This window comes from Cuculus canorus, chromosome 2 (assembly GCF_017976375.1).
Source record: "Cuculus canorus isolate bCucCan1 chromosome 2, bCucCan1.pri, whole genome shotgun sequence".
NCBI classification, from domain to species: domain Eukaryota; kingdom Metazoa; phylum Chordata; class Aves; order Cuculiformes; family Cuculidae; genus Cuculus; species Cuculus canorus.
Window position 1 is genome coordinate 35,101,561 of NC_071402.1, and position 288,358 is coordinate 35,389,918.

The 288,358-nt window shown below is 38.9% G+C and overlaps 1 protein-coding gene across 19 annotated transcripts; it reads left to right on the forward strand.

Annotated features, from left to right (window-relative positions):
- The first annotated feature begins 31,590 nt into the window (after positions 1-31,590).
- Positions 31,591-193,805, forward strand: EYA1 (EYA transcriptional coactivator and phosphatase 1). 19 transcript variants are annotated; one of them, XM_054060253.1, is made up of 20 exons: positions 31,591-31,608; positions 43,562-43,669; positions 110,737-110,786; positions 112,201-112,328; positions 114,136-114,198; positions 123,751-123,831; positions 125,772-125,841; positions 126,220-126,362; positions 130,479-130,601; positions 137,024-137,106; positions 137,518-137,704; positions 148,857-148,996; positions 150,125-150,208; positions 155,889-155,978; positions 180,720-180,778; positions 180,975-181,135; positions 181,342-181,456; positions 181,752-181,873; positions 183,823-183,923; positions 191,851-193,805. In XM_054060253.1, the coding sequence occupies exons 2-20, from the start codon at positions 43,637-43,639 to the stop codon at positions 191,929-191,931; spliced, it is 1,914 nt and encodes a 637-aa protein (XP_053916228.1). In that variant the 5' UTR covers positions 31,591-31,608; positions 43,562-43,636; the 3' UTR covers positions 191,932-193,805. The 19 variants fall into 19 exon arrangements, with proteins under 19 accessions (XP_053916228.1, XP_053916227.1, XP_053916225.1 ...); XM_054060252.1 differs by having other exon boundaries at positions 31,592-31,608; positions 126,217-126,362; XM_054060250.1 differs by having other exon boundaries at positions 31,592-31,608; positions 130,464-130,601.
- Positions 193,806-288,358: the final 94,553 nt, after the last annotated feature.

Here is a 288,358-nt window from a genome sequence, read left to right on the forward strand (position 1 = left end):
TCATTAGCAGCAAGGAAATTGTAGGATTAAGCATGGTATAATCTTCTCCTTCCTCTACTTACTTTTAAAATCCTTGAACTCTGTATTCTATATTTTTTTCTTTTTTTTTTTTTTACATCCCACAGTAACTGAACTGGAGACTATTCACAAATCAAATATTAAACACTCCAATATCCAAGATTACCTAAATCCTGGGAACAATGTTGGACACTTTCCAACTCAACAGCCTATAATCTGTATATTTTTTTCCAATACCATTTCAGAGCTCTGCTAAATTCAGTATAGTCTGGTGGTCCTCTACAATTCAGTACTTTAAGCAGCCATAAGGTATTTTTTAAAAAAACAATATGAAGTAAAAAGATGCCTGTTTGGGAGTTTTTGCCGTGCAATGTATTTGTGGTCTGCTTTTGAAGCCCTCCCACATTCATCTTCTCCTTTCCACCCCCTTGAAGAATCTGATACACCATGTCAAAAACAGAGCCAACTTTTGAGGAATAGAATATCTGTCCAAATGGTTTCATCTGAGTTTTCGCTTTGGGTCTGTAGAGTACCTGCTGACAGGGAGCAGATTCCTCATTTCCTGCTGTTCAACATACAACTGGATTGTAAATGAAGCTTTTGACACTGCCTCTGTTACTAAAATCTGGCTGCATCCCCCCATCAAGTGATATCTTCCTCAAGTCCTCATTTATCACTTTCATATTCCATTTTGAAAGAAGCCAAACTTCCAGGGAGCAGAGTAACACAAGGGAACCATTAGGAAAGGATGTTTGGGGAGCAAATTATCCACATAGATCATCAAGTTTTGTCTACTCATTTTTATAGGTTCAAGACAAACCTTGATCAATAACTGCTTCCTTCCTACTTCCAACCCCCAAACTACAGTAGAGATAATTTATAAGGAGAAACTGATTTTCGGAAGATTCTAGAGGGATCACCACAACATACAAGTTCTTCAGAGGCCACTCTTCTTCAAGGCAAGTTTCTGCCTTGCTTGTTCAAGCCAGTGTTCTCACCAAAGTTAAGTACCGTGTGTTTTTGATCTGCCAAAGTTTGCTTCTAAAGAACAAGGAGATGTTCTGTCTGAACAGGAGCAGCCACCCTTTGTTCCTGACTACCAGATATATACTTTTGGTAATTGAATGCAGCTGTTCTCCTTTATGCCCCTTCTTAAGCGTTTGAAGAAAAACCTACTTAGAGAAATGCCAGTGCTTTCAGCAGGGACCCAGAACATGAGGGACCACCAACAGGGAAGATTGCCTTTGCAAAGCACAGGTATTCCATGACCCCATTCTTAAATCACTGAAGAGAATGTGGGTGTGATGTTACAGGAAAGTATAATTTCAACTACCTATATTTTAGAGTCTAAACAGATAGTTGGCTTTTCTTTAAAAGATGGTCTTCCATGAGTGAGACAGCCTTCTGGTCTCTTGGATGGAGATGTCAAATTCTTTACCCAGTGAGAAAATGCATACAAAAAAATACTTCTATGGGCATCTAGAAAACATTTCATCTATTTCCTGTCAGTGCGGTTGCCTTCATGGAGATGTCCAAAGAGTAGAAGTAGGGGAGTTCTCGATGACAGACCCTTGGGTCTATACGGTCTCTCCCATTCTATCATGAAATTATGCAGGTAAGCCACTGAATACAGACATGAAAGGAAAGGACACAAATGAACTTTAAAATTTACTGCCTGTTATTTGTAATGTTCAGTAAACACAATTTTACATTTATACCTTCCTATTTAGATGAGACTGCAATGCAGAACATGGGCTTATGAATACATATTTCAACATTGCAAGTTTTGGGAACACACTTCTAGAACAAAAGACAGATTTCCTATAAACACAAATGAATACGCTGTGACAGCTAATGGAAAGTGCAAAATTAACATAAGGGATTAAGTTTGGGGAGAAGTAATAATAATGATTGCAAAACTTTAATAAACTAATAGCTGTACTCAACTTGTGCAGTTCTTCAGATACATGCCAATGCAAATGTGAGTGACAAGGGCAGTGGAAGTGCTGTAACTTCTTAAAATGGATCCTAAATTAAGCAGATAGTTTCATTCTCTCAGACTGCAGACACAGGATCCAGTAGATAATGCTCAAGGCATAAGCCTGGATCAAATCTCACTGCGGCAGCAGTATACAAAGGAGCAGAGAATAAGCAGTCAAAAGCACGCTGACCATGCATTGAGGAGAAGGCAATTGAAAGCCCCTATTTACACTTGTTTCAGTCAGGGGTACAGTTCTCAGTGCACGGGTGGTACAAAAATAACTTGAGGATTGTGTCAAGCACCCATCCACAGGAGTTTAAAGATGAGCTGATATGCTTTAGATTAACCGCACTGCAAGCATGTCTGCAGTGCTCTGTGGAGTCAGGTGCAGTATTACCTGAAGCAGGGAAAAAAAAATCATTCCTCCCACAAAATGACACATCACCCAATCTAGTGAACCAGGGTGCCCAGAATTTTATAACACTGAGGTGAGTCTGGATTAGACACATCTGCATCACTTCACATAGACACTAGCTGCTGTACACATGCAACATGTTTGTTGTCCTAGAGAAAAAACCTTCCACAGGTAGTTACTGATAGTTTTACTAGGTTAAAATCAGCCAGGGTGCCTTCCATCACTGCTGGCAAAATTTTGTCTCCTGAATCTGGAAGCAAACCCTCCTGTAATTCGAAATTCAGGAAGAATTAGGGCAGCCTTTAAAGCACGAGGAGCCTTCACAGCAGCTGCCCTCATGATTTTACAGACATCAGTGAGACTGTACAGCTCTACGTGAGGACAGATCACATCTCCTGAATACTTATTTGTGGGAAGAGAAGGATAATCTGTGAATATAACAGCAGTGCCTAGCCTTCACTAAAACAAATGTTCTCAATGGCTGAGAGGGATGCCAAATCGCAGAAGCCAGAATTTCTTGAGGAGAAATAAACATTTTTCTACTGTGCCTTTCTTTCTTCATTTTAATTTTTAACAACCTTTGAGACTCTTTTGGCTGCAGTAGCAAAACTGTCTACAGGAAAAAAATAAATTACTAAATTCCTTCAGTTTACATTCTGGCATAAACTTTTCAAACCTTGACTGTCTTTATTACATTCCAAATTAAAGCATTTCTGCTGAATGTGGTGATTTATTTATATTTTTGTTGTTTCTGTTGGCATTTTATGTTCAGACATTTTTTGAAGTACTTAATATAAAATAAACTCACATGTAGATAACTTTGGAGCAGTGCAGTATTTTAAAAACCACATGTTTACAATAAAACAGCGAGAGCTTTGAAATTGAAGTTAAGCTCAGGATGAAACTAGGAAAAAAAGTTAGAAAGGTTTCTGTGCTCATGAGTTTGATTTTGCCCAGGTTGGGCCAAAATGCTTTTCTCATCAAAATGACTTGAATTTGGACTTTCCCCAAGAAGTCAGTGAAGATACTTCATATATGCTCCTCTCAAGAAAAGCAGAATCAGGACCTCTGTTCCCACTTTTGGTTTAGGTAATGGAAAATCCCAAAAGCTGAAGAAATTGAGCCATATGAATAAAACACAGCCATATAAGACCCATGGTTTTCACCCTGTCATGACAAATGTTTTCACTGCCTCTGTGCTTGATTTCTGCGTGCTCTGACTTTGTATTATTTTGCAAGATGTGTTATAAGTGAGGGGAGACTTTAAATAAAAGCTGCATTAAAAATGCGAAATACATGGTATCATGTCAAGACTGAGCTGATATGGAACAGTATTTTCCCTTCCTTGCATTTTTTGGCAGATTTGTATTGTGTTTTAGTGGTGGGGACATGACCAAAGAATAATAAAAAAACACCCCATCATTTAATAATAGTCAGATATTTCCTGGAAAAATATAAACTAAGGTAGCGTTCACTGAAAATTTCATTTTATGTTAATTAAATCTTAATTGTGTTTTAACGACTTCATTTGAGAATGATATGAAAAGTTCAGCAAATATCCTCTTTAAAGATGTCCCATATTATTATAACTCTAAATGAATAACTAAGCAAAGGCATCTTTACTGTGCAGTTCTCATTTTTAGTTACCGTTGTGTGGTTCATCTAATCCAGAGTTCAGTGACTGGAAGCTTGGCCTGTGTTTTCTGTTCTGGCCACTTGAGGGAATCAGTCTGTAGCTGTGGTCCGTAATTTTTGTTTTTACACTAAGGAAGTAAGAAAAGTTATATTTGTTGCAGAAAGTTTTCCAACTTTACTTCAACATGAAAGACATCACAAAGCACCGGCTCAGAAATAAATTACTCCCTACATACTAAATATCCAGGAAGGAAAAAAAAATGTTGATAAATGAGAGTCTTGGGAGTTACTAAGTGAGGTCCCTGCACACAATTTATGATCATGCACTCTTGGACTTCAGAATGATTAATACAGCTAATTCTCAGTAGAATAAGAGCTGGTTTAGCCCAGGAGAGAACTGTACGCTATTGTTTATAGAAGCAGATAACATCAAAGTGGCCCACTGCTTGTGTTAAGCAAATAGAGAATTCTGGGTCAGTGCAAATTAATCCTAAAGGAGTAAGAAAAAGTCCTTAATGACTGTTAGATCAATGTGTTATCACTTTTCATACAACGGAAAATGGTAGAACTGTTAATGAGAATTACAAATGGCCTCGCTCACCACAGCATGCTGGCAGCTGTCTGTTAGCATAGTCACCATTAAGTCCTCTGATGACCTATATGCATGACATTTATTAATGAAGTGAAGAAGATCTAGACAATTTTCTGAAATATTTGAACCATTTCAAAATGGTCTTCTGCAACAAACATGCCAAGTGTTTTATATCGCAATTAGGTGAGCAGTCTGAGAGCCTTAAACCTATCTTCTATTCATACAGCCAGATCTGGTTTACAGAAATAAGTGAATTGAACTTACACATGAAATAACTGTGGGAAAATATGTCTTGTTGGTTGTGTCTGTTTAGCTACGTATTCTAGTTCAAAGACAGAGAAAGCACACAGTTTAGCTTTGTTTAGAAGGAATAGGTTGCATTTCACAGACTGACAGTACTGCAAAGTTAACTGCAAATTACCTTAGAAGCATTATTTGGTTTCCTTAAAGTACAATTTAACAGCTAGACCACAAGAAGGTCTAGAAAACAAACTGATTTTATTTGGTTTTAGGAGGTGGTTTGGGATTTATGGGTAATGATTTGGGCATCTCTGCACATACCCCAACCCACTATAATTCTGTTCTAGTCCCCCTGACGTGATCTACGCAGCACGTTATTGGATGGGGCAGGGCTGTTGACAGGAAAGGAGTGGGAATAGGCTTTAAGGGTACACTGGTCTTGTAAGCTTCAGGCTCGTTAGCTGCACTGGCAGAATGGAAGGGCATAAGTCTCCTGAATCCCTGTTGGCAGTTCCATGCCTGTTTACAAGTCATCATAAAATGGTATGAATACAGACTTTGTGGATGATTTAACTCTCCCAATATAGTCACCGTACAACTATTTGTCCATTAAATTTGTTTTAACATAAATTGCTTTGTTTCACACAAGATCATTACACCAAGAAGCTATTTACATACTATTTAGTCCTCTGATCTATTGTCCACTGGTACAGTTGTTGTCACTCAGAAAAGTTCATACATACATTTCACTGCTTCACAGAATATTTGTCCATGAAAGCAAGCACTTTTTGGGATGTAATAACAGCAAAAATAGGTCCCTCCTCTGGCTTACAGCTTTTCTTTGTAACATTTCATGCCTGGGGAGCATCTGTGTGCATTGAGACATTTGCTGATGTAAGCCAAGTATGTGAAGTACCCCTGTGTGTTTGTCCCACATAAGACACCAGCTCTTTTTTTTTCCCCCTCCACGTTGATACTCTTACATGGGAGAGTTCTTTGCTCAGGGGAAGAAACACCATAGAGCTGTAGCAGTCTTGCTTTATTCTAGCATCAAACTTTCCTGACAACCTCTGAGATCGTTTTGTACGTATCCGGGTGGAGGGTAACCCAGATCCCTACCTCTGCTGTCTGGAGTGAACGAGCCAACTCTTTAGCAACACACAGAGGGGCTCTAAACATTTGCCAAGAAAACTATGTTTGGTGGGAAAAGCTGCTGACTTCCGAAATTAATAGCCTCCCAAAGGGGAGTTTATTAAGAAGGGGAAAAATCTCCCACAAATAAAATAAAAACACGTCTTCTTTTCCTCTCTTTAGCCCTCCTTGCCTGTTTGAGGAAGGAAGCAGCTCTTCCTTTCACCCATGGTGAATAAGTTTCCTGACCAGCAGGGAGGTTACCTGGAATTGTACAGGTAAAAATTGCACAGTCCATGGTCTTTGTCCTTGGGAAAATATCCATAGGTGGCTTTCATGACCACTGCCCCATCATTGCTTAATCAAACCATTCATATTTAATTTTTTTAATGTCCTCACAGGAGTCTGTCCCTCCTGCCCTTTAATCATCCTTGATGTTTCTCTCTGAACTCCCTCCAGTACGTCTACAGTTTTTGCTAGCATGTATCTGGAACTAAAGGCAGTATAACGAGTGCAGAGCAGAGCTATGGTGTAATGGGCGCACAGAGGGAAAAAAAAAAAACACAAACTATGTCTTTGGACTTGGGTAACCACTGTCTAGCAGAGTTAATTTACAAAGTTTGTGTTTGAAAAGGCAAAATATTCTATTTTTCATTTGCAAATTGAGATCTTTCACATCAACTCTAATTCCTAGAAAAGAGAGGAACAAAAGGAAACTACTGAGCAACTGTTTGAATTTCAGCTCTGTCTGCCTCTCAAAAGGCCGTGCACTGGTCTGTTAAAACATTCTGCAGACTTTCTCAGTGCCTGGTTTGTCCAGTTCACCCTTTCTAGCATCACGCGAGTAATACGCTGTGCAACTGGCCACTTTGACAGTTTTCATGATGCCGAAGTTTATGGCAACTGTAAATCTATTAAGCCACAATTTGCACTTAATAAAATGAAACAGCAAGTAGTTAAATGAAAGCTCAATCTCAAACTGCAGAACATTTTTCAGGAAAAGTCATTGAGCCTGCCGTTGCTACTGCTGCCTTCCTTTGAGAAATTCAATCGTGCTGATTGAGGAAACCTGGAGAGCGCAGGCTATTCCTTCCTTCAGTTCGTAATTGCCCCATAGACCATTTAATCATCTGTAGATGAAACAAAGCCTGTGTTGTGGAGTCCCGGAAGGGCAGGCATGCGCTTATCAAACGCTTCCTACCCACCGAGCAGAGCTGGGAGCTCATCCTGGTGCCTATGAGCAGTTCTGCTGTCAAAGCAAGGAGCTGAGAGCAGACGGGCTCTTCCTGCTGTCACTACACCGGCCTTCCTGCCTGCCTTGATTTTATTACAGTAAAGTCTGAGCAAGCCAGTTTTTCAGGAGTGGGGTTCAGAGCAGTGAGGTTTTTTCTGCTGGAGAAGGCAAGCGAGCACTGTGACACACACTAGGGCAAGAGCTGCTTGATGCTGCCTTGACACAAAGAGATAAACACTGAAGTGAAATAAGAGGAGCAAGGATTTACCGGCTCCTGTAAACCACATTTCTCTATCAGCTTTAAAATATCATTCTTCATACACCCAGCTCTGTCTGCGCTCCATACCGCGGCATTTCTAGGTGACCAAGTGGATGACCCTGTTTCACAGATGAATAGTCTGGTCAGAAACCATATGCCCAGTTTCATTAACAAAAAGAAAAAAAAAAAAAACTGCCTGGCCAGGGAAGGCACTGAAAGCTCGAAAACCTGATCCATCATCCTAATTGGTTTGGAATATTAGCCTTTAGTTGATATTTGAAATCCATTTCCTTCTGAATATAGGCAATTTGCCTAACAGCCCAGGCACTATACATAACCACGCAAAGCTTGACATGCTGCCCTCGCCTCCTAGCTCATGTTTTCTGGAATACACCAAGAGAATGCAGCACACAAAATAGAGTTACAAGAACTGGCTGCTTCTGTGAGGGCATCTCTGGGCATGCATCTTCCCCCCTTCAAAACTTTTGTCGAGAAGAATTCTTATGAGGATTTTTAATTCACAAAAAAACGCTCAGTGCTTACTAATGCATGCCAATTAAGTTCAGCCCATTGAATCAACAGTTTCCTGTTACCTGTTCCTTCAGGTAGAACAGCGGCTGATACCCCTGCCCTTTCCCAGGCTTCTGTGCAGGGACCTTTCCTGCCTGAAAACAGTGGGGACACCTGTTTTCCGAGCGTGGAAGGCCAGCACCTGAAATCTTAGGAATGGGCCGGCTATTGAGAAAAGGGTGCTTGATAAGGCAGCCACTGTGATAGGCAGCGGAAATTTGATGATGAAAGGAGATGCCTAATAGATTAATCTGGTGTGATTTGCCAAAACACAGGGTTTTCTGGAAGATTATCCACACTCGCAATAGGAAGCCCTTTGTTTTGTAAAAGTCCCCACTTATCATGGTATTCTTTATCTCAACAAGAAACATAATGGTTTTCTTGTTTACATGCATGGCAGATATATTCAGAGCTGGGCTTAGGAACTGTGAACTCCTTTTCATTTGAAATGTTTCCAGCAGGCAGGTTATTAGCCGAGGGGGAACAAGCAGTTGGACACACATAAAATTTAAATCTGCCTTGCTTAGATTGGCAAAAATGAATGTTATTTCATCCACTGGGAAAATGTTTTACTTCCTGCTCAAATACTTCTGGAAGAAAATCACAAGCTCATTTGTAGCCATCATATATGTATGTATATATTTTTTTAGAGTTAAGTGGTATGTCTACAAAAACTTATTTGTTACTGTACACCAGTTATTTTCCACTAATATTAATTATTTTATTAGCTTGTCTTTACTTCTTCAATTTTACTTTGCTTACTATAAAATGTGACTGATGGCTTTACATTATTTATACTGAATGTGTGGCTGGAATCTAGCCCTTGATGTACCTTGGATAGAACTGCTTTGGTTTCTGGAATTGATTTTTAAATACCTTACACATCCGGGACTGCAGAACCACAGTGCTCTTGAACTCTGAAAATAAACAAAAACTACTGTGTTAGAAAACAGCTTTATTAAAGCCCTTTTTAGCAATCTTAAATCAACAATTTTTCTCATAGAGTGCAATATTAAGCTTGCTGGGTACACAATGTATATGCTATACAAAAGCTTGCGCAGCAACAACACACATTGTGTTAAAGGAACTCAGGACTTTGTTGGAGTTATTTTTCTCTGCTCCTTAGTGTGTGTATCATATAGGTCTTAAATACATTGCAGAGGCAGCCAGTTTCCATACCATAATAACTACGAGATGGGGGGTCAGTTCAAACAAGACTAAAAGAAAGGGAAGGCAAGCGAGTAAGCTGCTCACCCTAAATGCCACAGGATTAGTTATGTGGACCAATCTTAGCAATTCACTGCAGCCAGCACAGCAGCAAGGAAAGAACAGAAATTAGAAAGGGGGGAAATGGTGCTGGAAATCTGATAAATCCATCAAAAAGAATAGATCTCCAAAGATTTGTCTGTCTAGACCAGTGGACGGCTACAAACAGGAGTTAGTGGCTCATGCAAATGGATACGGTGTAATGAAAAATTACCATGGAGTAATGCTTGGCATAGACAAAGAATTTTATTTTACTTTTAGGACATATTTTATGGTTTATGAAGACATTGGAAATCTACTTTCTGTTTTCTTCTTCCATATTCATAGTTTACATTTCTTATTTTACAATGTGTTTAGGCACACATTGTACTTTTTTCTGTCTGCTCCAAACTTCCTATAGTTCAAACTGGCTTTAAAGCCAAGTCCTGCAATTCAGCATAGTCAGTGCACAGCTGAAACTGAGGAGTGTGGGGAAGATCTTCAGAATTTGCTTGGAATCAGTGCAAAATCCTCACAATCTTTACCAATTTTTTTTCTTCAGGCTCCCAGTGTCCATACAGTGTCCACAAAAACCCTAAGGTGGAATTAGCATGCAGTAGCAAATAAGACATGTGCCGCCCTCCCCCCTTGCCGCCTTGTTTCATACTATTGTTTCCCACTCCTTTATCTTCAGCATGTTAGTATAGACTTGTAAAAGTCTCCTTGATTTTTTTAGGAGTGAGGAGCATTGGGTTTCTTAGAATTGGTTTGTTTGTTGGGTTTTGGGGTGGGAAGGGGTAGCAAATGCATCTCACCCATTTGTTTGTTATTCAAATCTTATAATTACATCACCAGACACTAAAAACAGGATAATTCCTTTTGTGTAGATACTAAAATATTATGTCTGACTAGGATTTCTCTCTAAAAAGTACCTTCTGGGTTAGTCGAGTTTCAGAATGCACAGTCATAGATGACTTATGGCATTGTAACCCAGCCTCAGGGATAAAAACTGCCAGGTGATGTTAGAATATGCCCATTAGAACATGACTTCTATAAATAAGTTTTGGGTTTATTACTATTATTTTAATGTCAGAAGCAAAAGTGTCTATCCACATCCCAAGTCTCCTGGAGGAATATGTGCCTCCTTGAGAAAAGGAAATACAGTGCCAAAGTGGAGAAGTGCTAGCGCACCTTGAGGGACATGGCCTTTCTGATGAGCCATGCTATAGCTTAATGTGCTCCAGAGGAAGCTACAGCAGTGTTTTAGGTCAGACTAGAAGTGAACAAATGTCCCAGTTGTTCCTATTCACTATACTTTGGTTCATGTCACAGAATGGTCTGGGAGCACATTCAAATACACACTTTTTTGATGAAACTAAGCCAGATGTGCTCCAGGACTGCACCTAGCGCTCTCCAACAGCTAACAGGTCCCAGACCCGGGAACAAACTAGCCCGAAGCCAACCCTGTCTGACACATGCTGGTCCTCAGCATCAACAGATTTGCTCCGCTGATCTGCTCATATCAGCCTTTACTACCTGCTACTGTATGCATAGCTTCTGTGACCAGCACTAATTTTGCCATACGGAAGGAAGTTTATGTGAATAAAAACACAGCAGTGGATTTCAGAGCAGATTAAGATCTCCTGGTGCAAACAGAAGCATTGCATGCTGAACGCATGGTTTGCAGAAAGGCAGGGCTCCGGCTGAAGCAAAGCATCTTGGTAGATGTACAGAGGAAGGCCTGACGCTTCCACACAGGATTGTTTGCTGCACGCTGCTACTTCCCATCAAATCTGTCACTTGTTGTTACTACAGACATTTGTAAGCATGACTGAACAAAAGAAAAGACTCTATTTCAAATCAGCGTCCCATGTTGTTGTGAATGTCCATCACAGGAAAAGGTCTCTTAAAAACGCATGGGAAAAACTGCATGTATGATGATAAAATAGCGGGTGAAGGCACATGTCTGGGTAGCGACACAGGCCCTTTAGCACTTCTGGTTTGCCATTAGAGAGGGACAAGACAGACTTTTGTCTCTGGAAGTTCATGGGTTGCTTTTTTGCTTTGTTGCTCCAGTTATGTCTAGTAAAAGATACCAGCTCTCCTTACAAGCCTTGACTCGGTTGTAAACTTAGATCATCCAAGCTACAACAACAACAGGACAAACTCCACATAGCACAAATGTAATTTGCAGGGTCAGCATGAAACTGATCCTGGCTCTTGGATGAAGAGAGAGCTATATATGTTGTGGCACATCCACGGAGCTGCCAGCACCTGCTAAGAACCTTCAACACAAACCGAAGCCAAAGTGAGCTGAGGTCGCGCTTCAGGCATGCCAGGATGGATGAAGTCATTGTGTGCAGCTACCCTGGCTAAATGTAGTGGCAATGCATACATATTGCAAAACCACAGTCCTCTCTCCATCCTCTGTTTCAATTGTCTTTGGTCCTGCTTTGTGGAGGATATGAAGGAAAGGTAAATTTTGGGCTGTATGAAACAGCTACAGAATTGATTTCTACATTCTTAGATTAGGTACAGACTTTGTATGCACGGTCAGAATTTAGCCCATCATGTTTCCAAGGTTTTCCAGAAGACGTTAAATATGTCTTAAGTTCATCCTTGAAACAAACATGTGAAGTACATCATAACATGTACTCAGTTCTACCGACCTCCCTAGTGTGAAGACAAACATTGCAGAACTCTTTACCGAACAGAAGGATGACTATGGCATGTCGGGTCTCCACCTCTTGATCTGAGGCAAAGGAACATTTATTGTTTTCAGGTCTCTTAGATTTTTAAAAGAAAATCTTGTATTTTTGGCATTTGAAAATAAGAGTTTTCAATTCAGACAAAGAATTGTTGTTTCTGGTACTGGTCCAAAGGACTAAATACAACATAAAAAGTAATATACTTCTGTCTGTACCCTAATGCCAATAAAGCATGTGTTCTAATTTTGTCCTACTCATCTTTATTCATGGAAAATCTGTCATCTTGTTCTTCTTTGGTCATCTTCCCCGCATCACAAGAGCACACAGCGTGTGACAGCCCTTCAGTCTCTCATCTGCTGTACACATCCAGGAATTGACACTGTAGAAAAAGGTCACCAGACACATAAATTAGTATGATCTTTGTGTAGAATCTCATATTCTTTCACATTAGAGGCACAGCTTCCATTATCTAGTTCTATGACCAGCATACCATAGAAGTATTATCAATGCAGCTGTTTCATTTTGGAGCCAGTAGATAGTTCCCATCATCGGCAGCAAAATGACAACTGTTTGATTCATGCTATCTTCTTGTCCCTTCTACGTGTGTCTCCGCTTTCCTATCCCTGACCTATCCATCCTGCCCATGGCTTATCACTACCCATGAAACTTGATGGAACTATTTTCAGTTATTCTCTGGAGAGGAGTCACCTTCCTAGTTTCAACCTTGTAAGACTCTTCACTTAAATCCAGATCAGCACTGAACAAAGAGATCTCTCTATCTCTTCTCTGTCCTGTACAACACTCTCGGCAGAAGGGTCTCAGTTGTCTTCTGCCAGTTAAAACAAAGGCTGTTCAGGAGAAATAAGCATTCTCATTGCCATCCTTCTCTCCCACACAAAAGACGATCATTTATAGCAATTTACAATAATACAGCTTTGGAAAATATATATTGGAGGAGAAAGTGTTGTTTTAAGAACTATGTGGAATTTTCAACATAAAACTAAGAAAAGCACAGGCAATTTTTAGTGGTAAAATATTTAAATCCCTGCATATTTGACAGATTATTCCATGTGAATGATAATGATTTGTTGTAAATGTCACCATAGCAGCTACATATAAATACATGTAGTCTGGGCTGACTTCAGAATAAAGTAAGGTTTTTCTTTATTACCTGGTGTGCCACCAAGAATAGAAACACCTTCTTCATTTTCTTGAGAAAGGAGACACAAAGTTTGCCTGCTTTTTTTTTTTTTTCATTTAAACAGTGAGAAAATCGCAATGCAAGCTAGCCAGAAAATGTTGGCAATTGCACATTGGATAGACTTGAGGGGTGAAATCTGAGAATCCCAGAGACAAAAAAGAAGGATGTTGTCAGGAACAGAAACAAAGACTTGGTAGCCACCCTCCTAGAGATGGTGGAAAAAAAACATGAAAATTAATTAAGTTGCCAAGTGACGAGTTAAGAAAGGAGAAAGGGAGCAATGAAAGAAGAAAGCCTAAAGAAGACAGAGGCAGAAGAAGGGAAGAGGCAGAGGAGCAGAGGAAGAGAAGTACCAAGAGGCTCCACAAGCATTAGGAATTCAGAGGTGGAAGCAGTTCTGTCCTCCAAAGGAGCAAGTGACCACAGAAGAGCAGTGACAAAGAAGCAGCAAGAGAAATCCATTTGGAGAAGGTGGCAACCACCTCTGTGAAAGCACTGCAGGAAAGCTGGTGCAGTGGGATGCATGTGAAAGGGCAATGGAGATGGAAAACAGCAGAGTCCATGAGGGAACCTCTCTGTCTACTCTGCACATGGTCATCTCTACATCAGCTACACTGGTATGGGCTGGACAGAGAAGCAATGGCAGACTGCATGGCTGTTAATGTAGCTAAGGTTCCTAATCATGTTCCTTCACAGAGAAATTACATTTCTCTAGGTTTATCTCAAGGGGTAAAGAAAGCTGTTGATCTCATGCTGAGAGCAGGGTCTGAAAAGCTCCTCCTCCACTTAGGCTGTTTACACTATCTATCTGAAAGCATTTGAAGGTAGTACCTAAGCTGGGGGTCACATCTATCCAGCTCCCACATAGTTGATAGAACAAGACAGGTTGCTCCAGGCAGCAATTCAGGGCTCCCAGCACAAGCTTGTTTTCTTGACTTTCCTCAGGAAGCCACTTTTTCTTTCTCTGGCCTGTACAGGGCACCGAAGGAGTCCAGCCTCCATGGGGACAGTGCTCTGCTACCAAAACACCCAAGCCAGCTCCAGACTTCTTAGATTGAAAGCAAAACTACAGGTAAAGAGAAGTTAGAAGTTTAACCTTGTATGTCTACCAGGACTCTTTTTTTACTTTTCTGAATTTCTAGACATTTTATTCAAATTAAAAATGGTATGTACATCAATCACTTGTAAATTTGAAAATGCTTAAAATAGATGTGCAAATAATAGGAAGACTTGTAAAGCTAACATATGTATTCAACATTGGAGAATATGGACAGAAATTTAACATGTTGTCCTTTAAAAGAAGCAAATGTTGTATGCACTGCTGTGGAAACAGCATAGACCCTGTTCCAACTAAAGTACTTCATCGAAAGAGCCATAGCATGAAGATCGAGCGCTACTATTTATTGAAAGTGATAAATTATCCAAGGATTATAGTTCATAAACATGAGACTCAACGTCTAGGAAGAAATGTAATAACTACCTTAAGTATGTTTAAAAACCAAGCTGTTCTGTGAGTAGCTGAGAGATCCTGATCCCCTGTATGTTTGTGTCTCTCATATTTTCTATACATTACTACTGCATTAACCCTATTCATTTCTCACGTCCCTACTTGATAATCCCTCTTGGCAACAGAGAGTGCTGCCTGAAGCCAGACCAGAGCTATGGGCTTACTGGTGAGCTGGTCGATATGTGGCCACGAGTGTTCGTTGTGCACCTGGCCATTGCCAGGCAGACGCAAAGCTGGGTTTGCCAAACAGGGGCCAAGTTACCTGGAAGAACAAATATGCTGCTTCTCTTCCATCCAACCACAAATTTTCATGGCAGTTCCTGGAACTTAACCTTGTTTGGGAGCTCTCCTGCTCTCTCAAATGTGGTTGAAATTGGCCTGAATTTTTGTGGGGACAGGAGTGGGTAAGGGGGAAGAAAGAGGGTGAGAGAGAAAACTGGGCTAAAAATAACAGTGTTTGGATTTTTCCAGGCCATTTATCCTGGATCATTAGAAAATGTAATGTGTAAAATAATACCTCCCCGCCAACTGAAGACACAGAGTCGCAGACATAAACTGGTTATTTTTATTTTCATCCACACTTTCATACACATTGACAGCCGCATTTTCTTAAATTCAGAGCACATACGCTTTGAGATCTGTACTTTTCGTCTCCCAAAAGAATGGAAAACACACTAGGGAGTCATTCGGCCAGTGAGAAGGAAGAGCACTTTCCAGTGTCTGGATTATTGTGGAGATACACCCACAGCTGTGTGAGGAGTGCATCAACAGAACCACATCTGTTTATTTCAGCTGAGGATCCATCCCTTATCTGTACCAGTGTGTTTCCCAAGACAGCTTAACTGATTTGGGCTTAACATTTGATTACACCGTTATTTTAAGAACTCTACAATGTCCCATAAGAGAAATCTTTATTTCTTCCATAGTTTTGTCTAATTTATTCTTTAGGTCCCACAACTATTACAGACACTATGTATTTACAAACTAAAAGACTGGTTTTAATAGTCTGTGTTGCTGTATTCACATTACTCATCAGTGAAGTTATTTATAATTTTGGGGAGTTAAAAACCTTTCTTTAAAGTAATCAGGCTCAAAGACTGGTCCACAGGCATAACTGACAGTACTAGGGTTTGGAATTAAAAAGTCCTATATGCTAATGCCAAGACTAAGATACAGAAGGTTCAGGACAGCCCCGACTGCTTTTGGCATCCTGATGCCATGGCTAAATATCAATTATTATTTTTGAGAATATTATCCTCCCTCAAGTTCATATCTTCACACTAGTTTCAATTTGGCCTACTGCACCTTATTTACAAATCTCCCTCTCTTTTCCATTGCTATCTCCATTGCATCCAATTAAATGCTACAGAGGTGCAAGACAGCAGATCAGCATGTGGCGGGTGAGATGTAGATGCACCTGGCAAAGGCTTTGCTCTTGTGTATGTTATAAGTTATAGTTTTCATCAAGTGTCACTCAAAGGAAATAGGTTTACACACTTACACATTTATCTCTGCCTTTCCTCTCACAAATCCCCCCCTCATTTCTTTTTCAGTCTCAGGATATCTCTACTGTACTGTTGTTCTCGTTTCCTTAACAGAAATGCACCATTTTGTATGTTTAGATGTCTACAGTGAAAAAAGCAAAAGAAAATGGATCAGTGTAAACATTGGCTTTGCAGAGAATTGTAATGGGCAAATGGCCAGGGAAATTCTGCTGCAAAGTCAGCAAAGAAGCCAAAACTTTTGAATTTCACTGTGTTCAATGCACATCAGCCTAATGTTCATTCTGTCAGAAAAACATGGGTAATGTAGAAATCTAATTACACTGACCTTCAGGTATGATTCTTACTTGCTGTCACTCCAAAGCCAGCAATACAAACTCTCAGAATAGGATCTTAGTGTCCATAATCCTCTGTTCTCTTTTTTAAAAATGTATGACAGCGCGTCTGTCCATAGTCCAGATCTCAAGATGCCAAACATTTTTTTTTCCTTTTTTCTTCCCACAGGAATGTTGGTGGATGCATACACGGGGCTCAGAGTTTTGTTCAGGTAAGCCTTTTACATATACACTGTTCCACACTGAAAAAAAATAAAGAATCTTATGTATGGAGAATGAACAATTTTATTGGTAAATAACTGTTCTTAATTTCTTACACATTCAGTTACCTCCTGAATATATCATATGGACTATTGTACTCCAAAAGTACTCCACTTTGCAGACACTTACCAACACAATAATCAGTTGTGTTTACATTACAATCAGACTTGACTCATGTCTGTAAAGTCATCCCATTTTACATATTTACACACTGACTTTCTGCCTGCTTTGTTCCCCAGTAGACCACATAAAATACAAGGAAATTCTGAAGTCAAATATGCAAAAGTTGCAATATAAATGGTGGGATAAGACTGCTGCTTAAGCTAGAGGAATGACTGGTAGTTAGGATTAGGAGGTGGTCATCTGGGGACTGACCCTCGAGGAAGAGCTGGGATACTCTCTAAGAGCATTTTAGCAACAGAAACAGGAAATAAAATTGAACAGTGACCCTCAGGCATCCTGCATCTTATTTCAAGCTGCGGAACAGGCAAGGAAAATGGGCTTTTAAGAAACGACAAAAGAGAGCAAGCCTCCACTGCCATTATGTTTTTCATAGTGAGTTAAAAACACTGCAGACAAATGTAAAGCTTGAATGTGCAGCTTCAGGAGCTGAAGCTCTGCTATCTGTATTCCAAATGTCAGTCATCTGGATCTCAGTATGTGGAAATTATGACTGCAACTCTTGCTCTGTGTGAACAGATTTGTTCTTGCAAGTCTTTCAAGGACAGGAATTTTTGAACAGGAATTTTTCATTAACTTTGTATGCAGTAACACTCGGGTGAAAAAAAAAGGGATCAAAGAGGCAAACAATGAAAATAAAATCACTTCAGGTACAAAGTACTTAAATTGCTTCTCCCCAGTTCTGCCACAGTGCTTGTGTGGCTGATGTAGACATATTGATAGATTTAGTAGACAGCTCTACAGAAGTCCTATTTGATGACTTGAAAACTGTGGAAAACATGTCACCCCTTCAAACACTTCCCAGTCTATCTGGAAGGCCAAGAGACCCGACCCACAGTACAGCAGTGTACTAGAGAGTTTGAACAACTGGAAACACAAATGGTCACCCTGATTTGACGTAAAGTACTAGGAAGAAAAATCAAACAGGCAGAGATCACAGAGGTTCACAGGAGTGTGAATTCAGTGAAAATTGCCCTGAGGCTGAATTTAATTAGCAATCACAACATTGTTTTTTCAGGTCTAATAGTGGCTCCCCAAGCTAAAAATCTTAACGCAACGGTTAAGTAAAAACAAAAAAAAAACCCCCGTGATCAGGAAAAGAATCACAAAAACATCCCAAGGAGATAGTTGGCATGGAAGTGCTAAAATAAACACTGCCAGATACTTTTTGGCAAGAACAAATGTTGTTGTCTTCATTCAGGTCTATAAAATGAAAAAACAGCCCAATCCAGCACTGTAGCACCAATTATTTGTAGATCTGTTTTCTCCTTAAACTTTGCCTATACGTTTTACCTGAGAGGTACCACACACACTGTTTATTAGCACTTCAAATTGATGATGTTTAGATTTTCTTCCACTCTGAAGTGATCCTGGAGCATACTCTGTGTCAGAAAGTCTTCAGATGAAATCTAAGTGTAAAGAGTTTAATAACACAAACATCACAAAATGGTAATTAGTTTATGCAAAAAGCCATGATAGAAGCACATCCTAAGACTGTAGTATTGTGGTGAATATATTTAAAGAAGAAAAAATTAACACTCTTGGAGCAGATTATCTTTTTTCTGTATTCTTTATATGTTCTCATTTCAAAGTTCAAAACGCTTTCCTATGTCAATGACAATCTTTAAATAGAGTCCAATTAGTTCCACAAGGCACTTTCTGATGCACGAGCCCCTGGCTTGATTGCGGTGAATGGTGGGTATTTCCTGTGTTTAAGTCCACATATGGATTGAGTAAGGCAGTGGCAGAGAGACTACTGTTTTCCTTCACTATATCTTCATTTCTTTTTCACAGGCTAAGCCTTTTTTGTTTTTCCTGGCTCTGTTGTCAAAACATTGACCAGAGTTTTGGCTCATGCTATTGGAATATGAGGCCAAAACAATCCTCTGGAAACCAGTGTGGCAAAATGTATTTTAAATCTTTACATTCACCATTCAAGTATGGAAGTAACCACGCCCACTGCCCCACTCTGCGGTTTAAAAACAACATGAGTTTGCCCCCAGAATGGTTTGATTTATTTGACAAGCTTTTTTCAAGCTGGGTATATCAACATTTAAACTGTTTTGAGGCTTGGCTTCCTACGTCACATGTACGGCAAGTATTAAAACACAGTCTAATCATTTTCTGCCTCTATTAAACTAGACAAGGTGAATGCATTGTGCATTCTGCAGGATTTCTTTGAAAACCTGTCAGTCTCTCCAAAGACAGACAGGGTACAGTGATTCTTTTTTTTTTTTTCCTCAAAACCATACACTTGGGACCTTCTTAAATATTAACTTTGTTACATTCTTTTTGGAAAATATATCATTGTAATAAATACTCAGAGCGTTCCTGACATGTCCTGTTCCTGACATACTAAAGTCCAATGCAAAATACTGGAAGATGATATATTTCAAGGCATTCTTAGTATAACGCCCAAGTACCCTGTGACACTGCAACTTATTTTCCTGCGTTGTCACGTTCCTGGAGGGATTCTGCTTCCTCAGGGGTAACTAGGAATACAAACAAAAACCCGGCTGTAAAACTGAATTCAGGACAATACCGATTCTGCACACATACTCAGGAAAACAAAAGTATGGAGATGGTGTGTGGTAGATTAAATAATTTATTCAAACAGAATCTAATAGTTTAAGTGCTAAAGTGTAATTCCTCTGAACCAGAACTGCTGTATAATTTACTTCCAAGTTGTTCCATTCCTTTTTTTGCATTGAGTACCACAGCGATCAGCCAGGTGTCTGTTGGTGTAGCTGCACGGACACCATCTACGTAACAGCCACCTACAGAAATAGATGCATAGATGCAACAATACACCTGGGTTTAGGGTAAAGACCTGCTTCTACCTTGAACAACCTATACATGATCCGTGTGACATTTGAACCACATTTCAATATCCCACCTGGATTTACTCCCAAACTGCGCAGCGGGAACCAAAGAGCAGGCCAAAAAAGTGCCTTTCGTCGTTAAATAAAACATAAATTTCTCAGCCAAACCTGTTTCATCATGCGTGCTGCAGAAAGCTTTACAAGGAGGGAAAAAAAAATGCATTCGTGAATGTAGCGACACATTTTATGGTTTCTCTTTTACACACACATACACACACCCCCCAATTTATACTCGGGATGCGAGGGAGCGGGGGCTGACAGCCAAAGGAACACAGATGGAACGTGGGGCAGCCTTGCTGTGCACCCCAGCACCTCGGACCCCGCAGGGCGGGGGTTGGAGGGCCGGTCCCGGTCGCCCCCTGCTCTTTCCCCCCTGGCGGAGACTCACAGCAATCTCCCCGCCTCCTCCGCGGCGGATTTTTCCTTCTCCAGCGTATTCCCGTCTTCACGAAACCTGTAAAACCCTAACGCTGGCTTTCTAGTGGCTAAACACAGAGCACTGAAATAAATAGGGGACGCTAATACGAAGCAGCGTTTCGACAAATGCTATAAAGCCGAGATGCGAGAGCGAGCGAGGAGCGAAGCGGAGTGGGGGAGGGAGGAGGAGAAGCTTGAAAGTATCAGCGCAAAGAGCAAATAGCTCCGTTTTTTACTCCCGGACACCATAACTTGTTTTACGATTAGTGATCTGTTTAAAGATTTGTCCTGGAAGTACTTGATATTGGGTTACAAAAGGTTACGTTAATTGCATTAAGCCATAATGACCCATGAAGGGCTGCAAAAGCTTAGAGAAAAACACTTTACCTTAAGGAAATAAAATAAAAAAAATAATAAAAATTAAAATAAAATAAAAATAATAAAAATTAAATTAAAATAAAAATAATAAAAATTAAAATAAAATAAAAATAATAAAATAAAATAAAATAAAATAAAATAAAATAAAATAAAATAAAATAAAATAAAATAAAATAAAATAAAATCCAACAAAGTCAAAGTGGGAGTGCAGCCCGGCGATGGGGCGGGCTGGGCGGCCGGGGCTCCCGGAGGAGGGAGGCAGCTCCCCGGGTGTCCCCCCGGGTGCCCCCCCGGGTGTCCCTGCTCCCCGCCCGGCACTGCCACGCCGGCGGGGCGTGTGTCGGTCCTGGGCTCAGCCGCCTGCGTTAAGTTGCGGAATTAAATGTGTCTACCAATAATCTATAGTCTCGCTGGCTTGGGCAGAGCAGACAAACAAAATTGTCATTCCAAATGAAAAGAAAACACTATTTCTTAGAACAGTTTAGGAGGGTGCACAGCAGGGCATATTTTCTTTCTTACTGGCAAGAGTTTGTAACTGGATCCCTTAACATTACTGAGAACATGAAAACATGAAACAGAAGTATTGATCCAAGATTTCGCAGAAGAGAAGTATCCAAACACCCACTGGTTTGTTTGAATTTTTTTTCATGGTTACATCAGATGTTTACAGGGGAAAGAGGGAGCTGCCGGTGTAGCCCTTGCATGCTCCATTCAAACATACGTGGAGGAAAGTGTTATTTGTGTTGTTAACTTTACATTATGTTCACTTCAATTGCATCAGCTGCTAGATAGATCTAGGAATAATGGCATTTAAGAGGGAAATAGCAATCATCTTCAGAAGACTGCAGCATAATGGAGGAACCTAATTAATTTAACCTTGCAGTCTTCCATAATGGCTGCACTTTATCATTTCCACAGATGGAGCTTGAAGGAATTAACAGTGTTGTTTATCCCAGCAGACATCTCTGACTGTGGTTAGCCAATGGCAGATTTCCCACTTAAAGATGCATTTCTTCACTTGAGGGAAACCAACTCGAGTCCTGGCAATAGCTATCGAAACTTGCTAGTGTTATATGTGTGGGGGACATTCAAAACCTGAGAAAATGCACAATATGTGTCTCTTTATGGTCTCATCAAGTGACGCCGGAAGAAGATAGAGTGTTTCCTTGCTGACCAGAGCCAAGACATTTCAAATATCGTTTCAGTTTCTCTTCTTTTATTTTCCCCTTCACTATATGTTTGGGGTTGTTTTTTTTCTTTAAAGGCTTATTTGGTAACTTTTTTTTTTTTCTTTAAAAAGGCAGTACGTGTCTGTTTCTAGATTCGTAGAATTCAACCCAACACTTCTCCTAGATGATTTGCAGTGTTTACAGACGTTTTATGCTTGGGAAACCTGAGTAGACATGAGGTAAGCACTCCTCCACAAACAAAACACAGCAAAAGCCGGGTTATTTGAACAAGCTGGTTGTTTATTATTTCAGGAATAGTGCGTTTTCCACGCTGTCATATTGTAGGGTGCACACGCACGCACACACTCAAGTCGCTCGTGGGTGTCAGACCGGAGTCGGGAAGGAAGAAATCTGCAGCTTTACGGCTTCTGGCGGTGAAGCAATATTCCCTTTCCGTGCTGCTAACCTAGGAATAAAGTACAGAGATTAAACGCTCTACATTTTTACCTGCATAGCGAGTTATAAAAAAGAGTGTTGTTCGGCCACTTTGGGATGGGTATTTGTCCCGTTGAGCAGCAGGAACCTGAGGGATTAGCCATAGGAGTGAAGAAGTGTACCGGAGGAGTGCGTTTTGGCATGATTCTCTCTCCTTGCTCTTGTACGAAGAGAAGCATTTGTCGGTGGCTCGGAGACAAGGATAGTTCTGCTTTCTGTGTGCCTCAGAAGTGCTTCTGTGTTCGATAGGTTTTAAATTGTATTCCTCCTTTTGAAAGTTTATTGGTATCCGGGGTTTACTATTGCTGTTGTTTGTTGGGGGCGGGGGGGGGGGGGGGGAATGGGGTGTGTGGTGTGCACAACTCCGAGTGCCTGGCAAGCAAAACTCCCATCCCTGAACTTACACCTTGTCTCTGCCCAAATGACAATTCGATACCCTTCTTACACCGTGATACAGAAAGCATCTTTTCTAGTCCTCTTTTGTACGGGGCAGCGTGCAACAGAAACCGAGGTATGCAGGGAAGGATGCGGGACTGCCATTAAAATGCGTACTACTACTACTTGTTCTAAAGTGGCAAAGGTGAATGGCAGCCCAGGAGCCACCTGGACTGCTTGTGCCGTGTCATTTTAGGAGGGCAGGTTTGGATCCAAACCTCGGTTTGTTAATCTGGCGGGTATCTCCATCAGCAGCCAGCGGGGTGACACTGAATAGCTACACGATAGGAAACAGTCGGGTATGCTGTCAGCCCTCTGGTTCGCGGGATGCCTCCCTGGCCGATAACACGTCGAGGAGAAGCGCAGGGCAGCTACGACAGTAAGAACGCGGTGATTTGGGATGATGACGTGCGCTGTGACGCTAACCCCGCTAACGGGGGCTGATGATGCCGCTTCGCCAAACAAAGGAAGATAACCGGTTTGAAGTGCCAGCCATCGGCCACCTGGAAATAACCTTGTATATCTATGTGTCTATAATCGCGTAGGAAAAAAACAGTGGAATAGAAGGAAGAATCGGCATAGAGAGTAGCGCGGAGGAGCTCAGGCTGGCTTGGGGCAAAGCGCGAGGCGCAGCACCGCGGGCTGAGCGGCACGGAAATCTGTTAAACCAGCCAAAATCAGGGCGGAGAAGGGGAAGAGGGTAAGAAGGAGATGGTCTGTGAAACCCACAGAGGCAACACCTGCTCGGCCCGCCAGACCGCCCCTTGCGCAGCCAGCTCCGCGCAGATCCCGCGCAGATCCCGCGCATCCCCGCCGGCGCGGCTCGCAGCGGAGTCCCTGGGGTGCTCACGGGTGCTCACCTCCGAGAGGAGCCGTGCGGCGCCTCGGGGGAGGCTGCCAGGTGGCCGCGGGGCAGTCGCTGGGGTATTTGAAGTTGGGGGGCGTGATTTAGGCTAACGCTGTTGTGGAAATACGTGTGTCCCCCAAGGAAAACTTTGCCCGTGTGAACACGGCTTTTCAGAGCTTTCCCCTGCTCTGCGGTCATGTATTCCCAGCGATAGTGAATTCACTGAAAATACGAAACACCCGCAAACTGTCGCAACAAGAAAGAGAGAATACAAATCCCAGCGGGGAGCCCGAACGTTGAGCGAACCCCCCGCTCCCTTCGGAGGTCCTGACCGCCTCCCCCACTCCCGCTCCTCCCCTCGGGCCGGGGAGACCTGCCCCGGGATCCGGCAGGACTTTCCTGTTTCCCCGGCCCCGCTGGTTGCTACGGCTGGTGCTTGGGAACAGAAAGGAGGAGCAGAAGGGGAGAGAACGAGGCGAGGGGAGATGGTGGCGGGGGCGAACTTGGGAGCCGGGAAAGCTGCAAGAGCAGCTGCTTTATATTAGGACCTGGGCTGAACTTGTCCTGCTCAGTCAGGCAGCGGGAGACGGCAGTATCCTCCCTCCTGCCCTGGGGAGGCCGAACCCCCCCCGGTGCCCCTGCAGAGATGACCTCCAGCCAAGACACCAGCAAGGGCTCCTGTGCGACCCTCGGCCCCCCGCGGCCAAGGCTGCTCTGGGCTCCATTCACAGCACAAGCCCCTTATGCAAAGAGGCCGGGCCGGGGCGAGGTTGGTCCAGCCCCAGGTAGGGCGCTGGGGGGCTGCGAACGTCTCCTCCATCTCTTCCCGCCAGGATGGGCCGCTGGAAACGGGGAGGTCACCTGAATCTTCAAATCTCCTCTGAAAATTAATAAAAACACACGAAATCCTAGACAGTCCACAGCAACTGATTTTTATCTACCGTTTTACGCGCTTCATTATCCACCTAACTATAAACGCCCCGTGATTTAATGTAGTTTATGGAGACCACAGGCATTTCTGGCTTCCCTTAGCCTTTTCGTCCCAGCGCTGGCAACGGGCTGACTTCAGACTTCTCTCAATATTTGAATGTATCTGGAGGTTGGGATAAGACCGAGGAGGGAGAAAATGACTGCATTCAATGTACTTTTCTCGGTGCCTCTTCAAACCTATACGGGGAACCCGTGAAAGCGCTTCAAATCCCGTATTTCCACGCATCTCCCCGGGTGTTCGCACCCTGGCACCGTTACACCCCGAAGCTGGGGACCCTGGCCGGGCTCGGGGGATGGCTTTGATCAGCATTGTCAGAGAACCAGAACCAGGTGTGGATTTGTTTCAGGCCATGTTTACATCAATCAGTATATTCGTTACAATCTTGTCAACAGTTTTACTTCAAAGCGTATGCTAAAGCCGGAGAAATTGAGCGGTACACGGGGGTTATTTTTAGATAAAATAGTGCTAAACAAGTTGGCGAGGCTGAAATATTTTGATTGTACTAGAGACTCATATTTTTCTCTAAGATTCGTCGGCAACGAGATGGCTCGATACGGTGCGTGAGGACGGTCTGTAGTTTTAGCGAGCCACGAGCGTGGCCTGCGGGTGCGGAGGAGCGCACCTTCTCCTCCCGAGCATTTCCCTGGAAGTCTAAGTAAGGCGCAGGCATCACCCTTGGTTTTCCCCAGCACTGGCAGGTCTGCGTCAGGGGTAACATCGCCAGCCCTTGCGCTCCTCGCTGCGCCCCGGTGGCCGCTGCCGGGGGACCTGCTGCGCCCTGCGCTCACATCTTCTCCTCGGGTGCTGCGGGCAAGGAGCGAACGGCATCCCGCGGCGACTCCCCCGGCTTTGATGACGGCAGAGAGCATCCCCCATAGAGCCGGAGCAGGCTTAGCCACCCTGCTCAAGAGCTTAAATCCCCTAAACCGACCAAGAAGCACTCCTACCTGCGCGGTATTTTGGCTCGGCTATCTGCGCGGGGCTGGGGCGCTCCGGCTGAGCGGCGCGGTGCGGGCGCCCTGCGAGCCTCACGCCGTCTCTTTTTCCCCTCCCGTGCTCCGGCATCCCCAGCTCGGTTTTCACATCAAATAGACCATTATTAACTTTTGATCCTTGCTGTTACATTCCAGGTTTCCCAGTGATGTTTCCTGCACGCTGAGCCCCCGAGCCCCCACTGCTGTCCCACCTCGGGTTTAAATATGACCCGGTAGATCTGAATTTCTGTAGAAAATGTAATTTTGAACATATGCACTCATTCGTCCCTTCGCACTTGGCTTCGCATCGGAATCCCTCTCGGAGGAGGGACCCAACATTTTAGATGCCCCGGAAGAACGCTGAACTTTTGGCTTGCTCACATCTTTCAGCGAGCGAGCCAGAATGAGACCTATTAAAATAGTGACTAATGCCTGAGAAGACCATTTTCATAACTTCAAAGCGCTTATGAGTGTATTGGCAACGACTGCGCTCAAGCGCTGTAAACAGCCGTAGGGATCAGAGACGGACTCGTGCTCAGGGCGTTTTTAAGCAGGAGCAATGTCTCAGTTTTCAGCCCATTAGGTTTTGGGGTCCCGGCCCTCTCCCTCCTCATTGCTCTCCCTCCCCTGCGCCCGTTTGATACCCCGATTTTCTCTCTTGGCCGTAAAAAAAAACACTCTAGCGGCTGGGGGCAGTGTTGGAGGAACCCCCCAAGGTGCTACAGGCTGTCCCCTCTGCGAGAAAACTGGGTCAGCCCAGAGTGGCTGGAAGGGGACCACTGCCCTTGTAGACGTGGTTTTGCACCCCGGTCAGCCCCCTTTCCCGGTGTTTCGCTGCGTGGAACAGGTCCCTGCCATGTCCCTCGGAGCATCACCCCTGTCCTCCGTTGGGTCTCAAGCCTGGGAAGTCCTGTCCCGAGGAGGGGAGTGTTCGAAACAGAGCAGAGAAGGCTGTCCTCAGCATCCTCAGCCCGGCAGCGGGGCAGGGAGCGGCCAGCCCCGGCTCTGCTCTCCCCGGGGCCGCGGCCACCGCTTTCCCCCTCTTCCCTGCTTTGTTCCTAGCACGTTTGTACAGTAAAATTGGCTCGCGGGACAGTATTTACTCAAAATTCGCCATTTCGTTAAGTTTCTTTACAATAAATTCCCTTTCTGGATTTTTTTTTCCAGACCTATGCTCAGAAGAGGCCTGAATAAACTCGGAGAAGGTAATCTTAAATTAAAACATTTTCCTCCACCCCAGACACCTAAGGATGGAGGTTTTTCCTATTAACCCGTCAGAAATACCTTGCAATGCTTTCACATAATTTTATTCCTTAAAGGGATACTATTCTTTTATTCCCTCAATAATTACAATAAACATTGCCTTGTGAGCTAATGCTTTCTTCGAAGGCAGCTGAACATCCTGTATTCACACAATTTTCTTGAATATACCAATTAATTTTACTTTATGATCTTCATGAGGATATAATAATGACAGAGAAGAAAGGTTCACATGGTCAACAAAATTATTAAATTACACAGACCAGCCGCTTGGAATGTTAGGAGTTAAATTGAGCCACGAAGTTCTAAGGAAAACAAGGAATATCAAATATTTATTTGTTTTCCAAGATCCCCAAATAAGACTCTATGATTAGACTCCTATATCTGCTAAACTACTGTTCCAAATTTGCAATAGTGACTCTACACTTAATGGCTTCCGCAAGTGGTCACACGCAAAAACTGATGCACAAGTCCACATTTGAAAAATATGCCCTTCAACAATTAGATTGTCACACTGAATGATTCAGCTTCCCATTAATACCTGTGTTATGTAGACAGACTGCTGATTTCAGGCCTTTACTGTTTAAGAACCTCATCTAGAATTGTAGAGAGATGAAAGCTAAGGAAATAATTCCATATCACTTGAAGTATTCAGTTTGAAGACCTCGATAAACAAAGACCCAGTACAAATGACCAGAGAGTTTGGAATAATAATAAAAAAAGTATTTAATTGATAATCTACTTCATAATCTGGTTTCAGATGGTTAGTTCATGGAGGAAACATCCATAAATCCATGTGTTCATAAATAACTCTGTGAATAGTTTCATTAAAATGACAAATAAATGTGTTTACAGGGTTAAATCTTAGAAAGCACTAGAGGTGAATTTACAGATACTGAAAAAGTGGACAAAACTCTTTTGAAATCAGAGGGAGTTCTGTCACTGACCTGAGAAGCTGTGGGAAGTTTCTGTCTGCAGCAACATAATTATCAGATTATGAATCTGGAAGATCTTTTTAGCTGTACCCTATTATGTTAAGTCACTGCTTTCCCCATCTCCCTCCACCTCCATCAGTTTTGGACAACTCCCTATCAAAAAGATATTGACAAACTAACAGAGTATTGGGGAAAAGAGGAGCAGCATAGCAGAGGGAGAGATATTTAAAGTTTTATTTTCTAAATCTGCAAATCATGGGGAGGACAACAAAAAAATTGGAGACATTGAAAACATAAGCACTACAGATGAAAATGGTTTCTTTTGAGGAGTCAAACCAAACACAATCAGGAGTTAGAAGACTAAATGGATTCACTTATGAGTGGACTCTGTTGTTTGTCTTCTGGTGGGATCTTCTAAAGGAGTAAATGAAGCTGTGTTGAAACATGTAGCTTATAAATGTGGCATTACATGTGCAGTTCGTACTGGAACCCAGTAGCACCTGCCTCAGAAATGTTTCCATGTTCCATTAGAAACCATTACTGGAAGTTCTTCCTTTGAATCTTGTATTTCTTCTGGTAGCAAAAAATTTGCTTTGAGTTACATCTATGTGTAGCTGAGGGCAGCATCTGTCTTTGGAATGGAAAAGCTCAGTTTTATTTGTATCTCTGTATGGGTAAGTCAGGCATATACTCACGGCAGTGCTTTTGTTCGTAATGCCTGTACCAGAGCAAGATCTAACTCCTCTGTCACAGCTGTATACATTGCGCTGGGGTCTAGGGGCAACACCATTAAAAATGTCTTTCTGTGACTGAAGGAAACAAAATCCACCCTGAAACAGACAAGAGGATGTCTGCCCACTAAGGAGGTCCCCTTTTATACTCCCTTCCTAGTATGAAACGTCACATAAGTAAAACAATTAATATTTTAGAAACTGAATGTGTGCTTCTGTTGCTTCTAAAATGTTAAACTGCAGTACAGACTGAGTGCTCAGGGGTTTTTTTTTTCACTTGTTAGGGCAAGGCAAACGGTATGCCACAGTGGACCTGACACAGAAGGAAAAAACATACAGATAGGGCACAACATGTCTGGTAATGAACTCAAATCTTTGAGTCTGTAAAACCACATTGTATTATTGAGTGATGAATTTTGTATTTGGATCACTAACTTAGTTGAAAGAAGTGTAAAGACAGCTCCCTACTGGCAAAATATCTGAGGAGGTTACAGAACACTGTTTATTCCAGCTAGTGTCTGGAATAAATTATGTTCAAGAAATTGGCTCCTGATACTCCTGTTTCAGATGAGAATTTGTACAGTGTGCTAAGTCCTAACACTTCTGGCCAAACTATAGCCTTCATTATGACTTGCCATTCATTATACCTGCCAGGAGCTCCCAGATCTGGGGAGGTGCTTGTTTTGAGGAGTGAAAGAGTAACACAAAAGGAACTATTTACCTGGGAGCTATTGTCAGTTAGCAGGGACACCGGTCTTCCGAATGTCAGGGCTCTGAGTTGTCAGTCCTATGCACTTTCTTACTATGCCTACCGAAATTCATTCACTATATAAGGAAGACCCAAACTGTTTTTAGATAACGCTATCAGTTGTATTAGCCACTTAATTTTTCAGATGTTTCTACTGCAGATAAGGAGATAATGGCAGCACATGAGCTGACAGCTTCTGAAGTGGGAGGGAGATTTCACAACTTGCTTTTGGTCCGGTTGCAACAGCAGATGTTGTCAACTTACGAGACCATCCTCTAGGAAGTAGGATGGCAATATGAGCGCTATTTTAAACATAATTTTAAACAGTTTGATCTACAAGTTATTCAGTCATTGATTGTGAATGGTAATTATGTTGATTTTTTTACTCAGTGCCTGAATATTACATAGGCTTCACCTGATTCTTCTGACAAACGTTAATAGTCTAAAAACCTGCAGAAGGGGAAAGCCAATAGAAACACTGCAAAGTCGAGTCTAGGGTTTCCTATAGGAAAGAAGTCCACTCTTTTACTCCCATATGTGGGCTCAGGATGCTCATGAGAGTATGAAGAGCCCTTCTTGCGGTTGTGTTGCCAGCATTCTCATGTCTTTGCAACACTTAACCTCATGCTGGAGCTGACATTCAAACATTTTTTCTTTGGTATCCCTTGGAAAAATAAGAGCATTCCTGAAGTCCTAGATGTGTTCTGGCAGACACCTTCTTAAATATATTGGATATGTGTATAGTATTTGAATACTACTTGCACAAACTTAGCAAATGCCCAGGAAATGTGAATCTTTGAATTCTTACCAAGCAAGATTTCTAGGTGAAAAAGGACAGAATTTGGTTATAAGCTTAGCTCCACAGGTGACTTTGAGGAGAGGTTTAATCACAGATAGTCAACCACCTGTTAGTCAAACATGGTCAATTTCTGAAGAAACTGCTCAATACAACATTGTGTTTAGGCCACACAGGTCTATTCCATGAGTCCAGGAGAAGTATGTTACAGGGAACCTGCTTTCCTCTTTGCTTCCAGAGATGTTTATGGATCCACATCTGCTCTTCTCTTTTATATTTACCTAGAAGGGAGCAAGTGGACCCATGACTTTACCTCTCTTGAGTCTGTCTTTCTTCTAATTTCTTCGGTTTTTACAACGCATATATCACATTATCCCCAGAGATATGTTAGGGCAATTTAATCTTCTTCCCTGTGATATAAAAATGCTCATCTGAGGTAGTATCATCCATTATTTCCCATTATCGTGGGTCAAGGTGAGTTTGGCTACTGAATTTAAAGGGAGTTGGAGTAAGCTCTGTTTAATATCTTTAAATTGTGTTGAACCAGAAATAGTTTAATGATTTTAAAATATAAATAAATATCCCAGATTTGGTAAGTCAAAATATTGCCTAATGGATTAATGTAACTTCAAAAGAATGTGCAGTCCATCTCAATTTGTCAGTTGTGTTTGTACACAGTCCCATGCTTGACATTTTAATTAATGAAGAAACAGAGAAGGCCTGGGCCGCAATGTTCATCATTATAGCACAGGTAAAAAACAATAAATCAACAGCGATGCTGCTTCCAAAAATTGAGGACATTGATTTACATTAGACTCAAATACCCGTGCTTGAAGCTGCATGCAGGGTCTGAGTTCATACCTCCGTGGACAAGCAAAGAGACTGTTCTACCACTCTTATTGCACTGACTTCGTACCTTATAAAGACACAAAGACACAAGGAATCAGACCCACGCTTCCCCTCTTCATAGGCAGCGAGGAGGGGATGACGTGCACAAGCTCTGATTTTAGGGATAATCCGAGATCCATGGGGTCAGGTGCCACAGGCGCAGTACCGCTTCTTCCAGAGCAGCCTTCCTCCGCTGTCCTCGATGCCTTCCTTCGCCTGTCTCATCAGCACACAGACGGATTTCCCGAGCGGTGTCGGATAACCCCCCGCGCCCCGGGGATGCTGCGGGTTCCCCTCCGCGCTGCCAGGAAAGCGGCCGAGTTGCCACCTAGGGTTGGGGATGTTTAAACCTCCAGCCCCCTCGCAGCACTGCAGGAAGCCGGGATCCTTCAGGGCCCATCCTCCCTCTCTCTAACAACACCTTCCTTCTTAAAAATAACTAAAGCAAAGCGGGGGCGGGGGGCAGCGCCGCTCTCGGTGCGCTGCGGCCGGGCAGGCGCGCTGCGGGGCGCCGAGAAGGAGGAGGCGGAGGAGGTCGAGCCGCTCCGGGCGAGTTTCCTCGCCACCGCCTCCCCGAAACCCCTCCCCGCCTCGCGCGGCTCCGCGTTCCTCGACACTTATCTCCGGGGGAGCCGCCGGGCCCGCGGAGTAAGTGAGCCGCGCCGGGGCTACCCCGCATCCCCCGGAGCCGGCGCGATGCCGCGCACGTGGGCGCCGGCTCAGCCCCGCCGGGGACGGCGCGGGGGAAGGGGGGTCCGCGGGAGCGCAGCCCGGCGGAGGGGAGGGAGGGGCGAGGGCTGCGGGGGTCCCGGCGGGATCGGAGGGGAAGGAGGGGCACGGCTCGGCTGCCTTCCACCCGCGGCTTTGGTGGCAAAGGGAGCACGCTGCGAGTGCGGGGCTGTACGAGCGTGTCTGCCTTCACCGCCCTTCCCTGCGAGAGAGCGTCCGCGTCCTCGGCTCCTCCGAGGGACGGGGCAAAGCCGCCGGTGCGGGGGCTCGGGGGAGGCAGGAGGCACCCGGGGACACGGTTTAGTGACAGATAGGAATGGTTGGACTCGGTGATCCAAGAGGTCTTTTCCAACCTGGTGGTTCTATGATTCTATGCTCCCCTCTCCGCGCATCCCGGCGCCTGGTTCGGGATGAGAAGGATGCGGCGCCAGGGAAAGGATAACCCCCACAGGTGTCTCTCTCCTCGTCTGCCCTTCTGAGCTTTGCGTTTCACCCGCTGTCACCTCAGCCGTTTGAAAGGACTCTGGGATGTGGCTAGTTATAAGATGACTTTTGTCTGTGGTGTTGGTCTCTGAGGCAAAGCTTGGGTTTTTTTTTTACAATACTCTGTTCTTTAAAACTGTAATTTGATAGTTTTTCTATCACAAAGTAAAAAAATCAGTTTTTTCAATTATTAAAATGTGTCATTAAACTTTTACTTTGGTTTTTAGGCTCTGAGGAACATAGTGTTGCATTTAAATTACAAAGGGTAGTTCACATTGACTTTTAGTAGCAAAACACTTTGGTGGTCATATATGCTTTAGCAAAAGGTAGTATGAACAGCAGCAGTGGAGAATCGCTGCATTTGAAGACTCACACTTTCCATAGTCTTTTAAAATAAAAATATGGTTATAAGAAGAGAAATCAGTCATTCAGTGCTGTGAGAAGCTCTTGAAAAAGAGATTGTGATGTGTGGAAGGTCCCTATGAAACAACTTCCAGATCAGAGCTGTTTGTTCTCTGCCAAAAGCTGTATAAGCATGAACCATGATAAGCGTAGTTGTAGGATCACAGAGCAGTCGAAGAGCAGGTAGTCTGGCTGTACCTGAAAGTAAGAGGCAGATGGGCGACATGTATTGAAATGCCCCTAATTGAGGATTGCTGCTTATGGAAGTAGCTGGTATTTCTTCTGAAAGCTAGTCTGGATATGGTCCCCCCAGAACCTTTGTCCTAGCTTGCAGACATCTTAGCCTATCATAGATTTCAGTGTAAGGTAAACTGCAGGTGTCTGCATCCTTGAACAAAATTTTAAAATGCATAGATTTGTCTCTATGAACGGTTCAGGCACTTTCAGAACTGTAGAATTTGTAATAGCATCAATAAAAATGTTTGTAACCCATCTAAGTAGAAACCAAGTCATGGGTTCCTGACAGCGGTGTTATTTACTGTGGGCCTGATGTTTCCTTCCTGATTTTCTTCATTAGCTGCATCTTTTCATGTAAACTCAATCATAAAAAGGGTAGGAAGAAAAAGGAGGAAGCAAGTCACTCTTTTTCTTGTTTTTGGCTCTGTCCTTGCACTGCAAATTCTGTCACTGTGGGGAAAGTGAGGGAAAGACTTCTCTGGCAGGAGGATTTAAAAAACTTCTAAGGTAATTTAGGATTAGAATTCCAGCTAAGTCAGCTGGAAACTCCTGCTTCATGTGCATTTAGAGAATTTCAGATTATTTACTCGTTTTCTTTCATTCAGTTGCTTAATTGTAGAATCCATAAACGTTCCTGCTCAGAATAAGTTTTCCTTCTGGACTTAGAGGAAGAGAGGAAGAGTGTTACAAAATTAAGATATTAAGTTGAATTACACAGCTTGTGTGTTTTCTTTCCTGTCATTGTTTCTCTTTTTATTTTTGAAAATTTAATCTGATATCTCAAACATCATAAGATAATGATTTCTCAGATGTCTGAGCACTTTAAATGTTCTTTGATTTTTTTTTTAAACTTTTTTTGCGATGCAATGTCTCTTCTTGCTCTGTCTCAAAGTGCCTAACCTACTCCATCGCCAGAGCATGTAAAATGTGAATTTACCATTGAGTTCTGTGATACAAGTCGAGCTACCAGGAAGGGGCTTTAGTGGTTGGACCAAGAAGGTTTTTCCCAGATTTGATGGTGTGACAGTGAGCTGTCCCATGGCTGCTTGGGAGAGACACTCGCAGGGGCAATTCTTGGGGGAGCCTGAGGGCAGGTGCCATCCATCCCCACCCCAGGCAGTGGGTGGGTGTGTGAGCAGCACAGGCAGTGAGTGCCCCCGCCCAGCCCACCCAGGGGCCCCACCACGCTGCCTGGAAAAATTATGGAGGTCAACTCCCACCCAGTGAGGTGGGTCTGCATTTTGCAGTTCTCCTTATAACGAAGTGAGCTAGGAGAAAGCTCTTTTTATTTCTAAGAACGGAAATTGTGTGTAAAGTCCTTAAAATCAGGGAGGCCACAGCTGGGTCCTTCATATGCTTTTAAAAAGCTTTTCCAACTCAAAGTTGTTTCTGTGTCCTTCCTATGCTGTTTCCATAGCGAGTCACACCTACTGCCCCTTTAGGCAATTGGCGTAATTCCTGAAATTTCTGAATTTTAATTCCTTAGCTCAATAGCTTGAGCTTTTTATTATCTCTATATTAAAGTGGATTGCATGGTTTTGTGCAAATAAAACTTTCCTTTTTAGCTTTTAAGCTATATGGTTCTCAAAGGAGAGTGAAACATTACATTCAGAATGTGTAGTACATTCTTTATTTTCTCCTTTATTATGAAATATTATTTATTATAACTTAGTTATAGCACTATTTGATGAAGCAATAGTTATTTTTTCATAACAAATTGTAAAAAGAATGTTGTATGGATAACAACTATTGTCTGTTATGGTTTTCACACCAGTAATATAATAATTACAGTTTTATCTTGAGTAGTGATGGTAAAAAAGATTGCAGAAGTATTAGGGTAAGCAAGCTTGTAAGAAGGGTGGTGTTGCTAGAGAACAGGTTGATTAAATGACTTAAATAACTTCAATTGTGTTTTGCCCTTGTGTGGTTTTTTTTTTCACAAATGTGTATAAAATTCATCCTCATTGGTGGATACAGTTTGGAGACATGGAGAACAGAAACTTAATATTGCTGTTTGACTGAACTTGGTGCATTTTTTTCTGACAAAGAAAATTTGATCCATCCTTGTTTAGTTGTGTAAGCAGAACTCATTTATCAAAGTTCCCAGTCCTTAAGTTTTCTGGTTTTATGATGTTAAAAATTATGGGTTAATGAATTCATGAAAATGCAGTCTGGTAGAAATCAGAGGAAAAGAATGTCATCTGTCAAGCAAGAAATGACAAAATTGAACAAACCAGCATTTAAAAATGGGTTTTAGCATTGTTTTCCAGGGAACCGAGTGTCTTACAATCATTTCCTTCCCCCCTCTGTAATATTCACACCAATTGTCCAAGTTTGGCATAAGTTTATTGGTGAGCTTCTAGTTTCGTAAGAAGAGACTGTTGGCTAGAGAAGAGAGGTTCTTGCTAGTGTCTCCTTCCTTGACTCGCTTGGAGCGGGGACAGCTCTGCCAGGCAAGAGCTTGAGGATGTAATACGGAAAGGTGAAGGAAAGCTGGCGTGGTCATTAGGTAAATACAGTATCGCTATTGTTTTAAAATTAAATTTTAGTTAGTCAATTTTTGGTATATCAGGTCACTATGGGTCAGGCTCCCAATGGTATTTAGGTGACTAAAGGTGCAGCTGGGTTGCGCTATAAACAAAGAAATAAATGAGTAACTGTAAATAGCTATAGGTGTTTAACCTGAAGTGGTGCCTTTAAATATCCCACTGGACCTCACATTGGTGACTTTGACAGTGCAGTGATACAGCTTTCTTGTCCATTCATTGTCTTTCACTTGGACTTTAACAGAGATTGAAAGGTGAAAAAGAAAAGGACTGTCTTCCTTCTTCCATTCTTATAGAAGAGTTCAAATGTAGAAAAGAGACTTCTTTGCACCTACTAGTGAAACTCGCACCTATTGCAAGTAGGTGCCTTTACTGCATGATGAGAAGTATTTGTAGGTAGAAAATGTGAATTCTGACATTTGATCTGTTGTAAAGATTGAAAATCAGGGCCTTCTAGCAGTATGTGAATGTTGTGGCTTACCGAAGAAAATTGTGGTTGACCTCAAGATACAGGGAAGTTTTCTCATTGCGTGACAGGTAAATAAGAAAGGACCATTCTTAGCCTTCCTGATGAAGATGCGAGGAAGGTCACTGGTACGCATATTCAGTTGGTGGTTAATCCAGTGTGAATACTGGAAGTGCCACTCAGGCAGAAGCACCGAAGCTGTGGCTCTGTGCCACAGGAGTGCAGCTATGCTGCTCCCAAGGATAGGGTTAGTCCAGAGGCAATATTGTGATTTTCACAGAGTATGGGGCCTCAGCTGACCCTAACCCAGCTCTTGGATCCCCCCTGCACTAGGAGATGCTGTGACGTTGCCCAGTAGAACCTTAGCTTTCCATAGCCAAGATGACTCACCTGCAACCATGCTTTCTCTAACCCATCCTATTTGGGTGCATTTTTCTTCTCTCTGTGATGCAGTAGCTTCTACTGCTGGAAATAACGCCAACAGTATTTTTTACTTGAATGCTTTTACTAGCTTGAGGGAAGCCTAAGCTTTAATGAAGGTTGTTACAATTCAGACTCAAATGTATCTGATTTATTACAAAAAAAATGAATACAAGTTAAAAAGCTGATTAAAATAAAACATGACTTCACATAGAGAAAAATTACTTTTAATTGCTCTGTGTAAATCTTAAAGCTTCGTAGTAATTATGATTAGCAAACCTTTACTTGTTTGCACTGAATTGTGCAGGAGCAGTACAGTTGTTTGTTGTTAGACCACAAACTTTTATAGAGTGCATGTATTTTACAAACTATTTTAAAAGCCCATGTAAAATAATAAGTAATGCCTTGACTTTAATCTAAATTTATACTAGGTGTAGAAAGGCTTCCTAGAGAACGCATATAATTATTACTCATTAAAAACATTGTACAGAACCACACAGGCTGAAAGCAAGCTTGGTTTTTAAAGCAACTTACGCTTCTTTCCTGAGCTAAGTAAGTATTCCAGTGGCATATTATGACTCATAGCTCAACATTTTTCTTGTGTGTATTTCATATTCTTCATTAACCACGACGCTTGGTCTAATAGTGTTAATCTCTGGACCCCTTCACTTTTTGTGGTGTGTTTGACACATAAAACTAGAGAATGGATGTATTGCAAAAAAACCTCACAGCAAAGGAACTGGCTGTTGTATTTGCTTTTTATTCTCTTTGTTAGTTACATACAAATAAATCCAGAGAAAGTAGGCATTCCTGTTACTCTTTGATAATAAAGATCCCATGGAATGCTAAGAGCAAGGCTGTTTAATCTTGTTTGAGGCACAGCATTCACATTGTAAATGGTAATTTTACTTTTAAGAATGTAAGTTTCCACTACATTTTCACCTTTAAAATATTCTTTATTTCCTGTTCTAAACCGCTAGCATGTTTCTTTGCTGAACAGTTTCAATTTACATTTCAGATACAAATAAAGTTGATCCCACTGTGTAGTTTAGACATCATATTGATTTTGTAAGTAATTTTAAAAAAATTCTGGCAAGCAAGTTGCCAGTATAATTTTAATGTTGTTTTACAGTTTGACTTTCATGTGTATTTAGTGTTCAATGAAAAATTTGATCTTTTGCTATGTTTGGAGAGCTCTGCTTTTAGAATAACACTGTTGCTTTAAAATTATATATGTGTTTTCCACTTTGGCCCTTTGTGGAGCTTCCTAACAGAGGCATCCTGTTGGGCGTCTCTGTCAGGGGGATGCACTCGGCAATCCAGCTGTCTCTGGCACCTACTTTGGTACCTGATGCTCATACTCATCAGGGCTGTTTGCAGTTCAAACCCTTCCTGACCACAGTAGATGAGGGACTCCACACAAAGACTTTATCAAGACTACTTCTAAGTTAGTTACCTTTCGGTTTTAGAACTTGTAAAAGTAATGGTAAGTTATTAACTTAATTTTTGCAGTTCTCCAGTTTTAAACCTTTGCACTTCCCAGGTGTTTTGGTCACTTCATTGTCAGGTTTCTTTCTCTGCCTTAGGAGAGGTTTCTTTGTATTTGACCAAGTGTCTTCCAACATTGGGGACCAGAGGGCTCTTCTGATCTTGCTGAAATTAGCAGCCAGCAGGTTCCTATTCCGTACTAAACATGCTGACATCTTTTGCCTTTATTTATTTCTTCAAATGGGAATTTTCTGTTGTCCTCACTCCAGTTTCTTCCAGTAGCTTAGTTTGAGTAATTGTGCTAATCGGGCACAACAATTTTTCTAGGTTGCTTCCACTTGAATGGAAGATGCTGCAGGTTAGGAATTTTAATGGGCAAATCATTCATAAACGACTCGGAGAAGAAGGTGCATAAGCAGTGCAAGCAAACCATGAAGAACTACTAAAGGACCTTATGAGAAAAACCGCTAGACAACAAAATAGCAAATGAAATTCTGCAGAGACAAATGTAAGCTGCCAGACCCTCGGCAAAATAGTTGTAGCTGGATATAGAAAGCGGTGGATACTTTGTTCAGTGCTCAGTAATGCCCACCAAAAAAAAAAAAAATCAGGATTTTAGGAATCCGAAAAGTTTAGATGGGTTCAAGAGGAAGATGGACAAGTACTTGAGAGAGCTGTGCTGTGGGTTGCTAGTCAGCTGAATTCTACCAGGCTCAGGAAATCCTCTAAACTAAAAAAGAAGAAAGCTGGGAAGATACTGGAGCAGTGGCATATCCTTGTTCTGTTCTTGCTCTTCTGTGTCTGTTTATGGCCTTTGTTGGAGGATTCTTGGTTTGAAAGAGTATTGTGGTTCTTGTTTTCTCAACACCCCCTTTTTCTTGTTGGTCTTAATTGCATACGGGAGAAACGTGACACAGACTCTTGTCAAATGGCTTCTTCAAGACCTAATTAGGTTTACAGTGTTGTAACAATATAAATAGTATCAGGATTCAAAATGTAGTACAGATATACTACCTAGACTGTCATTAATGTAATTTGCTTGTGCTGTGTTCTTTGTGTTTATAGTTATTTCTTCTGTCTTTCTTCCTCGTACTCTGCATTCTCGTTTGTTGATCTGGTCCAGCATCAGCAAGATTTCTGTGTAGGCAGATGAAGCCTCCTCTTTCTTTATCAGAAATGTTAGTTTTCAATGGGGAAAAAAACATTAAGGAAACAACATAATTTTAGTTTGTAACTGATTTTTCCTCTTTATTTTAAAGTTAAAGTAAGCACCCAGGTAGTAATAAAAAAATAAAATATAATCTAGATATTTAATTTATATTACTGAATTAAAAAGAGTGACATTACTTTGATGCTGACCTAGACATCAGAATGAGTATAAGTGCCATTGGTTTTATACCTGCCTATCCAGGACACCAGAGCGCTTGCTCTATATTTAAAGAAAGCTTACCAATAAGCCAATAAAATGGAAGTTTTTCAGCCCTCTCTCCTGCAAGTTTACTCCAGTCACAAATCCTGGCTCTCCGTGTGTTTTTGATCAGCAGTATTGGGGAAAAAAATGTCTGATGAGATATTTACATGGATATTTACAGGGGTGCGAAAGTGGTAACCCACTTCCCTTGCTGTTGTGCAGAGTGTGTTACCTTCAGGCTGCATTGCTCACAGAGAGGTCCGGAGCTAACCTGAACCCTGTGTTTAGGTCAGTGCCAGCACTGCAGGTTGGTTTGGGATGTCTTCCAGCAGGTGTGCATGTCAGGTCCTGCACATCAGGGCAACTATCCCTTTTACGACTGTCCCTGTGGGTCACTGAAAGGCTGTATTGCATGCGCGGGAGTTCCAGGCTGAATCAGAGGTGGTCTTCAGTCACGCTACTGGAGTTAATTGTTTATAAAGCTGCTGAAAGGGCTCTGCTAAATTTCATTTTTTAAAAATACCTTTCCCTCTTCCGTTTTATTTCCTTCCTCTTTTTTTTTCTTTTTTTTATTTTTGGTTTTTAGCTGTTACACTTGGCAAGTTTCTTTCCTAGCATTTGGAAATAATTGTTTTCTAAACGCTACTCAGGTTATCTGCCAAATTTAACACCTTAAAAGGAAGTGGAGGTGGGGGACAAGAGACCTACCTGGGAATGGAGTGAATGTAGTGAGCTAAAGTGCTAAAAAGGAAACTTCCCAAATTGAAACCATGAAGCTCCCTAACATTAACTGTAAAATATCACACGCTATAATCTAAATGGTAAAACCCATCCATTTTGCCCAGCATCATAACCTCTTTCTTTCTCTACCAAATGATAAAGTACTTGTGAGTTTTAGGGTTTTTTGTGGTTGGTTGTTTTTTTTTTTTCTTCTCTTCTAGTGAATGAGGGAGATACAATTTGGGGAGATAATAATTTTATCTAGATGTTATTAGAAAATCCTAACAGTTCATGAGAAAGCATGATCAGTCTGGCAAACTTTCTTTTTACAAAAAGTAAACAAGAGTGAAGCAGCATCCCCTGATGACAGATGCTAAAAGTGGAGACTGCAATTGCATAATCAACCAGGAGGTCCTACATCAGAGCGGTTCTGCTGGTGGCACAGGAAGAAGGAAAAAGAGTTTAATCCCTTCTCCTTGGTGATGGAAAGGGTAAGGTAGCCCAAGGTATTGTTGTGTTCCTGCTGTTTGTGATCACAGTGAGGTTCAGCAGGGGCTCACTGCAGCTGAACATGGGTTTACAGCAGCCTTGGGACGGCTCTGAGGTGCAGGTAGTAGTGGCAGAGTAATGCTTGGGGAATGCGAAGCTTTTATGGAGAACAGCTCAGCAAGCATGAAAGATCAGGTTTCTTGTCCTTAAACCATGGTGTCCAAGTTCTGGGAGTCAGCCCTGGCCGCTCAGTGCTAGCCAGTTACTTTTTCATCACCCTTGTGTTTGGGGCTGCCTGCAAGAGATCACCTTCCGCCGGTACCTTTGAGCCCTGAGAGATTAGTTCATGGTGTCCCTGACTGCATTTAACATTTACTTCCCATGTAATTGGCCACTCACTTTGGTCAAGTTTTCAAGTGGGTGCTCAGACAGGGACGGTCCTTTCACGCAAGGAGCTTATTAAACCTCCCGTCCACCTCCGCAGCCTGGGCGGAGAGCAGTTGGCAACTGTCCTGCACCTGGCTGCAAAGGCACAAGTTTAGGTCCGTGGTGGGAGGGTGTGGGGTACTGCATGGCGTTGGCTAATGTTTGAGCAAGAAGGGAATAACCCCCCCTATAAACCACTTTCTGTACTTCTTTGGTCTTTGTGGGTTTTTTATTGTCTTTAAAATGTTAATAGCTGTTTGGAAAAGGGGGCTGCCAGTTACCATACCTGGTACAGTAGTACTTCTTTAGCTGGTGAGGCTCTTAACTGCTACGATCGCGTATTTAATCATAACAGTATTTAACCAAGCAAATGACTTCCAAAGTAGTAGAGTAAAATAAAAGGCGATGTGTACTTTCATGACTTCCCTTCAATTTAGATCTTGTCTTTTTCAATAATTTGAGATGTTTCCCCACATATTTGATGGCATATTTTTTTTGCATAGAACGACTTCTCTGTAAAAGGTATTCAATGTAATTTGGCTGCAATTTTTGATACATTAACAACTCAAGGAAATTTGATTAGTTTTCGTAAAGCTTTACTAGAAGTTAAAAATAACCTAAGATGACAATTATAATAAGGATAACTAAGTTGCTCATTTAAAATTAGAATTTTTCAGAACTAATATTACTGAATTTTATTGTAAATCAGCTGTTCTGTATTAATATATAAGCCCTTATGTTTCTGCTACTTTGATTCTGCTGCCAGAAGTTTCTGGTGTCTGCTGAGAAAGAAAAGTCTTTTTCCCTGTATACAGGGACCTTTTCTTAAATCTCTTTTGCAGTGACTTGAAGGGCAGAATACGTCAGAGCAGAATATGCAATAGTGGGCTCTTTTGATGCTGCTGTGTTATAAGAACCTCTCCCAGAGAGAGAAAATGTTTGCCACAGCAGCTTCTGCAAGCTAGGTCACCTAATTATGGGTTGAACTACAATCTACTCTAAAACATATATGCTTTTTCCTTATGGACTTTAATAGAAAATGCTTCTTAAATGTAGATGATTACCAGTCTTGGTAAAGTTTTCTTTCCATTAGTAGAAAGAGCACTACTGATCTGAAAAGCTGTCAGGTCATTCACATACCAGCATTACATCAATTGACTTTTGAATATTTTTCCATTAGAAAAGGCTCCATTTTATTCTCTCGCTGAAGTGGCAGACTTTCAGCTTGTGCGGTTTTTCCATTTATTGAATTTTGCAATAAAAGAGTTTTTGAAGCAGATGTCAGTCATTGCTTAGGAGTGGGGCATTGTGAGAGAACTGTTTTCTTCTGCTCTTTGCTATTATTTTTTTTTTTCTTTTCTATTTAGGAGAATTTCTTGTCCTTTCCCCTCCCTAACTTTTATTGTCACTTTTTAAAGCCTTGAATAATTTTCTAACCTGTAATCTGGTGTCAGAACAAATATGAGCACCAAACCCTGATTTCATAGAAATATCTGAGATTAGCCATTGTTCTCAGCAGGAGTGGGACTGGATTTGATCTCTCAATTGTAAACCAGAAAGAAGGGAGTGGCTGCATTACAGAAGCATGGTTCATATTAGCATATTCCTTAGGGTGTGGAGCGGACCTGTTAACACTTTCTTAATATTCAGATTTTATAGAAGTAGCCAAATTTGTGCAATGAGTGGTGTCCAGTATGGATTCATTTTGCACAGAACAACTGGACTTGAATGGATTATTTTTTTTCTTGCAAGAATCCCATTTAGGCAGGATAAGATTTTGGATCCTGATTCAAAAATATACATATATGTTTTATATGCAGAGTGGTTTTAAGACAAATTTATTATCTTCAGGCCATCAGATCTTCACTTGTCACAGAGAAGCAAAGTGCTACTCACATCTCTGTTTATATAAAGCATGCACATACACACATACACACTGAAATAGGTCGTTTACGTTTTTATTATTCTTTAACACACTGCAGTTGCCCCATGTCTTCAAAAACAAAAAAAAGCCATTTTTTCTAATGAGGATTTTAGTTGAGTTTTTTTGAATTATTTGAATGATTAATTCTAAATTTTTAAATCGTCACAGCATTTTATTCTAAAGAAAATTGCCTCTGTAAGGAAACCATATTTTGAATTGATGTCTGTATGGGGGGTAAGCATTTGTTAATAATTCTCAGCACTTCGCTGTTATTTTTAACATCAAAGACCACCATTTCCAAAGGTGAGAGAACACAAAGCATCACATATTTATAATTTACAGGGACTAGGACTGTGACCTAATGTAAACGTGGAGAGATTTAGAATAAAAATATCCTTAGCTTGAGGGTAGCATTTTGAAAACTTTGTGGATTTTCTCTTTTATCCTAGCTCAATCTACAATCATATTTCTTTGTTATTATTTCCTCTTAGCATTAAAGTACAATTGACATTGATAGATATCAGGGAGAGGCTGGGCTTCACCAGAAAGAAAAAAAAGGCAAAAAAAAAAACCAAACAAAAAAAGAAAGGATGTGTTGTTGGCACAGAAATACCGTCAGCAGAAGAATTCCTGTCTGCCTTTTGTTCATCTGCTGACAGTGAGCACAATGGAGTTTTCACTGCCTGCTTTTGGCTTGTGTGGATTTCTATTTATTTTTAAGGTTAATTAAATTAATCAAAGATAACTGCTCCCAACTTGTAAATACTTGTTAGTTCATTGAAACATTGCATACGTAAAGATCAGCTCTTAATTTCATGGCAACAAATTAATATGGCAATGTGGTACTGTCTTTTCCACAGGTGTTTGTGTACAAGGACTGTCTGAACCTCACTGTAACTAATAACCTGTACATAATTTGGAAGAGGAAATATTCGATGGAAGACCCCAAGGGAATAAATGGGAAGTCTGTGAGTAAACTATTTGTTAGTCCTATGGAAAAAAAAATATATATAGCTTTTAAGTGGTAATTATTTTTGTTGCAGCCAAGTGCCTGGAAAGTTTTAGAAAACTACAAGCACTTTCAGTGATTGGAAGCAGTGAATGATGACATTTACTGAGAGGTGGGGGCTTATGCTAAAGCTACAGAAAATAAGTAGAGATTTAAAAATAGTTTTCTTTAGTGATTCGTATTACAAAGTGATGGTTGTTGCTTTCTGTAAGAAATATTCTGCTTGCCACATTTATATTGTTAACATTTTGATCTGCTAGAAAGTTTTCGTCTTGCTATTTGAAGTTATTTCTCTCTGCCTACATGAATATATACACATTTGCTCCTACTTGCAAAGTCTTATGAAGAGTGGCAAAATATTTCCCAAACAACCCAGCAGCATTGTTGTTTCTTGTAAATGCCTGTTTATATGGTCAAAATAGTAAAAAATTTTGCTAACTGTCAGACACGGCTAATAATGTTTTGAAATAATATTTCGTGCACAGGCAAATGATTAGTGTATGTTATGGATTTGTTAATTTATTTTGTGATATCATTCTTGGCACTTGGTGAACATCAAAATGCTACATATATGTTTTTATTCTGTATTGTTTTAGCAGAAACACTGCACACTGAAATTGCCTTATTTTTACCAGTTGTAAAGTAACTCCCAAACCTACTATTTAGTGAATTTTATTAGATTTATTTCCTTCATTTTTTCCTGATTTGTTTATTTTCTACATTTGACAACATTCTACATCATCTCTCACACTTCCCTTTATATATGTAGTTTCCCTGATGCTTGTGTTAGTTTTTCACATAGCAACAGAGTAGAATGAACTAAGCCACCTAATAATAAGCCTGTTGTGTTGCTTGTTTTTGTTACACTTCTTGCCTAGTGTCATTTTTACTGTCTGAAGCAATATGGCTTTGATTATTTTCCAATGTTCATTTGTTCCACAGTCTGTCTCTATGAGTACATTTGGGTATTTATCCATCGCTGCTACAGCAATGTGTGGAAAGGACCAATTCAGTCCTAGAGAAAGGGGTGGCCATGGTTACCAACTGGTGCCAAACAGGGATAGTCCTGTTTGCAGTTGCAGTCCTAGAGCTTTCAGCACCACCCAAGCTCAGTCCTTGTTCTATTTGGGATCAGGCTTTTCTCTATGCACTAAAAGCCTTTCCCCAACACTGTTGGGATTTTCTGTGGCTTTCACTGCAATACTGCCTTTCCCTATGCCTGGCGTAGCCTGGGCTTTGCATACAGCAGTGGGTTTGGGTCGGCTAATCTTAAGCTGAGACTGTATGTAATGACAAATGTAACTGTCACTTAACATAACAGGAGTATTAAAGGAAATATTTATTCATGGTTTGGCACTACCAGCGCTCCTGTCGGGGTTATTCATTCCATTCCTTCTTTTCACCACTTAATCCAGAAAGCCTGTAAAACACTTCATCTGCTCAGAATTTCCCTTCACATTACTCAAGTGGGTGGTAGTCATGGATGCTATCAGGATTATCAAAATCTAAACCAGTAAATGCTGAATAGACTTGCTGCATCAAGAAGCACTGAGGCTCGTGTAACTGCGAGAGCCCAAAGGTATACGACACAGGGCTTTGTAGGGTATGACTCTTCTGATTGCCATGTCATTGGGTGGGTTTAAAATTGAGGTATTAAACTGGTGAATCAAATCCTGCAATTAGGCCTCTCTTTAATTCATTTGTAATTTGACAGGGTGCTATGATTGCAACAGTCAGTTGACCGATGTGGAGATCTCTTAAAAGCAATAATCAGAAGGCAAAATAGCCTCAACGAAAATAAAGAAGATGACATGAACACTACTTTTGTTTATTCTACTCTATGTGTGCTCATACAAGAAAAAAGAAACAGAGGGTGAGGGGTAGATTAACACTCTGCAATTACAACATGGAAATCCAAAGATGTTTGGGATTTAAGATGCCACACATATATAGCCATTCTAAAACCTGGTGGTAGTCCTTAGGGAAAGAGGGAACCTTTTCTACAAGCACCACTTGAAAGGCACATTAATTTTGGAAATGGCCAATACAAATTATGCCGTGGAAGTACACACGGATGAGGGAGGAGCTTTATTCAGCAACTGAGAGTTGAAGGCGTACAGTGTTTTCAGAAAATAGGGCTAGATGGACAACAGAGGAAGTACCAGGAGAATGAGAAAGGAAAATGGGAAAAGTTCATCAGACAGCACTATGTGAGAGAAGAAGAGTAGGTTCTTTGCCATTTTTTATGGGCCAAGAGTTCTCTTTTGAGAAAAAGGATGATGTTTGACGTGGGAATGCAGCCTGAGAGTGTTAACGTGCACAAGAGGGTACTGTAGTGAGACCTGTAGGCTAACTTCTGCTCTCTATTACGTTTGTACAGCTAAGAGGGAATTTTAGCATCCAAACAACACTTTCATCACCTGAAGAAGCAGTCCTAATGTTACTGTTGTGTGTTTGTTTCATATTCTGTAGGAACAGATTTGCAAACTTGTGCTTGCAAACTTGAACAATACATCTGCCTCAGCCGTTCTTTTACTAGGTGCCTGAGAAAGAAGCGTAACACAAATCTGAGACTGGCTAGACAGAGGATCTCAGTGTATTATCCTGCCTGAAAAAGTCATCAATGTTCAGTTTCTTTCTTTCCAAATCCAAAAAAACACTTTAAAACTTGTTTGCTAGTAGTGTATGCACCTATAAAAGATGTTCCACTTGTGTTTTATCAAGCTAAAACAAGAGTTCTTGAATCCAATTAAAATATGGGTAATTTTTAATTTGCATCTCTGTATTAATAAACGGGTGGTTGATTTCAGCTTGTCAGTGAAACAGATCTCAGTGATGGACTGGGAAGTGCTGTTGACTCTCTTAAGGGACAGGAGGCCTTGCAGAGGGAACTGGATAGGCTGGAGCATTGAGCAATGATTAATGGGATGAAATTTAACAAGTCCAAATGCCAGATCCTGCACCTAGAATGGAGTAATGCCAGGCACAAGTATAAATAGAGAGAGGAACGGATGGAGAGCAGCCCTGCAAAAAGGGATACAGGCTGCTGGTTGACAGCAGGCTCTTCCGTTGATACACTTTGCAGCAAACACCAACAAAATGCGATTGTTTTGCTTGCTCTGCAAGCCCGATACGTAGCCAACACGTTTAGACTTTGAAATGCCATGCACAGGGCTGCATCTCATGCCAGGTTTGGTGTCCTTGTGCTCTCCATTTGAGTTTGTAAGTCTTGTTCTTCACCATTCTGAGGGAAGCTTTTCTCCCTGCCAGTCACTTTCAGTGAGCCTCACTGCTTACACATACCTGAGAAGAGCAAAACCACATCTTGTTTTAAATATTTTTGAGCTGAAAATGTCAGTTTAGATGTTAGAGAAATTTTGATTGTAAGGAAACTGAGAAGGGGTAACAGTAAGCCTTATACCAAATTGATTTTTTAAAGTTGATGTCAAATTTAATGGCTTACATTTGTGGTACACTAAATCTCTACCAGTCCCAGACTTGACATTGCCATGAATGTGTTGCCCTAGAAACCATCTTGAAGCCCTACAGACATGATGAACACTGATAGTCAGGATTTTGTGGATTGATGAGCTTGAAGTAGGTACATGTCTGGGTTAGAGGTACCCTGATGACAACTTTTAAAAAAAAAAAACCTTCAAAAAGCCATTGTAGAGTTATGCAGGTGTTTTATTTTAATTTGATTTGCCTATTGATTTTTTAAAAAATGCATTTTTAAAAAATTAGTTCATAAGATTCAGCACAATGATTTTTTCACAAGTAAATATCGTCATGTTTACAGCATTACTTTACACTCTGGGAGAATTTTGGGGAGTGTTTCTTCCCTATCAGTCTCTGTTTGGTAGTGATATTAGGGTTATTGTATAGCATAAAATACTTTTAATTCCTACCCCATCCGGGTTTATGGTTGAAAATTCTCATTGCAAAATTGTACTTCCAGAAGTATTTTCAGCATTGATATTTTTCAGGATGGACTTTGCCCATCTGGAAAACAGAGCGAAGACTCTGAGGCCCTCAGCAGTCAAGTTAGATCCAAACAGTGTGTACCCAATGAGCCATGAAAGGAGGTGCTCCTAGTCTGCTTCAGCAGTTAATCTTCTCCAATTCCCCCTACAGCCCCCAAACCTCAGCTTTCAGTCGATACTCTGGTCAGCCCAGCTGCATACTTCCAACTTCTTGCTCCTCCCTGCTGCTTGCTGGACCCCTCTCTCCAGCTTACCCCATGCCATGCATCGGAGAGTGGCACTTGCACTGAAAATTCACTTTATTCTTCCGCTAATGGAAAGATGCAGAGAAGGAATCTGGTTTCAGCAACAAAAGGGGAGGGGGGAGGCCCAAACCAAAAAACATCCAGCACCTGGCTGCAGCAAAATAATGAATTTTGCAGCAAACATGCGAGATTCTGTGGAATCTTGGAAACATGCCAGACTCCATGACCACAGAAATGCTGAATCCATGGGGCCCAGAGAGAGATGGCTGGGGCAGTTCACGTCTCTCCGTCTTTGTTTCAAGCTCTCTGCAGTCTTACTGAGGCATCAGATTACACTCTCTTCACATTTTCAAGGTTATCTTTGCTACCATAAGGGCTAGAAAGTTCATTTTGTTTCAAGGTGAGCCAAGATTTGGTAGCGTGTTTTTGCAGCCTGGGAATGGTTTCAGAGGCCACTCCAGTGGTGGTGGCATGGCTGTGCCTGTGGGCATTGCTGGTGACAGCCAGACATGACCTCTGGGTTGGAACAATGTCATTGACAGGATGTCTGTGGTGCCATCACTTTACCTATTTGAGGGGACAAAGTCTGGTAGGAAAATGGGTGAAAATGAAAGTGTTTTACCTTTGGTTGAAAACTCATAGCATTGTCACCTGTGAAAATCATGTACATTGGTGCTGCCTCAATTTCTCTCAAAGGCTGACACAGCATTGTACGCCCCTCTGTGTTCTCTTGTTATTCTGAAGAAATATGTAACATGCTTCCTTTCTGGAAAACTCTGCAAGGCAATGACCAACAAACAGCGTGCAATCACAGTCTGTAACCAAGCCTATAAAATGTAATCGCTCACACCCTTCCACCTCCCCTTCCCCTCTCTGCAATTGGTAGGATATTGGAAAAATAAGCCAGAAAACTCACTTATAACACTTGGTAAGTGTCAAAAATAATGAACATCCGGAATTGCAATGAGCTGCTGCTAGGCAGTCTATGGTAACTGCTCAACCAGTAACTATTAGCAACATTTTTTTCTTTAACAATATTTTAATAAAAGTACTCTTGGAAATTGTAAGCTATTTGTGGACAATTTGAAGGGTGTGCCTCATATACTACAAACTATTCATTCAGCTGGGTTTGCAATAACACCAAACAGAGGAATTATTGTTACTTAAAATGTACTTTTCCTAATCGGTGGTAGAAACCCTTCAGTGTCATATGCAACAAAGCTTGTACCACTGACTGAAGTACTTCCACCCATAACTTATAGTATTGTGCATGTTCGTAAGTCTTAACAGAATCAGAGCCTAAACGGAGCATTAATCACAGCTCATATTTTTAATGTAATTTTCTGCCAGTCATCACATCTTGAGTGTAATACTGACATTGTAGTCCAGGTGTTAGGAGCAGACAGAGACCATGCAAGGGTTTGGTTTGGGGTCTGTCGACAGGTACCACTACTGATCTTAGCTGCAAACCCTCTTTTCTTGTTTTTCAGTTGAATCTTTGTCTTTATTATGGTGTGAGACATTTTTAGATTGCCTTATTAAAAAACAGGTATAAATATATGGGTATAAAAAACCACACAATTCATCTGACTCTTTTCAGCCGCTATATACATGCAGTGTACACATGTTGTTAGGCATGAAGTCTCTTCCTCAAAGTCTCGATGAAGTTGTAGCTTAGCCCTTAAAAGCAAAAAGCAAACTGCCAGTGAAGTTTATTTTCTTTTTTACTAGGTTTTCTGGACCATTGTTCCACTTGAGAAACCATGTTTGTTAGTTTTGGCTCTCTGGCTTTTCTTCCTTAAGGATAAACTCTCCTTAGGCAGTTATACAACTATGCACTAAAATTGTGCATAGCAGTTTATTCACAGCCCAAGCTCCAGCAGAATTCAACTGTGTGACTTCCTGGCTTAAGCAGGGGTGCATCTGTAATGTAAATACCTACTTGATTTTGTGGAAAACCAGGAGGTTTTTTTTTTTGTTCTTGTAAAAGATTCACGCTGAAAGCTTAACTTTAAAGTTAGCATCCAGCCTTCTCTTCTGTGACTCAGATACTGATCTGATTTTGTGCTTTCATGGACATTTTTATATTTTAAAATTTTTAATTCAACATTAGCTTTGCTTACAAGCTACAGAGCAGAATAAAATCACATTACAAACATTGTAGTATTAGATTTTATCACCATTTATTTCTTCTTGTCTGCCCAGGGACTTCTACATGTTCACTAGAACTAATTTGCAGTCAGACACTGAGGTCTTCTAGAAGGCCAGCAGGCTCCATAAACTAATTTATCCAAATAACCAATCCCTCATAGGCCAACTGTAGAAGGACACCAAAATGGCCTAAGCAGGCAAAGCCCCCTTTTGAAGTCTGGAATGTTTTGACTGACTTGAAACAGGCGGCAGGAATGAAGGGATAATTTTCAGTGACCCAGGGGACTTTTTTGCCATTTTCAAATATTAGGTAAAACAAAGAGAAATTGCTTGTTCTAATTTAGAAAGACTTAGCAATCCGGAAGGTAACCAGACTCAGAATTGAGTACTAAGGCATAAAGCTGAAGTTTGCTCTACGCATTGAGAGTTTGCGTCTGGGTATATGGTATTTACACACCCACACATCCACATACTGAAATTGTTTTTTTTTTTAAATTCACTTTTAAACCAAAACTTTAGCACAGAGATATGCAATACTGAGTGAACTACCTGAAACTCTGTTCTTAAGTACATACTGTTTTTCTTGGAAAAAAATTTTTTTTATTAGAATGATGTTTCCTGTTGCTGCTTCAAAAACTGTGATATTCACTCAGATGCAGAGACTTCCATGCCATACCTGTCTTCTCACACCCCTGTCCTGGTACCATTCAAGTAAGTGCAGAAATTAATTTATTTTTTTAAGTGAGTTTTCTAGTCTCAAGTAGTAGATGCAGATGGGAAGTATTTTGATGCGTACATAAAATCACAACTTCCTATGAGCGCTTCTAGGTAAAGAGAGAGAATGTGAATATTTGGGAACAAAACTAAAACATTCAAGTACTTCATGTTCAGCTGCTTGAATGTGTATATTAAAGACAGTGTGGAACAACCTTACAGATTTCAGTAACTTCTTTAGAGACGCAGTCTTGTAAATTTTGTCTCAAATTTACTGTGCAGGTTTATGTGATAGGTCCAACCCTGTATTTAGCAAGACTGATGACACAAACCAGCTCCAGCTCTCAGCTTCATCCCCATCACGTTGACTCACATGTAAGATGGAGCTTCCCAGCAGAAAGTGTGTTGTCTGTAAGGAGGAATCACTAAGCCAGTAGTGAAGCTTCTCTACCCATGCTTAATAGAAGTATGATTCCTTAAAATAGTATTTTGCAAGGATATTGGTCACCACCTCACCCTTTTGCTCCTGACACCTTCAGTGGTTCTTGGGAGCTGTACAGATATAAAAATCTTGGATGAGGGAGAGGGTAAATGCCATCTCCTGCACACTAATAGTGAGATTACAGGTTTAAGGGTCCATCGAGCATTGCTGTGAGACTCGTGTTTGTGTCCTGATGACATTATGGATAGCAATTTTAAGCTGGCAGTTTAAATTTGGCACTTAAAGTTCTATGGCACTTAGTTGGGCTATAGCGGTTGCTCGTATCACTCCTACATACAAAGCAAACTCCTAGTTTTGGTTTTGTTATTTTACATGGGATATTGAAATATAAGTTCCTTCTGATTTCAAATTTCTCTGAAATATTTTTGCTTAGCGTTGTTCTACGGTAGTAGATAAATACAAATGACAGAGGAATCCTGTCTAAGTGCAGTTTTCAGTCTTATGTATACTGACCTCAGATTAGTGGATTTCAGAAACATGATGTTTAAATTAATGTTATTTTGGTGTGAGTATATATATGTGTGTCTGTGTGTGTCTGTGTGCATGGAATGTATTAGATTAAATTAAGTTATGTTCCAGCTTTTACTTGAGGACTATAATTTTGTTAGTAGTTAATAATGTTAATGCCATGATTTTCCCATATTATGTTTACATATATGGCTACAGTAAAATCAAATTATATTTGGTGGGGGTAAGATTAGTCAGTCAAGGACCTGTTTACAACAGGAGAAATTAAAATTCAGATTTTGTAAGAAAAAGATGGGGTTCTGTTTCTGCCTGTTTTGCTTTAGCTGTGTTGTTCAGACTGTCGTGGAAGTTGTAGACCCACTGGTCTGTCAGCCTGTGCACACAGCACAGCAGCAGAGTCCAGCAGTGAGTGGGGAGACTTCGTACGTATTTCGCATCAATCACGCAGAATTTGTCATTCTGACATTTTTGGCATTCAAAGCCTTATATTCTGCCACGAGCAGTCATATAGGGTGAACTTTCCATCATACCAACAGTGCAGCTATACAACTGTGCAGTGCAGCAGATGGGAGAAAATTTCTTCCCAGCTCCTGCGGTGATCAGTTTTTAAGCCGAAGTGCAGGATTTGATTATCTTGATTATAATTTACAGGGCTATAAATGTTGTTAATGGTCATCAGTCAATGAATGAAAATTGCTTGAAGATAAAAATTTGCTTTTTTTTTTTCCCCCAATCTGTCTTAAAAGGAATAAGTAGGAGAGTAAGTTATTTCAGGCACACTTTCCCACTGTTCCTATGCAGTGTAATAATTTTTAAACATAATCTAAAAGTTGCATTTGGGTAAAATGAAAGAAAAAAAGATTAAGAACTGCTTGGTTGCTCATAGATTCAGGCATTTGCTCTTGCATGCTTAGTACTGTGGATATTTTTAGGAAAGCAAGCATGATCTATTTTTTGGTTGTTTTTTTTTTTATTCTTAATAATTGGACATATTTTTCATGTTTGACCACCCTTTTAGGCCTGTAAATAATTTAAAAGATCTAAAAGTATCTCTGTATTCAGAATCAACTAGTTAAAGCTTATATGCCTTGGTTTCACCTTCAGTTATTCGTACATGAAAAACAAATCTAAATTTAGGGATGGCCTGTTTCACTTCTATTTTTCCGCTCTAGTTTGAAGCATTAGTTTTTTTGGGAACAATGTATATTTAGTGGGAAGCTGACAGGTACATCAGATTTGTGTCATTTGCAATAATATTTTGGAGAGGGAGAAGATGTAAGATCTCTGATTTATTTTTCTCTGGTTTTAGTAAGGCATTGTAAAAGCAAAGTGGCACATCAAGCTGGCTTATATAGTGCCGACACTGCATAAATCCTCCACTCAGTCCCTGGAAAGGCTGTATACTGCCATTATGCTTTCTATAAACAGAAGACAAGCACACTGCCAAATCCTTGCTGCACTGGACACTAGCTCTTTCTGTTCTTAGCTTGTCTTGTTTATTGTTGCTCAAAGGCTGTCTTTTATTTGCCAGGATTGCATCCGCTTTTGATCTTCAGGAGCAAAGAAGATCTTGCACTTCTTAGTAGCTGGATTCTCCATCTCTTCAATTTCTTCTCCAAATGCAATTTTAAGTAAAATAGTCACTTCTGATGAGTGTAATTAATTTGACAGTATTTTGGTCTGACTAAGGAGGGTTAAAGATGATAGCTACTCAGAAGCAGACACTGAACAGGAAAACAGGAGCCTTATATGACAGCTTGAAGAACACTCAGATTTGGGCTGGCAGAGAAGAGCAAGAGGTATGTAAGTGCCACTATGTTAGATTAGACAACATAATTGAGCTTGCTGTTCTGCATCTAGCAGGGACCAGCAGCAATCATTTAAAGAGTGGAGAAATAAAGCAAATCCTGCTTTAGGTAGGATAGAAGATACATCCAAACCATTGTGTTTAATGCTGTCCTTCATGAACTTGCTTTTGTTTGGACATGTTTATGCTTTGAGCCTCTGTAACAATGAGTTCTGCAAGTTAATTATGTGTTTTCTAAGAAAGTCTTTTTATTGTTTTACGCTTGCTGCCCAGTAACTGCTGCAAAAACATGGGGTGTTAAGTTTTCCTTACAAGAGAAATAATTAATTCACCTCACTTCCTGCAGTCATTGCTGATTCTGTAGTCTTCTGTTGTTTTCACAACACCGAGATGTCTCTTCCAAGCTGAAGAGCCTCATTTTTTTCCCCTATGGCTGGTGATGCGCTTTGTGTGAGAGATTCTTAGCATTCTGGTTTTATGATGTTTTCTGGTTTACGTTATGTTTCTTTCCTGATATTTCTTAACACTATATTCACCCTTCTGTCTGCCATTGGCCACTGAGCTGTTGTTTTGAGAAAATTGTTGGTAACAGGTCCATGATCTCTTTCTCGGGAACAGTATTTAATTCAGCACTTATCTTTGTTCATCTTTAGTTTGAGTTGCCTTCTACTTTGCATCCATCAACACAGAATTTCACTGGCTGTTGTAGTGTGTAGTCACCATGGTGGCAGCTCTCTGTAGGCAGCTTTACTTTAAGTGGGACTGAGTGGGTTAGCAAATTTATAACCTTACTGCTTGCCACCTTTTCCAGGGCATTTATGTTTAATAAAGCAGGTCAATTTGGAATTCTACTAGTAACCATTGTGAAAACTGCTCACTTCTTCTGTTCCATCCTTTAAATAGTAATTCATAACAGACCTTATATTTTACCTTGTGACAAATTGTTTAAGAGATTTTGGCTTGTGAGAGCTTTTCAGAAATCTAAATATACTACATTAACCAAATCATCCTTATCCAAATAATCATTAACTCCTTAAAGAAATGCAAGTAATCTTGAAGTTATGACTTCTCTTTACAAAGCCATGCTTTCTCTTCCCCATTACATCATATTCCCATGTGCCTACCAATTCTCTTGCTTATTATAGCAGCTGATTTGATCATGCTTCCATTGTTTTAGAGCTCTTGGGTGAACTCTTGGACCTGACTATTTTGTACCTCTTCATTTTGTTGATCTTCCCCAATCTTCCTCTGCTGATAGTTTGGTTTAGTGCCATTGAGGTCTTATCTTCTTGCATAGTGAGTATCATGCAAATAACTCATTTCACTTTACTTCCGTGGCCTTGTCTTGACTAAGGTTTCCTTTATTATCACAGGCAAATGTTGGCTTTTCATATGTTTTTCATGAAGTTTTTATGTTAACCTGAGCTAAGAGCCAATTGTTCTCTTTTTTTTTTTTTTTTTTTTTTTTTGTTTGTCCTGTGTTCTCTTGGGTTTACATTTGAATCTATTGAACTTAAACCCTTTTCCAGTTCCAGTATTTAGCTTTAATGTATAGTGCTCGGCCTGTGTAATATCTCTGGATCCTCAACATCTGCCCCAGTGAAGCCTGAACCTTTTGCAACTCTGCACAGGTCACCTAGTTCTGTGCAGGTACCTAGAATGTCTAAAATAGCACTAGAGACCTTGTCCAAACATTGGAATTGCTCCCAGTGTTTTTTTATTTCATTAGTCTTTTATCCACCTATTTAGTAACTTTGCCTTTTTATACTCCTGTTATCTCTTCAGAGTGTAAATTGAATGTACTGTTGCGGATCATTCACCTCTTACAAGTGTGGTTCATTGTATTGTATATATAAATCCTTTGTTTTGCGAGATCTACAAATCACATGTATTATGTGTAAAAACACAAACTCAGAAAATGTGGGCAATTAATTGCATTTTGGCTTCCAGGTGATACAGTTAAAAAGCACAAAGTTCACAACTTCTAAGAAGCATACCTACCATGCCAATTGTCAGTAGGTCAGTAGCCTGTGCATGTCTACTGGTATGACTGAATGCATGTTTCCACCTTTGAAACCTCTTCTTATTTCTTAGGAAACGAAAAAATATTTCTGGTAATGGATTATAGTAGTTGGTTATTAACTTTTCCTGGTTAATATGCTATAGGAGTCTTGGTATTCAAAGCCCTCCCAATGTGAGTATTGGTCTAATTATTTTTTGTGGTTTAATTGTATGTTTCAGAAAGCCATCTCCCACACAATCTTGTAAAAACAGTTAGGTAGAAGCCTAGAAACCTCTTCAATTTTTCTAATATTCTCTTGAAAGATTCTCCTGATTTGATGCCTTTTGGTGGGCAGCCACCGTCTTGCTCATGTCTAAGGCAGAGGGAGTAGTGGCGTTTCCTGTCCCCGCAGGTGCCCTGCTACTGGCTTCTGTCTGCCGACACTGCTGAATGCAGCAGCCTCTTTGGAGTGAAAAACTGAGCCACCCAAGCAATGGGAATTCTCTTTCTGTGAAAACTGGAAGAATAGCAAGAACAGGATATTTCAGCATCTCTAACACATTTTTTAAAAAACAGGATGAATAGTTTTTTTATTTTATCTTCCTGCCTTCTCTGGTGAAGGTGAACTTTCCAAACTACATCAGGGAGAAGTAGGTCACAAAACTCTTGTATGTAGACAGCATTTTTTGGGGCCATTTCCTTACAGCATAAATAACCACAGAAATGAAGCTGTAAAACAAGCAAAGCACACATTTTGTTATTATTTGGAGCAACAGGTTCTTGTACTGAATCTTCTTTATTGTGTGAGATTTTTCAGTATGTTTGAGGAATTTTTTATTTCTCAGAAGCATTCCACAAGAGACCAGAGCACCCTGTGACAATGTGTAAAGCTTTTGTATTATGTGCCAATGACAGAGAACAGCACTTTGTGTCCCGCAGTAACTTTTGCAGTGGGAGGTTTTATAATCTGTGCAGATGTGACAGTACAGCGCTAGGGTGAGATCTGAGTAAAGCTTTTTGTTGTTTTTAGAAAGAGTTGTTTGAACAGTTAAGCCAAACAGATTGTCACCAAAAAGAGCTGCCTCCTCCATCTGAGGATTTGGGTGACAAAACTTTGCTTTTGAGATGGTATGCATGAGCTGAACAGCAGAGCTCATTACAGCGAGGAGTAGAAGTGTTCATGTAGCTATGATGAACTAAAGAGATAAATGAGGTAAGATTTTAAGGAAAAAAAATGTCCCTATGAGATCAAAATGATGGAATAAAAAGTTGAAAAAATAAAAACAAATTTAAGTGCAAAAATATTCAGAACTTTTCCCACTAAATGTATTAAAGTTTTAAAAAAAGAATAATTTTGAAACTTTTTGTGAATTTATGTTGAATTGGGGTTAATATTTTTGACCAAAGTAGCAGAAACTGGGGGCGCTGGCACCAGTTGCAAGTCAGGAAGATATGAGCAAAGATGTGTGGAAAAGCTTGTAAAAACTAAGCCTTTTGGTGTTAGCATCGTTTGATAGAATGACTGAGGATGACTGATAAGATCATGAACTCAACTTGGTCAACAAATTGCAATTAAAAATGTGCAGGAAACACAGAAGCTGTTTATATTTTAGTTGTGCTTCCCTTTCCTTTTGTATCTTGTTTTGTCGTCAAGAATAAAGACTGGGCATCAGCAATTTGGCACCTCCAAATCCTTTTTCTGCCTCTTCCTAGACCTATAGAAACATAGAATATCTGAAGTTGGAATGGGTCTCTAAGGATCATCAAGTCCAACTCCTTGCTTCTGGCAGGACTACCTAAAACTAAACCATATGATTAAGAGCATCGTTCAGGTGCTCCTTGAATTCTGACTTCTTCAAGAGAAGAGTTAATCCAATGACAGTTGGACCATAATGACACCACAGAGATTTTATTCCCCTCTTGGCCTCCTTCATGAACTATTTCAGCATGTAAGTAGAAGAGAATAAGAAGTATTAGAAAAAGAAAAGCACTATGTAATATCTTAATATTTTGAAAGTATTAACTGCTCTTCTTTATTAAAGGTTTAGACAGTCTGTGTGAGGATTGTTGTTGTGGGTGGATGTGATGGCTTCTCTGTACTTGCAATGCCAAGATGTATTGACTGCTTGTCACTGTGTAGTGAGAAGGGTCACGCTAACGCCTCTGACTCCATGGGCCTCTTAGTCTGTCAGATTTATTGTATCTAACACAATTCCAAGAAACCTCCTATACCAAGCATGTCCATACTCCTTAGGTTTTACAGCCATTATCTGCGTGTTATGGCATTTGATGTGTTGTGCAGGGCGAAGCTGTGGTGAGCAAGCTGAAGCTGAGGAGGAAGGTTGGAACTGCACTGTGTGGTGTAATGCATTATTGGGTAGTAAAATGATGTGGATGATGACTCTGAACTGTAGGAGAGGCAAGGAAGTTTGGAAGAAAGAAGGACAAGTCGTTTGCTCTCTCTTTTTACCTCCAGGTGAAAGTGTTCCTTCCTTCACCTGCCTTTCCTAGCCTTTGACTGGTTTTTGTTTTCACATTTACCAGCACGGAACAGTCATTTCTTCCAGCTGATGTTTATACATGACCAACGATCATAACAGCTCATGCTGGTGAAGTTATTTGTACCTCTGAGCTTTCAAGTCTTATGTGACCTGACATAAAATTAAAAATACGTTAAACATTTTCCCAGAATGACTTTGAGATGCATCAGTTATGTACCTGTCTTCTGCCAATGAGTATTGTAACTATTTGCTTACTTCACACTAATGCCAGATTTACACCAAGGCCTTTTAGGTCATTCTGATTCTTTTTCTTAAGCTCTGGTACACATTTGGCTTTCTTCCCATTCACTATCAGCTTGTGCTAATAATAATTTGTGGATCTCTGCTGTTTTTGTCAAAAGGCGATTGCTTTTTTGGGGATTTTTTTCCCCTGCATTCATCCTATTCAACCACGGATGTTTTGTGCCACCCTAGTTTCTCATTGTCAGCAGCGTGCACAGGGCATTCAGCATTAGAGACAGCTGCTAGAAATAGAAATAGAAGCCCTTCATTTTGCTGAGCAGTTGGGGACAGAACATGTCAAACTGACTCCTCGGTGGGAGAATTTATGTAGTTGTTACTCCTGTTACCTAGAGAGGCTTACAAACTTTTGCCATGGTTTTTATTGCAGATGGCATTTACTGTCATAGAGTTCTTGTCTTAGTACTTTTTCCATTTTATGGGGTTACTTGGCAAATGTTTCACACTTAAGTGTCTTTAACCCCAAATCCTTGTGAGATACTAGTTGAGAGGGTGTTATTACTCTGCCAGTAAGTCTTGCACCCTGCTGAGAAATTGTGAGAGTTACATTTATAAGTCAAAGAGAACTGCCAGGAACAAGTGGTGCTGACAAACCTGATGTATTTTGTACTTTAACATTTGTTTTCCGAGTCATTTGTAGGTTTAAAAGTAGTGTTTGAGTAAATTAAGTGCTAAGAAGTGTTTTACAGGACCTGTGTAGGTCTGCCAACAAAAATAAACATGGCTATGCTCAAGTGTGTGATGGTGGTGTTAGCAGAGCTGTAGATGCTCTTGGAGGAATGCTAAACAAGTACCATTAGGATCACGAACAGGCTGAGCTTGGAGAGAACAGGTACTGGGCTTCTGAATCGGGTTTTATGTTCATTCAGCACAGCCTTTCAGCTTAATGTTCATAAAGGAATTTTAAAACATCATTTTTAATAGCTCGGAACCTGTCAAAACTGAAGGACTAGGTTAACTGGCTGTAACATCTGATATGTTTAATTGAAAATCTTCATGTTAGCTCAGTGGACCCAGACTGTCATGAGAGGTTTCATAATGATCTGCAGGCACTTTGTAGAGCTGTAAGACTTCAGTGATGAAGACATAAAATTGCTCCGCTTTGAGATCTTATTTAATTGGATGCAATGTTTAGGTGGCAAGGAGGATTTTGTGATTAAGACACTGTCCTGACACTGGGATATATGAATCCTCTCCATGGCTGTCCTGCAAACTGCTTGCATGACTGAGTGATACCATGTTGTCTGCCTCTGCCTATTTTTTTTCTGCAATAGTAATTTCTGCATAGTAATGCTTTCCCTCTGATCGTATTAGTCTAATTAATTTGACCTAGTTGTAGTAAACTTGTGTTATGTATAGAAGTTGCACTACGCACTGTGGCTTGCAGTCCTGAATGCTAAATTTGTGTTTCCTTTTGAAAGTTGAGTGAGAGAGTGCCAGATATGAAGGTTGAACTACCCTAATTTTTTACTTTCAGTATTGAAAATTACGAAGCTCAAAATATTATTCCTATGAACATTTCTGTATATATGTTTACAGCAACTATGTTCCATCAGACAAATCCAAAACATACAGGGGCTGACCCAAACACTTTTGCCAAATAAAGTTCTGAAGTCTAGAATTGAATACTGTCTCCAGGGGAGGAGTGGGAGTAATATGTGCACAGCTAAAGCCGTGAATTTGATCCATAATTTTCTCCTACATCTGTAAATGCAGTGATTTCTCTTAAGGCATATTATTCTTTGAGTGCACACTCATTTGACCATGACTGTTATATAGTCTATGAAAAAATATATACTTTTGAACTATTTAATTTCTAGAGAGATTGTTTCCTATAGCAGAGTGACATTTTAAAATACTGGGCACATTTAAATGACACTGTTCAATGCTTTCACTTTCTTTGTTCTCATCTGGTCAGAGTATAGTATGGGAATATTTTGTGATAACTCAACATTTTAGAATATGTTTAGTAAGTTTTCAATCTATTGAGTTTGATTAATTAATACAAAGTGGTACTGAGAGACAAAGGAAATGGCAGGATAGATAAAGGTAATTTTAAACTTTGGCTCTTTCTAAAGTGGGACAAAGTTAGTAGACTTACTTTTAGGCATATGCTGTTGCTACTGTGTACAAATGATATAACATGAACACAGGCCTATGTGATGGAATTTTGACAGCAGAAGAATCTATTATCTTGTAATTGGATGGCGTTTTAAACAAGGCAAATTTTAGAAAAAATATTTTACATTTCTAAATATAAAAGTAGTTGCCACATGTATTTCTTATATTTATTTTATATTTAGCCATAGTTCCTCTATTAATCTTTGTTTCAAACATTAAATGCCTTCCTCATGGCAGCTGTCTGTTCACTTGTACCATGACTACTGGCATGTTAAGTTCAAATTGGAATGTTATGGAGAATGCAGAATAATATATTTAGTTCCTGTCACCAGACAGCACAAGGCACCAGCGCGTCTCGTTCTCAGAAGGGAAAGCCAGCTACTTTCACTGCAATGTTCCCTTTCAGTTTATACAATTTGAGTTTTTTTCCGGAGGAAGTGTTATTCAAGTCTATCAGTGTGATTTTTTGCTGTAATACTCAGTGTGATGAGTACCTAAAAGAAAGGTTTTGGGTTTTTTTTTCTTAAAAAAAATTCAAAGCAGTGTCAGAATATGTAGGTGAATATATGTTTGTTTTTCAATGCTTTGATACTTGCATGCCAAAAAATAAATTGTAGCTGGAGTGGATGTAGGGGAACTCTGTGTCTGAATGATTAGAAGCAAGCCATTTTAAAACAAATTATAGAAGCTTATAGAAGAGAAAACTTTCCCAAGAGCATAGTGAAAGGCTTAATCCATATTTCTAGAAAATTGCAGCTGTCAGGCTTTCTTTTATTACCCTAACAAAATGCTGTGTCAGGTGTTACAAAGAAGTTTGGCCACGCATTTAGGAAATTAATAGCTTCCTTACATCAGATGTGTTAAATAGGAACATGTCTGGTTGTATAGCCAGTTGTCATATTTTGATGTTCCTATTGAAAGTAATTTCTTTTACTATATAATTTATGTTCAGTAATTTAGCTATGAGGAAAGAGACATTTTGTTGTAACAGTGATCATCAGGCACATAAAAACACTTATAGGATGAGACCAACTTTTGCTATGCCAGTCTTGCTATATATATTGTCAGATGAGAGCATTTGCCATTCAGCAAATTCCAGCAGGAAACAATACAGAATTTCAAATTTGCCACTAAGGAAAAAAAGTGATGTTTACAAATTCATTTTTATCCTGATAAATTGTGTTCAGTTTGTCGAAAAAACAAAGTGATAGTCAGTTGAAAAATTGTACACCCATGTTTTCATGAGTTTCAGTAATTTCTGCCTTTTTCTAATGGGCTTTCCAGCTTTCCAGTGCTTTCATCTAACCATAGGTAACTACTTGCATTAACAATTTAAACCTCAGATTTTATGGGATTGATTTCTTCATTCTAAGTTATGATTAACATACTGAAAACTAGTGCTGCGCTACTCTCATGGTGAATTTCATTTCCCCTTGTGTGTAATTTTCCATGTTGAACCAGGTGTTTGTGGTCTTCTCTTATCTCCTCTGATCATTACGATCTCTCAGAGATGGTCAGTGATGCTGCTTTTCTAACTCTATCCCTACACACTGAGGCCACATCTCTGTACCCCTTCACGAGTAGCTTGTCCCCACCTCTGCCCTCTATGTGCTTCATTTTTGTGCTTGAGCTTTATCAGGATTGTCCAGTTCAGCCATGCTGGCCTTCTGCCTTTCCTCCTTAGATTCCTACATGCTGAACAGTGTTTTTGAGGAGGTTGTCACCGGGAGTTGACTAGCTTTTCTGGGCCTCTCTGGCCCCATGGGATCCTACCAAAAAGGTCCAGTGCGCTTCTCTGAATGCTAAGATTTGGATAGACGAGTGAGTGGGGCTTAGTTGTAATCTGTAGGATGAGAGTGTTCATGGTGATGTAGGTTAGGTTAGAAGAGAAGGGGGAGGATAAAGGTCTGACCTCTGAGCTGGCAGCAGTGGGAGGGAATGTGGAGAGGAAGCAATGAGTATACCTGATCTCCATTGAGGACTACTATTGGTGGTAACAGCTGCTGCTGATACTAGCTAATGGCATTAGCAAGTTAAATTCTAGAACTGTGATTTAGATAATCCAAACATGGAGAAGATGGTTGCTACAAGGAACACATGGGATTTGTGATGGTTTGAAAAGTTCCTTAGCACCAGAATCCACAGCCTTATAGAACAAATCTTTAAAAAGGCAATAATAAAGATGATTAGCCAAAAATATTCCCTTCCCTGCCCTTCCCTGCCCTGCCCTCCCCTAATTTTGTAATACACTGCAAATACACAAGTGTATAGAGTTGTTATTATATTCTATATAACTAAGAGGTAGTTGCATTTTATGTAACAATAACCTGTATTATCACTATTTCCTTACACATTGATGGTATACTCAACACCAACATCAATTAATATTTTTAATGTATCAATACTTCACTGACATTACAAAGCCGCTTAAAAAAAAAAAAAACAAAACAACATCAGAAGAATGTGCAAGTACTGTTATGCTTGGTCTATCAATATTTCTGGAACAATATGTATATGATTTTTCCTCACTTTATATGTGATGCTCAATCCAAATACATGTGCCTGTTTTCCATAGAGCCAAAGAAGAATGGAAAGCTCTGGGTCTTCCAAAGAAATAGGACCTCACATTAGTTTTCATTTACTGCTTGAGTCAGGAGACATTCTGAGCCTTAGAAAGTAATTGATTTCTTTCTCTCGGTTTTCCATGCAAGTCAGTCTGTTTATTTGGCTACGAAAACATTGTGCAAGAGACTTGATGACAAGAAAGGAAGAAACAGCGGAGTTTATGCTTTGGTTATTGCTGTTCAATTATTAAGTCAGAAAGAAAAAAGTATTTGCAAGCAGTATTTATGTTTTGACTATAGCATTATGCAATGTAAAAATCTCCATATTCAGTTTTTACATACTCCTTAATTTGCTGATTTACCACATGCATAAGGCTTGATTTTGGCAGCTCTCTAAGCAGCTCTTTGTTTGTTAGCCTGAAGTCCTTGCATCACTAGTTGCAGAGAAATAGGCAGCCCACAAGTAATATTTGTTATAAGCAATCAAACCTTATTAGTGTTAGGATAAATACAGATTTGTTAGAATTTGAAAAGTTTTATTAGAAAATAAAGTAATTTGAATGCTGTTTGAGGTGGGAAAACCAATGGGAGTCACTTCAGAGAGCAGCCTGCACTGGTTGGCCAGAGAGGTATGGCTGGGAGGGAGGCATTGCAGTTTGGAGGGGATGGCGGTACCTGAAGAATCGGAAGCAGAGTGGTGAGATATATATCTGAGCAGTCATAGTAGTAGTGATGTGGCTCTGATGTATTTTTTATCTCGTCCATAGCTGGTCCCCATTGCTAACTCTGCCAAGGCTGTGCTGCATTTGAACCATAAGGATGCTCCCTACAGCAGCCTTATCCCTGCCCCACTAATGAGTTTGCAACATACTCTTTCCAGATGAGAACAATTTTTCAAGGCCATCTTCATCCTTAAGCTTCAAAGGAAATAAGTGGACATTTGCCTAGAAATTGGTAATATTTAAAGCTGGCTGAATGCCCATTTAAATAAAAAAAGAAATCAAACAACAAAACATCGATGCAAATTGTGGATGTAAACCATAGCTGATTAGATTGAAAAAGGAGATTGATTTCAAGTGTCCTTTTTTTTTGAATTCTCACAGAAGAATCCGAAGTAATTATGATATTTTGAATGATTCTGTGTAATGCTTATGGCATAAACAGAGCCCTCAGCATCTGAGAGCCTGATAGAATTTTATCGATTCCTGGGGGAAGTTCTTGCTTTTGAATGACCAGCAATTTTACATCAGTTGATCTAATTGATAATGTTTATGCCCCTACAGTGTAGAAAACAGAAAACCGCTTTTGTGGCAACTTTTAAAAGCTGAAGCTAGGCTAAAAAAATTTGATAACCACAAAAACTATTTAATGCAGCTAAGCTCCAGGGCCCAAATGTTTTCCCATTATGTAATGTACAAAACGAATTCAATGCCCGCAGTATTAAAATAATGCTTTTCCCTCCTTCCGGTGATGCTTACAGTTCTCTGCCTTTTATTTTAAAGATTTACACAAGAACTCCATTTGTTGATCCTGTTTGCAAAGAAGGGCAATAATTGCTAAATGAATAAATTTACTGGTAAACTGACAAAAAGCAGTAACTCTTCAGTCACTCTCACTGGACTTCTGTAAAGCACATGTCATGAGATAAGATATGATAAGGAATGCAATGTTGTGTTCATGACTAAGACATGAAGAGGCTGAATGTTGAAGAATTTGAGTTATATAGATATAGATGTTAAAATGTTAGCAGTTCCCCTGGTCTACCACCTTAGCCAGTTAATGCTACTGAATGCCAAAGGCAACATAGTTAATTTTGAAATTGCTAAGGAGACTTCAAGAACAATTACCGAAAACTAGTTTATAGTCTGTAGCTTCTTCTGACTTGCAGGCAGGTTCCCAGCAAATAAATTGCTACCCTGCTGACCTTAAGTGTGGGGACATCCTTAACACAAAATGCTATTTGTACTAAATTATGAAATCTTAGTTTTATAATGTAGTTTGCTTTATCTAAGGGCTAAAATGGGACTATCACAGATACTGACCTTAAGGTCCCGTATTTGTTGAACCTAGATGTTAAGTATTAAAATAACTTTTTCTTATTATCTAAAATATCCATGAAATAGTAATAATTTTAAGAGGCCTGAAGTTTCATCCTTTCATGATCCCTTTATTCCCCAGTGGTTTCTGGGATAGTCACGGTAGTTGAAACTCCATCAAGCAACTCAAAGACATTAATAAATGGGCAGGTCTTGAAAGCCTACTTAAAACACAAAAGGGTGTTACTAAGATTTCTTTTCAGTTAAATATTTTTTTGTACCCAAACCATTTTTGTATCCCTCACAGCTGTGAGTTTCATATTAATGATATTTATGCAGTATTCACAAAGGGGAAAATCAGGCACATGGCTGAATATTAGTGCAGTTCTCTTCAGCTGTGATGAACACAGTAGTTTAGCAGTATCTGTGATTATGTTGTTACTTTTAAGCTTCATGCTAATGACATGTTTTAGTGTAAAACACACCTGAGTAAAACATACATATTGTGTAAAGACACATATAATTATTTTATATAAATACACATATATGTATGTTATATATGTATTATGTGAACGGGGAAGATGTGTAGAAAGCTTCTCAGGAGTATAGCAAGTGGTGAATGGATCTCAAGTTTACATACATGAAAAATGATGTATTAAAGTAAATTTTATTCTAAATACTAATTGAATTTTCTAATTGTTTATACTGAATCTCTTGCTTTCATTTATTCTGTATTTATCTTTTAATCTTTGCAGAAGCAAAGTATTAAAATCACTAAAAATCTCGAAGTCTTGATTTAGTAGGTCACATCTCCCAGAAAGGGACTTGTAAAGTGGATTTTTATAGTTAACTTTTGTAACTATCTGATTGAAAGAAAATTATTGAGAAAACTGCTAGTGTTAAGACTCATTTTTAAGGTGATTGACATTTCTGAACTGTCGCCAAGGTGATGATTAGGTCATTTGTCACGCTATTTGATTTTCCATTGTTGGTTGATTTTTGATTGTGAGCATTCAAGTTTGCAGGGAAGATCTTGAGTATGAACCAAATGTAAGTGGATCATTTCGGTGTTACTATAATTAGTCCTACAGCAAACAGTGCTTTTGCAGACCCTCTGTTTCTATATTTATGAACTATTAATTTGTCATAATGCAAACAACGTAAAAGTAGTTCACTCTAGTGTCTAGGGGCCTAATCATAGACTATTCCTAGGTGAATTATGAAATACATAATTATTTTTGATGATTGCACCTAATGCAAAGTTAATGAGAGAAACTATGACCATGCTCAAGTCAACAAGAGGATTGTCAGTAATTTCAGAACTGGCCTCTTCGGTTTTTTGCAAGTATCATTTTTTCTTACTTGAGATAATTCTACCGCCCGAAATTCTCCCTTTTTAAATGTCAGTTTCTACCAGTTGATAATTAGTCTGTAGTGGATGAGTCTATTAGTCTATCATGCATTTCAAAGCCTATAGTTTTGAATTTTATCATATTAAAAGTAGACTTTGGTGAAATTTATGAAGCTCAGTTTTCAGTACCTGTCTCCTGTGTGGGTTTTCTATTAGCTAAAATCTGACTGAGATTATGAGGCAACATTTTCCTTTATGGAAATTGCTAACCAGGGTGTCTCTTCTAGTTAGACTTCTCTGTCCCTTAGCACTGTGGAAGCTGCCATCTGTCTGCCAGGTTCAAATGTTATCAAGCAAAGAATGAGAGACACATGGCTTGCATGACAGTAGAATATTTAAGTGTTTTTTTATTTTTATATGAAATTTAATTTTTGTTTGTTGTGTAATTAAAAAAAAAAGCAAAAAACCCACAAACTTATCTTCACCTTTCTTTCGTGTAAACATTAAATCTAAGTAACAGGTATGTCACCATGCAAGGTGAATTCCTAATCTTCATCCTGTGTTGAAAATACACTTTCTAATAAATGAAATTAGATGCCAAGTTGCATTCCACTGGATCTTTTTAAAAGTCAGATCACACATTAAAATATGATTTCAGATCTTTTGCACAGATGGATTATAAAATTGATAAGCTGGGTAATACATTCCAGGGAAGCAATTCTCTTTCGGCTACCACACCATTCCCCAGGAGTGAATTACCTATGTAATCATAGAATAGTTTGGGTTGGAAGAGACCTTTAAAAGCCATCTAGTCCAAACCTCTGCAGTAAGCAGGGACTTCTTCAACTGTATCAGGACCCACTCCAACAGGTCCATGTCTTTCCAGTTCTGAGAGCTCCAGATCTGGATGCCATACTCCAAATGGGATCTCACCGTAGTGGAGTGGAGAGGCAGAATCACCTCCCTCAACCTGCTGGTCATGCTTGTGTTGATGCAGCCTAGGATATGGTTGGTCTTCTGGGCTGTGAGCACACATTGCTGGCTCACATCTCTTTTATTCTACCAGTACCCTCAAGTCCTTCTTGGCAAGGCTGCTGTCAATCCCTTCTTCCCCCAACCTGTACTGATATTGGGGTTTGCCCTGACCCAGGTGCAGTACCTTGCACATAGCCTTGTCAAACATCATGAGTTTCACGTGGACGCACTTATCAAGCTTGTCAAGGTGCCTCTGGATGTCATCACATCCTTCAGGCGTGTTGATTGCACCACTCAACTTGGTGGTGTCTGCAAACTTGCTGAGGGTGCACTCAATCCCACTGTCTGTGTCATTGATGAAGACATTAAACAGTACTAGTTCCTTTAAAAGCTTTAATAATAGATGAGATTTCTTGATGTTCACTGACTGAAAAATGACTAAAAGCTGAATTTTTCTTTTTTTTTAAAAAAAATACAACACAGGCAACAATTCCTCACCAACACAAAAATGGTATAGAACCATAAAACTTTCAATTTTTGTTATACTGTATAGTGCTAATAGACCAACAGACTTTTAAAAGTCATGTGCAACTATCTATAACTCTCAGATGATTAAAAATTAAATCATAGCTTATCCAGATATTTGTGGGCCATATTTCCTCTTGCCACATTCTGTGTTTCATCACATACATCCCTAAAAAGAGTATACAACATGACTGATTTTATTTGATAGGATTTTATATTCCTTTATAAACACCCTGTTTGTATGTAAATGGCAATGCAAAATCTAGGGAACGTAGATGAATGTGCCTGAAAGACATCCTGTTTCAAATGAAGCAGAGGGGACAGGCTGACTGTCTTGAGCACCGGAAAAAGTTTCTGTGTCTAGTCAAGAGAGAAATTTAGAGAGATCAGTGACCTAATTAAAGAACATGAATTCTTCTAGTGTTGACGCCTAAAGTTCAAATGTTCTTTTTATACAGGAAACCCGCCTGCCTGGCTGCTATACAAATACTAAAACAACTCCATGTGAGACAAGTTTTTTCAGCATCTGGCCTGCAGCACCATGAGACAGTAGCTAAATTTTTGCTATGCAACACCTCCTTGTCAATCTTGAGCCTAAACATAGTAACCAGTGTAATAGGATGTTTATTAGGAGAGACAAATAATTCATTTCTTGAGATAAACTCCTAACATTGACCACATTCCTCTTGCAAGTTACAGTAAAATGACTACTGTGTTTTCTCCCTAATGATATTCCTTTCAGGAAGAGACTCCGTAGGCCTGCAGAAGTAATTTGTAGCCTTGTCCGCCATATAAATGAAAGTCAAGGTTGAATAAGATAACTAATGAGTTGGACGACTTCGTATTTGGACACCAGAAGAGAGATAGCTCCAAGTTTCCTCCCTTTAATCCTTGGTGGGTCTCTCTTATTCTCATAACTTTCTCTCCTGACAAACTGTGTGTTTCTGGAAAAAAATACTTTGTATAGGGTTTATCCAAATCACATCTCCTTCGTTACCATGTTCACCTTGGGACAAAAGCCCTTAATGCAAGACAGGGGTAAAATATGAAAACAGCAGTTTCCAACTGTTCTAAATCTTTACATTTTTAGAACTATATATTTTAGTGTCAGAAATGTAATAAATTGAAAGCTTTCAAAATCACAACCAGGAGTTATGCTGGATCCTATAGCACGTGTTTTAAAAAGGAAATGACTGAATAAATTAAAACATGGGAAGACAATCTGAGTTACATAATAGCTATATGTATTAAATCATTCAGGAGAAGTTGCAGCTGAACTAACACTCTGTAAAAATGAACTCTCTGTGGTAGGCTCTTTGCACTGAACTTATTTAAAATGTAACAGAGAGGAGTGAATGATTGTACAAAATGGAAAATTGCTGCCATGGAAGAGATATGTTCAGATTTATTCCTTTCAGAGGAGAAGATGATGATTCCGCTACATACAAGGGAGAAGCAATTAACTGTATCTTTCAGTTTAAGTCCGATGCTTATGTGAAATGATGTTTAACCCTGAAACAACCTGTCCCTCTTATCTAAATGCTAATCTGTAAAAAGAAGAAAGCGTAATCTATTAATAGAGGAGACATTGTGGATGTAATTAGAAATTGTTTATGGTCTGCATAAACACCAAGTCTGAATGCTTTCCCCGTAAATGCTCATATAAGCACCCCATTGACCATTTTTTTCTCAAAATGTTCAATCATGTTTTCACTTCAAGTGCATGACATAACCACAGCCTGGATAAAATTAAAGTCTTAATAGCCTAATATACAGTCCCTTACAGGGGGCCCCTTACAGACCAGCCAGCCTTATGAATTCAGATCTTACTGTTTTATCTAAATTAGGAGCCAATGAGCTGGAACACATAATTTAATTTTATGATGCACTGAAAGTACTTCCGTAGGTAGTCATAGCAAGGCTGCTACAACACACAATCTCAGAAGGATATTTTACAGATTGTCTGTATAATAAATTTTAAAGAACAGAAATTATCTGTTATCAGTAAATACAGAACCTTCTCAGATCTTTCAGAAGGATACCTTTACTTTATTTTAAAGAACTGAGTTTGAAAAATGCTTTGTGATGTTTAACCAAAATATTGCAATTAGTGCTTGGAGAACCAGCTATTTTCCTTTCTGCTGTTCCTTTCTCAAAAAGTTTACTTGCCAGAGCTCTGTTCTAGTGATCTCCCTTTTGCAGGTACTTTGTCAACATTAGCTTTTACTTTGTCAGGGAAAGAAAAGTAAACATAGCCAAACCTCTATATTCATAGGCTAAAAGCATTAGTATTTTGTTGTTGTACCTAGAACTTACCAGTTCAAGGGATTGTCACTCATGCATCGTGGAAAAAGAGGGAATTCCCTGTGGTGGCTTTGGCTAGGGTGGGGTTAATTTTCTTCGTATTAGTATGAGGCTGTGTTTTGGATTTGTGCTGGAAACAGTGCTGATAATTCAGGGATGTTTTATGACATGTCCTGCTTCCCACCCCACCAGTGAGTAGGATGGAGGTACACAAAAAGCTGGGAGAGGATACATCTCAGACAGCTGACCCCAGTGGACCAAAGGGATATTCCATACCATGTGACATCAAGCTCAGCACATAAAGCTGGGGGAAGAAGAGGGAAGGGGATGACATTTGGAGTTACGTGATTTGTCTTCCCAAGTAACTGTTATGCGTGACGGAGCCCAACTTCTCTAGACATGGCTGAACACCTATCTGCCAACGGGAAGCAGTGAATGAATTCCTTATTTTACGATGCTTGCATGGGTGGCTTTTGCTTTACTTCTTTAAGGTCTTTGTCTCAGCCCACAAGTTTCCTCACTTTTACGCTTCCAATTCTCTCACCTATCCAACCTAGGGGGGAAGAGTGAGTGAGCAGCTGTGTGGTGCTTAGTTGCTGGCTGGGGTTAAACCATGACAGCCCGTTTTGGCTACCAGTGTGCGGCTCAAAGGGTTCAAGATAATGGCAGATTTGATCAGAATGTGCTACATCAAATTTATAGTTGTTATTACTATTTAACTGTTAATGGGCTGGCTTCTCTGCTTGCTTGCTTGCTTATTAGAGTCTAGTGCTCATTAGTGGCTGCTTTTTGCACACAATTGGTATTAGTATTTTAATTATATTCACTTATTTAGGAGAGATGCACAAAAAATAACAATATTAATTGGAAAGACTCTACTCTATTTCCTGGCATGCTTTCTAATCAGTGATTTAAATAAAATCAGAGGTATTGTGCTGAGATTTCAGGAAGAACATTACTGTGTGGGGATGCTTTGGTGGTTGCTCTGTCTTTTTTCAGTTGTATGCCACAGCAGATGGGGCAATTTCAGTGAGGAAAGACAGCACAAATTCAGTATGACCTGTACTTCTTGATGTCTTTGAGGCAGAAATCGAGTTGAATCCCTTTTAGTTAGGCTGGTGAGGACTTAGAAGAAGGTGAGCTGTGAATACTTAAATTCTTTCATTCCACAGGGCTGTAAATTTTAGACTAGAGGTGGACAAACCTCTTCACTGTAGGAGCTCCATCCTAAAATCTTTGTGGATGAAAAGCTACACAGGTTACATTGCATACTTAGGAGAATCAAGGACAGCAGGAGCGTGATTTCACAAGAAGCAGTGACAGAAGAATCCTTCTGCTCCATGGCGCTGACCTGTCTTGCTTCTCAGTCCCAAAGTAGCTGAGGGTTGTCATTTTCTGCAAGCTGAATCTTGCTGGCAGGTTATCTGGCAGGCTGACTGAAAACTTGCTGTTGGCCAGCTTTACTGTAGAGAAATTCCTTTGAACATCTACTTCTGTCTAGCACCACATTTTGGCCAGCCTTATCTGATTGCTTTAAGAATCTGGATCAGCTTAAGCATTAACCTCAGGAGTAAATGGTCTCATTATAATCAGTGCAGCTACCAACAGGCTAAACTTATGGTTCATTATTTAGGACCCTTCATTAATAGATTAAGAGTAGATTCTAGTGGTTCCATATGTCCACTCATTTTTCATTTATTGAAAGGTACTGCACCAGCCACAGTTTAGATCACGCTGCTTTGCAATGCATTATTATAATGTATTTGAGGTAGGAATATACAGTATGTAGTGAGGTTAGACACGAGAAAAAATACAGTCGCTTTAACAATGAAGTGAAAACATATTTATTTGAAACTCCTGTATGCTCCATTCAGTGATTGCAGCTTGTAAATTTTACTAAATTTATGGGAGTTTATCCTATTAAAAACAGGGCTTCAGATGGGAGTTTCTCTTTTTAGGGGTATAGAAGAGTATTTTTCAGACACTTAACAGGAATGGGACTACTCAATTTTCTCGAAATCCAAGGAGGATAAAGTCCATTCTCAGGTGATACAGTAGTATCAGCAGTAATACTAAAAATTACAAGACAAGGCAACTCCTATTCTTCTTTTCAGTAGTTGCTTTACCTTTTATCTACAAAGGACATTTCTTGTGTGTATTTCAGGCCCAATTGAGACTGATTTTAATTGATCTATTAATAAGAATAAAACCAAACTTTTAAAACTTTTAGTGGACCTTTTCTCTCCTTGTGACATTTTTACTACATTAAACATAACCATAATATTGTAACTATGCTGACTGTAAATTGAACAATTTTAGTAGAAACATAAATGCGGGAGAACTCACTTCAGCAGATCATTTTGTCTGTCACCATCTCAGAGGCAGGATCAAACACGTTAATTAGCATTGTACCAATGGGCTCTAGTCTAACATGCTCTTTGCAACCTGTGATGCTGGAGTTTGCTCCATTCCTAGCTCACAGAGGGTAATTCACTGCTCTTTTTGTGTCTGACTTTTAGGAATTAGTAGGGATTTTTGTACCTTTTCCCGATTTTCTCCTTTCTAGATCCACCAAGTCTAGATCCAACAAGTTCAGTTGTTTAAGTCATTCCTAATAATTCATGTTTCCTCGACTTGTTTGTCTCTGTGGCTCCTTGCAAGAACACCTGCTGTTTCACATTTTTATTGGTGTGTTACCTGAAAGAAGCTGAGGCTGTGTTGGAGCAGTGGAGAGTGGGAGGATTAATTCACGTGTCTTCCTTTTGACATTGCAGTTTATCTGTCACAATAGGATGAATACTTTTTTCCACAGATTTCTTAGACTCAGTTTGTGATCTGCTCTAAAGCAATTTTTCCTGAACTGCTACTTATCCAGTAGTTGGTTTCTCCTATCTGTGCAGCTGCCTGCTTAGATGTTGCATTTGTTTTAGATATTAAGTATAACTTTAATTTCTGATAAATAAAAGGAATTAAAAATACAGCTTCAATTTTCTGACCTGACAGTGAGGAGAATTCTAGAAACTTTCAGTGGGCATCTTTAATTCCAACTTTTGCTTTTATTTCACTGATCTTTTTTTCCTCACTGTTCTTAAAATAGTGTTTAGTACATATTAAATGAGAGCTATACCGCAACTAAAGTGAAATCAGTCTGCATTTAAAATGGTTAAAACTCATGCAGTTTTTCACTGTCAGGGTCCTGTAACTATAATATTACCAGTCCCTTTTTCTTGAATTGTAGTGGAAGTCTTGGAAGGACATTTGTTTTCACTGGTAACTTCTGTAATTTTTTTTTCCAGATGCTCAGACATATACTGTTGGGTTTGATTATGTCCTATAGCACAGCTTTCCTAGACCATGTCCTTGCAGACATGCATTTGCATGTGGCTGAAGTTGAGGATACTGCTTGCAGAGCGTATATTTAAACATGTGTTTACATCTTGTGAGTACTGAGGCTTTACTTTGAGGTCATCAAGGAAGCAACTTACCCTGCTTTCCTCCCTGGAGAGTGTCTCATGTATTATAATAACAACAAATAATATGAAGAATGGGTATATTTTCTTATTCCAGCATACTAATATACACAAAGAAAACTAGGTTCTTCCAAATTTTCAAGTGCCTGCAGATTTCTTTAGTAAATACTTTTATTGTCTGATGACCTTTCCTTCATTAGCATGAATTTCCCTTCAAGGCAGGCATTTTTCAATCAACAGTAATTTGCATATAATTTATCAAGAGAAAAGAAAACCAAAATAATTTTATTTAAAGGTTTCCCTTTGTTTTAAGTGTCATTAGCAGTTCTGACTAATCAGATTTTTACAATCTCATCAGGCGCTTTTAGAAAATCTCTATGAACTCATCTAGAGGATGCATTTATTCCTAAGTGTCCTGTATTGCATTACAGCACAGTAACGAGTCACCGACTGCTACAGATGTTTATGTGAAATGCAATTAACACTCCGCCAATTTAGTTTTTATAGGGACACAATCAATTTTTATTCATTTTAAAGCTAGAATGCTTTCTTTTATTGTGTGCTGCCTCTCTGCTGATTATATAGCTAAACAAATTATTCTTCTGTTTGTAGTAAATGGGAGTGTTTAAGCAGACATATTACATGGATCACAGATAGGAATTAAATATTTGGATTATGTAGAATTTTATAAGAACAAAAAGCTAATTTAAAAATATACTTAAGTCTGGTTTATTTAAAAAAAAATCCCATGAGTGTGAATAATGACATTTAGAGATGTTTGTTTCATTACAGTCTTTATTCTCTGATGTGCTTGGTGTCCACAGCTATCATAGCTTTCATTATTGTTATTAACATAAAGCTCAGCTTGTTCAGAGTCTCCTATAATAATGACATTTTTTTGAATACTTGACTTAGTTATGGTAATTGCAGTGAACAATACGAAATTATTATACACTAATCTTCGCTGCATAAAAAAAACCCTAAGTAAGTAGTACATTCAACAAACACAGGGATATTGTTGTAAGTAAGGGCTGACAAATACTTGGGAGGATTAAGATTTCAGGATGATCCCTATTGGGTAATATTTTTTTGTACGAAGGATGATGTTAATTCACGTAAACAGTAAGGAGGTAAAAAGAAGACTGGAGGTGGCACAAATTTGAACTATTAGGGAAAATTATGCTTTGAATTAACCACTTCTAGCACCTAGCAAAATTATTGATAAAATATGCTTGTGCTCATGCAAAAGCCTTTTATTTTTTTAGGAAGTGATTCCACCTTAAATAAATGCCTGTTATCCTGACTTTAGTGATCACATACAGAATCTGTAAGCAGGGCTTCTGTTCACTATTATTTTTATCTTTAGAAGCATGGCCGTATCATTTCCTATCCTTTCCTTATGCATTTGTTTGTTTGCTTTTCTTCCTTGACTGTTGGGCTATGTTTATCTGCTTTAGTAAAGCTTATCGAAGCTTTGCTCTCCCCCCACTCCAGCCTCCGTTCTTAGCATATATAACTGTATCATTGGGCTGGCCAGGGAAACACTTGAACATTACTGCATACAGGCCATCTGCAGTCATCTTCTCTTCTGGAAGGCTGTGGTTAACCCTCAAGATGTTCCATTGGGCACCCCATGTGTTTCATATTCCAGCAAGCAGTCTTAACACTGTCCTTCTGCCAATACTGATGTTTCTTCTTGGGTGGGTCCTCCTGGTCACTTTTCTTTCTCATGGTCAGTTCTAGTGGTTGTTCCTGGGGTGTTCCCACCTCTGATCTTTTCATCCTCTCGCCCCAGGTCCTGCACTGCCCCTTAAGTCTCTGCATCCCCAGCTCCTGTCTCACCAGTCCTAGCTTTCTTAGGTTAATTTTTTTTTACTGCATTAAAGTTAATAATAGGGAAGTTAATAATTGTTGCCCTGAAATAAACTAAACATTTCTGGTGTATAGTCTATCTTAAAAAAAAATAAAATTGTTATTTTGAATGTGAGTGGAATTGGGTTTTTTTTTTATCATTCCCAGAAACAGCTGAGCAATTTTGATTGATGTTTCATATCCATCAGCTTGATATTGAGGAAGCTGTAAATTTACTGTGTAATTTGTTCCCCTAGTAGTTGAAGCATGTGCACATTTAAGTTTTCTAGACCTCAACCAGCCAACCTGGAAAGTAAGTTGAAAAGCTGTTTCTTCTGCAACTGCCCTGCTGCCCTTTTGCTGTCGGTCTGCAAGACTTGGAACTGCTTTTATATTCCTGGTCACTCAGAGAATGCTTAGATTATACCTACTGACTATCCGAACCACCTCTGCATAATCTACAACTATTGCAATACTTATAGTTTTAGAGAAAGCTGTAAGAATGCACGACCTATGTGTGTTTAAAGCCCACATTTACATCCTCTGAATGTTTGCTGCACGTTTCAGAGAGGTTTCAGTCTAACTCCAGATGTATGAGTGCTTAAAGGCAGTCTTGTCTCTGTGCTGTCAAGTGTTGTGAATGCTTATAGTTTTGTTTTCTATACCTATGTTAATTTATGTGGGATTACAGCACACGTCTGAATTTTCATGACTTCAAGCATTGAGATAGAAACTTAAAGCAGAGAAGTAGTTTCCTTAAATTTAAACTGTGACTGTAAATAATGCACACAATTTTGTGTAATGAAATAATTAATACTTTCCCACAGATTTAGTTATAAACTACTAAAGTCAATGTTTAATATATTTTTTAAAGTTCAGATTTCTATAAAATGCATCTAATAACTTTATAGAGCACCGCAACACAAATCAAAAGAAAATATTTACAGATTATAATGAAGACTTTCAGACTGGTTGTGTAAGGATGATCAAGCAGTCACAGAAAAAATACAAAGGTTTTGTATTATTTTTCAGACCTTTTTTACCTGATATGGCTTTCTGTGGCAAGTGACAAAGCACTAAAGGTGCTAATACTAATAACTCACAGCCTAATGCGGAGTTTTCCGAGGCCTCCCTGCAGACACTATGAAGGCTTCTTGTTTCACTTCTTAAAATTTATTAGTATTCAAGTTCAGTGAAGCCTAAATGAATAATTACAGAAAATAAACACCCCTAGGAAGTATGAACAAGGTGAGCTGTTGAAGCTGCTCTTACACCGAAATCAGATGAGATCCACATTGGTTTCTCTTTCCTGTTTCTCTTGCAGTTTTTCAAAGGAAACAGTACAATGGCCATGACCATTTTAGTAACACACTGTAATTGTCACAGTTTTAGGACACAAACCATTGTGAAGCAGGGGAAAAAAAGGCTGGAAATGACCAGCAAGGACACTTTAATGAACACTTGAATGCACCTCAAATGAAAACCAGATGTTCTTTGTTAGCTTCAGCAGTAAGCCTTCTGTTCCGATTGAGGAAACTGTACCTTCATCGAGGAAAAAGAACAGGGAGAGCTCTTTCCCACAACGACACATGTATTTTGGCACGTTTAATAGATAATCCTGCAGGGGTATGTTTCTGTACCTATCTGAAACTTTATGGCATATTTATCACTGATGTAAATAACAACCCATGATGCTGTAATTTTATGATTTGAACTGTACAGTTCTTTATTTAAGAAAGCTCTGTAGCACAACTTACTTAGCAAATGGAAAGCATTTCTGCACAACAACTACCAAGAAGCTACAAGAAAGAACTGTTTCCTTACCATTTCACTGCACCAGAAGGAACACTGCAAATAAAGCAACACTGTAATTAGAGTTTGATTTTCAGCGTAGTTTTGATTTAATAAATCATAAATACCATTTTTTAGCTATCCATTCTCCAAGTTATAATGGGACTGCCTAGATCTGGCAAAACAACTGCTGACAGTAAACTAAAAATTCCTGGGAGAGTTAGTTGCAGTATTTATGTGCATGTGTGTACCTATATCAATACCTACCTAGATACTCAGAGGTAGACAGCATTATGTATAAACTCTAGAACTTAAAAACCTGTGTAGAACATCTGCAGCATCTAAGTCAGGCATTAGGTGCTTCTGCGCCTGTAGACCTGCAGTCCTACTGCAAGTGCAACTTCATGGACAGTGCTGGAGCATAACAGTCATAAATTGTCTCTTCAGACTTTGAGGAAAGGGTTCCATGTTGAGACTTTGAGGAAAGGGTTCCATGTTGTTCAGAAGCAATTCTGGAAACCTATTGCATTTTATAGGTTTAGCAGATATTTCACCAGGTCATCAGGTTGTCCTGCGGCTCGTGGTATGTGGCCAGCTGGATCTTTGGTAGGTTGTGAGAATTCTGTCTCTGCCATGGAAAGGAAAGAGATAATGTCATGTACTATTCATGCCCCTTCCTGGCAGAAGAAGTGAAACTGGAGGCAGAGGCAGATCGTGGTGGAGCTAACTGCTCTATCCTTCATGACTTATTGGACTCTGTTAGTGGAAGTACAGGTGGGCTTCTGGTTGTTTTAGCTGGAGGTGAGGAATGGGGAGGAATAGCCAGCTTCTTGTAGCTGTCCCTCTCTCCTGTGTCTGAACATAGTTTTAGAATTACGTATATTGTATTCTCCCATGAATTACTAATGTAATATGAATCATTACAATCTGCCATGTCAAAGTCTACTGAATGAAAACATAATGTATCAAGCCAAGATCTACTTGGAGACAATTTAGTTTATTGTTTAGCCTTATTGACTAAAATTTGTGACCATTTTCTTCTGAGCTTTTAATATATGCTGTTTAAGAGCTTTTAAAGGTACTTATTTTATAATAAATGATGTAGGAAATCTGAAAGACTAGCATGCGGTGGCTGATGCTAATACTACAGCTACAAATTCTCCTTTCTTTGTGCCTTAATCCTTCTGTAATTAATATTTAATTATTTAAGCATTTATTTGTTCAGATAGTTAATAACTTAGGATGTTAGGATTATAGGAAAATTCAGTTTGGAAGGTAACATGGGAGGTCCCTAGTTCAGCCTCCTGCTCAAAGCAGGATCACCTCTAAGGTCAGACCAGGTTGCTCAGAGCTTTATATGGTCCAGTCTTGAAAAACCTGCAAGTTATTCATGTCAAGGTGAGAAAAGTTTTCCTGTTAACCACTCTGAAACTCTTGTGTTTCAGCTTCTGCCTGTTGTTCCTCACTCCCCCTACCATGCATCACTGTAAAGAGCCTGGCTCTTGACATCTTGATGACCTCCTTGCAGGCAATGGAAAGCTGCTATTAGGTTCCCTTTAAGCCTTTTAAGCTTGGTAGAGTTTGCCCTATTTAATCCACTGTCCAAGCCACCTTTTATTTTGAGGCTAGGTTTTAACCTTTAAACAACTCCCAGCAGCTCACTGTTGGCACATGTTCAGGTCCTTCAGACTTTTTGTCCTCTTTCTTGTTGGTAATATGCCTGTCTACGCTCTTGGAGTGTTGATCTGATATCAGTGAGCAGTTGTGAGTGTTGTGCCCAGAGGTTTGGCATGGGTAGAAGTAAAATGTTGGGGACGTTGTTTAGGTTGTGGATACTCAGTGTTTTCCGTCAGCTGCAGAAGGGTTTTTGTTTCGAGTACCTCTTCAACATAATGGGAGTAAGCTAATATTTACATTCATCATAGAATGCTTTGGGTTAGAAGGGACCTTAAAGATCATTTAGTTCCAGCCCCCCTGCCATGAGCAAGGACACCTCCCACTAGACCAGGCTGCTCAAGGCTCCATCCAACCTGGCCTTGAACATTCCAGGGATGGGGCAGCCACAACCTCCCTGGGCAACCTGTGCCAGTGTCTCACCATCCTCATTGTGAAGAATTTCTTACTAACATCTAATCTAAATCTTTCCCCTTCCAATTTAAAGCCATTCCCCCTGTCACTACAGGCCCTTGTAAAAGGTCCCTCCCCAGCTTTCCTGTATGCCCTGTTCAGGCACTGGAAAGCTACTATAAGGTCTCCCCTGAGCCTTCTTTTCTCCAGGCTGAACAATTGCAACTCTCTCAGCCTGTCCCCATATGGGAGGTGCTCCAGCCCTCTGATCATCTCCATGGCCCTCCTTTGGACCCATTCCAACAGTTCCATATTGTTCTTATGTTGGGGATTCCAGAACTGGATACAATACTCCAGGTGGGGTCTCACCAGAGCAGAGTGGAGAGGGAGAATCACCTCCCTCAACCTGCTGGCCACACTCCTTTTGATACAGCCTGGGATACGGTTGGCCTTCTGGGCTGTGAGTGCACATTGCCAGCTCATGTCAAACTTCTCACCGATCAACACCTCCAAGTCTTTCTTCACAGGGCTGCTCTCAATCACGCAATGTTACTCCAAAGGTCAGTGGATCTCCCCTCTCACGTGTTGCTTCCACTTGATATATTCAGGAAAACATACCCTCTTTGCATCCTTCTTGCTTTCTGTCATTTTGTGGGGACATTAAGCTCAAAAATGAAACTCAGATTGGCAAGGCTACTGGTAACACCAGTTCATCTACAGATCATCTTCACTAGATTATACAATTTGTCCTATTACTTAGTATGTCATAAAACTGTTAGGACATCCACTCCTTTTATTCAATCATTATCTGATTTCCTCTGTATTTCTTTAGCACATTTAATTTTTGACATGAGATCTCTTAAAATGTTAATATTATTAAAAGTAGTTCATCTGTTTTTATGAACAGTTTCTTTTTTTTTACAAATGAATGAATCTCAGCTTCCTGAGTATGGGTTTCCACGTTGCCATTAGCTGTCTTCATTACTTTGCATTCAAAATTGTTTTGTTGCTACGGCTGGATTGAGACTGGACTGGAGAGAGTAGGTGGGGACATTCTCATGTGTTCTCAAAGGGAATTCAAGGGTGTGTCTTAACATTTGTTTCAAAGTAAAATGCCAGAATTGACCAAAAATAAGCATTGCCTATATCAATGCTATTTTTTACATTTTCCATTTGACAGAAGAGATCCTGTGTGGGCCTGAAGATAAAAGTGAAAATCTGTTACTTACCGACTTACTCTAGTTCGAGAATACAGAATTGAGTTTTGCAGCTGTGGTAATGAGTTTGCGTGCCGCAGTTACAGCATACCAGAAATTACAGAAACGTATTAGAAAGACCAGATTCATAGATATTTTCAGAGCCTTGCTCATCTGTCAAAACTTTATGCTTGTCTCCAGCATTTCTGTCCTTATAGGGGAGCTGCGGACTTTTAGCTGTGTTGCTGAAGCTTTCGTAAAGCCTTAATAAAGTATATCCAACAGATCATTTTGAACACAAACTGTTGGCAGGAAACATAAGCAATTCCTTGAGAATCTCTGATAGTTTTATACTTGATAGCTAGAGATTTTTTCCTCACCATGTAGTATTCCTACTGTAAAAACTCAATTTACTTTGGCTATACGTAGAAGTGGGAAGCTTTCTTTTAGATTTCAACTTTAAAGAAATGAGTGGCAGCTGGGCATTTTGTTCTCATTCTTGGAAGGCTTGTAGGAGATTCACTACCATGCGAAACTATGGAGAGATGTACTAGATGGATGGATAGAAAAGCAGGAGAAAGGAAAGGAGCAGGTCACAAGGTTCTTCTTAATCGTGCAGAAATCGTGATCATTTAGATTTGGTGCTAGCTACTGACGAAGAGTATCTGCTTATGGATAGATGGACAGTTTGCTCTTTGAGCAGATTTGCTGACATTCATTTGATAGTATCCCTGTAGTGCCTTGGGAAGGCTTTAGTTAGGGACGTGTACCCCAGTCCAAGTTCTACAGATTTTGACCAGTTCTATCAGAGCATCCCTCCCGTGCTGCAAGCAGGAAAAATATTAGTGTTTTGGTTTCCTTCTATTTTAAGTAGACTTTTTCTGTAGTGTAACTGAAGTTTTGTTGTTCATTATGCCAGCTAGCATGTCTCATGGAGAACTGAGGTCATGGAAATCGTCTAGGGAAGGACTTCACAGCAGCAGGAAGGAGTCCAGAAATGGCAGTAAAACTGTGGTTTTACATTTGGTTATTGAGGCCTATTAAAGTTATGTTTAAGGGAACAAACTTATGAGATATGCATTGTTACACTGAGAAAAAAAAATGGGGATGACTCCTGTATTTCAATCTTTAATGTTAAAAATGTAAATTACTCTGCTATTGCTTGTTGTTTTGTATAAAAGCCAGGCTGGAATACTGATTCATGTGATTTGTGGAAAAAGTAAAAAATATATTTATTTTGGGGCCATTCTCAGGTTTAATTTATATATTTTGAATAAGTCTTGCAAAATTTATCCCAATAAAATAGATTCAGTCCTGCTTTCTGCTTTACATGATAGTAGTACTAAAAATTTATATTTGCGGAAGTAAATTTCAAAAGAAATATTAGATAAACCAAATAAACCCCAAATGCAAAATAACTTCAGTACAAATGCAGTTTTAAAAATAAGTTTTTCGATATGTTTAACAGGGCAAATATTACATGTATTTCTTATGTTTCCTCCTAGTTCCAGTGCATTGAGATTCAGTAGTGCATGCATACAAAAAGCAGAGCTTTATGAAAGCATTAACTGGTGTACTCATTAGTGCCAGATACTGACTCTTTACTAGATGATGTTGACGTGCAGAATCACTAGCTAGGAAAAAAACCTGGATTTGCAAGCTGAAATTACAATATTTCCAGACTGTACTGTGGTGATTTTACTGGTAAAGAATACATGGAGTCACTATTCAGACACATAGCAGTGTTAAATTTTACAGGTACTGGAGGATCACGTGAAATCTCTGACTGCCAAAGGTTGGACTTTAGGGTGGCTGACAGGAATTTTCATAAAGGAAAGAAACTGTGAAAAGGGGAATTATACAAATTAGATACACTTTCAATTTCCAGCAAAATGTCTCTATTTTATTTTCTCATTTCATTCTTTTCTCCCTTTTATGACTCACTGGAATTTTGTCTGGAAAAGCGTTGTAGTAGGGAGTAGAAATCACAGATTATAATGTAAATCTATTGTATGATCACAGTTACAATGTTGGACATAACAGTCTGCTGAGGTTTTGGTATAAGAATACTGGTTAAGGGTTGGGGCTAGAATTGGAATTTGTAGCTTAATAGGAAACATAAATAGAAGGTCCCATTCATAAACAAACAAAATCCCTCTGTCCCAACTCCCATATAATTTGCACACCCTTATAGTTTGGCCTTATGTATAATTTAGCTTGGTTTACTGGAATTTTCCTTAGAGAAGCAGAGAAATGGATGGAGAACTTCATTAGTTCTTTGAAGGACATAACCCATTAGTGAATAATCAGCAGAGATCTTGCCTCGCAGCTATTTGAATTAAATAAGCTGTAATAAAATGTACACAAATCCTCCCAGAGATTTAAGCAGATGACTGTGCCTGAGGAAGTGGAATTACAGAAAAGAACATCTTAATTTCAGTCCTCTGTCTCTGAAACTCATTTAATAGGGACTGAGAATATTTAACTCTAACAGAAATCAGGCTACTGAATTCTGGGTACTCAAGTCAGAAAATATAGCCCCCCCCCACCCGTTTTTCCCCAAGAAATGTATATTTTGTTTGCTTATAGGGAAATAGATTGAAGAGGTTATCTGATAAATAGCAAAAAATATTTTGCGATAATTTTTCTTAGGATCATTTTGCTAATCCACAGTAGAATAAAAAACATTCCATTATTCATTTTGTAAAAGTCAAAACATTAATCAGTCAGGCTATTAAACTGTAAGAAACTAAATATAATAGTTGAGAAGAGTTACTACATCTCTGTAATGACTCACGAATGTTTCATTTATGTTAGTGTAAAATTAAACACCTACATTTTATACAAAGTTGAGGAATTGTTTGTGTTTATAGTGCTGAAGGTGCTAAACAAAATAATGGCATAGCAGCAAGAAGGCCAAATGGCATCATTCAACTTAAGAAGGGGTTGGTTAAAAAAACGAGTAACAGCACAGAAAAGCACTGAGATATATCTTTGTGTGAGATATCCAGTAAGTGTGGAGATATAAATCCCTCAGAGGACATAAGTGAGACATAGTGAGGCTTCTACGTTCTTCATGTGGGTCACTGAGAAGATGAACACAAACCAGACAGATACGTTATATTTGGATGTTGGAACAATCTTTTGATTCTCACAAGAATTAATTCAAGAAACACATTACTGCTAAACTTCTGTGTGGATTGAAAAATGAGTGTGAGAATAAAGAACAAATAGAAATAGGAGATCGATATTTATCATGAAAAATCTGCAGCATCTATACTATAAGTACGTTGATAATACACTTATTAATCAACTAAAAATAGAGTGGAGAGATGGGAAATTTAAGCGAAGATAATTTAGTTGAAGAAGGTTAAGAAAGACTGAGGAGTTATTGTGGGACCCGATAGAACTGGCAAATATGATGCAAACTATTTGGAAGGACTGCATGGGCTGCTGTAGCCAGAGCTCTTAGAGAGATTCATGCATCTTTATGTGCTCGTTGTCACTTCTGCTTAGAGCATGGCACCAGTGAAAAATTAAAATGGTTTCACTGATACTAGCAAATGTTTTCTTTGTGCAAGGAATAAGCCTGTGTTACTCAGAAGAAAAATTACTTTTACAGTTCAGAAAGATTTAAAAGGATATTAAGAAGAATAATAGAGATTAAAAGAGCTATAAAAAAAGATTTTTTTTTTTAATGTTATATAATCCTTATGCTTCAGAAGGCAAAACCATGGGCAATTGTATCCCTCTGGTGTTGTTCTAGAAGAGCGATCAACATCTATTTGACATAGATGTCTGGTACCGTCAGATGAGTGAGACCCTCTGGAAGGGACAAACCACAAGTCTGTGGCAGTACAGCAGTTATTGTGTTTAGAGTTCGCCAGTAAAGATAAAAATTTCTAAATGAGAAAATGCTTGTGCGTCTACAGGTCATTAGAAAGTGGAAGTTCAGATTGCAAACCCACTCCATTTAGCTTTTGGGTATTGCACATTTACTGTGTGCAAGATGACACTTCTGTCTTGTCTGAAAAGACATAACCTTCAGTATTCATATTAATTCATAACTGATCACCTACAAATGAGCTAACTACTTAGACTTGTATGATTTTAGTATCCTAGCCTAGCTAAGTGCTTCTGGAGACTTAAAGTTCAAAACTCAGCCCACTCAAAAAGCTTGTTAATGGGTCCCACATGACACAGCTATCAATTTTTTAGTATCAGATATACATGCTGTATCCATTATAACTTTCACTTAGGAGCAGGCTTGCCCTAACTGTACAGGAGCTTGTAAGGCTTTGCTCTTATTTTGCTCTGAAAGAAGGAAAAAAATTAACAATGTTAGATGAGAGTGAGACTGTATTGCAAAAGATAATGCTCACTGTGTGTCTGGCAGAGAGAGGCCTGATGCATTGGAAAAGGCTGCAGGATTCTCTCTCTGTTTTTAACATTTCCCAGGTTGTTTAAATGTGCATTGTAAGCAATGATAAAATGACAAGTTATCATTGATCTGTCCTTTCCTCCATCTCAAAGGGATTCATTAAATAATGCATGCACCCATGTGAATTACCCTTCTTCACTATACTATCCCCAGACCATTAGCCAAATATAGCAACAGCAGCATCTTTCAACCCCTAGAAACCCTTTGGCTTTCATTTAATTAAATTATCCCATTATGAAAACTCGTATAATGAGATTAAATTTAATTATTTATTAGACACTTATTTGCACTAGGGAACCTATCAATTATGCATGGTTGTGCTAAACATTTTTCAATCCATCACCTTTGCTTTTCATGAAAGGTGCAATTTATTAAGTGCATCTGAAGTACTGTAATAGAAGAGCTCTGGCAGAAATGTGCATGCCATCCTAGTTCAATTAATTGCAAACGTAATAGGAAAACAGAAATATGAAAATTTATTCTCACTCCTTTTGAAATGCAGCACACTGACAGAATTGCACAGTTTTCAATTATTTGGTGCATCTCCTTCTTACATACTACCTAGTAAAGTCCATGGACAGTCATTTTAATTCATGCTTTTTGGTTGTATTTATGGGTTAATGGTTTCTGATTGCACAAAAATTCAGATGTAATGTCTAAATAGAATAGTTCAAAGAAATAGTTGTAGCACACTCTGGCTTGTAGCTATGTACATACAATAATTTCTTATTAATTTATAGTAGATACTAATATTCTCTTAATATAAATTAATTGCTCAGGAAGATTAAATTTCAGGCAAATTGTTAATGTATCTAATCATAAAGCATTATCATTCACACATCTTCTTGGTAAGAATTTGTGTATGAAGGCAAAAACATAGAAGCTACGAATAATTGTTTCAAGCAGAATGATGTTTTCTGATTAATGTTAAGAAGATATAAATGTCAATACAGCTCTGAGCTTTTATTTTATAAGACCTTTGTCAATATGTAATTAATTATTCAACTGGAGTTCTGTGTGGCTCAGGGCAGCATTTCAAGGAGCTTTCTTTTCTAAATTGCAAAGTCATCATAAGACTGCTTTTACTTTTTTCCTCTCCTTTTTTCCCCCATTTAGAAATGGCATGCTTATAAAAGCTTCTAAGTCATCTGCAAGGTGCCATATACAGTGCAATGATAAAGTAGGAGCAGTAGGCTTTTTAGTAGCAGTAGGCTGTAGCAGATGCTTTTAATACATTAAAAAATTCTATTTTGCTTTAAAAGTGCTCATGTTTCATGTTCAGATGTGAATGGGGGTCAAACAGGAAGATTTATGTTCTTTTTTTTCCTCACGTGTTCATGTAAGAGGATGTTTGCTTCATTAACTTTGAAATTCACAGGCCAAATAGACCACATATTTTAGACAATTTAAATAAAAGTCCCCCCCAAGATTACACAAATTACTAGAGAGCATTTGAGTCCTTATCTTGAAGGAATGAGGCATGATGCATCTGTTAACAAAAACAGAGGGGTACTGCTTGTGTTTGGCAAAAAACTGTTGTTATTGTTTGGTACGTTCTTTGTGAAAGCCAGGACTGTTAATTAAATCTCAGTGTACCCTAGTGGGCTTGATAGGATGGTTTTATTCTTGTGAGGGGATTACATTCATTAGAACAGCTCTCCAGACAATATTCAGAATTCAAGTTTACTTTTTAGTATGCTGCTTTTGTCAGCCAAGAGCCTGGCTCTCATTTTCCAGAGGAGCCACCCATCTTCCACTTCGATATATGCTCATATATGAGCATATATATGATATGCTCATAAGTAAGCCCCGTATGCAAGATCACACACAAGCATGTTTCCTCTGTTGAAGTACCAAGATCATTTATGAAGTGAGTGGTGGTACCATAACTAGTAATTGGGGTCTCTGACACTTTCTCTACAGAATCAAACTTCTGTGTGAAACTAAAAAACAGTACATCTAGACCAAAACCTCTGCAACATTATGCTGCAATGAGATTCTCGTTTGCAAACTCTTGAAAGGTGAAAGGCTGAGTTATATTTGACGTCCTCTTAGCCTAAAAGCAGCATGTTAGGATGTTTTTCAGTAAGGTACAGCGAAACCTTCATTTTAGCTTTGTCAAAGATGTGACAATTGCTGTGTTTTGCATTCTGGAACCTCAATGCTGCAGTTGGCTGTGGAACAGCCCATCTTAGCCTATGCAGAGGTCTGGCAAATTGACAACGGTTATTCTCATTTTCCCTGTTGTATAATCAGTTGGCAGCTTTGAACTTTACTTTGAAATCTCCTTTAAGGATCATGTAGGCTACACATTACAATATGTTAGCAAACAGGTTTAAATGCATACTTGAGACCTGACAATGAGATTAACGTGAAAATGAACATGAAAAAGCATGCTTGAGACATCTGTCACCCACCTGCTTAAACTATAGCTATCCAGTCAGGCCAAGTGCATTGGTAGGTGTACTCAATTTTTACACCTGTATTACATGACGGTGTCAGTGTTTGTAAATCGGCTGTGCTTGCAAGTCTCCATATACTCCTCTCTTCCTTTTACATGTGATAATACGCAAGTAGTGCAAGAACGGTGGGCCTTATAAGAGCTTCAGATGCTGAAACAGGAAAGAAACTTTATATACAGCTTATATTACGGAGCAGGGCTTTTTGGATACAGCTCTTCAATACTTTGGATGCAAGTTATGACAGTTTCACCTGGACAAGGATATGATCTCTGAGGAAAAATAGAAGGAGAGTGATGATTCTGTGATTGGTATAAAACTTGTATATAGGCTTTTAATTTACAGTTTGCTGACAGCTTGTTGCTTTCATTAACATCCCTTTGCTTTCATATTTAATAAAGGCAACAATTAATAGGAAACTGCATAGGTATCAATATGTTAAAAAGCTACTAATTTCAGCTGTGTACCTTTTCGAGCTTTATTTTTAACTCCAATGATGAAAACACATGATGTGGCCCAATCTGGGTTGTTATAGTCTTTGGGCTCATGTCTTTATTAATAACGAACAGTATGAACTTGATATGGTTCTGAGTTAATATAATTTAAAGAAGTTTTACAAGAAAGATATCAAGTTTAGTAATAATATTACTTAGAGGCATGGAGTTTCCATGTTTGTTGCCTGTTTATTGCTTTTGCTTTCCATAACTGTTTAACTGGAAACAGGTTTCCATAGAAGAGTTAAAATAGGAGTAAAAATAATGCGGTATCAGCGAAATTATGTTAAGAAGGAAAAACTTGTTAAAAACAGAGGGAAACGTGGGTTTTCAGAAAAATTGCAGGATGCAGTAAAATTTTTAGGACACTTTAAATGCAAAGACCTTTCAGCTTTTTTTTATTCTTACAGCTTTTAAAATATTATTAGACAAGTAAGACTTTGTTTAGTTTGGGTGAAAAGGCTTCTGATCTGAGATTTTCTTGTTTCAGAAAAAGGTTCCTTTTCAACAGAATGTTGGTCATTTTCCCAATACAGATAACCATAGCTAGAAATTGTCAAGGCATCAGCATTAAGCCAGGGAGAAAGTCTCTTGCTTTCCTTATCCATGATGCAAAGACTTTTTCCCCATCGTTTTAGGCCTTCAGGTTGCCAACACGCTTCCCACTTTCCTCAAAACAAGCTGACAGCCTAAGGCTTTCCAGCAGGTTGTGTAACAAAGTCCTTTCAAGAGCTACTTGATGTGAAATCAGGTTCATCATAAGCTTGTATAGGGTGTCTGTTCTTGTGGCTTTGACTTCTTTTCTAGTGATCTCAAACCTCATCACATTCCTGTGCTGCCTTTTATTTTATTTTCTGGTATTTGTCAAAGTAGACTGAACGAAGGCTGAAAAATTAAGATCTTCACTGATACCACTCTTATTCGTGACCGGCTGCTGCGTGATGAAGACAACAAAGTCAATCTGGCCTACGTATGAGATAGGACAGTCCAGCTGTGTACAGCATCAAATCTGAGAAGAAAAATAAAAGTTCAAGTGATCCATAGTTTGGAAGAAGTGACTTCTTGATTGCAGCCATAGCTGGGCCCTGATAGCGGGCAATGCAGAAAGAAATTGAGCAAATTTTTTGTGTCTGTAGTGTTTTCCTTCTGTCAGTAGCTCTATAGGATGAACTTGATTTCTTGAGGTACAGCTTTGCTTGTGTAGGTAGGGACTAAAAGGTTTTCCTGTGACATCTGACAGATCTTACCCTCTGGGGAACTGTCTTTCTATGTAAAATGAAGTCACTCTGTCAGCAAAATGAAAAAGTTCATTAAAATAACTAAACAGAACTGTAAATTGAGATCGCGCAGTTTCTTGTTATAACCTGGTTTCCTAAAGAAAAAAAACTTTTGCAACCGCAGACTTTGTACATGTCTATCTACCTGTATGTCTCCTAATAATAACTTTTCAGTTTGTTGGGAAATCTCAGTCTAGTCTGAGAGAGAGCTAGCAAACTCAAAATATCACACTCCTTCACATTTTGTGAAAACAGACAGATCGGTCATGGAGAACATGTATAGACATCCTTGGCTGATGGAAAGCTAAAGACAAATGCACCTTTCAGTAGACATCTGTGAATCTGTAGGGTGGGGCTGCCACGTACTAGTGATGGAAAGGTTGGAGGAATGCAGGTCTTCAGTACAAGCTAGCTGCCTTTTGGCCCTGGGGGTGCTTTGGATAGGCACAGCTCGTTGTGCGTCCTTCTCCCCAGACCGGGATTTTGGTAAGAGATTGCTCTGTGTCAACCCCAAGCCATATACCCTCAGTGTTCCCGAGACCAGTGCTTCCCTTCTTTCATGTCTCTTGATTCCCTTTACTTAAGCCACCCCATGATGTTCTCTGCAAGTTTCCCAACACAGAGCCTTCAAACCCATTGTAGCTGCTTCACCACTAGATTTCAACCTGGTTTAAGGTGCTGCTTTAAGCAGTCTGCACTCCAACTGGCTGCCCGTGTTCCCTGACTGTGCCTCCATGGCCAGAGAACCTCTTTAGGTTATCTGTGTGAGGAAAAGAAGTCCTCCCTTCCTCCACCCTCAGTTTCCAGGAGATGTAAAAAAAAAGCTGGTTAGAAGCAGCAACTGTGAAAAGTGAAGCCTAGGAGCTGTAAAACAGAGGGAATCTCTGGCAAGACTCTAAGTAACTCTAAGCCTGTAACTCTCTCTACTCACAGCCTCGCTCTTTAATACCCTGGCTGACCTTCCTGGCACATCATGGGGAAAGTTCAAATATAGTCAAATGACAAAAACCTTTCATTTATAACTTGCTGCCATTAGCTTCTGAGGGAGCAGTGTCAAAGCACAGTTTCTGGAACTGTTTGATGGGTTGCTGGGTTGATTGTGTCTTATTCTGGTTTTAGTGTTCTTTTTATCCTACTTTTTTTGGTAATTGTCATTTTAATTATGTCAGAAGTTCCCAGGATATTAATTTTCAATGTATCTAAATAGGCATTTCAGCAAAGAAATTAATGGAAATGTCTTTAGAGACGAGGATTAGGAGCAGCGTGAGGAGTTTAGTCACTCTGATTAGGCTGGGAACCTTTTTCTTTGGGTATAAAATGCCACTGGAGCATTCTGAAGTATCTATACGAAAAGACTGCTCGTCCCAGTGTGTTTATAGATTGTAGGGTGGGAGATGCAGACAGTGCATACTTGGAATTAAAGAGGTATTTTAAATGGTGGAAAGCAGGAGGGAAATTTTTGAATTAGAGTGTGAGAACATAGCCATGTGACTCTTACTATAATTAATAGGAACTGCATAGTGTAGTCTCTGTGCACCACTTTGAAAATTTCCCTGGGTGTTTCTGTATGAATATTTATGCAATCAGAAATAGAATGCAGACAATGAAGTAAAAGCCAATGTAAATACAAAATCATCACGTAGTTTACATGCTTTTAATTATTGACATAAACTCTACTTTTGTTGAGTAATAAAAAATGCATATGAATTAAGGAAATAATTAAACACAAAAGAAAACAGCTTCAGCAATTATTTTAAAAGGAAATGCTTCCCTAATTTAGTTTCTAAAGAAGTCACTAAATTTGGTTGCACTTTTAACAAAGTTATTTAAAATCTATAGTCCAGTATATGAGGTTTTTTTTTTTTTAAAAAAAGATGATTGCATCACTCAAGAGGAGAGGTTTATGTCAATCGGATCACCAATTATCAAACAACTTTCTAATAGCATACTAATAGGCTTAATTTTATCCCAACATTGGGTTAAACTAGCTCTTTGTATTATAAAGACTGTACGTGCACTGAAGGATGATATGAGAATGGTGAAGGAGGTAAAAGGAAAAGGGAATACTTTGCTTAAGATCCCATCTATCTGCAGTGCCCTACTGGCTACTGGCTTACTAAAAGACACATGCTGCTTATCTTTAATTAAGTTATGAATGGTCTTAATTTTAATATCTACTGATCTTTTGTTCGACAGCATAAATCAAAAGCAAGGTAATTAGCTAGGTTCACAGTTCGAGATTGTCAGTTCAATTCAGGGAACGAATGAAAGATGGAGCAGTTATGTCTGAAAAAAAAAAATATGGTGGTTGCACCCCATCCAAAACTCAAGACCCTCAGAACTAATTTTAGGTGCTAGTGTTATTGTACCACCTTTGCTTTCCCAAAGTGGATAAAGCAGGTCAAAGAATGACAATGCCTGCAAAATTGGGATAATTCTGAATCAATATAACCTTCAAGAAACTTGTCAGGAAAAGCAGAAATTCTGCAGTGCTCTCTGTGCTTCCCTGTCTGCCAAGCGGTTTCCACATTTTGAAGTCTAGTCAAACTGAGCAGGAATCTTCCGTCAAATAATTCCATCCCAAATTAGTCTGTCATAGGCTTTGTCGGTTTATCTTAACTTCTCTGCCCTATGGACTGAATACTGGATACAAAACAAAGATCAAGAGAAAAGAAATGTTATGCTTTCACTCTGTATAACACTGCCTTAACCCAAACATCCTCCTCCTCTGAAGCTGTGAAACAGTGAAATTCCTCCCCTGGACCCTAACTGGAAAAGAAAACTGTCACATCTCCAGTTGGACTGAGCCGCTCACACCCTTCCTAGCAAGACCCAGTGTAAAGCAGTGAGGAGAAATATATAACAAAGTGATCAATATCAGAGCGATTGATCACTTATGTGTCACAAGCAAAATATAAGTGACCTCTTTATCCTATGGAAAATCGAAGAATAGAATAAGAACAGAACAGAATGGGCTATTCTGATTGGAAGGGGTCTGCAACAATCATCTCATTCAACTGCTTGACCACTTCAGGGCTGACCAAAGGTGTTATTAAGGACATTGTCCAAATGCCACTTAAACACTGACAGGCTTGGGGCATTGATCACCTCTTGAGGAAGCCTGTTCCAAGAGAACTAATTCCCCTGGGAAACACGTGTGGTTCTACACCAAAGAAAGTTTTAACTAGCTTGTGTAAAGAAAAACAAATTGTGTAAATTGGTTAACAAAGGGGTAAATTGGGAAAAGGCTGGCAAATTGTCCTAGGTGAATGTGGGCATCTCCAGCTGTTGACAGCGGCTCATGGACAGCTGGATAGCAGAACCTGCTGTGAAAAAAATGCCAGCCAGCTTGTATTGCCACGGGACTGTCCCTGCTGCCAATATAATTCAGAATATCTGTGATTCCTACTTCAGTGGTTCAGATCAAGAGAGCTGAAAGAGTGAGCATAAAAGAGATCTAATAAATACATCCACTCCCTTCTCTCATCTTCAAAGTCAAGAGAAGGGAAATAAGCTTCTGACATGCAATAAGGCAGTCACCCCTGCGTGGGAGAATGGACTCCTCAGAAAGTATTTATAATGCGGTTAGGAGCAAGACACCACTGTGTTGGACAATGCATTGACTTCTCTGATAAACACTTTCTGAAAAGTAATTTCCGGAGGTAACAAGGAATTATGTAAATGGAGAAATAATCAGATAAAGTGATCAAGACTGAAGAAATGAAACACTCTTTCAGAGCGCAGTTATGAAAAGATGATTGGGATGCATTTAGCAGATGTCAGCTAATGAAGTCAGAGTTGTGATTGCAGGCAGATGAGGAAAAGAAAAGAATTTTAAATCATAAATCAGTGTTTATACTTTCTAGAGTTGAAGGAAGTCAAATTTTCTTTTGTTTCAGCCTAAATGGTTGAAAAAAAACTATGGGAAATTTTGAAAACGCTCGTTTTAGGAATAGCTCTTTTTTGTGGGTTTTTTTTTTTTTCCCCTAAAAAAATAGTTTTATTTTCATCATCGTCATAACCAGTTACTCTGGTAGACACTCTGACAAATATGGTAAACATTCTGGTAAACACGTTGATAAAATTTGCGTTGATGAAGTATATATTCCACATATATGTAGAAATATTTGTGAAAATGGTGGATGAGGAAAATTATGTTTTCATAAGAGCTTCACTTTCTTCAGGAAATATTCCCTTTGGTACAATATAAAAGCCATGTTTATTGAAAGCTAGATTAAAAGCAAGTTTTACTAGTGTTAGGAAACATGCAGAAATTCTGGGCCTGAATCTGTGCCGCCCTTCATTGTGCCCCCATCCCAATCCAGAAGCCCACCTGCACTGTGGAGATATAGTGCCATTCTGTTGCAGGTTTCTCCTGCCACGTGCTTGTATGAAACCTGCAGCTGCACTCCTCCATGCAGTAGCTTTCAGAGTTGAACTGAAGTCCTTCATGTAGGTGCCTGCATGCTGAGGCTGGTGCTGCTTCCAGAACTGAGTCATTCAAGTGCCATTTGGGAGGAGAGTGATGCGACTTAGGTAGCAAGAGCTGTGGTTGGAAGGCTGCTGTTTGATCCTACAGGTAGGTCCTGAGTCGCAGGAGGGACCGCTCACCACCATGCTGTCCTGCTCTTCATCAAGGAGTCTTCTGCACTGCTCCCAGCCAAGCCACTTTGCTGTGCTGCAAGAGATGCAGTGTCTGATGCAAACAAATTGTATTTGCATAAGGATGTGGGTGCTGTGATGTTTTCTGAATCCTGGCGGGCCTCAGGCAGCAGAGGATGGTAGCCTAAACACAGTGCTCAGCTCTGCAAGGGGAGAAATGGCACATGGTATGCTCAGTAGCACTATTTAAGCACCAGTGTCAATGTTATATCATTAGTTACTTCATTTTTATTAGATGATTTCCAATATAGTTATTTGGGTTGCATTGTAAGTCAAGGTGAAAGCTAAGGCCAATTCATAGAGTTGGGAATGTTTCGGGGGTATTTGGTCTTTTTCTGGTGAACAGGAAAAAAATTTCTTTTATCTTATTGATTCAACTCATAATTATCCACTATAATTATTCATAATATTAATGCCTTGTCATAATATTTTTCTTTGTAACTGTTTTTTAACAGTCAATAATAAGATGCTAACCTTTACTTGGTATTCCATCTGTGTCTGGAATATGAGATTTTGGGTATTATAAATCAGTTTGAAAGGTTCAACATTAGTTTGAATGTTTCAAAGCATACCTGTTTCTTTCAAACTTTCATAGAAGAATGTTTCAAAATTTGTTTTTTTAAATTCTTCAGTCCATTTGCACACTTCAGAAAGCAACCAGGTAAGGATATTCAAATCATGGAGCTAATTCAAGATTCATTCAAGTGAACAAAATTTGTTGGATTTACTTCTTTCAGTGGAAGCCACCTTGCAGAGATGTTAATTAGGACATAGTTGAATTTGGTGTTAGGAAGGGAAGGATGCTGTGGATTAATAGGTCCAGGATAGGAGGAAAGAAATACATTTTCATATGCTAAAGGAGATACTAAATTAATTGGCCCTTCACTTGAGCAAATGACACCTGTGTGCTTATGGCACATTGATATGTGGAAATCATATAAAGTCTGGATGTCACCATTTTTTTATTTATTAGGCTCTCATTTTTCCGCTGATGTCTGCACATGTACTTCCATATTTGTTGACTGTCAAATGACATCACTGCTTTCTAACTGCTAGTAGTTCTCATTACTATTATTTCTCAGCTACTTGAGAATTTACTGGATCTTTCTAGCAAGAGAAAAGCTGTGTGTGTGCTTAAACAGAGCTGAAGTTGGAAATTTGGTGTGTATTTTTAAGCTGCGCAGTGCAATTTTATTAAAACAAAGAAACTTATGTCTTGCTAAGTTACAAGAAAGCGTAGGTGAGTGTAAAGATTTAGCAAATCAATGTCTCAAACCAATCTCTTAAATCACTGTGATTTATTCCTTTTTTTTTTAATTCATAGTCATGACCATCTAAACCAAATGTAAACAGCAGTCTTCAAACCTCTTATTCAAGATCTGCAAAGTACACTTCTCTTACTAAATTAATGGGAAACACTTTTTACTGCATATTAATGTTCAGCTGTTTTTTCATTGCCATTTTCTTCAAGTTATTATACCCATTCAAATCTTGAGAAGATGATGTCTTGGTAGACTTATGTGCATCCAAACACAAACTGATTACGAGACCTGGATCCTGTAGCCTGGGCTGTAAGGATAGACACCAACGCTGGTACGCAGCCCTTTTGAGGTCAAAAGGATTGATGGGCACCATAGTCCACCCTTTGGATCACACTGCAGGAAAGTGACCTAGGCTGAAGTAGACCCCAGTACTGGTTAACAGGAACGTCGTAACACAGGACCTGCTGAAATGTTTTTCATCCTGCCCGTTCATCAGATGATAGAAACAATTTTAGGCAACGCCATATCAGATCACCATAAAAAATATTTGAGCTACCAGTTGTTACTTTATGATGCATACTGCAGAACTATTTACTATTATTTACTTACTAACCAGAAAAACAAGAGCCAAAATCTGGAATTCATCAGCTAATAGAGAAAGATTTGTATAAAGCTCCTGCTGTGCTTGGTATACCACATATGTCTGAGGCCAATTCCATAAAAAGAAACTCAACATGAAGCTGATCTTATTTTAATTCAGGCTTTAAGACGCGTACACCATGTTTTATAGTATTTTGAATGTGGAAATACTAATAGTGTTTTCCTATTTAAAAAAAAATATTAGAACTAAAAATAATGAGGATTTTATGAGAAGGGAGACAGGAGGGAAGAGAAATGCATTGTAAGGGTATCATTGCTGGTTCGAGGCAGCTTTTTTGGGTATCACAGAGCAACAAGAGCCTTATGGTGCCCAAGCTGTACCCAGCTGAGGGGAAGCCAGTCTCCATCCCTTGTATTTCCCCTTTTCCAAACTGTAGGCACCACTCGGTTCCTGAGCCTCTTTCTGAGTTCAAAACCCTTTGTAGATGTGGATTAAGGTTCAGGAGAGAGAGCCTTCATTCTGGACGTTTGTTTTGCTTTGCAGTGAGGGGTGGGGAAGCAATTAATCAGCAGCTGCGGGGGCTGGGGATGCTTTCCTGTATGGCCATACAGCTCACTGGGGCTTGGTGGAGCAGGCAGCCCGGACTGACGTGACAGCAGCACCGCTGGTGTCCTCAGCCAGGGCAATGGAGCCCTTGTTTGTGTCCCAGGCACCATAAGACATCACTTGCATCATTCTGTCCAGCTGTATAATTTGGACTTTATTTCAATAAACGGCTAGTGAAGCATGTTTCAGACTAGGTGCATTTTTAGGCTACGAAATCTACTAAATTTTCCTAGGTGTCTCTAATTTGGGGTTTGCTGCTTTCCTGAAGAGGTATTAGAAATCAGCCCAGATACACAAAGGCACACTTCCTAAGAGTATAAGGAAAGTGGCACCAGGTGCACCGAAGGTAAATAAGCATTTTTGAATTGCACTCCACACATTCTTTATACTCATATCTGCCAAATCATGATTTTTAAAAAATCAAATTATAGGAGTTTATATCTGCTTATACACCTTTGTTTTGAGTTCTTCACACAGTGTCTTCCTGTCCTCTTCTTATATTATGGCATTCTTCTGGTATGACTGCATGAAAATGGTTCTGTCTCTGCTCGGTGTGCAGTACCTTGTTGTGTCTTTCAACACATAAACTGGCATCCAGTGCAAGATGCGTTTTCATTTGTCTGTGTCTAGATTAGAAACGTTATTTACTGGAGGTTGTTGTATACAGAGATTCCTGTACTATAAAAGGCAAGAGATCCTCGAAGGCACATTTTCAGAACTTCATCACATGAATCACTCGGATGGATATGAGCACTTCAGTGTTTTGTGCATGCAAATGTGGTACAAGACAGAGGGGCAAGGTACATGCTTTGGTTTTATAGATACTGAAATCAAACTTTTGCTTGTTCTTAATTCTTGTGAAACTCTCTGGAAATCCTTATTTTAACCTATTTCCCTCTAAATTAATGACAGATTTGCAGGGACAAAAGTACTGACTGCCCTCTGATTTTTTTTTCCCCTTGAGCCTAGGTTTGAAAGGGATCTGTCATCTTATGTTCGTGGGCAGAAAATATAGATGTAATTATGAGTAATTGGTTTAGGAATTAAATATTTCTTTGGAAAGGGTGATTGTTAAGCAGGAAATACATGTAGAAAACCTGTATAATGCACTTAATTAAAAGAAAATCCGTATTAGCAGCTTGGAAGTATCCAAGCAGTAAAAAGAGTTTAAGCTTTGTTTACATTTTGGCTGTGAGAGGTGCCTCTCTTTAAGTATTTAGGTAAACAAACGAAAGCTGCTGTTTTCATTAGCATGTAACTCAGAGCCCAGTTTCCTTACCTCAGAGAACATTAAACTGAAATTCGGTGGCAGAAAGCAATTTGATCTCTTGCAAATATGAGTCTTGATAAACCTTACTGTATGGAAAAGAACCCTTCAAATTTTGTACCTATTGACATTGCTTAATAAAAACATCTCGAGTGCTGGTGCTTCTGGGTGTGTTTCCAATAGCAATGTGATTGCAGGGCTCTGTGGATAAAGTTACCAATCCTTTGAATTCTGACCTTCAGTCTAAAACAGCTTTAGAGGTTACTCTTTTTCCGATTTGTGAGATTGCAGAGAAAAAGTTAATGCTGCTGGAAGGAAGCGGGGGAGGGAGCCGGGCTTGGATATGAGAACTGGGACTTTGAAGCCATCTGAGGAGTTTTCCTCTGGCCTTGATTTGTAACAACAAATATTGTCAGTATGGCTCTGAGTAATTATACAAAGTTTCAAAATAGAGCATGTGGCAATTGAAATTTTTGTGAATACAATTACCATTGAGACCAAATTGATTTTCAGGGAAATTGCACTGTTGGGTTCAACTAAGTCTGGATTCTTGGGGAGCTGTAGCCATCAAAACCTGAGAGCTATCCTAAGCCCATCATTTGTGTCTACGAGGAGGAGAAACCTTGGAACTGAGTCCCCCCATGACACTTTGACTGGAAGTGTCTCTCTCTCTCCACTGGAGATGTGGGCTGGGTATGATCATCCTAAACTAAATACTTCATTTTGGGTGGTTAAGGTTAAGTGAGAATCTAACCCCTGCTCAACAAACGAGGGTCATGGTATAATTACTGTAGGGTTCAAAAGAATTTATTATGGTAAATTTCATATTAACAGTTTATAGGGAAAGCATTTGATGAAAGTATGAAATAAATTGCCCTTGTAATGATTATTTTAACTTAGATTCCCACTTTTTCCTTTCATTATAAGGCTCAAAATGTGGAATATTTATGAACTTCACTTTTAGAAGATATTTCATCCTTCCTAATCGTCCTAAGAAAAATATGTGTGACTGAATGTATCAAGGTTAAGGACGTACATATTTACTGTATTCAACTAACACAAGGGTTGTGATTTGAATGTGTGTTTATGAATCACTTATATGAGTCATAAGTGTAAGCTTGTCTTAATACTCTGTCAACAGCATGGATTGCTGTTCTTTCAAATTCCTTCATAATTCTAAATCCTTCAAGTAACAATTATTTTCTCTATATAATTTTTTTATTTGCTTCTCCAGTCTTACATGACATCAGCTGAAAAATGATGCAATTATTGACATAAATATCTAAAATACAGTAATGATCCACTGCTCCATCTGCTGTTGAACAGTGACATGAATAATGCTCTAGGAAGAAAAGACAGAATGCGTTTAGGAAAAATAACAAAATGGAATTTGCAACAAAAAAAGCTGTTGATTCTGTGGTTACTGAACAAACATATTTTTCTTGCAGAATTAAAATTCTGAATATGACTTTAATTCAGAGCTGAAAAACAAACAGGAACTTTCCATCTCCCTTTTCACCTTTAAAGAGGTGCTGACAATACTGGTTTTGTTCTTGTTAATGGAAAATAGTTGGAGAAAAGACAGTCTAGCATTACTGAGCTGACTCATGTTATACAGTGCACTATATTTCTATCACTGGCAAAAATGTAAGTTATTGCTGTGAAAAAAATTTGCTACGGTTTGTGAATTCTAGCTTTTTTCCTACTAGCAGTAGATGAAAGAGGAGGAAGGCTTAAATAGTTGTGGGAGGACGGACTATATGAAAATGGCATGTGTGTGAAATGATGTGTTTTATAGCATTTACAGAAAAATGGGACTTGATTATTTTGTCAGCTCACTGGTAATCTCTCATTTGTACTGCATTCTTTGTGCAACTTAGTCTTCTTAGGACCCAGTGAGTATAGCTTTTATTGCCCATTAGGGTGCAGGCAAGCTGCTCCTCATCATCACTGGTGCATTTGCTTTGACTTGTTCATTTTTGTAAGCAAGTTATTATTCACACATTACGGTGAAGGATGATTATTTTCAATTTTTAGGCTGTTATATTTCCATGCTGAGCAGTAGTAAAAGCTTGAATGGAAATTAGAAAAATTAGCTCTTTCTCAAGGATGCTCACAGGTTGCAATTTACTCCCTTTGTTTCACCTCCTACCTTGCAAACAGCTAACTCTCCGAGTAAGTTCGTTCAAAGACAGCTACGTTGCCTTCAGTGAAACTACTTTTATAAACAGTTACTAACATGTTTATGCATCTTTTGAGCTAGGTTTTTATACAAAAAAAAAAGTGACATTCTCACTGGTACTTAGGTACCATAGCATTAAAGATCACCCTAAGAAACTATGGAACTTTATTTGAAAATGGAAACTAATTTTCAGTGATGCACTGTAAAAGGTAAGATATTTCTTAAATGAAGGCTGTTGTAGTTAGAAAACCAACAATATTGCTGTTAGATTGAGAGTAGTTTTCACAGCTCTACTCTCAGCGTGTCATAAAACTGCTATCTTAGTCTTTAAGGAAAAGCAACGTCATCACTTTTGGTTGCAGCATCTACTTCAAATGATCTGGAGACCAAAACTTATCAGTGTTTTTGGTGGTGATAAAAAATATAATTGCCTTGATGAGATTTCTAAAAGAGAAAAGTGATGTAGGAAGTTTTCAGCTCAGTGCTACAGAGTACCAGCAGAAAGATGACAGCTATATTTAAAATTTACCTTCATTCCCTTCCCCTTTTTTTTAAGGTTTTTTTAAGGTTTTTAAGTTGCAATGAACCTACTGAAAAAACATGCATACCTTAATTTTGGAAAGTGAAAAAATGAGAAAGACTGAGGCATTTGCTGTCAAACTAAGCTTTGACCACTTTTTCTGTGGAAAGTCTTTTCATTTCTTTATATCATAGTTGTCAAGAACTATTTCAGAATCCTATAAAGTCATTAATTTATTCAAAAAGGTGAAGCTTAATTTAAGATGAATAAAGTCTACTGTTTCTTATTTTAAATTACACGAAATGATCGTGTACTTCATACTGAAGGTGCTGACTTAAAACAGGTACAACTGTATGCAATCTGGCAAAGACGTGATTTAGGCAGGCAATTTATCAGCTTTTTTACTAAGGACAATGGTTAGCAGCACATGCACCTATTCTAAAAATGCAATGCGCATAGATCTTAATTCATTATTAATTTTATCCGGTGTGTCTTAAAAGAATGTAATGAAGCTGTCCTTCTCAATTACACTGATAGATTTTGGACTGAGCAGTTAAAATAGTTGATTTCTTTCCCTTTTTTTTTTTTTTTGTTTGTATTTACTACAGTCTCTTTACTTTTGCTGATGTGAGTAGCCGGAGACAATAAGGGCTCCTGTCAAATGCCGCAAACTTCTGCTCCAGCCAGGGACGTCTCTAGGCAACAGCTGCTATGTGTAAGACAAAACTTGTATGGAGACATAGGAGGGATGTTGCCTGCTTCAGAGAGTTCTGACATTGCATTGCAGTTGTTACTGGAAAAGCCATGCGGCAGCTTCTGGGAGCGATGGGATGCACCTTCTGCTTCAGTGCAGTGTGTGATCTTCTTCCTGGGCATATTTCTAGTGTTAAATATTTCAGTAGCATTTCCTACTTAGAGACAAATGTGGAAACGTAGCACTGTTCCATACCTATCTTATAGCTTTTTTTTTCTTAATTTTCAGCACGTCTGTAATTGTGACAGCTGAGTACTCATAAAATACAGTGTTAAGAGCGAACTCACTTTACTTGAGCTAAAACAAGAGTGTAGCGCTCCATATGGAGTCAAAATCATGTTGCATGGGTAACAATCGTAAAAATACACCGGATTTCTTGTTGTGCATTTGATATTATACAATAGGCCTGGTTCGTTACTGCTCATGACTCTTGAGTTGCCAGCTGCATCAGCAGGAATACATAATCAGGGCAAATTCAGGCATGATACAAACATATACAGAAAACCCTCTCTGAAATCTCAATTCTAGACCCAGTGTTATTCTAATTGTGGTTTAAAATTGATGTTGTGTGCCAGTGATCAACAACCCAGCCCACGGTGATTTGGTATGCAATTAGTTGGAAGAATAAAACCAAAAAGCCAAGTAAAAAACCCTCTTTCAAATAGGTATGGTGCTCATCTGGCATAATTAGATTAGTTATTGTAATAAAAAAGCTGCGCTCACTTAAACAAGATGAGGATCTGGTCCACAGTATCAGCTGTAGGATAAGTTCATAGGTTAGGACCTTACCAAGGGGTAATGATATACACTAATCTGAAGTCCAATCTTCAGACATCAGATAAAGAACTTTAAGGCACTGTTTAATGACTGTAAAAACACTGCGGACCTTACTTTACCTTATATCCCCCATCTAGATCATTTATATGGCTTCAGTTCCCATACTGCCTACATGCCATACTGCAGAACAGATTAAAAATTCAAAGCCGATTCTTTTCTTGCAGTGCATCGTCAGCACCCTTTTTCTGATCATCTTAGCCTCTGTGTAATCTATCCCGTGTTTATCATCACATCATCAAGCTCTATATCTGTGTGTGGGGATCTGTCTTAGTTTAATTAAATACAGAGACTGGGCACACTCCTAAAGTTATTACTTAGACAAAACTCCCATTAGGGACTGCAAACTCTAACCAACAGTAAACCTGTTTCAATAAGCTTTACCTTCAAAACAGTAAAATTTATTCATATATTTGTGCTTCGGGTTTATTTTAAAAATATGGAATTAAGTGGATTTATGCAAAAATTCACATGCATTCACATTCACAGTCATATTTTTTAAATATTTTTTATTTCCATAGCATCATTTAAGTATAAATATTTCTGAGAGAGGGTTTAGAATTACATTTTCCAATGTCAGACAGTACCTCACAACAACAATATGATACTTTTGGAGAGTTTTTTCCAGGAAAAAAAAAAATGAGCTTCTGCTTCCTAAGAGTATGCGCCTGATCTTTTTCATGTCATTGATGGAGCTCCTAGAGACAGTGAAGCAAGACACGTCTTTAACTCTATATAGGGTTGGGCAGGGTTTTTTAAAAATTATTTTATTAACCCTGTTAAAGTCTTCAGTGGTAGACATTTCCCGGAGGATTGTGGCTGTTCCAAAAAGTGCATAGTTTAGAATGATCGCATGGCCTTGCATTTCCTGATTTCAGTGAATTTTACCTGACAAAACTGCTTGTATCCATAATAAGTAATGCGTATTTCTTTCACAGTTTAATATAGACCATCATAAATAGTTTTCTTGGCTCAAGATCTGGTTTGTGACTATAAAGAAGTAAAGGGATTGTGTTTGTGCTGGCTACGCAGCCGGGCCCAATCGAAAGCTGCTTATTTTGACCTGGGTTCCCATATATGGTGTGTGACTGTCCCGAGATCCCTTTTCTCTGCTAAACAAAATGAAATCCTAGGTGCCTTTTCAGCTCGAGGTTGACTTGTAGCTTTGCAAACTGATCTGCTTTCCTGAAGTATTCCCAATGTACTTGCTACAAAATAATGTCTCGCTTACTGGGATGTAGTAGCCAGAAGACATTCCTCCTCTAGAAGTATTGCTTTCATTCACAGATTAGTTAATTGAAGGTAAGGATGCAATAGCGTGAATAATCACAGATTTTTGTAAAGAAAAAAAAAAGTGCTATTTGAATCTATTTATACAGTATAAAGTGTTTTGTTTTTTTTTTTTATTTATTATTGTAGACCTGGCACACTATTAAGACTTCTTTTCATGGTACTGCAAATCATTATGCTGTTTTCCTCATCATGTTTGGATTACGTGTGCTGAAAAAGGAGTAGAAAAATAAGTGTTACATGAATCGAAAGATACCGTCTACAGAGTGGAAATGCTCCAGAGAACCCTGTTCAAATTTAGTTATTGTGTACATTAGAATGCTTTTTAACATAATGTACATATTTTTAAAAGAGGGTTTTTTTAATTACGAGCAACTGAAAGTGCTGTAATAGAAATGTATCATAAACCCATTTCAGTTTAATGGCTTACTAATTAAATTATTTAATTACTTATTGATTGGTAAAAGCTAAGCTTTAAAGAGTTACTGTTACTTAATGCACAAATTTAACTCTATGCAACCATCTCGCTCTTCGTTGGAGATCTTTATAAGGTCTATGGAAAGGGCCTTTACAGTTTTAAATTTAAAGACTTTAATAGGTGAGTACTAATAAGTTAAAATACAAATTTGACTATTCTTACAATTATTTTTAGAAATAGAGATATTTCATGTATCTGCATGGTGTAAACCATTTTAAAAGTTCTGGATATTTTGTTCAATAAATACCTCTAAATCGGAGAGGGCTGGTTTAAACAGTTTTAGCAGACCCTTTCTTTACAAGGTCGCAAGAATCTCAGATATTTGAGAACAAATCTGTTACATATCCAATCAAAACTGCATGTCCGGACGTGCATGCTGGTTGTATTCTTAAGAGCCTCTGTGAGTATCCTTATTTAGCTTCTCTCATTGATATAATGTTGGTTTAATTCCAGTTATTCTATTAGCAGGGCTTTTGTTTAAACCCAGTTTTACTAGAGGAGACGCATCTAGACCCAATTAAATTGGAGGGACTCGAGGGGGTTTCATTACTTGTTCAAAAAGAGGTTGTGGGGTGCGGGATGGGTGCAGAGGGGCGGCCAGGGGAGTGCATCCCCCGCGCATCCCCCGCTGCATTTCGCGCAGGCAGGAAGGTTGATTTCAAGCCGCGCAAGCCTCGTTGCAGTTGTTGCTTTTAAACCAATAAGGTTGGGACAAGAGAATAGCTGCGGCTTGCATTACAAAAACAAAAACAAAACTCAAAGGAGGAAAAGGAAAAAAAAAAGGAGGGAAAGAAAAAAAGGGGAAAGGAAAAAAGGGGAAGAAAAAGAGGGAAAGAAAAAAGTTAAAGAAAGGGGGAAAGAAAAAGAGGGAAAGAAAGAGGGAAAGAAAAAGAGGGAAAGAAAAAGGTAAAGAAAGAGGGAAAGAAAAAGAGAGAAAGAAAAAAAGGGTGGAAAAGAGGGAAAGAAAAAAAGAGGGATAGAAAAAAGAGGGAAAGAAAAAAGGGAAAGAAAAAGGGAAAGAAAAAAAAGGGTGGAAAAGAGGTAAAGAAAAAAGGTGGAAAAGAGGGAAAGGAAAAAAGAGGGATAGAAAAAAGGGAAAGGAAAAAAAGAGGGATAGAAAAAAGAGGGATAGAAAAAAGGGAAAGAAAGAGGGAAAGAAAGGGAAAGAAAGAGGGAAAGAAAAAGAGGGAAAGAAAAAAGAGGGGAGGGAGAGGCAAAGAAAAAAGAGGGATAGAAAAAAGAGGGAAAGAAAAAAAATAGGAAAAAAGGGGAGAGAGGAGGAGAGAGGGCTCGGGAGCGGCGGCGTGCCCCCAGGCAGTGCCTGGGCAGACCCACAAGGCTGAGCAAACAGGCGCGGGGCTGGCGGCAGGCTCCGCCGCGGCTTTGTCTGCCCTCCGCCCCGGGGCGCGCCTGCCCCGCCGTGGGAGGCGCCGAGCCGCCAGCGCGGGGGCTGCGCGGCGCGGACACAGCGCACCGTGAGTACCGGGCTGGGCGGCGCGGGGCGGCCGAGACGGGGAAGGAAAAGACCGGAGAGAAAGAGAGGCAGCGATTGCGACAGCCTCGCTGCGGAGCAGCCCGAGCGGCGCGGCGGCGGCGATCTGCCGCGCAAGGGCACTTTGTCGCGGAGAAGAGCGGCGCTCAGTTATAACTGACGAGGTGCGGCAGTTCGTTCTGGCCGCGTTTCAGGCCGGGGTTTGTAGGCTTCCCGCAAAGCAGATGTCAGGCGGTTCTGTTTATTCCGATCGGCCAGGTTTGGGAATTCTCCTCTTTGATTTCCTAGAGTTGGGGATAACGTGACGGTGAGACGAGGGGGAAGGCAGGGGTTGCGGGGAGCCCGTAGGTCTTTCTGGGGGAGACACGAGAGCGTGAGAAAAAGAATAATAAAAGAAAATCGGAAGGAAGAACGCCTGACAGAGATTTTGACAGCGCTTTCTGAAGCAGGAAATCCATTCTCCTTATATGTTTAAATTTTCCAAACACCGAGGAAAACACAAGAGATCCCTCCAGGAGAACTTTTCGAGATGACAGAATAAACATCTACACAACTGAAACGGTTGACGTTTATTGACGTTTTAGGTGGCTTATTTAGGAGGATAATCTTAGAACGAGGAAGTTAAAGGCCTTTTGAAGTCTCATTAAATTTATACATCTTGCTTTTGAGCGACGGAGACCCACAGAACATTCCCAAGTCTGTATTTCTCTCGGTGTTTCTGACAAACAAACACCAAAAAGAGGAAAGACTGTCCTTTGCGGTGAAAGGTTTATTCCGGAAAAGTAAAGGTGTTTGTTAATACGTTTGAAAGTGGTTTTTTAGAAGGTGCTTGGGGTTTCGTGGCCTTTTTTTTTTTTTTTTTGGTAAGTAAGCATTTAAAAAGGAGGCAAACAGAAGAGATAAACGCTTTCATTTAAAAAAAATAAATGTAGTATATTTCATGTACCTTGTTTAAATTGAAAAAGATCACGGAGAAAAAAATAGGATAAGAAGTTCAAAATGTTATGTAGTGCATCACTGGAAGTTTTTAATGTTAGATACCACATAGAGAGAATCTTTTCTGTCCCATACTGAGGCGGCTTACAAAGCATCTGCCAGAACTCAGGAGTATGGATGTGTAAACTCAATAAATAACGTGTGTATGTATCTGTAAGGGTATATATATTGATATGTTTGTATACACATTAGATACTTTGATGTATATAAACACGTCTGCACGCAAGGGTTGCTTTCGAACCCATGACATGCAGTATTTAGGCAGGCACCTCACTGCTGTCGGAGTTTTCCCAAGGCCTGGTAGGGTCTGGAAATGAGCAGCCATCCCCTCTCAGCAGTTCTGCGCAGTGACAGACGGCTTGAGTCACGCTTTGCCTTTGGAGAGCGGAGAAAAAAAGAATGACTAATCATTTTGCTTGAATTGCAATAAGTATGAAATATTTCTCGGGAGCCAAAAAAATCTTGGAAAAGCAGAAAGACATTCTTAAATGGCTGGTCATAATGGGAGCATTGTCACATTGTAGTGCTTCTTTCTTAAAGGGAAGAAAGTGTTGGGGTTTCAAAACGTTTCATTCATAAGTGTATGAAATGAGCATGCAGGACTGCACGTTTAGAAGAATTTAAACTAGTAATTAAAAATGAAATAGCTGTAATTACCTGCTTCTGGTTTAATAAGTGCAATTTGTCTTCGGTGTGAGTATCTAGTGAAAAAGCTCTGCCTCCTTACTTAGACCCCAGCCGTACCATTACTGAAAGAGTGAAAGTATTACCAAGTTTTATGTGTTGCCAGCAAGGTGCCTTTTTGTAGCCAATTTGCATTTTACTTTTGGAACATTTTGGCTACTGAAGCCCTTGTGTCTGTAGATAGTGATTGCATAGGACTTTCAAGGAGGCAAAAAGTGCTGTGGGGGAAAAATGAAAAATCCTCTTCTCTCCCCCCCCCCCGTGCTAAAAATGACAGATTTTTTTTTTTCCCCCTAAGGAGGAACACTTTGATTTGAAAACTGCAATTGTCTTTGAAATTTGCTTTTTTTTTTTTTTTTTTTTTTAAGTAGAACTATGTTTTAAGAAAAGCACATGTGCTCGCTATAGTTTTCTGGGTTAACTTCTTATTTTCACCTAGAAAATTTCTTTTCAGCTGGAAAAATGTTTTAAATTATAGCCATTTAAAAAAATTTGCTCCTAGCAAGCAAAAATACTGTGGAAAACCTGTAATTTAGGCAAGTACCTACATTTTATTTGCTCTGTGCTGCTGAAATTTAGAATCCCTTCCCATTTACAGTTTACTTTTCACAGAACATTATTAAGTTTTTGGCTTCATACATGATCTTCTGTCAGATGCTTTTGATTTGTAATTTAGCAAAGTATAATAAACAGTGCAAAAGTCATGAATTTTCCTCTGCATCCTGAGCTCTGTGGTAGGGAAAATGTGATAAAATGTGTACCTTAAGTCTTGTTTGATGATCTCTCAAAGCAAGTTTGCCTTCTGGAAATAATTTCTGGGGTTGAAGAGCATGGTATTAACAGATTTAATGTGGCTATTCAATGGATTGGTGGAGTACTATGTGAGGTTTAACAAAATGAGAGAGACAAATTGAACATCAACAAAACCTACATCTGTGAAGAATTATAAATTTAATTAGAAAAAAGGCAAACTTAAAAGACCTCATTAACTAATCAGAATTTGATGTTACTGATTTAAGATTCTTAAATGGATGAATTTTAAGTAGCTTTGCTATCATTGGTTTTTTTTCTCGCTGTAGTGCCCAGATCTGCAATCCATATTAAAGAGGTGAATATTATTTACAGAGACCAAATTATACATAGTAATGTTTTTGAGGTATTAAGGAGAACATGTATGTTATTTTTCATATAAGACATTTTTAGTTTAAGTGGAGTGCAGAGTATGAAGGGTGAGCGACAAGTCTTTTTTTCTCTTTTTTTCTCTTTTTTTTTTCTTATTTTGTTGTTGTTGGTTTTTTTTTTTTACTTGCTCTTTTGGCTGGCTGAGCAAGCCGTTGCTTCTTTTTTTTTTTTTGACTTTTTGTTTGATATGTGAGTTAAGTTGCAGAACTTCAATTTTCCAGAAATCTGTTGGCAAAATGGGAGAATATATGAGAGCAAGCACACGCCACCCAGAAATGTTTTTATTCCTTGAACTGGTTGTCATAAGTGTGGTTCCTTACTACGTTGTAATTTTGTACTACACATAAAAAACTGAAAGCATGTGAAGTGTAGCATTTTGTAAACTGTAACTAATTTCACTCACATCTGTGTCTAATTGTTGTCTGCATTGGCATTCTTGAGAGTAGATTTATTTTTCCTGGACCACTCTGTGGATTCAGCTGACCAGCCTAAGTGAGGATTAGTTGTTTTAAAGTTATTTTGATTAAAGAGTCATTTTTAAATATGGTAACGTGCAACACATGGTTTAAATAATCTTTGAGACACAAAGGAATATATCTAAAGTATGTTTAATGAAAATGAAGATTGTGGATATGAACTTTCACAAATCATAGAGTGTTAGAAGACATATAAGGTATATATTTAATTCACTATGAATGGGCTGGATGGTTTTTTTTGCTCTCTCCCATGAATCCTTAAATGAAATCTCTCTCAGTATATACACACGTGCACATAGATGTATGTATTTGTAAGTGTACAGTTATTATTTTTTTAATTTGGGTAAATAAAATAGTAGGGATTAATTGTATTTTAGAATTTAGTGAATTATGAATAATAGCGTAGGGTACTTCGGAAAATATCAGTTAATTAAAGCATTTATTGGGAAAAGGAGTGCTTTTTCTATTATAAAAGATATTTTTTAAAGGATCCTGTGCAAGGGGGAGTGAGGATAGCTCTGTAAGCAGACTTAGTTCTCACCTATAATTTTTTCCAGGTGTTTTGAAGTAACAGCAGAAACATATCCTAAGGCACTCTGCTGCAGTTTCTAGGATAAAGAACTGGAAAAAAAATTGAAAACAAAATGCATAGTTTTGAATGTATGTGCTCGTATAGTTTGATTTGGCATGCGATGACGTATTGAAAAGTACATTATGCAGTACTTCAAGTACCCATTTATAAAAAGATTGATGTTTTTCAGTGTGCGTTATTGCATGCTTCTTGACATCATTTGTAATGTTCTGCATTGCCTGGCTGCCCCTAGCAGTTGTTTACTCTTGCTGGTAGTAATTCTGTCTGTGATTAAAAATAACAAAAAAAAAACCCCTATAGACACATAAGTAGGATTTGCTTGGATGATTTTTATGGCACTTAAAATGCCTCATCTCTCTTGTCTTTGCTCTGTGATCATTTAAGAGATGTCAGTTCAGGTTGAATGGAAACACACATGAAGGATCCTCAATGCAAACATTAAGAGGATATATACCTTGCCTGGAGAAGCTTTCGTGTGCTTTTAAGCTAACAGTTTCTAGCAGTGTATCTTCACCTGGGTTTTATCACCTGCTGACAATCATTATGGGCTACATAGAAGAGTCTATTAGCAAAGCAATGGTGATTTTCGAGTAGGATATGAAAATCTACTACTCACCCGAGTTATAAAAGGATTTGTTTTATTAAACTGGAAAATTATTGCTGGACTTCCCAGTGGAACCAGTTTCCTCTTCTTGATGAGGGACCTCAGAGCTAAATGCTACAGTTTCCTCCTATTTATTTAGACAGAAGTGTTTTTTAAAGTCATTTTATCAGAAATCTCATTAGTGACCAGAATTTTTATGAGCAAGACCTTGGTGCAATAACATGCAGGGGGTTTCATTTTAATTTGCCCTGGTTCTACGTGGGTTTGTTTTGGAGATGGTTGTGTGATATCTTTGGTCACATATTGAAGATCTTTACGATAGTTAGACCTGCCCCGTGTTGTATCTCCCCCCTAGAAAATAGCGTCAGCCTCTCCAGCTTGCTTTGCCTCTCACCTTTCGGGGTGAGTTGACTTGCTGGCTCCCTGCTGCTCAGGCATGGAGGAAGGATGGCCTAGAGTGGAGGAAGAGGAAAGCCAGCATGATGAGGGCAAGAAGCTGTCAGGAGTTAAGGGGACGGGGAAGGAGAGATAACCCATTCAGCAATAACAAGAGGCAAGAGGGGTGGGGGGTACTGGGGGGCTCAGGGCTGAAGCCACCCTCTGCCCTTGGCAGGGTGGCGCAGTGGGGTTACCTTCGCCAGGGTGCGCGGCCGTGGTGCCGTGGGAGGAGTGAGCCCCTCTGCAGCTGTCACGGGCCCCTGATGAATCACTATCCCGTCATTTGGCCGCCGTCCCCTGGCGCGGGGAGGAGGGAGAGAGACCTGCTGGGGAAACAACAGTTGAGCCTTCAATTTAAAGACAATATGCCTTTCACAGGCACCGCGCCCTCCTCCTCTCCTTTGGGGTTTAAAGGACAGAATTGTCATCCGTGGTGATATCCTTTATTTAAATTAAGGCCTCATAGTAAAGCAGAGTAACAGAGGCTTCTGTTTGTTTCCCTGGTTTACAGGTGCAGAAGTCCCAAACCAGTTCAGATGTTGCTGTTTTGTCAAGCTGCAGGTAAGGATTTGATTGAAATTTGCAATTTTTCTACAAGCCTTTTATTCTTGTTTTCAGCTTCAGGTAAGAAGTAAATATTTATTCTTGTTTTCCGCATTAGACAGATGAGTGAGTGCTGGAGCGTCGCTTTTTCATGTGTGCAACCAAGTCTGTAAACCACGAGCATGTATACTTTTTCACTAAGTTGTTTGACTTTATATTAGATACTGGCTTTTCAGACTCTTTGTGACATTGTCCCTCGTTATGTGTAGTTTGATTTGGGTAATGAAATATAAAGTGAAGGATTGGTTCTTAGAACCTGTGATAAAATCTCAGTTAAAATGTGACTACTTCATAGCTGGAATGACACTTAGACTTGAGGATATTTATACCATTAAGGTGGGAGAAATTTTTTTATAAAACTTTAATAGTCTTTAGAAGAGCCTAAGTGTTTCTTTTAAACTGAAAAATTACTGGTTCAGATGCCTTGGAGGCACAGTAACGTAAGAAATTTCTACTAGGAGCAATTACTCAGACTGAGTACATCAAATAACATTATCAAAAGCTTTAGGTATGAAGAAACGGAAGGATGGGGCACTTCAATTGTAAGCTTCCCCAACATCAAGCAGAGGATATGTCATAGTCGTAATGGCTGTTGGCCCTTTTCTATAAGGCTATTAAACATGCAGATCAGAAATATTCAGCTGCTTGCCTGCTGTGTAAACTAATTTTTGCTTTAAATCGGAATTGCTCCCTTCTTACTTTGACTAAGTGACAGCTGCTGAGATACGGCAGTGCTAAGGCATAGTAATGCCTTTATGGATTCACTGTATGTTGGTCATATCCCTTTTCAATTGAACACGCTTTGTGTAATCCACAAAGCAAACAAGTGAGCAGACATAATAATGTTTTAATGCTGCATTTGTTTCAACGGAAACAGAGGAACAATTAAGTAGTTTGCCAGAGTAAACACATACATCAGGAATATCTCATTCCCTGTCAGTAGATGATAGGTTTCCACAATTGCTTCAAGTGTTTTATTTGGTTTGGAGTACCATTATATTGCCACTGAGTGGTAAATCTTGATAAAACAGTGTGTTAATTTGTTGTTAAGAGAATATATGTCTTCACATATTGGTGATTCCATCTTTGTATGTATCACAAAAATACAAAGTGACACGAATTTTTAAAGCAAAGTGCTTGATATGTAAATTTTACTATGTTAGAAGCTGCAAGAATAATTACAGTAGCTGGTCAGTCGTGTGTGAAGTACAAAATTAGTTTAGTACTAGAAACGACCAAGTTGGGAGAACCCGTTAATTTTTTACTACGTGTTTCCAGGATGTCAATTAATAGCGGGCTGCGTCTTATATAGGTAATTCCTCTGCAATCCATGTTGAATATGTCACTGAAACTAGCTGCATCTTGTTTTCAGGTCTATGGAAATGCAGGATCTAGCCAGCCCACATAGCCGACTAAGTGGTAGTAGTGAATCCCCCAGTGGTCCAAAACTTGATAACTCCCATATAAATAATAATTCCATGACACCCAATGGCACAGAAGGTGAGCCACCATTTTTTTAGTGTTTCATAGTTTGTTTTTAATCCTTGTTGCATTGGTGTTCTAGCATTCAGTAAAGCATATAGAAAAAAATGTTTTACTATTTCAGGTGTTATGTATTTATGTAATATGATGTATAGAGTGAATGTTCAATGTTTATCAGTAGTTATTATTACCAAGTTTCAGCAATAGCTTTCATTCCAGCTTTATGTTCCTTTCACGGGTTTGAATGGACTGAGCAAGTAGTATGTGCAGAGCTTAAAAAAAAGAAATCCACAAAACCTGGAAGGATAGTTTAGTGATGAGGAAAAAAAAGGAGGTGTTTACAATTGATGTACAACAAAACACAGTCTTTCAGTCTTTTTCACTGTTTTGGTATTTATGTTCTCACCTTTTTGCAAGCTCCTAAGGCTATGAAAGTTTTGTCAAGTAGGTTAATAAAACTGAGTGTTGAAATTTCCTCAGGCTAGCTTGCTGGTCTGATGGAGTGGCCAAAATTCTAACAGGTGTAGTAATTCAATGGGGTAAACTGATACCTATTTTTCAAGAAGCAGTCAGGCAGTTGATAAGTTATGTTTGTTCTCAGTAGAATACTAACAGCAGAACAACCCAACAGCTTTGCTGGTAATATAATACATATAATAATCCATATAATTAAACACAGAAAGGTTTATATAATAAGCAGTTAAAAATACTCTTTCTATGGCAATAGTATGGAAGATCGTACATGACATTTGGCTAGCTGTGTGAACAGGTTTTAATGCATTACTAGAAAAGAGTTGCATAGCTTCAAATATTACTATCCAGTGTAAATGTGTAATTAAACAACTGTTGTAGCAAAGATATATCTTTTTTTCCTAAGAACTGGGTTGTGTTAGTGCTGTCAGACTGTTTAGGATTATGGACAGGCATTGCATTCTTCCAGGAAAGGCACATGTCAATCAAACAGATGTCGTCCCGCCTCAATTCCCCAAACATCTCTGTTATTCATTCTAATTTGAGTCCTCTGTAGTGGGGAGGGTTTATGGGTTATCAGATTAACAGACATTTGTGCCAGAGTTGTGCATAATCTACTTTTTGCTACTGCTGCAGAAGTGTCGCCGCAATAAAATTTTAGGCCATTTGAAAAAGAAAAAAGAAGAATATTTATTAAAGAATAAAGTGTTTAAAGTATTAATGTAGTTTAAGCAGAAAAATATTTCATGTCCGCGGATGAGTCTTCTTTCTTTTTGATACCAAAATATATTAAGATGTTATTATACTTCATATCATAATATCAGGTGTATACCGGTTTTGGTACAGGATAAAATTGCTCGACCCTTTCAAATTAAAATTCCTCTTGCTCATGAAAGCCTTTGCTGTAAACTTCACCAGCTTTTGTACCTTCTGTGTAGCCTGAAGTTTCTTTAGTAGCATGAAAATAGGGAGTGTTCCTTGAAATGCTGAAAGGCACTCACCATCTGGCTCGACTTCTTGTTCTAAGTAGTTGTTTTGTGCAGGCAAACACTCTGAAAAATGAGGTGCTTAATATCACCTTGTCAGGAAATTAGCTATATATTGTATCTATTCATGCGCTGACCTCAGGTGGCAAATAATTTTGGAACTAATATCGCAGTTTCTCAGTAGGTATCAGAGTTTATCAAAGCAAGTAAATTAAATCATGGTAACCAATTTATTTGACATTAGAATTTTAAAGTCTTGGTTTATTCATTTTGGGTGAATTATACCAAGAAAGCTATAACTTTCAATACACATTTACCTTCTGAGACAAAGCCAAATGGTTTTTCTTTTGTTTGCGATTTTCCCTCAGGTGACATGACCCTCCTCAGCACTGCAGACTGGTTGCTAAGCCCTAGCACACAGAGCCCCACAGGTTTGGGTGGGCGCAGCAGGCGTGGGCACTCAGCATGCGTTTTCAGATGTTTTCCAGAAAATGTCCTGAGAAATACCTTGTGCTTGGCAATTCTGATCTAAACTTTCTAAACTGAAAATTCCTGTCTCTGATTGCTCTTAAGTGACAAGGAAAAATTTGTGGAAGAAGCATAACTGAATAATTTATTCCTGAATTAGATGTGTGCCAAGAGACAAAATGTTTGAGTGAAGCAGATGCCTAAGAATCTGAAGGTGGAAATTTTGCTGTTAATCTGTTTTATCTCGAAAAACTGTTTTGTTTGGGTTCCTTGAGCTGCTAAATATTGAAAGAAAACTTAGAAAAGAGAAAAAGAAAGAGAAAGGCTTATGAGAAAAATTGAATGAATGAAGCAAGGGTTTCTTTTTTTTTTTAATGAAGGGTGAATTAAATTTTTTTTTCTGAGATTCTTGAAGCAGAATACTGCTGAGACACAAGTGGCAGATTGTAAGGATGCAGTCGTAAGGGCTTGAGAAACACCTTTCTTAACATGCTGCAGTATGGTTTGCTTGCTTGTTGCACATGGAGTTTAGATGTGAGCTGCTGAACCTTTATATGTTGAATACAATATGTGAAAAAAATATCTAATCTACTATGCACTTATTCTTACTAACATGAAAGACCCCTCCTTTTCTGGTGTGAGGGACCTTCATGTGAACGAGAAACAGGGCCTCCAGGTATCTGCATGTCATACATATCTTGTAAAAATATGTTAAATTTGAATTGACTATGGGTGTGATTTAGGCAAATTTCCATACCCTGAAGTGCAGGATATGCTCACTAGATGAGGAAGAGAGGAAAAAAACCTCCCATCCCCATCCCAAAGTGAAATGGCCCTGGTTCAAACAAATATGTTCATTAATTCCTCTAAGGCACATTTTCAGACTTGTCCTTTATTGATGTTGTTCTATAAGAGGATGTGGTTGGAAGATAGTTCACTGTTATTAGATAATATTTTTAGCTTCACACTTAGCGGTAAATTTTCAAAGCACTGGATTGAAATTTAGTTATGTGATTGAGTCTGAGTTTAATCTCTTTGTGCAGCTTTGGTATAATAACTCTTTGTGTGCTTAATTTCACTTTGGTAGAGCAAAATCGCTGTAGTGCAGAACTGACCAGGTAGTTCTGGCCAAGGACTGCAGCTGAAGGAATTCAGGGGGTTTGGGGTGACTGCTATTTATTTTCTTCTATCTAAACATTTTTAAACAAGTCGGATTTACTACTTTTGTTTCAGACAGCAGTTCCTCTACAGTATTCTTTTAGACCACAGTAATTTCTGTAGAACAAACACTATTCTTTTAAGTTTGCTGTAGAATCATGAGACAGTCTTCACAGCTCTGAGCGTCTGTGTGATGAGGGGAAAAGTAGCATTTCCTTAACATCTTGATTTAAAAAAATCATAGCTAATAAGAACTAATTATTTTGCTGGTGCTTTGGTTTTTTCTTCCTCTTCTCCAGGCCTGGCAGCTTGGTCTTCTAACTAGTGATCGGGAAGTAACAAGAAAATTATAGACCCTGACCAGTCAGAAATTGCCCAGGGTCAAATGCAGAGGAGTAATACTAAAATGTCTGGCTAAAACACACACAGAAAGATCTGTTCTGGCGTGCCAAGAAGGTGCTGATAATATGAATACTGCAGTATTTGAGTTTTCCGTGATCTCTTTAAGCATTTTTCCACAGAATATACTCTGTTGTAGGGAACAGCAGACACTGGACGCTATTAAAAATTTGGCCATTTGTGACTTGCCTAAAAAAATCTGTTAAAAAAAAAGATAATTCAAGTAAGGATCAAAATGTTCAAAGTCGTGCCTTATCTCTAATCTTTTTTTGTCAACTAATTGCTGTGGTGGATTGATATGGAAGGAGTTAAAGAAACAATAACAACAGAAGCTAATAAAATTGCCATTCATTAAGTTTTATCAGACAGCTAGTGGCTATTCCAACAACAGTGCCCACTTCGGTAGATGTACTTTAGAGGGGAAAGGCTGTGAGTAATCAACAAATTTGAAAGAAGTAGCGAAACTGTTTTCCGTAGTGAACAGCTGCATCCAGTTTCTCCCTTTAGTGTTCTTTACTTTTATTGAAAGAACGTAAATGAGTTCTGATGGATTACACAGAGTGAGAAACAAAAGCCTGTGGCCCATCGTGATGATGTTTTATGCAACTGCGATGGAAAAGAATAGATGCAGACTGGGAGAAGGAGCTGTGTTTTTTCAAGCAACTACACTTCATTCACATTAATAGTACGGAGCTGCTTCTGCCCTCATTTTTGAGTGTTTGGAAGGAAGGAGAGAAGGCATTTTCATATCAAGCAGGAAGGGAAAATGGGTAACAAATTCAAAGATACATAGGAAGGGAGGCTTCAAAGGGAACTGGACATCAAAATTCCTTTGGGAAAAAAGGATTCTCGTTCTTTAAGTACCTGATGCAACATGAGAATGAGATCCCACACAAAGGCATTCAAAGCTCCCCACTATGTGGTGATCTGATGGGGTGGCCTTAGAAAGGTCATTTTAAGTCTGTTGAACGTAAATCCATGTTCAGGGTTTCAAAAGGCAGTGCTGTGTAGTATGTTTGCTATTGAACTGCAATATTATAGAACAGAGAAAAATTTGTTTTCAGTATTTTCAGAAATAATGATGACGCAATACGTTGAAATCCATAGAGGGGGCATGAGCTGTTTCTTATGGCACATGATGTAGGTCTCTGCAAGTAAATGATATGTTGAGTATTCATTGTAATACTAACAATACTTTGTAGCACTCAAGATAGTTTTCCAGTATTGCAGTGAGCCTGCATACTGCCAGGGAATAGTTTTTACTTTTTTTAATAAGTAAAAGTTATTCATAATTTTGTGTACCTTGGGGTGCAACGTTGTGGTAGGTGATAGCAGTCGAGACAAAATGATGCTCCTTTGGGAGATGCATGGGTTCTGATATCTTCTAATTGCTCATTTATGGAGTTTCTGCCAATTTATGTCTACTGAAGTTTTGTGATGAAGAGCTCAATGGCATGAAACTTGTAATTGATTCAGGGGTTCATCCGTATTTAGAAATAACATTTTACCAAAAGAAAGGACCTAATGTAAGTGAAAAGTCAATAGCAATGTGGGTTCCCACAGACATTTGAGGGAAATAAAATACTTCAAATGACAAAAGACTTGGAAAAAAAAAAAGAAAAGAACATCTTGGAAGCACCATTATCATCTATTTTTGCAAGCTTCTAATAAACATTTTTGCAGCACGTGCCTTTCCAGATACTGAATGGAGCTTGGTGGTGTCGGAAAACTGCCTGAGACTTGGTTATACTTCAGGGTTAGTTGGATCATCTGATCTCCTGTCAATGAGTGAAGTACCTGTGCCACTTGGTTTGATCAAGCTGGGTGGACGGGAATGCAAGCCGGTGCTATCCATGTTGTGAATTTGTCTTTAAGTCTGATAGTTGTGGAGTTCAAACTCTAGCCAAAAGTAGAGGATGTTATTTCTCACTTATGAAAGATTCCACTTTCTTTGTCATTCTGCTTCTGTCTTCATGTCTCAGTGTTGCATCTCGTACACCTAAACGGCAGAACAGGCTTGACTTCTCCATGACACACTGTGTTCACTTGAAGCCTTCCCTGTTCCCAGAAGGTAGTGAAAGACAACCTTCTTTAATGGCTTGAGCTGTGAGACTGTGTGGTCATTTTGTCTGGCTTTGGTTCAAGAGTATGGATATTTTACATGGATGCCATGCAAATGGTTACACACATGTAGTGGAGTTACCGTGGTCAGATTCCCAATCGAGGATTTAAGAATGAAAAAAAACCAAAAAGGAAATTTGCCATAACACCTCTAAAAGGATTGTTCTGGATATATGCTCTCTACATATGTAGAGAAATATATTATGTCTTTCTACAGGACAGATATAATGATCAAGTGAGTGTGAAGGGGTTAGAATGTTAGTTTGACTCGGATATTAGCATTTCCTAACAGCAGTGAATAAGACTATTTTAACCCATGACTATACTTGTCAGATGAATATCCACGTTAAATCTCAATTAGCAGTTACAAATACTGTCAAAACTTATCTCTACCCAGATGGTTTTGGTTTTGAATTTTTTTCTGATTTTGCACAGTAGTGGTGATGCCATTTCTTTGTAAATTTAAGGTTTTTATGGCTAGATGAGCAGGTTACAATGACATTAAGACTCTTTCAGTTGTAATGCATAACATAAGAGGAAGATGAGGGTCGTGGGGGAACCACGTATGCAGTGAAAGGTAGGTGTTAGCCAGTAGTTGTAGAAGTTTTGAAGCCATCTGACATCAGAGAAGGGAGAGCAGGAAACAGTCTGGGCTTGAACTAGAATGTGCTGCTTTGAGCAGGGACTTTCTTTGAAAACTGAACATAAATTTAGGCTGGAAATTACCTTGTAGTAATTACCTTCTGGTGATTTCCAGATAAATGACATCCAGGAAAAATCCTCTGCTTTGAAAAGCAGGAGTAAGTAAGTTTATCAGACTTCATGGTCAGGAGCTGATGATTTGATAGCCTGTGATAAAAAGAAAGAAGAATGTCTTGGATAGGAATTAGTATAGTTAAGTTACATGTTTATAGGCAACATGTAATCTTTAAGTTGTTTATCACTGCAAGATTTTTCAGTGCAAACAGTTCAGAGTTTGAATAAAATAATGGAAAATATCATTACCTTAGAGATTCAAGGTAGAATTTTTGTCCCTTTGTTAGTGAAGATTATCTTTGAACTTGCATGTGAGCTTTGGGCTTCTAGTGGGTAATGAAAGACAACAGTATCAAGCAAAATAATGTATGAATAATAATGGATATATGAAATGCTTAAGGTACGTATTTGGTTCTTAGCCACTAATATTATTTGAAGATATCACCTTAAGACAAAATAGAACCAGAGATTGTATTTATATGTATGTCTATAAACAAACTGACAGCCCTCTCTTACTTCGTTGAGATTCTTTGTGCTCTGTGGACATTGAGAGCTGTCAGCCAGGAATGATTTCATTTTGCTCAATTACTCATATAATACAAAGGCTATAACGTAATCATATTGATTTAGTCTTAAAACTGCAAAAGTAAAACTGATTTAATAACTCAGCCATGTTTAGAATATTTCTATTCTAGCTTAATGTATATAGCATAGCTGTTAACAAAGACCAGTTCAGTAGAGCAAGTATTTTAGATAATCAAAGTAATTTTTAAAAGATATTTTAAAACCTTACTTTTTGCATGCATGAAGGTGAAACTTTTATGATGTATTCATATGGCTTTTGTGTTAGGAATGGCCAAATGTTACTTCTCTAAATTCACATTTAAAACAGCCAACATCTTATTCCTCATAGTACCCTCTACTACTATAAATGCCAGTGACTTCATGACAAGCTGCAAATTCAGAAAGTTGTCAATTGGCCAGTGAACCCCATGAACTTGTGGATTCTCATGTGAAGAGAACACTGCACATTGCACTTGCAGTCTCTGAGTGTCTGAAGAAGAATATCTTGACAATCAATGTAGCATTAGATCAGCAGTTATGCTATCTCAGAATTTTTATGCTTATTTCTCAGAACTAGTATGTGTATTATTGTCTGCTACTCCTATTTTTTCTATTATTCTGTTGTTTTTCTTTCTTATACAATTTAGTTTTAAATCTTGTTTTGAGTATTTAATAAACTACTCATAAATTACTAGGAAAGAAAAATAAGGAGGAAAAATGTTGACATAGCTTCTTAAACTTCTTGGTATATAAACCAAATATGTCAGTAATACTAAATAACTGTTGAATTTTTGCAGCAGATTAGATTTCCTCTTGAACTTTTTGTTGATAATCCGTTTTATTGCAAGAGTGATTTTGCCAGCACTAGAACTTGGTAGCATATTGCTAAATCAGAGTCTGTTTGTCTGATGTAAGTCTGATAATTCTGCAACTCTGTAGAGGTCTCTTATCATAAAGGAGCAGCAGAATAGGAACTCCGCTGTTTCACTTTCTGCAGTCTCTACCAGAACTGAGCATGCTGTTGGCAGTCACTGGCAAGCTTGCGGCACGTACAGCGTAGATGTGGCAATATTCCCACTCATTGCACAGTGTCATCCTGTGAAAGCTTAGGACATGTTGCAGAAATGTTAATTGTCGTGGAAAATATGGAGAGCTGCAATCCAGAGCGTGTTTAAGGAACACGTGGCAGGGCCAGAACTGTGCCCATCCAAAGCTTTGCTTCCTTGGACAGCTCCATACGTCTCTTATGATAGGCATGGATTACTGATGCGCTACCGTGCTAGACGCGCAGATTTGTAACCTTAGGAAATCCCTTTGCAGCTGTCCTCCCCTGTGATTCTAGGGGGAAATACGCTCCGTTGCAGTCAGTTTTTGCCTTGGGCAAGTGAGAGACCTTCCTTTGCAGCAAGAATCCATGAAGCAGTTATTTCCAATGGGTGAAAACACTACTGTTGTTCTTAGTTTATTTCTTTGTATAGCAAGCTTTTATCCTCTTGAAAGCTGCTTAGGCTCAGATAGAAGAAAATATGCAGTCATTTTCTGGCATTATGATTTAAATGCTTGGGGAATGGAGGGCTTTTCAGTTCCTGTCCATCTTTATCAAATTCCCAACTAGCTGCAGCACAAAGGTCCATTAAGGTCATGGTTCTTCATAAAGATGGTATAATAGGGCTTGTTGCTTGTTACCCTACTACAGAGTGTCCAGATCAGGAATAATGTGAACAGCCTTTCTTATCCTATTTTTGCATATTCAGGAAATACAACAGCTGAGGGAAGAGACATAAGAAACAGTTACTAGGAAAAATTTGTGAGCATCTCTGTCAGCAACTGGAATTCATTTTCATGAAGAAGGCACTGCCTTGTATTTCATATAGGTTATCCTGTGTCTTCAAAAGTAGTATGTCCAGAAAACAGCATTCACTTATAAACATTGTTGCACTGAAGTATTGCTCATGAGTCATACAGAGAGAAATTCAACTGTGATGAGAAATTTGACAAAATAGTATCTTGAACAAGGATTTGAGATCCAGAGAGGTGCAGTAGGCTTTTAAAATAGCGTCGAGAGGCATTTCCATATGCTTGGAAAGAAATTATCCTAAAAACCTTTATCTAGAACAAACGATTCTATAGGTCTCTATATTGCGTGAGGTAGCTCAGCATAGTCCTTGGACTCTGCCACAGCTGTCAGCTATAGAGAAAAGCATCTTTCATTATTATTTCCAAAAGTATAATTGCATTATGTAAATCGAGCTCAGAAGACTTTCAGATTTTTAGGAAAGCTGGAGTAATCTATGAGAAAGGTATTAGTCTGTCTGTAAAAATTTGGCTATTATAGACTTCTAAGAAAAAGCTGTTGATACTGTAGATGCTATAAGTCTTTGTATCTAGATTAACAAACTATAGAATTTGCTATAAAAATCTGGTAGTTTCTGGAAAATTACTTGTGATAGACACGGCAACAAGGGCAACAAGTATTTTGTTGCATCTATGTGTTAGAGTTTCAGTTATTTGTAATGAAATAGATGTTGGATATGTTGTGTGCTGTGTTTTTTAGAAATACATTTATAGTGGAGTTGTAGTTAAGATCATGAGTGCACTCTTGAAGTCTTTCCCACCCTTTTCTACCACACGTTAATCCACCTTGTAGAGTCTCTTGGACTTCACTTCTTTCACAAAAAGTGCCCTGTGGGAGTGCATGTAATAGAATCATAGAATCACAGAATAGTTTGTGTTGGAAGGGACCTTAAAGATCATCTAGTTTCAACCCTCCTGCCATGGGCAGGGACATCCCACTAGATCAGACTGCCCAAGGCCCCATCCAACCTGGCCTTGAACACCTCCAGCTGTTGTTCTCCAGCTGCTGATTGGTGCTGACTCCTTGGAACAAGACTAACATGAATAACTCTCCCCAGAATGCCTGAACTGTGGATGCTGGACCCTCTGCACCAATCATTTAACTCCCTGAAACTTTTCTTAACTGGGCTGCACTGCTTGCTAATGCAAGCTTAGCAGAATTTTACATGGAGCTAGTATTGGTCTCCTGAGTTAGCATGCACAGACAAAACATCCTGCATGAGAATCAAAAGAAAATAGTGGGTGATTAGTAAAGTCTTGAGAGATTGTGTGTAAGTCTCTTGAATGAGGTCAGGTAAAGGAAACAGTGAGGCATGTGGAAATAAGAATTTGGATTGGCAAGGAAAGGAAAGGTGCTTTGTCAAAAGAGGAAATTACCTCTCCTTCACCCTTTGCAAACCTGGCACCAAAAGGCATTCTGCTAGGGATGGTTGCAATTCCTGAACACGTGTGTATAAGGCATACATACACGCACACATGCACACCAATATCATGATGACACTGAGGTTTTCCATCTCATATAGGGTGCACTTTACCTTGGTTTTCTTGGATTCACTTTTCACAGTGTTACTGAACTGCCTCGCTGAAAGGTCAGGTATGCAACGGCGCTTGTGCGTGGGAAGCAGTGACTCTGTGTGTCAACACAAGCGAAAGTGGTGGGATGTTGATAGTAAGATCAGCTCCATTGTTTTCTGAAATGTCATCCTCCGTTGCTTTTTGTGTGCTGTAACTCCAAAAGCTAGGTATGTAAAAATGGATTTGAGAGAATGCAGCACTGATCTGATAAATCCCTAGGAGTAGGTATTGTGCCTATTTGCATCCATGCCAGGTCAGCTTCGTCCTTGCTCCCTGGATCAGAATACTGTTGTTACTGAGATTGTGTCAGAGTATCAGAAAGGGAAGTTTCTTTTGTTTGCCCGAGACTTTATTAAAAGTCATTAATTAATAACTAATTATGAAGCAGCATGAGCCAGAAGAGAATCTCTTACTTTCATTTCATTTCACTTTCTGACAGATGCATTGGGTCCTGGGCACAGAGGGAATAAAATGTAAGAGCATTCTTTGAAGTATCTGGTGAGGACTGTGTCCTCTTTGTTTATTCAGGGTTCCTGAGTATAAGGTTGGTTTTCATTTTAAGAGGAGAAATCCACCATGAGAAAAGATTTTTGCTTCATCACGAATTCTCATTTTTCATCTGAAAAGTTATTTGGATGCAAAAAAAAAATTGAACAGCCCTTGGAGAAACCCATTCAAAAATTATTTCCTTTTTTGTCTCATTCAAATTACCTTCTTTCAAGCCTGTAATTGTCTGTGTGACCTGGTCTAAATGTGGACCCTTATTGTTGGGTCTGCGGGATTAAGAGGAATCAGGACAGGTGCAGAGAGTTGCATGGGGACTTCTGGTTTGTTACAGTGGCTCTTATTCCTTGGCGACAGAAATAACCCTCTTGATCATTTTATATGTATGTGTAAATCATAGCTGCCAGTACTTTGCATTGCTTGTATATGCAAATACATAAAATGCGAAATATTGATAGCCATGATTTGAAACGTTTTTGCATATTTTTGTTTTATTAAATTTGTGGCTGTAGTGAGTGTGTATGTGCATGCGTGTGCAAGAATATTAGGTGCATATGGAATATATTTTATTTCTATTTCTATAGTTAAAACAGAACCAATGAGCAGCAGTGAGATTGCTAGTACTACTACCACAGACGGGTCTTTAGACAATTTCTCAGGATCAGGTAAGCAATAAACAAAGGTTTTAAGCTTAGTATTTTTCATTTACTGTTTTCTTATCCCGTGTGCTCTAAACCTGTGCACAGCTGTTAAAACATCTTGTGCACATTACATCTTATGCCTATTTTTGTTCATCTTACTCAGACAGTGTAGGTCAATAAGAGTTTTTCCCGAATAAGGAGCATTACAGCGTCAGGCTTATTGATGTCCATTGGTGTCTTCGGTGGGAGTCTCACTAGGGAGTACTCTGGCCCAGAGTAATTACTCTTGTTTTCTGTGAGTAAACATACCCGCCTCTGTGATTAGCATTGTCATTGAGGGGTACGTCTTTCTCATTGATTGTACTTTATTATTACCAAGGTATTTATTCTTTTGTCAGTTTTTTTTTCTTGCTGGAAGCGAAACACATCTTAACTGCTGACGTCCAGGAGACAAAACATTGAGAAAAGCCTGATGGTGGTTGCACAGTTTTGCATACCAATGTATCAACTGTGGTATTTTGAGCACGTCATTTTTACGGTGCAAATTGAATAAAAAAAAGGATCTAATATTTTGTTGTAGGGTTATATTTCCATAGTAGCAAAATTGGACATCTTGCAGCCAGTTAGGATCCAAGTAGCTAAGCCTTCTCTGGTCTTGTCACAACCTCCATTTTCAGTACTTGCTGTTGAATGTGAGACTATCAAACTGGAAAGGTGAAAAAAAAAAAAAAAAAGAAAAAATACAGCGTATTTTAAATCTCTGAAAGAAGAAAAGGCAGTGTATTTCATTTCACGACTTTTCATTCTCTGGTGATCTGACTGAAGGTTGAACCGTAGCGTTTGACATGTCTGCAGCTTCCCTCACAGGCCGCAGAAAAGAAAATCATCAGGTGTGCAAGGCACGGAAAGAGATTCCCTTCTTCCCCCTATGCTTCGCGAGAACTCCCAGCTTGTAAAGATGATAGATTTTCCCTGTAGTTGGCCAGGAAAGGGGTAGCTGGCGAAGGGTAATTATCCGTGCCTTGTTTATTTCCAAGTACTTAGCAATAGGGCCTGTTGTTTCTCTGGCTGTCTGATTTTACAGTAGTCTCATAACCTGCAGCTGACCCCTTCCTGGCAAAGCCTTCAAAACCAGCCTTGGGACCCAGAAAAGAAATGGCACCCAAACAGTAACCAGAAAGGGAAGGGCTCCCAAAAGTAATGCCCAGAGCAGAGGCTGCCAGCACACCCACCGTGCTCTCAGCAGCACCCAAAAATACTGAGCAGAATTGGGATGGGTAAGCGTAAAGCTCTGTGTCAGCAGTGGTTGGGCTGCTGGGACCATCGGGCTCTCAGGCTTAAGTGTTTCACTAAAGGAATTTGCACGTTGGTCATGACATCTTTATGCGATAATGAGGGTTTTGAAGGTGTGAAAGCATTAAATAAAAAGAAAGAAGCTAAGGTGGAGGAAAAGAGAAGTGGAATATAGTAATACATCATCTGCATTATGGATTTTTTTTTTTTTAATTAAAAAAAAAGAGGCACGTGCTCCGGAGCTGGCCATATGTTTTCAATCGAGGCATGCATAAATCTCCTTCATAAAATGTAGCTCCTAAAATTTCCAAAAGTTAATAAAATGTTGCACTTGAGATATCAATAATCCTTTGAAAATATGAAGGGAAATGTTTCCATTAGGAAATAGATTGTTTGCATTGAAAATGTTGTCTGTGTGTGAGCAAACAATAAACTATTGCTCACAAGATGTATAAAGGGGCAATTTAGTATTTGAAATTTGTAATCAAGATTTTAATGTTAAGCATTCTTGTATAGTTCCTGATAAAATATTATTTTCTATCTAAAGTATCAATGATATTTGAATTTAATTAAAATCTTGTTAATACCTTGAAATTCTATTAGGAAAAATAATATTTATCTTTGGTGTGTGTATTTACACTTCTGTGTGCTTTCTTTTCTCCTTGGTGCAGCAATTGGAAGCAGTGGTTTCAGCCCAAGACAAACACACCAGTTCTCCCCACCACAGATTTACCCTTCCAAGTATGATATCTTTTAAGAATAATAATAGTAGTAGTAATAATAATAATTGAAATAGGCAGATTTTAACCTCATTTAAAATAATAATTGGGTCCATCTGTTAAGTCATAATTTAAACCGCAGCAACATCTGTGGAAAATAATTTGGTATTTTTTTAAATGCTAAGAATGTATTTGAAAAATATTTGGAAAGTTCTTATTTTAGTTATTCTTTTTTATTATTGATTTCTTGTTGTTTCGTCTTACAGTTTCTGTTGTCTAGCACAGCCTATGATTATGTGTTAATGAAGTAGCAGGATTATTATAAGGCTAAAAATAAGTACCCACATGTCTGTCTAATGCAGTATCTATCCTATTTTCTGTCATTTGTAATCAATAGCAGACCATACCCACATATTCTTCCTACCCCCTCTTCACAAACGATGGCTGCGTACGGGCAGACGCAGTTTACAACGGGGATGCAACAAGCTACAGCTTATGCAACCTACCCCCAGCCTGGCCAACCCTATGGAATCCCTTCATATGGTAAGAATTCATGTCCTTGTTATTTTGTTCCAGAGGTAAATATTTCCTAGAGCAAGATTACATGACCTTTACATCAGTGCTTAGTGGGACAGCTGCGCTTTCAAGCATTTCTTGTGGAAGGCTGGTAATTTTGCCATTAGAGAGAGTGATGCGTAATTTATGTATTAAAAAACTAAGAAGCTATATGAGAGGATGACTCTTTTGGGATCAAGGAGATTCATTAGGTTTTTATTGGTGAAGTGGAGAAAGATCTAGGGACTTCCATTACACAGGCTGAGCTCCTGCTGACTTGCCGAGGAGCTCTGCTCTCCAGCAGTGCAGTAGGGTAAGTTGGAAAATAAAGGTCTGAATTTGAGCTGATCCAGATTACTGGAACCCAGGTGAATCAGTGAAGCTGCACTGATTTTCAGCAGGTGAACAGCTGATTCAAAAAGACCCTCACCAAAAAAATCTCAGTTGCAATGTTTTTAAACACCCTGGAGGTGAAAATTGAGGTAAATTGCCGTTAAAGCTCTGTCTGACTGATGAATGTGATAGTACTAAGTAGCAAATCTTTAAAAAAAATTAATTTAAAACCATGCTGTGGAGGGTGAGACCATTTTGCTGCCAGACTGTCTGCTGACAGACCACATAGCAGTTCAGCAGTGAAGATACATTATTAGAAAATAGGTCTTGTATTTCTCTGGGAAAATATGTTGAAAATATACAACCCACATACTTTTAGCAATATATTTTGTAAAGACGCATTCAGGTAATGTAAGTTTTATACAAATAGGACAGAACTCACAGTACAAGCTGTGTCCCTTAAAATCATTAAAACTTTTAAGTGCAAAACTGATGAACCTTTTGTCCTGAAATCTGCAAGCTGAAATCTACTGGGTCTCAAGCATATCCTACAGCAGATTACTGTGAACACTAAGTTCAAGAAATAGATTATTTGCCCTTCCTTTAAAAAAATTATTTTGTTAATTTGTCATCAATAGTTACGATCCAAAGAAGCATTATTTCTGTAACCACAGCCACAGTGATCACTTACTGCCAAAAATATGGTTACAAACATGAATGGGATGTTTCAGTTCCGTTCCACGTTTTAAACTTACACAAACAAAATACTTTAAGGGTATTTGAACTACATTTTCAAGACTAAGGAGACAGGGATTCTTCCCCCACCACTGCAAGCTTATCTTGCTGATGACAGCTTGTCTGCTCTTTCCAGCTGGATCAGGTGATGTGGTAATGGTCAACCCCTTTCTTCACTGTGCTTTTCTTGACCTGTTTCCTCCTGTGGACACCGCATGTCCATACTTCACTGGCCCTGGTGGCTTAGGCAGCCCAAACAGTGACTTTTTTTTTTTTGCTTGTTCCTTTGGATGAAATCCTGACCTCACTGAAGTCAGCTATAAAACTCCCACTGACTTCAGCAAGGCCTTGATTTCACTACTTGAGTTTAGCTGTCTCGTTGTTGTCGGAGCTATAATTGAGAGTTGCTTTACTTGGCAGCTGCTTGCTGGGGGTGCCTGCCTGCTCTTTTGTTTTGTTCTGTTTATTTTCCCAGTCCATCGTCCATGCCTAGGACTTTGGATAGTTTTACCTAACTACTGAATCTCCCCACTCCTAAGCCAAGTGGATTTTAGTGTATTTTATTATTTTCAGATAGTGCCTCGTGACTGGGGCTAAGGTGCTCCTCGCTGATGCACTTCATAGCAGTAATAGAGATAGATATATGCAGCACCATGTATTTTTTTGCATACTTGAGACACATCATATAGTCTGTGTTCCCAAAATAAATTACATAGGGAACACTGGGACCCTCATTTGCAACAGACAAGAACTGAAGCCTTGTTCAGAGCCAAAATTCTCATCTTGGGTCTGCAGCTTAAATCCTTGCCTTTCTGTCTTCCAAGCTGAGACCTCCCAGCAAGAATAAAGATAGGAGATGTATATGTGAAAAGAAAAACTCTGAGTTGGAGTGGGGGACTTCTTTCATTTTGTTTCTTTACTCTGGGGATTACTGGAAGAAAAAGTATTCGTAAATTCACATATCAACATCCCTCAAGTTTTCTCTCTAGGGCAGAGTTCGGGAAGGTGCTGTCTCAAATGCACCTCTAGCCTCTTCATTTTTCCACTGCCCCACCTCCACCGTGGTGCAGCCAAGCAGGCAGGAAGGGGGGTGGAGGGGAATGCCACTGACAGCTGCCTCCCAGGGGTTCCTGGCTCTGGTTCATCTGCAAAGCCCCTGAGGAGGCTGGAGAATTTCCTGAAACTCCCTCCTCCTGCCTGCTTCAGTACCAGCACTAGTGAAGGCTTTGCTTACCAACTTCTTTTCTTTCTAGATACTGGCAGTCCCCTTATGTTTTCTCACTGTCCCTTCCCGCTTCCTTGCATACATTACACTTGGGAGAAGGAGAAGGGAGCATCAAGGTTTGATGAGTGAAGGCTGCCTGGATGAGAGCAGGTGAGAAGAGTAGGTACCAGGAGATGAAAGGCTCTTCATAGCATGGAGGTTTGCAAAAGGGCACATTTGTGCCAAGTTGTCTTCACTCAAGTGGCATCCTTCTGCTGCTGCCCTTGATTGCTTCCTCACGCTGGTCTAAGATGGACAGTGGAATCAGGCCATTAAAGCTGGGATAGAAATTTAATGCTTGATTTAGTTAAAGTTCTCTAAGCAATAGTTAATCAACATTTCATTAAGTCCTGAAATAGACAACAGATAGGGATACCAAAACATCCTTAGCAGGAGTTTCCCCATAGAAACAAGGTGTCAGATTCATCACTCAGGTTATTTAATCGTAATATGAAACAGAAGCAGCAAGTAAGCACCAAGGAAGAACAAGCAAACAGAGTTAGCCTGGCAGTTAGCAGGTATGACAGAAGGAACTCAATGCAGTTAATGACAACAGCTGAAAAATAATTATTTAAATCACAGAAGAAAATATGCTGCTATTTCTGAATAGGGAGCGACTGAAGTTTTGCAAACGCAGTAACTTTTCAGCTCTCTCCTACCTTCAGACGTTGTTCAATATTCTTTAAAAAAAAAAAAAAATCCAGCCAGGAAATGGATTTAGATTAACAGTCGTTTTCAAAGGAATGTTACTAATTCACACTTAGTTAATTCAGTTCAAATAATGGTGGTGTCTGAACAATGAGGTATCAGGGAATGCCACAGTGAAACCTCAGAGTATTGTATTACTTTTCCATTGCTTTGGCTATAATTATTTTTAAATGGTAGTTCATGTTGGGACAACCTTATAATTAAAACTAAGAGACAGAGGCTGAATTGTGTGCATTTCCTCAGCGTTTCACTTGCTTATATTTACTCGCTTGTTTCCTTACAAATTGGGGGAAGAATCACTGAAGTTGGGAAACAAGTCATTCATTTGACTGGACTTTGGATTCTTCTTTTACTAAATTTGGAAATGAGAGAGGATGTGATGTGTAATAGATTTCCCTGTCAGTCCAGATTAATGACTCCCTGCTATGTTTTTCCCAGTTTGGGAGATTGCTCCAGAAATAATTCCTGTCTATTAGGTGTTTATTTGTTAAAAGACTGAGTGCCTCCTGTAGCATTTAATTACCTTTGAAAATCGTCATTACATTTAATACTGCTAGTTCTCTTTATCCATTTCTAATTCCTTAGAAAGCCATTGCACTCAGAGCCATGTAATTTTCATGTAGGAATATTATACAATGCAAGTCTCAATTATGTCATTAATGGGTGGATGGCAGGAGAGCTTGACTATGTTATGCTCCATTAAAATCATATAAAGTTGCTAATCTTCCTCTGTGAAATGTCATGAATATATGGAAAAGTCAGCCTCTGGCAGGAAAGGAAAAAAGGAATAATGCAACTTCCTGTTCATGTATAAATTTCTTTTGCAGTTATTGGAAACACAGTTTGAATTTAACTTCTCCCTGCTGAACTTCAGTTTTATGCGTGCTTTTAGATTTCCCTTACCCCATTTATTTGTGCATGCTCTTGGTATTTGTTCTCTCATGTGTGCGATAGCAGATACATGTTAAAAGTGCTGTCAATTAAGTGATTTTATTTTCCATCCCTGTTTGAATATGAACAAATAGATTTGCTGTCACTAACTGATTTAGGTGCATTGTGGGCAGGCATCAAGACAGAAGGTGGATTGGCACAATCACAGTCACCTGGACAGACAGGATTTCTAAGCTACGGTGCCAGCTTTAGCACACCTCAACCTGGACAGGCTCCCTATAGCTACCAGATGCAAGGTCTGTATAAATAGATGTTACCACCAATTAGATATAGTTAATGCTTTATTGTTGGGGGTTTTTTCCCTTTACGTTTCTAGGATAAAAATGAATGATTGTGTGAGCAGTTAGCTCTGATGTTATTGCAGTTGGGGCTGAAATGATGACTGCCTTCACTGAGAGTAGCATCAGGCCAGCTCTCAGCAGTTCAAAAGATCCGTCACTTAGAGACTTCATTAATTTTTGAGTAGTGAAGTGTTGTAGTGTTATTACAGTAAAAATGTATCTTCAAATAACAATAGTTTAACAAATGGTCAATGTGACAAAGCAAGTCCTGTAAAACGTGTCAGGATTATGAATTTAGGAAGTGCCAAATATAATTTGACACCTGAGTGCATGCAGGGAGGGAGAAGAAGATAAAAATACCTACTGCAGCTGTGGAGGTAGCTGAGTAACGATTGAAGTCTGTTTCTTTGAAGTCTATTTAAAAGCCGTAAGTCTTTGTATGTGCAGGCTATTATTATAAATTGTATTTTGTAGCCTTGCCTGTTTAGTTTACTTAATATCTTTCCCCCTTTTCTCCCAGTTCCTTTTTCCCCTTCTGTATTGGGTAACCACTAGGCTCTGTTTTTTCACAGCTTTAAGGGATATTTTAAAAAAAAATCTTGACTACAAATAATACAATCTTTACTACAAATGGCTGATTTTGGATATCTGCTGCAGGACTTTTCATCCCTGAATTTGACAGTTGAAATCATGTGTGTTGCAGATTTTAGGCTGCTGAAATGAATGATCACTCGTAGAAATGGACCACACTTTTTTAAAGTTTGGCACCTCTCTTTACTATTATCGTGCTCCATTTAAAATGTGTACCATCATGTAAACACTCCATGAAATGTCTTGAGGCAGAAGTGCTTTCAGAGACTAAAAGAATGAGGTTTTGCTGTTGTTCAGTGGCTTTAAGGTTATATTGATCCAGTCCTTCACTCAGACACAAGAGAAATGTTTTGGGTTGGTTTTTCTTTAAATCCCCTTTTGAACTGTGTGTTGAGGAGCTCCGTAGTGCAGAAGTGACCATCTGACATATGAAATATTGCTTGCTTGTAGCATGCCTCGACAAAGAGGATTAAGACAGTATAAGAACAGTGTCCAGACTTTCATTTGCATGCTGAATAGCGGTGATCAACAGAGTTGATCAACAGAGTAATATAATCATAACCAGGTTATTAGTTTTGCTTTCTGCAGATAACCACACTAAAAAACCAAATACACATACTCCCCTCTGAAAGAAAAACCCTACCTCTGCAAGAGAGCTCAAAATGCTTGCCAGCAGCAGCTACAAGGAACTCCTGGATCGACATTCCAGCTTTTAAGGAACTGATAATTCATGGTTGCTAGGAAATAGTTATTGAAAAATCATGTCTGTGTTGCCTATAATTTCTATTGCAGTAGTGTCTTTGTGCCACAGCTATATATCAGGATCCTGTTTTGCTAACTTACACAGCCAAATGAAAATATAGTCCCCATAGAAGGTGGAGGGTAAAATAAAACACACAGGCTTATTAGGGCCTAATATAACAATACAGCTGACACAGTTTAGACGTGGTAAACAGTTGTCACTCCTTATTGGTTATCTAACACCTCTAAAGGTGGGGATTTTGTAAGATAAAGAGCAGAGGGATGTCAATAAAAAGATATTTTAGGGAGGACAATGAAGTAATTTTGCAGATGTCTATGGGAAACTCAATGGAGGGAGGAGAGGAGGAGCAACATGGGATAATGAGAAAGAGTACTTGTTGGAAATCGTTAAGAGCAAGTAGCGAATTCTGGCATTCGTAGAACAAAGCTAGAACTCAGTCAATGGACTATGTAGAGGTCTTTCATAAAGGGTATTGCTTTGTTTTCTGCAATATGCGAAATATATGTAAGATCAGAATTGTTGAGGTCATGAAAGGAAGGTGGTTGTCAAGAGGTGGAACGGTAAGAACTTGGAAAGCAAGTACACATTGAAAGGCAAGGATCTAGAAATATTCTGCAAAGGAAACTTGTTAAAGATGGCCCATTTTGAATCTCTAGCAAGAGGAGGGTCAGAGGCATTGGTTTCATGATAGTTGTTTGTAGGGCTCTATCATGAGGGAGGATAGAGCCTGGGTGTGCTCCAGCTGTGTTGGGCTCTCTTTGGCTGACAGCTGCCCGCCCATGGAAGGCAGCAGATTGCTGATATTCTGACTTGCATAGAAGAGCCACAGGTCAGAGTAGGGGAGTTTGGGAGTCCCCATGATGTGTTTGTCATTTCTGTTTTGATCATAGTAGATGAGTGAAGGACTGATCTCCTACAGAAACTTTACAGACCATAAGAATGGAAAGAAGAGGAATATTTCAAGTGAAAATACTGGTGGAGTTGTTAGAAGTTAAACAGAAAAAAAATCACTTTGCTATACAGGTCTTTCTTGCAGTTAAATGTTGACACTATCTACGCTATACATGAAAATATATGTCTTTTTAATGTTTTCATTAGGCTAACTTTTGAATTCGAAATAACTTTAAATTGACTTAATCCTTCCTTTTGATTGAACAGATATTAACAGTAAACAGGAACATTTGTTTCCCTTTGCTCATTTAATTTTGGAAGGAGAACCTGTTCATAATTTCAGCTATTATTTAAGGACAAAACTGATTCTCTTTACAGAATATGGGAGTAGTGCTGCTGCTGGTCAGTTGTTTGTGCAGAAACCTCCAGAAAGGGAAATGAATTTATTCTCCTTTTCCCCTCTAGCAATATATGAGCAGGCTGCAGCCTCAGATTTGTCATGGCCTGCAGTAGCTGTTCTTCATCTCCTGTGTGCGGCTGCTGAGCTGCTAAATGGAGATAATGGATCCCACAACCTACTTCACAACCAAGTGTTACATGACAGCATGTTCAGGGCCCTGCTGGCATTCTTGCCTGCAATAAAGGGGATTTCCTAGCACCCTTGCAGTTGCCATGCTTATGCTCCCTGATTGAGGTTACCTTGCACTCAAAAGTTTGTGAGTTATTGTGGTTCCTTTCCCTGGGGTGAATGTCTCTCTGCAGCCTAAAGGAACTGCCTTGCAATGCGTGTGCAGCCAGTTAAACTCAGTGCTTTTCCTGACCCTGCTAAAATTACAGCGTGATTAGTCACCAAACAATAGCACAGAGAGAGAGACTGCCAACTTTTGAAAACGATGAGGAAAATCACTGCCTGTGACTCCTTGCTAAGGTTATTCTGGTAATTGGATTTTGTTTTTTACAAATTTATCATCCTACAATGGGAGGTGAGGAGAGGAGAGGGTGGGAAGGGGACCTAGGTGGTTCTGTTGCCCCATTACCCCACTTCCCTCCCCACCTCCCTCACCTTAACGCATATGTTCCTTAGGCTGTTTTTCATATAAGTGGCTTCATAGATGTTGAAAGACCACTTACATTAGTGATGGCTGTGGGAATGGGCTGTTGTTCCTGTAATGGCAGAGTTATAAACATCACTCAGTGAGGATAAATGGAGTGGAGAAGGGCTGGGAGAAATGCCAAGGAAGGAGCACCATTTGCAACTGTCTTCTTGCGAACCCTTTGGTTGTGATAACTGCCTGAGTATCCTATTGCTAGAAGGGTGCTAGAGCACCAGCACTGGTTTAATTACCAAGACTATGATGTTTGAGAATAGACTAACCAATTGATTTGGGAATTCATCCATAAAGATGTAAACGTTAAGGTATTCAGTTATTATTATACAGTATAAAAATATTGTGCTGGTTGGCTAAGCAGTTACTAGGACAACAAGAGGGAGATTGCCAAGGATTTTTAAACGCTGTAAGCAAATGGAAGAAACCTTGAGTTTAAATAGCCCATCTGGCTGTCTTAGGCTTTCCCAGGAGAGCTGCTCTAAACTTCTGCCACATACATTGTACCCTGATGATAGACATAGCCCACGGCAAGGAGGCTGAACTAGGAAAGCAAATGGACTTCTGTGGCAAATACTCTGGGGAGGAATGCATCCTGCGCCTCATGGCAGCATGGGGGCAAGCCCCATGCCTGGAGCCCGCGCCCTGGTCTCCGCGGGGTCCGGCTGTCTTCTGACGCTGACTGGGATTCCCGACTTTAATGTGGGTCCGTGCTCTTTGCAAAATAGACCTTTGACCTGCAATTTACAGCTTCTATCACATTTTAAAGCTATGTAGCAGGCGAACTTGGGGCAGTAAATCTCACACATTTTGTAAAGATTCTCATTTTTGTGTTTGCTCAGCTAAGGCAGGAACAGCAGCTCTATCCTGTGCCGTGGCTGATTATTTAAAAAACAAATGGCAAAATTGAAGTATTTTAAAAACAACTCTAGGCCAGTAGTTCTGGGTGGCCCACAGAGACATTTCTGAGAAACCTGCTTCATGTTTGTTACGGTCTAGGAGACCCCTACCCCTCCTCCATAGGAGTCAGTGCTGACCATGAGATGAAAGAGAAAGATCTACGTGTTAGTGTGTGTGTCTTTGTCTGAGAAGGAGAGATGCTGGCTGGCATGTAATTACTTTTCTTATTTGCTCTTGCAAATTATTTGCCAGACTTTCTGTGGAAAGATAATGTATTCCTCCAAAAGAGTTTTCGTTTCTTTTTTATTTTTTTCTTCTATAAGAAGTCTTCTATGAGAACTATGAAAGTTTCTTTTATATCTTTCCAAAATGGTTCAAACCGTGCACCTATAAAACTTGTGTTTGAATGTATTACTGCATCCCTCGGAAATAACTACATAAGTGAAAAGAGACACAGTGACTTACATTCTCCCAGCCAAAGCCCTCTTAGAAATAAAATAGCATTTCAAAGTTTTGCAATTTAAAATATTTTTCAGCTGTATTTTGGCTCTGGCGTTTCTTATAATAAAAAATAACATCTGTTTTCCAATTTTAAATTAAATTTAAACCAACATGTTTTTCTCATTAGTACTGTTTATCTGTACTATCTGCTAAACTTGGATGTCAACTCTTCTGCTGAAGTAATCTGATTTTAGTTCACAGGATTAGTAGCATCTATCAACAACCAGAGAGCTTTTGCACTAACAGCAAATACAAGAGAAATGTTTACAGTCATTATCACATGTTAAGTTTAAGCTTAATCTTTTATTCCCACTGCTGTTGGACATCCTTCACATCTACTTTGAGGCTAAACTTGTGTGTGTTTTTAGTGACTTTTGGAATCGAAGCATTTAAATATTTTTCCATCTGACTTCTTATAGCTAGGATACCTATTGGGGTTTTTTTTGTTGTTTGAAAAAGTAAATGGGTCACAAGTTCCCTTTGGGGGTTCCAGTAAGCATGCAGCCCTGCCTGCATTCCTCACTGTTTGGAGTTGCAAGATACGTCACTTTACCCAATGAGTAACCACTGCATAGAATTTGGCTGTTAATTGAGTTATGTTGGGTATGTCAGAGGATCGGTGCATCTGTGCGCCTGGCTCCCTGTTGATTTCTATCCCTCCTTGCTTCTTTGCTCACCTGCAAGCCTTTGCTACCAAGGTCTCAGTATATCTTTGCACTAAGGTAGGTTTTGGTGACCAGGGAGGCTTTAATGCAAGCTGCAAGCTGACTGGTGCTCTCCCGCTGGACGAGTTCAATAGGTTGCCTCATTACGGACTTTCTGGTGGCTTATGTAGCTTCACCCTGTGCATCCATATGTCTCAGCTGGTGGCTGTGTCATTCCCGAGTTATAACCAGTGAGGGCAAAACAGCTGAAAGGGGGTTGCTGCCCTTTTATTGGAACAGCTTCTCAGGTTAGGTATTAAACAAGAGCCCCATCTGTCTATTTTTGGTGACTCATGGGTCGGAGAGGAGGGAGGTGAAGGTGGTAATTCAGTCTCTGGGCTATATTCAGTCTTGGGTCTCCCTTCTCAGAGAAGTATTTTTTTTCCCTTGTGTCATGCCCAGTAGGCTCTATCATAAAAGAAAAAGGTTTTCAGCCCAAGGCTGTCTATGATCGATTAGCAAATCCTAATGGCTTTGCAGTCAGGCTGAGTTGTTCAGAGCAGGCAGTTACAGCTTTTGCTGTTCCTTCAGGCCCTGAGGTTCAGGCAGGGGAAAGGACCCAGTTCTCAAAGGCAGTAAAAGAAACACGGTTAGTGTGCTTTACTAAGGGAAAATGGCATCTTCTGTTCCAAAAAACCTGAAAGTGAAGAAACCCTTACTACTCCCACAATAATGGGGATTGTTCAGAGGAGTGGGATAGCCTAACGTTCAATCAGACCTGATGTGGCTCCAAATTCCTGTCTAAATTTCAGTCTTTTCGGTTTATTGCAATAGAGAAATACAGGGTGTAGGAGCAACCAAATCAGTCAACATATGTGAAATATTAGAAATACACCATATCCTTATGATATGATCACATGATGGAAGTTATTTTCTGTTACTGTGTTTTAGTAATTCACGTATTTTTTCATTTCATTTCAGGCAGCAGTTTTACAACATCATCAGGAATATATGCAGGAAATAATTCACTCACAAATTCTACTGGATTTAATAGTTCACAGCAGGTAAATTTGTAAATATGAGTCAAGGAAAACTTAGAATTCTCATCCACTGAAAAAATGTAACCTTTAAAAAGTTTTTTGAATTAAATTAGTGCCATTTCAAGTTAAATTAATATTTATAAAACTTTTTCTTCAATTCATCATCTTCCAATAGTAGAACTAATTGTCTGGATTTGATGTTCTTATTCACACGTCTTCAGTAGTGTGCCTAATAAACTATTTGTATGAGTAGACATACTAAGTTATGTGTAATTTAGATTTCGTTTTATTGCCTCCAAGTTTTAGATCCTACAGCATCCAATCCAGGAAGCATACGTGCTGAAAGTTTGACATGTGTTTCTAGTTATATTTTGGAATTTATACTAAAAAGTAGCAAAACTTTGATGGACTATTTGGTTGCACTTTGTCTTACAGGAATATCCTTCTTATCCCAGTTTTGGCCAGGGCCAATATGCACAGTATTATAATAGCTCACCGTATCCTTCACATTACATGACAAACAGCAACACCAGCCCAACAACACCCTCCACAAATGCAACATACCAGCTTCAAGAACCACCATCTGGCATCACCAGTCAAGCGGTTACAGATCCTGCAGCAGGTAATTACATGGATTTTATGGTCCCTATGAGGCACGTTTTTGTAAGTTGAAAGGGAGTTGAATTGGATTTTTTTTTTTTTTTGTGTAGTCGCTGATTTTTTTTTTTAATTATTTCTTAATCCTGAGCCTGTGGCACATCTTGCACAGATTCTAGCAGAAAATAGAGTAAAGAAAAACCGGGATCAGTAAAAGTTTTAAAGCTTGTGTGAAGTACAAGTTGTTTGCATTTATTTGTAAAATGCTTGTGTTGAAAATAGCAGGATGTGGGAAGGTCTTTGCGTTAAACCAGAACCTGATGCTTTTAGGCTGTGTCTTCATTAAGATAAACTCCTCTGATTTTTTCCTAAGTAAGACTGAAGTCGAGAGGCCTCCAGACCATAGCTCAACTGTCCACTTAAAAGAGAGCTTTTGTGTTTTTCGCTTTCAGAAGACATAATAGTGCTTGTAATGGGGAGTTGAAATTGCATAAGTGTTTCCATTTTAAGAAAAGATTTTCAGTGGCTTGTCCTTTTTCCGTTTTACCTTTCTTGCTGGAATTTGGCAGTCCTTTACTAGTTGAGATATTTTTTGAACATTTACGCCAAAATGCTCCAGCGGGTTTTGTAAATGAGGGGTGAAAAATCCTTTTCTCATTAATAAAAAAAAAATACATTTTTAACAGCTCAAGCATGTCAGTAGTTAGTAGATGGCAGAAGTTCGAAATCTGTTGGAGAGAAAGTCCAAGATTGCAGATGGGTTTCTCAATAATGTGGTAAGAAGCAGCTATGACTTGGCAATGTTATTAGGAGGTTTTGTTGCAGAGTTTTCTTGGGTCAGTTGCTCTTAGTTTTCTTGGAGTACTTGGTAGGACTGATCTTGCATGTGCAATGTAAGCCTTAATATAATTTGCTAAGACTCTTGCTTTTCTGCAGGAGTGTGTACCTGAAGAAAAGGTATGCAGTGTTGTTTCTTTTGATACATTTGCTGAAAGTAACTAGGGAAGAAAATACAGTTGGTGTGTATGTTTATGTACACAAGACCACATGTATGTACAATGTATTTGAGAAGGGAATCTTTCTAAATATATGAATGCATATTGGAGTTTGTGGCTTTTAAAATGTATGGATGTGTATTGGAGTCTGCATAATTACTATACTTTTTACTTTACTTTTAGATGGTTGGTTTTGTTTCCTTGTGGATTTGAATGTGAACAAGTTTTAGCTTTTATCAAGATATTAAAATTAAATTATTTTATCCTCTGGGTCTTGATTTTTTGCAAAATTATTAATATTTTGCAATATTAGTATATTTAAGTTAGGATCCCATTTAGTCTTTTTCTGTATTCAGTGGAGAGAGATAAGCACCTCTAGAGCAGTATTTTGAGTTCAGTTTAACTACGGTTTTAATCCAGAGATGCCAAATTCTCTCCTCTGGTATGAGAGCAGTTTAAGGTGGCTGACATATCGATGTTGAGTTCCTAGGTTAAAATTAGGTGAGAACTTTTTACCGCCTCACAAACTTTGAACCCTGGTAGATGAAAAGCAAGGAACTGTCAGTGAATCCAGTGCTGTGCCTGTCATTCCCCCTTGCACAATGTAATTTTTTTTATTACTTTCTCGCAATCCTCAGTTGAACTCATACACAGTATGCTCAGGCGATAAAGCAAGGTTGGGGTCACAGAAAAGAGGGATCAGTATAGAGGAAGGGAGTTCTGGTGAAGTGGGAACAAGCGAGAGGTTTATAAGGGAGAAGGAAGTTTGCTGTTGGATCAAAACCACAGAACAAAGAAGCGAACTAAACTAAATTTTAATTACAGTTAGGCAGATTTCTGTAGAATGTTTTGCCTATCTGGTCAAGTTTGGCTGCTGATTCTGCACCACAACTGGAACACTGCATGTCAGGGATGGTGGGAAGCACTGCAAAACCTTCACTGTAGGCTGCTGTACTCCTTTAGTAGGGTGGGCTCCAGCTGCTGAATTGCAGCTGTTCTTGCTGGATGTTGATATCCCTGTATATATATATGTTTTTTTCCTATATTTTAAAAAGCCATGTAATTTGTGCAGTTCTGAACTATGCCAGGACAAGCACAGAACAGCTTTCAGACTTTATAGAGGCATCAGAATAATTTGACAGTCGTAGGCGGTTCCTATGAATTTTGGCCAGTAAGTGGAACAGAAGAGTCTGATAAGAAACATGAAAAGAGAGAAAGTAGTTATAGAATCATAGGTTGGAAAAGACCTTTGCAATCATCAAGCCCAACCGTACCTGTCCACTACTAAATCATACCCATAAACACTTCATCTATGTGTCTTTTAAATACCTCCAAGGGTAGTAACTCGACCACCTCCCTGGGCAGCCTCTGCCAGTGCTTGATAACCCTTTCTGTGGAGAAGTTTTTGCAAACGTCCGATCTGAACATCCCCTGGTGCAACTTGAGGCCATTAACTCTTGTCCTATCACCTATCACTTGAGCAAAGAGACTATTAAATCACCTCTTTACAACCTCCTTTTGGGTAGCTGAAGACAGTGATAAGGTCTCCCCTCAGCCTCTCCCAGGCTAAACGTTCAGAGTTCCCCCAGCTGCTCCTGGCAAGACTTGTTCTCCAGCCCCTTCACCAGCTTCGTCCCTCTTCTCTGGACACGCTTTAGCACCTCAATGTCTTTCTTGTAGTGAGAAGCCCAAAACTGAACACAGTATTCAAGGTGCGGTCTCACCAGTGCTCAGTACAGGAGCAGAATCACTTCCCTGGTCCTGCTGGCCGTGCTGTTTCTGATACAAGCCAAGATGCCATTGGCCTTCTTGGCCACCTGGGCACACTGCTGGCTCGTGTTCAGTTGCCTGTTGAACCACACCCCCAGGTCCTTCTCCTCCAGGCACCTTTCTAGCCAATCTTCCCCAAGATTGTAGTGCTCCATAGACTTGTTGTGTCCCAAGTGCAGGATTCTGCGCTTGGCCTTGTTAAACCTCATCCCGTTGGTCTCAGCCCATCGATCCACCCTGTTCAGATCCCTTCACAGAGCCTCGCTACCCTCCAGCAGATCGACACTTCCTCCCAGCTTGGTATCACCTGCAGATTTACTATGTGCTCTTGTGAAATTTTTGGTAGAGTTTTGTAGGCTCAGAAATCTCAGATAACTTCACTTAAAATATATTTAATTCCTTGTCCAAATATAAAATAATCCTTTCATGGCTTCCTGCAATTCTTAGTTAAATGTGCAAGTTTTTGCCTTGCAATCCAGGATATCCAAGGTTTCTTGCAGAAGAACTTCAGATTTTCCATACTCAGTGTTTCTTCTTCCTCTTTCCTTTGTGGATCTGAAAAATTTCTTGTTCATCAGTCATGACAAAACCTTTTGATTGCCCAGAGGTTGGTGGTCCCTGAATCCATACGTCAGACATAGAAATTAATGTTATTTTCTTGTGAACAGAAAGCTGTATTTTTGCTAGTAGCATAATCAGGAAATTATTAAACAAAACAATACATCCCAGTATGACATTTCAAATCTTTAATGTGCACCTTGCTTCAAATTTAATTGGAAATCTTGTTTCAGTTCAAATTTAAGACTTTTCAAGGTTTTTTTCCACTTGTAAAATTCTTTTTCTTTACAAAATAAAATCTTTTTCATGAGAATAACAACAGAACCTTAGTTTCCTCATGTGATGAACTTTAAATCCATACATATGTAGATTATTCCAGCTATGAAAAGCGAGTTGGTGACTTTTCATGTGAACTATTAGACATAACAAATACTGCTGTATTCACAGTGCAGTACTAATGTTCTAATGTTTGCTGTTTTTTATAAATATAACTGAAAAGTAAACCTAGAGTTTACGCATATATTTATGTAGGAATGAAAATACTGTAAAAACAGAAATGAGATTGGATACAATGATGAATGGCAAAGTAGAGCACTGATTTTGCTTTTCTGATAATGGCTGTTCTCCTATTTTTACATTAACATGATACATATATATACAACAATATACAGCCTGACTCACTGTCACAAAATATCTTGAGGCTAAGAAGGTCACACACTTTTCAAAGGGCTTTTTAAAATTGATAAATAGGAAGTTCGCCATTGGGTTTAGTAGGACTGAAAGTAGCAATCATTTCAAATTGTTAGGAAGCATAAATAATGAGTTAGGAAGAAATGCCTGCAATGGAGAGAGGTCCTACCTGCCTGTTATGGAATTCCTTCATCTTTTCTTCTTCAACATTGGAAATCGGAGAAGAAAATCTAGACCACTACTGGGCTTCTTAATATAGTTGTTTTCATAATGTATACTACTATACATGGTATACTGTTAATATATTTTTTCATTATTTTGAATAGACAATGTTAAATCAAAAAGTCACCCAAACCTTGAAATAAATTGACATTTTTGCCAATATTTTTAACAGACTATTGAGGGTTTCTGTCAAGTTCATAACAGTATGCTCATATTCTGCATAGACAAACATTAGTTTCATTTTTCAGATGAAGATTTTGACATTTTGTCAAAACAGCACAAAAGGCGTCCTTCTATCATCCTGTCAGCAGATATTATATTTCTAGCAATACTTACTTAGTACTTTTACTTACTTACTATTAATGTAGTAGTCGTATTTTTTTATAAAGAAGAAAATCCTCAAATACCTATATGCATCTGGTGTATTGTTTAATCCTGGTCCAGTTGTATGCAGGCAGTTTGTATAGTGGTCATGCAATTTTGTGTTTAGCTTTATTTATGCAAAAGTAAATTTTATTTATGCAAAAGTAGGAAAATAATAGTATGAGGCTGGCATATTCAAACCACCTGTATCTTATATTTTCATTTTGGTGCACAGGACTTGAACCTAGACTGGCTTGAGGATTTAAGGTCTTTTTTCAAAATTAATATATAAGATTTGAGGGAAAGCCATTAATCTGGGCACAGTCTAAATGGAAAATATTTGTATATACCTACTTGTAGAGACATTTGACTATACCAACTATCCTAGACCCATCTCATCCATGTGATTTACATTGTGACATGAGATATGATTGTTTTGACAATGTGCATTTGCTGGTTTTTGCATACCCATTCAGTGGAGTAGGGAAAAAGTCTCATGAAATTTGCAATGACTTTGTCAACACCAAGAACTCTACCCACACACTTGCCAGTAAGATTTAAGTTGAGATGTACTTGATTTGGGGATTTCTGGGATAACTAGTTTTCCACAGATGTGTCATTTGGTACTATTTCTGTATAGTACATTGAATTTAATAGTAAGAAAATATGGCAGTTAATTAAGGGGGAAATGCTTAATGAACAGAAAGGAATTACAGAATACGGTATTGAAAATGGTATCTCTGTGGCTATATTGTCCATTTGTGAGTAATCAAGTATTCTTATTTATGAGATGATGAAAAGTTGTTCTGTGTGACAAAAACCAGGTGTCAGGAGCACAGGGTACCAGTCACACCTGGCAAAAGAGGCATACTTTTATAGGATTTGGGTTTAAAATGTTTTTCTGACTGACTAGAGAAGTCAAGATTTGGTCTATTACACTTGGTCAAGGTTTGGTAGAGGAAACTCTTGAATATGTGAAGTGGAAATAAGCTGTAATGTTTAGCATCGGATAGTCTGGGGTAGAGCGCAGAAAGGTGCTGTGGCAGAGATATCTAAAATTTTGTGTCTGTTAATGGATGCAGAAGAACAACTGTTGCTACATTATTAATATAATTTTGTGAAGGCATATGCAGCACACAGAAATGGCTGTAGCAGTCCAGACCAACAGATCAGCTAGCCCCGTACCCTGCCTGGCACAGCTGGCCACCAGCGGACACCTCAGGAGGAGCAAGGACAGACTAAACTTGTGTAAGCTTGTGTAAGATTTGCCCTAAGCACTTTTCCAGCTTCCAGATATTTTAATCTCAGGGGATTTCCAAAACTGCTGTTGTTTGTATGTTTAGGGTGTGCCTACATTAGTGTTTTAATTTGGAGCAGGAGTCTGTTTTGATGCAGAACTTTGGCTCAGTGGGGCGGTCCTAGAGCACACAGCTGAAGTCCTTCCTCCAGCACCTACTGAGAACACTCAAGAGACTAGATCAAGCTGCATCTACACAGAAATTGCCTCCCAGAAACAGGCAGTAAAGCCTGAGGTTGTTGCCACCACTCGTTTTGTCCCACAGGTCCAACCTGCTAATGCGGCATGGCTGTAGCACCCCTGCATGCTTCTGTTCCAGGGGTGTCTTCAGCCTGCTCTTGAACCTTTGTAATCCCTTGGGAGCCTAGGAATTTTTGGCAAAAGGTGCCACAGATCTCCTAGCTTTTATCTGAACTGCTCTCTGTGTTTAATCCAGCTGCTGCCAGCTTTCTTTGGTGATCTTGCTTTAGTTTTGGGACAGATAGTTGTCATCGTCTACTACCAACAGGGCTAATTTCAGCAGCTAAAACTGCAGCTGGACTCTCAGTTCCCTCCCCTCAACCCCCAGGGAAAGGGGAAAGTAAAATGAGAAGAAAAAGACTTGTAAGTTGGAAACTACAGTTTTCATGAAATAATAATAATAATGATGATGAAAATAATTAGAAAGCAATAAAATAGATGCAAATATGTGAGATCGTGTCCCCACCCTTCAATGACTGTGCATCACCACAAATACTGTAGAGCAGACATGAGGGAGTGGGTTTGTGGCTAGGAGGGGTTGGGATTCAAGAACTGGATTCAGGAATGCAAAAATCTGGAGTTAGGGGCCAACAGACAGACAAGGACCTTGCTGGTTGTTTGGCCATCACAGAAGAGGGCAAGACCCTCATGATGGCTCAATTTTTATAGCAAATAATGTCTGATGTATATGGGATGAAGTACTCTGTTGGTCAGTTTATGGTCACCTGTTATCTGTCCTGTCTACCACTCCTTGCAGATGCCACTCTTTTTCACCAGTTAGAGGATGACCTTGGTTACTGTAGGAATAAGTATAAGCATTGATCTTTCTGCATAGGAGTGTCCCATGCTATCACTTTTAGAGAGAAACTGTCTGAAAAACATGCAATTTCCTTTCAGAAAATGAAGTTACTTAGGTGAGACTGAGTTGGAGTCACAAAACTAACTCTAATTAAGCTCAAACCACAAGAGCAGTGAAGAGCTGATCTTCATCTCTTTTCCGCTCATGATTTTGTGGAGGGCTGAGCTTTCTCCCGCTCCTACCTGTTTTTGATGTTTTTTTTATCCAGAATAGGATAAAGGTAAATTCAGAAACATAATAATTACCTTTGGCTAATGCTACAATAAGTCTGGTACTATGAAGTCACCTGAGTTTGAACAAATTAACCTCCTCCTATCAGTGAATGTAGAATAATGGGTATGACGATAGCCTGTTTTGTGGCTGTATATCTTGACCTCAGCATTTTCTGCTCTAACAGTAAAATCTTTAACAATCTTATAAGCAAACTAGGCTAAAGCAGTCTAGCAGAAACTTCAGAAGAATGATATAAAGCTGCTTAGGAAACCATGGCCATAGAGAAGTCAGTGACAGCTCGCTGTTAAAATAGAAGGATGGTTACAGCAGCATTCCTTGGTGTCTGCCTTGGGCGCAGCATTTTCATTAATCATTTACATGACGGAACAGAATGTGTTTGCCTATTAAATATGTAGATGACACCATGCTGAGAGGGGCTGTGAGCTCTTTGGAGAGAGGATGAGAACTCAAAAAATGGAGATGTGATCTGAATAGGAGCAGGTGTGAAGTATACATTTAGGCGGGAATGATGAACTGCACAAATGTGGGATGGGGAATGTTGGCAGGTCCTTCCAGGCTCTACCTTTTTTCCCTGTGAACCACTCCCAGTACTTGAGATATTAGTGTCACACCAAGTACCCTCAGCCGCTGTTGTTTTTCTTGGACCAGAATTTGTCAGGTCTTGGGCTTGTCAAGGCTCAGGGCTCAGCTGGATACTGGATTCTTTAATTGAGTTTCCTTATGAGGACCTGAGAGCAACCATTGGACAGTGAGCTGGTAACCCAGCCGTGCTGCTGCCAAGCAGCCTTAATCCAAAGAGTACATGCTATGTTTTCCCTTTCCATACATGGAATAAGTTTCTGACACACTATGTCATGTTTCCCCCCACTGGTAACTGCCATATGTCACACTGATCTTAACAGACTGGTCTTCTGAGTAGGCTCAGAAGCTCTGGGTATTAGCAGTGTGCGTATTCAGTTCATGTGCAATGTTTGATAAACAACCAGTTAGGTATCACTTCTTCCTTCAAAGACGATTTAGGGATCCTGAAACTAATATTTATTGAAAATATTGCAGAACATTCAAACTGTCGACTGCCAAGAGGTGTTCAGGGGAGAGTAGCCTGCAGGAAAGTAAAGCTTTGATCAACTTTGCTTTACATTATTGAGTCCAGCTTGGAGAGAGAAAAGTGAGCAATAATCAAAGCCTAGGAAAGAGGTTTGTCAGGGAAGGGTTAACCTGACATCAAAGGGAATCTGAGAACAGTCTTCAAATTCATGCAGATACCATGAAAGGAGGAATTTTTTCTTCACTTTCACAGATAGAACTTGAATTGCTGTAATGAATGCTGAACGTGTATGTTTTGTTTCTAAAGGTATGGCTGTTAAAGCAGTACAGTAGATTCCCTGGAGAGAGCCTTAAGAGCAAGACAGACAGATCTCTCTTGGGAATGATGCACGTACAGCAGGCCCCAGAAGGGTGGCCTCGGTTGTGCTGGTCAGCTTTGGAGCTGCGAGGCAGGATTGGGAGTCTTTTTGTCAGGTGAGGGTCTGGCCCAGTCAGACAGATGACTTGCACTGGAGAAGAGGAGATGGAAATGAGCCTCCACACAGATTTGCAGCCCTGTGTTTGAAATTTGGAATGCAGTATACTTAAATGAAGGTGTTTGCAAAAAAATGGAAAGCTGTATAGCTCTTAAAAACACTTTTTTCACCATCCTCAACACACTCTGCTCTATGTGCTCACTCTTTCAGGTTTGCTTGATTTTATTGTGTCAAATGGTTTTGTTTATACTTTTTTCCCATTCTAGCTGTTCCCTAATTTATTCAGTAGTATTATTATTACCACCCCAAGTTTAATGCTTAAAATTTTTAGGCATATCACATCTGTGAGAATTTAAAAAACTGGGATCTAAAGCCAAACTCCTAAAAATACTGAGAGACCAAGAGGAACTGTAATTTCAAATAGTCAATAGGAAATGCAGTTTTTCATTACATCTGAATTTTGGGGCACATATTTAGAACATCATTGGCCAATATACTTATTGAAAAAATTCTCAACTACTTAAAATATTTTACTAAGTTATAACTTATTTCAAAGCTTTTGTACATTGTTTTCTTTCTTTTCTTTTTCTTTCATTAAGTTTTTAATAATCAAAATATTGTATAGCACTTAAGTTTAAAGGGTTGATTTCATAGTTGAGTTATGTTTTCTTATTTATGTTTTAGTATAGTAGATGAAAAAGCAGTCAGCATTCAAACAATTAGTTCAAATAAATACTTTGAAGTGTACATTGTCATAGAAAAAATGTGTATTATTGGAGTGTACCTGGTCTTCAACGTTTAAACATTTTTCTGTAGTTATGTAGGCTGACGTGGGTAGCTGACTTTTATTGTTTGGCACATACACAGTATCAGTCTTTTGGGTAAAGGTTGACTCCTCTATTTGAAGATTCCTAGTTTTACCTGGAGTTACATCTTAACTTCTTATTCTGCTTTGTTTAATGTACCCTGAGATACTTAGGTAAAAGTATAATGTGAAATGTGTAATATATACTTATTTCCATTAAGTGTAGATTAGAAGGCTGAATGTGAGAACTTCAAGACCTTTTCCTTTGATTCAGCACAAGCAACCGCTATTATTCTGAGTAATTGTGAATATGTGGTGCTACACAGATGTCTAGAGTCTCTGCCTTAATCTAACCTTTGACCTCAACAGGATCTTTTTTTAGGAGAAAGGATCCCTTGTGTGGGAAGTATACCTGTTCAAACTGGAATGCCATGGCATAGACTGCTTAAAAAGTAAATTTAATATTGATGCAAATGTCGACATCTACTGAAGAGTGTTTAATGTTAAGTGAGAAGTAAAACTGTTGAATAAATTGTAAGCTGAGAATTCCAGATGCCTTCATAAAATAAGGGGTTTTAGGAAAAACAAACAAACAAACAAACAAACAATAACTATCAAAAAAGTCTTTTCTCTTTGAACTTAAGACTGTGAAAAAGTGTCTTCAAAAGAGATCTGAAAATGTGTTGTTGCATTTCTGAGAAGTGTCATACTCTAGTTAAATGAGTTAGGAACGGTAATTCATGCTGGACGTCTGCTTGTTTAATTTCAGGCACTTCACTGTTACTGAGTCTATGGACGTTGAGAATAGCAAAACATCTTCCATGTAGCATGTTTTCAGGAAAGCTTTGTTGTTGTTATCTACCTAAATCTTTGTTCCTCTTACTTGTTCAACAACAGGAAATATTTTTGTAAATAAATTTTGCTGAAGCTTATTAATTAGCATACAATACTGTTCATAAAGAATTGTATCCTGTCCTTAAGGTACTCACTGGAAAAGCTCAGTGTTGAGTAGGCCTTAGAAGATTTAATCTTCATAATTGATGTATATTTAAAACTTACTAATTGAACTTACCCTGGGAGAATAAGAACTCTACTTAATTCCATATTTAGAAAGAGTTCTGTTAATCTGGGTCAAATGTAGTGATCTAAAAGTGAAGTGTCTGCAACCAGGCAATTTGGAAAAGATTTCAATTTCTATATTTTTTTCATACTTGAATGTTTCTTTTCTTTCCAGTTGCCATAATATTTATCCTAAACCATGTTTGAAAATATAGAATTAAATCAATGTTCTTTTTAAAAAAGTAGGTATTCCTTCAAATTGTTTGTTAAAGTGTAAACTTATCTTTGAAGTGATATGATCTCCTCTATGATTTGAAGGCATTTTTTATTTACTCCATTTTTATTTGTTCACTGAAATAATTTACATCTCTGTTTTTACATTTAACTCAAAAATTATTTAATTTATGTATCAATATTGTCACTTATTATTGTATGTTTATTTATTTTAGTTAGGACTCTTTAGTGAACATCCTGAATTTAGTGTCACATGTAAAAAGCATGTAAATTGAAAATTTTGAAGCCTAAACTGAAAGGTAAAGATGTCATTTCTTTACTACAGCAGAATACAGTACAATCCACAGTCCATCAACACCCATTAAAGATTCAGATTCAGATAGATTGCGTCGTAGTTCAGATGGGAAGTCACGTGGACGTGGCAGAAGAAACAATAATCCTTCACCACCACCTGACTCTGATCTAGAGGTACATTATATTAAATGTCTTTGACCTGTTACAGGCTCTATTTTATCATTATTTTGCAGAGGAGTATTATTTACACATCAAGGTCCCTTTCTTCTTTTTTTCTAACGGTATTTTGTAAGGGGGAATTTTTCTTCTAAAGAAACTTTTTCATGAAGAACACCTGCTTTCTCTGAAAAATACTGGGGTTTCTTTCTCTTTTGGATTAAAAAAAAAAAAAAAAGCGCAAGCTTTTCCCAAGTCAAAGAAAAGTTTGCATTTGGGCAGGAGACACATCTAGCACAATAGTGGGTTTTGTTCTCTCACGGTATGTTCACATTCCCTTCAGTGGCCCTTACTTTGTGTTGAGAACACATCTCTAGTGACACGCTATTGCTACAAGTGTTCACACTGCATTGCATTTCTTTTCCAAAAGCTTAGGCCATTTGTCATCATGGGAAATACAATCTCACCAGGATTTAAAATACTTGTATTTGAACACTTCATTTTTTATTAAAGTATTATTTTGTGTGTGGTCAGAGGACCAATTAGAATATTTTGCATTGGCTGTAGGCAGAAGAATTATTTAGTGATGCAATAAGTTCTTACACATGCAACATCTAAGTTCATAATTTTCATTATTCAAGTGCCTAAAATCCATTTAAAATGAACATAGGTTAAGGAGATTTAAGTGCTTGGTAGAAATTTGTTTTATTTTGTTTTTAGAAGTCATTTTCAAGAGTAGTTATATGGACTTTGTTTTGTAAGACTTGCAGAAATACAGCATTCAAACCCAGAAGACTTAATTTTCAGAGGTTTCTCTTCATTTGTTGCAGTTTCTATTGCACATCTGGCTTTAAAATAATACATCATAAATCTCATTTTCTGTGTGTATTTGACAATAACTATAATTTTATTCTAATAGAAAAATTTGGTATAATAGCAATTGTAGTGAAAAACTAACAGATTGTGTTACCCTATTCTGGAAAAAACTTGTTAGTTTTGAAAATAAATGGTGAGAGACTATGGTTTTAATATATAAACATATCAATACAAATTTCTCATTTGTGCACTTACTGATTCAAATTTTAACTTTCCATTTCAAATATCAGCTTCACAGAGGAACACATTCATTTGATTCTCTTTTTACAGAGAGTATTCATTTGGGATTTGGATGAGACAATCATCATTTTCCATTCCTTGCTTACAGGGTCCTATGCCAACAGATATGGAAGGGTAAGTGTCAAGAAACTGATGGAAATTTTCAGTAATATTTGCTGGTTTATGGTCGATGCACAAGGAAGACCAAAACATTACTTGATTTTCCAGAGGCAAAGTGGTACAGTGTTTCAGGACATAAAAAATCAAGAAGTAATGCTGTTTCACATATCCATTCTTTGCACTTTCTCAGCTTTTATATTCCGTAAATAATTAAATAGTGTTGGCAGTGATACTTTGGCTACTTGATGTCTGGGTTGTAGGTACAGAGTCTCGGAAACCGGTTGATATAATCAAAATCTATAAAGGATTAGCTCCCATCAGAGTGAAGAACTTCCAGGAGTGGTTGCAAAAATATCATTTCATTCTGAGCTATCAATAATGGACTGTACTCTCTATTGAGAAGGCAAGAGGAAGAATACTTTTGGACACAGATTAGTCTATAATTTTTTACCTTAACTTTTTTTAATCTACATATTGGCATATATTTTTGGAAGTCTGCTTAGAGTCAAATCTTTCTGTTATACACAGTCTGTAAATCATTACTGGACTGATGAATATGTCTACAGACTGTGGGAAGAGAAACAGTCTTTGGTGAATAAGAACAGTTATATTATAAAAATCCAGAGCAGTACTTCTTTGCAACCTTTCTTGCTTGTTCAGGTGTGGCATATTTTCAGAAGTGTTTGCTGTAATAGCAGCTTACCTGTTTAAGGAATATAATTAGTTTTTTATGTGTCGTAAAAGCAAGTAATTTCAGCAGCCTTGGTTTCCTACGTGTTATAGTTCCTATTTAAGTGGTAAAAAGACTTTAGCTAGAACGTTAAATATTTTGACAGTTATTGTATAGATACATATAGACAGTAGCATTATCGAGTATTAAACATCTACAAAAAGTTGTTTTCCGTTTCTCAGTCTTCTGTGAAGATATAACAAACTCCCTCCAAAAGCAGATTTTGCATGGCACCCCAATATCACCAAATCTGTGACAATTTAGTTCAGCTCAGAATGGGGAGAACAAATCCCAATGTTCACAAAAAAACTCAGTGCCAAAACAATCTCACCACTTGCAGCAGAGCAGAGCTGGAAACACCTTATTAGTCCTTACCGCAGAAGTATTTGTGCAAGTGTATTTTTCCATTTGTTACTAGTTCCCTATAGTGGTTTCATTAATTGGGGCCTGAACATAAAGGCCTTTCTTACTGAATGCTTAAGGTTGAAGAAAGTGTCTAGTATTCAGCTGTGAAGAGTTATAGATACACATGCTGCAAGAAGGTTGGTGACTCCTGATTGCAGCTCCATCACAGCTAACACTGTTTTCTTGAGATGTGGCTTTCATCTGGCTGACTCTGCTTGCATGGCATGTGGCTGCATTGCTAAATGACAACCAACTGTTGATGTTAACAGAGGTGACAACAATTAATGCTTCTGCCGTAGATTAATACCCCTTATTGCATGGGTAGCAACATGCATGCCTTTGGCTGTCAGATGCAGTCATGGAAGTGTGCCATTCTTGCTTTTTTTCTTTACATTTCATTCATATCACAATTATTCTTGGCTTACTGACAGCTTCAGACAACAGCCATTTCCATAGACACTAGAGGAAGACAGTGTCAAATGTTCAAAGCAAAAGTGCTAAAACATGTATCTATCGCACGAGAACTGTAGGATTTATTTGCAGCAACAGGAGGTGCAATTTTTTTTTAAAGACTGTTTCTCAATGATTTCTGGCCTTTAAAATCAGAAATCCAGATCATAAGTCAATCTGAAAAAAAAAAAATTGTTGAGGGTAATTGTTCTTTTCATGTGTATTCTGCTTTTTGAGCAATCTAACATCACGTTCTCACATGTTTCTGCATTGTGGTGAGGACTAGAAATGCCCTTTTAAAAAATTAAATCTAAGCTGTTCACATAATCATTAAAATACAAAAGCTGGCTCTTCAAACAAGCAAAAATATCCTAATTAAATACTCGGGGATTTGGCAACTTGGCATTCACCTCTTTTGATAATGCCTGAGTGAGTTTCATGGTGAATGACTGTGAATGATGAGCAGCCCTGCTGCTACAGGGATTGATTTTCTTTTCCTTACTCTCTGCCTTGTTCCTCATAACTTCTTGCTTGTGCCACCCTTTTCTGTATATTCTTACTTTCTCATCTGTTTTTGTCACCTGCTCTCCTGTGGCTGCTATTGTGCTCCACTTTCTCCCTGCTTTTCTCCTTCGCCTTTTTTGGAACAAAATAATACTAGTTTTTCAGTTTATGCAGTCATGACATAAATAGCTACATTTTTAATTTTCATTTTACTTAAGGGTGACTTGAATTTTGTGGATTTCATGGAAATGTAGGGAACTAGTATGTGAATATGATTTGTAGTTCTAGAAAGAAAGAAAAAGAAACAAAACAAACCAAAATATTTCCATTTCCTTTTGGATTTTTTTTCAGTAAGCGTAGAGATCTGTTGATCAAATGTCAAGTTATTGATTACTCTAGTTTACATTAGGGCTTCTAACATCTCAAAACTTGCATTTTGAGCCAGATATCAACTGATTAAGCTTTGGAATTTGGAAAAAGTAGGAGTACTTCTTTAGTATTTTGGAGCAGGTGGAAATAAGTCTCAGTATTTGCACTAGAATACTGTGGTCCTTACGTACATTTGCATTCTCTGTGAAAGCATTTATATTCAGAGGCTTTAAAGGAATTTTCCTTTAAATTATATGCTATTTTATTGTCGTTTAATATATTTTAGAGAGTGAGAAAAACAATGCCTGGTTTCACTTAACCCTTCATTTGTGACCTGTAGGCTTAAGTGGAAAATAAGCCTTGTACCCAAAGTGAACTTTCCTGTTTTTCAACTTCTTGTTCCTCCACAAAACAAAGAAATCAAGTGGGTAGAATTTAGAAATGACATACAGACAATGTTTTGGCTCCAGTACCAGTATTCAAAACAAGAGGCCTGCTTAAGCAGTTTGACATTGGTATTTCTTTTCTTTAGCTAAACTGTACCTCCCTTAGAGATTTGCGCCTGATTTTGACCATACCTGAAAAGACACTCCACCTGAACCTACAAATCCCAATCAACAAGAACAGATTGTTAGCTTTCCTCCTCATTGTGTGATACCTCACAATAATTAGTTAGCAATTAGTGGCTTAAAATTGCAAAAGAAGGTTCAGGATATATTTTTTTTTTTAAACCTTATTCTAGCCTTGTCTTTTTTAAAGTTTTCAGCTCCCACTGTGATGTCTGACTAGAATTACTAGAATGTAATCTACTGCAATGCCTTAAACTTTGGTTCTTGTGCTTTTTACTAGAGCAGTTGCAAGATTGTGACTACGCGGATATTCAAAACCCTAATGTAGATAAGGCTTTTGCTTCTGTTAAAATGTAGGTATCCAGAGCTGCAGCTTAACACAGTTGTTATCCGAGGTGGAACTTTCTATAGAAAAAGGTTGTGTTTGATTAAGGAATTATGGTTTCTTTGAAAAGCAACCTGTTCTGTTTCTTCTTTTAGCTTTTACAATATTAAATCTGACATTTTCAGTAGGTGCCAATGATTTTCTTATTCGATTTTCTCCTGATTAAATTAACCTAATAAATGGCATTATTTAAATATTACTTTAGAGAAACCCCCATTCTGTGTCTACCATTTAAAAATACCTTGGAGTGAAATGTTCACAGAAAGCTTTACAAAAAGCCAGTTTTTCAGACTCAGAAGTGTTATAAAAAATTTAATGAAAATATTTCATTTAAGTCATGAGTAGATTGAAACTTTAAATATACAATCACAGCCATTTGTTTAAGATTAACTTTATCGGCTCATAACCAATACAATGCTCTGTCTGCCTGTCTGTTCTGCTTTTCAAAATGATGTTGCTATTTATGTATGAAAGCTCAGAATGGGATTAGTTCTACACTCTTATGTTAGCAGTGGATGATCAAGATGGAACTAGTGATCTTCATTTGCATTTTAGACACTTAGTCCATCTAACTCTTAAATAGCTAGAGCAGAGACTTTTGTGGGTTGACTTCTGTTAGTGCTCAGGCACAGCAAAAATTCTTGTCTAGCTTTAAAAGAAAGGCTAATGAGCTATGAAGGATGGTGGGGTGGTAGCTGGTCGCAAAGATAAGCGGAATGTTAGAAGGAAAAGTAGCCTTAGGCCTAGATAGAAAGAAAATATCACCTGCTTTCCACTTCAGATACCTACAAAAGTAAAATAAAGAAGACATAAGCCTACAAATAGAGCAATATTCAAAGAGAGAGACAGAATGCTTTTGTTCATATTTTAAAGTTTTTCCATTTGAATTAAGAAGCCAAATATTCTTTTTTTGGTGCTGCCAGTTTAAATAGAAGGTTTATTTTTAAGGGCAAAGTTCATTATAATAGCATGATGCAATTTTTCTTCCCCGTTTATAAGGGATATTTTTTTTTGATAACTGGGAAACTTAACATATGTGAGTTCAAGAATAAATGTTTTGTCTGTTCTATGTAGCTTTGTTTCTAAATGCTTCTTTCAAAAATTCTTTTTCTGCTTAGTTTTACTTGGATTTTGTCATTTCCAGAAGGCCAATAGGCTGCCAAATCACCGTTCTTTTCCAACTCTTTGCTACTGACACATTTTGCCTTTAATGCTGTAGTTACAGAAAAATGTTTGAAAGATCAGAGATCATGTTGAAACACCTATTAATTTGATTGAGAGACGGAAAAAGAAACTAGGGTGTGCATCTCTTGTTTTTTAACTTTGAGTTGTTGTCAGGTTTAGGATATTAACTTAAGTAAAATACAGGTTGTCACTTTTGCAGTTCTATTTAAAATGCAATTCCTAACAAACTAATGTTGTTTAATAGAGACCGTCATGGGTTAATATAACATATTCTTTCAAACTCATGCTTCTGTGCGCTTGGATATATTTGGCATTATAAATGAGAAACTCTGTATCAAATGTATATATTAGGCTTTATTTTTTATTTTTTAGATTGAAATTATATAAAACACAAAAAAATCAAAACAAGACAAACATCTGTAATGCATTTGGTAACCACAATGCTGAACAGGCTTTTTGAGTTTATTAGCTCAGTAAGGAATAAGTTGTTATGGTAATTTCTGCAGAGAAGTTAAAGTGTGTTATGTATTAATAACAAACAATAGATTTGTTCACTCTGCATGGGTGGGCCAAACTGAAAGCGTAATTAAAGCATGGTTTTGTGGAGAATCAAGGAGTGGGTTTAAATATAATTGCCATCTGCCAATGAAACATTAATGGTGATTTGTTTAAAGTCACTAGGTATTCCCAGGACTGAATCCTTTCACGCATGACCAGTGAGAGTTTATTTTAAGTCACAATGGCATTATCGTGCCCCAGCTGATCGTAAAGCTTGTAAACAGTTGTAAAATCTGGAGAAGTTTTAGGTGAAATAGATTTGCCCTTTCTGTATGGAGGGCAAAGAACCTGTGCTAGGGATGCATGAGAGTGACCACAGATGTCCCAGTACAGAATCATGGTATCGGTCAAGTTAAAGGCGTATTTTTAAGTGTTACTGTTAAGTGTTAGAGTACAAGATCAGAGAGTTGCTGAGGTTAAACTGAACAAGTGGATGTTGCTTTTAATGCATTGAATAATCCCTCTTGAAAAGCAGTTCCTCCACTTTGTATTCCAGTATGTACATTAGGCATGATGTACTCACTTAATTTCTTCTTCAAGGATCCACCGACTTCTGTATCTCTTGGACTCCGAATGGAAGAGATGATTTTCAATTTGGCGGACACTCATCTATTCTTTAACGACTTAGAAGTAAGTGTTCATTCTTTTAAAGCACCTAGAGACAATTTAATATTTGTCTTTCTTTACGTGTTATTAGATGGTTTGAAAATTATTTTTGTTTCACAGTTTTAATATGGAAAAGTTCAGAAAATAAATATCTGTATAATTTAGTCATCAGGATGTATAATAATATCTACAATAAATGTCTGTATCTACAATAAATGTCAAAGGTTACAACGCTTTAAATGGTAGGGGTTTGTCCTCACAGGTCTTACTATTCATGACCATAGTAGACAAGTTTTAGAAGTGGATACACAAAAAGCGTCTGTGAACATTAGAATTCAATAGTCTGCACAGGCCATTAAATGTTAAGCTTCACCTTCTATGAACAGTTAATGTCTGGGTACAGATTTCTCACTTATATCCCACTGTGGGCAAGTACTACCTTAAACCTGAGAGAAATCATTTATGTTGTATACACAGTCTCTCTCAGCAGCCTGTTTCTGGGGGTCCTCTGCCTTCCCCAGCAGCAGGTAGGATTTGTTACACAGTGGAGTTTCTCTGCCTCTCCCCAGCAGCATGAGGCAAGGAGTTGGTGTGGGCATGCCAAGAGCTTTTTCAGCCTACATAGGCTATGGTTTGGCGATGCTTGTGAGATAGTTCTAAAACTATTCGAACTGCTGAAAGAGGCTGTCACCATAATGCCTGGCTGTTTCATCTTAAAAGGGAAAAAAACAATTTCTGATCATATTTTAATAACAGAAAAACATGAAAACAGTCAAATTTCTTTCCCATCATAATGAAGACAGCTGTTTATTTAAAATCCAACTGTTAAGCAAGCTTGTGGTGAGGCTGCCAACGCACATTAATCATCAAGTTGTTGTTTTGCTAGATTTCAGAATAGTGTGTTATTCCAGACAGGCAAAAGAATCTAAAAGATTCAAATGCAACTTTTGCTGATCAAAGTTAATTGGCAGCAATTGGCCTTTAAATATTTCCTGATGTTTCCCTTTTCAAAATCAAGCAAAATACACCTTATTTAATAGATGAGCCAAAATAATTTGAAAAATGCCAGTGTGTGATAGACCTCAAATGTGGTTTGTCCAACATCTGTCCTATATTTTGATTTCTTTTCATCTAAAAAGAAACCACTCGCAGATGATTTGGCATCTTAGAATGTAATGAAATTTATTTAAATGTGCTTTATTTTTACTTCCATTCCTTAGCAGAGTATTTGAGTTTTATACTTACAAAATAATAAATGATTTCTTTAAAATTTAAAGTATTGTTTTCTTTCATTGAGATAGCTGTGTGTAAGGTTATGGTTGGTTTTTGGTACAAGAAAAACCGTTGCACATATAGGACTGATTTCTCAGAGTTGTATGAAGTATAACAATGATAGTTATATACCAAATCTGTTTCTGATTTCTGGTTATATTTCATTTCATTTCATCCCAAGCAGAAAGAGAAAGTAGTACCGTGTCTTACCAGCATATTCCATAATGTTCAGTGTGTTTTCATTTGTTGTGCATACCCAGATACTTTTTAGAGTTGTAGCTCTTTCTTCGTACGTGATTGTCAGTATCACTGACTTTAATGGAAGTTAATCAACTGCGTTTTAAGGCTAGTAGATTATCTTCTGCTAATTGGCGTGTTACAGCCATAACAGTCATGCATAGCGGTTTATCCACTGAAGAACTTTGAAGGTGTGTATGAAAAAATACTGATCTAGGTGAGTCACAGAAGCAGAGGAGCTCACTGACTTTGCCTTTCCTCCATAACAAGCCAGTTTATCTTACATCTCCAAATGCAAGTGTAATAGTCTGTGTCTATACCCTAATCTGTCTTGTTCATACAGAGAGACACTTAGGAGTGAGCAGTTGTATTCCTGTCCTTGTGCATGAGCTCTAAGTCTTTATTTCTAAGGAATGTGATCTCCGATCTGAAAGATCATACCCTGTCCATGGGAGTGAAGAGCGTGTTCAGCATGCAGAGGAGTGGGTTTGTGCTTGTGCATTGACACAGAGAAGCCTTAAGAGAAGTCCACAGTGAAGGCATAAGAGAGCCTGTACTTTGTGGGAAGAAGCATGTAAGACCTGGCCACAGACTAAGACTTTTCAGTTCATCAGAAATTTCAGATTTTTTGAAACATGTTGTAGACGCGGTATTTTTGAAGGCATGTGTCCTCCTGAAGCCACAGTTTGTCGTTCTTGTGAGCATCACCAATATTAGCAGGGCCTGCCTGGTTCCCAAGGCCTAGGACCTCAGGGCAGATTCCTCACATCCATCTCAGAAACTGAAAGTCCTTCCTTGGTGGTTTGGAAGTTCAGGCTTTCCTACAGCTTGACAGGCTTCCATGAAAACTGTGGGCAATTTGGTTTGGCTCTGCCTCAGGCTTAAAGCATCTGTTCTTGCTGATGAAGGACTGAGTCTGGAAAATCTAGTGGTGACCCTGCTCAGGGCTAGGCTTTCCAATTCATGTGCACAAACATCTGGGCTGTTAGGAATTGAGAATTTTGTAGGCAACATTGCCAGCAAGTCACAGAGCTCGGGCATCCTTGCCCAGAAATAATATGAAGACAGGCAGCGCTGGATTTGGAACATGTCTAACCCACAGTGTAGACATTTATTTGGGTCTAGGCGTAATTCAAAGTGGGAACCTGAAAGCTGATGCTCTCCGTCTCACCCAGGCTCAGAGGGAACCCTTCCTGGCATATAGCGAGGCTGGGTTTACGGGCAGGCAATCATCTGTCATAACTGTGGCCAATGATGCACAGTTTTCCAGATACCACAAGTTAATGTTTTTTAATAAAAATCTTCTTTTCATCTGACGCATTCCATAAAGCTTTGATCAGAACAGCTCTCTTGTCATCCAAGTTAGTGGAAAAGTATTTTGTTGTCTGATAAACTACTGTAGACTGATTAAACATTTTGAATGCAAAGGGCAGGTTTGCACTAGTGATCTCTGAAGCACTGCTTGATTTGTGTATAACCTAGCTGACTTTTCAGAGGTCAACCTAGAGGTTTATTTAGTGCTATTAGGTTAAATTCTAAACTTCAGCGGTCTGTATAAAGTGAATCAATGCCAACGCAAGCTGGTTTACCTATTTTGATTTAGTAGGGGATACAGCTAGGTAAATTAATAATCCAATTTCCTACACATTGCTTTTTATGCGTATATATAACAATGGTATTTGTAATTGGCATTTTTCAAACTCATTTAAAAATTTCAAGCAATTTTACTACTTGAAAAAAATTTAATTTGGATCTCACTGTCTAGCTCTGAAGTCAGTATTCTGTTTTTGAAGGGATGACATGCACTTAGATTTAAATTAGTTACTGCACCCTCAGTTTGTACTAGTTTTTCATTTGTTTCTTTGAGAAAAAGTAGAAGCAGCTTATTTCTTTCACTTAAAGATTTATTTGGAGTAATTAGTTCGAAATTGATATAACAGCAAATAATTTCAGGTCTTAAAGGAACATTCTTAAGCAGCATATTAAAAGAGTACGACAAGCTTTTTAACATGTGGAAAGGAAAATATTAGTGTTTACTAATGTATGATTTGATCTAAGTGCCATCATAAGCAATGATTTCTTGCTTTACTAGTAATTTCATAATAAGATTATAGAAGTTTATTAGGTCAAAAACTAGAAAATTGTGCAGTGTTCTCAAAATTTAGATTCCAAAATCTGTATTTGGGCTTCAAAATAGGAATTTTAGGTTTCAATGCTGAAAATTTTCATTTAAATATCTCATACTCTGCTCTACAGTAGAATTTCAATTGAGTACAGGAACATATAAATACATTGATGTAGTGCTCTCAGGAGAACCAAAGTTATCTCATCTGAAAAGAATGTGTGATGTTATGATAGGGATAATAGGTATAATATGTTAATGGGATGTGTGGAGCAATTACACTTACTAGGTATCTTTAAAAATTGTGTATACTTACATATATATGCTGACCCTTTTAAAATATGACTTTGTTAATTTCTTTGACATATCAGGTGCTCATTATAACTGCATATGTTAAAGGAATAATTGCTGACAGTGAATGATTATGAACACCTTATTTCAAAAAGTTAGTTCAGTGCTCTGTAAACCCCACTTTAAAATGGTGCCACCTCATTAGATCTGTTTCTTTAGAGATTTACTGAAGTGGAAAATGTTACTTATGCAGCCTTTTTTTTTTAAAAAAAGAAATCTTACCTAAGAGTTTTCTATGAAAAAGGTACTATTTTTTTTAATCTGTGTTGAATTCTATTGAAGTAATTAAAATAAAATTGTTTTTTAGTGTTATTTCTGGGGTTTTTTTAGGCTTTTTATTTCTTTCTCTACATTTCAGGTTTTTGATATGGGCTTTTGGGGGAAGGTCAGCATAAGATCATACATATTATGGTGCTATAAAAAAATAATTTTGACACCTCTGAGAAATGCAATAATGAATTGAGGTACAGTAGTGATGCTTAGCATTCATTTTTCTTCCATCAGTTATGGGTATATAGTGTACACCTATGGCTTCACAATTCACTTTGTTTGGTCTCTATATGCAAAGTGATTCTATGTGTATGGAAGCAATGTACAATGAATGGCAGCATGATATGAGTGTTTCAGCTACATTAGTTGCTGTATTTGTCTTAAGCATTAAAGAGGATGCTATCAGGCATTACTGTAATGCAGTAACTTTGGCTCTTCAGGAAATAAAAATAGTTAGATATATTCTAACAATTAGAAGCGTGGACTTTGATTAATTTCTTCTCCGACTCTTACTTAAAACCCACCTGAATGTATGTTAATGTGTTCCTGATGAAAATTGAGAGCATAGTCTCTTCTATGTGTCACAAAGAGCTGCCTAGCTTCTTTATGATTACAAGTATGGTGTTACTTCAGATTAATGAACCTTTAAGGCATTGTGTTAGCATATTTCTGTGCACAGAGCCCTCCGGCATTAAAAGGTTAAAGGTGTATGCCATTTCCATAAGATGCAGCTCTGTCTATAACCACAGCTGCTGGAGCGGCAGCCCAGGCAGGTGGGGGCCACGGTGCTCACTTCCCACCCCTGACTACTGGGCAGCAACTTTGCTCCTCTTTCCTGCTGCTGGCAGGGTTGGCCAGTCCTCTCACGCCAAGGAGCAGCTCAAGAATAGCTGTCTGCGTTGCTCTAACTCTCCTACCTCTTTTCTCCATTAAATACAGTTAAATTAATACTGAAACATTTTACAATTCCTACACTTCATATTTATGTGAACACACCCACCTCTCATGAAGCATTGAGATATTGACTTACATAGATGCATCTTTTCACAGTTTAAACCAAAGAATAAACAGCAATTATATCCCTGCGCTCTCGTGCTTGGTGTTTGCCCTGTAAACCTTCTCCCTCCACCCATATGGCAACAAAACCTTACAGGACTGCTATAGGTCTGTAACTGCTAGCTTAGATTTACTCAGATCTAGAAGCTGATAGAGAGAAATGAACTGCCAGGTGTTTTTTATGAAAACTGCCCTTTGTGGATTGCTTCCTGCGTAGTTTACTATGGGAATGTGCTTGCTCTCCTTGTTTGTAGCTCCCAGTCATTGGACTATCAGTGTTCATCAACACTACCTCTCCCTCACACTCCTTTGCAAGCTCAAAGCTGTGTGAAGTGCACCTTTTACTACTTGAACTGCAACTGGGATGTCTGATGCCCAGCAACATGCGGAACCCTTCTGTTCCCTAAGGAAATGTAAAGGACCTCTTAAGGGCCCCATTGCAATACACACTCTTCTGGCACTAAAGCAAATGGTGATACGTTCTGTACTAACCCTGGGCAATAAAGGGATTCCTCCAAGAAGAGGTGCTCCAGGGACATCATAATGAGAGCTGAGGCCTAAGAAAAGGAGAGAAAGAACCCTAGCCCAGCAGTCATGAAGCCTGATCACAGAGCAAAACTTCTCCAACTTTAGTCCGTCTTTGGCCTTTGCCTTCAATTCTTGCAGGTGAAGCTAGGCTGCCTCCCTGCTGCTGGAAGCAAATGCACCATATAAATCACTTCTGGGCCTGAAGGAGACGTTCTCTTCATGACAGGGACGTATATTCTTCTTCTTGTCAGCCTAAAAATTTTCTCCTTTGTAGGTCTCAGTAACACCACAGGAGGCTTAAGTGACTTTCCTCCCAGGTCCTTCAGTGACCATGCACACAGCGATGTCCCCAGCAAACCTCACAGTGCCCTGTAGGAATGTCTTTGAAGCAATACAGTCATATTTTCTGTTTCTTTAATCTGAAGGAGACAGGGAAACTATTTCCCCTCAGATCTTGATACTTTAATATGCCGGAAAGCCAGGCTGGTAACTTTTAGCACAGGAGCGCTCTGAAGCATTACTTGGAATCGTGGGCATTATGATAATACACATTCTTGAATAATAATATTCAGCAGACTTATTGTGTGCAGGTTACTGCACAACTCGAAGAACCATTACAACTGTAAGGTAAAATGCTATTCTTTCTGAAAACATTTTGGCACATCTGGTCCTGGACTCAAGTAATCTAGCAAGAGGACTGCTTGGATGCAGGCCAGCGTTTAAGTGCAGGCTTTGAGCAAGCTGGGGGAGCAGGTTGGCCCCTCTTAGCAGTGTGGAAGTCCATCATTTATTTCTCTCACGTCTTGTGGAAATGTTGTAGAGCCAGCTTTGAGTAGGTGTGGTAGGTAAGATGTAGCCTAGATTTAAACTTAACTAAGCTGTACAGAGGTCCACAGTCAGTGATAGGACTTGCGGGAGGTGCAGAGACATAGGCAGACCATGAAGCTGGAGGAGAAGGATTGTGAAAACAGGATTGCCAGAGAGAAAAGCTTACTCAGCTTCTCTGCATAGAAAAAAATCAGATCAAGATTGTTTTGTGTCTGAAGCAATTTTTGAAGCTCTGAGCATCTACAGGATAAGCCTTTGCTGGCATTATGTACTATTCGGTTGTCTGGTGCACTTTACATAAATATTTGTATAGAATGAAGTGACACAAGGTCCTTTTTTTGTGATTGCCACTACTTTGTAATGCCTGATCACTGTGCCATAGTATTTTCATCTGTAGATAGGGATAATAATGGTGAAAAGGGTGTTATTTACAGAAAAAGGGTGATAATTCTGTCGTAAAGTACTGAAGAGGGAAAAGAGATGGCTAAGTCTGGTGCTTGTGATATTTGTTATTGTGTACAGTTATAGTTGGCTTTCTAACAATGCTTCAGCTTGGTCTCTTTAATGTCTTACTCTTCAGGAACATTCTGGCATGAATGCTCTCTCTGCTGACACAATTAGAAAATGTGTGTATTCAAACAACTTTTTTTTTTTTAAAAAGAAGGACAAAAAAAGCGTTGCAAATAATCATCCAAGAAGACTTCCCAATTTTCCATTTTATTTATTAATTTCTTTTCTTTTTTCTGATGACTTTTTGTAAGTTGTAATTGTTCCGGTTTGAGTTATTCATACATTTCAAGTAAAGTCTGTTTTTTTAAAAAAACACTTGTTAAAAAAACACCTCAGCATCTAGAGCAGAAGGGTGTCAACTATCACTTATCTTTGCAGTGTTTCAGTGTCTGTACTTGTGTACATGACTGGAATGAACTCTATTTATTTTACTGTTTGGTTCCAGCGCTTCTGTTTGGGATTTTGCTGTAGTCCAAATGAGTTAAATAAATAATATTTATTATTATATAAATAAGCAGTCATGCTTTGTGAAGAAATACATGCAAATTGCTCAGTATAGTAAAGAGCATTTCATAGAATTATAGAAAGGTTTAGGTTGGAAGGAACCGTAAGGATCATCTTGTCTAACCCCGCTGCAGTGAGCAGGGACGTGCTTCACTAAATCAGGTTCCTCAAAACCCCATCCAACCTGACTTGGAACACTTCCAGTGAAGGGGCATCTGCGACCTCTCTGGGCAACCTGTTCCCAGAGTCTCAGTACCTACATTACAAGGAATTTCTTTCTATCTAATCTAAATCTACTCTCTTCCAGTTTAAAACTGTTACCTCTTACCCCTTGTGCTGTTGCTACAGGCCTTGTTGAAATCTGTCACCATCTTTCTTATAAGCCCCCTTTATATATTGAAAAGCCACAGTAAGGTTTCTCTGGAGCTCTCTCATCTCCAAGCTGAACAACTGCTACTCTCTTAGCCCTTCTTCATAGGTAAGGTGTTCCGGCCCTCTAATCACTTTTGTGGTTCTCTTCTGGATCTGCTCCAGTAAGTCCATGTCTTAGTTGTGCTGGAGATCCCTGAGCTGGATGCAATACTCCAGGCTGGATCTTACAGGAGCAGAGTAGGGGGCAGAATCACCTCCCTTGACATGCTGACAATGTTTTTTTTGCAACCCAAGATACAGCTGACTTTGCGGGCTGCAAGCACACCTTGCTGCCTCATGTCCAACTTCTTTCATCCATCAGTACCCCCAAGCCCTTCTCTGCAGGGCTGCTCTCAATCAATTCACCCCCAGCCTGTACAGTACAGGTAATTGTCCCGGCCCGGGTCCAGGACCTTACACTTAATTTTATTGAACTTCATGAGGTTCATACTGACCCAATCTTCAAGTTTGTCAAGATCTCTCTGGATGGCATCCGATTTGTCAGTGGGATACATGCTAGTGAAAAATGGTTTGTGATAGACAGCAAGGTACCTTTTAAAGGTATTAAACTCATCTCCAAGATAATACCCTGAAGTAATTTCTATCAGATAAAAAATCATGGCTTTTTCTACGTATTCTCCCAAATTGCACATTCCAAGGTGTTCCTTCCAGTGACAGAATTAAAGTTCTTGTTCCCTTCCCAGGATATAAAATACCAAATGCTGGCATGCTTTTCTTGGTAACAATTGTACCTGCACATTACAGCTAGGTTCTGCAGAGCCTGAAATATTAGATTTAAGAATTGGCCAGTACAGGAGATAATGTATTGAATGGCAGCAGTAAAGTACACGGAAGGCATTGTATATCTGCAGCAAGGCAATGTATAGACGGAGTCCGTTACTGGAATCACAGATCTACCCCAGATATAGTAGGTTTAGTTGCAACAGAAACCTTAGGGTTTTTCTGCAGTGATAGGCTCTGAAGGGTAACTTGAAAATTGCTCTATAATCAATGACATGAGACAGTGCTTTAAAAATTCACAACCAATAATGAAGCAATACAGTTGTTCTAAAAACATGTCTAAGGCTTGATGGAAATTCAGGCATTGAAAACTTACTGTAAGGAATTTAACAGACTAAGAAATTTGCAGTATATTTTTATGCTTTTACTGTCAATCCATTAGCAGATTACAAAATGCTGGCTTATGTTATGTTGCTGACACATGTAAACACCTGCCTTTAATCAACGCTTACTTTTGCCTTGTTGCAAAGTCCCTGATACGTGCCACAGAGTTCTTATGCAAATGCGGATTGTACCATAAGCACGAATGTGATACACTAATTGATGGTTCAGCACGTTAGATACAAAGCTAGGTAATGATGTGATCCATCCTGAAGGCCTCTTAGTGCCAGAATTGTCATTTCAGATTTGAATAGGCTCTTTTTGTTATTTAAATTATCCCAGAAGTCTGAAGTAATAGAGCAGTGATGCCAAGTGAATGAGTAAATAGTTGATACTAAGGGTAACAGCGGTTAATATTGATATTAATTAATGTATTGTTTTCCATTTATTCTTGCATAGAAAAGCTTCTCTTTGGCTTTTAATATCTCACTGAATTGCTGTGAACAAAATGGGTTTTTTGCATTTTCTTTAAATATTATGAAAGCCACAGAACAAAAGCCTGTGTGCTACTACAGATGTTAGTACTGTAGCTGTGACTCATTCATAACACATTCATTAGTTTCCTAAGTAATTAATTGTTAGTTTATAACTTAAACATTTTTAAAGTTCCACAAATTCAGTAACATTCCTGAGCTGTAGATTTTGTGGTTTGGTCTCTAATTAAACTGACAGATGTGTAAAATCTCATACAGCCAGTTAAGTCCCTAGTGCAGCTGTAAGTGCTGAAGAGTGCAAGTTATTCCAGCTAAGATCAACACTAATTTACACTCAAATATCTTTCCCAGCCCACCCTTTCTGTTTACGTAATGCATTTAATTTGTGCTGATTCCACAACTTTGAGGCAAACCATTTTTTTTCCTCATTGGACTCTTCCAATGCAAAACCCAGAAGATGAACTGAAGAAAACATGATTAGTCATATTTTTAAAAATTCTCTTCTTGTTGATTTGGGTATCATCTTAAACCACAGACTTCAGATTTACACTATCCTGCTTGGTGTTTTAAGTAGATTAGTGTAGGAAAATGATGTCCTTTTTGTTTTAGGAAAGCTAGTCAAAACTAAGTGTTATCCTTGCATGCCTTTTTGCAAGATGAGAGCATATTAGTCAATCCTCACTAAAGTACAAAGGCTGAAACCACAGCAGAAGCATCTTAGCAGTATGTATCGTAGGTAATTTCTATCAACCTCTTCAGCCTAGATTTGATTTTATCATTAATTTAAAATGTTATCAGTGAAGTTTTCTGTTATCTTGAGACCACATCGGATTGTGCTGGTGAGGTTACATGTGATTGCTATGACTGTAGTTTAAATTTTAACATAATATGCACACACACGTATTGTAAACAGATCTGTTTGTGCTGAAGCTTTTATAGGAATCGTTAAAATGTTCCTACAGGGAGAAAAATTGCAAAGTGTCTTCCGTTCATTTTGTTTTAAAAGCACAAAAGGAGTGCTTCAAGTTGGTTCCCAAAATGTTTGAGTTTCATGGTCTCGGGAGATTTCTACTGTTTCAGTGTGCTTACAATAAGGCCTCTATCTGAATTTCATCCACTTCAATGGTCTAATGAAACTTTAAAGAAAGGGGGAGGGAGATTATTCCCTTTACTTATTGCAGTATCACTTTTATTTTTCTGTGTTTTAAAGTAAAATTTGACTGCTGTTAATTGCGTTTTTTAGATTTGTCTTTGATATGGTCAAGAAGCTGGGTGATTCTGTGGTGGTAAAGTGATCTTAATGTGTGCTGTTAAAGCATGAGGATTTAATGAGGATTTTTAAAAGTGTAAATGAAAAGCTTAACAAAAGAAACAACGAGGTATTGAAGGAATGGAGTATTTGGTTGTTGGGGTTTTTTTTTGAAGATCCTTGTCCAGCCAGAACAGGGCAATCCAAGCACTTTTGAACATTACCTGCAGCACTATGCAGTTCGGAGTTGGTAGTTCTTGCATGTTCACTAGCAGCACAGTACAGACTGCTGAGAAAAGTACTGAACTCAGCTGAAATATTATTGCCACAAGAAAGATCAAATATATCTAAACAAATGATCCTTTCTGAACTGTAGAAAATTACTTCAGTCGGTGAATCCTCTTTTTCTTCTGCATATTTGTATAACTTTTATTGTGAATGTGAAGTATGGATGCAGAGGGGAATAATGCCTTCCCTAACATTGGTAGGCAAGGAGGGGAGCCACTTGTAGCAGCAATTGTAACTCAAGTAAGAGATTTTCTAAGAATTTTCTCTGACTGAAAAGTATAAAAACACAAGTCAAATATTTCAATTCATTTACTGGAACAAATGTGTACATTTCTCTTAAAGGTACGTTTACAAGTCCAAAACCTCTCATTATGGTCAAATGAATAAAGCATAAATCAAGCCATAATTACCTACAAATAAGGATTGATGAACAGAACAAAAAAGACACTGAAAATATACACTGTTTTTTTTGTTCCGTCACTTTAATAAAGTCAGACAGAAATTTGAATACAAGCAACCTCTGACTCCCAAACTGTCAAGAGGACTGACTGAGAAAATTAATGTCTCTTTCCTGAACCTAACCTCCACTAGTTTGGTGTTTAACAAAGCAAATGTAATGACTAACAGAAGTATCTTCCCCAAAAATATTATAAAACAAATAGGGTTTTTTTTCTAATTATTCCATTATAATGTAAATTAATGTCTTTCCTTACCATAGAAAAGTAGAAAAAATAGAGAGGAAACAAAGTTCCATGTAACTGTAAATTTTAAGTTTATAGTCAAAACCACACTAAAGCATTTATGCTAATGTGTTATTTCATGTATTAGGGTAGATACTGTAACTTTAATTGCAACATTGCGTATGAAGAAAAAAACCTGAATACTGTTTGATTGATTCCAATTCAGTCTTGTCTTTTCTTTTCAGTAAAAGAAGTACTTTGAAAAAATAATTTTTAAAACTTGCCAACAATGAAAACACTTTTTCTAAACTGTGAAATCAGCGGTGTGGTAATACAGCTTCTATGTAGAAACTTCATACAGTCATACAAAGGGTTAAGCTATGCGATTTCAGGATAAAAGGTTTCCTGAATTGACTATTATTCCTATGGTCTGCCAACAACTTTGCAATAAATGGAATGATTTTTATGGGAATGTGGTTATTCACAGCAAGACTACAGTTGGTGTCAGTATGAAAAATTCTTCTGTAGTAGATTCTCTCAGCAGGGATAACAGATCTGAAAGAAAGGCAAAAGGTAGTTACAGAGAACTCTGGCTGGTGTTGGTGACAAATTGTGTTTACAAAATGATGGGGTAACCCATTGAAAAAGAAAAAATCAGAACAACAGTAAATCAGAGTCTTGCTCCTCTAAGTACTGCTGTTCCAAAACAAGTTACTTGTGATTTTGTGTATCATTTAATAGCTCCCATTTCTCTTGTCCATAAAGTAAGTGAGACTTCTAGGCTTTCAGTTGCAAAGGTGTGAAATAGTACTTCAGAAGTCAGTAAAATTACTGCAAAGTTATAACATTGTCCTTGAGATATCATAAAATATTGGTAGGTATGAATTAAAATAATTCAGAAGAAAAGAGAAAATTTTTCTTCTTTGATTAAATTTTACTATTAATTTATAATTATTAGGTATAATAGTTATATTGTCCATCTTCTACTTCTGTATGTTTTTTAAATAATATGAGAAGGAAACTGTGATGGAGAATGCATAAATATATTAATGAACTTATTTGGTATTAACAGTTACTGCATTTAGGTTCAGTTTGTGATAAGCTTTCAGAATGCTTAAAAGATTAATCCGTTTATTAATTCTGCAGCACCGGTGGTAGAGTGCTATTATCTTCCATTCGAGATGAGGAGTAAAGTTACACAGAATTTAATGATCCTTCCCAACCCATACAGCAATTTTATGAGTTTTAATTGTTCGATCAGTCAGTTTGAAAAATTTTGGAGGATGGAGGGCCTTGTTACTACAATTTTTTTTTTTTAGAAGCAATATGTAGCAGCTGTTTAAGAGGAAAACATGGCAGCTTTGAGCACTGCTTGTTCTTTGTTTCCCTCATATACAAGTATCCCAGTTCTGTTTAAAACATTTTATTTGCGAACTTGTCTTGAAGTATTGCAAAACCTTGCTGTGGTATTATAACATGAATTTCCTTTGTTGTGCTGGAATCACCAATGATGTACCAGCAAGGAAGAAACTCAAACTAAATGTGCCAATGTCAGGAAGAAAAAATAAATTATCCAGTACAGAGCAGCAGTGTTGTTGATAGGTGGGGGTTAGCCTCTCTTGAGGTAAAGGAGTTGGTTTACTGACCCAAAAGTAAATATTGACTAAGATGATCCCAAAGAAAATAAATTCCTTAAGAATATTACATTTCACATTCTCTCAAACCACAAATATAGCATGTGCATTCTTTCATATTCTAAGAAATATTTCTTCACAAGAAATAGTTCCTCACTAGAAATATCTAAGAACCGGTCTGTAAAAGAAATACTTTCTGTTTGAAAATAATTTTCAAAAAAGCATCATAATTAAAGATGCAGCTGACCGCAGAGTCAGATCTTGGTGACTGCTGAGTATAATTATACATACTAGTCATGTGATATTTATTGCTTATGATACAAAAATTGTGGCTATAGCTGTCCAGGTTTTCGTAAAGTGATGGGGTTTGCCAGGTGACCTTCATTTAGCAATGAACAGTGGGCAGAAGTTCACTTTCAGACCGCTTGATCTGGTTCTACTGCTGTGAGAAATAGCTGTTATCTTTGAAGTACCTATCTGATTTTGGCAGATTTAGTCCGATTTAGCTGTGATTGGAGGATGGATGGTGGAAGTCTCAGCAAACATTTGGCCCTTTACTTCCTAATTGGTTAGCTGGATGTTGAATAAGAAAAAACTGTACTCATTTATTACAAAACCAGGTAGAAAGGATTGTAGAACAACCTGAAAATAGAATGCTGGATCATCAAACTGAAAAAAAAAAAATAAGCAATTACAGGAAAGGCTGTTGAATTAGCCTTATTCCTGGTGAGATACAAAGGGTGGTCGCAGGGAGAGGAAATCTTTAGACAGAGCTGGCTAAATTATCTCCCTCCCACCCCCAAATACCATAAAGATGGCAGCAGAACTAATCCTTGGACATCCAGAGTAGAGTCATCCGGGGCCCGACAGAGGAATAGATATTCAAAAATGCCTTTTCTCATTTGGCGGAAATAAGAGTTCACCTCCTCCTGCTGATTGTAATGTCTATAATGGGAACCTCCTGACCAGACTGTGGCTAGGTATGCTTTATGAGAAGCCTGTGATTTAACTTCTGATAGTTTGTTCTCAGCAACAGGGAGGTTTGGGAAAGCAGAATAGGATTATTCCAAAAGCTTATTTTTTCCCCTTGTTTTTACAGCACTACATTTATTTGTAAATCTAATTTTTAAGGTACTTTAAGTCCTATGAAAAGTAGGAGAGTTCACGTTACAATAAACCCATCAACAATTATAGACTGCCTTCCAGCAGGCATCACAGTGGTTATTTTAGCACATTCAGACTGAGTCACAAAGCTGATCTATTTGCATTTAGTTTTCCACAGCAGCAGTCCAGTTTTGTTGCAGGAAGGAAGGAAAGAAAGGAAAGGAAATACAAATCATAGTAAGGCATTTTCCCTGAAAGATATATGAGGGAATGACTGGGTATAGCTTCTTATCTACATGATACTAAGAACACGGGTGACTTGCAGAAAGCTTATGGAGTTCCACTTCATGAGTGTGGGACTAAGTTATACCACACACACATAGCTGGAGGTAAATGTACAGAAATGCAAAACAAAGTCTTTATTCATAAGCAGAACTGTGGCTTTGCTGGTGTGTGCAAAACCCACTAACAGTTTCAACCCATCCAAAATGCATGATGTCTGTTTGTTATAGAATATGTTGGTGTGGTTTAAGAGCTACAAAGAATAAAAAATACCTCCTTATCTTACTTGAGATGATCATTTCTATAGGCTTATTCATCTTATTAACCACTTATCTTCTTTCATGTGATCAGTAAGGAGTACCTTCATACTAGGTGCCACTGAAAATAGACACCATGTGATTTCCTTTTGTCAAGAAAATCAGGTGGAGTGGTCTTTCTACACGTACAGCTCAACTGAAAAACTCAAGAGCCTACCAGGCTTGTAGCATCACTTTGCCTTCCTGTTGCTTATCCCTTTCTCTAAAAGCAAGACTGTAAAGTAGCACAAAAACTCTTGCCTATCCCATTGGATCTCCTAGAGCTCTGGCAAAGCAGATAGTTGTCTTCTGCTCCAGCTGGGCAAGGCAGCAGTACCTCACTGCTCGCTCCGTAGTTCTGTTGCTAAGCAGCAGCATAGGGCTCAACATCTTCCCCACAACATTGAGAGGTGTGGAAAGAAAAGGAGGAAGGAAAATGCAGAATGTTGTGCAAAGGTCTTCGAGCTGCCCAGTTCTCGGTGTTTGTACTGGCAAGGTTATCAGAGAGAATTTTAATCCCTGTTGTTGTCCCATTAACAGATAATGACAAGGACAGGAGGCTTTCTAGCCCAAAGCACTGTAGCTTCCATTCAAACACGTGAATTTAGAAGGTGATCTGCATCACGTTTACATGAATTCGTTGCATAGGACTAAAAGAGAGAACTTACATCTTCTTTTGTGAAAATTTCCAGGTGAACCATAAGAGCACTCTCATTTCCTGAGATTTGAGATGTTATTTTCAGGCTTTTATGAAAAAAATTCTTTTTCATAAGTTTAATTTTGATATTGTTTAAAATTTAAATATATATGAACAACCTTTAGTACATAGTTTTAATAAAATGTATATGTTCCTAGAAGTATACTTTCAAGTTAATCTGTTTGGGAATAATTCATGACATGCTGACCAGTTCATGGCTTTTGTTACTTCTTTAAACACATTCATATTTTATTTTCACTGCATTTCATTAGTCATAGAATATTTTTCTTTTTACAAAAGTGTATACCCGCAGATAGCATGAATCATGTTGTAAAGAAGGTATTTACAATGTGAGGTGCTGAACTTTTAAAATAAAGTGAATTTGACATTTTGAACTTAACTTTGAACTTAACACTGTCCTTTCCAGGAGTGACACAGACTCTTTAAACAGATTACTGGAGTCACTCTTACCTGTTTCTTTTTATGGGTAAAATTCTTTCTCTGACACCCTCCTTTTCTTTTCTCTTTTACACCCTTCTCTTCCCTTCTCTTTTCCTGCAAAATATACAGAAATAGAGAAACAAATTATTTTGTCAGAGTTGTAGGAAGAGTTGATTATTAGAGAGGTGCTCCAAAACACTTCCCTCAGTAAGATCATACATTACAGCAATAGAATACTATTATGTTTTGTCTTTTCTGAAAAACTGGGATGTAATGAGCGTATTCTGAGTGTTAGGAAGTATCTCTGATCTGGAATCCAAAAAAAAAAAGTCTACACCCTAAAGCAGGTGAGAAGGCTCTGGGGTTTGGAGAACTGCACTTACTGTGTCCTGAGATCTATTGGCCTGGTGCTAGAGGCATTTTGGTCTTCTTTTTCAGTAGAAAGGTTTCGATGTATTGAATAATGTATACTGAGACACTATCAGTTCTTGAAATATCTGCTTTTTGACACCTAGGAGGTGAAGACAATTAGCAAAATAGAGTTTTCTTGTGCTGTGGGAGTGTAACTGTCATGTTACAGTTCTGTATAGATACTTCTCATGTTTTCTTTTAAATTGGATTTTTCCAGTTACAAGGTGCAGCTGAAATGAAAATGTAAACCTTGATTTTAGTATAGCTACTTCAGTAAACAAAAGCGCCAAAATAAAATCTGTATTTTGTTTGGAACAAACACTATTTACTTTAGGAGTATCGTATTTAGTTCAAATGCACTTTGTGTAAGCAAGCAAAATAGGTTATTAATCACTTTTTCTATTAGAAAAGAATGGCATCCATTGTGCATTCTAAAAGGGTTATGTGTTTAGTGCAGGAGAGCACTCCAAAGTCACTGGCTATGAAAATTAGTTAGTTCAATAATTTTAGTTCTTAGTCTTCAGTGTTTATAATGACTAATAGTTACTACAGCTTGTATAGCTAATAGCCTTAATATTTTATTTTTTTTTGTTTCAGTGTGCTATTTTAATAGTAAAAGGTGAGGTTTGGGGTTCTGTTGTGATTTATTAAGGTTTTTTTTACACTGAAAGCTTCTCTTTATAGTTTTAAGCTAAAAACGGGAGTGTTTTGGAAGCCTTTACAGCCTGTTTTAATTCCTTAACTGTTCATCCACAAATTGGCAGACAGAATGAAGTGGATTTCAAGAACTCTCTTTGTTCTTGATATCCTGTGCCTGACCCACAGGTAATCTGCACCTTTTTTCTTCAGCGCCAAGTAATTGTGGTGGGAAAGAAGAGAAAATGTTAGGGTCACAAAGTGCAGGCCAGACAGAGATGACAGGTCCTGCCAATTGAGTGCCAGTATTGAGAACCTGCGAACCGTAGTCTCTGCTTTTTCACATGGATTTGTGCTGTATGTTAACAGGCACTCTGCAGTGATGGGTTAGGAAGTTTCAGCACTACAGCCTTTATTGCCTTGGCTTGCAAGGAAGTGCAAAGTTTTTGTGTATTTAGCAAGCACTGTAGAGGAGCATTTGGCACAGGCCATACACTTACGTCATAGAACCATAGAATGGTTTGGGTTGGAAGATCATCATATATAGAGGGTATAGGTGTGTTTTTCTGGGTAATGTCAATTTTCTAGCTTTTGCATACTAGAGATTATGCTATCCTTCTTGTCAAGTAAAAAACCAGAGATTTACTTGTCAAGTTTAATAGCTCTATTAAATAATGTTGAGATACTTGCATGTTATTTTTCTAAAATTGGGATAGAGGCTAGTTGGAGCAATCTGCTTTTATTTTGCAGGAAGATAATCACAGCTTTAAGTAAAAAGTTGTAGAAATCAACAGATTTATGAAGAAAAATTATAATTCAAAAACTAGCCTTGGAATATGCAATTGTTGCTTGAGAAAAACATTCCCTGACAATCTGTAGTCCTGTGTTTCCCAAAGAGCATTGTGATGGCTTATGGAAGTGATGAGTGTTTGTGGAGCAAATAATCTGAAAGGATATATGTCTTAAAAGTTATATATCTTATTTCTGGAAAAGATATAAACAGGGATACTGCTGTCATAAAAAGCTGCATAAAAAAACACAGCTGTGTACACTAGAATATTTTTTTTAAAAATTAAGGTTGTTTCAGATACAGCATATTTATAAAGGATTGCAGCTTTAACTTGTTTTGCCAGATCTGTTCTCACACGTACATGACCAAATTTCTCTACCGTTCAGTAGGGAAAATGAAGCAGTGGATATAATTGCGTAATGACAGATATGAGAGGAACAGAGAATCCCAGCAATCATTTCCTGTGAGTTGGCCAGCTTCCAGACTGTCTCAATGGGCACGCTGATGTAAAGGCAAAATGAAAATAGCTTGTTCTGAAGGGTGGTTGTTGGCTTTTTTTTTTCCCCTCTTTCTCATTTGACTTCGCAGACTAAGGTATTGAAACAATTAGTTGACAGCATGGTGTTAGTTTTCTCACGGTAAATTAAGATTAAGCAAATGTGGAAATGTATTTTAGCTATAATCAGCAGATTTGAGACTGTAATACTTCAGCATCCTCTCAGGTTATGTTCATAATATGATTCACGTTATTCCTTTTCATAATACGCAAACTTGTCCATAGTTATCTTACATTCAGTGTTGATTTAAAGACAGCAAAATTATTAGATTTATTTTTGTTAGTTTTGTAACACAGAAATGTAGATGATCAGTGTGCTAGCCGTTACGTCACTCCCTTTGGCTTGTGGTATTGGCACAGATAAGAGGAACTCTTGTAACAGCCTTAATCTCCTGTTTTTATTATTATTAATTTTCCTACAGTAAATCGAGTAGTGAGGCATATTTTACATAATTACGGCTGAAGTGCACAACTTGACGGGTGGTAGCGAAGGAGCAAAGTAATATAAATATTTGCAGAACATTTCTGCCATAACTTAATGCTTTGCATATGAATCTTTATAAAGATCATAAGTTAGTTTAACGGAATGATTCCAGAGGATTACATAGGTCCAGGCATTTTAAGAGCTGTGAATGATGACTGTGGAGCATCTCTGGGAGTTTTTGGCTTGTTGTACAAAAACAGAAAAGAAAAGGAGGAAAAGTTAGCAGGAAGGAGTTAGCAAATGCTTTGGGAATGGAGAGGGGAGAAGGCACAAGCTCTCTATGTGCAAGTCTTAGGCTAGACATCTAGTCCTTCATTTTCAATTGTTTTTCTTTGGCTTACTGTATTTCACTGGAGACATATTTTCACTTAGGAAATGATTGCAGCCATTTTACTGAGCTCCTGCAAGCAAGTACCTGCTGCTGCTGCAAGCCCCAAAGCAGAGCTGATGAAAGAGAACATAGAGATGGAAAAGAACATAGAAACAAGTCCCAGTTACTCCATGCAATGTCTGTTGGTTTAATTGACTTGCTGGAGGAGATTTGGTTCAAGCTAAGCTATCAGTTGTGGCACTTGAAAGGTCTGAGGGGTGCAAATGCATGGGTCCATGCAAGCCAGCTGCACAAGAGAACAGCAAAGGACAGCATGGGCAGTAGCTTCTTAAGCTACTACAGGTAGATTTGCTGCGTTACACATGCTGACACTCTCAATTTCCCTTATGCTAATTTGGAAGGCCATAGACAACCCCCAATATCACCATATATTTGAGTATACTTTGAGCATGTTACTGATGTTTTAAATCACCTATCTAGCATCCTTCCCTATACAAATTTGGACTTTAAATGTGTGTAGGAAATGTCTCCTTTTTGTTCCTTGACAACAGCTTTTGCTGGGGTCTCCTTCCTACAGGTTTTTAGATGCTCCTGCATTTCACAGCTTGTTGTCTATTGTGCTACTGTTCCTTAGCTGAAAAGACTTTTTTTCCCTTTGCATAAGACAAATTTTCTCTCTGCCTCAATTTTTTTCTAAAAATGTATTTCTCCATGAAGACTTTTGAACAAACCTCCCCAGCTTCCAGACAGCAGTTGTTAGATGTAGCTCTCGGGGTGCTGCCATGCGCAGCTGCCAGGCTGCTGCCAGAAGGACCAGTCCTGCTCTCACCACACAGCCTTACTCTCCTGCCATTTCCCACAGTGGCTGTCAAGCTGGTGTGCTGATCACAGAGAAAACTAACCAAGAAAAAACAGCTTCTCCAGATTTCTTATGAACTTGCCATATGATTGCTGGCCGCGACTGCAAAGAATCTGCAGCAGAGGTCTGAATCAAAACAGCATCACATCCCTAGACACAATTACCCTTTGTGAATACCTGTCTTATCCCGTGTCTGTCTCTCATTTATAGAACATGGGTGGGGCACCACAAATAAGGTCTTTTAAAGTTTTTGTATGTTTTAGTAGCCCAAATTTCATTTTCAAATGTGAAACACTTTGGCAAGGGTTTCATTAAAATCAGTCTAGTTTACAAGACTTATATGAGCCTAAGTTGCTTTCCCTTATGAAAGTTTTATCCCTAAAGTGCATTTTGCTTTCCAGGGATTGATCCTAAAGTGCATAGCTGCATCTCAGCCTGACTGAAATCCAAACCTTCAGTGCAAACATGTCATCACTTGTAGTTCCTCATGAAGATTTCGAACTGGATACGCTACAGTTGCAAGGTCAACACCTTTAGGAACAGAACACAGCTTGCTGCATAATCTTTATACATAAGCCACAGGATATTTTGCTCTTTACTTGCCAATTCAGCCTGTTTTAAAAGAGAATCCAACAATTTTAATGTTCTGCTTTGGAACTAACTGCTAAGCTGATTTTATTATAATAAAATACATCTGCATAGATTACATGTATTTATAGTGTTTCTACAGGGACTTTCAATATTAATTTCAGGTATCACTTTGCCAGAGAAATTAGAGGGAGAACGCTAGTACTGTATTTCCTCTGAAAATTTTACACAAACATCAAATATGTCTGTAAAAGTTCGAAACAGTAAGCCTGCAAACAAACCATGTTTTGGTTTGTTTCTTTTTCTGAATGACTGTTTAGCTTGAAGTTGGCTCCTGTCACAGTAGGTTTTTCAGGAAGTACTTGAGGATTTGAGTCTTCGTATTTTTATTAAAATATGTCTTTGCAAAAATGTACTAGTTGGAAGTGCATACTTTATTTGCTGGTCAGCATCAAACTTTGTTTTAGCACAGCTCTGATTACGGTGCATATTGAGTAAACTGCTGGTTTTAGTATGTTAAATGTGTGGGTACTTGCTTATAACTAATCAGGGGACTGAACATTGTCTCAGGTAAGTCTTTGCTCACAAACAAAATACTCCACACGAAAGGCATGTAATGGTAGGACTAGGGGGAATGGCTATAAATTGGAGAGTGGAAGATTTAGACTGGACCTGAGGAGAAAATTCTTCACAATGAGGGTAGTGAGGCACTGGAACAGGTTGCCCAGGGAAGCTGTGGCTGCTCCATCCCTGGAGGTGTTCAAGGTGAAGTTGTATGGGGCCTTGAACAGCCTGATCTAGTGGGAAGTGTCCCTGCCCATGGCAAGGGGCTTGGAATTAGATGATCTTTAAGATCCCTTCCAACTCAAACCATTCTATGATTCTATGAAAGCAAGCAGGTGAAAAAAAAATAGAAGGTGTTCTGAAGGAAGATTGGACCAGATTAATTAATGATGGACAGGTAATTGGCTTCTTTGAAGAGGTATTCCTAAACAACTTTACTGCTAAAAGAGCAATTGCTAAATGAGTGTTTTTCCTTCCCTGCTCAGGGCTTGGGAAATTCACCTACTGCTAATCAGCCCAAAGTCCGAGTCAGGTAGACAGTGTGAAAAAATACCTGGCACTCAAAGCTCACATTTAGCCTCAATGCTGTCTCCTGCCACTCAACAGGAACACAATAGCCGTGCATTGTTTGTGACCTTTCTTTGCTTGTGACATAGAGTCAATCACATTGATCTCTAATCCTTTCCAAATTATAACATATATCTCTTGTACTTTAATTTTGCTTTATTCCCTTCCTGACTTTACTTTTTTCTTCTTCTATTCCTGACAAAAGAGGACACTATCTCTCTCCGTTATGTTCAGTGTTCCACTTGAAATTTATCATGTTTATGACCTTTTCCTCATTTTGTGAACTTACTTTTTCTGTACCTCTACCCCACTGATTTTTAGTCTTTGATTTCTTTCCTGGGTTTTCATCTTCAAAATCCCTCTCTCTTTTGATACCATGATTTCTATGTCTAATGTATCATTTCAGTTCTCACTTTCTACCTACCAAGCAGATGGTTAGACAAAAGTGGAGAGCATCTGTGATGTCCCAGGACATGTGATGGTCTCAACACCTTGCATGGTGAATTAAAACTCCAAGTCCTCTGTAGCTGTGGGATCTAAGATTTAGTGATGTCCTCTTTTCTGCCTCTGTCTTTTGCCTGAGAGAGTTGAATTTGGAAATACGTTGAGTTATTCCTTATTTCAGCCACTCCTATGAGAAGCTGATCTTCTACTCCTTCCTTTAGTTTTGTGATCACTGTAGAAAAAGTGTTTCTTTTTCCCATTCCTGTTTTGAATCCTCTTCTCCAGCAACTTGTTCGAGTTGCCTTTCATAATTTCAAAGTGAGGGAAGAGGCTATTGACTTGATGAATTTCACTGCTTCATTGACAACTCAAGCTTAAGTTTTCTATCCATGGAGACTTTAAGAAGTCACTGAGCACTGGAAGAGTAACTACAATGGGAAACTCACAGGTGCAGGAGGGTATCCCTTCATTAGCTTACACATAGTTCATATTTGAATTGTTAACCTCATAGGTATTTAGCTAGACCATTCCTTTCAGTTTTAAACAAAAAGCATAATTTCTGTGAATTTGATAACTTGCTGAAGAAGCTTCCAGCTTTTTTTTTTTAGCCAAGTTGATTTTGAAAGCCTGACAACATATGTTCACACTTGTAGTTTTAGCTATGTCTGTAAGTCTAATACATTTTGCCTGCCTGGGGAGGAAATTCACTATGGGGTGGTTAAATATGGGCAAATATGGTATCGTTTTTCCTGTGCTGGTTGTTGCTCTTACCTCTCTCTCTAGCAGAAGCTACCTACATGTAAGATACAAAAGAGTATGTATTGCAGTAAGAATAAGTGTATGTCGTGCAAGTGCAAAAGACCACACCTTGTTCTTAAAAGCATTTGAGAAGTGTTTTAGGGATTTTTTGTAGACCTATGTTTTTAAAAATCTAGAATCCACAGCCATCATGTGAGGCCAACTAGACTTCTTCAGCTTTTTTCTTATCTGAGGTTGCTGACCTCAGGAGAGGAGAAGAAGGTTACAAGGTCAAAGTCTTTTCCTCCTTGGAGCTTGCTGCTTGCTGGGAGAGGTTTGGCTGGAAAATAGATGTTTTAGAAAAAGGGTTGAGGGTCATGATTTTAATTCTGTTAGGGAACAGCTGGTTTGAGTTTCTTTCCATTTCTATCTTCCTTCTCTTCCTCACAAATCCATGGAGAGAGAAAAATTTGTCCAGAGGAAAGCCAGTAATACAAAAATAAAGGATTGTAGTATTTTTGTGTTTAAAATAGATCATGTTTATTATAGGACTTCACATTAAGAGAGAGAAGGGGAAATTATTAAAATAATTGAAACCCATTATTGTTTCAAGCAGTGAATTGAGATTGATCTAGAGTGCCAGAGGTTTATTTGTTTTTCTGCCAAAAGTTAAATTAATAGTAATGCTCTAATGCTTTTTTGATTATTAAACACATGCATTATGATTTTTAATTCAGTAATGGACAAAGATAATTCTGAATGTGCCGTGTTAGTTTGCATACAAGTTGCTGAAGAAAGATGGTTTGATTTGGCTATTTCTGTTCAGATTTTCTTCATCTTTGCTTGCTGCTTTCATGCACTAAGACCAAAGAAAGAGAAGGAAACTCACAAGTCTCAAATGAATGGCAAACTAGGAACAGATTTTTCGTCTGCACTCCTCTGAAACACTGGCCTCAGGCTGTGTTGGTGTGTGGCTCAACAGCAATCAGAGGTCATAATTTCATTGGCGGTTAGCATCAGGTTTAATTTTTCTAATATGTTACATTTACCAAAATGTCTGGTTTCAGTTACACTTATGCACTGACTGAATCAGCTTTGAGCAGCATGATGTTTTAAGGTACCTGAAAGGCTACAAGAACATTTATGGAACACATATGCTAATTGTTTTTAACCACTTTCCTTTCTAAACACAAAAATGTGTTTTTCGAAAGCCATTTAACAGTAGTAGCTAATGATGGTGTGCATTTATTCTAAGAAATAAGCACAAGGAATAGGTAAAATAGTTGTTTTAACAAGACTGCCATCTACTGATTTCCACAATTAAAAATGTGCCTGATGAGTAGATTGCTCATAGTTTTTTATAACTTTATTTTTGAGATTTGCAAGATCAAGAAAATTATAAGGTCTTTCTGTCACCTTAGGAATGCGACCAAGTTCACATTGACGACGTGTCTTCAGATGACAACGGTCAAGATTTAAGGTACACGAGAACTGAACAAGATAAAACGTTGCTTTGCAAATTCCTTCCTGGGAAAGCAGTGAACTGCTGTAATGCTTACAGTAGCTTGCTATCTTTTTAGCTATCTTAGCCTTTGCAACCCAGGAAAGTGAGAAGCTGGTGGTTGAATGTAGCCGTTGCCTTTTGTTAATCTAAGGGTTTTCTTATCTCTGACTAGCACCTATAACTTTGGAACAGATGGCTTTCCCGCAGCTGCCACCAGCGCGAATTTGTGCCTCGCTACAGGGGTGCGTGGAGGAGTGGACTGGATGCGAAAATTAGCTTTCCGCTACAGACGAGTAAAAGAAATATATAACACCTACAAAAATAATGTTGGAGGCAAGTGACTTTGAATTATATAACAAATATAGACAAATAGTAAAAAGGAAGAACTTTCGGTTTCTGTTCCTTTTTTAACATGGTCATGTTTAACAAGCTCTTTAGTTTGTGATGTGTGGAAAATTGTCTCTGAGCTAATGAAAGCGAAGGAAAATGACAGAACGTTACTTAATTTCAATGCAGACATACCCTTATCTACTCCACAGGTCTGCTTGGTCCAGCAAAAAGAGAGGCTTGGTTACAACTAAGAGCAGAAATTGAAGCTTTGACGGATTCTTGGTTAACACTTGCACTGAAAGCACTCACCCTCATTCATTCAAGGTGCGTATGAAGAGTATGAGGTAGCTGGGAAACTTTAGGATGTGTGGTGATGATCTAGAAGAGGCTGCCTGGTCTATGGGCAAAATAATAAACCTGGAAGACCTTCTTCTCATTCCTTGATCTGGTCTGACCATGCCACTCTGTATCTTGCTCTCCTGCAAGGTGGAAAAATAAACCTTTATTTGAAAGCGGCAATAATGATGATGAGGGGTTTTGAGAGGAGAGAGAACGTTTTCCTTGTTTTGTTTTGGTTTGGTTTGTTAAAAAAAAGATGTTTGTATTTTCTCTTCCATAGGACAAACTGTGTGAACATTCTCGTAACGACTACTCAGCTAATTCCAGCTCTGGCAAAAGTCTTGTTGTATGGACTAGGGGTTGTATTTCCCATAGAAAATATTTACAGTGCAACTAAAATAGGTGAGCTGTTTCTATAATGTTGGGATACATTCGAAGCTGTAATTCTGAATAAAAATTTATTGTAGTCTATATTTATTTCTTCTATTGTAGGAAATAGGAAGATTAATAATACCTGATCTCATGAAACATTTTTCTTGCTAAAGCATCCTAAAAATGCTTTTCAGATGTTTGTCCTGATCTATAACGGAAAGCTTCATATAGCTCTGCTGCAGCCTCTGTCAAGACGAAATGTAATTGCTGTTTTGTCATCATTTCTCAAAACTGTGAGGCTATGTATCAATTGAGAAGGCTTTTCAGTAGGCTACAAGTACATAACACTGCAGTCTCCCCAGGTTAACAGAAGAAATTCTTCAAAAGTAATGCCTGGGTCCATCTGTTTTCATAGTCTCTGGAGCAAATTTCGGTAAACAATTTACCAGAAGCAAGAATAATAGCTGCAAAATATAATTACTTAAGTTCATTCATACTGACTGTAATAAGGTTCAGCCGGGCCAGTGTTTATTTCTGTTTTCTGGTTCAATATAAAATTGTTCTTTTGAGTATGTAGAAGTAACGTGATTATGACGTATATGTTCTGTCTCAGATTCCCTCAGAATTCTGAGCTGCATGAAAACATTTTTCATGTGTTCTTAAGTATCTGTAATACAGGAAACTCAAATGGCCAAGAAAAAATGATGGGTTATTTTTGTGTAGTTTTGTTTTTTATAAGAAAATTCTGTTAAGATTTTTATATAGAAATTTGAAAGCATTACCATAAAAGATTTAAAACTGGTTTTTGGATATAAATGTCATGGTACTCTCTGTCAAAACTTTAAAGTAAATTAAAACTTTGAATTATAATACATATTTTAATTAAAATACATTTTGATAAATATTCAGTTGTGATTTCACATACACAGGACAGAAGGGAATTCTTGGAACTGCATTCAGTCACTAGCTGTCACGGGAAAATATGAGATTTTCGTAACATGACATGATTCAAAATTCTCAAGCACTGTTTTGACTTAGTGTTGGAGATTTCTTATGCGTGGTGCTACTGTTAAAGAGCATCACTGAGTACGTTGGCTTCTGTGCTGGCCAGAAACCTTTTGTTTTTAATTTACAACCTGTTTGTTCTTACACTGATATTGCTCTGTAGCTGAAATAACTATTTTGAAAAACGTGATTTTTCCCGTTGGTTAAAGCTACCACACGCGTAAGCATGTACCATGACCAAACTGAAGTGATCTTTTAGAATGGGGACATTTGAGAAAACTTGACTGTAAGCATTCTTTCTGGCTTCCCAGTACCAATACCTGGAGCTTCCCAGTATTAGTACCTACATATAGGACTGGAGCACTGGGATGATGTCCCTGGGTTTGTGCAGTGAAGTAATGAGCCACATTAATGGATGGTAGTGCAGGATCAAGGACCTTGCCAATGTATTGGATTACAAGCCTTTAAATCTAAATCTTTTGGGTGACCTTCTAAGTCAGGATACTACTGTTTCAGGCGCTATGATTAATCTTGTCACAGATTGCGGAGAAATAGCTAGAATTTCAACTCAGATTCAATCAATTTGTTCAGTTCAGGATACTGGCTGTAAAGACCCAGTAGAGAATTCTTCTGGTAAGGAAATTTCCCCAAAAACCTGTCTCAGGTTAGGGAAGGAGATGAGAAAGTTGATATTGCAGGCCTCTAGTCCACTGTGTACTAAAGTATATGTGTCCTTTATCTACATCTGTGTGTACTAGAGGACTCACAGAGCAGATTGCAAGGTTGCCCATCAGCTGTTGTGGCAGAAGTAAAGCTGCAGTCACCCTCGATACATTGTCCTGCAGCAGAGGATCTTCTCTTTCAGTAGCTCTAAATATGCATTCAAATCGTTGGGGAGATCTGGGCTGAAAAGTGATTTATTTGATGTCATCCCATCACCACCTATATTAAATAGTGTGATCTTTTTCTTTCAGGAAAGGAAAGTTGTTTTGAACGAATAATTCAAAGATTTGGAAGAAAAGTAGTGTATGTTGTTATAGGGGATGGTGTTGAAGAAGAGCAAGGTGCAAAAAAGGTAATGGTCTCTTTTCAATGTGGGTTGATTTCAAGAGTCTGAAAGTAAAATTGTCTTTTCTACAACACGGGGCAGCATACATTGACAATGGATTTTATATGTTCGCTTAATGAAATATGTTTTGACCACACCTAGTAGAAAGCTGCATAAAACTGTTAATAATAATGTACCCTGTGGTTCTCCAAAAGACACAGGAAGCTAGATATGTATGCTTGATGTATTTTAAAAAGGAGCCAAAAAATGGACCCCAGCTTTTGTGCCAGGAACTAATAGTTCTATTTTCATTGGCAACCCAAAATACCACATTGGATGTTAGGAATATAAGCAAAATATGGCAATTCTTGCTGATCAAAGGCACTGTGCTATTTGACTATATGAAATATGTATATGTCTCACCTTGAAAAACTATGTAGGACTGGAGCAGGTATACATAAATTCCAATTTTCTTGTGCATCCATAATTTGGATTCTGCATTCAGGTAACTACTTGTGGCTTGTCCTGCATTCATAATCTCAGTTAACTGAGCAGAAGATACTATTTGACTATGCTTTTTTGCTTTCCTCTGGGAAGAAAGGAAAAAGTCACCTTTTTTTTCTCTCAGTGTGGAGTAAGCTTCATAAATAGCAGTACTTCGTCCAGACAAGTAATAGGAAGTATTCCTAGCCTTGCTATTCTACCCAATTTCAGCAGATACAGAGTCTTTACTTGGAGGAATGAGGCATAATATTAGCTATTTGAACAATAGGAGAAAAAGTAGGAAAATGTGCATTTCAGTTCTTGCTTCCTTTTATAGGTATATTGCTTTTACACAGCTGCTTTTTTACCATGAAACTCTCTGTGGTATTTCTATATCTGTTTCCACTGTAACTTTCTAAATTGGAGAAGTGAAACTAATCAGTGTGCATGGCATTTTAACAACCATTGACTGGTTTTACTTCATGAAATCTAGGGTTTGTGCCCCCGAAGCGTTGTGGGTAGGTTCCCGGCTCGTCCCGGCACTTCACAGAGTCTCAGTTTCATATATCCCTTTGGCGGACTGACGGGAACAGTTTGCTCCTTTTTCCTTCAGAAATCCCTTTTATCTTTGTGGAGAAATGTTTTCCCGCTGTAAATGATTACGCTTTAAAAGCTGCATTTAAGATCAGGGGAAAAAAAATCTTTTCTTTGTTCCTTTTCTGTTGCTTGGTGAAATAGTGTTGTAGATGATAATGGAAGGAGTAGTCTTTTCAGTTACATTATCTAATTCAATGCTATTTTCAACAGGAAACATGATTCAGAAAAGCATAAAAAAAACCCTTTCCAGTTGCAAAGAGGAGTACTGGTATAGAAAGTTCCTTTGTACCATTACTCCTGTGTATTCCTTCTCAGTGGAAGGAATTTTCAGATTCAAATCATGCTAGATGCTCTGGGCTAAATTATCTGCTGCAGCAATGCCAGAGAAGTCAATAAGTAGACCAGCAGCCCTGCCTTTCTGCAGAAACTATTAATTTGATTAAGGAAAATGCTTCTGTGATTCTTGTCCTGCTTCTTACTCTGCCAAAAAGGAGCTTATCAATTCACACGGTGAAAACAGTGTTTGCCTTTTAAGTTTTGACCCTGGCATCCGACAAGAGCGAGAACCACACAGTACCTTGTGGTACAAGGAGCTGCTCCAAATTCAAAGGATGTCGTTTTGATTATCTGCTCCTCAGGTTGTTTTTAGTTTTATTAGGGGAAGTGAGGACCTTAGTGTATACTGTTTAGAGACATATGCCCTGTGTAAGGAGTATAGTATCACTGTATCAGAAAATAGTAAAAGCCTAGACCTTCTCTGGAGAGTGTGCTGACAAAACAGGAGAATATTTACCCCTACAAAAACACCCCAAGCCCATCAATCCAAAGTGGCATAACTATCCCATGATGTACTCCATCGCCTTGCTCATCTTCTGGACTTGGTTAGGCAGTTCCTTTCTATCTTCCTTTCCATGAGCACTTTTTGTGCTCATTACAAAGGGGTTTTGTAATATTCTCAGGACAGGGACAATTTTTGTGTTGTCACACAACACTTTGGTGAAGTGGTTTGGCTTGTCTATGTACATTTCTTTACACTGTTTAGCGCGTAAACAGTACACTCTTTAAATAGAGCATCATTGATTAAATGTAAACTATAATGGATATTTTTAAGTAAGTATATCAATGCAAACGAATTAAATTTGAGAGTTTTCAATTTGAGATATTTTTTTATTCTGTGTTTCATTAGCAAAAAGAGCTGAACTTCCAGTTTAGGGGTTAAGAGAGTTAAGGTTTGTTATTAAATGATTTTCCAGTAATTTATCAATTGCTTCTTTATCAACCAAGATTTTCATGTCTGTCCTTCATTCACAGAAAATCTTGATTTAATAGAACAATAGCAAAAATAAAGACCTATTTAAAATCTTGTTAGTATTGTCATTATTGTAAAAATCAATGATAGAAACTTTTTAATGCCATTTAAAAGATCATTGCTCTTTTGAGAACCATTTTTAGGATAGACTGTTTTTTCATGAAATGCCTCTTTTGATTGATGAAAATAAGTATAAGACACAGAGGAAACCAAAGGCTCTTACATTTCACATAGCACAGGACAAGCCATGGTATCAACACCTTTGTCGAGCTGTCACTTCCAGCAAATATTTTATAAGATAATTAAAATTCTCAGGACGTTTGCATTGCAGAATAAGGAATAATTGTACCCCTCTGGATCAGTTCAGCATACAGCCAGGGTGGCTGTAACACCAGGGTTCGCACAGAGGTTGCTGCCTTTGGATCAGCTTCTCTAGGAAAAGAGAGAGAGGAGAGAGAAACTGGTTTAAGAGCCAAGAGGTGCTCAGGGTGGCTGCTAATACCAGGCAAAAGCTGTTGCGGTGACATAGCTATTTACACAAGTTATTTCTGAGGTTTTCTGACAGGGATTCCGTTGCCTTGGCGTTTTGTTTTGCTTTGCTTTGTTTTGTTTGAGCTCATCTTTTGCCTTTGTGTTTTGAAGGCACAGTTGGGAGATAGTCATAAGGCAGAAAAAACCCCACAACTTTAATTTTTTCTACTCAGAAGAACCCTCCAAAGCATTTCTAATTTGTGAGAGGAGACAAGGGAGGAGGCTTTCTGCACTAAGGAGCTGGATTTTAAATCAGGTGATTCAGGAGAGCCTGGGCAAATCAGTTTCTCCCTTTGTCTCCAAAATGGTCATGCTGCCTCCGAGGGAAATTGGAGGAAAAATCATAAATCTTTGTGGAGCAATAAGTAGAATATAAATGGGTATCCAATATGCCGCTGCTTTTAAGCTCACAGTCACACTGTGCTGGTCAGGCTTGGGGTAGGAAGTAAAGACGACCGCTTAGCAGGTCTGGCAGGAACACAACAAAAATACGGTGAAAGATGACAGAAACTGATGAGTTTTCTATTTGAATCTGTCACAAATCTCAGGAGTAAGGTTTTTGTATAAATATGTATTCATTTAAGGGAAGGAGGATAGTCTGCACTTTTCAGTGTTGCTGTCAAAAAATGGTTTTGTTTTGCATGTGTATTAATAGAAGTACTTTATTTTGTTGAATAAAATAGTTAAAGTTTTTTCTTTTAGTAAATAAATGCTGAAAAATATAAAATTGTTTCTATTCCAGAAATATATACCCTAATATTTTTGGCTATTTCATAGTATTATAATTATTAGATTTACTAAATTAATAATTTCACTTTTCTTGCTTTCTACAGCAAAACCAAACTTTTGTCACCATATTTCATTTCAAAATTTCACCCAAATTAAGTCAACAAAGAGTTCATAAATGTATTTATTACTAAGTATCATCTACAAAACAATTCCCGTTTTTTAAAAGACAAAAGCTTTGTGTTTCCTTGGAAGATACTGAAATAGTGCACAAAATCATTGTTTTACTGCCAGCCTAGATACATACTCGCCCAATACGCAATAAGAAAAGCTCTCTTATAGTTCCATTTGATACTAATGCGTACAGTTACACCACCTATTTATTAACAGTTAGCATGTCATCCATTCTCCCACAGCCACAAATGAGATATTAGCATTTTTCAGTGTGCTCAGAAGACGTGTTGCACATGATGCGTGTGCTAAGTATTGGCAAGGATGGTTTGCTGAAGGAAATATTTAGTAAATAGATATACAAAGAAACTCTTGCATGGTCTTTCAGTAAGAAAAAATACTTCTGTCTCACGGGTGTGTTTCCACTTTTAACAGGGCTGAGTAGTGGTTAAATGGGGCATTTTAATACAGGAGTAACATACAAGGTTTTGTTTTGTTACTTGAAATGTTTTAAATGTTTTAATTTTGTAGAATAATTTGTTATCTTATATAAAGTAAAAATTACTACATGAGCCCTGTGAAAAAGCATGTTTATGGGGACAAATACATGTGTGAAACTTGATACACATACACAAATATACCTATAGATATATATAGATCTGTATCAGGTTTACTTCCCCTCCTCCTAGCTGTGAAGGCTGTGCTGTAGGGTCAGACTGCTGGAGACCTGAATTGGTCACATTTGAGTGTGTGGAGAGCACCAGTGCAGATTCCAGCACCATGCAGCAACCACGTTCCTGGCATGCTTTATTTCTTGGGAGTGTGCTGCTGGTCTTTTGACCTGTGTGCAGGAGAACTGAAAATAATTATCATGCTGAGGTATACACAACCTCTTTGCTTCCATGGGACTCTCCAGGCATAATCATTCCACGTCTCACTCCTGTGACTAGCTAGAATAGGTGGAGGTATACTCTTTTCACGGACAGACATAAATGAAACTGAAGACACTGAAGTTAATTTGAAATTAAAAGATGTACCAAAATAATGACCACAGAAGATTTTTGTTTAAAATCTGACCATAAACAGCTGAGGGTAATCCAAAACTCAATATTGCTTATTGACATCTAGCAAGAGTTGCTGTGATTTGACTTAGCAGAAGCTAAACCTTCTGTTAAATCAATCAGGGTCTTTTAACTGCCCAGGCTGCCTGGTGTGTGTATGTTCTGTGATGCCGAGGTTGTTACTAGGGAAGCAATATAATGCTGGAGCTGCATGAAGTAGGAGCTGGAAGCCAAGAATTTATTACTACAGTTCTTATTCATTGGTCTGCTGTATGACCTTGGAGTCCGTCCATGTCATTGAATCTTGGCTTCTGCAGAGACACTACTCAAAGGCAGGCATCTACTAAACTGTTTGCCACACCACTTCTTAGGTATGCTCTTTATACCTCCCTGACCCAGTGTTTGAGGCAGAGCTGGTGCCAAGATGACTAAGAAAAGTAGGGAGTGATGGCTCGCTGGCAGGGACAGCAGGCAGGTCCCTCCCGGCAGCGGGCTTCTGAGAGAAGAGGGAAACTGCAGACATGCAAGAAAGGGAGGCAGCACTGCTGAGCACCAGCAGCCAAGTGCAGTCAGGTGGGAAACACTGCACAGACCTGTGCCCATTTGTCCTTGATGTAGTACTTGTATCAGATGTTATAAATTCTGCCAGGGAGACGCTGCAGTCTATCAGAAGAGAGAAGCTTTTGGAGAGCCCAGAGAACAGCAAGATTAGGAATTTTTATTTCCTTTTGTTCTTGCTCATTCGTTTCCTGAATGTGGTGCAAGGAAAGAATCTTTAGGAAAGATATGAGTTGAAAAGCAGCAGTATCTGAACTGACAGAGTGGAGAGGATAGACTGTCTGCATAACATAAAAGGGAAGACAGTAGGACATGGATTTGTAACTCAGTGAGCTACTCGCATCTAGTTTCTGTTGCTGGTGAAGCACAGAGACAGTACAATGGAAGTCTACATTGAAGATGCAGAAAAAATAGGTGCCACAGTCAGTTTTTAACACTTCCTTCTTAAGTAGGGCTAGAGCTAAACCATGACATTAAGGAAAGGCTTAATATGTGCAAATGTTCTGGAAATAACAGAAATATTTCTTCCAATAGCACCTTTGTTCTCTCCATAAGCAGCTATCTTCATTTATCTTCAATAAACTCACGTATCTTCAGTAAAGAATCTTTAATTCAGATCACAAATGTCATATTGAAACAGACCTTCTACTCATTCCTGCTTACTATGCTCTGATTAACATCCTGGACTGATTTTAGAGAGGAAAAAAAATATTTTAGATAGAACTAAACAAGAATATATTGTCTTGGTGCTCACCAAATGCTCTCCAGCTGCTAATGGTCACTTTTTCCATGACTGCAGACTAGAGCTCTTCTGAAGTACAAACCCTGAAACAGGAGCACTGGCTTCTCACTGCCACCCCCTTGACTCTGTAGTCCCTCTTACTGTGCAACCATACTTGGTAACACTTGTTCTTCATTGAGTGTGCATTTTCCAGATTCCTTACTGTGCTCCCTTGCTGATCGTGTATGACTCTTTAGTCTTACTTATTAATATTGATTAATGCAGCATTATCTTCTCTGACTCTCAGAAGAGTGCCAGTTGATCACTCCTTAACAGTTGCCAGCTGACTTCAGAGAGATTTGCTGCTACTTACATGATTACATTTCTATAAGTTCAACTCAATTCATCATCATATTATTATGTGGACTGAAGCAGCATTCTTCTAAAAATAATAATTATTTATACACCAACAGACAGATGCTTACCTGATCTTCTAAAGAGAAGTTTATGACAGGCCCTGGCTAAGTTTGTTTGCCTTCTGACTTAGGTGAAAGGTAAAATTACAGGGCATACAGTAAGGTTGCAGCTCGAAACAGAGTTTGACATCATTTTCAAAATTTTTCGCTCACTTAAAATTTGAGAAGACCTGAATGAAAAACGGAGGTCAACATAGAAGTAATAATCAGAAGAGATGGAATTTTGCCACTGGTTTCAGTAGAATTAGAATTTACTCAGGAAGTGCTGAAGGAGGACAGAGGAAACCTTTCTGAAAAGTAGTAGATAAAATGCTTGGGGAACTCAGAAGCAATTGCAATAGTAAAATGCTTGTGGTTTGCCTCCTAAGGAAGCCAGGACACAAGTTAACCCAATTAATAGGTGAATATAACCACGTTAGCCTTCAGAATATTGTTGAGTTGAAACTATTTTCCCATGAGGTTTATAAAATATTTTTGTCAAGCAAACTGATAGCTATCTTTATTTTTATTTATGCAAAAGTTCTTGCTGACACTATAAACCCTGGTTTGGAGTATAAAGATAGTTCTTAATCAGATTTTTACCCTTCATGGTTGAGGTAATGTGTGCTTTTTCCTGGTGTTTCGGTTTTTTTGTTTATTCAGGTTGTTTGCAAAGATATTTGTGTTCCAGACAGATTTTATTACAGCTAATAGGAAAAAAAAAAATGTATTTATTTTAAACTTGTCCCATATGGAAAAGATGTTTTAAAATCAGTGCTAACAATGAGCGATGTTATACAAACCACTGAGAGAAAATTACTTTAAAAGTGATGTGAGCAACACATGAGCTATTCTGAATCACCATGGCTATGTTCTTAATTCACCTGCCAGGGATATTTCCACAAGGAGCAAACACATTTTCATAATCAAAAAAACTTTCACTTCCTTTCTTTTTTGTTTTTTAAATCAAGTTCTGTTCCCTTCCTCATGCTACCCACATGTTTCACATATAGGCTATTTTTCTTTATTTTTTTTCTAGAAATAATATTTTCTTCCGCAATGTGCTGAAATCTGTTTTTCTTATAAGGAAATGAGAAACCCCTCCATTCCTTATAATCTCCTGACGTGTTTGTTGTTGTTCCTGTTGGTAAATAGATTTTCTATTATTAAGAATATATGCTGAGGAGGTGAGTCAGAGAAACAAATTAAACATGGAAGGTTTGAGGTTTTAAGAACTCTTTGCCTGCTCTCAGTGTTCCCTTATCCTTGCGAGAGACAATGGGTGGGTCTAAATACCAGAATGCTTGGGGTTATTTTTACATGTTGTCTGTGCTGTTCACAGCATGCTATGCCATTTTGGAGGATCTCAAGCCACTCTGACCTTATGGCCCTTCACCATGCCTTGGAACTGGAGTACTTGTAGCAGCTCAGCAGCACTTTGAAACCCCAGAGCCTCCTTCTGCCCGTGGACGGGATGCCTGTGTCTTGTGTCAGCATTGGACTACAGAACTTTGTGATTTCAACATGTTGACATACAGCTGCAATTGGTCTTAACCCTTGCCCTTTCAGTAAACGGAGGAGCATGTCTTTTTTCTTCAGAACAGCTGTTGATTCTGGTACTGCAATTCCAACGAAAATAAGCCATGCAAATATTTGAACAACTCACTGTATTAGCTACCAAAAAGAAATAGAGAAGGAAAAAAAAAAAAAAAGGAAATACAAGGTTCATACCTGTGAAGAAAAAAAGGACCTGCAAATGCTTTGTAGTTTTTAGACTCTTCAGTGTGACACACGCCGTTTCTTCAACAGAGCAACTTGATTGCACAATGAAGACTGAGAATTTTCAAAAAATACCAGTGGAGTAATTTTCTTGTAAAGAAGGTTTACTTTTTGGTTTCTCATACCCAGGGTACTCTGTACATCTTATTTATGAACAGACTATATTTTGACATCATATAACTAAGGATATGTATAATAGGATTAAAGGCTATTATAAGCCTTTGCCTTATGGTACAACAACTACTTTTGATTTTAGCACATTACAGAGTAGTTTAAAATATGTCTAATTTAAACTAATAGGTACATCACTGAGACAATCATGTACAGGAAGAATTTTTGTGTAAATTTGTAATAATGATTCTTTTACATATTGTTAAGGTAAATGCTATTGAAAGATAGTAATGCCTTGTTGGTGAAGAATGAGGCCACGTGTGCACAAACTGTTGTGCTGTGCCTTATCAATGTGTTGGATATAAATATGTAGATAATGGATTTTTTTAGATAAATTTGTCAAGACCAAAAGCATGGATGTCAAGTGTCAATAAGAATTGGATTTTGTTCTTCTCAGCTGTTTCTCTACCTTTTTCTTCTCTCACCTACTCTGATTATGAACAGATTGGTTTCTTTCCCCTCACAAAGGAAATATAGATAAAACGCAACTGAAGAGGAATCCTTTGCTCTTTTCTGTTTCCTCTTTTAAAGTTAACATATTAGCCCCTTTTTTTAAGTATTGAAAGAAATTAGCAGATTCATTCCATAAAGAAATAGAGAGAGAATACAAATATATTTTAAGACATGACTTAAACTGGAATCTTGGTACCGAATATTTTTTTTTCTCATCTAAAAATGAAGGAAATATCATCATTGTTATTTTTAGAAATTAGAAAAGGGAATATTTTGGAGAAATTGAACAAGGATACTCATATACATTTAAGTTTTTTAATCCTCTTCCACCAGGAGTCAGTTTTTCCTAAGATATAACATCCATTGCCGGCAATGGAAATACTGAAATAGCCAAGGTGTTAAAATTCACTTTGTCTATACCCATTTACAGGAAAAACCTAAACTGTGTCTGTCTGTGACTTGTAACTTTTCTGATCCTGAAGGCCATGAGCTACTTGGTCAGATAAACTGTTAGTCTGACTCTTCGGCTTTAATTGTACCAATTCCCTTTACCCAGTTTAAATCTCTTCATTAAAAAGAAGCTGTGGCTTTGTTGGTTCATTCTACAGCTTTTCTTCTTGTTTTCTTTTGCTAAAAATACCAGCCTTGAAACAGCTACCTGCAAAGCTACAAAGCACCAATGTAGCAACACACCAACATCCTTCTCTATTGGAGGAATCATATTGCTGCTAGAATTCAATATTTGTGGATTGCTTTATTACCAACGGAGAGGTTTTTATCCTACCAAGACTTGCACATGTGCTTTACTTCACCCAGTCTGAGAGCTGGAAATCACGCCGTACTCACATACGTACATAAAGCACGTTGTGGGTAGTTTTTAGAATTGAGACTATAATTAGCCTTTTGTTTTGTTTTGTTTTGTTTTTTTCCTCAAGCAAAGTAGACAGTGATGGGGGGTTGGTTGTCTCTTTTTTTTTTTTTTTTCCTGGCTCTTTTCAATTTTTAGTCACTTGCAGACTGAAAAACATGAACAGTTTATCTGGGCCTTATTGTACAAAAAGTGTGTTGTGTCAGCAATTGTGTACAGAATTTTTCTTCATTAATTTTGTTTTAAATTAATAAAATTGATTTGTGAACATATTAAGTGATTGTCTTGTATGCAAGCCCATGATATTTCTTTCTCTGTACATCAGGAACGCAGAAACATCTCTCATCTCTTTGCTGTCACCAAGTTTTTCACCTACTTGTGCCAAGCTGAGACATTAAACAGGATGAAAAGTATTTGCATCTAGTTTACAGAAGGTTGTTTTGATTGTCAACAGGAACTAGAGGAGGTCAGTGCAGAACAGGGACTTGGTGTATGGTGTCCTGGAAATGTGTGCCTAAGCATCTCACAGAAATAAATGCCTGAATGTTAGGTGCCGCAGTGCCTGTCAATGTCATCCGAAGCAATCCATGTGCTAAATTGATGACTCTCTAAATTGAAGAGATATGGATTTGATGGGTGGACGGTAAGGTGGATAAGAGACTGGTTGGATGGTCATATTCAAAGAGTAGTAGTCAATGGCTCAAAGTCCAGATGGAGATCCTTGACAAGTCGTGTCCCTCAGGGGTCTGTACTGGGACCGGTGCTGTTCAATATCTTTATCAACGATATTGACAGCAAGATTGAGTGCACCCTCAGCAAGCTTGTAGATGACACCAAGCTGAGTGGTATAGTTGCCACACCAGAAGGATGGGGTGTCATCCAGAGGGACCTGGACAGGCTGGAGAAGTGGGCTTCTGAGAACATCATGAGGTTCAACAAGGCCAAGTGTAAGGTCCTGCACCTGGGTCGGGGCAATCCCCGATTTCAGTACACGATGGGGGATGATGTGCTTGAGAGCAGCCCTGCAGAGGACTTGGGGGTGCTGGTCGATGAGAAGCTCAACACAGGCCAGCAATGTGTGCTCGCAGCCCAGAAGGCCAACTGTATCCTGGGCTGCATCAAAAGAAGCGTGGCCAGCAGGGGGAGGGAGGTGATTCTGCCTCTCTATTGTGAGACCTCATCTGTAGTAGTGTGTCCAGTTCTGGAATCCTCAACATAAGAAGGATATGGAGCTGTTGGAATGGGTCCAGAGGAGGACTACAAAGATGATCGGAGGGCTGGAACACCTTTGTATGAGGACAGGCTGAGAGAGTTGGGGTTGTTCCTCCTGGAGAAGAGAAGGCTCAGAGGAGACCTTATAACGACCTTCCAGTACCTGAAGGGGGCCTCCAGGAAAGATGGAGAGGGGCTATTCATGAAGGCTTATGGGGATAGGACCAGGGGGAATGGGTATAAACTGGAAAGGGGCAGATTTAAACTAGACATTAGGAAGAATTTCTTCACAGTGAGAGTGGTGAGACACTGGAACAGATTGCCCAAGGAGGTTGTGGATGCCACGTCCCTGGAGGTGTTCAAGGTGAGGTTGGATGGGGCCTTGAGCAGCCTGATTTAGTGGGATGTCCCTGCCTATGGCAGGGGGGGTTGGAACTAGATGATCTTTAAGGCCCCTTCCAACCCTAACGATTCTATGATTCTGTGATTCGACTCACATTGATCATGCATCTCCCTCAGGGCTACAGCAAGTCTCCCATCCTCTAAGGATCTACAGGCCTGAATGTCTCTGGGAATTCAGGACTGGTATTTATCTTTTGCAAGCACAGACCAGACTCACCCTTTTAATAGAGGGAAAGGTGGCAGTGCCCACTGTTTTGTGGCAGATGCTTTATTGTAGACCCATGAAGAACTGGTCAAAAGCACGGGTTTGATTTGCTCTCCTAGAGGAGGGGAGGGCCATGCCCAACCCATGACTCAAGTTTACAAGTTTATCCTAATTAACAACTTTCAGAGTAATCTGCGCAGGGAACATGCTCCACCCATCCTGATGCTGTGTGCCACCCTACACAAAGGGATTAGTTGAGCTAGAGGCTGCAAAAAGAAAGCAGTGAACCAAAGAGTGTAGCTGCACTGAAGGGAAAAGCAGAATCAGCAGGGAGGAGAAAATGTGTCCTTCAGCCATTTTGCAATGGCTGGTAAAAAACCCTCTTTGCTTTGTTGCCCGTAAGTGAGAGCCTTGAATGGAGGGTAGTGGGCACTTCTGCTCAATTTCTGGTCTAGTGAGACTTGGGTTTTATTGCTACATTGTGGTACAATTTCAAAAGAAGAGGTGGACAGGGCTGCAAGGTAAGGAAGGCATGGCTTGGTCAAGTACGGGTTTGTGTCTTCTCAGAGAGAAAGGGATTAAGTCAGCGTAGCTGCTTTTTGAAGTCATTGTCCAGGTTTAGCAGCAGTGATGAGAAGGTGTGCCTTGCACCTGTTTCCTGCGTGGCATAGAATTAATTGATGTCTACCATGTTTTCTGATCATCTTGATCCTACTGGCATCTGAGGTGTTGGAAGTGCCTGGCAAGTCAGGTTCTTAGAAGATATAGGAGAAGAAATGTCTACTTTGCAACTCTCTGATGGCCCCAGGAGTGAGCCAGGAACCAAGACTGGGCATATGTGAAGTGGTGAAATAACTAAATGCACATAGTCAGTGGTGAGTGTTGGTCTCTTCTCCCTAGTGACTAGTGATAGGATGAGAGAGAATGACCTCAAGTCGCATCAGGTGAAGTCTAGATTGGATATTAGGAAAAATTTCTTTACTGAAGGAATGGTCAAGCATTGGAACAGGCTGCCCAAGGAAGTGGTGGAATCGTCATCCCTAGTAATGTACAAAAACATGTAGACATGGTACTTCAGGACATGGTTTAGTAGGCATGGTGGCTTTGGGCTGACAGTTGAACTTTTGGAAGTTTTGATGTTTAAGTCTGGAGGGTGATCACAATGTTTTAAAGACATCCTCTTTCATCATTGCTTCTGATCTCAGATTAGTCTTGAAACAAGAACATGAAATCGCAAGTGTCCCTTAGCTCCAAACATTTGCTTCCAGAAGCATGGAAGGCCTGTAGCTAAAGGTTGTCTGACCTTACCCATAGAGTCTATGATGTGGCCTAAATACAAAGTCAGACACAATAAAAATGAAACTAACCCTGTAGCTTGGGAACCAAGATTGGAAGGGGAGAGACAAAGAGATAATTATAGGGCATGTTCTAACCTGTAACAGTGAGACAAGGCTCATCTCAGTCACATCACTCACTACTAGTGGACACAAGTTCAAATATAGACGTTTTGTTACCCTTGACTGATTTTCTTAATTTGTTAAATAAAAAGAGCTACAGGCATAGCCTCAGGTCAGGATAGTTGTGTTCATATTCTATGCTGTGAATCACCTCCCTTGATACATATGTTCACACACTTGTGTTAAAAAATGTTGCCTCGGGTCTCTTCATTTATTTTAAACTTTTGCATCTAAAAATGATTATATGTACTACTGATTTTGAAGCAAAAGAAGCCAGATGCAATGCATTATTCTGCTGTAATCCATTAGACCATTGAGTTTATAGTGGTTATTCACAATCCAAGCTTTACAAACTTTTACTTATAATGTGAAGATGAAATTGAGCTTTTTATTTTTTTATTTGTTTATATTTCCACTCCTTTCTTTTAAAGCTAACAACCTTACGAATGGCAGCAAAACCAAAGAACTGTTTCTATGTATTTGGCACTGCTGTGAAAGTTGGATGCTCAGAGTTAAATTACATCGATATGTTTTCAGTGCATCATCAATGGCACCAGTCCCCTACAATAGGCAACTAAATCCCCTTTGAAGTCAGTGGCTTACTTTTCTGAGCCTTTCAAGGCTCAAAGATTACTTTTTTTTTAAAACAACTTCATAAAAATCTCCTACTTTAATTAAAATCTTTTAAGAAAGCAGGGGTTCCTGTACAGTGAAGAGCATCATGTTATGATGTAGGTAGCTCATAAGTTTCGGGTGTCCTTTTTACAACATGTAAATACTGCTTGAAGTTTCTATTTCTTAGATGCCCACTGATAACAATATTCAGCTGCAATAGCTTTAGTTCTAAGAATAAAACTTGTCAAAATTATTAGAGCTCTATAACTTTACAGTAGTGCCAAGAGATTAAATGAATAATAGTAATTATTATTAGTTATGTCATTCATGAGTGGAAAGCATGCTCCCAGCTTTGCCTCAAAAATGCTTGCAGTGTAAGCCCATAATATATTGTTGGAAAATGTCTTTTGCCTTTTCCTTCACATCTCTTCTCTCAGTGTTTTCTTGAGTTCTCTCAAAGCTTTCTTTCTCAGTCTCTTAAGTGATTCTTGAATTCTGCCCTGCAACATGAGTAGAGGATGAGTGTCAAGAGACATGTTGCTTTGTGTCATATGTTAAGGGAGACCACAATCCTTCACCAGTCTTTCTCTGTTCTTCGTCAATGGCAAGGCTGCACAACTGCCACTTTTGTTGGTCTCATTTTAGCCAGAGAATGCCTCTACAAAACCATCCTGCTCTCTTGTGCTGGCAAAGAACAAGAAAAAGGGAATAAGCAGGGGAAAACAATCTGCTCCCAGGCTGAAAAAAAACAAAGACGTGCAAGTGTTGCAAGGCTATGAAGAGGATCTCTAGGTAACCGGGGAGGGTCACTGAATGGAACGCCCAGCACTCCCAGGTGGTGTCCCTACAGTTGCCCAGTGCTCTACCCAGGGATTTGACGGGACAGTCTTTTGGCTACAGTATCCCACCAGCTTCATGGTGTGGATGGCCAGCTTGGCCAGATCAAGGACATGCTGTAACTCAAGGCTGGCTTCAGATGAGGATGGTGTCAATCAAGAGAAGGCTGGTTGCAGTCCCTCTTTTAGCCCCTCCTGAACCTCTCACCCTGTTCCCATTACCTCTGTGTGGCTGCAGACTATATGTATATGTATATGTATATGTATATGTATATGTATATGTAGCCAAGCTTGCTAAAGACAGCAGAATTAAATGGTATGTAATCAAGCTTGTTGACTGACTGACTTTAAAACAAGTGTTTTGCAATAGGACCCGACCCCCTCACCCCAATCTCATTCACCAGCAGAGCTTTGAGATAAATAAAACTCACTTTTGCCTGCCCAAATCATCCTTCTTTATAGTTGTTTTCCAGCATTTCATTTTCTGTTATTGCAAATAAATTTTCACATTCTAATGCACTGGGGAAAAACATATTTTTTCATTCTGTACTCATATTCTACATTTCCATTTCTGCTTTTTAAGTGGCTGTTAATTCCTGCTAATGGAGTCAGAATAACAGCAGAAGGAAAACAAAAGATTTTAATTTGTCCAAAGGAAAATACAACTCTGCCAGCCCTCATGGAAGCCATATGAAGTTGCCAACTCACACCTTGTGGAAATCAGCCCGAGACACAAATAAGTATGTTATTAGCAATCTGCCCTTTCCATTGCTTCACTGCCACTGGCAGTTATTTTGCTGGGAAAAGGTATTTGTGGCTTGGTTTCTCACCCGCTCTTTGAAACCTTTTGCGTGGTCTGCTGACTTCTACTCCCTGAAGGGCTGGCCTTTGACCCTGTGCTATTTCCAGTATTATGTGTAGATTCAGCATTATCTTCCAAAGTGGGAACTGAGGCATTTGCAAAGGAAAACCTGGTCTGCTTTATTTTCTTCATTGCCAACTCATGTCAGATTTAACATGGAAGCGAGATCTACAGATTGTATTCAACTGAGTAGCTGGGACTGCAGAGACCGGAGATATAATACAGAGGAGGTGGAGAGTGGTTAAAAAGAGAGAGAAAAAAAAAGTAATTTGATTTGAAAAATATGAGATCATAAATCTGGGGGAAAATAATCTGAAGCAAGGAGTGGAGAAGAATGATGAATTATCCAGAGTGGACTGAATTAACTTCACATTTAGGAAAGCAAGTTTCATTTCTTGGCTCTGCCACAAAACAATCTAGGCATGTTGGTAGGGCCTCAGCCCCCCAAAAAACCTTAGACTAACCAAAGCTAACTGCCACTGTGTCTGAGCACCAGCGAGACATCTAGACCTTCAACCGGGCACGCATGCTTTCCATGGAGAGAACTAGGAGCCTCAGTGAGGACCTGCTGGAGCCAGCTACTAGTACCAGAGCTGTGCATGAAATGGTGCCCTCACTACATCTTGCCCTTTGACTGACAGCTGGAAGCCCTTTCCTGTGCAGAGGCAAAGGTTGCTCATGCTGAGGCACTTGGCAGGACCTGCCCTGTGTCCTGCACAGCTCCTGCTGCTCGCCCTCTCTGCAGATCTTTAGTGATTAGCGACCACTTGCACAGGATACAGATGACTTTAATCCAAGTCTGCTTTCAACCCTATCCAGATCCATGTGTTGTACTCATGGGAAGCTCCCTGCTGTTAATATTCTTGGAGAGTCAGAAGATTTTTGTGAGAGTTGAAAAAGACAGGAGAGAGGAAATGAGTGAAAGTGTAGGCTCTCAGAGAAACACACAAGGATGTTGTTTGCAAAGCAAGAATGCTTTATCGCTGTATAGCTACTTAATTTGAAAATCAGAAGGTCCTGAGAGCTGACACTTAGGTCAGTCCGCCTGTGAGGCATGCGCTCATGCCACTGGATTACTCTTTGCTCTCCTCAGCAAAATCAATTGGGTGAACTGGAACAGATTCATCAAGAGGGAGAGACAATACCTATTTTCCCTCCTCTCCAGAGCAAACAAATGCAGTTCTCAGTACAAAAACGAGGAACTGAATAGAAACAAAGTCATGACATTCTCTTTTACCTCAATAAATGCTGTTAATCCAGAAAGAATTAATAACATTGCATTAAATTCATGTTCAAGCCCCCAAATCTGTCTATGCGGTCATTATTTATTTGTGACTCACTAAACATTCAGGGGAACACATCTGTCATAGATATTGTAAGTCTGTATACATGCCATTTTGTACTTGTCATTAATTTGGGGTCATAGGAGGCCAGTTCATTAATATCTCCACTACACAGCAGGTAAATCCTCTAGGACTGCTGCTCCTATCTTCTTATAAAGGGAGAGTATTAACTTCAATTAAAAAGGCCCAGATTTACCCCCATTAACCACCTTCCTGGAGCTTTTGTTTTAAGAAAGTATTTGAACAAGGATAGAAAAACTCTCTAAACTCCTATACACTTTTCGTTTTCTAGAAGAAAGGGAAAGCTCAGCGAAAAAAAATTAATACAGAAGTAATCAAGGTTGCAATATCCTTTTTAAATGGCAATTGCATAGGAAAAGATAACTTCTTGTGAATGTTAACAAGCTTTTTTTGTGTTCTTACAATCAAGCTGAAATCCATCCTTCTGTAATCTTTTCATTCAACATTTCTCAAATACTTGATCTTATACCACTTGATTTCTCTCCTCATTTCTTCAGTTGCTGTATGCATCAGCAGGTCTCGGGATTTTGCTCAGGGTCTTTGGTCATTTCTTTGCAAAAGGCCCAAACCAGGAGATGGGTGCTCAGAGCAGGTAACACAGACAATGTTACTATCTTCTTGAGAACCAGGGTGTTCTTCGGGCTAATCTATTTTTGCGTCAAATGACAGCTGAGAAGGTCTGTTTCTGACCTATTTTTTTGTAATTTTCTTTCACACAGATAAGCAGAATAGGAATTAATTTGTGGTGGCTACAGATTTACTTCCATGGAAGTCAAAGACAAAATTTCCATCAAAACCTGAATGTAAACTGTCTAATACAAATCCCAGACATTGGGTCACCCATTCTATAAAAGTTGTGGGCATCTGTTCAGACCTGTAATTGCAGCAGAGCCAGAAAGCTTATTGGCATTTTTGCTCAATGTTTGTGCTTTTTTCCACTAGGAATAGAAATGAGACGAACCTGATGATTGCTATGGCAACCCCAAGCCAGAGCTTTTTCTGAAGACTTTCATTTGGTTCTCGAATCTTGTTTTTCTTGGGAATGTGGTTTGATGTTATTTCCTCCTTCCTGCTGAGCAGTCCAAGTCCTGAGCTGGGCCATTGGGTGATGAGAGAATTCTGATACTGACTTCATGCTTCTTTTTTTTTTTTTTTTACCACCTTTTCAAGCACATTTTTCTGTCAAGAACTGATATTCTACGATCCTTTTCTTGCCATTTTATCTCCTTCATACTGGGTGCAATGTCCTCCTCCGTGCTCAATGATACCCTCAAAGTTTTAAATATTGACATCTGAGACAGAAGCTATTTAATACTTCCATAATAGTATATAATACATTTCCTTCTGTTCTGAGACGTAGAATACTGTACCTGAAATATGCACAAAAAATGACAGTTCAAATACTAATATTTTCCATAGCTTTCTAATTACTCTTTCATCTGTACCAAATACAGAGTGATATTCAAACATTTCGTAGGCCTCTGGCAGGACTTCGGACAGTTAGGCTGTCTCTGGTCAGGTTTCTAAAAACCATTCTAGTAATTTTGAAAACATGCTGGCAAAAAGATTCTGCTTCACAAGACATGACTTTAACTCTTAGACAGTGGCTTTCTGCTGAATATTTGTGGTATTGCTCTAAAGTGTTGAAGTACATGGGAATTCTAAATCCTCAGTTTCCTGGTGGGAATAGTTTTGGACAGATGGTTTTGCTATCCAGATGACAAACTAATTGCCAATAATTTTGTAGAAATAAAATCTTGTTTGAAAGGATGACCTAATTATTATGCAAAAGACGAATAGACTATTGTATATGCTCCGTTGTGTGACATAAATCTGAAGATGAGCTATGAATGCTACTTTCAAATCAGTCTGTTAATCACATTTTATTAAACTTGTAGGTGAGATACAGGGGTTTGTGTTCTTTCAGAGGCATAAAGCATAGGGAGATTTTTGACTCTCATAGATGGAAAAAATAATTTAATCCACTCCTTTCTAACTGGAATGGAAAGTAGAGCACCCCTCAATCATACTTCAAATAAAAAATGAGGGACAACTGCAGTCTGAGATTAAATCAAGTCATTCCCACAATTTAGTAGCAAGATTGAGACTTGGATTTTGGTCCTTCATTTTACTAATCCACCTAAATAACCAAATGGCATTGTTTTTCATCTATGAGAGGATAACTAAGTGAGAAAATCTAACCAAGATGCACTATGCTTGTGGCTGAACTGATAAATAAACATGCTAAAACACGTGTAACAAGTATGCCCTTGAGCTCCAAACCATGTGTTTCCATTCCCAGTCACTTGGATTTCACTTCTAGCACCAGTTGCACAGTCAGTATCAGTGTGGGTATGAGGATATCCCAAATGGGCCCAGGGCCACCACATGTCCTTCCCACCTATCTTCAGAAGACTCTTTTGTTAATCTACATTTATGCAGAAATCAGTATTTTAGCCACCAAACACCTGGATACTCTATCAGTCATATGTTGTGATAAGTCAGTAAGGAAAGGCAGCAGTGTATGTGCCCATGCTAATCTTTCTCATTAGGAGCCATTCATTTTATACCTTTACTTGAAAGAGAATTTTCTGTTTCACCTTCATGTTTTGTGTTTTCCAAAGGTGGCTTGGGTAAAATAAATAAAATGCCATGTATTTATGGCTATAAGAAAAAATTTGTTTCAAACTCATTAAAACACTCCTTAACAACAGTATGAAAAATTTAAACCTGGCTAAACAACGCAAGGAGGAAATTATTGCATTAAGTCTATAAATAAAAATAATCATTCGCTCTTCAAAAGAGAGTTTAATCATGCTGTTAGCAGTATAGCCCATGAAAAAATAAACTACAGAGCCCTAGCGGGCAGACTGTAACCAACTGACATTCTCATATATGCTTGTAAACCTACAGTGGTTTGTAGCTTTATTTGTTGCAAAAAGGAAGGCAAACAAATATAAATCAAAAGGCACAGCTATGATTTTGAATTACTCAGACAGAAGTTGAACCCACACAACTGTGTCACTTCACTTACCCGGTAGCACCAACGTTTTGTTCTGCCAGATCTCCCCAAACACTGAGCTCTCTAGCACAGACAGTAAATCCTAAAGAACCATGATTTAGTAACACTAATTGGCACAACTAATTTTGGCACACCAAAACCCCCAAAAAACAAATAGGATAATGGCAAAAGCCTTGGCCCACAAACCTAACTTGTGGTCCCTGCAACTTTGCCACAGCATTTCAGCTTGCCAGATGCTGACAAGATCAGTCTGCAAATATTCTGCTATTCCTTCATTTAAGAGTTGTTAAGGTTGCTTGATAGATAACAACTATTCTGGCTCTTTAACAACAAATTAAAGGATAGGATAGGATAGGATAGGATAGGATAGGATAGGATAGGATAGGATAGGATAGGATAGGATAGGATAGGATAGGATAAAATGCAGCAAAATAAATAAATGGCTTTAGCCAAGTGGAAAGACAGCAATCATTCCTTATCGCCCAGAAACTAAAAAATGGGCAGCAGTTTGGGAGGAAGGATCAGCAAGACTTGGAGAAATGATGTGGCTTACACAGCAGGTTGTGTGCCATGCCAGCACCTGTGATTAAGTTTAGAGTCCATGTTATCTGAAATATCTAGTAATGGTTTGGCTGGGGCTTAATCCATCTTTCTTCAGAATGGAAAGGAGAACAAGCAGTGCTCCACAGCAGGAGCAGCTGGGCTCATCCAACTGCAGCACAGCCACATACGACACTCTCCTAAATCAGGGATCATCGCTTAGACCCATGCTGCAATTGCAGGGACATCTGCACCCCTCCAGAGCCAGAGATAAAATATTGGACACTGTACAGAGTTGTACAGCATATGTATCCTCCTTACACTGCCCTAAGACCCGTAGGAAGGCAAAGCATTAGCCTAAGTCCCTCTTCTTATTAACTGTTGCCCTCCAACCAATATACATCATGGAAAAACACTTTTCAGTTCAAGCTGATATCTTTTTGAGTCAACAGCAGGACATTGGAAGGAGAACAAGGACTGAAAACAGCTCCAGTATCCAGGATGGCTGGGTTGTACCCTCTGATTCCCTATTTCATGCTAAGTGACTTATCAACTCATTGTGACATCTCTTATCTCTTAGTAAAGAAAATGTCATCTGCAAAAATAGCTCTTGAGGCACTGTTATGATTGAAGTTGTGAAGCATTGTGTGCTTCATGGACAAAAAAAAAGTTCAAATGTTTTCAAACACGTCAGTATTTCATTGAACGTACATTTCCATTTTACTTCTGATATTTCTATTTCAACTGTTTTATTTTCATTGTTTCCCACAGATCCTGGTAGGTCAACCAGATGTCCTGATATCTGTGGGACAGTCCACCTCCTTTATTCTTATCCTTCTTCCTCCTGCTGAATTTCCACATCCCTTGAAAGTGTATCATTCTGGCCCACCTCTAGGTTTCCTTGTGGTGTTTCAGGTGCAATAAGATATAAAGATAACTGTCAACCTCAGTTGTCACAGAGCAAAAGTATACAGAGATGACAATTTTTGGTCTCCCATCCCTCTAAAGCTGGTGGCCCTGCTGGGAAGAGTCTTGTCTCTCGAATTTGGTAAGATAGAGGGTAAACCTTCCTACAAGCAAAGTTTATAACTCCACTTCTGCTCTGGGCCATGGCTCCCCTGTGGGCTACTGTCAAGATGTTTGCCAGATAATTACAGTCCAGCAGCCTTTCACACTTCATGACATTTGAAGTGGAATTGAATCCTAGAGTTATTGTGTCAACTAAATGGTAAGAGTGTTGTGAAAGGTTTCTTTTCATCTGAAGGGAATAGTCTGAGTGTGAGAGAGGGAAAAAGAAATAGTTATACAGGAAAAGCTGCTTCAATTCCAATGTTATTAGGCCAGTTCTGATGCTGCTTTTCTCTCTCTCTTACCAAATATAATTCTAAACTCTTCATAAAAGTCTTTTTCTTCCTTGTATTTTTCATTTCAGAATGGATACCTTGTAACTGAGATTTCTGGACAAGGACTGAGGGAGTTCATGATTTTGTTTTCCTCAGTATTTTTTTTTTTTTTAAAACTGTGAGGGTAATTGAAATGAAGTCTTGACAATATGAATATTTGATTAAACAACTCTTAAAAATAATACATAAATGTTTTCTTCAACATTTGTATCTAGCGAGTCAGCTACATCTAAAGCTGTAAGTGGCTGTTAGGGATTTATCTCAGAAAGAACTAGTGCTTTGCACGAGAGGGGTGGAAAACGGTTTAATAGGGATTTATCCATTAAAGAAATGTGAACCTTCAAAGGCTTGTCAGGTGCTGGCAGAGATAACAAACACCATGAGCAAAAGAGAAGACCTTTTCCCTTTTACAAGTTGACCTCCATGTGTCTAATGAAAAAATTTAGCTTACAAATCCTGCCTTGTCTTGGCTTTATTGTTAGAATTTTGAGTGTTACCACAGCCTGGGTCTCTCAAGGAAGCTGGGATGAGAACACTTGTCTCATTCAGGATGATGCTATTTCTGCCTTAGGTCATGATAATACAATCAGCTCACATGTCATAAATAGTCAAGCTCAGGCTGTGATCTAAAATGTGTTTTGTTGTTGGGGTTTTTTTTCCCCGCTGAAAGGTAAATGAGCAGCAGGACTGCAACATGGAAGGACCACTCCAGATTTTCTGGAATATATGGGTTTATCCAATTGTCTAAAGGGTATTATGCCTATCAAGTTTCTAATCTTTTTGTTTGTTTGTTTGTTTAAATCCTACTTTAAATTTTATTTTGTTAAATGTCATATTCTATCAATATTGCTCTACATATTTTTTTTCCTACACTTTGTCGGTATAGGTTCTTCTGCCTGCAGTAGAACTTAATTCTACTGCTATCTGTACTTGTCAACTGAGGAAAACTAAAAGTCTTCTATGGTAGTTGAAATTTTCCATTCCCACCTACCCATCTACATATGCACCTATGGTCACCACCCACCACACCTGTTCTAGTCCTGTTCTTCTACAGGCAAGTTATCATCCGTCCCAGCTGCTGCTTTTGTGCATCTCTTCTTTCTTCAGAGTATTCTGTTGGACCATCTTGGACTTTCAGAGGGAAGATTTTGGCCTATTTAGGAGCCCGGTTGAGAGCATCCCTTGGGAAGCAACCCTGAATGACAAAGGAGTCCAGGAAGGACGGACAGGCTTCAAGAAGGAAATCTTAAAGGTACAGCAGCAGGCTGTCCCCATGTGCTGAAAGATGAGCCAGAGGGGAAGAAGACTGACCTGGCTGAACAGAGAGCTTTGGCTGGAACTCAGGAAGAAAAAGAGATTAAGACATATGGAAGAAGGGGCAGGCAATTCAGGAGGACAACAAGGATGTCATGAGGTTATACTGGGAGAAAATTAGAAGGGTCAAAGCCCAACCAGAGCTTAATCTGGCTACTGCCAAAAAAATACAATAAAGTGTTTCTATAAACATATTAGCAACAAAAGGAGGGCTAAGAAGAAACTCTGTCCTTTACTGCAGAGGGAAACTTAGTGACAAGGAATGAGGAAAAGGCTGAGGTAATTAATGCCTCAATCTTAATGGTAAAACCAGCTGTCAGGGTACCCAGCCCCCTGAGCCTGAAGACAGGAGCAGGGAGCAGAATGAACCCCCCATAATCCAAGGGGAAGTGGTCAGTGACCTGCTACTGCACCCAGACACACACAGGTCTATGGGGCTGGATGGGGTCCACCCAAGTGTATTGAGGGACCTGGCGAAAATTATCACAAAGCCACTTCCAATAATTTATCAGCAGTCTTGGCTAACCAGGGATGTCCCACTTGACCAGAGATTAGCAAAAGTGGCACCCATCTACAAGAAGGGCCAGAAGGAGAATCTGGGGAATTACTGACCTGTCAGTCTGACCTTGGTGCCAGGGAAGGTTATGGAGCAGAACACCTCAAGTGCCATCATGCAGCACACACAGGACAACCAAGTCATCAGGCCCAGTCAGCATGGGTTTATGAAAGGGAAGTCCTGCCTGACTAATTTGATCTCCTTCTATGACAAGGTTATCCCTTTAGTGGATGAGGGAAAGGCTGTGGATGTTGTCTACCTAGATTTTAGTAAAGACTTTGGCACAGTTTCCAATGACATTCTTCTGGAGAAAGTGGCTAAGTGTATTCTTCACTGAGTAAACAGCTAGCTGGATGGTCAGACCTAAAGAGTTATGGTGAATGGAGTTAAATCCAGCAGGCAGCTGGTCACAAGTGGTGTTCCCTATGGCTCAGTTTAATGCCTTTATCAATGATCTGGACAAGGGGATCAAGTTCATACTCAGTAAATTTGCAGATGGCACCAAGCTGGGCAGGAATGTTGATCTGCTTGAGGAAGGAAAAGCTCTGCAGGGGGATCTGGACAGGCTGGATTGATGGGCTGAGGCCAATTGCATAGGGTTGAGCAAGGCTGAGTGCAGCGTCCTGCACTTGAGCTGCAATAACCCCATGCAATACTGCAGGCTGGAAAGCTGCCTGGTGGAAAAGGACCTGCGAGTTTTGGTCAACAGCTGGCTGAATATGATCCAGCAGTGTTCCCAGGCAGCCAAGAAGGCCAAGAGCATCCTGACTTGGATCAGAAATAGCATGGACAGGAAGACTAGGGAAGTGATTGTTCCTTTGTACTTGGCACTGGTGAGGCTGCACCTCAAAGAGTGTTTAGTTTCAAGCCCTTCACTACAAGAAAGACGTTTTGCTGCTGGGACACGTGCAAAGAAGGGTAACAAAGCTGGTGAAGGGACTAGAGCACAAGTCTTACAGGATTAACTGAAGGAACTGGTGTTATTTAGTCTGGAGAAAACGAGGCTGAGAGAAGACATTGTCACCCTGTACAACTAACTGAAAAGATATTGTAAAGACATATGTTTCAGTATCTTTTCCCAAGTAACAAGTGATAGGAGAGGAAATGGTCTCAAGTTGCAGCGGGAAAGGTTTAGGTTGGATATTAGGAAAAATTTCTTCACCGTAGGTGTTCTCAAGCATTGGCACAGGCTGCCCAAGGAAGTGGTTGAACGGTATTGAAAAGATGTATAGGTGTGGTGCTTAGGGGCATGGTTTAGTAGTGGACTTGCCAGTGTTAGATTTACAGTTGGACTCAATGATCTTAAGGGTCGTTTACAACCTAAATTATTCTATGATTCCTAGGCAGCGCTAGGGAAAGAAGAGCTTGGTCTTTTGTTCGTGCTTGTGGTAGCACACTAGGAATGCTATTTTGGTTTTGGAAAGCATCTAGTCAAGCAAAATAATTTCAGTTATTTTCACTCATACTCAAAAACTAATGATTTTTAGAAAGAAAGTGCATAAATCAAGTGGAAATTGTTAGAATTGTTTTACTCTTATCAGCATGGGGTAAGAAAAATTGTGGTCTGATACTGACAGAACATGGCTTTCCTGGGTAAAAATACAAGTTTACCTCTGCTACTGGTTTAGAAATGTTTTAGGAATACACAAAGGACTTTTAAAAATAAAAGCATGGTGCCTCAGGGAGTACCGCTAGTTTAAATAACACATGAGAAGTATTTATGAGCCTTTTTTTATGACGTGGTCAAAGCAAAGACCATCCAGCATGTAACATAAGACTGGCTAAAGAAGAAAGGTTTTTCAAAACCACATTGGAGAGTTAAGAATGAGTGGAATTTTATTTCAGTCTCTATTGCTTATTTAAATTAATGATGTTTTCAGGTGGAGTCTAAATGATAATACAGATCAAGGTGAGTTTTGCCAGGGAGCTGGACACAAGTCTATTATTCAAAGAATGTTACTGACTAATGTTGAAATAATCCTAAACAGAAAATATGTTTAGTGAAAGGGAATTTTTGAATAGTTTCAAATATTTTTAAATGCACTGGAATTGTGCTGATCCATTCTTTAACAATGTAGATTAATATTTCTGAATAGACTCACATACTTTAGCAAGAGATCTTCCAGTATTTAATAAGTGTATCCAAACATAGCAAGGTGCAGAATAAAGGTCATTGCCTCTTGTTTGGTCAGGTAGTACTAGATCAGTAGCTCCTGCTGTGTTGTTGTAGAGTTAATGAGGTTTTCCCTACAACAGGAAATCCAACAGTCAATCCCCATGTAGAGGTACAATTCCTGAGATTGCCAAACACTAGCCTGCTTCCTAGAGCTCCTAGCGAGGTTCAAGAGCTACCTCTTCAAACTAGTCTCTGCCACTTCTCTCCCACTTTGAACACACTCAGTCAAGCTCTGTTTCCAACTCTTCCTTTCCTGCCCCTAACTTACTTATCTCCACATGGCTCTCTGAGCTAGAAGACTGATTACAGAGACTTGCAATCCCAGGTGTTTTCTGAGATGCTATGACTCCAAGGAATCTACTGACCTAATACAACAATTTCAGTAAGCTGAGCTTTGTACTTCTTGAATTATACTTCACTAACCAGTAAGAATGCTCTTACTTCATGTTATTCACTTGTTCTGCATTAGGCTTCACTGTAACTGTATGATTACATAAAGGGTTTGAGGAAGTACATGTTGATGAGGAAACCTTGTGAATGGACATTTTTTTGTTTCTGCCTTAGTTATGCCTGTACAGAGTTAGCTAATCAGGACATTAATTCGAAATTACTTCTGCAATTAGTATGCTATTAAGTAGGGCAGAGACTGATCACAATGGAACTACCCTTAACTGCTTAAAGTAAAACACGGACATAAAATCTCAAATGTATCCAGAGCTTCTAGCATGCTATTTGTGTGACTTCATTGTGAATAAGATTGGTGAACTGATCTGGATACCAAATCAGCTAAAAAGTATTTGACTATGGGTTTTTTCATTTTTATTAACTGAGGAAATTTCTCTTAAGCTGGTATCACTGTTGACCATTTTGTAACACCAAACCACAGCCTCCTACAGGAAATGTAAATAAATCCTGCCAAGGATGGCATGGAACTTCAATAACATAAATGAGAGCATCTGTAGAAGGGGTTAGCATCCTGTAATTTATGTGCAGTGACTTCCCACCTGAAGCTGGTTTGCCTTGACTTTAGGCAGATAAGAAAACTTGGAAAGAGCCTGAGCTGCGCTGATTCAATCACTTCATGGAACACTTCCATGGATCTGGATGTTTGAAACTGTTCCTGCACAGAGACTGCTTGATTTTGTTGGGGGAGCTTCAGTGAACAAACTTGCATCACTCATCGCAATGCTGCAGCCGAGTGGTTTTCCAGCAATTTATCGTTAGTGGCAAGGGCTGTGTGTCTGTCTTGGTAACTATTGTCGTTCGCGAGCATGCTGTTGGCTATGGTAATGGAGATTAAAAGCATCTTAAAATGAAACAGATGCAGTCTCATTTGTTATTCATTAGCATTTCATTGTTCAATGTGTTTTATTGATTTTCATAGTGCATAAAATACACAAAACATGCAGAAAAAACAATAGCAAATGAAAGAGCAATGTATAGAGAGAATCATGCAGTCTGAAAATGGCTACAGTGAAACAGGCAATCTGAAACAGGCTGGACATTAATTCACCCTTTGTTTAAAACACTGGAAAATACTAAGTGCATCTGTGGAAGTATGCAGCTGTAATGATAACAGCCTCCAAACCCAGAACAGCCTGTACCTCCACTCAAAGAGAGGTAAACAATTTGGGCAGGAGGGCTTTGGCTATACATTAAGTGGGATTTAGTTGGATGTGTGTATATGCATTTGTGTGTGTGTGCATGTGTGTGCTTCTGCTCCTTGTAGAAAAGCTGTGCAGATGTGGTGGCAGGAAGAGCAAAAGCAGAAAGGAAGTTGAAGAATGGTCTGATACAGTAGAGACATCAAGAGAAAAAAGAGCTTTCGTGGGGAAGCTGCCTTAAAAATTTTGCTGCTCAACCCAAAGTTGTCTCCCATTGTTTAATATTACCTTGGTTCAAGAACATAGGGCTTGTAGCCAGATAGGACTGCATACACGCTATCCAATTCCATCATCAATTTCTCTCTTCTTAAAGAGAATAACTTCAAGCCTCTCGTTTTTTTTGGCACGGCCAACCAAGTTGAAAAGGGTAACTATATAATCTGCATGAAGAGTACAAACTGTGCCTGGTGGTCAGGGAGTTAATGCTCCCTGATGATGCTATTTGGCATCACCCAAATCTCACAGAGGCCAATGGGATGGCTCTGATTTCATACAAAGTGTGCTTTGGATCAAGTCTAGCAGTAGCCTATGTATCATCTAAGCACATATTGCTGCCCTCACGGGATTACCACTGTTTTAGCTTTAAGTGGTTACAAAACAGCAGCATTGTGATAGTGAGGATGTTATCCTGCCACTGTGTCACTGGTTAAAGACAGAGAAGATGCTTTACATCAGTGAAACACTTAATCCTACCAAAGACCACTCCTGCTTTGCAAAGTAGGGGCGGTCATTGCTGTTGCCTCTATCCCTACCGGGGCCAGGGCCATAAACATATGCAGCTGGCATATGCCCTGACAGCAATGGGAGCATCTAAGGCCTCTGGGCAAACCTTGTGAAGTTCCATAATGTGATTCCCAGGCCATTTTGGACACTTTCTTCCCTTGGACTTCATGCTCAACAAAGCCATAATGGGATTCACAGTGCACCTGGCTCAGAGCCATATGAACAGCAGATGTGTCCTGGCAGATGAATAGTCCAGCCCAGGGCATTGTTTTCCTGTACTTTGGGAGTATTTCAGGTCTGGCACCTCTATGAAATTCTTCAGAGACTAATATTTGGCTGTCATCCGTGCTGAATGCCCTAATTAACACTCTTATTAAAGTGTGTGGTCTTTTCTGTAGTCATGCAATGTTAGTTTGTAATACAGACTATCACCTTTGCTCTGTGGAGCCAAACACTGACCTCTTCCTTTTGCATTCTCCTAGAGCCTCTTTCCTGTGACTTGCGTTTACGTTGCTAGATAGTCCAAGCATACGTAGGCTACTCTCTATCTCTCTCTAGAATACAACAGGCACTTATCTGGCACTGTAAGTGTAATAATGATAATAACAGAGCTGTATCTAAGTGTTTATTTGAACATGTGGTAAACCCCAGGGAAAGTCTGAATGCAGTGACGCTTTTCATTAAAAGACAACCGATGTTTTATTTAACTCAATAATTAAAAGTTTTACAAAGATAACCTCAGGGTATTTTTTCAATAGCTCAGTTTCAACAGAATGCCCAAGTCACCAGGTATAATAATTGTCCAGAAAAATAATTTTAATATAAAGCGTAAAGGTTCTTACAAATTCATGTATGTTTCCCTCACGACAATAAGTGTTTCTATAGAGATTATGATGACTGGATAATTGAGTCCATTGCTTCTCTGTGCACAAATTATAGAAGGCTCCCAAACGATTTGAATAGTTTCCTGCAGCAGGTCAGCAATGGCATGGAGCTGTAAACCAATGGGGCACAGCTACTTTAGCTCCCATTCAGAGAGGATTTTTGCCTATTGGAAGAAGAGTATTTTGCTTAAACTAGAACGTAGGAAGAAAAGAGATACTGATTGCACAGTTATTAGTTTGCTCTTCTCTAAAAAAAAAAAAGGCTATTTTTTAAGAACTGAGGACTTCTAGAGGGACACAAGAAAAGCAGTTAGCAGAGCAATGTCATGGGAGCAGTTAATTAGTGAGAACATGATACGAAATGGGGATTAAACTCTCCTTTTGTCTTGATTAAATGGATGCTAGCTTCTGCAGGGTCTATTCCCAGCCTAGCGGAGAAGCTTGACAGCTCTTCTCATGCGCTAAGTGCTGTAAAATGTATACTTATGCTGCTGCCTCAACTTCTGGCATCAACTTTATCTTTATCATGTCCTTCCAGTCTTAATTTTTTTTCCCCTTTATGCTGCTGTTTTCTAGATGAAATAGTTTCCTATGCCTGTGACAAATGACTTCTCCTTTCTGTCTCCCTAAGGGAAGAACTAGTTGTTATGACTGGGCACATTTCTCTTATGCATGACATATTTACCTTGCAAACCTTGTGGTGCCAGAAGATGTTACTCACCCTGCCAGCTGTTTGCTATGCCATTACAGCCTCAGCAGTAAGCTTGGCAAGTGTTTGCTAATGTTTCAGCGCAGGGTTAGTGGATTAGCTCAAACCACGTTGACGAGTTTTGAAGTTTACCAGGCCACATTTATACGGAGCAGCCTACATAGCATGGAGCTGAAGGATGGGAGAAGGACCAGTGATCTGGCAATAGAGAAACAAGAACAGATATGTCTTCAAGTATACTCTCACAGAAGATGTCACTCTGTGCCTCAAAAATTCTTTACAAGCAAACCCTGATCCCTTAGTATTTTATGCCTTGCCTTATACTTATTTAAATAGGGCTGAAAAATATTTGCAAGAAGGGGATTTCATGCAAGTATATGGGCTCCACCCGGCAATAGGTTACACCAATATTAACCAGCTAAGAGCTTGGCACTTTGTGTTTTAGGCATACGTATAATGCCATACACATGTGAGTGACTGCATATGAGCGTTGCAGCACAAAGGCCAACAATCATAATCTTAGTAAAGCACGAATGTGAATTGTTATAGAATTACAATAATAGTGTTTGTAGTAGTAGTAGTAGGCATAAATTGTACCACGAGGCTGATTAAAGCTAAAGAGCTACTTTTCCTGCTTGCTGATTACAATTAAGTCTTCGCTGAATTGTTTGCCAAAAGACTGCATTAAACTACAGTCAATCAACCTTATAGGCTGCATTTTTGGTATGCCTTAAATGCATGGCTGAAGTTTTTCACATGGAGAATTACATATACTCTGACCACAAGTATAGTGAGGTGAGTGGAATAATTTACCCACAACAGCAGAAAAAGCTGGGGCTTTGTACATACTGTTACATTGCACATTTGTAAGCTTTCATAAGCTTTTAAAAGTCCAAATCTATCAACTATTTCTCTTGCATGTGGGTAAGTCCCCATCAGCCTGCTCACATTAAGGTATGTCGTAAGATCACATTTCAGGAGACTGAGGGGAGGGAATAATTTCTCTATCCCTAAGGGCCACCAATTGAGAATGTGAACTGGGTGTTCAGTTTCCAAAAGCCCATAGGCTACCCGTGGTAAGTTTTAAGACACTGTACTTGTGTTTGATCGGCCCTTATTTTCAGTGTAAGAGCAGCATTTCACCTCACAAATCTCACTTTCTCCATTTCTTTCCGCCAAACGAAACCTTATCCCTGTTTGGTAACAGCCACAGTCCCCAATACTGTAGTTCTGTGTAGCCATCTCTGTACTTTGCTGGTATCTGCTTTTGGGTTTGTAACTCAATGGGGTCTATTGCTTCCTCCAAGCCCCACCTAAATTTAACATGAATTCTCACACCCTCCTCCTTGTTTTTGTTTGATACCCCTCAATAATCTTCCCTGCTGATTTTCCTAAAGCACCATGAAGGCTAATTTTGATCTCACTGTGAACCCAAGCAAATAAGACTGACATTTAACAAAAAACTCTTTAGAAACAAAGCCCTGAAGACTAAATGCAATCATGCTCATTCTGAGAGCTGCAGTCATTTGTCCTTGGCTTGTTTTTCCCAGAAATGACTGGCATAAGCATATTTTTTCATAAGGATATTTGGCTCTGCTCTCACTTGGCTGGTCTTGGGAGATGATTTCAGCTACAATTTCATCTGCCAAGTTCATTATTCCCTTGTAACCTAGTTTGGATTTTAGTTTTCCAGCTAGACCACCTGCTTGGTGCTAATTAGTTATGGTTTCCTTTATATATGCAAAATTGTTTTAACTTCATGAGTTGGCACAGATTTCCCTAGGCTTCCCTCCAAGTCCTACTGTACAAGCAGTGCTGCCTGCCTAGACTTGTCATCTCCACTATAAAATCATCCAGCCTCAATCAGATACAACAAATTGTTCAAAGGGAAGGGGTAGGAGAAGACAAGCAGCAATTAACTTTCGTGTTTCCCACGTCAAGGCTGTTGTACTCTCTGGACTTAGAAAATCTTCATTGGACTGAGTGGCTGGGGTTTTTTTCCAAAAAGTTGCTGGGTTTGGAGTCAAAGCTGAGGGAGAGATACAATGCCTTTAATAAGCGTTAGACGCCTATGTGCCCAGCTATTTATAATTAAGTTATACAGCTCTGGCAGGCTGTTCTTTTGCACCTCGGCTGTTTGCTCTCTACTTGTTACCATATCAGGCTGGACTGATTATCCTGTTACTCTGATAGGTACTCCCAGCAACCACTGTGTACCCTACTCAGTCTCTTCCTGTTGCAACTGGTGTCATGGAAACTGTCGCAGGCACATGCCGTGGAAGAGCACCCCTAGAAATATGCACAGTGCTGAGGCTGGCCACCAGCCTGGTCCTCACAGGGACACCACGTTAGGCTATAATGTTCTGGACTTCCTCTAGTCTGAATAAATAACAAGACCCTTCTATTCTTCGTTGCTTTTTCTTGGGTATTCTTTCTAACTCCTCTTCAAAGGCCTTTTGCCTTTGACCCTGACCAACAAGTATCCCTATAGGTCATACAGGTTTTATTTCTCTGGATTTTGTTTCTGCAATTCTACAGACTCAAGATTCACAGATCTTTTTTTTTTTTTCGAGATGTGTCATTGTTGATAAATGATGCTAATGGTGGTAAATAAATGTTTCTCTTTTCTAATGTCCTGTCAGCTTTCTCAGGTGCCCTTCTAATCCATCCTAGCAGAAGATGCCTATTTCTTGGTCAAACCTTCATTGCTTAGTTATTGCACTGAGTGCTTGGCTACCCTGAGCCTGTCAGAGTTGTTACCACATCCAGTTTCATGTGAATAAATGATCATCAAAGCTCATTTATCTACCTGGAATCTCTTTTTGTTATGGCAAAGTTTCTGCTGACACTTCTTACAGGCAGCCGCAAAAGCAACCAAGAGCCGCATTAAGAACAACAATGTTGTTTGGGCTGTTTGGTACAGGAGTTGTCCAGTACCAAATGACGCTATGACAAATTCTGATGCTGAATGTGATTTTGAATTCTGGCAGATACAAACATGCAAAGCCATTTGTGTGTGCAGTATGCCTACTATATGTCTTCCTTTTTTCGTTCAGGGCTTGTCATCCCTCAGCAAAATTTCATTGACCAGTAGCTTTTAAACCCAGAGGTACTGTTAAGTTCTTCTGATATGAACACAGACAAAATTTCACTGAATAACTGCAGGCCCATTATATCTAACTGAAACAGCATCTATTTTTCAGAAAGTTATCCAAATCCTCATGCAAGGATTTAAAGCAGGGTGCAGTTCTAGCTATGTAAAAGTAAGGTCCTCGGTGCACAACAGAAACCTTTCATTTTAAGATCATTCTTCAAGCTACTAATATTTCTCTTTAGTGTAGTAACTTTTTCAAGGGAAATATAAGCTAGGTTAAATCAGAGATCTAGCTTTCAGATGTTTAAAATTAAGTGAAACAAACTTTCTCACTTTTCATCACTGACAAAGGTACTACCTTCTCCTTTTTATTATTTAAGATGTGAATGACATCTGCCAGTTTTGAATCAGCCTTGTTAGCCTTCATCTATATGAGCCTTGTCCCGAAGCTGTAAAGTTTTGAAAATGCTAATTTGGATGACAACACGGATCCTGCCATCAGTCTGCTGAGACAGGTCACATGAAACAACACCTGATGCCTTTTTCTGTGTCTACACTAAGCAAGTTAGATCTGGAGTAACTGTACAAGCGATCAGAAACTGAATATTTCGGTACAGATAAAGAGAGAAATTGCACTAAAAAAGGGTTTCATTTCTGAATTTGGGCTGAATTCGACTTGTTTCTCCTCAGACACTTGATGTAACAAGAGACTGTCCTGTGAAAATTCAAATTCAGTGAGGCCAGACAGCTCAAAGCTCACATACTTTAGACTCCAGCCTAGAGAGGTGACGAGGATGAAGCTGACCTCAAGCGTATGAGTTACGCTGCTGACTGTCACAGAACTACTTACTTGGTTAAGCATCTCAGCACATCAAAGTTTCTGTGGGTCCTTTAACAGTTCCTTTGAAATGAAAGGGGTATTTTATAGGTCCGTCAAATATCAAAGAGGTAGAGGTCCTCTAATACTACTCAAATTGTATTTGAACTAATAAACTAAACGTGCCTGGAACCACTCTCTGGCAGTGAGCACAACTGGCACTTGGGTTCACATCATCACACTCTTGCCCTCCAAAACAGGGTACCCACATTCACGTTGCCCACTGGCAAGACTTTCATCCCTTGCTTGAATATTTTTTGGGAGAGTGCTATTTGACATGAACCAAAGCCATCCCTGGGACCTTTTTAAAAATTTAGGAGTAGAGACAACTGAAGCCCAGTGCCTGGGAACATTCCTTTGCCACTTTTTAATTTACTAGAATAGTTGTAGCCTCAGAGACTGAAAACTCATCTCAGGTTACTTACACAAACATGCACAGAGGCAGGAGAAAATTGAGAGGCAGATAGTTAGGAAAACAGCGCTTTTTACAAAAGCTGCGTACACTTAACTGTGATAATCTGAACAAAAAAAAAATCGACTTTCACTGGGGTGTTGGAATGCTGGAACATTTCAGACCATGGAACTATTTGTGTGCCAAATTCAAATCTTTATCCAAGAAATACTTAGAAGATACAGCTATTAAATCAAAAGTATTAATATTTGCTATAAAATAAAAAAATATTTTGTGTACTTGAAAATGAATAGATCATATTTTGTAAACTGACAGAGAAAAAGACAAATGAACAACAGCAACACACCCCAAAACACTCCTTCAGAAGTGTAATCAGGCTTGAAAGGTTAAGTTTTAGGAACAAATGGAGAAATTTCCTAGGCAACTATAAGCGCCTGTTAAATAAGTAGTATTACTGTTCTTATCAAATAACATTGACAAGCTGTCTACTTCCACCCAGTTAGAATTTTACAATCATGAAGAAATACCTTCTGCACTAAAGAGCCTCTGTTCTAAATAGAACAAGTACAATACCCTTATGCAAAGTTAGCCAATATCTGCAAAGAACTTAACAGGATGTGCAGCATGCCAAATAGTACTCTGTGAAACCAGTACGACTTAATATCTTTGTAGAGTATCTCAGAGAGCAGAATGTGACCAGTTGCAGCATATGCCTTCATTTTTTAATTTTTCACGGAAAGTGCATCCATGCTTCAAAATTATAGCAGTCCTTTCCTTTCTCTCACTATAGTTTCAGGCAGAGTAAATAATTGGCTGATGTGAGAGCTACAAATGCAGCCGTGCTACCTGCTGGCTCTGAGGCCATTGCCCAAACTTTCCCTTCGCAATCAATTTGTGTACACTTTTGTGAAACTGGATACATTCATTTGTGCATACTTTAAGAGTTCCAGTTCTTTTGAAAACTGTTCAGAAAAGACACCGGAGCCGATGTACCTTACAGTATATGACTCTATTGAGAATAAATGAGCGGGGGTGAACTGAAAGAAGGTAAGGAGGATAGCTGAGAGTCCCAGCAACAGCACAGAGCTGCAGGAAGTGACTAATGAAACCAAATCCGACAGCAGCTGTGCTATGTTGCATAGGATGTCTAGCAGAGATTTCACTGGACTGTACAGAGAATAACAGAGGATGTACAGCCTGGCATGCACATTACAGTTTGCAATTGAAACAAAACACAGTCATAGAACATTTTTAAAGGGATTATTTCCCTGAAAGAAAAAAAAAAAAAGCCAAAACGAATAAGGTGTGTTTGAAAAAAAGTAAGGATCTACTTGCAATTTGTGCAAGTTCCTGTAGGGCATTTTTAATAAAGATTTTGTCAGAAGGATTTCCCCTTTTCAGTATTCATGGTGACACGGAAGACGTTGAGCTGGTCCAGTTGAATTATTAGAAATGCAGTTGCATTATTTTAGTAGCTAAGATCAAATAAGTTATCTCTGAAATTCCAGAAGTGATACAAAATGGAAACAACTTGAGTGGCCCTGAGATATGCTTCCGGAATTGAAAGTGGAGAAGAGTGTAATTTTTTAAATTCACCATTTCTTGAGGAGTCACCAAACTATCACATGAACAGGACAGGCTTTGAAATGCTTTCCAGATCTGCACATTGAAAGGGAGGAATTTCTCACAAAGAAGAGTAAAATGAAACCTGTAGTGTGAGGAGGAACCATCCCACTTTCTAATTCATCATACATAAAAGCCAAGCGCCAGCCACAAATTGAGCTGGGATTACTGTGGGTCTTTTAATAGATGACAGCTTTTCTAGGACAGAAACTGTGCCAAAGACTATCCAGAGTGTCACTTGGGGCTGACTAAGATTGCGCACATTTCATTACTACATAGGTAACTTGTGTGATACTGCCTTAGGTTTTCAGTAGCTACTGGATACTGCTGTGGATGCAGCCCTGCCTGAATGGAGTGCCAGCCTGAGTATTTGACAAAATTTTTTATAAAGGCTGGTTTTGCAGCCTGAGCTGAGCTCCCTGTTGCTATAGCTACTTGCTGCTACTTGCTAATGTTCTCTGACCTTACTAGTTTAAAGCCAGCATGCCATATTTATTGTTTAAAAATGCAATTAATTTCCCTAGATTTTAACCATCTGAGGTTAGAAAGATACTCTAATCTAGCCATGTGGGATAGGGCAGCTTGACTTTAAACACGGGATTAACAGCTATGATGGGAATGGGAAATATATCAGGGAGTATGAGGGGTAGAAAATCTCCCTTCTGTCCCACTGCAGGTTTGCTATGAGTAAGGGGCTTAGGACTCATATCAAGGAGGAAGAGACATCCTAGGTGAATCCCTTGCTGGATATTCACTGGTGCTACTAAAATCTGGACAAGATAACGGCTTGAAAACTTTCTTGGATACCTGGATGTCTCAGACTAAACCATATAGCTTGGTTGCCCTAATCTGTGCTTTCACCATCATCTAGGGTGACAGAGTTGCTCTGAAAGCACTTAAGACAGACGGGACTTCCTTCTGGAAATTCTTGTCTCTTTCCTAGACACCAAAGGAACTTCAGCTCATGAGCCAAGACAAGCTCATCACTTTTAGCTAGGTAGACAGATGCGAAATAACTCCAGTGTAGAAAAGAATCTCCACTTCATTGTTGCAATAAGCGAAAGACAGTTGTGGTAGGCAAATTAAGTCAACTGCCGCTGATGCCCAGGTGCTCGCTCCTACCCTCCTCCTACTGAGCCTGTTGCCTCCTCAGTTCTGCTGGTGTAACTAGTTGCCAGTGGACTTTACTTTGGGGTAAATGGCACAGCAGTGGGAACCACTAAACATGAAGCAGTAGCAGCAGCTGGACCACATCTTCCAACCATGACTGAAGCTTTAATTCTGTGGGCTTGAGCGTTGGCCCTGCATGGAGGAGTGTTCTGTATATTATGGAGGTCTTATTTCCTAAGGAAAGGGAGAGACCATTTCCCCCCTGTACGTCGACACAGGAAAGAATCAGAGAAAGCGTGCGGTATCTTCTTAGGCAGGCAGTATGGAGCAACAACCCTACAAGTGTTCTTCAATGGGAAATCTGAGAAATCATCTGTAAAGCCACACTTATGACTCAGCACCACACAGTAATGAAAGGATGGATAAAAGCATTTTAGCTGCAAGATCCTTCCAGTTTGTTATACTGTGATAGATTTCCAGAAATATCTTCCTGTCATCTGCAGAGAAAATGCTCGATGGTAGGTAATGAGAGAAAAGCAACATGTGTGCATATTCAGTTCCAGCTGAGCCGCTCTTATTTTTTCACTAGCCTTTTTGAGACACAAGATGTTTCAAATAGTATTCAGACGATATTATGTCTCTCCTAGTCTCCTGAATCACTCGCAGGTTAAAAGCTGCAAGCTCTGTGTGCACTGGCACCTCCTGGAAGAACTATAGTAATATGCAAATGGGACATGTCATCACTAATTCCTGGGAATGACAGAGAAAATATACAAAAAGTTTAATGAAAGGAAGAAGAAAGAGAAGTGGTAACTGACATTTACAGCTAGGGAATATGACAATCAACAGCAGGGCTACCGGCCAAATCCTCTTATAGGCCTGAAAATGCTAAGAACTTTAGCTGAGTGTAAACAAATGCCATGTTAAGCGAAAAGCAGTCTTGAGGGACAGATCTGTTAACCATCAGTGGGCATGTTTCATCTCACCGCTCCTTTTGAGCCAGTTAAAGGGAGCTTTGTGTACCTGCTTACAGACAGGAGCTACAGCTCAGTGATGCAGGAAACCATTGCTTTCCCCTCAGGCCTAAAAGTGGAGACTCTAGCTGCTGCCTACCTACATAAAATATAATATAGACCATTTATAAACAGAATTCTTCAAATGCCTTCCCTTTGGCTACCACTTTGTAACTTATACACAAAAAGAGCAAGGAAATGTCAACTTCGGGTGGAAACTGAGGACGGATTTATTTTTTAATTTAGTGTATAAAGTGAAGTCACCTTGTTATGTTAGCCTGTAATATCATGAAATATTGTGTAATGCTTGAAAAAAGGAACCATATCTCTGAAGTCATGGCTTCGAAATCTATGCAAGGTAAAGCACAAACCCAGGAATGCATTTAACAATTGATTTCACCTTCAGTTCAGGAGGAGTCTGACTGAAGACAATGGCAGTGCTCATGTACTTGATGTCCTGCCTGTTCTTTGATGCAACTTTTCCTCAGGCATTAGTGGCATCCTTCCATGCAAGAAGCCACTATTCCCCCTTTTGTGTAAATATGCTCTTCATGCCTACACACGCCAAAAGTCAAGTCATGCAGATAATTCCAAGTTCTCAAAATGTTTGTTGAATTGTCACTTATTTACTATTGGTGAGATGTTCGGCTCGTGAACCAAGGCAGATATTTAACAGCTTTATTTTATTTTAACAGCTTTGATTGATTACTTCTATATGATTTAATTCAAAGCACCTCAAAGCAATTATTTACAGAAATGGACAGCAAAGTCTGACTACACCATTTGTATAGAGGGGTGGGACATGACTATGTGCTGAGACGTCCCTTCCAAATTCAGCTATTCTGTGAACTTTTAAAAAAAAAATCTACAATTTAAAACTGTGCTAAGAAACTCTTCCAAGGAACTGCTCAGACTATGCTTGCTACACTCCTTCCTGCAGCAGTAACTCACTGGGGATCCCCATAGCTGCAGAGGCAGAGAAGCAGGAGGTGCTAGTGAAAGCCTGCTCTGGCATTATTCGTCTGCAGTGAAGTGAGAATCCTGACTGCAAAGCTGTTCTAGGGACAGCAGAACCCAGTGGAAGTCGGTGCGCTTGCTTTATTGGCTTATCACAGTAATAAACCTGTGGTTAACCTAGTGATGGCTCATGGTTCATAACATTAAAACAATTGCAGTTTGATGAACAAAATCCTGAAAAAATGCTCTCAGCAAGAAAAATATGTGGCTGAAAGATAACACAAATTATACAATCAGATCAAATCAATTTAATTTTCTGGGGAAGTTAGGCAATGCTAAAAGAGTACGGCCAGCCACACAGAACCAGTCTTTATTTTTTTGCATCATAATTTGAGTGGAGCTCTCTCAGAGCTGTGCTTTTTTTCATCGAACAAATGGTTTTGGGATATCTCACCTGCAGACTAGGACTGTTTGGAGGTATTTGCTGATTTATTTTGTTCTTGATAATTTCCCAGCGCTAAAAATATAACCTTGCTAATTTTTCCCTACAGTGGAAAATTTTCTTGTGATACCTAAAGATAGCATGTTAATGATTACTGACATCATCTGTGCCCAGAAACACAACCTCTGAAGATATTCACACAGCTACCAGGTTTTACTTGCCAGCCTGAAAAAATCATCTTATAGTTTTTTATCTCAACCTCTGGGTTACAGAGATATATCTGTGGATTACACATGAGGCACAGCTAATTGTCCAAGAAGTCACCCGGATGGGTGAATTTAACTCAAATCATCAGTGATGGCCTTTGTCTCCATGGTCTTTGACCTTATTGCCAGCCAGAGCTACACAGTCGGCAATCTCTGTGTGGGATTCCCAGGCTACATACCAGTTCTGAGCATATATTGCCTTCCAACTTCCCACAGCATGACTTGCACCTCATACCCTTCCTGGGGCAGAAGATGTGGTGAGCTATCACCACTTCTTGCCAGGAAAACAAAACGCAGCACTTCCCTAGCTCAGCCCAGATGGAACAGACACACTCCTTCCTGCTGAGCATCCTTCAGAAGAATGACCCCAGGCTTCTGTTGCAAAAATAAAAACCCGATTCTGCTCACCTCACCTCCACCCAAACTCTGAGTAGCACTACTACAGGCATTTTCTTATGTGAAAGCCAGGAATTTGTGTTCCCTTTGAGCCTTTCAGGACTCTGGAATCAGGCCAAATGTATTCACTTTAAGAGTTGTGTCTACGTGCAGAAGCTTTTCAGGTTCAAGGTGTTACCACCTGTAAACATACTCTTGCTTTGATAAATTGTAGACCTACCTCAGGAATAAAATACAGTTTTAATCAGTTAGTAATTTGTTACTAATCCATCTTTCCTAAAACTTCCTCTAACAACTGGAACCACTCTAAGAAATTTCAAACAAACTTTGTCACGTACAAGAATTATTAAGTGGCCAAGAGAAGAATCTGTCCTTTCTGCTTCAGAGCTGAACTTCCCTGGGTAGCTGGATAGCCAAAGGTCCTCATTCCCCATTAAATATCTGGCATAACATTATGCATGAGATATCACGCAATGGTATGGGACAGTTTCTGGAATAGCAGGGGACAACAGGATGTAAGTGCCTTTCAAAATCAATGAAATTTTGGTGGTCCATAAAATCACACAGAAAGCCTTCCACCTTCTGTTTCTTACTGCAAACTATGAACGCTCAGTCCAGTGACATTCAAGCGAAGTACATTAGGTTAGGTAAGATACAGATTTGGAAAAGACTTTTGCTACAGTCTTATGTTGCACATGAATTTTTTTTTCCTTGTTACTGGTAATCTCTCTTCAGGTGTTTTTTTAGGCACTTCATCTGCATCAAAAACAGGTCAGATCATAGTAAAATATCTTTCTAGATAAATTTAAGCAATAATTACATACCATAGGATTTTTCCTTCCCTCCACCCAGGAAGGAGAATTTTTTCATTGGCTTGTGTGAATGTTACGCTCCTGTCACCATTCTGAGGCATATCAGTAGCAATTATTCCTTCCTATGTAAAAGCTGGGGAATTATAGAGCCTTAATATAAATTGTATTCCATTTGAATAATTGCTAGGGAATGTAGGACAGTATTGACACAAACACTTCCTACCCACTCAGTGAACAGAAAATTAATAAGTTGTGAGACCCAAAGAGTTTGGCAGACAGTCATGATCTCTGATATTTGGCTGGACTCAATTTATGATTTTACATGCAGAACTCGAATGACAGAGCCAGTATCTGTAGTCCAAGTGATTACACTCCAAATTATGGGGTGATTCTAAAAAGAAACATTTTTTTTTAGGAAAGCTCTGTTTCAAGCTGTAAAAGCAAGGAATGGGTCAAGGAAAATACAATATGTGTTGGCAAACAGTCATGAAATATGTAGAAGTAGGCACTGGCTTTACTCTGCAAACTTTCCAAGTACCTGATGCTTTAAGTAATTGTTCTTGGAATGCATTATTAAATTATAAATATGTATTTGATAAACAGAATAAGTATGTCAGATTGTCAGTCAAGTGTAAGGAAATACCTAAGAGAGCATAGCCAAAAGGAAAGTGCTTGCCCATTGTACAGTAATGGATGTGTGAGGGATGCAGAGTATGTCATTGAGGCAACACGATACTATATAGTCTATGATTAGCAAAACCGTAGACTTACGCTGCTACTAATCTGGCTGAAAACATATTTATCAGAGCTCTAGAACATTAAATAAAAGAAAATTTTGGATCTTAAGTCAATAGATCAATTCAATATTTTCCATTCCAAGAATATACCAAATATGAAAATTAAATCTCTATCCAAACAATGATTAATTTTATTGACCTTTTTTCTTCTTGTAGAATATAGCAACTGAAAAAAAAATTACTGTTTCATTTTCATGTCTGAAAACTGACATATTCCCATGCATAAGATTTTTATGCTCGAATCAAGGCATTTCAAGAGGAAAAGTTCAAATTAATGGTATAGAGAAGGAGCACAATAAAATATAACTCTTTCTAACTGAAGATTAGTTCTTGCCTTGAATTTTGAAAAAGGTAACAGAGAAGTTAGTCAGGAACAGAGGAATCATGCCTTCTGCATGAGTGAATCCGGTATGCCTTACAAACATGTTTCTTAAGTGCATGGAATTGCAAGGTAAAATTTCTTTCAGCTAAAGAAACAAACTTAAGGAGTAGAGCATTATGACTTTCACCAAGGGAGGAGCGTGAGGTTTGAAATTTTAGTGCTATAATTGAGACTTTCATATTACAGAATTTAAGCCACATCCCATGAATTGGGAAGAATTTAATAAACCGGTGTGCAAAAGAAAAGAAAATTTTTCACACATTGAACTGAAAAGAAAACATGCTGGCAAGGCTTTGAGTACTACTAATTTGGCAGAAAAAGACAATTTTAAGAAACTTCTCAAAACAACATCAGAGCAATACAGGTGTAAGAATTTTTGTCATAGAACCCTTCAAGCAGAGACAGCTTTTTGTTACGATATTATGGGAAGTCGTCCTTGCAGTTGCTGGGAGAGGTGGTTGGCTTTCTGACTTCTGAGAAACATGATAGCTGCTGCTTTTAGCTATTCCATCTCATTAACTCCAAGTCTTTTTTTTCCTAAAATTCTCCAGGGTTCAGCTAGCTAAAAGGTAACAACAGTGAAAAGGCTTTCAAGTAATGGTGGCCACGTTCCAACCACCATCCCTATCTTGTGCATGTGCCTTTCCTCACCACAGACATGAAGGCCAGTTTTTGTGGCCCTACTAAATACCTTCTTCGTGGCCAGGACCTCTTTTCAGTGGCATGAGAGGAGGAAAATCTCAGGCAGGGGCTCACTGATGAGAGGTGGTGACTGATCCCCACCTCTCCCCCTGTGGAAAAGGCCATACACAAGATGCCTTAACGCTGCTGGGAAGCTAAAGGAAATCAGTTCAATAGCAACAGGTTGCCCAGGTCAGACATGATGATGCTCCTGCTTGCTCCCTTATCCTTTCTTTCCCAGCCACCTGGAAACAACACTTCCATTGTACTGTCTATTCTTTCCCATCTTAGCAAGATGAAGGTACAGGAACCGCAAAGCAAATATATTGTTGAATTTAGGCAATACTGAAGGCTTAAGTTTTATTAGCAATTGACAAGTGCAATTTATTGCCTCTGTGTCATAGTAACTCAGTGCCTTAGCAGACAGAACAATAATGGATACCAAAACCTCAGTACTTTTCTGTGGCCCTGTGAACTGATGACTTCTGAGCTACTGACAAGTAAGAGATTCCAATCAGATCACCTGAAAGGCTGCCTGGAAGCATGATAAATGAAGGTAATTAGTCACTGTCCTTGAGGGTCTGCCTGCAAGGTCACTGGTCTCTAAAGTATGAGAGAGTCTGCTGCTCCTGCAGACAGGAAACCACAGGGAATCCCAGCCCCACACAAATGGAACTCAACATACCACCTCCAAAATTAAACATCGACAGCACAACACTGAGAAAGAAAGAGGGGGAGAGATGCAAAGAACCTTTTTAATGCCTTGATGTTTTCCTTATTTATAAACGTAACTACAAAAGTACTTTCAGCACAGGGAATTTAGGTATTTTTTCTAAATAATACCTACCTATGACTTTGATTTTTCTGTACAGCATATTCGGAGGGAGTCAAAGCTGGAAATAGGCCTGACACATTGGCCCCGATTGAGGACTGGATCCAGTCCCTGTCAGAGTTCAGGGGTATTCAGATTAAGCCCACTGATAATAGCTATATTATGACACGGGGACTTACAAAGCCACTGCTGACATAAGACACGTATTCCCACAGTAATAAATTTATACACAAAGGAACATTTCCCATAGATCAGGTTACGAGTGAGAATTGTACGTGCATTTCTATATATTTAAATTCCTAACTAGGAATTTAACTAGGAGGTGATAGTGAGTCATAATCACTCTGCCGAGCCAGCTAAACTTTTATGGTTATCAAGCCATAAAGTTCTCACATGAGAAAAGGTGTCAGTATACCTAGAGACAGCAAATCATGCAGAGGTGTTGAGAAAGGTGAAAACTTGCTGTAGACATATGCAACTGAGCACTAACGTGACTGGAAGTCATTGATGTTATTGACGGAAAAAGTATTTCCTTTTCTCACAGGCTGTGGAATTTTACACATTTTCCAATGTATTTTTTCATAGCAGAAAGCCCCATGCAAATCTCCTTAAACACACAGTAAATATAATTGCAGCTAAATCCATTCTAGCCTAAAAGAGGGCAGTTAGATGCTATCCCCTCACCTGTGATTTTAATTTGGATTGAGATGGCAAAATCAGAGCGAATCCTGCACACTGGTGCTTACACCTCTGTCCCTGGGAGAGAAGATACTTTGGAAAGGGAGGACTTTAGATGAGACATTAGGAAGAATTTCTTCACCGTGAGAGTAGTAAGACACTGGCACAGGTTGCCCAGGGAAGCTGTGGATACCCCACCCCTTGAAGATGTCCAAGACCAGGTTGGATGGGCCTTGGGCAGCCTGATCTAGTGGGAGGTATCCCTGCCCATGGCAGGGGGGTGATCTTTAAGATTCCTTCCAACCCTAACTATTCTGTGATTCTATGATTCTATGACATGTATTTGGCCATGGAGGGCAAAAGTCTATGAATAGGCCAGCAGCTCTTCTCTATCTCTGTGAAGTTGTGCCAGAGTTTCAGTGTTTCCATGGCCAGTTCCCTACAAGGCATCCCACACTGCTCTGTGCAGGAAAGGTGCAGGAAATAAAAGTGGTCCCTTGTCTACAGTCAAGGGTTTGGCACTAAAAATGGCTGGAAAACTAACAAATTGGGATGACAAAGTGCCTTGTTATCCACATGCAACTATCTTCTCATTGTCCTGTGCGTGTTTCAGAGGTGCAGGAGATCTGTTAAGCAGGCTGCTAGTGGCTTGCACAATCACCCCAAGGGGACAGCATGGGAGTGAAGAGGAAGTCAAGAGTTTGTACAAGGACACAGTGATGGTTACACAAAGATCCAGCAGACCAGAATAGACGCCAATTTTCAGGCCTGTTGCAGATGAACTGCAGCTGTGAAGAGGTGGCAAAACTCTTCCTGACCTCCCATTGGGTACAGTCATAACCCAATGGGATTTTGAACAACTGGCAAATCTCCCTCTGTCCTAGGTGATGAGGTTTAGACACTTTTGTGCAATCACATAAGGAAATTAACGTGTGAAGAGGTTGATTCCAAATTTGAGATTTATAAATTATATATGTGAATATAGTAAAGAAGCAGGGCCAAATGCTGCTCTGTGTTAGTAATAGTGTAAATCCTTTTGAACTCCCTGGAAGTCAGTGAATCTTGTTGCAGATTTGTGCAGACTTGTTCCACCGTGTTTGCTAATGTATTTAATTAAATATTGATCTAATTTGAGTAACATACTGTGCTGGAAAAGTTTAAAGAAAGCTAGCCACAAAGTTATAGAAATGCAATTATAGAAATGCTAGGCACAGAATAAGCCCAAACTGCCATTTCATCTTCTGGGAAATGTGCTAAATGCAAAAATGTTAGCCAACAAATTTGCTCCCCAGAACATGGTGTTTTGCTGAAATGAAAAATATTTGCTAGGAAGCATTGAAACTGATTATGTTTAGACAGTATTTTTACTGACAAAACTTTAGAAAATATGTTCTTTCGAAACTAACAGTTTAAATTGCAATATTTTGAATTGATGTTACCCAAAAGGAGGGTTTGATATAAATTTGAGATGTGATATTTGTATTTAGGAAATGTCTCAACCTTCTGACAAAAAGTCCATCTTCCTGGTCTTTCAGGAGCCCAAATTGTCCAGCACTTTTCATATCTTTAAATAATTCAGCTGTTCATGTTTTCGGTCCAGTAATAAATGAGATACAACTTAATCGACTTATAACAATCAAATTCTCTCTCTGCGGTGAATCAGAGAACTATATTGCAATTCATACAGAGATAAAGTGACTAACAACATTGTAAGAGAACAACAACAACAGATATTTTTTCCTGGAGGGATTCCTATGTGAGATGTATTTTCTACCACTGATAAAATTTGTACTTCACAGAATCAAGATCACTGAAACCCCCATAGTCTGGTCATGGTGTGCTCAGACTCAGAGTGAGCTACATGTGTACTATAGGAAAAGCAGAGTATTAGAGCACAATTTATGTTGTTTTGTTCTGTAACTAACTGAGCATTTGTAACTGAGCACTTATCACTGAGCATTTATCACTTCAGCTCTGGATTTCCTCTCATAAAAGAAGGTACAGAGTATATATTTGATTAAAAAACATCCACAAACCTTATTGCTTTTTTTTCTTAATACTTTTAGGTAAAAATAACAACCTTGATACATTTTTTTTTCCATTTCTCTAATGCCACCTATTTTATTAAACCCTTTATGTAAAACCATATCAGTAGTACTGAGGGAAAATAATAGCCCCACCAATTTAGATATAGTCAAATCAAAACCATTTTCACAAATGACTGGCAGATTTTTGCATTTAGTTTACATGGTTGGATATGTTTGGGTTTATTACTTAGCTATTTTTAATGAGTAAATTTGTTTAGACTATGGGGAACTTAAAATAATAGTAAATATTTTCTGGCTAGTTATTGAAAGAACTCAAATACTTTTCAGATATAAAAAGCATAATAGTTTCGTTTGCTTTTTTTTCATATAGTCTCCATCATATATGAATGTCATATATTTTTCCCAAACACAGCTCCCAGGGCTTTTCTGCAGAAGCCCCATCTGAAGACAAGAATATAGCTGGGAAATCTGGAGCAACTTTCATCCACCATTGCAGCTTCCAGCTTAGATATTATTTCAAAATACTCTCCAGACTACTATGTTTCACAAGGAGTTTCCAACAGTTGCATAGATGAAGATATCTTGGCCTGGTTCTGTTTTCCAATCTTGCAATGAATGTAGCATCATAAGGCTGAATCTAATTTATTTGCCACAATAAAATTATCGCATACACAAAATCTGTCAGACACAACTTTTGAAATCCTTACTCAGACATAATTGGGCCAAAGCCTGGCTTCAATTAGAAAATATATCACATACTCCCAATCCACCTACAATACTTCAAACAGAACACGATTACATTCTGCAGTGGAAATAAATTTTAGTCTTCTACCACAAATAAGAAAACCCACCATGTGAAAAGTGATCTGCTGAAATGAAGAGCTCTTCAAATTATTTGAGTTCTAAACTAACACAAATATTCTTAATATTAGATTTTATGAAAGAAGTAAAATTTCTAAACTGTTTAACTAAGAGCATATGCCTGAGAATTCTTGTGGTTATACACCGTATTTCTGATGCTTGTTCTATACATCAGGTTTCCCATTAGTTTCATTGGAAGCAGAATTTCCCTGGTAGTACCCTTTGTGGTACTTAAAAGTTTCACTAAGTTCATTTCCTAGTTTTTCAATTATGTCACATTCATTCATAGCAAATGTAATAAAAAATCTAAGTCTCAACTTTTGCTCGTATTTATCCTCTCTGCCCATAAAAATTATCTCCTTGAAATTAATTGAACTGCTCATATGACTAAAAATTTGGCCTCCTGTTTTATATCAAATGTTCAGAAGACTGTGTCAACATTTCATCACTTTTGTTATTTAATAAAAATTTCTAAATGCTGAAGAGAAAAGGCTGAATACAAGAGATTCCTCTGCCAGACTGGTGAAAGCTTAGAACAAGTGTACAGATTTAGACTGAAGAAACACACAAGCATTTGTGCCATGCTTCAATTCATCTGGAATGTACGAGGAACCATAATTACAAACACAGGAATGTCCAACATGTACTTGCCCACATAGTGCTGTTGTATTTCTCCCAGAACAGACAGCAAATGTCTCACTATGTAGATTTACAGTACAGACAATATGAAAACAATTATCATGGGCAATTTCAGGCACTTCTGCAGGGCAGTTGTGTTTGTTGGCCTTACAAAGTCGTATTCCCCAAATTCAAACCAATTTGAACATGATAGGCTTGAGAGGTTAGCTTAAACACAAATATTATCTAATTTTTTCATTTGCTGAAGAGTGATTAAGAGAAGGATGAAGAACAACAGAGGATATAGTAAAGATTATTAATCAGAATTTTGCTATAAATTAGACTGCACGTTGGCTTCAGTTGACTGAAAACCTTGTTTTCAATGGAGCTAAGATAGACCACAAGAAAAATGAGCTGAAGAGCTATTGCATTATTAAACAGCCACTGTAGGAGTAGAGCTCACTAATTTGTGTTAGTTCACCTGTGTTTTTCTGAAGACTGGAAGAATGTTACTCTATTGCAGAATCATGGCACATGCTTCCTCTTAGTGAGAAATACATCTTTTTACTGGAAGTGAATTATCATGAGTAATGAACAGCACAAGATGTAGGAAATTCTAGAGGCTGGTGAGGGGATGGAAGGTTCATAAAACTTTCTAGGATTTTGAAGTTACAAAGAAACATACAAAAGTTCTCAAATATAAAGCTCCAAGACACTTGATTTATCTTGGCATTCACCTTTCATGTGCACACAATTTAATATTAAGAATATTCATCAATGCAAATCTAAATGAGAAAGCTACTGAATAATCACAGTTGTCCCTCAAAATATGCAGACATATTCGTACACATACACAGAAATTTACATTGTGATCACCACAGTAACCAGGTACAAAAGACCACATGAAAATGTGGGTGGAAGAGAAGTCTTTTTCTTTTCACAGGATTATAAATCTATAATTTACAAGTTACACTATCCTCGATACAGAAACTGGTTTCTGCAGTATGTGAGATACTCAGGGCAGGATTGAAAAAGATGTGTATTTGTGGTTGTACACGTGTTGTGGGTAATAAAGTGCCTCCTACAGGAAGCCTTTTAGGACTATTTATGGCTGCAGCCAAACTCTGCTGTCAGTACCCTAGCCCACCTTTCAGCACATGATTACAAAGCCCAAAGAATATTCCAGAAGTGTGTACCTTTATGTGCCTTATACTGAAATGTAACCTGCTGAGCACAGCTCTAAAATCATCCTGTAGTCAATTCTTTTCCAAATTCACGAAACTTGACTTTAATGTTCATTTCACTTGTCTGTTTGGCAGATATTTCTCAGCTCCTCTGCAATGTTACTGAACAGAGTAATAGAACAAGGGGGAATGGCCTGAAGCTCCACCAGGGGAGGTTCAGGCTGGATATCAGAAAAAAATTCTTCACAGAAAGAGTCATCGGGCACTGGAACAGGCTGCCCAGGGAGGTGGTCGAGTCACCTTCCCTGGAGGTGTTTAAGGAACAGGTGGATGAAGTGCTGAAGGACATGGTTTAGGGAGTGTTAGGAATGGTTGGACTCAATGATCCAGCGGGTCCTTTCCAACCTGGTGATTCTATGATTCTATGATATCCAAATTATTTAAATCCCTTTTTTTTTTTTGGAGGCACTACAGATACATTGCTGGAGATAAGCAGGTCTGCAAAGATTATTCGAGTGCTACTGTAGGGCTTTCTGCAAAGCTGCCCATGCCATGGGTCAGGCAGTTGCCACAGCAGGGTAGCAGTGCAGGGATGTGCCAGGATGGGGCGCGCCAGAGGATCTCCAGGTATGTAGCATCACCCATGGGGCTCTGACCCCAGCAGCTGCAGCAGAGTGGGGTGGGGCCAAAGGGGAGTTGCCTCACCGAAGGGGTGAGACCCTGGCCATGCCAGCCACCTGCTCAGCTAGTGCTGCTGGAGAGCTGAAATGTGGCCTGAAATCAATCTTCTTTCCAATATTGTTATTTATTTTTTTGTTCAAAGCATATTGCTGTGCAGATGGAAGTACACACACTGGGATCCAGTTTTTCGAATATTTCAGGATCTGCTGTTGGGCTTAGATTTTCTGAAACTTATGTTCAGACACCCAAGATTTTATAAACGCCCAAAATATCCTACAGCCCTGCCATGCAGTGTTTGCAGCCGTGCTGTCACGGGAACTCAGCACACAACACATTGTCCTCCACAGCTGTCCAGAATGGAAAATTGTCCCACTGTGAACAGTAGGATAGGAGAAGGAGCAAAGCGTACAGTAGTCAAGAACTGGCTGTGAAAAAATAAATGTACATGGGCTGTGAAGTCCAGTATGCAGGAACATACTGTTTTAAATAGGCATCAGACCCTCTGCACATTTCCATTATACATAGCATGTGCACATGTGCAGTAGGTCTAATGTGACACATAACTATTCAATTTAATGTGTACATGCTGTAAAGCTCATTTGTGTACACGGAATGGAAATATTTGGCATTTAGGGAGTGGAACCTGGAGAAACAAGAACTGAGTCTGGGAAGGCGAGAAGTCTGGAAGAAAAGCAAGGACAAAACTGGGGGGACACAACCCTCACGTCAAACCTTTTCAAGACTCTAGTGGCACAAAATACCCACTAAAAATCTGAGTACTGGATGGTAACTACTCTGCTTGCTCCTGACTATTGACTGCGTAACACCACGGCAGTCATTCTAAGAAAGGAGATTGTTCGAAGCTTTTAGAAGGAAACAGAACACCTTAATAGCACCTCCCATACTGAAGGATATATCACTACCACAACAATTAAACACTCCCAGGGTTGACAGTGACAGCTGACAACTTGTTGAAACTAACCCCAATTGTCTCTATGGCATAGACATGTCTGTTCACACTGGAAATAGCTTTTCCATTTCCTTCTCCTCTATTTGGCAAAACCCATTTTTCTAACATACTTTTCAAGTTTGGGATAATTAGAGCATTGATCCTGAAATCTGAGCCTTCGTGGGGTGGTTATAGGGCTGTGTTTTGTGCAGAGCCTTGTTGGGTCTCAGGTCCCATATCCCCCCATGTGTGATCAGATATTTGGGACCTTTTATTGCTTGTTCACACAGAAATAGTCTGCTGGGGAAAATCATAGCAAATGCTAGCAAATTCTTGTTCTTTTTATAAGGAGGGGAAGACTCTCATTTTTTATCAGATGCAGTCCAGTTTGTAATGCCCTGTCTGATGTACAGTATGTCAGAAAAAAATGAAAGTCTGGCTTCCAGGAAAATTATTGTACGCTCTGTAGCTGCCTCTTAAACTGGGAATCACTTGCAGTCCCATCCAAGAAGTGTAATTAGTGAAAGAAGGAGAACCCAGGAAGGCTCACACAGAAATCATCTAGTTTACAAGTTATGTTTGCTTCCTGAAGTCTATTTGTTTTCCTTTACAACTCAGGTAGCTCTTCCAAATAACACATGATCTATGAAGAACAATGCATCACATGTTCACTATAGTTCCACTTTATTTCAGAGGATGGTCTTTAGACAAACTGTTTCACTCATAAGCAAATGATCTCTACAAGAGGAACTTCTCCAGTTCATAAATCATAAATATTGTGGGAATTTTCATCCACTGTGTCTAAAACCCTGGCATTTTCATCAAAGCTGTTTGATACAATCCAGTATATGAAGAGTTAGTGGATTTCTACAACTCACATGACTAATCTGGATTAAGAAAGAGGACAAGAACAGATGCAAAAGAGGCTGTGCAGGGTGCGAGCTGAAAAGGCCAAGAAAGTCTGAGTACATTTATTTTGGGCTTGGTTCACAAACTAGTAAAGTGTGTTCAGAAGTAAAGGTGAAGGTCATGAAACATCCTGATCAGTTTGGCCTTTCGGGTGGTGAGTTTGCATCAGAGAGAAAATCCTGCTCACACAGATTAGATCTACATTTAGGAATTCAGAACAAAATGTGAATGTAAACTCATAAAATGTTTACCTCCAAACAAATGTAATTTGATTTTGAATTGGTGAATCTCAGGAGGGGAAACGGTGCACAAACTGAAACATAAGAGGAAATTTTGCCTTCATGACAGAGTTGTTTGCTTTTCAGCTGGAAATTTAACAAAATATGAAGAACTATGTAAAACAAAAGTTTCTACAAGTCGCCTTGCTCAGAGCTATCCATTTTGTGCCTGGGGTATCCTCATCAAAGGAAAATTTTCCATTAAATAAATAGCTGTTGGAGAAAATTTTCCTTTTTAAAATGGTATTCACCCAGTTTCTGTTCATCTGACATACTACCTGTGGCCTATTCACAGGAAATTTTGTCTTAAGTACATACATAGGAGTATGGAACTGTGAAATCCAGCACAGATTTTGGGTCTGGTTTGAAAATACTAAATTGCTGCTGGAGGTTGCACTGTGGTCACACAGAGAGAGTCTCCATAAATGCTTGCTTAGCAGCTCAGGCTCTGAACAGATAAACTAACTTTGAATACCCCAAAATTTAGAGAAATTATTGATACTTTTATTTTTTAATTCAAAGTTACATTTCCTGTAAGACAGACATAGTTTTTAAAGATATATTCCTTTTTGCGTGGGAAAATATCAGTATTAGCAAAGCTTCACTCAGTTAGCAAGATCATAACAAGAGGTGATTCTGGGCTTGCAAAATCTCATCAGTTGAATTGCTTAAAAAAGCAGAAGCTATGCCAACTTAAAACACCCTACATCTCGATATCTTACTAAACGTATTCCAAACAGGTTGTAAAGTATTTTGGGTTTGGTAAGGCTCTATTGACTGTGTCCAATACAAAGCTCTTTATCCATGCAGTTTTGATGCACCTGGAGTCCTCTGATGTATTTCACTAAATAGCACTTATCCCAGGAGGTAGCAGCAAGTCCTGCAAGAAGCCTGAAACGTGGATCAATCCCCGAATCCAGCTCTGTGGGTCTGTCTGGTCTCTGGTGACCAGTGAAACATCAGGCTATAAGGGATCAGGTTTGCTGGCAGTGCTGGTGCCCTCCGGAGAAAAAAACAGAACTCTTTTGTCTGCCCAGCACCAGACACAACTGCAAAGGCTTTCAGCCCTCACTGAGCTCTGCCTTAAAACCATATCAGCCCTGAACACACCAGTTTGTCAAGCCACAGATTGTTGTTAACCCTCTGGTGCCAGAAGCCACAGCTGTATGTTAATAAACTTGCATAACACTTGGACAAAACCTGAGTCCTTCCTTGAACCCTAAAGTCATGCAGCACACCTAGAGAGTGTCAGCACTCCAAGTCCTGCCTCCTACAAGTGCAGCTGTTTGAGTAGATCCAGTTTTGAGGATGAGAACCTTTGTAAAGCTTTGGATATGACCTGTGTAGTGAAGCAGACCCCTGCAGCCATTTTATTTCATATTTCCACACCTCTGTAGCTGTCTTTGTACCTCTGCAAATGCATTCTGGAAATGCGTCCCTCTGACTCTTTAAATGCTTTTCTTCTTCCAGTGTATCTGCTGCTAGGTTTGCTCATTGGTGATTTATTTCTTACTTACCGTTATTTCTCCATTTCTCTGCCCTCTGCCCACCTTCCCTGGCATTTAACTAGAAGTGTGGTGTGAACAAAATGCAGTGAAGATATTCGAGATATGTCCATTACCCTTGACACCCAATTTCCTTCAAAACTCAACTGACATTCTGTCCTTTTGTTTAAAAGTCTAATTCAGAATAGGTGATCAAAAAGGTTGAAAGTGAAGCAAAGAACTGGCTCACAAAAATCCAACAGCTTAAATGAACTTTCCACCTTCCCACAATAAAGCACTCATAAGCATGGTAGCTGGATACCCCCATTATTAATGATTCACTAGCAGTGTATTCATTAGTAATAAGCACTAGTGTCATGTCAATAGTGCACCTAAATTGAGCTAATTACATTACTTGATGCCTCATATTTTATGCATATAATTTATTCCCCATGGGATAAACACTTGGCTTTTGTCCAAATACAGCCAAACAGGTCTGGTAGGTTATTCTCCACTGGACAAGCCAGAACAAATCTCTTTATATCCCACCCCACTCAACACTCTCAAGTCAGTCCCATGGCCCACAGTTTGCAGAAACTGTGACTTTTCCCATTTGTCTTTGTGCACATTAGGTGCTTCTGCTTCACATTTGCTTTGTGCCCTGATTACTCAGCCTAAACCTCCCCGGCAGCTGTAAGCCACAGCACCTCCCCTTCAGTGGCAGAGGGGCCACCAGTGACCACATGCAGACATATCATTTGCCACAAACACCTCTAGGAAGGAGCTGGTATTGTTCTTATTCCATATTTTCTGTGTTTTAATATTACTGTAACTCGCTGCGAGTTGATGTGCCCTTTGAAGGGTTTCCAGACATTGAAAAAGACACAAAAACTTCAGAGGTGTTGTTCTGCCTTGGGTTAATCCCAAGCCATTTTCATGTCCTGAGTAAGTTGAAATAGGCACAATTTCCAGAAATAATGTTCTTCTCCAGGGAATGTGAAGAAATTTTTCCCAGTAGGGAAAGTCTTCAAAACTTTTTCAAAAGATTTTAGAAAAAAATAATAGGGACATGTTCCTTTGTACATATTTGGCTTACTTTTTTCACTCTTTGACCAGATGTAATTGCTTATATTTTTTTCATCCCCAGCTACTGACTGCCCACCTTTAGAAGACTAAGATAAAAGATGGGCAATAGAGAGAGTCATACTAAGTTCAGGAACCTAACTTTAGTGAATAATTTATCCCAGACAATTACACTGGACTTTTTCTGTAGTCAGTGGAAAAAGATACTTCCAGGCATATATTCAAACCACTTACATTAGGTTCCTAAGGTGGCACATCAGATGCAACCTTCTTATTTGCATTTGGGGGGATTGCTTGCTTTCAAAGGAAAATTTAGAGAGCTTATATACACAAATACCTTGGGCATAGTTTACCCACTCTATTTTTACAGTGCTTGATAAATATAAGTACAGTACCCTTTGCCTAATCTATGAAAAAGGGGTGTGTCGATTGCATTGAAAATAAAATTATGGAATTTATTTCTGAAAACATGCTCCATCACATCGCTCAGACAGAAGTATGTACCCCAGAGAGGGTAATCTGGCTCAGCTGTGAGGATTTCAGGACTAGCCATGGAACTGGGACATGACCTAGAGCTTAGGTGTCTTCTGCTAGCACAGCTTTTAAAAAGAGGTCCTATGAATCTGTTTGTCCACCTAGAAAGAGGACTTTTGCCTAAAGGCTCTGTTTTCCTTATCTGTTTCTTCAGGTCTGCTCTTAACTGCATGGCAAATACAACTATGCTACTAAACAGCTGTTCTGATTTATCACAGACATATTAAACTTTCATTGGTGATATCTTACTGGGGCTCTGAGTGGCACTTTATGCTGTCCTGAATTAGTAGATATTCTGTGACAATGTGGTGCGTTGACTCTCTCTGGATGCCAAGTGCTCACCAAATCCGTTCTATCACTCCCTTCCTCAAATGAACAGTGAAGAGGAAATACAAGGCTTGTGAGTCTAGATAAGGATGGAGAGAGATTATTCATCAGTTATCATTATGGGCAAAACTGACTTAACTTGGGGAGAATTAATGTAACTTATTACCAATAAAATCAGAGTAGGATAATGAGAAATAAAAAATAAATCTTAAAAACACCTTCCCTCTACCCCTCCATCCTTCCCAGGGTTAACTTTACTTCTGGTTTTCTCTACCTCCTCCCCACAAAGCAGCACAGGATGTGGGGAATGGGAGTTGCAGTCAGTTCATTACACTTTGTCTCTCCTGCTTCCTCAGGGGGCGGACTCCTCTAATTTTTCCCCTGCTCCATGGAAGGGTCTGTCCTATAGGAGACAGTTCTCCATGAACCTCTCCAACATGAGTTCTTCCCACAGGATGCAGCTCTTCATGGACTGCTCCAGAATGGATCCTTTCTGTGGAGTGCAGTCCTTCAGACTGGTCAGGAACTGACCCACCAGGTCACAAGTCCCGCCTGTAATTCTCCTCCAGCGTGGACTTCTCTATCCATGGGCCCGCAGATCCTGCCAAGAGCCTTCTCCAGTGCAGGCTTCCCATGGGGGTGACAGGCTCCTTTGGGCATCCATCTGCTCTGGTGTGGGGTCCTCCATGGGCTGCAGAGCACTTCACCCCCGTCCTTCTTCACTGATCTTGGTGCGTCATTTCACATATTCTTACTCCTCTCTCCAGATCCATTTATTTTGCACATTTTCCCCCCTTCTTAAGTACGTTGTCCCAGAGGCACTGCCACCATCACTGATTGCCTCAGCCTCGGCCAGCTGCGAGTCCCCTTGGAGTCAGTTGGCATCGGCCCTATTGGACATAGGGGAAGCTTCTAGCAGCTCCTCGCAGAAGCCTCCTCTGTAGCCATCTCACTACCAAACCCTTGCTATGCAAACCCAATACAGATGGACAAATTTTTCATCAAGACAAGGGGAGAAATCATCCTTTGGATGCTTGGAAATTCAGCTCTGCTAGGAGTAACGAACCCCAGGGATTCCAATACGCATTGCCACAGATAACTGAATATCTTATGAGGGTTTGAGAAGTGCCCTCTTAGCAGCATGTTTTGTGGTACAAATATCAACTTCAATGGTGAAAAGAACACCAAAGGGCAGGTTTCCACAGTTGCTGCCAGGTGCCCGCTGCGCATCGCTGAGGCTCACATTCTGGTCCCCTGAACACCAAGGGAGTTTTGGTGTTGTCTGCATTGGGCCTGGGAGTTTTCTGGAAATGTCTTCTCCTCTGGAGTTCTGCTTCTCCAAGTGCCAGAAACAAAGGAACAAACTGCTTGGAGTAAGTGACTCAAAACACAGGAAAAAAAAAAATCAGGACAGGTTAAAAAGAAAAAAAACATTCAGCAGGGAATCTGTGGAAAAATCGGAAGAAAGCCTTGAGATAAAAAAAATCCAATACCTATCCCTACCAGAGTCTCGTATTACCATTGTATTGACTGTCATATTATAGGTATCAAAGACTAATGTTACTGTAAATGCCCGGTGATGTTCATTTGATTGTTTAAATACTCATGAAAATAATTTTTAAAAAATTTACTGTGCAAATATGACTAGGAACACAATATAATTAATACTTATTTTTACTTTAAAATACTAGTGTCATGCTAGAAGTTTCTCTTTAATGCAAAATAATTTAAATTACTTTTTCACTTTAATTGAATCAATAGAGAAAATGTTGTAAATTGGCATATAAAGGCATATTGTTCTAGAGAAGAATTTTTAAATATTGTTTTGTTGCATCTCTGTTGCTCTCAATTCAAAAACTTTTCAGACTTCATAATAAAAATATTTTATTTTATTTATCCATTCAGCTTGACACCATGAATCTTGAATTAATCCTGCAAGGTCAGGGAAGCTTAGCAATCCAGTGGTCTCAAATGAATGTCAATTAGCTAAGAGGTTTTCAAGGAGGATGTGTTAATAATGAAAGCTCCAGGCAAATATATATATAATGCAAGCCCTTCAGATCACAACACAGAGTTCACATTCTCTTGAGAGTCATCTGAGAAAAACATGTTTTTGTTATAATGAAAAGAATATAATACATAGTAACTGAAAGAAAAATCAATATGGTGCATTCTACATGTGTGATTTTATGTGATAGCATAGCTCTTGCTACATAAATAATTGCAGGAGAGACTTATGATAGCAGAGATAGTGCAGACTTCACAAGAAAGACCATATTCAAACATGCATATTTTAATATTTAAAAATAGTAAAATCTATAGAAAGTCCAAATAGAGAAATCTAAGCACAGATAATACAGTTGTGTTAAAAGAAAGCCTAATCCTTCATCTGAGTTAGCAACAAAACTGACTTTCAAGAAAGGAACAATTGTAAGGGGTTAATCACCAGTATATAATATGTTCAAACCGCTTTCCAAACATTAGAATATAGTCCTCGTCATTTTACTAGTTAGGAAAACAAAAAATGTATTTTCTGTATTTTGTGAATGAAGTATATCAAAGTCACATAACAAATGAGTAGCACAGTAGTATTAAAGTACAGGATTTGCTGGTTCCTAAGTCAATGGTCAGACTACTGTTAGAATATTATTTTTGTTTAGGATTAATATTAAGAGATGTAAATTGGCAGAAGTTACAATCATGTTTTTTTTTAAGAACGTGCAATTCCACACTCTCCTCAAGAGATGTATAGGTGACTCCTATTTTCCAGGACCATGGATGGGTTCTCCAGCTGCTTCACAAGACTCAGCCAGCCATGGCTACGGGTACAGAGCAAATTCAACCAGAAGCAGATCCACAGTCCAAGGATGTGGTGACTGTACTCTTTCCCTTTCCCTCCTCAGGCACTGCTCCTGTTTTACACGCAGAGAGAATGATGCACTTACGAAGTGTTGCCAGCACCAAAAAGCTTGCCCGTGCAGACAGGACAGCTAAGCTCAGGGACAATCAACACTGCCAGAAGCAGGTTTGGGTTGCCATGACTGCTGTGCATTTACCGAGGGATTGACATAGTGTGAATTAATGGGCATGGGACCCTGGCAGACATGTCAGCTTACACATTTTATGCATCCAGTTCACACATCTGGCCCTTATTTCCACCAGCTGCATCTGGTGTGTGGGCTTCAGGAGCAGGAGGTGGGCTGTGGTGCTCAGCTCTAGCCCAGGACCATGCATGTCTTTTTGGTTGTGGCACAGCAGCTGAGCTGACTCAGGGCAGTATGCTGGGTTTCTTGCAACCAAAGACGGCAGGGGTAATTGTGCCTGTGCCATGTGAGAAAACTGCAGCTGTCCTGCTGTATAGGGCAGACATCCCAATTCTGCCTCCTCTCAGCACCTCCCCAGGCCACCTTGGGCTGTGGGTCTTGAAAGGGTTACATCATCTTTGCCCATGACAAACTGAGTCAAAGTGATTTTTTTTCTGTGGCTCCACTGACAGTTTGGTTGTGTTTGTGGTACGGAGAAGTGTAAAGATCACTTTTGAGAATGACTGTTGAGTTAAGCCTTTTGTGTCCTAAAATAATAATGAAGGTTTATCTCTCTATTGACTTTCAAGAAGGCAAAGGGGTACTTCAAGTGAAAATCTGAGTATGTTCAAACACTGAGAATATATTGGACTCATCATTTTGTGTCTTTTTCAAAAAGACTGTGTTGCCTGTGAACACTAAAACTTCCATTCTCCAAAGAAAACAAATGGTAAAACCATTTCGTATTTTATGTATTAAGCAACAAATATTTGTTATTATTATTTCCTATTACTTTTTTCTTGTGGATTTTTATTAGAAAGACTGCAAGTTACTAGGGATGCTATTCTTCAAAATGAGTCATCTCAAGTCAGTCAGAATTATTTCAGTCTCACTGCAATTCTTTTCTCAGGCTTCTGAACTCATACACCATTTTCTTGGGCAACAGTTAAAACTTTCTATCAGTTTAGTTACACCAGTTTCCTATCTTACTAGCTTAGTATTGTTAAGACATAGAAAGTCACACATATATCTCTTAAAATAGGTAAGTATTGTAAGAGCTTTTAGCCCTGTGTGGGAAATTATTTTGCCAAAATGCATGAAAGGTCACTCTCTCAGGTCCATGTGTTTTGTCTGCTGGCTGCTCTTTATAGAAAAGTTCCTATCCTCATTTTGGGAAACGGAGATATTTTCTCTCCTGGGATCTAGAAAGAGGCTCACAATATGTTTACATCATAGGGATCAGAACAAAGCATAGAACAAATGTTTAGCCTCAATCAAATGCTTGAGGAATGTCCAGACTGGTGAGATATCTAAGAAAGACGGCTTGGAGAGCAATATCTTTCCCTTTACCATCTTGTGGAAGAAGGCCAAGAATTTGTCATGTGGCTTTATCTGATATTTTAAGATTTTTAGGCTTTTAGTTATTATAGCTGGTCCTAACATAAATTTATGAGACGGAACTTCATTTAGACACCTTAGTTGAGGAATGTACCTGTCAGCATACGTCTGCTGTTAAAGAAAACATGGTTTCTGTAAAGGCAAAAATACAAAATAATCATAATCCTAAGGCCTATTTAAGTGCACAAAATCCAACATAGTTTGAGGATGCATAAACAAGAGGTCCACATAAATATGCTGAATGATGAGATTTTCACAGCACATGGTAATATATTTACCTCATTAAGAGTAGAGAACATGTCAGCCAGACCCCCGCACCTAATAAATCCTGAGAATCAAGTGGGTTACAGCTGTCAAATTACTGATAGTAATGATAAACAACTGATTTGGTTGCAGCATTTCATGTTGAGATGCTTTAAGAAAACTGATTAAATTGGCAGCACATAGTGTACAGGAATTTAATTTACTCCTTCCTTACTTCATTCCAAAATTTTTGGGGCTGTCACCCACTAATCCCTTGTGTACACTTTGCATCTGATGGCATGCAAACAAGAGAACAGGTTTAGTGATTTGCCAGTAGGGCTGTGGAGAGGCAGTTCTTTGTTTCAAAAGCTACAACAACAGCCAAAAAAACCCACGGGTTTTGGAAGTGTTTAACATTCCTACTTGCAGCCATTAAAAGTTTTAAATGCTTTCCTCCAATTTTGACTGCTTTGGGGGACCCTAGGAGCACTTCCATGGTCTGAGTGTTTTGGGCTGCATGTTGCAAATCCATTTCAGGAGATCTCAGTTGATGTAAGCCTTATTCCCATGCCCTACTTTTCACAGGTGTTGAGCCCAAAAGGAACCTCCATCAGCTTCCAGCATTTGCTTTGCTATGAATGCAGCCATCACTGGGACCCAGATTAAGGAATATGCCACAGAATGCCTCTTCCTCATAGACTAGACCAACCTTTAAAACATCCTAAAACACAGGATTATAAAGACAACTGACTTTTTCCCCTTGAGGCAGAGATAAGACGATTCAGAACTCATTGAAGCATGCTGACAGGGTGTCTGCAAGGAAAAATGCATTGTGGGGAGACAATCTTTCACATATCACCATGGACATGTCATTTAAATTGTATGAGGAAGTTTTTCATCACTTTTAATGGGGGAAAAAAAGCTTTTTGACACTTGTATCTTGACCCCTGGTTCAGAGAGAGAGAGAGATTGGGTAGAGGAACCAAAACTCTGTGTTTACCAGTAGCACTATAAAACCTGCAAAGACATTGGTAATGGTCTTGTTGTTTGTATATCTCTAACCGGTCTAAAAACATAAAGGCATTAATAATCAAATAGCTAGCAACAAGCTAAAGAAAATTCCAAATGTAAAATCTTCCCTGAAGTTGCTTACTGAAGCTCCCTTGCTGCAATTGCCTTTGGCAATATTACAGCCATTACTTGTTTTGCAGAGCTTGAATGCCTGTAGTCTGAAAAATGGTGTGGACAGAAAAAAACTTAAATGTAATAAATGCCATATAAAAAAGGGCTAACTCTGTAATGGCTATTGTCTTGTTTCCACTGTGCCTTGAAATGAGAAATGAGAAGGAGGTTTAGGTTGGGGTTTAGTGAGAGATTTTTCACTTCAAAACATAATTAGAATATTGAAAAGCCTAACAAAAGAGGAAAATTCCAACAGCATGGAGTTGAACAGCAGCAAGTGGAGAGTACTTCGGGGCATGGCTAATGAATAGCAGTTCAAAGAAAAAGATGGATTAGAAAGACTAATAGTTCTCTTCATACTAATTTCCCAAATTTCTGTATACTCTTTGGAATTGAGATTATTATTAATTAGGCTCTTTCAGCTCCTTTTGAATTCCTATGTCATTATATCAGCTAAGAAGCACCTTGATTAAATATCATATGAGAAACGTGGCATTGTTGAGATTATTTTTCAGGCTACAGCACACCTATCCTGAAGTTCTTCAATGTTAAAAATGCAAAGTGATTGGACATTTACTGTAACTTTTCCCCTAAACTGTTAGAACTCCATTGTTTCTTCTTAAATTCTTCTCATCCTGGGAACAAGGAGAAAGAAAGGCAAATAGCTGTGAAGGGAATGCTTCCAAACTGAAGCCGTAAGGCTAAGAGCACAGTGGAGATTTAGGTTAAGATCCACTCTGCAGTAGAATGATGCCATGAGTCAGTAGGTCTTATCTTTATTAACCTGATAGTAACTCCTTGGTGTCAGCCTGTTTGGTGCCTTTGGCCTCTGGTAAGTGGTCATGGTCTTCACTTCTCCTTCCTTCATTCTTAAACAAAACAATCAGCCAATAATAAAGAGAAAGCTAAACCTGTCTGGCAAAGGGCCAAATTCCCAAATATATTTGGTGTCTGATCATCTTTCTCTGTACCTGGATTTGGTTCAGCCTTCTTAGGCCTTTTCTCCCATAACATGACCAGGCTTGGACAGGTCCAGCACCCTGAGATACTGCTATAGCCATGCTCTGGAGTACCTCTATGTTGGCAGTAATCTGATTCAGGCCGTCACAGGATTTCTGATTCTTAACTGAAGACACAGCCTCATTTTAACCTCAAATACCCAGGCCAGAATTTCTAAAAATTAATGAAATTATTAAAAAAACCACCTTTATTATATTGGTGTAAAGGAAAGATCAGACTAGAATATAAATAAACAAAAATGTACTGTTGCTCTTCTTTGCTCTCGTAATCCACTCACTGAAAGTGTCAAATAAAAGACTTCCTGAGACCAGAATGCAGCACTTTAAACTTTACTGGTATGAAGCATTTATTTCTAGACAAGATGAGTGGTTCACTTACAGAAGATTGTAGCCACATAAATGTTTGAATTTTGTAATTGAAAACGTTTTATAAGTGAACATCTAAATGCAGCATCTAACACTTCAGCTGTAGATATTCAAAATCATTGAATAACCACTTATATTTTTAGGCTAAAATATAGATATAGGAAGTAAAATACATCCCCTCAGGTTTTAGCATCTGTACTTCAGACTCCAATTCCTATCTAAGCTTTAAATAGAGAAGAAGAAGAGAAAAAATTCCTAAACCTTGAGCCAAACCTGCTTCACTTGGAATTTTCTTGCACCTAGTATTATTAACAGATGGATGATAATTGGAATGGGAAACCAAAGTGGGGATTGAGAAAAAGACTCAGAGAGGAGCGTGAGAAATTAAATATGAAGAAGAGAGTGAAAGGATGAAGACAAAGGAAACAAGATTAAATAGGATAAGTTCTGGGAGAAAAAAAAATCCCTTCTGGCTAGACCTATGGAAACTGAAGGCCTGGTGATTATAGTTTTGTTTGTAGCTTGTCTCTGAACCACTGCCAACATCAGATAATTTAGCTATGGTTAGAGTTTAGGAATGACTTACCTTTTTCCTCTGTGGAAGGAAAATCACTTTGCAATGCATTTTGTAGAGCCTTTTGCTGGATTAGAACTGTAGGTGAAGCTGACACCTGATAACTGCAGAAATTAATTCTTGGGCTCTGGCCACAACACAAAGAAATTAAAAGAATTAGCAGAAACATGTACATCTTCAGAAAGACTGATTTTCAACACACGCTCATGCAAATATAAAGATGCCACTTGTGCAACCAGGAGCATACCAGGCAAGCTTTTGGAGCGTACCAGGAAAATATGAACATGGAGAAGCAACCATAATGAATAAAGTATGGAAATTAAAAGCTCCATTTTGCAAGTTGAATAATCGAGTGCAGGGGTATTTTGACAGCCCATTTGGAAAGAAATAGTGAACCACTCTAAACTGAAGAGTAAAACATGAGTTTTTTAAGTAGGTGTATAGTGAAGTGGTTGTTAGTTTGGTTGTGATAGCAATCATTGTCTTCCGTCACAAATGGAAAATCTGACTCTATCTGAGAGTGGGAAAAGCATCATGCCTCAGAATACAGATAAGACCAGATTGGGATAACTTAATTTCAGGTTGTTTATGACAACTGGTGATGGGGTGCAGGTGAAAGGAATCACAAACTCAGCCAATAAAGAGTCACAAGGGCTGGAAAAACTCTCTTGGGCCATGTGGAGTTTTGGATACTGATGTTGGAGAATAAGGGTAGAAGCGTACTTGGTGCGATGAGAACGAAACCCACGCACACACTGGCCCTTACATTTTAGGGCACTATCTATTTGTTTCAATTTGATTGATGCTGTAGTATGTATCCCTGTGTCCTGTCTCTTATGTCCAAATTAAGCACTATGTTTCAGCATTGGGAAGGTGAAGTACACAGTGCAAGCAAAGAAAATGTGAAACAATTATTCTCGCAAGCATGTCACTAAAACCATCTTGGAAAACTGCCCAGGCTGCTCTAAGCTATGCCTCTTCAGTAGGTGCAAGTGCAGACCAACAAAGAAAAAAAAAAAGAAAAGAAGTCTGTGCTCCTGGCATGATTGCCATCTCCACCATAACCCTGTGCCCTCTTCACTCACACTTTATGCCAGATGGAGGGCTCTCTGAGACCATCACTTGCTTTGCCTTTTGCCTTCAGCACACTCTGAAAACAATATAAAATTAGCCTGGCACAAAGTGCTTTCTATTGATTCAGCAGTTTCACAGACGTATACAGTACTGCAATTTTCTAAAAATAACCAAGGACAAGAAGTACTGAGCTTAGCTTCTTCCCTTCTGTATAACACAACATTCACTTTCATAAATGAAAACGAGAGTCTTAAAGCAATATCCTTGATACAGATGCTCAGAAGAGTGGGTTAGTAAGACACAATGTATTTTGTATTTGGTAAGAAGTCCAGATTTCTTAATGTCCTGCTACATATTTGAAGTGTTATGCGCACATGCCTGAACAATTTGTTTAAGTCTATACAGCATGCAGTTTCATCACTTTTACTTAAACTCAGTGAATTATTTCCCAGGTAGATTTTATTTTCAGATGTACCAAACCATCCATGTGAGGGGCAAAGCAAAGGAAACACGTCTCTTCCACTTTCTCCTTTCTGCTTTAATAAAAAATAATTTCATAACTATGAAACCAAAATACTTTTGTTCTTGGTGCTGTTGTCATGGAATACATTTACATTAAGGGTTTTTTAGCTGAAAATAAAGCTAAGATATCAGAATGCTTCCCATCTCCTGCAACAATCTCCTAGATATGTGACCCAGTAAACCGAGAATACTGCAAACAATTGAAAAAATATCTTTAGGCTTGCTAAAGTGATCAGGCAGGGTAATTACACTAGTTCTGCAGAGGTAGTTTTTATGGAAAGACACTCTACAACATTTGTGGACAGTATCAGTTTGCTTGGCACTCAGCAGCAGTCAGTTAGCCCAGCAAATGGCAACAGAGGGAAATCCTGGTGCACATTACAGACACTTTGCACCGCTTCAGCACTCCCAAGGCTAGTGTTGCTAGCTAACTCAGGGATTTTTATGTATTACTACATCTAGATAAGGACTTTTCCAGTGTGTTTCAATCTCTGTATAAGTGGTTGGAGAATGGCTGGAAAATAGGCACGATCCCTGGCTTCTGTAATACCTTTTCGAAATTTTTACTGCTTGGCTTTTGTTTCCAGAAAAATAAGGCCAAGAGGATGTGGTACGGTCTTTCCCAAGCATAAGGAAGTGCATAAAATTAAGGATGCAAAAAAACACCAAATAGTCACAGAAGATCATGAGGCAGCTCAAAGATGTGAGAAGACATTGGAATGCTCTTCTAACAAAGTAGATTGACACTTTGGAGAATATAAGAGATGTTGATGGGAACTCTTTTAAATTGCATATACAAGCAAATGGTAGAGCACAGCACATATACAGAAGGACCAACCTGAATCAAGAGGTAATTTTTTATATCTATTTCTTGATATCAGGTACAGTTGTATCAACAGACAATACAGAAAATAAAAAACAATGGATTTTCTCCTCTACGTATATAACACTGATCAGCATTTCATGACTTCATTTTCCATCTACTGTGTTTCCAGTTTACCTTTTTAGCAATAAAAATAGAAAGGACACTTTATAACATCTGCAGACAATTTTTATAGACACTAGTAATTCATAAACTTTGATTTCAAAGACATTTCCTACAAGTCTTCTTGCTCCACAGGACCACATGAGTTTCCCCACAAAAATCCTTGATTTGTTTCCAGCATTTATCTCACAATTTCAATTGTCTTGGGGATGAAGTGGTTTTGTTATAGCTCAATCATTGTGAGCTATTAACTCTGCAAGCCCAGACAAATTCCTGAGTCAAGAAAGGGTCCTTTAACCATTTTGTTTTGAAAGTCTTTTGTTGCTTACGCTAAATACTTCTGGATTGTAAACTAAAAAGAGAACAAATCTAATGATAATTCTAATAATATGGTTTGAACCTTGTCCAAATTGTTTCCATGATGGAAACAGTTAGACAAAGATATTCCAAGATAAGATGTGAACAAGTGAGGAAAGAAAATTATAATGGGTTAGGATAAACTGGAAGAAAATTTTCCTAACCATAACTGGGATAGGAATAAGCAAATAAAAAAATATTTGTCTTGTCATTGCTATTACAGAAGTATACATTAAAGTTCAATCAGGGTTGAAGCATATTTGTAATTTATATTTTAAAGGCATTATGAAAATCTTTTAAATATCACATGTGTAATTTTTTAACGTCTGCTGATAAAAGCTTTATGGGAACCCCAAAACCATGTGGCTTGGTCAGATCAACTGCTTTGCTGAAATGTATTCACAGACAGGGTCTTGTCTGATTTGTGGTGAATGCAGTCATCCTTACCACTGCATCAGATTAATGACTTGGAAGTAAACAAATGTGAAGGGAATTTCCAGCAGCTAGCTTTGCTGTGGGCTTGTAATAGGATCTAGTTTGTGCTCAATGACTAGATATTCCTTAAAAACCCAGCAACAGATAAAGAAGGGGTCCATGGTGGCAAGATATGTAATTCCAGTAACTGTTGGTTCCAGGAAAATGTTGCAAGATAAAGTGAGACTGGGGACTCCAAGTTGTTATTGGAGCAGTTTCAGGCATTGCTGTACATTTAAACGGAGCACAATAAAAATATTTTAAAATATGAGGAAAAGGAAACTGTTCTCCAAACGCAACAGAGCTGTGAATTTTATTTTGTGGGATAAGGCAAAATCAGGTGCAGTAGTATAGACTTCTTTGTGGTTACTGTTTTGAAGAAGATTTTTATAGTATGAAACTAGCATCAACGTGCTTTCAAACAGTCTCACTTGTGGTTTCAGTTATTCAAAGCAAAATCCCAAAACCAAGACCAGATTTTTAAATAATTCAGTGTATCTTAAAGATCCTACCTTTTGTCACCTAGGCAAGTTAGGCTGAGAGCTAGCAGATTCAGCTACCTTTTTTCGAACGCATTCATAAAGTTTCCTTTCAGCAGGTGGAATTGGATCCAAAAGGTGGAGACAGGAGTGATATCAGAGTGAGAGTTCTGGGTTTATCTTGTGTGATTCTTCTAAGACCTCTGCTACATTACCAAAGAAGTTATTTCTTAACGTGTCTCCTGCTTGCATATGTGGTTGGCTGAGAATTTGGTGCACACCAACTCTTTCCAGAATGAACTGATGAACTCACAGATAGTTCTGATAAGATTAAGCATGTCAGTTGGAAACAAGATCCAAAGAAATGTGAGCTTTTTCAGAAAGAGGTCACCTACTTCAGGCGCATGCTCAACACAGAGGGAATTTCCACTGACAAGAGAAAACATGAGTGGTATAGATCTGGTTAACTCCGGAAACATTTTTAGTCTTTAAGTTTTACAGTACCACACTAGTAGTACAGAAGGTCTGTTTCCGTGTTACCAAAACTATTAAGTAGTTTGGGATAGAAAAAGAAAACAGGATTTTACTCCCTAAATCTGTTGGGAGCCTCTATAGTTTAAAATGGTTCTCAAATGGCCTTACAGTCACTTGAGCTGCAGTTTGAAACTCCCTCTGTAGTTGATGCATAGATGAAGGTATGCTGGAAATAATACTGAAGAGAGGGATGAGTCAGTATCTGACATACAAAAATATTGAACCATTTGAAATCATAATCTTTTGCAGTTACCTGTAGAATTATTTTAACTTGCTTGCATCCAATAAAATTCTAGTAAAAATGAAATATAGGTTTTAACAAGAGATCTTTGTAATAAAAAGACTTGTTTGTGGTGAGGCTACATCTTCACAGGCAAACCTGTAGGCTCGAGGACACATAAGTGATTTTTACAGGTGGCCTCATAGGAACTACATCTGCACAAACTGTCCCGTCGTAGAACAGGGAACTGGTTGCTCAGAGGGATATGGTCCCCAGGGTTTTTGCATGTTCACAGTTCCTATTTCTGCTGCTAGGACAATGGAGAAGGGTGTTGCTGGAATATAGCCCAGAGCAAAGAGATTGCTCAAACAGAGGATCTTGATGTTAAAATTGTGTGTTACTGGAATTTCATCTGGTAGTTGCCAACATCTTGGACCAGTTTAATCCTCAATGTACTATTGAAATTATTTTTAATGTGAACATCTGGAATACAAAAATGCTGTGTCGTTTAAGTAAAGAGAAATCCCAAGGAATTATGGAAGACAGTATCACCTTATTATGTGGTGTGACAGGGTGGTCTCCTGAAGGAATGTTATGGCAGGGCTATGGGTGTAGGAATGTGGTATGCATAATGTGAAAAATTATATTTGCCTTGTTATGCCTCATCCTTTTCTCACTATTGTGTCTATATGTGGCTGCAGCCTTTCTGTTGCCCAAACACTACATAATCTATGTAAAAAAGAACCAAGAGTGAGTTGCCTTAAAACCAAAGAACGATTGCTTAAATATATTTGAAAGCCAACCTGAGAAATCTAGAGCCATTGCCCAATTTCTCTGTTTATGAAGGAACCTGCTGAGAGAAGGCACTAGTACTTCGAAACAGAGAAATGTGTGTTGGTGGGATGTCTTTTTCCTTCTTTGTTACAAGGGTATTTCTAAGTTGTGGTAGAGTAGTTTTTATAATAAACCGGTACTGTTACTCCATTCAGCCTGACAACATACCACATGTGCTTGGAACATATAAAGGACTAAGATCATGCTATTATTTTTAGCTTTGGGCGTCTCAAGGCTGTGATCTAGGGAGAAACTTCTGATATACAGAACTGGTACAGTAAATATAGTTTCTTTGCTTCAGGGATATTGGCTTCTTTGGTCATTATTTACACTGAGAAAGAAGAGTTGTTTCATGCCTTTAAACTGTGTAATTAGTTTTTCTAATGCTGCAAGATGACTGGAGAACAGGACTGTTGTGTCCATGGCTGTCCGAAGGCATTTGATGTAGTATCTGAATAACAAAAGTTCTATGTGGCCAAAAGGCACTGGTTCGAAGCAGAGGGTTTCACCTGGTGGAGTGGAATATTTACCTGGGGACAGGCAAGGCATAGATGAAAACTGTGCAGAAAGCAAAAAACAGTACTTGTAAGAGGAAAGGAAAAGAGACATTTTTATAGCTAGGACTTCTCCTACAAGAGCTAAGCAGTTTATGATGAGTTGTGCCACATCTTCTGATAAAAAATGGATCTAGGTCCAGTTGGCAAATCAGTACATGACCCTAGAAAATTACTCACTTCCTCTACTATATAACAAATTATCTGCTACAGACTTATGCTCTCTCCTCCACTAGACAATGGCAAACCATATGGACTGGCCAAACATGGGCAGCGGAAAAGAATGGCCTATTTCGTGTCTTTTCCCATTGCAGCTGGGTGAAGAAATGCCAGGTGATGTTTGGCCCAGCAGGTTCACAGAAGGAAGACTAGATTAGCGGTACAATATTTTCATTTCTGTGCAAGATTTTAGAATCATTACCTCGAAGCAGGCTAGCTTTTAAATTCCCAAAAAGAGCTGAGGGAAGAGTGTGATACTTAAGACTAGACATCTTTTCTCATCTGAGTTTCCTGTCACAATGCCAGTGTCTGTGTGCGCAAAATTCTGGCAGCCTGAAATACTTTGATATATTTTTTTCCCAGGCTTCAAAAGAAAAGGTAAACAATGAGCTTGTGACTCCAGGGTAAGCTCCAGTAGCCAAGAGTTTATGAGGTAGCTCATCTTCTTTATGTTTCTGGCATCACTTTGAATATTTTGCTGTATAGAAGGGATTTGTGAAAGAAAAAGAAACTCATCTGGTGTTTTTTGAGGCTGCAATTTTGATGCCTAGAGGTGATTTCTGGTACATACAGGTTTTCTGCTCTTGTTACAGGTAAAAAAAGAGGGCAACTCTGCATTAAAGACTTAAAATATTTATTTAAACAAAAAAAAGTAAAGTCTAATTTTTAGAAGATCCTTGGAACCTATTTGGATTTCTTTGACAGTGCAAACAATATCTTGCATCAAAAATGTAATGGGGAAGGTGTTCACCTTTGGATATTTACTTGAAATGTTTTAGATTCCCTAACATGGCAGCCATAAGTTCAATATGCATATTCTCTGTTTGATTATTTTGTGTTACAATACTGTTATATATTCTAGTATATATAATCTTGGAGCTGGTGAGATCTACAGGTGAGAACAGATTTTAAAAACTGGTTTTGTATTGTTTAGCTTGGACAACCAGTTATTGGTCATTTACACTTCCTATGACTAATCCAATAATCCAGAGATTTCTATGAAGAGTATTACAATTTAGGGTAAAAGTGAGAAAGAGAACTCTGAGAAAAAAAGTAAAAAAGCAAAACTAGTAGATGCTCTTATCAAAATAACAGGGATAGGCAAGGGTATATATATGTACGTGATGGTTTATTAATTCAGAGTTCAACTTTCAATTTACGGAAAACTGTGCAGAACTGTCTGTTCTGTTCAAATTGGTCCATTGCACTTGTCACCATGGCAAACTACCAAGCCATTAGAATTCCTGTAAGCAACAGTGCTGCTTTATATAAGACATGGTCTTTCTTATTTTCATTTTTGTTACACTGAGTGTGAAATTAAAGTTACTTAAATATAAATATAATATCAATCCAATTCAGTCTGGCAAAATAGACTGGATGGTTGTATAGCAATTTGAACTTTCTGTTTTACCTCTCCATCTCTGCTTAAGAAAATCTAATTTGTAATAAAACTGTGAAAGAGGTAGACTTTGTACTAAGAAGCCTTTTGGAGACTGGACATCAGCCAAAACAAAAAATCAGTGCATTCATCCAAGCATCAGATCAAGTCAATAGAAAAACCTCTTTTAAAAGAAAAATCTTTCCCCTTTCTCTTTTATTTTCCCTTTCATTTGAGTGCTCAGTTTCCACTAGAATATATTACCCCTCTAGAAAATGTTCTTCAGATTTAGTATTTCTGAGAATGAGAAATACTGGTGGCTTCACCACATCGTATCTACATATCAGGAAAGTTTCAGACTGTTTCTACTGGAAATATTTCAGCCCATGATACAGCTGATGTCATGTGCCGCAATTCCCAGTCTTCCCTTGGTTGTCTGAGTTGCATTATAAATTTCATGCATCCTTTTGCTTTGTGTTCTTAGAAGGGGGATATAAATGGTCTACGAAGTCAAACTTGACATAGGTACTTACAATTACTACACAGAATCAAACTTTGTTATATTTTACAAAAATGTCACATTCCATTTGTTAAGGTGCCTAGAAAATCATCTGTGGCAACAGTGGTCTAAAGCTTCTTTTGTTGGATTGAGATCTTCTCTGCTCCAGGCAGCTAACTTTTTTAATTCCTTTGACTTATATAGCCAGAGAACTTGCATCACCCTTGAGATGACTGCATAATATATTCCATTAAAATCATATTTCCATGCTTATTTTATTTAGTGACAATCAAATTAAAAAGCTGGCATTTAGCTTACTGGAGTTCTCATTTGTTTTCTTGAGTATTTATGTAGTTTCCAGCACACAACAAGGTAGTATTGAACTGAAGCTAATGCCAAGGTCCCTAGTCCTATCAAGTGTTTGAATGCATTAAAATGAAGTCTCAATGGAGTCAAAATGTGTAAGACCGACTGCACCAGCTTTGTAAGTCCATGGGGAATTTGACAGGGAGTAAAGGCAGTGATACAGTTCCCAGAAAGCTGCTGCTGCATCTAATTTGTTACACAAAGTTTACGGATTGAGTAGTTAAGAGCCTTCCTAAGTGAGATAATCAGCTAGTGGGGCCATTAGGATGTGTGCAGTGGCTTTTCTTTGTACGCAGCCCACTGAAGAAAATGAATCACTGTTGCTCAAAATCTCATGTTCACAAAATTTCATGTGTCAGTTTTAAGTGCAAAATGAGTCTCCTGAGATTCTGAGATTTGAAATATTTGTGGATATGTATAGGCTTGCACAGCTTTATTTCAGCAGTGTAAAATTCCCATGATTTCTCCTGAATGCTCTGTAACTGTATAAAGCCCTGGAACAGTTGAGAAGGATACAGATTGGCCTGCTGTTGTCATGGGGGGGGAGTTTGAACTACATCTGTTAAAGAAGGAATACTAATGTAGTAGATCTGTTAGTCATTTTCCTCAGCTAAGAATAGCTTACTGAGTCTGTCAGTCATTAATGTGAGGTTTCTTCAGTCTTTTGAGGGACTGTTTCCTTCAAAGGACTTTTTAGCACCTCTTAAGTAACCAACTCTGTCTCCTTTTACTGTCTGGCCCCACTATTACTGAGAAAGAGTTAAATCAGTAGCAAAATCCCCTTCTCTTTCTCCTTCCTTGAGATTTATGCACCAAAGAGCACTCTGCTCCAGGGGTAAAGGTCACTTTCACAGATACATTTCCCTATATATCTCCAACTGTTTCTACTTTTCCAGAGAGCAGTGTGCTCCCTCACACTAGAACTAGAGATCAAACCATGGAGGAGAGAGGAGAGAGTGAGGTGGTCCAGGAGCAGCTGGCTAAACTCTGTCATTTCAGTGTGAGCAGAAGCACTGGGAGAGAAAATGAGAAAGATCTCATAGAAACTGAGGTGGTTGCTAAAGAAGAGAAAAAAGCAGACAAAGAGGACAGGAAAGGACCAGGTAGCTGAGCGGGGCTTGCAGATATAGAATCTGAGAAGAAATTACTACTTCCGTCAAACCTAAAATTACCAAGCATCATCAGGTTAAATTAGTTCAAGCCAAAACTTTGTTTATTTGTATTTAGAACTGCTACTATATCCATTTTCATACCAAAGCCTTGTGGACACAAGGACTTAGAGAAATCAAGCTGTACGTCCTGCTTGTAGTAAACCTGAATAGATCAAATTCATTGACTCTTCAATTGTATAGATATCCCTGATACTTCACCTGGAATAATTCAGATCAATGAGACAATACCTGACCTCTTTTATTTACTTGCCCACACCCATACAGCTGCTTTGGGAAACTGAGATGCTAAAAGACAGTCTTCTATTCTTTCAGTACTCAACCTGATGTTTACTTACATTTCTAAGAGGTACGTCTTTGGAATAGCCCATTTCGTACAGAGCAAAAGGGCTTTTAAACTGCTAAAATTCACTGAACATACCTCTCCGTGTCCTGTCTTCTAAATTCACCACCTTTTCCACTGGACACTCCAGAAGATCTTGACAAGAATTCCATTTTTTTAATTATTACTTAAAAACCGGTTCAATAGTTTCTTAGTAAAATAGTTTATTACTCTCTGATTACTTACCACAAAATCGATCAACAAAAGAGGAGCCATCTGCCAGCCCTCCAATAGCAGGCAAAAACGTCCTCCTGTGCAAAATGTTATTCATCACAAATTATAAGTGATGAATATTTATCTTCATGTGATGAATTATTTATCTTCAATGAAATATCAAACTTCTTCTTTTTGTTTGTTTGTTTGTTTGTTTTTTACGAAGTTTTTTCAGACATCTCTAGTTCTTCATTGAATGAGTAAAAAGCACAAGCCAAAACTATCCTGGTTTTACTTTATCCTCCTGTTTCAATGACCTACTTAGAGTGTATTCTGGTTTTAATTTTCTATGCATATGTTAGCTTGACAGCCTGTAGATATACCTACACAATTGCAGATATACATATATGATATATTTCCCTCTATTTTAGAGACATGGTTTCATTTTCCCCTCTTTTTATTGACAGACTTGTCATTGATTCTGAGGTTCATAAAAGCAATGATGACAGATAGATGTCTGTAACTGAACAAACCACAGTGGAGTTCGTTTATTCTGGTAGGTGTTTCTCTTTTTTTGCTTTTTTTCTGCTTATTTGGTTTCCCTTTCTCCAGAGCAAACGTATTTAGTGTCAAAAATATAGAATTTTGCTAGGCAGAAAAATTTTCTGTCAACTTTTTCTTCTCTCCTGCACAGCTGTATACTCATTTTACTTTGCTGAAATTAAAAAGCTTGATTCTAACTGAGCTTTGTCATAGTTTAACCACAGCCAGCAACCAAGCAGCATGCAGCCACTCACTCACGTTCACCCCGCTGCCCAGTGGAATTGTGAGGAGAATGAAAAAAAGTAAAACTTGTGGGTTGAGATAAAGATAATTTAATAGGACAGCAAAAGGGAAAGAAAATGATAACGACAACAACAGTAATGATAATCATAATAGATATACAAAACAAACCATGCACAATACAAATTGTTCATCAGCTAATGACCAATGCTCAACCATTCCCCAAGCAGCAATCACCTTCCCACAGCCAACTTTCTAGTTCATATACTGAACATGATGTTATATGGTATGGAATATCCCTTTGGCCAGTCTGGGTCAGCTGTCCTGGCTGTGTCATCCCTCAGCTTCATGTGCACTCCCCACTGAGAGAGCACAGGAGGATGAAGATTGCTTGCCTTAGTATAAATGTGACTTAGCAACAACTAAAAACATCAGTGTGTTATCAACATTATTTTCACACTAAATCTAAAACAGAGCACTATTCCAGCTACTGGACAAAAATCAGCTCTATCCCAGCCAATAACAGGACAATCTCACATTTTGTTTATTTAATTTTTTCTGTTTAGCAAGGATAACAGCTTGTTGATGTTCTCTTAAGAGCTCATAACCATCTCTGTCACCAGCCAGTATAATATGTTATGTTCCATGATAACTGGTTCTTTATTTATCTTCTCAGGATCATCTTCATGATATTCGAAAAATCCTTTACTCCCAGTTCTTAAATTGACTTTTATGAAGCACAAACTTGTCAAAGCTACCAGCAAGGACAAGCTGTTTGTGGTAAGAGGAACAACAATCACAGCGTTAGAGCAGGGAGGCTTTTGATGACAAACTTGAGCTTTCTAAAACAAAATGCAAGTTGGCAGCTTGTGAGGCAGTTTGTAGAACTGAGGTTTGAAACAGAGCTTGGAGAGTTCAGGTGCTTTCCCAAGGATCTGATTCAAATATGTCATCTAGAGTGATTTCACCTGTCAGCACAGACAGTTCAAGGAACTCTCTTTGTCCCTGTTTTTCAATGTAAAGGAAATCTAATTTAACAGCAGAAAACTTGCTGTTCCCCCGCCCCCCCCGCCCCTTTTCTTTCCCCTGTTTTATTTGTCTAGCAGTTGCCAGCAGGGATCAGACAGTAGGAACAGTGCAGTCAGCACCTTTTTCTGGGGCACAAGCACCAGACCAGGATTTATTTGCTTTATTCACTGCAGGGAAGATCACTACATCCAAGAAAAAGCCTCTCCTACAGGGTAGCAATAGTTTGCCACCAGCCCAGTCAGCTGGCTCCAACTGCAGTTTTAAGTTTTGTTTCATGACCCTCAGGATGAGAAAAGCCTGTCTCTTCTGGAATGCTAACCATCCTTTAGGGGCTGGATGCCTCCATTTCATCAGACAATAAATTAGAGAGCTTGCATTGGACTGGAAGTGACCGCTTCACCTAACTTAAGATGAGGGTGAAAAGACTTGGTTGAGCTCTGATTTAAAAGAACAGCCAAGAGTCATATTTATCAAGCGGATCTCTATCCATCTTCTGGGTGGAAAACAGTAGCTGAAGCACTTCCCCTGCTGACGCACACTTTATAAAGCTGAGGGTGGGGGGGTCAGCGAGGGGGGCTGGTGAGAACAGGAGGTGTGGGGGCTGCTTTTGTGGGGCAGCCCTGCAGTGACACAGCAACCCAGACATATGGTGTCATTATTCAGCCGACACAAATTCGACACTTGGTGAATTTATTATATTTTGGTTTGCTCCTGGTGCCTGAAAGGCTTTGCAACTGTCTCTTCATAAGGCCTGTCACAGATGTTGATGTATTTTCCTCCTCCACAGCCAGGTTTTACTGTGGAAACTGATACAACCTCACGATAGAATTTCTGGATGAATTATTCACGCATTGCATGCTTGCTGCACACAGGGGGTTGGAAGAAATCCATACTATTCAATAAATGGCCCCTTTAATCCTCTTTAACAGAGAATTTTCCCCGAGTTTAAACCTTTTCTACTATAACCTTTGTGATCCTAGTGTTTTGGATAACATATTTGCAGTTAATAGTTTTGTTAAATTTTTAACTATATTTCACCTTAATATGCAATTAAACAGCCCAGACACAGTGATGAAACTGATACATCGAAGAGACAATAAACCATATGGGCCAGATTCTCATCATCTCAACTTCTGGTAGCCTTTTTTTTTTTTTTTTAATCCTGCAGATCATTCCATGTCCAGTGATTTATAGGGTAATTCCTGAAATATCTCAATATTTGTTGTTGCAGACAGAATGGGCTGCTGCTAAAGTCAGTAACATCTGTGGAGATGATTTTTTAATTGAAAAGAATTTACAGTCTTGAGAGTAGAGAGTTGGATGAACTCATCACTGCCCCTTGAGAGAAGATTAATGAAATGAAAATATATCGTACCCCTTTAATACCTGGAGAAGTAATAAGGATGCATCAAGTGACAATATAGAGCATGGTGCGTGGGGGTAAATTACTTTAACATAACATGCAAAGTCCATCCAAGAATTAAAAATTGCATTTGCAGTTTTAAAAACTACTGAGGCATTAGTACTTTGTATTAAAACTCCTGATTCCATTTTCTTCCTGACTTCTAACTCTAGAAGCAAAATTCAGATTCAGATTCCCTTGCTAGAGACCCCACATGCAATAATCCATATTCTCAAAATAATCCCATTTTATTTAGTATTAAATAATTATATGCCTATAGTAAAGTTTTGAAATGAAATAGCTGTATGTATATTAGTCTTATCCTGAACTAGTTCAAGCGATATTCCTTTTGAAAAATGCATCCATGTACAAGTAAGTAAATTGATATTCACTATCTAAAACACAAGAGCTTTTCCATAAAGCTCTGTGTATTAAGAGCTCATCCCTCTACCCTCACAATAGCATTCAAATGTGGAGAATATTCAAACAACCTGGCCCAACCCTAGTGTTGTAGAGAAAGCTTAATAATAAACTTTTGAAGTATTATTAATAAGCATTTCCCGAAGTGTTTCAATGCACACAATAAGTTTAAAAGAAATACCAGAACTAAATTCTGGTTTGATATTTTAGTAAAAAAAATTATCAATTTTGTTTCTTATTTTTTTCCCCAAAAAATTGCGTATTATTCATAAAATTACTGTATTTAAGAAGAATACTTCAACTGACAAAATTCTGTCATGACTACATTACACTTCTGTGAAATGATAAACAGTGCAGTGAAACATCTTTTGATAATTTAAAAAAAAATTTTTTCAATAGCTGGGAGCTTTCTCATTTTAAGTTTAAGTAGAGCAGGAGATATTTTCCAAAAATGGATCAATTTGAGCTGGGCAGACACCACCATCTCTTCCCCATCTGAATCCCAAACTATAATTTCTCCTGGTCTGGACAGCAGATCTAATCAAATTAGCAAAGGAAAACAAAATACAGCACTCCAAAGATAGGAGTGGTTTGAGATTGTAAATGTCTCATCAATGAGCAAAAAGCAGAACAAATACAGAATTCGAGCATTTATTTATCTTTCTTTTTCTTTTTTTTATATTAATGCATATACGAAAATCCAGTGACTACCAATGATTTGGGTGTAATCTTTAGAGATTCATTTCTGAAGAAGGGAAATAAGAGCATAAGATGTCACTTTCTCACAAACTTATAATGTCCTTACTACATTGCTTCTGTTAATGGGACAATTTGCTTTATAAGTGATGGTTTTCTGCTCTTCCAGTCATTGAAAGGGTTCGTAATCTGCACCAAAGGGAAGAAAGAAGATGGGGTAATTTAAAAGAAACCATCTAAAATGATGATGGCAGAGGCAGCAGTGGAAGACAACTTAGTTCGTTCATTTGGACTGGTTACAGCTCTCAAGCTGCATGAACTACATCTTTAACAAAAAAAAAAAAAAAAACAAAAGAAAAGAAAAGCTGTGCTCAGATGTTTCCATTTCAGTGCTGTAAGGAATCACATAGGAACACCTCTCCTTCACTCGCTTTTGTTGGTGCCCTCTACTCTTACACATGACACTTCTTTGCCATGCAAAGAATTTTCTAGTAAAAAAAAAATATAATAATATACATTATCAATAATGATTGCTCTTGGCCTAAACAAACTGCAATTACTTAGCCAGAAACAGCCATTGAGTGTGTCTGGGTTTTTTTCCCTGAAGGCTCTGGCCCAGTTGAGATTGCAATAGTAAAGCTGAGATGTGCTGCTGAATTTGCAACACCTTGAAATGACTGGCAGTCCCAAAGTTAGTCTTCTCCAAAGTGGACAACTGTCCCTGTTCACCTGATGCTATTTATTTTGCACATACACCACTCTGCCAGTACATGTGTATTTGAAGGTTAGCTCCACTGCTAACTGCTGTTCACACTAGAGAGATGCCACCAAGGTGCAGAGGCTGTCAGCAATTTCAGTTCAGCCGTCAGGAGCTGCTGTTAAAAAGATATCCAGAACAATTTGCTAGCATACATCTTTGCTTCATTTGACCGAAAAATCTCTCCATCTCTGTTTTCCAGGTTGTGTGCGTATATGCCACAAGTACGAAGAGCAATGAACCAGAGGATCAGTGCCAGACCTCATGCCTGGGAACTCTCTTCAAGCACGTAACTTTTCCCCTCTTTCAAGTCCCTCCTGAAAAGTCATCTCTCACTAACACGTCTATTAAATTACATGCAGATAATAGTCCAGCAGGTTGAAAGCTATCTAGGAACGTTGTGCATCAGGGCTGTTCAGCTGGTGGGCCACAGCAGCAGCACTGTGCACCAATTCCCTCTTCAACACATACTCCAAACACATGTGAAGGCTTTATGGCTTTGAGCTGAGCCTCTGCCATATAGTCATGCTATATGATAAGATCATGATAAGAGCATGACCAGCACTCAGGAGCTAGAAAGTCCTGCGCTATGGTATTAGTGTAAGAGCCCTTTCCCTGCCCAGGTTCCTCCAGCCATCTTGTTACTCACTGCTTTCCAGGATGAAATCTCACCCCACCAAACCTAAAAATGACACTTCTCTGTAGCTCTCAGAAAGCACTGCGTCAGTACAGAATAAGAACCAGGTGAGCATCTACTAATGGAGAACTAATTACAAGCTTCCAGAGAGACGGGCTTTTTTCTTTCTTTTCCCATTTGCATGATCGTCAGCATCTCTTCCAATGCTTCCGGTGACTTACCTGCAGCCCTCACTCATTGGAAGTAGTTCAGCCTCTGGTGCCATGACTATGATAATACATAAAGACTCAAACAGGAGAAAGGAATAGTAGAAACAATCCATAGAAATAATTCTTTTGTTCACCGTAAATGTTAAATGATAATTTAAATCATCCAACATAAATACTTCAGTAGATGTGAAGTTCTGTTAATAAATACTTCAGCGTTCATCTCTCTGTGCAGACCACCTTTAAAAGCCTATGGGTTTAATGCTCTGCAATCTGATTCTACCATGGTTTTGGGGACTTCAAAAGGCAATATTGCAACTACTTTTTAAATATAATTCTGTGAACCTTAAAAAAGAAATGCAGGTGACTGGCCTTTAAAACCTCATATCCATAGCTAACTATTCTGCTGGAAAACATGGCTTTAAATTTATTTTGATTTCTATATTTTCTAAAGGAAAGCAATAAGGGGAAAGGGAGAGTGAAGGAACTGGAAATGTTTCCAGGGAATTACTCAATTTTACTGAGTTGTTGTTGTGTGCTTTACCTAACAAACCATCTCAGAAATTAGAGGTGGCCTAGAAATAGATGATGTGATACAATGGGAAATTGTTCAAATTCAACACAGCTGAAGGATACTCTGTTACTTGGCAGGTATTTTGGCACTTATAAATACTTTTCCCACTGCCTTTTTCTTAATGCAATATTTAGTCCCATTGTAACTTTTATTCCCACTTCATTCTGCTTGTCATTCCCACCTGGCCAGTAGCGTTTTCAGAGGCTGCATTTTAAGTAGGATTTTTATATTTGGAACTTTGGAAGTAAATAATTTTTTTAGGTGTGTATAAGAGGAAGAAGGCTTTAAAATATTCCAATCACCTTAGAAGATTTATTTCATTTTTATGGACAGTTTATATGCCCAAAAGCAGATGGACAGAATAACAAATATATGAGGGAATAAATATTGTCTGGTTTGCTATTCAGAATAGTGGACAATATAAATTTCTTGACATGTTTTTTTGATGTGATAATATTAAAGAAGTTGCAGACCCTTGAAGTGCATTCATTTGAAGGAGAAAAGAAAGAAAGAGTAAAACTTGCAGGAAGGGTATTTACTGACATTTCTGTATAAGCAAAAAGAGTCTCAAATAATATTTTGTGAAAAACTAACCGCGCATTTTCAGAATTCAGTGTACACTTAATGTATTCCATTATCCAAAGACAGGTGTGTGGTTTAATAACCTTTAGCTGTAAAAGGAGAAAGTTTGAACCTAAAATCCAGCCAAAAACTTACCTTGCTTTTTTGTTATCCCAGTAGCTTCTTTTAGGGTTGTTCAGTGCTTTTGTTGTTGCTTTTTATGAGGGGGGGGAGGGGGAGAAGAAAAAAAATAAACAATTTAAGTCTCACCCTCTCTGGTTTGGAATTCATGCCTCTAGTCTCTAGTCATCACCATATTCTCATCTTTGGATTTTCTTTGTTTTTTTCCTGACTGAAAATGGACTAAAGTTGACTCAATTAAAGATATTTGGGGAACTTTTAAACCTTTATAGGCTGTCTAAGCCAGCTGCTTGGATCTCTTACTAACTCCTGACCTCAAAAGAAATGAGCTGAAACAAATAGGATTATTAATATAAGTTTTGAGTTTTTTTCTTAAGCCCTTACTGCCAACATTACTGAAGAATTTTGTGTTGGTCCACTTGAAATTCAGTTCTGTGGGATGGAGAGTATCTGTGGAGAGAAGAGAGAGGAATGGCTGTTTGATTTAACCACCCATAGTTTTTATATATGGGTAGTGAATTCTGGCTAGCCAAGCTCACAGCATTTTTAAATGGCTTAACTCAGGGATTTCTGAGGTTTTCAGATATACAAATGTCAAACTTGCTTTTTAAGTGTTTAGATATCAGCACACAGAGTTGGAGCAATCTTTTTTTTCATACTCAATCTTATGATCATCACTGAATAAGCAGAGGTGATTCAGGAAGCAGCTAGAGGTTACCGAAAAGCTTTGGCAGAAGTTTTAATGAGTTTTCTTTGGGAATTCAGCAGTCTTTATGAAGGGCAGGTCTGTTTAAAAATAACAACTATTTACCTTAAGGGTTCTCAAAACACGAGCCAGGCTTTTTAAGTCTCTGACTTTGAGTATGCATACATACAGCAACATTTTTCCTTTTAGATGGAAAATTCTGCAAGCACAGAGTAAAGTACATCTATTTTTGATTGCATGATGCACTTCAAAGTGATCTGGGATGTATTTTAGGAAGAGGAGTCTGTTCTGCAGTGGTCACAGTGCCCAGTAAAATCTTTCTAGTAGCATTGGACAGACAACAGCGGGTATGGCAGAACATAAAGTAAGAAAGAGAGAAATGTTCATGTATTTTATGTAGGAAATTATACTTTTTTCTCTCAGAGCAGTCTTATATACAACAGCTCTTTCTCTAAAGAAAGTAATTTTCTCTCTTTATAACCTACGTGCTTCTTCTCCTATGCAGTCACAATCTTTTATGTCTCAGATGACCAAGCTGTGGAAAACATTGCTTTTAAATCATAAAAACTTTGCTTTATGAAGAAATTACTGAAAAGAATTTTTGCAAGCACAGCTTTGGGGGATAAATACCACTGTATACTCTAGAAGTGGGCACAAATTCAAATCCCTAGATCTGACTGTTCTCAAGTTTAGAAGCTTGGATTAGAGCAGAGATTTTTCGTGTGCTCTGAATAACTTTACCTAAATATGAGTAGAATGGAAGTTATTGGCTCAGCAAAAAAAAAAATTTACTAAAAGAAGACTCTACGCAAACAAAGTAACCACAGTGTGAAGTAGGAAATAATAATTGAAAAGGGAATCTCTAGTTCTGAGAAGCTGTCTTCTCTCCCAGCACAAGTAACAGCTAAAGCTTAGATCTTTCACCGGTAAGGCTTAAGGTATTACTTTTAAAAGATGCTGTTAATCAGGTGCAATAACCTACACGGAAAAATTTATTTTGGCTTAATCCAGTCTTACTACATTTAGTTTGATCACAGAAAAGAATACGGTAAGTGACAGTGCAGCCTTTTGTAAAATATTATTTTGAAAGTAGTTCAATGATTAGGTTTGCGCTTTTCAAATGTTTACCGACCATTTGAGCAGTACACTGTGTTCTTCAGGTAGCAAAGAGTTAAAGCCATATATTTGCTTTTATTCCAGTACAATCAGGTCTACTTTCAAATGCGATACCAGTATTGATACCAGAAATACAATCCCAGCAGAGACAAAGATGCTGAAAGCAGCTTCATATGTCATCATCTTCTCTTCTGTCCAAGCCCTGGTCATATGTGCTGGTGCAGAGGGCAGGCTGCTGGGGAAGCATGGAACGAAAGAACTTAGGATGCTGGAAGTAGTTGGGTTTCCAGCCTAACAACAAAAATGGCTCCATCACTGAGCAACTATCATTGCATTTCACAAATATTTCATCAGCTACAGCTAACCTTAGCCCTGTGCAGGTCCGTGCGAGTCCATTTCTAAAATACTGTGTGTGCTGGTAAAACCAGAGTCCTGTGGCTGTTGCTCAGTGAAGTCATTGCCTTCCTGGAAAAGTACACTTATGTGTCTAACCATTTCCCCACAGGTCTCTCTGGGTGCCCCTGACAAGTCCCAAAGGACTGAAAAGTTCCGCTGAGAAGCATGTATCTATGTGAATCTGTATTTCTATATCTATCTGTTTACTGGTCTAACCTACTGGCAGATCAAATTTACTGTAAACTCTCTTTCTGCTATGTTTACAAAGTATGCAAATAAAGATTTAGAAAGATGAACAAAAAGGAAGACTGATTGACACCCCAGGGATACAGAGAGAGATGAGGCAGATTTTGGAATATCAAGCAGAGATGACATTCCTGCTTTGTGGTAAGAAGTCGTTGCTGTAACATAAATTAGCTGCAGTGGTGTACTGCAATCTTTCCATACTGCAGGTTCAGAGTAAAAGCCTCATTTGCCAAATGCTATTTTAGCATGCTGTAAAAATGCAGCTCTTTAAGATGCATCTGCCCTTCAGTGTCCAGACTAAGGGGAGCTGAGAAGGAAGCTTGCAACAGGTCACTTAGTGAATATTTTCCACCCAAAACCCTGTTTGGAGCATATCATCACACATTTTAAAATATTAAAAATGAAACATTTTAGTTCTGACTGCACCATAAACAAGATAAGTGATCAAGGTGATAAAATGTGAACAGATGGCCAACTACAGAAGTGCAATGAGCAACCAGAGGAAATAGGATCACATTGTTCCCTTGAACAGCAGTCTATTACTTGAGATACAAAAAGTCAACGCCAATAAATGATTTTTTTACTTTGCAATTTTTTTAGGACCTGTAACTGCAAGTACATATTTTGCAGAAAATTAAAAGCGGATGACACAAGCTTTTAACACATGTTTCAATGTGTTATGGAAGAGGAAAGAGCTCTCTAATACTAGAAAAATTAGAAAACACAGGCTCTGTGTTTTGGAAGAAACATTTAGTCACAGTTTCAACTAAATGAATAGTTGTTATCATTATTTAAACTACGATTACTTAAAGTAAGGGTACACCAAATGCATAAATAATCAATTACAAATGAGTGAAAACAGATAATCAAATTCATCAGCTTCTGCCCCATTCAAAAGCAATTAAGGTAATGTTTTAATTTCCTATGCAGCTGCCAAATTTCCCTTTTTTCATTTTTTGGCCTGTGTAGCTTTTTACAGTGCCTTGCTTATAGGACAAATGATATTCAAGACTCTTAACTTTTGTTTAGAAGAAAGAGTGACTTTAAAACCTTTATGATTTTGAAGACAGTCTCAGAGATGTACTTCAAGCATACCTCTAAAAGATTGGGAGTAAACAGATGAAAGAATCTTAAGTTAGTTATTTATAAATCTCTTGGGATTTTGCATCATGAATTTTGAACCTTTGCCATCCATTTGACTCCCCTCCCTTACCTCCTCCTCTCCTCTCCTCTCCTCTCCCTTCTCCCCATTTTTCTTTCTTCTTCTTCCTTTTTTTTGTCTTTCTTCTTTTTCTTCCTTCTTTTCTTTTTAAAAAATTCCAGTGTTTTTCTTCCTGGTACAGATTTCATAGATTTTCATATACAGCAATCAAAAATCCGTGAGAAACCTTATCAGCAACAAGAAACTTTCTAGACAATGTAGCGCAGTTTCAAAAAATGTCCTTGAAAAACTGCTGTCATTATTTTAGCATGTGCTGTTACTAAGGGAAACAATCTCTATGAATAAAGATTTAGTCATTGAAATATACTACTTGCATAATATATACTTAAAGCATATTGTTCAAGTAGAAGACCAGTGTTTATTAGTAACTGTATTTGGCTACATTTTACAAATCTCTGGTATCTGACCTCCATTAAAATGCCATTTGTTTAAGGAAGTGTTGAAGGGCATGACTGAGTAAGCAAGATGGTTCAGAAGTTCACTTCCAGCCCAGCTGTGGTCCATCAGTTGGTCAGGCCCTTAAGGAAAGATTTTCCATAGCACAGGCATCAACACCTCTAGAATATTTATCACAGAGATATATGTTTCTTAGAAATAATCTCTAACTATGGACTTTCATTTAAATTTCTCAAATTGGAAGGGTCTTCTAGGAGAATAAAAGTGTCAGAGCTGACATGAAAATCTCTTGTCCTCTCTGACAAGTGTTTTACACCCACTGCTGCCAGTGTGAATCAAATAGAATGTATTGCAAGTCTCTGAACAGCACCCAGATTTGTAATCTTCCCAAAACATCACGCTATTTCTACGCTGAATGTAGTACACATTTTTGCAGTAAAAGGGTTTGCTTCTCCATTTGCTTTCCTAAAGGGAAAATCTTCTGTTAAAAACACAGAGAACTCTGTATTTAATATAGTAAACAGATGGTAGCATCTGACAGCAAAGCATTTTCATTCAGTAGTCAAATATGACTTTTACAGAAAGTTCCTGTCTACAAAGTTTTGTGTTTGGGGGGTTATATTTTTGTAGATGAAATAGTTACTCAAAACACTTTTCAAGCAATCTGGTCATGTTTGAAACTCATTGCTTAGAAAATGGATTGTTGCCATTTTTATGTAACAATGGAGTATGTGTTAACATCTTTTATTTTAAGTTCTTCTGAACAGTGAAAATGGCAGAATTAGGCTTTGGAGAAATATTTTTATTATATTTTTGTAATCCATTTTAAAATACATTTGCAAATTCCTGGGCTGTGCAGGGTTTTTTCCTACTTTCCAATCTTCCTTTTGCATAAATGATTATTTACTTCCTTCTTTTCTTGTACCCAAACTCAAAAGCACTACTTACAATAACATACGACTGTCCAATGTACTTTGTGAAACTGGCAGCAAGATTTCTTGACCCAGCAGAGAGAGGAATTATTTTCTATTCCTGTAGCTTGATTGCTGTTATACGTGTCTTGAGTTCTGCCTGAAATTCAGAGGTAATGAAATCAAAGAATTAAGAACTGTAATGAAGACCTACTGCCTTTGACTTGATGTTCTGCAATGCTTGGTAAGCTGGAATGCTTCTTCACTACAAGGTCATTTTTCATCAAATATCTAGGCAACAACTTTTTTTTTTTTCACATATTAAATACGTGACTAGGCAGGCTCACTTTTTAATTCCAGCTCTCAGAACTAGTCCAGTGACTTCAGCACTTCAGGCCAACAGCCATGTATATCTCTGCTTCAGGGATCTGCTAGAACACAAGACCTGCTGCTGCAAAACAGGCAATTCTTCTGCAAAAAGGAGGATGGGAAATTTCACATATCATTTGAAATTAATATCATGAATCAGTCTTGTAAATAGTCCTGAAATTAGAATGCTAATTCTACACCAGTGGGAAGAACTGCTAAATCCTGCAGTGAGACCTGGAGGGGAAGGCTGCTAACACACTCATTGAGGAGAATAGATGGAAAGACTTGAAAAATGGGTCAGCTCCTCTGAATAACAGCTGTTGATTTCTCTGATCACCTCCTGTCTCCATCTTCCACTGTCTTGCCCAAAATGCCCTGAACCAAAGACAGAACTAGTAAATGGTTATTCATATGGATAAATGAACAGTAAAAAGCTTTTTAAAGCTATGTTTGGAGGAAGTAAAATCCTTTGATTAAAACTTCTTCTCCAGACCATTTTGCCAGCAGCTAACTGAGCTTTCATCCTTCAGTTTTGTTCTTCAGCAAAGTGCTCTCCAATATTGGAGGGCACAGATAATTATAGAAATTGCATGATAAATGTAAAGAATGAAAAATAAGTGCTTAATTTCTCTTTGTTCCAATAAAGAAAAAAAAAAACACATTGAGTAACTTAAGGTGACCAACATCAGCGTCATTACCACTGCGGTTATATTTGGGTAATGTGGGAACATTTTATATTTTCATTCCTTTACTTTTTGTTTAAATATTAGTGCTGCTAGCAGTAGTGTGCAGTCACTGTTTTAATCAAGAACCATGCATTTTAAATATTTGTATTCATTGTAGCCAAGAAGTCTGCAGAGTCAGTGTTTTGGCCTATTAAGTTTTAATCAGGACAGAATGTTTCAACATTAAATATACAAATTGTATCTGATCCACTGGCATATGCTACCTTTCTTATTATGGCACTCAGTCCTCTTATTCTAAATGGCTTAGCTACAGCCCTTCATTTCTAGGCAATCCTCCCATTGCCAACAGAGCTGTTACAAGACCAAAATGAATGCTCTCTGTAGCACATCACCTGCAAAACAGCACGTCTAGTGAGCACTATCATGAATCTTTATTTATTTACCATTTCTCTACCCTGTATTAGAAATTTTTCATCACTTATGTTCTGTAAAGAAAGATGCATGGGTGTTGTTTTGGTACTCCAGGGAGAATAGCTTGAGGCACATTGAAAGGATGCAGGAATTATTGGATGTTCTATTTGTCTCAGGCTGAAAGGCTCACTTCTCCAAAACCATCCACACAGCTTCATCCTCTGGAAGCTAAATCCACTGCTTCTCTCCTACCCCTTTGGCTGTGAGAGGGAGTTTCAGTAAAGGGCAGAGCTAATTTATTAAGACCAGCACACAATTCCAATAGAGGACAACAATCTCAGACACCATTCGTTCCTCAAAATTATGAACCCTTGTTAATCTTCCCATTTATAGAAACTTCTAGACATGGACTGAGTATAATCAATGTCATGGCTTTGTGTTCATTTCTGCTGGCTTCAGCAAATGTAGAGCCACCTCCTCTCATTTCATTTATGTTTCTTGGTATTGCTACTATCCAGGTATTTGCTTCTAATTGCATTTTTCAGATCACTTTCTCCTCTGCTTTCCTAGGATGCATATTCCCAGGTCCTATTTTATGTTTTTGGGTCAGGTTACTCATTTCTGTAGACTTAGAGAAATTCTACTTATCTTTTCCATATTTGTAAATCTTGTAAGTTTGGTAGTGTCCTTGAATTTCCTTTAATTGAGTCTTACTTTAATTTCTTCATGATTACAGTACTGTACTGTATCTGATTCTCAGATTACCCCATTAGATAATTTCTCCTTACTTGATATTTTGCCATTTAGGGTGATCCCTAATTTACAGTGTCTTGTAAACAGTCTTCAGTCTTTTCAACTATTTTCCTTTTCAAGCCCGTTCGGGTTGGTTTTGAGTTATATTATGAAACTCACAAAAATAGTCCCTTTGAAACCAGCAAAAGTCCTCATGTGAGCAAGCACTCACCAGAGTAAGTAAAATTTTCAGTCTGTCCCTATCTTTTTTGGCATCTCACTCAATGAATAAACAATATATATGCTTGCCAAAAATTCTAACCAACACACTTCTTAAAAAAAGAAATCAAGATCATAATTTATCCTACCACATTTCCCTGCCCATCTGGCACCCATCCATAACTAGAAAGGAAGTGCCAAAACAGCACAAGGATTACTGATATCTGGCTCTTAAGTTTCAGAATGGTTTGAATGAGCTGTTTTGGGGACATACCAAAATTTTTCTTAGGACTCACCCAGCATTTGTATATAGGAAGGTTAGAAGTCTCTGTTCCCCTCTAGTATCCCTCAGAACCTGTTTCTGAGTAGACAATTCAGTCATCTGCTGTTACTTTTAAGGAGGGAGAAATGCAATTTATTGGTTCACCAAAAAAAATGAGATGCAGCTTATAACGTTCTAGCTTAAGAACGAAAGTATAGAACATCCTCCTATAAATCATATTTTGTGCATTTAAAGTCGTTGTGGTGAAATGGAACAGAGGGAAACAAAGGACAAAGCTTTGATCACTTTGATCAAGCACAGACCACCTATCAGGCTCCTGGGTGCCACTGTGTGTCACGCACATTTTCAATATTTTGTCATAATAGTTACCAGTCATTGTAGCTGAGATAAAAAAGGGGATGGTGATTAAAACCTTGATTGAATCCAGACATTTTAATCATAGCCCCTCTATCTATTTTTGCAAAGTAGGCTGCCTGTTTTCCCAGCAGTCCGCATGAATAGCCCAGGGATGACAATTTGCATGCTAACTGAATTCATGTAGCATGCTGATTGTACGGAACATCTGTTGCTGATTGTTTTGGTCCTCTGCTTTTCAAACTAATATATGAAAATGCAGAAGGTAAGAGGCAAATTATCATGCCAAGAGCAGAGAGTGAATTGTTCCTTTTCTTTTTGTTTGAACTCTATGTTGTAGCTATTGACAAATATCACTACACCCCTGCTGTCCCCCTGGACTTGCACTAAAATATTGTGCTTTAAATTGCTGCAATTTTCCAGATGCTTTTTTCCTTCTCAGTTTAGTTTTGGCACAGCTGGCATAGATGTGGTTAGAAAAAACTCTTCCCCATCATCTTTCCCAGCCCACATACCCACCACTGTACATCTAGAACTGACACTTCTGCTCTAGGTAGATGTAATAGAAGAAGGCTACCCAGCAGCTTTTCTTGTCCCTAAAGTCCCACTTCTCTCAAAAAAGAGACAATTAGCTATCTCCAGGATGAGAATTTCCACCTGAATGGTGGAAAATTGAGGCAGTTCCTAATTTTGTTTAAGGAAGCTACTCCAACATGAAGCAGGTTACTGCCAGGATAGTCCTAAAACGACAGCGAGTCTCAATACAGAGAAATAAAGCTATATTTCTACATCCATGATCTGTCAGGTTTCAAAATAGGGAGTTGAATACTGAGTGAGAAGATTACTATGGAACAGAGTTGCCTTCAAAGGTCTGCTTTCACCCTACATGCTCTTATGTTACAATTTAGAAGAAGAATATGAAATTGCCAACATGGTTAGCTATCTTTTTGCTAATGGTTTTGCCTACTGTGTGTCAACATTGGTTTATGAAAGGCAGGTCCTGCCAAACTAACCTGATCTCCTTCTATGACAAGATGAACTTCTTAATGGGTGGGGGAAAGGCTGTGGATGTAGTGTATTTGAACTTCAGCAAAGCCTTTGACACCGTTTCTCACAGTATTCTGCTTGAGAAACTGGCTTCCATTGGCCTGGACAGGTGTACTCTCTGCTGGGTAAAAACCACCTGGATGGCCAGGCCCAAAAAGTGGTGATAAATGGAGTTAAATACAGTTGGAGGCCAGTCACAAATGATGTCCCCCAGGGCTCAGTGCTGGGTCCAGTTCTGTTCAATATCTTTATCAATGATTTGGAGAGGGAAACAAATTCACCCTTAGCAAGTTTGCAGATGACACTACGCTGGGAGCAAATGTCAATCTGTTTGAGGGTAGGAAAGCTCTGCAGGGGGATCTGAAGGCTGGATCGATGGGCTGAGGTCAATAGGATGAGGTTTAACAAGGCCAAGTACAAAGTCCTGCACTTGGGACACTACAACCCTGTGCAGTGCTACAGGCCTGGGGAAGAGTGGCTGGAAAGCTGCCTGGCAGAGAAGAACCTGGGGGTGTTGGTCGACAGACAACTGAACGTGAGCCAGCAGTGTGCCCAGGTGGCCAGAAAGTCCAATAGCATCTTGGCTTGCATCAGAAACAATGTGGCCACCAGCATCAGGGAAGTGATCCTGCCCCTGTACTCAGCACTGGTGAGGGTGCACCTTGAATCCTGTGTGCAGTTTGGGGCCCCTCACTACAAGAAAGGCATTGAGGTCCTAGAATGTGTCCAGAGAAGAGCAATGAAGCTGGTGAAGGGGCTGGAGAACAAGTCTTATGAGAAGCAGCTGAGAGAACTGGAGTTGTTCAGCCTAGAGAAGAGGAGACTGAGGGTGACCTTGTCACTGTCTACAACTACCTGAAAGAAGGTTAGAGAGGTGGGTGCTGGTCTCTTCTCCCAAGTGATAGACAAGAGAGAATGGCCTCAAGTTACACCGGGAGAGGTTCAGATTGGACATTAGGAAGAATTTCTTCACTGAAAGGGTTATTGGGCACTGGAAGAGGCTGCTGAAGGAGGTGGTTGAGTCACCTTTCCTGGAGGTATTTAAAAGACAGGTAGATGAAGTGCTTAGGGATATGATAAAATAGTGGACAGGTATGATTGGACTTGATGATCTCAAAGGTCTTTTCCTACTGATTCTATGATTCTATTATATTGAATATAGGGTGCTTTTCTTCACCATAGGAGGAAGAGCCAATATGTCTGTGTGTGAAGGAGTTCAGTATATTGGCTCTCTGACAAATTTGGTTTTCATTCTGCACAGAAAGAAGAGAAAAGCTTTGAAATAATCATTCGGAAAATATTCCATTAATCCATCACCAGCTGTTGATTCACCGTATAACTTGCTACAAAGCTTTATTGCATATTAAAGGTTGCCGTAGGAACAGTTCTGGATTACATCAGTCCACCTCTCTTAAAATCCGGCTGCAATGGACCTCACCTTCTCTAAAATGTGCGTGAATATTGAATTTGCCTTTTCAAATTTCCAATATCTAAGTTGATTCTGTGAAATATATCTCTGTCTATTTCCTCTGGAAATTCATTCTTATGACTATGATATGGGATCTTGGATTTAATTTTTGGTTTTGTATTCATTTGTCCTTCAGCAGGGTTATTGAGAAAGAGAAATTATTCTTGTAGCATATATGAATGTGCATGGTCTCTGGGGAAGCAGGGTCAGACCTCTGTAGGATCTTTCATGCTGAGTCTCTAAGCATTAACCCGTACAATCAAAAAAAAAAAAAATCAGGAAAAAGATCTCTTAAACAAGTACATCTGGGCTGAAAGCATTTCAAGCACCAGTGACTTACACTATCTCAGTCATGCCTTCAATTGCCAGAATCGGTTGACCTGCATCTTAATGTTAATGAGAATTTTGGCCAAAAATTCTGCTTCTCCACAGACTGTTGTACTTGATTTACTTCACTAACTTTAGCGTGAACTGAAAATTAATTTTCCATGGACTTTAGTGTGAACTAGAGTGGTAACAAGAGTGAATATGAAAAATGAGTATAAAAAGATATTTAAGTGCTGTGCATCAAAACTCATTTCCAATTCACCGGAATATGCTCTTTACTCTTCTGGCAAATCTTTTCAGTACTGAACTGATGGAGCAAGGATTTTTTTAAAAAAAAGTTTTTTCTTGCAAGTTTTTTTCTCTGATTCAACTTACTAGTTAAAAATTCAGAATATTGTTTGTGTCATCTTAATAAAAGTACCCTATGGTTTCAGTTAAATGCATTGTGCCAGCCTGTTTAATGGTGTCAAAATGACTGTCAAGTTTCTTGCAGATTTTCGGGAAGAATAAGACTGGATCTAAAGTACTGATGTTAGAAACAGTGGAGGAAAAGGTACTTCTGCCGAAATATTCAGGCCTCCTTTGCATATCACAAAGAAGGGAAACAGAAATCAACCTATTACGTTTCATTTCAGAAGTTTGTTATAGTTTTAATAATTGTTTTTCTTTTAAAACTGATGAATGTATATAATTGGGAGAGAAATGAAGATGTTAAAACATATACTCAGGAAGGTACGAATATATTAATTTGAATACAAATAAGAGATGTGGTCTCCTAGCACAGAACCCAATCTAAAATTCAAAATACAACATGACAGAAACCATGATGGGACTGTCAAGCAGGCTATGACAGAGAAAAGCAGACTTAGGGTTTGGAGGGTTGTAATCTTCTCAGTTTTTCATTCTTCTCAAGAACTAACTCTCAAATACTGTGCACAGTGGTAGATCCCACAATCTTCAGTTTTTGTTAGAATTGTCCCACAAATAATGGTCTCTGCCTTCCAGACAGCACCACAAGATGTAGGATTTCTGCAGCGTAAATGTCTGCTCTCTATAATAAGAAGTGACTAGTGGTTGTTCGCAGTGGTTTACACCAAGTTGTTCATACTGTAGAGGCAGAGCCACAGCAAGAGCTGGAATCTCTCTTAATTTTCCATTAAGTTATTTTGACAAGTCAAATACTTCGATACCGTAAATTACATTAAACCATAAGTATGCAAACAAAAGGGCTTTATTCATGTGCTTTTGCGGTTGTTGGATAATTTAATAGGAATGGCAACCTTCAAAAATAACTGGGCCTGTACACCCATAAAATGTGTCTCCATAACCAAAACTTTTGCCTCAAGTCTGGACTAAAAGAATGCCCCCAGCAGTATCCCATCCTTTAATTCTGCTGGTCAGTGTCAGCCATCGCAGCAACACTGAGTGCATTTGTTAATCAGTGGTGCTTTGGGAGCTCCAGATATGATATTCCACCCGGAAACGCAAACTTGGCATGACAGGTGAGCTAACTTTTTGCTCTCTGCAAAAACTATACAAAGCTCAGAAACTCCCATTTTGACTCCCTTCTGTTAAACCAGGTATCTCGGAATCACCATTCATGATACTCAAGATGACAGTGTTCAGTGTTTGAGGGTAACGTTTACTTATGTTTTTGCTTTCGCTGCTCTTAAGACAATTTAAAGATTATAAAAGGACCAGATATGACTGAGATTTTTAAACTACCTAATATTAACCATTTAAAGTATTACTTTGCCCATAGAGTGAATGGAAGGTAGATACTGGAAATCTTTCCCCAGTGTTTATACAGCAAGGTTAAAGGAAACATGATCTTAATTTAGATTTACCAGCTAAGTACTTCAGTTTACACTGAGCTAAAATAGTCCTGGATATAAAAGAGTATTTCTACTCTGCCCGCACAGAATACTTGCGAGCTCCCTTTTCTTGTGTCAGCCTTTCCTCTTGGTCTGTAAGAACAAACCAGTCAGCCTTGTAAAGGTCAAGTCAGTCAGGTTTGTAAAGATGCTCTGGTGAAATGCTGTTAAGAAATGATGTTTCTGTTATGATTTGAGCATTTCCAGAATGCTATAAATTAGGTATTCTTGTAAAATTTTCTACACTTACACAGATGACAGCAGCTAAAGAGTTTTACTTGCACCTGGTCCAATGTTCCTAAGCAAAGATAACACACAAAGTTTGCTGGTAGATATTATCTGCTATTTTGAGATCACTAAACCAGCCTGATTCATGTTTCATTATAATGTACCGAAGCCCAGAAGATGATGTGGGTTAAATCTGGTGGGCAGCTCCACCCCACCCAGCTGCTCACTCATCTTCCCCCCCATGGAACAGGGGAGTGAACTAGAAGGATAGAAGTTCAAAACTCATGGGTTGAGATAAAGACAGCTTAACAGGTAAAGCAAAAGCTGTGCATGCAAGCAAAGCAAAATAAGAAATTAATTCACTACTTCCCATCAGCAGGCAGATGTTTAGTCATCTCCAGGAAATCAAGGCTTTGTCATATGTAATGGTTGCTTGGGAAGACCATAACTCTGAACTTCCCCCCTTCTTCATCTTCCTCCAGCTTTTATTGCTCAGCATGACACCATATGGTATGGGATATCCCTTTGGTCGGTTTGGTTTAGCTGTCCTGGCTATCCGTGCATCCCCAGCCTGCTTGCTGGTAGGGCAGCATGAGAAACGGAAGAGAACTTGATGGTGTGTAAGCACTGTTCAGCAATGACTGAAACATCTTTATTATCAACACTCTTTTCATCACAAATCCAAAACACAGCACCATACGAGCTACTATGAAAAAATTAACTTTATCCCAGCCAAAACTAGTACATAAGGTGATGATCAGGATAGACTGGGGGCAGCACCTCAAGAGTCTCTGCTATTCTCCATGGAATTTCTATAGGAGACTTGTCCTTCTGGCATGACACCTACAACCATAAGTTCACCTAATTACTGCAAACTCTGAGCTCTTATGTTAAACCTGAAACATTGGGCATCATTAGCACTAAACTACTCTCCGGCTTTTCATGCTAAAGAGAACAAACTTACCCTTATTGGATCAAATACTGAATCTGATAAGAATAGGTCATAGAATCGTAGAATCACCAGGTTGGAAAAGACTCCAGGATCATCTAGTCCAACCATTCCTATCTGCCACTAAACCATGTCCCTGAGCACCTCGGCTACCCGTCTTTCAAATGCCTCCAGGGATGGTGACTCAACCACCTCCCTGGGCAGTCTCTTCCAGTGCCCAATGACCCTTTCTGTGAAAATTTTTCTCCTGACATCCAGACTGAACCTCCCCTGACGCAGCTTGAGACCATTCCCCCTTGTTCTGTCACCTGTAATTTGAGAGCAGAGGCCAGCACCCTCCTCTCTACAGCTTCGTTTCAGGTAGGTGTAGAGAGCAATAAAGTCCTTACAGTACTCTGAAGTTAGACATGACCTAATGTTGATTCAATTTACATGATTGTTAGACTGTCTCAATATTTCTCATATCTTCACATAGATTTTACATTGAGTTTCGCACTGTGGCTCTGTGGGTTCTTTTGGCTCAGCAAACTTATTTTTGCTCACAATATCCTGTTTTGTGGATATTTGCCTCCCACCTATCTCCTTGTGCAAGGGAGCCTAGAATACGCTAAGACAAGATCCATTTCCCTGGAGACCAGGTAGTGTTTCCTGGTCAGAATCAGTTCCTGATTTCAATAAGACAGAGCACTTGAAGGCTGGATGGTGGGTCAGCAGTACTGCTAATGTTGAATTCAGTCAGGTATTACTATAGTTGAATCAGGGAAAAGCCAAGGAAACCATGCCCTAACAGACTATCTCAGGCTGTACCCTCAACCATTCCCGATTCTCTCATGTGAACTGAAAAATGAGTGATCTCCCTTTCAGTTGTGCTGTAACTGCATTTTCAATTGATGTCTCCTTCTTATCCATGATTCCTCCTGTTCATTTCTCTTGTTTGAAAGCACCTGATGGACTAATCTAGTCTTGTGATAATTAATGATGGAACACTTGAACTGAAATGGCTTCTATGCACTGTGCTGAATAAGGACTCTGATCGTGTCTGACTACACTCTTCTTTCTCTTATATACAGCAATAAGTAAAGGTATACAAAATTCAAAAACAGAAAAAAGAAGCAGCAGAAAAAGAAAACATTATTATGCCAAAGAAAATTATTATTATTGCCAAAAAGAAGAACTGTCATGTAACTTCCTACTCTGACACACAGGTTTTATTTTTTCCAAAACAAGCAAAAAATATTAGTGGAAATTTATTTCCATTTCAGTGATTTTGAGTAGCTAAATGTCTAGCTGTTTTCCAAAAGTCACACTGTAGAAAGAGGCTCCTAATGAAAAACAGATATCGGGCAACATTAGTCTTTTGACTTAAAATACTCAACATTTATTGCCTTCCAAGGAAGTGTGCAGTTTTACACAAACTGGTAAAATAAGCCCTGTTTAGAAACAGAAGAATACGTTTTGGACTAGGGCTTGAGCTTTGGTGGTATGGTGCTGTGACAGCAATCACACAACTGCACAGATTGTACAAAAGGCAGAAGGGAGACGTATTAATTTCTGAACACTTTGTAAGGGACATTGCATACAAGGAGCTCCAGTGTAGTTCGTCATCTGGTCTCAGGGTTTGGAACTTAGGACATCTGTGCTTTCCTTTCTCTTTTAAGTCCTTTTTCACAGAAGCAGCACATAACACTCCGCGTGAACAAGGCAATGCCAGCCGATTAACATCTGTTAGTTTGATTGAAGTCATATAGATGGCAAAATTTCAGGTTCCAGTAAGACTGGCTTGAGCTTGTAACAAAGACAGACATTGTGTGGCAAGCTGCCTTTGCTGTAGCTGCTCATATGCTCTAGATTCACGTTTCACACCTGAAAAGGGGGACCCAAGCTGCCTGAACCGGTTGTGTAAATTCCCTTTTATGTACCAGCACTAAAAGAAATTAATAAGCATGTCAGCTACTGTCCTCACTACACAATAACGCAATAGAAATTTTAGACTTCAGTTTATACTGAATGACTGAGCTTTAGGCAATGAGTACATTGGGATTTCCTTACTGGTATTCAAGCTGCTCTTTATGTGGATGTAATAGTGCTGGTAACTGCACTGTGAATGACCACAGTCACATTAGACCAAATTTTGTACCAAAGGAGGTCTTAAAGCAACAATGCTGGCAAGCACAGACACACGTATAGGTATCTTCTAGACATTTCAAACAGGTTCTCATGCCTTCATGAATCAGTCCAGAATTTTTTTCTTATGAACAAGACGATGTTCTTGTCAGCAAGCCCACATCTGTGCCAGTGGCCTCCTTCTGTACGAGGCAGGCATACTTTGGCTTGGATTAACTTGTACCACCACAGCCCAGGTTTCAAAGAACAAATGGGACTTCAGACAAGGTCAGCTGTTGTACCACAGCATCTGGATGTCCCAAAACATGACACGTGAGGTGAAGGATCACAACTTATTTCAGAAACCATTATTTACATCTGAGGAATTTTTTTTTCCAGAAATGTTGATAATCTTCCAGATGTGGATAATCTGTGAGTAAAAAATTAGGTTGGTTAATGCCTCTGCCCTCAGTTTTGCCACCACAGCAATATAGATGTCTGCAGGATACACTGGGCAAAAGAAGCTTTTCACTGGACCATTCAGCCGCATGTGGGACACACAAAGAGAACGCAGGAGTCCCATAACTTTTGAATAAGTATTAGATCATGTCTGCCTTCAGTATAGGGTAAGGGCACATGCTGTGTGAGCTTCAGTGTGTTCAGCATAGCCCCCAGCTTACAGCCAGACTCTCAAACATCTGGGCATACTCAGCCCCTGCTATGTGCTACTCTAATGCTCAATGTCATTCAGACTCTGGTGGGACTTCAGGTCTTAGGAAAAATTAGCCAATGAAAAAGAGTGTCTTCTAGTTGTCATGGAGAAGCAGCAGCATTTATGACTGTAAATGAGAATTTCAAGACCTACTGTTTTATACCCATCTGAGAAAGAAATGTTAAGGCTAAAATTGCTATGTTAAGTCCCTGATGCAGTATTAAAGTCAGAGATTTTACTGGTCATTCTTTTCTTATCAGAAGAAAAGTGATGTTGGATACAGATCTATAGAATCATAGAATCATGGAATCATAGAAAGGTTTGGGTTGGAAGGGACCTTAAAGATCATCTAGTTCCAACCCCACTGCCATGGGCAGGAACACCTCCCACAAGACCAGACTGCTCGAGGCCTCATCCAACTTGGCTTTCAACACCTCCAGAGAGGGGACATCCACAACTTGCCTGAGCAAGTTGCTCCAGTCCCTCACCACTCTCACCATGAAGAAATCCTTCCTAATGTCTAGTCTAAAGCTGCATCCTCCCAGTTTAAAGCCATTCCCCCTCATCCTATCACTACACACCTTTCTAAAAAGTCCCTCCCCAGCTTTCTTGTAGGCCCCCTGGAAGGTCACTATAAGGTCTCCCTCAAGCCTTCTCTTCTCCAGGCTGGGGGTCTCCGAAAGTGACTACCCCTACTCTCTCAGCCTGTTCTTGTATGAGAGGTGCTCCAGCCCTTTGATCACCCTTGTAGACCTCCTCTGGACACATTCCGACAGCTCCATATCTTTCTTATGCTGAAGATTCCAGAACTGGACACAATACTCCAGATGAGGTCTCACAAGAGAGGAATAGAGGGGCAGAATCACCTCTCTCAACCCATCAGACACATTTCTTCCAATGCAGCCCACAATATGGTTGACCACCAGGGCTACGAGTGCAAATTGCTGGCTCATGTTGAGCTTTTCATCAACCAGCACCCCTAAGCCCTTGTCCACAGGGCCACTTTCAACCACATCATCCGCCATCCTGTATTGAAACTGCGGATTGTTCCAACCCAGGTGTAGGACCTCTCACTTGCCTTTGCTGAACCTCATGAGGTTCACACAGGCCCACCTCCAGCTTGTCCAGGTCCCTCTGGATGACATGCCATCCTTCTAGTGTGACAACTGCATCACTTAGCTTGGTGTCATCTGCAAACTTGCTGATTGAGGGTGCACTCAATCTTGCTATCTGTCATCAATGAAGGTATTAAACAGCACTGGTCTCAGTACAGCCCCCTGAGGGACACCACTTGTTACAGATCTCCATCAAGTCATTGACTACTAGTCTCCAAAAGTGACTATCCAACCAATTCCTTATCCACCAAACAGTCCACCCATGAAATCCTTATCTCTTCATTTTAGAGAGAAGTATGTTGTGGGGGACTGTGTCAAAGGCTTTCCAGAAGTCCAGATAGATCACATCCATTGGTTTTCCTGTGTCCACTGAAGTGGTCATCCCACCATAAAAAGCTGCTAGGTTGGTCAGGCAGAACTTGCCTTTGGTGAAGCTGTGTTGTTTGTCTCAAACCACCTCCCTGTCCACATCTGGCTGAGCAAAGCGCAGCGACAGCACCTTGTGATGCAGACTGATTGACCGGTTTTCCAACTAAAAAAAGTATTCATAGCACAGTGAATTTTCCTTCAAAGCAATGCAGGGGGTGACCTAGGCTGACATCTGCTCAATGTGTGATGAGATGCTGTTTTCACTGTGAAGATATGAATGTATCTATAGCGGTTTCCCCTAGCTGCTGAAAATACCTCTGCTGAAGTTTTTTACACAAGTAGCCTGAGATTATGCTAGGTGGTCAGGAGGAACCTGTAGATTGACATCACAGTCCAAAATCAAAAGCGTGGCTGAAATGATACTTTCTGATGTGTCTTAAGGCACTCTGATCAGCCTCGTTTCACCTTTGATAATTTTCAGGGTAGCTAAGGTTAAACTGTTTCTGAAGGTCTATCTTGCTGAAATCACTGGGTGATGGTAACAAAAAAATATCATCTGATAAATATGTTTCTCAGATACTTGAAATCTTTCAAAAACACCCACTACTCTTTGTGAAGCACTTTATCATCACTGGACTAATTATACACAAAGCTGATGTTCTAAAGGAGTTCAGGGATTTCCTTTTATATAAGAAAGTGAGATGATTAAATGACCTTGCAGCGTCTGTTTCTTTCAACAAGTGGATTTTTGCAGAACTTTTACAGTCTGAAACATCCCAGATGGTGCTTTCCAGTTGCACCAGAGCATGTATTTTCTGGTAATTGCACAACTTACCTAATTCCCTTGATCCTAAAGTCTATTGTCTTGTAACAAACCTTTTTTCAAAAGGGAAGCATCTGTTTTATGCAAAAACACACTTACTATTTTGAAGGAGCTGGGATGTAGAGGGCATAAGAAGCATGATTTTGAAGACTTGGAGTGACTGTAGGGACCCATCTGGAAATTGCAAATAAAAGATAAAATTTGAAAAATTGTAAGTAAATGGTAAATCTTGAAGGATGCAGAAAGCCAAGATTAGCCCAGGACATATATGGATAATTCATAAATCAGACTTCTGTACACTATGGCATCTTATCTTTTCTGTCCCAAATTACTTATTATTTTGTTCATGAATCATTGTTTGTCTTTTTTATCACAGTAAAGTGTAATGTGCTATAGGAATCGATTTAACACTTTATTAAGGATTCTGCATAGTGCAGTAATGCAAGCGATTAATGTATATAGTTAAATGCTTAATCAGGTATGTGGAGTGAAAAAGAGATTTCAAGATACAGCTACGATAATACTATGTTAATAAAATGAACTACCAGTCCCAGAGGCTGTACTTGGTACCTGAATGCAAAATCTTTGGGAAAAGGACCACAGCAGGTCATGTGACTAAATTTTGGAGACTTTTTTCACAAATAAGGTTGGCAGAGGTTACTGAGCATTATGAGGAGAAAGGGAAGTTTAATTTCTCTGGGAATGGGTGTAGCCCTGAAGAATTATCCTAGGAAATTATCTTCACAGATAACCTCATTGAACAAATTCCTTTCCAGTAAGAACAGCCTGGTGCATTGACAAATCTCTTAGTGACTCCTGGTCTCTTTCAAGGGTGCATAGTAGATTTTAAAGCTTTTAAAACTTTGGGATTTTTTTTGTACTAAAGGCTTTGCTTTTGCTATTGAGTGTGGAGGGACTGTGTGTGGGAGGACAGGGAGTTGTGGCAGAGACATGTAGACAGCAGGGTGAGTGTGAGCCAGATATGCCTGCACTGAACAGCTATTTCTGGCTCCTTGGGGTGAGGACACCTGGGCTTCAGCAAGAAAAAAAGAAGAAAGGAGTAAAGCTGAAGCAATGGAAACCCTTCAAGATACTACAAAATCCTGATCAGTCCTATTTGTACTCTTCAGTAAAGCACGAATACAACAAGATAACACTGATAGCTGGCACTAGTCTATCCCAGGACAAGACGTAAATTAATGAAGAGATGTTGCAATATTCATTTTTTAAATAGAATTAGTTGAGTGACAATTAGCCACCGCAATCAAACTTTTTGTCCATATATTTTATTGCTTTATATTCTGAATAAGGCAGAGAGGCAGCATAATGTTTTTGTTGAAAATGAATGTTCATTCTCTGGCAATTGATTATCCAATTAATACTTTGAAGTATTTTATCATTAGTGAAATGACTAATGCATATTTTACACAATTTGAAATGCCACATGCTTGCCTTTTTTGTTGTTGCTGTTGGATTTTTTTAATTAAGAGAAAAATTATCAAACTAACTGAAATTATAAATGAAGCCTAATTTTCCTGCAGCCAAACAAATGTTATATTGTGTATTTCCTTTGTCAGAAACAAACAGGACAAGGTTGCTTTTGTCCATCCATCAAGATGTGCAGTGACAACAGACAGAGAGATCAGTTTAAGCATCAGGTCACAGTTCTGTGTTTCTTTTGTGTTATTTACCCTGTGTTCTTCGCTATCACAAATCATGTATTAAGGAGTTACATGGCCTTCATTACATAACCCATAATTTAGAAAAGTTTCTTTCAAGACTGCCTGAAGACTCCAAGCCAAATGACAGACCTCGTGTCCAACAATTGCCTTCCTTCATGCTCAAAAAAAAAAAAATCAGGTTGATTGTTCAATATGCATGAACACAGAGAAAGAGTAACTCAGCAACACAGAGGAAATCACAGAATTTTGCAGGTTGTAAAAGACCTTTAAGACCAACTCCAACCATAAACCCAACACTGCCAAGCTGACCACTAAACCATGCCCTGAAGTGTCGTATCTACACACCTTTTAAATACCTCCAGCGATGGTGACTCAATCACCTCCCCGGGCAGCCTGTTCCAATAACCCTTGCAGTGAAGAATTTTTTCCTCAGATCTGAACTGAACCTGCCCTGGTGCAACTTGAGGCCATTTCCTCTTGTCCTATCACTCGTTACTTGGTAGAAGAGACCAAGACCCACCTCTCTACAACCTCCTTTCAGGTAACTGTAGAGAGCAATAATGTATCCCCTCAGCCTTCTTTTCTGTAGACTAAACAACATCAGTTCCCTTAGATGTTCTTCACAAGACTTGTGCTCCAGACCCTTCACCAACTTCGTTGTCCTTCTTTGCACATGCTCCAGCAGCTCAGTATCTTTTTTGTAGTGAGGGGCCGAAACTGAATGCAATATTCGATGCGCGGCCTCACCAGTGCCAACTACAGGGGGATGATCACTCTCCTAGTCCTTCTGGCCACACTATTTCTGATCCAATCAGGATATTATCGGCTTTCTTGGCCACTGCTTTTCAATCAAACTGCTGGCTTACATTCAGCCAGCTGTTGACCAACATCCCCAGGTCCTTTTCCACCAGACAGCTTTCCAGCCATTCAACTCCAAGTCTGTAGCACTGCATGGGGTTGTTGTGGCTCAAGCGCAGGATGTGACAGTAAGCCTTGTTGAAAATACTGTGAAATGATGTAATTTGGATGTTTCTGCAACTTCCAATTAACTGACCTTACGGGCACCTCTGATCAAATTAACTTTATATGGCCCGTGATTTGTCCACCCACCTACACTACAGCGTCCATGTGTTTAAACAGCAGACACGTTTCCGATGTCTGCAGAAACTGTAAGCAGACATCTTTATTCATCCTTCCTCCACAGGAGCAAACATGAATCTTGCAACAACCTGACTTACTGCTAAACTCTCTTTGCATCAAGTCATTCACAGAGAATGACGTTCTTTTGTCCTGAAAATGTGCAAAACTCTGCCGCAATGTGGGCAAGTTGACACTTTCAGCACTTACTGGATTTGTATAAGGTTAAATAATAGCCCTATCTTATGGCTTTGACCCCTCTTAGGGAAGATCTGGCTGATTTTACAGGACACAGGGATGCATACAAATCCGTTAGCACCACTGAGGCCCTTTTTCTGATTTCATCTGGTTTTTAACTTCGCATGCAAAGACATTGCTCTTTGTGTAAACATCTATTAACTCCAATGCGTGCCTGGACCTGCCCTCAGCTTCCTGTATCATGAGAGCATGAAGGAAAACATGAGAAACGCAACTGAGTCCATCTCCATACCTATGCAACACAGAAATGGAGGGCCCCCAAATATCATCTAGGGCAATCACTACTCTGAGGCAGGTTCAAATTTGATCCAGGCCAGCACTCAGCAGGTGACACTTGGCATTCCATAGATGTAGTTAATCTTTTCATATCTCCCCAGTGCATCATCTTTACTAATTAACTTAATGTATCCTGTGCGTTATAGAGGTCTTTTGATTTTGTAGTTTTGGACTGTCCTAAATCTGCATATTTTTTGAGAGGAGGTATGTCATTATGGAAACATTGGTCTAGATAAAGCCTTATAAAAGCCAAATAAAATATTTTTCTTGAACTCTAGCTAGAATGTTTTTGACATTAAAAAAAAAAACACATTTCCCTTTGGCTCCTATTTTGTTTACCTGTTTACTACTACCTCAATTGATTATTTTGCACCTTGAAGAGGTCTTATTTTTTCTGTTCTTTGCATTTTTCTCTATGGAAATTAATTAGTTCAATTCATTTATTGCAGATATTGTCAGTTTTTGAAAGGCATTTTAAATGGTTGTCCTTTCTCTTAGTCTGATAGTAATCCTTCTCCTACTGGAGACTAGTAACTCTTCACAGACTTTTACTATTTGCCTATTTTGTAAACATGTTCTGTAACCTACCAGCCAAGCCTATACTGAAAGTTTTGAATGATGCTAGATGAGGACAGCCTTACAGAACCCCACTTACATCAGAAAATCAGAAATAGCTACTGTTTGGGAACAGGTTTTCAAGCAATTCTGCATCTTCTGATCTTGAGCTAACTTTGACCTAGGACAATCAAAATACTGTTTTCTCATTCTTTATGGACATGGCACACAGAGACTAATTTTCAGAACTCTCCTAGATGCAAAATATGTCACTATTATTGTTTCCTGCTTATCCATTACACTACTTATGCGGCAAGGAAGAAAATCAAGGAAGTGCAAATTTGGAGCTACCTTTGACTCAGTCTGCTTTTGACAACCTGTTCTGACTACTTCTAATAATTTGGGGGGGTTTTATTCATGTTTCTCATTACTTTATTGCTTACAAATCTATTCTGTGTACAAAAGTGTTTCTGTATCTTCCTGGGGCCCTAAGGTTAAGCTTGACTGATTCATAATTCTCCAGAATGTCACACATAAAGAGTTCATTTAGTGCGGTGAAATCTTTCTGGTTGAAAGACAGTGATATGCACTACCAGAGACATCACTTCTGTGATTTATGTTACTTTAATGAGCTATGTTAAAAGCAGTCCAATATATGATGGTTACCCATGCTGGTGCTTTAAACAGGTATACTTTTGGTAACACAAAAAACACAAGGATTTCTACCCCAAGATTTATAACTTCTTTCATATTAAGACTACTCAATTCCACGTTCTAACTATTACAGGTTTTCTGAAGCCCTTTAGCTACAAAAGATTAACTTGCTCAGATATACAAAACATCCTTTTACTTTCCTGGCTGCAGTTATGCTGTTTTCTTTGAAACTGCTAATATAATGGGCCAGTTTCTGCAATTCACTTCCCAAGATCCAACTTACTTTTTCTTTGAGTGATTTAGACAAAGCTTGTACAAACTATTAAAGGAAATCTTACACTCTCAAACAGCATCCAAAACTCAAATCACACCTCTTGAAATATCCCAGCACCCATCCTCTCCCTCTGCCTTTCCAAATAAATCTGTGGAAACCGATAACCTTGAAGGAAGTGTATGAGAATATCTAGATTATA

What these genes read in the sequence shown, in the direction of transcription:
- EYA1 (XM_054060247.1), top strand. Translation starts at nt 43,637, where the DNA reads ATGGAAGACCCCAAGGGAATAAATGGGAAGTCT. An exon ending in GGTTACAGATCCTGCAGCAG is followed by an intron (nt 137,705 to 148,853) that starts GTAATTACATGG and finishes TCTTTACTACAG; the next exon opens with CAGAATACAGTACAATCCAC. An exon ending in TATTCTTTAACGACTTAGAA is followed by an intron (nt 155,979 to 180,719) that starts GTAAGTGTTCAT and finishes CTGTCACCTTAG; the next exon opens with GAATGCGACCAAGTTCACAT.